General features: G+C 39.6%; 13 protein-coding genes and 1 pseudogene across 15 annotated transcripts in view; 12 read left to right on the top strand and 2 right to left on the bottom strand.

The window, feature by feature from the left end:
* Positions 1–33,450: 33,450 nt before the first annotated feature.
* Positions 33,451–64,629, bottom strand: mmp15b (matrix metallopeptidase 15b). Its single transcript, XM_085432767.1, has 10 exons — positions 63,673–64,629; positions 53,261–53,409; positions 52,822–52,944; positions 52,193–52,500; positions 45,495–45,656; positions 45,171–45,367; positions 42,343–42,481; positions 39,120–39,270; positions 37,390–37,508; positions 33,451–36,271 (listed from the first exon to the last, which is right to left on the bottom strand). Exons 1-10 carry the CDS (start codon positions 63,787–63,789, stop codon positions 35,763–35,765), a joined length of 1,974 nt encoding a protein of 657 aa, XP_085288893.1. The 5' UTR covers positions 63,790–64,629; the 3' UTR covers positions 33,451–35,762.
* An 8,448-nt stretch (positions 64,630–73,077) lies between these two features.
* On the top strand, positions 73,078–88,133 carry LOC146718185 (uncharacterized). Its single transcript, XM_085464674.1, has 5 exons — positions 73,078–73,297; positions 86,875–86,944; positions 87,161–87,302; positions 87,818–87,937; positions 88,025–88,133. The coding sequence occupies exons 1-5, from the start codon at positions 73,078–73,080 to the stop codon at positions 88,031–88,033; spliced, it is 561 nt and encodes a 186-aa protein (XP_085320800.1). The 3' UTR covers positions 88,034–88,133.
* Positions 88,134–107,204: 19,071 nt separating this feature from the next.
* Positions 107,205–118,576, top strand: LOC146718186 (uncharacterized). The gene is made up of 3 exons (XM_085432979.1): positions 107,205–107,594; positions 107,724–107,819; positions 115,360–118,576. The coding sequence occupies exon 3, from the start codon at positions 115,446–115,448 to the stop codon at positions 117,549–117,551; it is 2,106 nt and encodes a 701-aa protein (XP_085289105.1). The 5' UTR covers positions 107,205–107,594; positions 107,724–107,819; positions 115,360–115,445; the 3' UTR covers positions 117,552–118,576.
* On the top strand, positions 107,827–111,192 carry LOC146718187 (uncharacterized). The gene has a single exon (XM_085432876.1). It carries the CDS (start codon positions 108,782–108,784, stop codon positions 110,987–110,989), a length of 2,208 nt encoding a protein of 735 aa, XP_085289002.1. The 5' UTR covers positions 107,827–108,781; the 3' UTR covers positions 110,990–111,192.
* A 9,508-nt stretch (positions 118,577–128,084) lies between the features above and the next one.
* Positions 128,085–130,549, top strand: LOC146718188 (uncharacterized). Its single transcript, XM_085433086.1, has 3 exons — positions 128,085–129,175; positions 129,434–129,602; positions 129,714–130,549. Exons 1-3 carry the CDS (start codon positions 128,560–128,562, stop codon positions 129,835–129,837), a joined length of 909 nt encoding a protein of 302 aa, XP_085289212.1. The 5' UTR covers positions 128,085–128,559; the 3' UTR covers positions 129,838–130,549.
* Positions 130,550–142,346: 11,797 nt separating this feature from the next.
* On the top strand, positions 142,347–154,500 carry LOC146718189 (adhesion G protein-coupled receptor G2-like). The gene is made up of 10 exons (XM_085433621.1): positions 142,347–142,478; positions 143,905–144,012; positions 144,157–144,202; positions 144,376–144,470; positions 145,959–146,101; positions 146,371–146,639; positions 146,717–146,813; positions 147,343–147,472; positions 148,357–148,513; positions 153,906–154,500. The coding sequence occupies exons 1-10, from the start codon at positions 142,347–142,349 to the stop codon at positions 153,998–154,000; spliced, it is 1,272 nt and encodes a 423-aa protein (XP_085289747.1). The 3' UTR covers positions 154,001–154,500.
* Positions 154,501–162,496: 7,996 nt separating this feature from the next.
* LOC146718190 (adhesion G protein-coupled receptor G1-like) lies at positions 162,497–179,211 on the top strand. Its single transcript, XM_085433199.1, has 14 exons — positions 162,497–162,554; positions 163,797–163,915; positions 166,016–166,091; positions 166,250–166,391; positions 167,097–167,216; positions 167,906–168,031; positions 168,154–168,199; positions 170,684–170,778; positions 173,284–173,402; positions 173,627–173,895; positions 173,984–174,071; positions 174,361–174,490; positions 174,648–174,804; positions 177,840–179,211. Exons 1-14 carry the CDS (start codon positions 162,547–162,549, stop codon positions 177,932–177,934), a joined length of 1,590 nt encoding a protein of 529 aa, XP_085289325.1. The 5' UTR covers positions 162,497–162,546; the 3' UTR covers positions 177,935–179,211.
* Positions 179,212–179,738: 527 nt separating this feature from the next.
* On the top strand, positions 179,739–180,680 carry LOC146718191 (zinc finger BED domain-containing protein 5-like). The gene has a single exon (XM_085464698.1). The coding sequence runs from the start codon at positions 179,739–179,741 to the stop codon at positions 180,678–180,680; it is 942 nt and encodes a 313-aa protein (XP_085320824.1).
* Positions 180,681–184,562: 3,882 nt separating this feature from the next.
* Positions 184,563–184,677, bottom strand: LOC146718192 (5S ribosomal RNA; annotated as a pseudogene).
* Positions 184,678–188,046: 3,369 nt separating this feature from the next.
* Positions 188,047–202,279, top strand: LOC146718193 (adhesion G protein-coupled receptor G2-like). Its single transcript, XM_085433311.1, has 14 exons — positions 188,047–188,081; positions 188,509–188,627; positions 193,076–193,151; positions 193,302–193,443; positions 193,712–193,831; positions 194,583–194,708; positions 194,831–194,876; positions 195,209–195,303; positions 197,467–197,585; positions 197,927–198,195; positions 198,272–198,368; positions 198,646–198,772; positions 198,944–199,100; positions 201,679–202,279. Exons 1-14 carry the CDS (start codon positions 188,074–188,076, stop codon positions 201,771–201,773), a joined length of 1,596 nt encoding a protein of 531 aa, XP_085289437.1. The 5' UTR covers positions 188,047–188,073; the 3' UTR covers positions 201,774–202,279.
* A 14,909-nt stretch (positions 202,280–217,188) lies between these two features.
* On the top strand, positions 217,189–229,918 carry LOC146718194 (adhesion G protein-coupled receptor G5-like). The gene is made up of 14 exons (XM_085433571.1): positions 217,189–217,246; positions 217,814–217,947; positions 221,882–221,939; positions 222,163–222,307; positions 222,478–222,594; positions 224,639–224,764; positions 224,917–224,962; positions 225,132–225,226; positions 226,074–226,189; positions 226,498–226,766; positions 226,847–226,943; positions 227,200–227,329; positions 228,514–228,670; positions 228,795–229,918. Exons 1-14 carry the CDS (start codon positions 217,239–217,241, stop codon positions 228,887–228,889), a joined length of 1,593 nt encoding a protein of 530 aa, XP_085289697.1. The 5' UTR covers positions 217,189–217,238; the 3' UTR covers positions 228,890–229,918.
* Positions 229,919–235,050: 5,132 nt separating this feature from the next.
* On the top strand, positions 235,051–253,399 carry LOC146718195 (adhesion G protein-coupled receptor G5-like). The gene is made up of 15 exons (XM_085464709.1): positions 235,051–235,366; positions 240,098–240,137; positions 241,278–241,399; positions 244,570–244,633; positions 244,854–244,995; positions 245,392–245,508; positions 246,255–246,377; positions 246,559–246,604; positions 246,786–246,880; positions 248,705–248,826; positions 248,937–249,205; positions 249,276–249,372; positions 250,458–250,587; positions 250,983–251,130; positions 252,220–253,399. Exons 1-15 carry the CDS (start codon positions 235,051–235,053, stop codon positions 252,312–252,314), a joined length of 1,926 nt encoding a protein of 641 aa, XP_085320835.1. The 3' UTR covers positions 252,315–253,399.
* An 8,334-nt stretch (positions 253,400–261,733) lies between these two features.
* On the top strand, positions 261,734–276,129 carry LOC146718196 (adhesion G protein-coupled receptor G1-like). 3 transcript variants are annotated; one of them, XM_085433423.1, is made up of 14 exons: positions 261,734–261,792; positions 261,984–262,069; positions 263,378–263,453; positions 263,642–263,783; positions 264,044–264,160; positions 268,522–268,647; positions 268,936–268,981; positions 269,097–269,191; positions 271,812–271,945; positions 272,260–272,528; positions 274,261–274,357; positions 274,652–274,781; positions 274,949–275,105; positions 275,579–276,129. In XM_085433423.1, exons 2-14 carry the CDS (start codon positions 261,985–261,987, stop codon positions 275,686–275,688), a joined length of 1,584 nt encoding a protein of 527 aa, XP_085289549.1. In that variant the 5' UTR covers positions 261,734–261,792; position 261,984; the 3' UTR covers positions 275,689–276,129. The 3 variants fall into 3 exon arrangements, with proteins under 3 accessions (XP_085289549.1, XP_085289610.1, XP_085289652.1); XM_085433484.1 differs by lacking the exon at positions 268,522–268,647; XM_085433526.1 differs by lacking the exons at positions 268,522–268,647; positions 268,936–268,981; positions 269,097–269,191.
* An 8,465-nt stretch (positions 276,130–284,594) lies between these two features.
* LOC146718197 (adhesion G protein-coupled receptor G2-like) overlaps positions 284,595–288,358 on the top strand; it is a 9,542-nt gene continuing 5,778 nt past the window's right edge. The window contains exons 1-5 of the mRNA XM_085433744.1: positions 284,595–284,698; positions 284,796–284,917; positions 287,384–287,447; positions 287,694–287,835; positions 288,234–288,347. Coding sequence (XP_085289870.1) covers positions 284,691–284,698; positions 284,796–284,917; positions 287,384–287,447; positions 287,694–287,835; positions 288,234–288,347 — 450 coding nt within the window. The 5' untranslated portion in view covers positions 284,595–284,690. The remainder of the gene's footprint in view (positions 284,699–284,795; positions 284,918–287,383; positions 287,448–287,693; positions 287,836–288,233; positions 288,348–288,358) is intronic.

Below are 288,358 nucleotides of genomic sequence, written 5' to 3' on the forward strand. Positions count from 1 at the left end.
TTTCCCATGTTGCTGAAACCCTCTCAAACCCTGACCCTACAGCAGGTTCATGTCCATGATATTGCATAACAGAAGCTCACTTTCATCAAAAAGCCATACTAGAGTCGTTGTAGCTTCAAGGACTTGTTAGTTCAAGCTTTGCAATTGTCACAATTTGCAGTAAATGGAAACTGCCACAGTCAGATTTAATTGGGTAAGAGAAACCAATCAATATAAAATGTCATGCACAGTCAACAGGGGACTGCAAAATGCAGCTCAGTGGTTTCGATTAGTGAGGGTCAAGCATGCAGAATAGCCCTTAAACACTGTTTGGGTCAAATTGACCTGTTTTGACATTTGACAGTAGTAAAAATGTCTTATATGTCATTCTTTTCACCCGATGACCTTTGTAAAAAAATAGCTGGAATTATACAACAATGACACATTTTAAAATTGTATACTGTTGTACGCTTGCTACAAATGTATAGATACTGAGGCTCTTCTGGGTCATATCTATTGAGACAGGTTTTAGATCCACCAGTGGGAGTCAGATCAAAGAAAAAGTTTTTTTTAGAAAACCTTGAAACCGTACATACCATATGTCTGTGTATATGTCGGATGGGAGTGGTGATAGAGTCCGAGAGGGACCTTGACACTGACATGAGAACTATCTGCTTTACAACCACATTTGACTAGATTCCCACAGAGACAAGCACTTTCTGGACTAAAGGATTCCTAAACAGAAAACAGCACAGGAGTGATCACATATGATGCATATAAGGAATAGAGTCATACGGTTAGAGGGAGCCCTGAAAGAGGGTGACTTCACATAGACATGAGCTCTGTAACAGGACAGCACAGTGCTGGGTGGTTACCACTATTGGCTCATAGCGAGAAAGTTCCTTGTTCAAATCCTATCTGGGGTCTTTCCATGTGGAGTTTGCATGTACTCCATAGTTGTGAGTGCTTTCTTTTGTGTTCTTTTCTGGCTTCCTCCAACAACATGCACGTTGGGTTAACTGGTAATGTAAACTAGCCATGGATGTGAGCTATATGTATAGAATAAAGTGCTTAGTTCTTACATTGTGTGTACTGCATTTAAGCCATATTATTTGATCATTTAGCTGAATTATCAAGTGAAAGTTCTAAAAAGCATCACAAATTGAAAGGTTGAGTTCAGTAATTTGAATTAGTGATGGTCAAGGTTGGCACGCAGCGATCAGCTAAAGTTTTGCTTCGCTGCAGCCGCACCCCTGTACTCTGAACTTTACCAGTATCCAACTGGATGAGTAACGATAAAATAATTCTATGGAAAGAATTGGAAAGAACAAATCAGAGGCCAAAATCTTTTTGCATCGCATGGTGGAAAATGTGATTTATATTGATTTTGTCCATTTGAGCATTCTTTTTTATTGGTTCTTATTCACTTTTGGATACAATCTTAAGTGACCATTAGCAGAACTGCAGTACTTGACTTTTCAGCTTCAGTTGGTACTTAGTTTTAGCTGCTAATTTAGCACACATAGTTTGAGCTATATATTTACATATTTCCAGGGTCCGGAAAATCAAGGTGGCAATGGCAATGAAGCTTAACTGGAAGCTCAAAAGTGCACAGTTAAAAAGCCGGTGGTCGACATCACAGAGGCTTTTTGAATATTTTAGAGATGCAAAATGTGCAAAATGAAGGCAATCTCCTTCCCCCTTACAATTACCTGAAATGTTTGTTCAGTTTCTGTTGTTTCCCAAAGCAGTTTGTGAAATCGATGCGTAGGAAAATCATTACCAGTCTAGATGGAAGTATTAAAAATGGTCAGTTAATGTGTAGTAACATAATATGTACCTGCTGTGAATAATATTTCCTATATTACATCAATTACTAAATTTTACTGCTTCTGTTGTTGAAGGCACCAAGGCTCTTAAATATTTTTGCTTCCATTATGCTGATGCCCAAAGCGAGAACATGTTATTCTCCAACTGTTACAAAACAATCTGTTGTACGCTGATTGAGAGAGCACAAAGACTTTATAATCGTCACCACTGCACCAATCAATCGACCTTCAGTGTTCAGGCCTTCAAACTGCAACGTATGCTTGCGCGTGTTGATTCTCCCAGGGTCTTATGTCTCTACAGGTCCTGGGAATCAAACACAGCAGAGGACAGTAAACACAGCTGGGGTCATGTGGGAGGAAGGATATATGTTTTACATGGCCATGGTCAGTTCAGGAGAGAGTGATATCACAGCAGGCTCTGTAAAGAAAAGGGAACTTTTAGTTTTAACACAGGAACACCAAGCAGGCGGGAGAATCAGGTGATATCTTACACACCTGTCTTTTCTCACATGTAGCACACTGCACAAAATCGTTCCTTCTCACTAGCATCTCTTCTGGGTAAATCTTAGCCTTTTAATACAAACTACCACTGAGACAGGTTTCTGGATCAAAGGTTTGTCAAATACATTATAAATGAAAAGAAACAGGCACCAGGTGAAGGGGATCATGCACGGCTTGTCGTCTACTGCCATCTGTGCAGTCTGTGGTGTGACGTTCACAACTGTTTCATATCCTCTTTCATATGTTTACTTCCTTTGAAAGATGCTTTATTTGTCAATAACAGCCAGTGAACCATGTAAGCAAAAACTTGATTGGGAAATTACCCAGAAATGTGAAACTGAGTGTTTTTAAAGGGACGGAAGAACTTTTTCACTGATTCCTGAATGTTCTCTAAACTTCAAAAAATGCTAAACACTTAGTTCTATCTTTTATAGTTGACAGATCCTAATCTGAACATACATATATCTGCTAGTTAGCTGTGCAAGTTAACATACTAATAAGACGCTATAACCTCAATTTATTTTATTTCTTAAATAACTCTATAACTGATTAGAAGGTCAAGAAAAAAAATTGGTCACATGACGCACGTTCTCATGAACTTGGCTTGATGGGAGTATATGTTTACTGGACACTGGGGTTACGTCTCAGTGGTTTCCAGTATCTGACATCATAAAGGTGTGAAAATGCTGGAGGCAGTATAGTGACCAGCAATGTTGCCCAATATCCTGTCTAACCACTGCCCATCCTCAAGTCACTCCATTCACACACAAACCCTTTGCTTAGGTTTGTCTCAGGCATCAGCTCTAGGTGAGCTCGTCTCTTTCTGTCTGTGTGTCTGACACTCTTAAATGACTTTTTTAATGAATGTAAAATGCAAAAAAAGGTTTTATTTGAAAGTGTTCTATCAATTTTGTGACGTTTTGTCACTCACGCTCACTCAAACACACCCACACGAGCACCACTTCCCACAACAAGAGCACGTAGTCACAAACGTAGTTGTAAGAGGAAGGAGGTGATGTCACCAAAGTCTCTTCCTCCTCCACCTCTGCTCCACATTTCCACCACTTCTTCTGATATGTCTGTAGTTACGTAAAGGAAAAGTGTAAAATGCTCCTGAAAGAAAGGAAGGAAGGAATTAAGCCTATGTTGAATGACCTATGTTGAGTGAGGAAAGAAGAAAGAAAATCATCTGATAACATGAAAACCAGATACACCAACCATAAAAGCGTTGATAGTGTGAACTTTGAGGTCACAAATTATTATGAAGTAGCATTTCCCATTCAGTTTCCTTGCTGAGGGAGCAAGCTTGTCATTAACAAGCAGCCACTTTGTATGTGTGTGCATATATATGTGTGTTGCTCCATCATTTAGTCCACTCCACAATTCTATGATGAATTAGTATGACCCTTGACCTCCATTATAATAGCTGATAGTGAGTTATGCCCATGGGTCTCTGTGCCAGCTAAATCATTTAGCAGGAGGGACTGCATTACAGAAAAGACTTTTACTACATCATGCTAAAAAATAAAATGAAATAAAACTGCTTTTTAATGGTTTGACACGGCATAAGTTCTGGGATTTGAACAGAAGCTAAATACTAAAACCACAAGTGTGACAGAAAAATATATCACTATAGAAACATTTGATTCACTGCAGTCACACTTCTCACATTTGAAATGACTGATTTCTTTTTAAATTTGTTTTTAATGTTCAGAAGATTTGAACATGAGCTGAGACCTCAGTTAAACGCATCTGAGATATTAAAACAAATAAATTATTCACAAACAGGTGACAAATACACAGACAGAAGGGCAGAAAATTAGGCTGATGTCAGGTAAAACTGTCACCTCATAAATGTGTGGCTTGTGTTGACTCATAATGTTAAATGAGAAAAGCTGACAGCAGTTATTTAAATCAATACCGAATATCAAAGTGCCTCATTGCATTATGTATTCCAGCGTGTTGCCTCATTTGATTGTTTTTCCGCTACATAAAAAAAAACCCCTGATGCACAACATAAAGAAATTCCTGCATAAAAATTCACCAAATGCTTGTGTTTTTTGTTAAAATAGATCCACGTGCAACTTTAACCCTGCATCTTAAAGTTTTGCAGTGTTTTTCAACGAGTAGAGACCTGTCACACTTTTACCATAATGCATTGCATCATGTCACTGATCTGTATTATGCCAATGTCTTTAAAAAGGTGCTAGTATTTCACACCAAGGGAAAGACAACAGGCTCATTCAATGTGAAAAATGTCAAATGGCCCTATTTTTAGTGTGGCAAAAGATTCAACTCAGTTTATTTATATAATGCCATATCACAACAACATTTGCCTCAAGGCACTTTAAGGTAAAGACCTTACAATAATACAGAGAATACAGATCCTTTAGGAGCAAGCACTTGGAAGGAAAATCTCCCTTTTAACAGGAAGAAACCTCTGGCAGAACCAGGTTCAGGCAGAGGCAGCAACCTCTCGTAACCAGTTGGGGGTGAGGGGGGGAAGACAGGATAAAAAAGAGAGCTGGACTCATTGTGATACATTTGAGATACTCACAGTATTTAATACCATAAGTTATTAAAAGTAATACTATAGGTTTCCTATTCCGTGTAACCATGTTGAATTAAAATCATCTATCTCTGATCCTGCTAATAATCTGTTACCTTCCCCACCTCCCCTGGACTTCTTGGGAAACACGAGACTGTACTAGCCCAAAGATTTTCATGTTCATAACTCAAATAGTCCAGATCTGGATGTCATTGCTGTAAGGGCTGCAAACAAAAAGATATCCATCACTGTTGTACTGGATTTTCAAGAAGGCGAGGAAAATAAAGTCCAAAACAGAAGACAGAGATAAAGATTATCACCAGAGCATATCGCCAAATAGGTAGTCATTACATTAATTGAACACTTTCCTCATTTTGCTGGAGGACTTCCACTTTGAAAACTGCTGGTCTGGAACCATGGTGGTTGGATAATTAGCCACTGCTTCCCCTTCCGCCCTCTCCACGGTCTCTCCTCTTTCCCTTCTCTTTCTAACCATCGCCTCGAGGCGCTTCTTCCCTTTGTGACCCTCTAATCCATCAGGGTTTTGTTCTTTGCCTTTGTGGCTGTCAGAGTGGGAAGTGTGGTCAGAGTATTGAGACCATCCTTCTTTATTAAATATCAATTTAAAAAAATCTATTTAAATATGCCAATAACAATGCCCATTAAAAACAAAGTAATCAGTAGTAAGCAACAGCCAACTGAAGCTCAGCGATTATTATAGCCAGTGATATTCCAAAGGTGATGAGAATTAAAGTGAAGCCAATCGATACTTAAATGGATGACCTGGTTTATACAGCTCTGATATACATACGGTAGCACTTTCTTAGGTATTTTTGTTGTGATGAGACTAAGACATCACTCTTTCAAAGATGCCAGCCAACACAGAGACAGAAAGATTTTTAATGGACTCTGCCACAACTAAATATAAATAAATAGAAATAAGGTATGTAAAAAAGACACTATATCATGTACACGCTATCCTAATGAATACATTTTTATGAAAATGTCACATTGCTCACTGATTGGTAAAATATCTGCTCGTCTTTTATTTACCGCTACAGGAATAACTGCATCTAATAATTGAATATATCATCACTTTCCAGCTAATCTTCCTTATCTGTACTTTTGGGTCTCAAGGCCAGCCTTTCTTCCTGCAGTTCACTTACTGAATGATAAATGCAGACTAAATCGAGTCATTGGTCCTCCCAGAGGAAATAGCTGTTGAATTAAACCATAAGGTCACTTGCAATGATGAAGGCTTTCACTCTTCACTTGACTCCTGGGATTTGATCAGTCCTCTTAAAAGTGCCTCAATATGGCTTAAAATAAAGCTCAACTTTTCATTGCGACATGCACAAACACATGGTACAGTATCAAACACACCCATGAGAAGAGCAGGCAGCAGTAGGAGTGTATGAAAGACGATACGACTGTTTACTTGATGACCTTTGAAAGAACTGTGGTCAGTCTACCACCCATAGTTGCTACACGTAGGATGAATAGCTAGACGTAATTACCGAACTCATATGGAAATCCTCTGAAACACAAGAGAATTGCCACAGTTGAGCAGGGTAGGCAGACTCAATCTGATGCAACCCTGTAATTTACATAAATTGGGATGACAGACATGGAAGAATAAAAATGAGCTGTGAAATGCCTTGTGTTTATTGTCTGATTTGTGCATGAATGTGTGTGTATGCGCGTTTGTGTATAAGAGATACAGTAGGAGGTAGTAATTACCGGCCTACACTAGAGATAGAGATCAAGATGGAGGGATGATTATGGGATCAAAGAAAGAGAGTGGGTAGTATGAACTAAGAGTGATGGACATTCACCCAAATACTGTCTAAAACTCACAAGCAGCTTTGCAACACTGGTACATTTATGTCAGCAATATTATTCAAAATTACTACAGCAACTATAATCTACAGCTGTCCAGCATTTTTTCTTCATTTTTCTTCTTTTTATGATAATTTTGTTAGTGTTTTTTGGAAAATAAATCACAGCACCTAACATGTGCAACTATGGCATCCTACATCCACCAATAGAGGGTCAATGTAATAATTACAGACATTTAATATAAATGAATATCTCGATAGCAAACTGTGCACAGAACCATATAAAAGCCATAAATGCTGTAGTGATTTAGCAAGAAGCTACCTCTATTGAGAGTTAGGACCAGGAACACCTTCCTCCGCAATGCCCATTTTGTACCGAGAGGCTTTGTTGGTATTTGTGTTAGTACTCACAGAGTTGTAAATCTGGTAACAGGGCACATAAACTGGTAACAGAACAACTATTTCCTAATTCTCTTTAGAGACTACTTTGTAGAGCAGTAGTCTTCTGCTGGTGGTCTCCTTGGTAACACTGGCTCATTTCCTGGTTAGCTTGCTTGGGTGATTTGAGTACACCAATGTTTCCTTTGGGATTCCTATAATGAACCCTGTCTGGCCCTCTGTCTAGATTAAAGTGATACTAAATGAGGAAATGGGAGTTAATAAATAAATAAACATGACATATTGAAATTAAACATTTATTAGTATTTATGTGCAACCTTGTACACAACCTAAAAAATGAAACCAATATAAAGGTATCAAAACAAGTTCCTCAAGTTGTCATCCATCCATCAATCCACCTATTTTTTGCTGCTTATCTGGACTCTGGACCTGGGCAGCAGTCCTTCAGCACATCTGGGATGAAGCTGGGTCCAAATGTGAGTCAGTCCCCATGGACTGAGGCAAAACCAGCAGTCATCTGCCAGTTTTCACTTCTACTGCTTAGAGTCACTCTCCATTGTGTTTCTGCTGTTTGTGGCTTTTGAAGTATGTTTTATTGAATTTATCTGAAAATGAATTGCTGCCTTGTTAATTGTACAAACTGTACAAGAACTGTGTAAACAAGTTTTCGATGAGTGTAGTATTTTATTTGTATGCTACCTCGCACCAATAATCAATACCTGTGTCTGTGTGTTGCTAGCTTTCTAACTTTAGTTGATAACTTAGCACACCACTCAGCACAGCTTAGCACTTTTTCCTCACAGCAAGATGATGCTCAAACCAAAAATATGTCTGTTATACCCCATTCCTACAAGACTGCTCAAAGAAGTTCTACCATTAATTAATACACCAATAAATATGATCAGTCAATTAATGGGCTGGGTGCCACCAGCCTTTAAGATGGGAGTAATTAAATCATTACTTAAAAAGCCATCACTTGATCTAGCTGTCTTAAATAATTGTAGACCATCCCCCAACCTTCATTTTATCTCACGAACTCTAGAAAGAGTAGTTGTAAAACAGCTAACTGATCATCTGGAGAGGAATGGTTTATTTAAAGAGTTCAGTCAGGTTTCAGAGCTCATCACAGTACAGAAGCACCTTTAGTGAAGGTTACAAACGATCTTCCTATGGTCTTTCGCAGTGAACTCATCACTGCCCTTATCCTGCTAGATGTCAGCATTCAGTAGTACTGTTGACCATAATGTTTTATTAAAGAGATTAGAGCATCTGACCCTATATGTCTGACCCTGAATCCTCCTTTAGTTATGTTGCAATAGGTGTAGGCTGCATCCCATGATGCATTGAGTATTTCTTCTTTAGTAACCTTTCTCACTCACTATGTGTTAATAGACCTCCCTGCACTGAATCATGCTTGTTATTAATCTCTGTCTCTCTTCCACAGCATGTCTTCTATCCTGTCTTCCTTCTCTCACCCCAACCGGTCGCAGCAGATGGCCCGGCCCCTCCCTGAGCCTGGTTCTGCTGGAGGTTTTTTCCTGTTAAAAGGGAGTTTTTCCTTCCCACTGTCACCAAAGTGCTTGCTCATAGGGGGTCATATGATTGGTGGGGTTTTCTCTGTATGTATTATTGTAGTGTCTGTCTTATAATAATAAAGGTTGTTTGAGGCGACTTTTGTTGTGATTTGGTGCTGTATAAATAAAATTGAATTGAATGTATTAAAGGTGTGTCTGCTGTGGTTTGAATCATGTCTTTCTAAATTTAAAAACGTGGAGTTTTCTTCACACACTAAGGTGAATTATGGAGTCCCACAGGTTTCTGTCCTAGGACCAATTCTGTTTACGTTATATATGCTTCCCCTAGACACTATCATTCAAATACATACATTTATATGCAAATAATATCCAGATTTATCTATCTATCAATGAAGCCAGATAACACACACCATAAATACTTGGATGACTTCTAATTAAACTCAGATAAAACTGGGGTTATTGTACTTGACCTTAAAAATCTTAAAAACTACTTACTCTGGATGCCGTTTCTTTGGGCTCCAGTAACACTTGGAATCTTGTTCAAATTAAGACATTTTTTATTGTGAGGTGACAGAGCTGCCCCAAAATAAATTATGAAACCTAATCATACCATGAATAATACAGATCACCACATACACATATCAATAAGTAATCTTAATCATTTACACAGATATTATTTCCTCCACATACATTATGCAAATGTACTGTTTATAAGATTGGGGAAACCTGCAGTCAGCTGAGACTGAAGAAGTCACAAGCCAACAATACTTTCACACAGTAGGACTTGACAGATGAGGCGATATCTGCAAACTATCAGCATGAAAAGAGAGCATTCCAGTGAGAAGCAGGTCAAGACCAAGCTGCCAGTCTCTCATAGATCATGTCCAGTTCTTCTCTCTGTCTGTTTTACTGGAAAGAGTGCAGCAAGGGACAAAATCATTCACAAAGGCACATATCTATCCATTTTACATGAAGGACGATATTCTGGCTCACATCCACAATGATCTGTGCCAGCGGATTGGCTCGCTCTTTTTCTTATATGACTTGGCAGACTCTCTCTCTTTCTCAAACACACACACACACACACACACACACACACACACACACACACACACACACACACACACACACACACTGGCAAACACAACCAGCAGTACTGCTCAAGTGGTGCTAAATCATATATTCAGAGTAAACAATCCTTTAGATGGAAACAGGCAATTAGTTGTGCAAGCATACTGCATGGCTTAAAGCACTAATATGAACACTGAAGGTAAGAAAGCTGCAGAGACTCAGATAAATTCGGCAGTTTGGAAAAACGACCGCTTTCGTATGCAGGGGTTTAAAGAAGTCGACTGCAAATTGATCTTTCAGATTGATCTGTCTACTTCCTAATAAACACCAACTATTTGATTCACCAGCTTAACTGCAATTGATAAAAAAAATATATGATGTGACTCGTTTCATTTCCTCCACAGAAACTATGATAGAAAATTCTCTCGTTTTCTGGAAATCTGAAAAAAACAAAACCCTTTTTTTTAAATAATAAAACAAAATAACCTTTAAGAGAACACACATACTCTCTCTCTCTCTCTCTCACACACACACACACACACACACACACACACACACACACACACACACACACACACACACACACACACACACACACACAAACACACTCATTTTCATATCTTAGTGCTTACCCTAACCCTACCCATCAAAAGTTAATGTCTACCCCACCCCATTAGCCTAAACCTAACCATAACCTAATTGTAAGCCTGACACTAAAAGCACATTTTGAGCCTCAAAAATACCTTCAAATTCGTGGGGACAGACATTTTGTCCCCATAAGTGACTGTTCGTCCCCACAAGTATAGTGCTATTCCAGTTGTCTGTCCTCACAAAGATGCCTAAACATGTACACACAAACAACACTGCTGAATTATAAAACGCCTCTTTCTGCTCAGGTGGGGAGCTGGTTAGCTTTGCATTGACATCACTTGAGCTCACTAGATCAGTTTATTAACAAACAATGACGAAGGTCTGAATTCCCCACCCTAACAAAATAATCATCACAACCAGAAATATGTTAATTTACCACAAGCTGCTTACGCAAACTATAAAAGGACTAATCAGCCAAAAATAATTAGGACCCCTGTAGGTTTGCAGTGAGTGTGCTTGGCCTTTAAACCCAGATGTCACCACAATGAGCTATTATTAACACAACACTGACATTTTAAGTAAGACTTGTGACAGATTTGAGAAATTTGGAGTAATTTTCAGAAATTTTCCCAGGTCACCTGGTACATGCAAATCCAAGTTGACAGAAACCTCTAATTTAGGTTTCTGTTAACTGTCATTATCAAATCACAGTTTAATGATCAGGAATGAAACAACATGGATAGAGCTGGTATAATATAAACATAAAATAAAGATCAAAGACAGAAAAGCACCTTATTCGTTGAAGGCAAAAAGAAAAGATGATAGAAGATAATGCATCCATAGAACAACAGTGCCCAAAACATCTTTCTAATTCAACTGAATTAAGATGGTTAAAACATCATTTTTATCAAAATGCAAAACACAAATATACATAATTATACTTTACAGCAAAGAAAACAATACAGATAAATTATAATTTAGTGCAGGTGTACAGAAATAAGGGGTTCAAAAAATTGTTACAATCACGACATCTGAACTGACAAAGAGGACATGGAGATGAAAATAAAGGATAAAGGAGCAAAAAATTGGAAAGAAAGTTTTACATGTGTGATCATGAGATGATATTTCCAGAGGCTCAGCAATGGAGTTACAAGGGTATTTTTGTTTCACAGAATGAAGTCAGCTGGCTGTCCGTAACCACAGAAGGTGTTCCAATGAGACGGTACTTTCTGGTTTTGTAGTTTCCCTTCCTAATATGGTCTTCAAAGCATCTAGTTACAGCAGCAAAGTGGAAGTTAGAAAACTTATTATTAAATATCCAGTTGTGTAAAAGAACCGTAGCCTGTGGCATCAGCTCATCTGTAAATGTACCTAACTGAAAACAGAGCAATCTAACTTGAAGCTAATGGGTTTTAAAACACACCAGGCATTTTTTTAAACTAAAAAGCCACTCATGCCTAAATCAAGAACCAGGGCTCAAATTCAGAAGAGCATCCAATTTCGACTTAATCAGTTCACTGTTTGCTCAAATTAAATTTTTGTGTCTGAATAATGGAGGGAAATGATTTCTGCACATATAATGTAATTATTAAAAAAGAAAAGAAATGTATCTCCTTGGTGACATGCATCTGCACTCCAAAAAACTGACATTAGATCTTGAAGATTAGATACCCTTGAGGCTTTTTTTTTTTTTTTTTTGGCTGCTCCTTTTAGGAGTTGGCATAGCAGATCATCTCCCACCCTGTTTCCCTAGATATGGAGGCATTTAGCAATTTTAAAGCTAAATTAGTTGATAATGACCTAAAAAGAGAGTTCAGATATCAGAGAAAAACAGTGTAAGTGTTATGTGATCAGCTAATACTAGCTTTCTTTGTTAGCAAAGTGCATCCAGACTGTGTACATCTGGGTTTCTTGGACTGCAAACCATCCTATTCATCCGATAATTGCATTAAAAATGTCAAGACGTGCACATGGTCACACCCAGCAGAGAGCTAAAGCATCTACAGCTGCCTGTTGGGCACTCATCTGCCTTTAGGCATGTATTTAAGACTTTTGATTTAATTTAAACAAGGGAATTATATAAAAATGCCCACATTTAGGTGTGGAGAAGAAAAATTATGTATAGAAATTAAAATGTGTTTTTTGGGCCAGATTTTAAATATGCTTATTTCAGATGTAAAGTTGGCCATTTTAAACCCTATGGAACCCAGCCTCAAGTGGCTATTTGAGTAACTGCAGTTTTTGAATGCATCATTATTTCAGCATCAAAGGTTTTCATTTGGTGCCAGTAATATATGGATGCTGTTCTACAGCGATATGTGCTTCATAAAAAAACCCCCTCTTTTTTTCCATTGTCAAGCATACATGGGTAATTTTTGCATACCAACGCCTACATTTCTTCAGCAGTATGCCAGAATGCTTCATGTTGCTGATGGCTGCTATGACAGTTACAGCCTCTATATGGCTGTATTGATGTTCAGTGAGTACAGAGAGGTAGTGCTGCCTAGAGCCTCAATGCACAATTCCCCAAATACTTGTGTTAAAAGAGCAAACGAAAATGCACGCAAGTATTTTTAGGGATATTGTCTTTGTCAGCCTGTTTGAAGCAGCCTCATTACATGTCTGAATTGTGACAAATGGGCAACTAAAGCTGAACAAGTATTTCAAACTTTGTTTAAAAAAACCAAAAACAACGTAATCTGCAGCAGCATGACATGAAGAGTGGCCTCTATGACTGCTCATTGAAACTGCAAAAAGCCAGAAAACTAACTTTCCATGTCTTGCATTTGTCAGTGTGAGTTACCTTACACAGAGACACAGGAAAACACAGACAGAATTATTCATGTGGAGGACTATTCATACTGCCAAGAACTGCTTTCAAAAACTTCAAGTCTCTTGTTTCACAGAGAAGTCAGAAACATGTCGCACCAGTACTTTTTGGTTCATGCGGCACTATATCTGTCACCGTCTGATAGCTGCGACTTGTAGCCAGTGGGAAAACATCACAAGACCTCAAAGCTCTGCAAGGATGCAGACACCCGCACAAGCAGCAAGTCCCACAAACATAAACCATTGTGTACACTTCACAATATCTCATGTCCCGAGGGATGTAAGCCTCACTGTAATTGCCCTTATGAGACAGGAGACCTATAACTTAGCTTTGTTTATATGTATCCCCATCAGCCCCTAACTTCTTGTCTGCTTGTGGTTGAGGTCTCATTTCATTATATTTAAAGGCTCATTCTTAACATTCTTAACTAACCCTCTCATTTTGCATTAAAAGTTGTTTTGAAGCAGTGTAAGGATTAAATAACATGTTATCGTCCATTCCAGCATCCTTCCTCTTACTTTATTGCAAATTGCTGTACCTGTCACACTTGGTGGAAGAGCTTCAGAGCTCAATACAAAACTGTTTTTGGGTGATAACTGCTTCACAGCACTTGATTGTACATGGTGGGAGAAAAAGTAGTTGGGGGATTGGTACAAAAGTTGACACACAGAAAAGGTCACAAAGCAGACAGTGCAATATGTGTCTTGCAACCTACTGTGGCCCCAGGGGACCCCAGACAGACAGTTTCCCATAGAATGTATCCAGCTGCTTTGGCATGTGCATGTGTGACATGACAAAGTTCATAAAGTCTGAGAGACATTTAGAGAGCATATATTTCCATTCAGAGAGATCTACACGTGGAGCATCATCCAGAAAGAGGTTTAATTTACACGTACGCACCTGCATGACAAGAATAAATGTTGACTAGACAGACAGCCGACTGCCACAATAAATAGCCCCGTAAATCTACTGAGCTACCTACTGTCTGTGTGAATGTGAGCGTCTGCATCACCCCGGGGATGTAAGTTTGTGGTCGGATGAGTGGTGGTTGCTAGTTCGCTATCTGTCTGCATTCCTGAGCCAGACGCAATAACAAGACAACACAGTACCAATACAAACACACACCATGCCACAGAGAATAACTGGGTGGAAGTGAATATAAAGATGTACTTATTGTGGCATCTCATTCAGCATTCACCCACCGTCCATCCTTTCTTTTCTTTTTTTTCACTTGTCTCACTTCTGCTTCTGGTCCACAACTCTGGCTTACAGCCTAGAATCATAATACAGTGTAATTATGTTAAAAAGTTTTACTTTTACCCAGAGCAGCCAGTGATGCCAAGCCCTCTGATTACCTGTATTTCACTGCATTTGATCACTCTGTTTACTTCCTCTGAGAATAGACCACTGCTCCAAATATACTACAGTGAAGGTATGACTTCTCAACCCACAGATAGTCTGGCTAAGAATAACTGTGAGAGTTTTAATTTGTGGTCATATCTAAATGTGGATTACAGTGCGTCACACTGCCTACCACTAAAAGACTTCGTCTCACACATTGTACTTACATATGTACAAATATGGATAAATGTATGAACACCAAAGAGCCAAAGAAATAGAACAGAAATAGAAGGGTTAGAGTACAGTGGGACTTTATACAGTAGCTTTAGGCTTTGACGCAAGAAAACAAAATGTTTTGCCCAGATTTGAAGAGTGGAAAGATGTTATTTAACTGAAACTTTTTATTAAAATATATTTTTTATCATATAATACACAACATATGTTTGTTTGTTTTTTTTATTAAAACATAAAGATTCCAGTAAGATCAAATCAAACTCTTGGTCCACAATAAACAATGTTTCCATGCAATTTACATAAACCACAGAAGACAAAGACTGACATCAGTGGACAAAGAAGTATAGATATACATAGATTAGGCAGACATCTTATACGTCAAACAGTCAGTGAGAATGTAAATGGGGTTCTAAGTGCTAAACCATGAAAACTAAATTGTGCCAGGTTGGTTTATTTGAAGAAGAGACATTTAATCTATCTTGGCTTGTACATGGATTTCTTCTTATTATTGTTATTATTGCAAATCCCCAAATAAACAAGCAAACAAAAACATGAAGTGGAGAAATGTCACCATATTAAAGATTTAAAAACATCTTTGTATATGCTTAATTATAAACTAGATACTTAACAAAAATGAAAATTTCATGTTTTCTCCTGGAGATGGTGGCGTTTCTTGGTTCATCCTATTTTTCGGGGGGTTTTTTAGTTTTGAATTTGAACTATTGGCTAAAATTTTAATATTAAGACATTTAATATTATGTTAAAGTGTTATTAATTTACTATATTTTCATTGTAGCATGCAAAGCGTTAATGCAGTTCAACTCCCCATTGGGGAGGACAATGATGGTGATGCTACAGCTCAGAAACTCCACTAAAGGTGCTTGTTGCTGGCTATGTGGTTGAGAGGATGCTAGTAACTAGTGTTGAGCTAAGTGTTTGATGCCACCATTTCTATCGGTTGATGTTTCTAACGTAGAATCGCTGTGGTCATCAAGTCTCTTTTTGGCCGGTTTTCATCTTTGTTTTGAATTGTCGGCTTTGTGTTCATAAGTAAACACTAATAGAAAGATTGTATATGTGTCCTCATGACTTATTTACCTGCTGGAGTAATTAAGCAAGGACTTAATCGTTTAAGTGCTTCTTACTTTTAAGATTACTTATTGAGTAACGACTCCAACATTGCTAGCAACATTGAGTCCCCATGCACTTAGGTTAAGTCATTATACTTAGTAGGCTTACCGCACTCTGAACAATGAACATAAACAAGCTAACTGCAAATTGGTGCTTATTTTTTAGCAATGCAACAATACTCTAATGAGTACATTTTACCAGCAGATACTGCACCCTGGTCCTTTGTCTGTCATATCCCTGATAGAACACAAAGAAGCTTACACCTCATATGATACACTTTATCCACCCCATATATTTAATCAATCAGTAACAACAAATTGCAGTGAAATAATAATAATGAAAGCAAATAAGATTCCACTTGCCAGAAAAGTATAAAGGCTATTGAGATATACATGACAACTGTAGGATAATCCATTTCTCTGCTCTCTTTCTTTGCTCTGTGAAAAAACAACGTCAAAACTCCTCAGAAAAGGATTTGTTGTTGGTCAATATTCATGTATCCATAAAATGAGAAACAAATGTAAACCGGGCTGTGTTCTTCCTGTTTGTGGCCACACTTATGCATTCTGCTGGTGGCCAGACTCAGGGATGATTCCTGCTCGCTGCATGTTTTAAATGAAAATGGTGCTTTAATGTCAGAAACTCAGCAGCTCTATATAACGCCCACCTTTGACTGGTTATCAACACTGTTAGCCTGGTAGAAGTCGTAGGCAGATTGCAGACAGACAAGCGGCCACCTACTCAGCCCACTCAGCCAGTCAGAAGTACATCCAGACTCAAGCCATTGCCCTGAGGCTTGAATGCATGCAGAGGCAAGAGTCAGTCAGACTGCACTCCCTTTGCACAAGAATGCTTTATACTGATGCAGACATGACCGAAAAGGCACAGAAGTTATTAGACCAATAGAAGCAGGGGGTGAGAAAAGACTGATAACCAGCTGCCCAGAGAAAATGAGCGAAGCTACAGGCATCAAACACAGCTAGGGAGGCACTGGCTCTACATATTTTCTGTTCAGCTAAAATTCAGCATGATTGAAATTCACAAACTAAACTACATTACCGCTTTCCTTTTTCATTTCTAGTCAAAAAGAACATTACTTAAAGGGAGCAGTTTGGTTAATTTGCAAGTTTAAATTTAAAATTGGAAGTCAGGTAAATTGAAGGTGCACAACAACTGAAATTCAACCGGTCTTTCTGAGTCAGTGTCTCACTCTGTCTCTGTTATGTGTTTCAGTGTGCAGGCATATCTTAACTTTGAGGATGCTATCACAGGAATCCTTCTGACCAGAGGCGGGAACTGATGGAGAAGCTGAAAAGAAGACAGAATAGTCACACACAATGAATGTGCAAGAGTCACACAGGGAGATGAAGTGAGCAGAAAAGTGATTCTGCCTTGAAAAAGATGAAAATGGGAGCGAATGGGAGCCGAGATGTAGAGGCCCAAACTGAAAAGTGTTTTATTCTATCTCTGTTAGGATGATATAAAGCACTATCTCATAAAAGCATTTAAAAAAGAAAAATCCATGCCCAAATTCTCTGATTAAGTTTACTTACAAAATTTATAGATAAGTTTTCAACTTTCTAAATTAATATCTTAATTAATTACCATAAACAAATCATTATCATGTTTTGATAAACAGTATTGCTCATGCTAATGTGACTCAAAATAGAACTGAATCCCCTCCAAACGATTGCTTCTTGAGGATTTTTGCTGAAGGTACGGTACGTCCTATCGTGCCTTCAAGCAATCGTGCCTCATACTGTGCAGCATCAGATACAATGGAAGTCACAGCATGAAATGACAAGCGTGGCACTTGATGACACTCTGCACCTCAAGGGTCTCTTTTGTTTCCAGTCTACCCATGTCTCTGGATTAATGGGGCATTGCTGTCAAAATGCTAAATGTAGCACCTGCAGCTATAGATAGTGAAAGCTTTATTGCATGGCGCTAACTCGTACAAGGCTAGTTTGAAGAAATATTCTTATTTCTGCATAGATGAGAAGATCAATACTCCTGCCATTGCTGTGTGTTGAGTTGCTGCAAGGAGGTAATTAACATAAAGCTTGTTCGTCTTTGTTGCCCTGCTTTAAGTTATGCTAAACTGAGCTGAGCTAGCGGCTTCCAGATCCACCTCTGTGAGTGGTAGGCTAATGGTCTAATCAGCTAAATCCTAAGAAAGAAAACAACCATTAAATGCATCTAAATAAATTAATAATAATAATAATAATATATACATCACTAGTTAATATCTAACATGACAGCATAGCAATATATTCTGTGCCACAGTGCTGCACCAAAATCCTCTATTCATTCTGTAATTAAAGTACTATTTTAACAATTATCGGTATTGAAAATTTGATTTGTCAGTGGCTATGTCACCATATAAGTAGTCCTCAATTATGTGCAATCCGTTAAATCTGTTTAGAGGCAATAAAGTGACCTAGTTTGATCATGAAATCTAGGTCAAACTTATGAATTACAGCCCCAGAAGAGAGTGAAGGTACACAGCATTGTTCAGATCTTTAGTGCATAGAGATTTCTACAGATCTTATATGCAGAAGCACTGAAGAAAAAAAAGATTTTGAGCCAAATAATTTGTCTTTGGCTGTCACGTATCCTGTATCATAATACAGCTGTAACATTATCACTGATTATTATGATTTCTAGTTGTGTAGGCTCATGTCTCTATAGACATGCATGGGTTCTGAGCCCTCGCTCCCCTTGAGCAATTGGGCTGATGCATTGTTTTTTTTCTAGAGTAGTGACCAATGGAGCAACTTGTGCATAATCCGAGTATAAAGTTGGAGCCACTGGCAGTTAGCTTAGCTTTGTTTAGCATAAAGACTTGATGCCTTTATGCTAAACAGCAAGCTGGTTGAAAAAGATGCAGGCGCTATGCTAATCGCTGCCTCGCAGCAGCTCAACATGCAGAAATGACAATGAAACTGATTATTTCATCTAAACAGAAACATTAACATTTCACAAAACTATTCTTTTATGAGTTAGTGGCTCTGCAATAAAGCTTTCGTGATCAAAATAGCTGCAGGTGCTACATTTAGCATTTTGACAGAAATATGCCATTAATACTATATATTAATGGCATATTAGAAAGACAGGAGACATGTTGATTCATACATATATAGAGATGTAGATGTATTTGAGTGGTGGGTAATGATCTAACCATCTAATCCTAAACCAGAAAGTTAAAAAATAGAGAAAATAATTTTTGAAAAACTGGTAAATTTCTAAAACAAGCAGAGTTCCTTTCTCCTTGGTGCATTAGACTTTCTCAAACTCCTTTACAAACTCCTTTAATTCCTTTCTCCATTTTGGCATCTGTTTGTTTCCCTCACCATTCCTGCTCCAGCTGCCTGGAAAACATGACAGCATCTCAAATACCTTTCCAGGACCAGGGGTTCCCACTCCTGTTGTGTGGCCTACTAACATGGACTCGTCAAACTCCAGATGTCCCTGCCCTGATGGGCGGCAGTGTTTTTCCAGATAAAGGTGTATGCGTGTGTTTGCCTGGGTGCCACCCTAACAGTTGTTAGACTGCCCAGAAAACATTAAACTAATCTTGTGTCCAGATGCTCACCGTATCTGTGTGTGCCCACATCAATGTGTTTTCTGCAATATCAGCTGAATAAGCTGCCATAAATACACACCCTTACAACAAACACTAGCATGCATTTACAGTCTGTATTGGAAGCTGCTGTTTTAATGTGACAACAGAAGAACAAAGAGTAATAACAGAAATCCAGAGGTCCGAACACATTTCTGAAGGCTATGGATGGAGATAGTTTTCGGAGGTCTTCGGTTAATTGTGTATTCCAGGATGACTCAATAACCCAGTCCCCATCTGACCCCTTTGCACTTTTTGTTTAAGCATTTGTGTGGAGGGCCTACCACATTAACTGCTGTTCAAAGTCAACTAAACTGAAGTGAGTGATTAAGCACCTGTTTTTTGTTGATATGCTGGAAACTCCACACTGACAGATAATAGTCCCATATGATTAATTCAGAAGGACTCCATCAGTAACACTCTGAAAACTAAACAAGTGTAGCAGGTGTTCTGCTACTCTTTAGTCTAGTCAGTCGAGAAGCCTGAATTTAGACAGCAGATTGGCTTATTTCTGCACTACATTCAGACTCAACAAGCTAAACAAACACTTGTGTGACTCACACTCACATACATACAGCCTGGTGTGACTATAACTGCTGCACGGCATGCATGTTGGGTTTTGAGGAACAGAGATTGATTAGTGAACTGCCATCAACTCTGGCAATCAACCCATCGAGCCATATTAACCATAACATCCCGCAAAAATAACAAGACAGAAGAAGAGAACGAAAAAGATAGATATTGGGTCAGAAAACGATCCGGTGTATTTTCCAGTGAGCAATGATCTTAATACATGTATTTTATAGCAACATTGCAGAAAGATGCTATTCATGTTCCTGTTTCTGTCAGAGAAGTGAATACGTTCCAAAACCTGCCACTGTGTTTCAGCTTTACAGCTTAGTTAAGAGATCTTTAAGCAGCCACAAGTATGAATCTGCGTGTCCCAGTTCATTAACTGGGAAACTTGAAACTCATATATTTTATGTGCTATGCTCACACCTCATGTCTTATGCATTGAATGTGTAAGGATCTAGAACTACACCCCAACACTGAAGAGATTCCAAAATGCAAAGTTCTTTATTGAAAAGTTTTTTTAGTTGTTTCTTTTATTTTATTACTTTGCAATTTGATTACTTGGAAATTGCTGCTCTGATCATTTGAACCAATTAAACCACTTTTGACTCTGAGTATGCATACATTAAACAAAACTATTCCCAAACTAGTAATTTATTCAGGGTAAAAAAAAAGTAACGTAAGCTGTATTGAGGAATAAGAAAGATTAGTATGTATGAATATCTACAATGCTGCATTGCTGAATCGAATGAATGAATGAAGGGAACCATGAATGAAATACGTAGTTATTTTTTATTCACTCACAAGTTGCACAAAGCGTCACTCGGGGCTGCCCTTGGCCCGCAGGCCGCACTTTGAGAACACCGGTTCAGACATACTCACTCATGGCCGATTTGGGACTTAAAGCCAGCCTGCAGCAAATCTCAGTCAGTGTTGATAATGTAGGAGCAGTGTGCACAGACACACACCTACACACACACAGACTGTGTTGTACACGGTACCCAGTCTATTTAAGCTGCAGAATTTCCCATCTCTCCTCTCACACTTCAGTGGTGCAGCTGCTCCGCATCGCTGCCTGCTGTTTCAAACCCTCCACCACCCCAGCATCCACTTTTAGGCTCTGGAGGATGTGTACTCATCACTCCCCAATTTCTATGTGCATCATATTTGTGGGGAGAGATGAGCTTTGAGCACAGAAGCCAAACTAACTGCTGCTTTGATGAATCGTTTCAGACCCTAGATGTAACTGAAATGTGTTGCTGCTCATCATCAGCACTCCTCTCTTGTATTGTGAAGACTGCTCTTTGATACAAGCACGCTGCACTATCGCTCACACAGGTATACGGCTGTCTCCCCTGTGATGTTTTCCTCATTAACTTTATTGCATTCCTTAATTATATGAGCTTTCCTGCCAGTTGTTATGATAGCATCCACATTATCCGCATACACTTCCTAATGCTATGCATAAGAGAGATCAGCTGCGCACATCCTCACACAGATGCAGTTTTTATTATACAGATGGGGAAACTTCAGATCACAGTAAAACACAGGAGCAGGTTTGCTTCAACTCTCACCACCTCATCTGGCTCCTCTTTGCAATCTCAGCTTCACAGAGCACATCTCTGCACAGAATTTCACATCAGCCACTGCAGAGTTGATGCGGGATGTAATAAAAAGTTTCGACAGTTATATAAAGACAGTAATATAAAGTCAGGAGAATGGAATGACCAGGTAAGTCTTCCCAAGGCTGTTGCTGTAATTCCCAGTGGATTTTTATGCATGAGTTGAATGTAGAAAGTTAGATATCTCCCCTTTTAAAGCTGTAAGTGAAACCTACAGGGTGACAGATTGTGGTTTATCTAGGACATGATGATGTAAGTCCATAATAACTAGAATGACCTGTGGGAAAGGCACAAGATTTTACTCTTTCATCTAAACAAAGTTTAATTGTCCTATTAAGTCATTATGAAGAAATTAGTCGTCTAAAGTGAGCATCATTTCTTCGCTTCTTCTTCTTCTTCACTGCTTTGATTCTGTGCAGGTTAAAAAAAAGTTAAAAACACAAGAGACTGTGGGAAGCTCATCTGTCTTCTGGACTCATCTGGTGTGGAGATGAGGTCAAAAATGTCTCTCAGGAAAGGAAAATGGACAAACGGTGGAAATCTTGTGGAAAACTGCAGCAGTGTCAGCACCACAAGACACAAACCTACATGTTCAGTATCTCTAACGCTCATTGTTTTTCACTTTTTCTTGATTTTCATGTACTTTTTGCATATTCTAACTTGCATTTTATGTCACTTCACATCAACAACACAGGCTGTAATCTTTTTTTGGTTGTCATAATTTAGTTTAATAATCTCTTTGTGCGAAGATGACAGCTGAGAAAATGGTTCTGTAATGGACAGTGAAGAAAAATGTAGCCTTACACTAAAAAATCCCAAATGGCATACATAGAGGAGTAAAAATCAGTAATGTATAATTATCTATCATTACACCACATGCTCTGCTTTGCTAAATGTGCTTTTAAAATACCCATTCACCTGCGTGTGAGCATGTTAATTCACACATTCTTTGCCTGTTTATAAGCGCATCCAGGTGTTGTATGTGGTCTCATGAAGGAGTCCAGATGTTCTCCCTCAGCAGCAAACTAAGCGACAAATCCCCACACCATGTCAAGCACAAAGCTTTAATAGAAAATCCTTCACAGGTACATGCTGAGTAAATGTCTCAGTTTAGGCTCAAAGTCTAGTTTTGGCTTAATTACAGTAATTATATAACCCAGACTACTCCTTTGGGGAATCATACAAAATCACGAGCTTTAGATAATTCAGGACAGATCCTCTTATGGCAAGTAAGCTTTTCTTTTTTAAATTTAATGCAATAAACACTGGTTTGATAGCATAATTAGGTTATAGAAGGTACAACTGAAATAGGTTTCCAAGTAGCTTCCTGAATAAGTTTACATTTAAGATTAAACTCTTCCGCCAGTGTTCTGCTTGAGCCACCGTTTGATTGCAATCCAAGTTTCATTTCATTTTGTGACTGCACAGATTCATCTGCGTGACACTAAATAGCAATACGCCAACTGTGTAAGCATCCTTCAGGTGGAGTCCACAGTTTCTGCATGTGTAGTAAAATTAGGAGTAAAATACTCAGTTTTCCTTTTAATGGCCTGGTACAGTATTTTTTTAAATTATATACACACTTTAAAAAAAATAAATAGAAAAAACAGCTACAAACATTTCTGGCAGAGAAAAAAATGATTAAATAAAAGGATATGGTAACAAGACTGGGATAGGATGAGAGGCAGCAGAGCACACTGTGGACATAGGTTGGCAGCCTTTGTTGGGCAAAACATGAATATTGGATAGAAAATGTGTTTTATTAAAAATGAAAATGATTCAAAGAAAAACAAAAATGTGTTTCATCATTTTAGCAGTGCAGTCAGCAGCACTGTAGCCTCAGAACAAGAAGGTCAAAGCATGCATGGGGTTCTTTCTGAGTGCTACGGCTTCCTTCCACAGCACACTGACCTGCATGTTAGGTTAACTGGTAATTTCAAAGTTTTAATGATTGCCTCTCTCTGCCAGCGTTGGCACTGTGATAGAATGGTGACCTGCCCGTGACAGCTGGAATCTCCAGGTGTCTCCAGGGAGTTGTGTTTATCTGAAAGAAGTTCGTAGAAGTCTGGTGGATAGGTTTCAATGCTGTGCATGTGTCAACAACCCAAAAAACCAACACAGAAGAAACAGATAACACATTTTTGTTTTACACTTTCACTCAAATGCATTCCTACACTGTAGCTATGAGCTGCACCTCACGCTCCACCAGAGCTTTACAAGCATCAGGAGCACACTGACCAAAATGTTGGCAGAATCTCTGTACCCTTTTCCTGCGGTGAAGCCAGCACCAAAACACACTACACAGAGATGTATCACAGCTCCAGATGTTACCTCAACATTACTTCACCGTTAAACATCAAAGGAGAAGAAGGGAAGGAGATGTGACAGAGGGCAGGAGTGGAAGCTGTTCTTGTGCTGAAGCATTTTTTGCTACATCACACATCCATGCACAGAGATCCTTTGTGGATGTTCTGAAAAAGCTCTCGGCATAACAAAATGAATACAACTCTTTTCGGCTTCATTTAGCTTGAAATTGCATATGCTGTGTTTTTCTATCTCGTGTTTCTCTTAATGTATTTTATTGGGGGAGTTTTCCTAATATGGTTGCATACTGTACATGCCTGATGCTTTTGTTGTAGCCTGCTTAAATGGCTTTACTTAATTTATGGACGCTCATCCAGTCTGCTCTTATCTTCCCCTGCTGTATCTCATTATCTACCGCAGCAGATTTACCCCAGCCTCATTAAAGTTTCATCTTATTTAATCAGCTAATCTAAATAAGTTATGTCACACCTAAAGAAATAAGCCAAAGTACATTGTTCTTTGGATTTTTAGTGCATTACACACCCATATTACATTTCTTCACAATACTTTACAACAAGGGCTGTATGTGAGTATAGTAGGATTTTTCTTTCCTGGGATAAATGTGAAGAAATGTGCAGATAAATGTGAAGAAAAGAAATAAAAGTATATAGTAATTAACTAAATTCAAAACTGAAATGACTCTGAAACCTTAAGATCATCATAGACACAAATATATTCAATAAAAATACAAATAACTCCAAAATTATCAGAAAACCCTTAGGACCATGACACTAAAGCATCATCAGTGACATGTCAGTGAGTGGATATCAGAAGACAGGATGGCACGTCAGAAGCCCAACCCACCTGCTACTAAAGAATTCTGTTTAAGAGGTGCAGCCAATAGGAGGACAGCTGGCTCAAAGAGAGTGTGGCCCTAAAAGGAAGTGGAGCTAAACCTGCTCATTACAGACACTCAGAGGCTGCACTAAGATCTATGACAAATTAACAAAGATTATTTTAAACTGGAAAATAAATGAAAAGAATGCAAAAATATAACTGGGCATAGTAGACATGATAGGTCCCCCTTTAAAAACTCTGGCAAGCCTTCAAGAAGTCCAGCTCAGCAACTCGATTTAGAGGAGGTGAGAGGCTAAAGCTCTCTGTATCCGCTTCCACCTGCCAGTAAAAACACCTAAAACCTAGATTTAAGTTCAATTCAGTTTTATTTTTACAGTGCCAACTCTTAACAACAGTTGCTTCAATAAACTTCAGTAAACTTCTGACAGATGAGATTCCAACAAGGAGACATCACTTTGAAAACTGAACATGATTTAATGAGGTAGAGAAATTAATGTGTTTGGCGATTAGACTCCGATGACCCATCATGGCAGAACCGAATCCCCCTCCAGAGTCTAGACGCTGGTGGTGGTGAAGATGAAGACTGAGGCTTAAGTAGAGCTCGGGCTGAGGTGTCTGAGGGGAAGATGAGGAGGAGGTGGATTTCATAAAAGAGAGTTGGAAAGGGTGAATGGCAGAGAGCATAGATTTAAACCATGCGAAGCAGAGGCTGATCGGCTCAAACAAGGCAGGTGAGAAGGTGATTGGACTACATGTTAGTATTGAGACTGACAACTTGGGAAAGTGTTAGTGATGTAAAGAAAAGAAAAGTAGCCCAACACCCAGGAAAGCAGGCAGAGTGATTACAGATCTTCCTCACGGAACTTACGCATAAGCTTAAAAAACACTTACCTGTCATGCTGCTGAAAATGTGCTTTTTTTCCCTGTGAAAAGTTTGCTTTAGCATCGATGTTCCTTTTCTTTAAGGAAAATAATATATAATTGAAATTATAAACTACATTTGAATCTGTTAAAGCCCAGTGACACACAGATGAGCCAATGTGATCAGGATGCCCAACAGGTGTATGCCAGTAAAAGTCCTCTTAAACAGGTGGCACCACCGTCAGACTCCTGCAGCAGAGCCAGTAACTGTAGCTGTTACTGATTAAGTTCCTGTCCTTTAAGCATGTGTGTCTCATGGGCCTGAAGGAAAGTTACATTTCCACCTGGCGGAAAGAGATGACTGTAAGTAATTACGACACTCCGCAGGGTGTACCAGGTGATAACTGTGGCAGACAGATTTAACAAGCAATCCTTGGACTTTATGTACGCAGCAGGAAAGCATTAAAAGCATGTAAACACAGCAGAAAGCAAGCCACACTCAAATATGATGTACACACGGGACATGCACAAATAAAGCTGCTTGTTTACAAAGTGATGTCTTACTAAATTATTCACATTTTTTAAAATATGTTTCAGCTTGCTTTGCCCACAACCTTGTTTTTTAAAGGCAGTGATCAACATGCATCAAAAATGCTCCAAAACCAAAAGGGACCTTACAACCAGCTAGAGAGCCAGATATTTCACTCAGCATTGAAATGAGTTGATTTTACACATGAATCAGGCCCGAGTCTTTTCCACAGTTGCTCTTTGACACATGGAGCACACAAGAAAGAGTGTTCTGCTGGATCCAGCGTGCAGTAGATGGAGCAACCTATAACCTCACTTTGACAGTGACTCGCTCTGCTTTCATGTAGGCGCAATCGGACATCACACAGACTTTGTGGAAGCGAGCTGACGATGAAAAGAGTGTGGCTGTCACATCTAACTACATTGTATTCTCACACACGGTTACAGCTTTGCATCGGTCAGGCGGCCAGAATGACTGCAAATGAAGCCACTGTGGTCTGGGTGTGCAAAGGAACTTTTTGTTTGATTTTCTGCTGGCGTGTCTGAGTGTTTGATAACTTCAGTAGATATACCATTTAAAAGTAGAGACTAGTGTTCATCTCCACTGAATTTGTTGGCATTTTCACAAATTAAAGGACCCATTTGTGACCTTTCTTTTTTAAACATTTCACACAGAAAAAAATTACTCTGCCCAACTCAGGAGACCAGGGAAAATAACATCTGTCACAGAATAGGTCCATTAGGATTTCAAGGTTTGCTACACAACTAGTCAGTTGGCTGGCATGCTAAAGCAGAAAAAACAGACAGAGGAAGAAAATCAATAATAATAATAATAATAATAATAACAAGAAAACAAGGTCATAGAAGCCTATTACGAGGAAACTGTGCTATGCTATGGAGTGCTGAGTACGTGGACAATGGCACTAAGGAGAAAACACAGCCTATATCAACAAAGGAGGGAAAAACAGGTGCAGAATAATAGGACAGGGAAGCAAACAATACACACTAATGTTGATATATATTTTGGTGATTTATTGGTTATATCCTTTAGGATTTAATGTCATCTTTACACATTTGTAACATTACATCCAACAGTTGGATAGATTTTTCACTCTGGATTACTGTATGAGACACAGTGTTCACCTGAAACCTCTTGACTAACACCTCCTTGACTAACCGATCAGGACGTCAATCTGTGTCATTTTTCAAGTATGAAAATGCACATGTACGTTACCCAGTACTGAAAGCTGAATAGCCTATTTACACTGCTTACTGAGCGACCCAGGGTCCCTGAGGAGTGATGGACATATGTATTTTTGGTGCTGATGTTCCTCGACTTCCTGGTTTGTGGGTTTGTTCGTATGTGTGGATGTGTGTGTGTGCTGAGCACTGGTCTACAGGAGTCTTCATGCCTGGTGGGTGTGTCCTGCCAGGTGGCTGGCCACGCCTAAGGACCTCACACACCTGCAGCTGATCTGGTTCGTCGGGGGAGCTACATAGGGGTGTAGCTGAGAGCTCCTTGACGCGGGATCATTGAGTTACACTCCAAGTTAGTGTGTGTCTAGTGTAGTGTCGTGCAGGCCCGCGGGAGTTGTGTTTGACGGCTGTTGTTTCCCTGCAGGAGGAGCGTGGAGCAGAAGAGGACAGCACGCACGGGGTGTGCTGGTTATTTACTTCACTGTAAATAAACGCACTGTCTTCATTAAAGAGTCCAGCATTTGGGTCCTCCTTCCTCACACCCCCACGGTTGGCCAGCATCAACCGTGACACGTCTTCAATATTTTAGGATAAAATAACTAAAGAAACTTCAAATCCAAGAAGAAATTTAGTAAAATTTCAAATTTACTCTTCGATTTTTAGAATTTATAGCTTTCTTGTTTATTCATGCATACTGTAAGCTCTATTGTGTATGCTGGAAGCACAATGGTGCAGAAATTAACACAGCAAATATGTCGATTGGTCAGGTTAAATTCTTATGTACAGATGTGAGATAAATAAAACTTTAATTGAGAAGAGTGTCCCATTTCAGTAACACTTCATTCGTGTTTGAATGAATAAATACTTACCTGTTTTAGTAGGTTCTCTTTTTTTTGTACATTAAGGTACAAAATTATGACAAAAAGGTTCCTACACTTGTAGTTTGTTAGAAGTACAAGAGTTAAAATAGTATGTCATGTTAAGGGTACGAACATAGCTGGACTGGCCATCGGGCATACCGGGCATTTGCCTGGTGGGCCGATGGGGATTTTTCGTTTTTATAGGCCTTTGTCTTTTTTTTTCTTCTTCTTCTTTTTTCAAACGGCATAAACAACGAAAAGTCATGGATTGGCCAGATGCTAGTCCATGTGTAAAATGTAAAAATAACTCAGTTGTTTGGTGGTGGATATGGCGGAGCTGGTTGAGGGAAAGGGGAGGCAGGAGGAGCAGAGACCCGAGGTGGCTGCCAGTCCGAGTATCAGGTGAACTGAACTTCAAGTAAGAAGTTATGACCTGCAGTCTGTCTGGGTCAGATGTAAACCAAGTTTAGGTGTAGTTTAATTTTGTTGTGCTGACTTTTTACTGGGTGCTATGATGTTACTGATAGTGAACTTGATTCATTAGGTTAGTAGAGTTGCCAACCATCCGGTAAAAAAGGAATGTCCATACTCAGAGAAAATATTATGCAGTTCGTATTGAGCTGAAAAGGAACACAGTTTGTCCCGAACTTCAGCTAGAATGAAAAAGACACAAAGCTGGAGTTATTCTGTGTGTTTACGCTGTCAGCTGCCTCTTCTTCTCTCATTCTCTCCCCTCCCTCTCCTGTTGCTACTTCAATCATGAAACTGATCAATGATCAGCTGATCGGCTTTTCTCTCTTGTTTGTTTATTGCCCACTTTGCGCCAGAAAGAGGAAACCAGTGGATGTCGCGCTAAACAACAGCAGCACATTTAAGCTCGATCAGCTGTTGTTAGAATTTATTTAATATTAATTTCTAGTATCAGCTGATGTTTGCTGGAGCCACAGCTGTAAAAGCTGCTGGTCATGATGTCGGTTTGGATATGTGGTGAGAGGGAAACATGAAGATGAAACCAGGAGATGTCCTTACTGAATCATCAGAGCTGAACAGGTGATGGAGAAACAGGTTTACCTTTTAGGTGACATGAATGAGTTGAAGGGAAGTTATGAACTGTTTCTGAGAGACAAATAACACCAGGATCCTGTTTCTACGTAGCTGACAGCTGGTAACTGTGCAGGGGCGGGTCTAGCAAAGTCTTGCCAGGGGTCCATGTAGGGAAAAGGGGGGCACAAATAAATACTTTTCTTTCTTTTTCTCATTTAAAATTTCTAGCTTTTAATAAATAATTATCTGAATCTTACAACCAAAGTTTTTATCTGATGTAAAATGTACAGAAATCATATATATACCAACAAGACTGTGCATCACTGTCACAACAGCGTTTGTTTTCATTAAAAGTCTTTATGGCTTTAATACCTGGTGGGCCGGTCTCTAGTCAAAATGCCCGGGCTGATCTTTTGTCCCGGTCCAGCCCTGTCTGAAGTACAAACCTCCCCTTTAAAAAACTCCCAATGGGCCATCAAATAGTCAATAAGTTATTGTACAGCTCGTTGCTTTGGGACACCTGTTAATCAAAGCAGTTACAAAGAAGTTAATCATCATTGAATGTACTGTTGATAGCAAAAGGTTGATAGCACATTTGATATAAAGTAGGAAACTATCCATACAGGTCAAAAATGTTCTTTGTAACAGGCCGTAAACTTGCTATTTGATACTGTTTAGTTGGGTGTTTTAGTCTGTTGGGACTGACTCAAGTCAAATGCCAGAAACTGCAGATTTTGACAGTTGGTTTTATTTTTCAGCTCTGGAAGTTGCCATTAGGTACAATGGCAATCCTTTAGGGAGTACCGCTTCTGTGGCAAACTTTTGTAACCCTAAAGGTACAATAAGGTGCTTTATTTTCTGAGTGTAGCAAGAATTTGGGGCAATTACACCTGCATGAATGAGAGTAGGTGTCACTTTATTTAGTCTTGCAGACAACTTGCTTGCACAGAAATATCTCATTAAAGTTTGCTGTCAGGCTGCAGTTCTGCTGTTTGTGTTGTGGTGCTTTGAACAATGAAATTTCCTCTCTGTGTGATGACAACATTGCCTGTGCTGCTTCATAAGGCCTCTAAAAACTGCTTGCTAACTTCCTTCTTGCTCACATGGTTTCCTGGCAATCTGCCATGCCCCCCTCCCCTCTCTCATCCTCCCTTCCCTGGGTCCATAAGGCCGTTGTGCTGCCTGTCCCGTGTGAGACAGGAAGCAAGGCCCTATGGACAGTGACCTCACCGCAGGAAGAAAGTAGAGGGTGTGTGTACTGTATGCAGTTGTGCAGGATTGTAGGTTGTGCTGCCGCAGTCACTACACAAACTGAACAAAGACACAAATTTGTATATTTTCAGAGGAAAATTTTAATGTGTACATGTCCAGCATGGCTTGTTAACACACTCTACTAGAGGTGAACACACAACACAAATGTATAAAATCTTACATTTTCTAAAGAAAATAAAAACACAACCAAACCCCCCAAAATTAAAATAATTGGAATGTTATTAACAGAAACAAATCAAGTTTGGAGAGAAAAATATGCACAAATCAAATCAAAATAAGACAAATGATCAAAGACAAACAGAGTTTTTTTTTTTCCATCTAGTCCCACGCAGGGTTGAAGGTTTTTTTTTCTGTTTGTTTTTTTTTTCTTTCTTTTTTTCAGAAAATCACTGAAACATTACTCCGGCAGTAATGAAAAGAGATGCTGTGAGATGCCATGGTTCATTATCGATGGTCAGCACAGAAGTGACTGAATCCTTCAAAATATACTCTTCTCTATAGTAGCTGCAGTTAGTGGATGGAAACAGTTTTCCTAAGTTACTCAACAGTTTCAGTGTCTGTTTGAAGCACGACGAGAGCTGATCCGCTGCAGACGGATGCTGAAAGTCATTTGTCAGGTGCTGTTTTTGTTTCATTCCCGAGCTGAGCGGTCGGGTTTGCCGAGTGGTGATTTCAGATGAGTGGTTTCAGAGTGGATGGGCTCAGAGAGCAAGCTGAGATGCACTCTGGGAAAAGAGAGAAGCATCTGGACAACCCACAATCCCCTTGGCTGGGGTCACTGTAAGCCACAAAGTTAACCCAAGACAAACTGAAACAGGAAAACAGTCTGTCAAGTCCAACAGATTTTGTTTTAATCTTTTTTAGTTCGTTATTTATTAATCTGTTTTTTCTCCTAGAGTTTGGGTTTTGCACAGGGCTGATGCAACGACTTTTTGAAGCTTGCAGTGATTAGGCAGTGCAGAGATACACTGTGACAGTGGGAAGCTGCAAGCTAAAAAGCACACTGTGTGGAGAGAGAAGACACGGCTACAATACAACCTGGCTTCAGACCGATTGTGGAGATTTTAACAGATGTTCATTAAAAAGAACAAAACATCAGGGTTGAATGAGAAATGCTTAACGTGCAGTCTTTACAGAAACACATCCTGAGAGAGATGAAAGCTCAGACTGAGATCAGCATATCCTAACCTTACCTAAAATTTGCATTAAGGGTATGCACTTCAAAATGAACTTCAGCTTTTGCAAGCTTTGAATCTGAATGTGACATCAACAAAAATCAAAGCAAATCATGTTAAAAGTTGCTGAACAAGTAGGTGGATCTACTAGCAAGCTTTGTTGTGTGTGACAATAATGTGTTAGTGTGTATGTATTAGAGAGACAGAAAATAGGGGGAGGACAAAGAGAGTGAGAGAGAAGGCCATTGTTTTTATTATGATCCCCTCGGGCTTTGAGGGCTGGGCCGAGCGTGGAGAGACGTGGCGTGTGGGAGATTTACAGTCAGAACACAGGCCTAGCTTATAGAGAGGAGAGCTGATTAACTCAACACCTCTACATGCACACAAACAGGCATCAATCAATCTTACAGATCTCTTTCCTAACCTTTCAATACTTCTCTTCTGCTTGGTGTCCTGAGACAAATAAACTGTATTAAACCCGCCAGTGTCCCCTCACAGAAAATCGCTCAAACTGCTGAATCACCAAAACTGTGTTTCTGCGTGAGGCAAACTCAGGTGCACTGGACCTCTCTTTCAGACTTTTGAAGTGGTTACTTTAGCTTTGAAGTGGTTAACTCCCTGTGGGCTCTCTGTTTGGAGGTTATAGAGGAGAATAGGAGGCTTAATAAAGAAGAACTCCATAAACAACTGGGTGTCTAGCGCAATGAGTAGGCACTTTCTGAGCCTGTCCAGACGCTGGGCTGTCTGAACGCTCATTGATGTGCCTGAAGGACCAAATGGAAGAGCAGGACAGTAGAGGAGAGGGGGAGGGAGTGCTTTTAAAGCTGATTAGCTGCGTCCGCCAACCCCTCCTTCCCCACAAAAGCTTCATGATGAGGAGATGAGGGATGGACACGGGACACCGTTTCCTGGCAACTGCTATCGACCTGCCTCAGATCAATCTCCAGACTTCTGGTGACGGCTGAGTTTGCTCTTCCTTTTCCTCCTTTCAGTATGGGTATCCTGTTAACTTCAGGTCTGACTACTTAGGTGTCTCACTTTGCCCTATCTTCTCTTAGTGGGAGGCCTAGCAGAACAGCAGTATCAGGTTAGGCCAATGCACTTACACCTTTATCCATGGACAGAGTGCTGGTGTCCAGTTTAGAAGTTTAATGTATTTCAGCCAAAAAATGACAAGAACTGCAAAAAGCTGGCACCAAACATTGTTTTGGATATGACAATGCTCTACAGAAAAATTCTCCCATGACTGTCTGCCATATTATCCGCAACACAGAAATGACCCCAACTACTATTCAAAATCTTTTAGAATATTTGATTCTTCACCTGTGGAAATGTGGGCTTTATTAAAAGGCACCGAGGCAGAAATGGCTTTGCACCTGCACTGACATGAGCACTGGATCCATGGAAAATAAGTATGAATGCTGCCAATAAGGAGGCTCTAAAGCATGCATGTGCTTATACAAAACTACAAGTGAAACACTTTGACAAGCTTTCTTAAACGAGGCCTGTCACCTACTCTAAGCGAAAGTTTCCTCTTTGGCCAGCACTGCTGCTGAACTTGCAAGGGAATCTGGGTCACATGGGTTGTTGCCAACTCTCTCTCCCTCTTCTCTTTGTCTCCTCCTTCTTCCCACCCTTCCTTATTCCTGAGATCTAAACTTTGCAAGCTCAGGGAGCCGAGGTCAGGCGTGTTCCCTCAGTCCTCCTTCCCCCTTTCCTTTTCTCAGCTGCAAGAAATTCAGACTCTCGATACCCTCCCCATTTGTGTAACCTGAGCTGGGTGAGCTGAGCCAACCCCCCACCCCCCAGGTCAGAGTGGCAGCTTAGTTCTAAATGCTACTTCAGATAAACCTTCCTCCAATTTATGTCTGAAATCAAACTTCTAAATACTTTCACTCACACACTCATTTTATGCCTTATCTTCAGGCATAAACTCATCACGATGAGATAAATTGCTGCCATTAAGAAAAATGTTGACTTGAAAAGGTCACCACACCTGGTTTTAGCCTTTCATGACTCTTTATCAGCGTAGTCACCGTTTTACACCAATTTTCCAGTGTGTGTCTGAATGCACTGACAAAGACTGAGAACTCCGTGTAATAAAGAGGCAATTTTCTGTGCATGCCTTCTTGAGAGATGAAACGAAAGCCGACTGTTTTGACTCAGTAAGGTCAAAGTTTAGTTTAGAGGTTAACGGCATTTGCGCACACCTGCTGTTATTTGATGAGGAGGATTAGTCTGTGTTCACATAAGCCCTCATGGCCTGAGCCCACCCTGGTGCTTACAGTAAGACTGCATATCATCCCAGAAGTCTCTTTAAAAAATACTAGCAGTAAAAGATGCATTATGTACTGCATGGTAGACGAGCTGCACTCCGTGAATGCTCTGTAACAGCCTTAGCTTTGTTTCCCCCTTTTATGTCTCTCGCACACCCAGATGCTCTCCCTCCTGTGTTATTTCACAGTGAGCTGACTTTGTTCATTAACTATTAGTCCGTCTCCTTCACGGCACAAAGGACAGGTCTTATTTTTGACATAAAAGAGGATCTCTGAGAATTAGCCCCACAGTTGAGAACTAAAGGAAGAGGTCCCCTTTATAGTCTATTTATCCTTTCAGCCAGAGAGCTCTTTAACAAGACAAGCTTCCAAATAAGGGAAAGAAAGAAGGCAGACCTACTGTCCATCAGTGTGAACACAAGATATGGAAGGCATTAGTCATCTGACCTTAAAGGGTTAATTTATTTGCAGTGCCAGTGTTTCTATCTAGAATTATCTATAGAATTATGTGACTGTGTTGCTAGTTAATTCTGTCTACTGGCATAAAAAACATGAGTGAGGTTGAAAAGCTTAAAAGCTTTTATAGCTGCCGGACTGGAAAACTAAATCTTTTCCGGAGACAAAAGTGGATATAGACATAGACAGAGCAACACTGGGTGTCTGCAGAGTGCATCGATTTGTTTGTCAATGAAGTTAAACAGCCAATTGTCAGTCTTAGGCTACTGTATCATATACCTAGCAAAATGTCTTTTTTCACTAATTTGCATTGTCTAAATAAATAATATGTTCACCAGAAGGTTACAAGAAATTAAAAGTATGTAATAGCCGCACAGCTCTGGCTTTATTATCTTGTTTGTTTAAACCCTGTTTGACTGATATACATGTAACCTTCTCAGATCTCACAGTGAATACAGAGTTATTATTAACATAAATAGGAGAGACTGCAACAATAAGATTTAATGGTTTAAAAACAAACCTGCCCTCCTCTGACTAACAATCTGAACTCTGAATTAACCTTCAGACTTACAATCACACCCTAATCACCATCAACAAGAGTCAAAGAGAATAATATCTGAGCTCGTTGCAGGTCCCAAAACACCTCTTCACAGATTCTCCTGCAGAGAAAAGGAAAGACAAGAAACACGGAGCTGATGAGAGGAAGGAAAGAACCCTTCTGGACCCCACTTGAAGCACTGTGGCCTGTCTACAAATCTTTTTAATGCTTTAAATTTCTTCCTTTTGTGGCAACTGAGATAGCATAAGCTGATGTCAGGTTATTAGCGAGGAAAAAGCCCCTACGGAGATTAGGGGAAGGAGGAGGGCGGAGCAGAGATGTGAGAGAGAATAGACCGGCCTTCCTGCTTTAGAAGTAATAATAACAACAACAACAAAAAAGTCACATAAAATGAACCAAAACAAAAAGAACAAAACTATGTGCAAACTTCTCTCATATAAATAGACTACAGTCACTGCATTGTAGAGCACCATGGGAGACAGGAGGAGGTTAGAGAGGTGTGTGTCTGTGTGTGTGTTTGAAAATGTAAGACATAAGTTACGCTCGCGTCTAGTTTGTGTGTATGTATCATTACAGTATTTGCATGGATCTACTACCACAGAGCTGCAGGAGCCACTGAGCACAGAGACTGGAGACAGATGGATCACTGGGAAGAGGGCTAGATTAGAGGAGGAGGGGGCATCTAAGGTTTAAATCAAGTTCAGCGTTCAAAGACCTAACATCAGGGGTCAGACCCAGTCCTGAAGTGAGCGTTTGCAGTGCACCAGCAGGCGTGGTGCCCCTTTGCTCTGCAGCGTGTTGATGATGGCATAGATCAGTCCCAGGATGCACAGCACCAGGACCAGTGGGATGGTTACCATCAGGATGCTCATGGTCCGCTCTTGGCTGTCGTCCACCTTCAGTACCACATCCACCTCATTGGTCTTCTCCTCACGTCCCTCGCGAGAGTCTTGATCTTTGTCACCGTCTGAGCCTTTGTCTTTGTCCGTTCCCCCGCGATCTGTTCCGTCCCGGTCTTTGCCCTTGTCGCCGTCACGTCCTGCGTCGGGGTTAAATGGCGGGCGGCTTACGTCTGGGTATTTGCGGCCCGAGTCTGTGTCCGTGTCTCTGTCGGGATCCAGGTCCACGCTGCAGCCCATGAAATCTCTCAGGATGGATTTTGGATAGCCCGGTTCGCTTTTCATACGGTGGTTGTCAAACTTCCAGTACTTGGAACCCTTATAGAAGTAGGTGTATGCTGAAATATAAATGGAGAAAAGATGAGCCCACAAAGAATGTTAAAGCATGACTAAAAGAATAATTAGAGTTTTTGAGAGATCTTTAAAGAGTTACCAGATAACTGACAGCTGTACGTGATTAAACAAGATATTTGTACATCTTAGAGAGAATAACAGTCTGTATTTGTTCCCCATTAGAGAGAAGTAGGTGGTTTCTCCATAATTTGAAGGTTTATACTGAGCTACGCTAACATGATCATTTAAAAAAAAAATCTAAATTATATTGAGCCTCTTGGCAAAAAAATAAGATTAATATATTTATCAAAAAGTCAAACTGTTGCTTTAATAACTTCAATATTTTACTCTAAATTCTCTCTGTGTTCAGTTGAGGCAATTAAAATTACTCAAGTGGCTACTGTCAGTCCAATAATTGCTTATTTCTAACATATCTGCAAAGAAAAAGAACTCCCCACCCAGAATGTTCAATAAATCCAATCATAGCAAAGCTCAAAATCACCTTTTTTGGATTATTATAGTATTAAAATCAATAAAACTAACAAGCTGAGGGACTTCAATGAGGCAATCAGATGAAGAATCCCTGTTTGCACTCTCTTAATCAACAAAGAGGTGGAAGTACAAACTGTATGCTATAAAAGTATGCAGTTTTGGTCTAGTTTTCATCTATTATTTATGAATTGATGTTGCTTTTGAACACCATTCAACTGAAGAACAGCCACTAAAGACAGCACGTTTTATGAAATCAGTGATTTCATAAATTATCTCAACAAGAGTGTGCACAACAACTCTTAATAGAAGTCAGCTACCAAGTTAAACAAATAGTGAGCAAAAAATAATTCAAATTGACAAGAATAGAATTCAAAATAATTCAATTACATGAAACTCATAAACTATAAATTTGCATCCCTAGGAGTCAAGACACTGAATCACTCCTCTCCAATAATGCACAGTAAAGCCAGAAGCATTTCACATGTCAGTTCAAAATCACACCCACACCCTCCCCCATCTCCTGATGACTGACCACACCCTGATTCTTTGTTTCAGGCATGTCTCAGTCTGCCACAAACCCTCTTCTCCCCTTTCCAAACACAAACACATACACAGAAACCACACCGCTCACCTCCATCATCGCTGAGGAAGGCCCCCTTGGGATTAGAGGGCACTGACGTTCCCCAGACACTGATTGACTTCGGGTAGCCTCTGTCAGCTGAGCGAGACTGCTCGTTGAAGCGCCAGTACCTGAAGACAGAAAGCGGGAGAAGGTTGATACTGTTTATCAACTGTCTAAACAAGAACAGAGCAGACGTCTTCCTCAGTACACTACATGCTGGGTCTGCACAGAGTGCATATCACAGTACCGCTTCCACAGAATACTTGTAGTTCTGTGAGTTAATATGCTGTGAGCGTTCTGTACACATAAACCTTCAGGGCGTGTATTTTCATGCACCAAAGTCAAACCACTCACTTCATGGTAGTGAAAATAAAGTATGTTTGACATGAGCTTTTCTGCACAGTGGTACGGTTACGGGCTGTAGTTCAGTTAAAAATAGTTCCTACATCAATCAGCTCACAACAAGGTTTATGGATGGCTTCTGAGTAACTGAAACATGATTTCCAAAAGGAGTAGATTTTTATTCTATATAGAATAAAAACAGATGAGTGAAAAAAAGGCTGTTCTTACAGTTTTATTTCTGCTGGTATTTGGTCATAAAATCTAGGGAGTCAATGTCTGAAATCCATCTCACATCAGCCAGGATGAGAGTGAATTCACTACAATCATGATACTGATATCATGATAGTGACAGAGGAAAAGTCTGTGGACTGCCAAAATGAGTAAGATTCATCATTTATGGAGCATGACGGTCTGTACTAGATGTCGTAGCAATTTAGCATCTAACTGGTGAGATATTCCAGTCTGGAACAAAGCTGGACCAATCAACAAATTGCTGTTGACCTTTGTAGCTGGGACGAGTGCAAGTTGATCACTAGGTTTTTCAAGACATTGCTGCCCTCAATAAAAACAGAATGCAATAATTTGCTCATAAACACTAATTTTATTAACAACAGAACACAAAGTATCAAATTCTTAAATTGACACATTTCACTGTTTCATGAAAAAGCAAATTTTGAATTTGAGGACATTAATATATCTCGGAAAAAATGCAGCGAGAGCAACAAAGGGCTGGAAATGCAAGTAGGACTAAGAAAAAACAGGTGAAGCAACTAATTAGGCTAACGGACAACAGATTGGTAACATGACTGTGTACCAGGAGAGCCTAAAGGCATCAAAAGGCACCATTACCACTGAAAGTTTTCTACAGTTTTTACAGAAACAAATGTTCCCACCAGATGCCCTTTTTTTGTTTTTTAAGGGAAGAAATTATATATTTCAAGAAGACAATGTTAAACTGCATACTGCATCTCTTACAAAGGGAGGTTTTGTAGTAGAAGTGTCTGGGTGTTGAACTGGGCTGCCTGCAGTCACCAGCTAAAAATGTTTGGCACATCATGAAACCAACAGTACAACACAGAAGGCCCAGGACTGTTGAGCAGCTCATATCCCACGTCACACAAGAGTGGGACGATATTCCTCTCTGAAAATTTCAGCAAGCGGTCTCTCATGAGTCTGTAAACGTCAGTTCCCACACATTTGTGGACTGTTGTTAAACAAAGGAGATGCTACACAGTGATAAACATGACCCTATTGTGTTTAACACTCCTTAGATTAAACATTTGATTTGTCAAGTGACCCTGCAAGAACTTGCCAAAAGCAACCAAACTACTGATATCCTTTTAATGCAATATACTCACAGTTCAGTGTCACTCAGACAGAGTATAGGGCTATATTACCTGTCTCCTTGAAAGAAGTAAGTGTAGCCGGATGGCTCCCACCAGATGGCTGTATCTATTCGGTCGTAGGGAATATCTATACCATAATCGACTAGCTCAAGTGGGTAGCCTGGTTCCAGGTTAGCCTCTCTGAAAAGCCAGAATCTGTTTCCTGAGGAGAGGAGAGAAATTTTATGTGATGCTTTCTGATGTATACATTGGAGCATTCCCCTATCCACTCTTACCCTTATATGGAAAATGTTACCACACACAATCACATTGTATATGACATATATATGGTTACCCACACATCATAAACCTTCGAGAATGCTCGTGCACACATGTTTAATTTGCTAGCAATTACGGATAAGAACAGTCCCACAAACCAAGCCAGCATTTACACACACTTGTAAATAATAAGAATGCAATAATGGATTATTGGCAAGCAATCAAAAAAAAACTCAGCAGAAGTGAGTACGACATCCCTGATTACAGAGTTTGGGTTTGGCCTGTAATTATGCACAAGGAGTGGCTTGTCTCATGTCAGGCTAAAGCACATTTTGTTGCTGAAGGCAACGTTTTATTGTTTCTCACAGTATCTGACAGGGGGACTGTGTTTCACCATTACATCTCCTTTTGGCTTCATTCTGCCTTTCCCTCACCCGCCCATCCATCCACCCACTTCTGGCCCCTTGCTCCTCATTTAAAAAGAAAGCTCTACACTCAGCATCTGGATAGTACAAGAGGTTGACGCAATGCTTCCCAGGGTTCCTGCGGTGCACAGCCCTCATGTAAAATCCCATGACTTACTCCACAGCTTTTCAAGGCAATGCCAGAGCACTTCAGTGACATAAAAATCCGATGCCTTTTTTTCCCCTGGAAATCTTTTTCTACAGGGATGAATGTTGTTTCTATTACAGCTGGCCTTGTTTTGGACCAGAGCAGCAGGGAAACCTCTGGGTAACACAACAGCTGTGCAACTGGCTTACAGTAAAGATTTACTTTACAGTACACTACAGTAAATCAGTACAATGCAAACATCAATTCATCCATGTATTACTGTATTTCAGAGAATGCACAGATGCAGGATATTTGTACAACAGCAGAATATCGTAAGACTTTGTGTTTTGGCTTAAGCGATGAGCTCGAATGTAGAAATTGGGCAGTGATGAAAAAATATACCCAGGAGCCTTACAGGTTGATTGAAGGGCTGGTGGAGCGGTAGAAACAGCAATTTTTCTGCATGAGCAGATCTCTAGACTGTGTGTCAGGGTTTCTTTACTGTCTCCATTGTGCTTTAGTTTGATTTGTCAGGTTGGCTTTTCTGTGCTTCTAGTTTCTAGTTTGGATATAAAATAATAAACAAAAAACAGTTCAGTTTATTGCTAATGTAAAAACATGTACAGTGTTAATATTTGGTGTCTGAATTAAAACAGTTGCCATAACTATTACTCAAAACCACATTTCAGATCCCAAAATCACCAAAGGAAGAAAATCCTTTTGGGCCATTATTTGTAGCTACAACGGTCGAGACTACTATAATCCAGAGTTTATAACAAAACATGTCTTAGCTGGAGCCACAAAATTCATCAGCATTGACACACAATTTAAGTGAAACCTGTTTTAGTATTTCAATTCAAAGTAGTAGCACATAATATTGCTCATTAATCACAAAGATATGTCACTGAGTCAAAGTATCATGAAAACTTAGGATTGAGTTGAGGTGGGTTGAGAAGTGGCTTGCAGATGCACCATAAAGAGTGCAGGCAATATGAGGTTTGGATTTTGGAGGTGTTGAATGGTATCAGCTGATGTGGGCTTGTCTTAAGATCAGCTGGTTGTGCCTGAAGCTGTGCTTGTTTCTTGGCCCATGATTGAAAACTCTATTTCACAAGTCTGCAAGAACTTGTGCACAACAGTGATGAGTGATTGCTTTAGTCACCACCAGAGAAAGTAAATGCATTGACTGATGCGATGGGTTTAAATACAGGTGTTCATAATAGGCATCCTATTGTTGTGCTTGTCCCCCTTAATCTTATACTCTGCCAGTTTCCTTTCTTCCCTCCCTCTTTCCTCTTCCTTTGTCTCACTCTTCCTTTGCTTAATGGCTTCTCGCCAAATGTCATGCAGAGTCTTGCCGATGACATCATTCTCCTCATTATCAACAGCTGCCTGAAAGCCCGAAGCACCCAGAATCAAGCAGCCGAGTTCTTCTTTTTTCATTCAACTTTATTCGCTGTTGTAAAAGACAAGCTGCTCTCAGAGTCTGTGCCAAAATAATGAGCTGTTCTAAAAAAGATTAATACTCAGCATGGTGAACACATTATGTACTGTTGCTTTCTTAAGGAAGTGGGACTAAGGATATCTTCAACATTATCTGTAGAAGATAGAAAAAGCTGCAGTCAGTTTTACTGCTCATATGATGGATTGAAACTGTACTCGGGTTGTAAAAAAGAAACCAGATGTGAGGGTTTTTTTGTTTTCTATGCACGAGAGTGCACATGTTTATGTGAGATATATTTATGGTCCATATGTCCAGAAAAAGTAAATACCTGATCTATAAAGGTGAAACAAATAGAATATTTCAACTTTGACATTAGCAAGACAGACTGATTTATGATAACACCTGGACCTACACACTAGATACAGATGTGTTTATCTCACATCGCTTATCTTCTTTATCTAACTTTTATCTTTTTATTTTTTAAACTGCATAACCTGGAATTACTTTCTCAAGCCTGGATGCCTTGTTATAAATGCCCAATGCATGAATTCTTTTATTATGAATTTTGACCTTAACCTTTGACCTCTACAATCTGATCAGTTCAGCCTTGAGTCTAAGTGAATGGTTGTGCCAAATTAAATAAATAAATAAATTCCTCCAGTCATTCATTAGCACATTCGTGATTGGGATGGATGTGCGGTCAAAGGGACCCTGACCTTTGACCTCTTTTTACCAAAATCTAATCAGTCATCTCCGCTGTTTCCACTGATTGTTGGAGGCTGAAAACTGCAAGCTTACATCCACTAATATGCATTTTTCTTTACAGTTACTAAGCAATAAACTGAATTAATCCCATTTGACTTTTCATATTTGGTATCAAGGTGACATAAATCCTTTACAAAAAGAGAATACATGTAAGAATAGTAACAGCATGAGTGTGCAAGACAAGTCATCATAGTCATCATTTACAGAATAGGAAGCATTCATCCATCGGTATGTGCACCAGTATTATCTGCTTACCTTTAAAGAAGACGAACCTGCCATCATGTCTCTCATATGCAGCATCAATGTCGCCAGGGAGACCCCTCCAAAAGTGACCGATTGGCATGGGGTAGTTATCCAGAACCCTGTTCCTACGCACACGCCAGAACCAGCGGCCCTGAGGGGACACAGTACGAAAGTTTGGCTTAGTTTCTTATCTTTTCAGTTAGTTTTAAGAACTCGCTCCTAGCTGAGACTCAAGGAAATACAATGACTGCGAAGTAAATCGATGACAGGAGTGCAGGAGGGGAAAAGCTTCATATCACATCCTTAGCTTTAAAAACAATTCTATTCAGAGAACATGCAAAAAGACACAATAAGAAATATTTTCTCAAGTCATCCATGCAGTCACCCCAGCTGAGGTCACATACACTGTTGCTTTTTTGTCCTCTATGCCAAGCAAACTGAGCTCTGCAGGATAATTAGTCCAGAATGTACAATAAACTAACAATAGCAGAACACTAGCAGGCTAATAATAGTCAGTCTCTGCTCTGCTGGTTTTATCATGTTCCCTCACTGCAGTCTCTCTGTTGATCAGTCTGCCATGAGATGCACTTTAATAAAGAACTGTGGTGTTTGTTCGTCACGTCAGTGACACAAAACAAAGAAAAAGAAAATGCATATTTTTACCCTTCATGACACTTTGGTTAGTGAACACTCATATCTACTGCAAACAAGCAGCAGACAGAGTTTAACCAGCAGCCCCTCGACTCATTCATAACTGGTGAGTCAGTAGCCCTGTTTGTCCTGGATGCTATAACAGTAAAATGCTGGGTGCTGCTTCTTTCTGGCAAGCACTGCTAGTTTTGTCCTTCATGCAGGACACACTCGCAGACAGCACGGCGCGGCACAGAACAGAACACACTGGAGATGTGTTGGTGAGTGAGACAGAACAGGGCTGAATCCAACTGGATGCTCAACCGTTTGTCTGGTCGGACAGCTCCTTTCCTACAGAATTAACCATATTAGAGCAGATCTCAGTGTGGGAGTTTCATTACTGAGAACTGCTCAGTGTGCTGGCTCTCTTTATGTCGAGACCTTCTGCTGTGAAGTGGACAAAAGAAAGAAACTTTTCCTGAAGAATGACAGCACCTTTTTTCCTTTAATGAACAGGACTCCATAGAGAAAAGAGTGGAACTGGTGTGCTCCGAATTACTCCTACTCATTCAGGGAGCAATTTTGTCTGTGCAGAATAATAGCAGAGAAAACCAATGTCATATAATTTATTTGAATTTGGACGAAAGCTGACCGACAGACAAATGTTTCCACGCATAAAGCCACACTGTCCTCGGCTAAAAATGAAGAAATAAAGACGACTGTATTATAATATTACAACCTTGCAATTAACTTTCAGGCCAAGCTGGGGAGGAGTGATAGAGAGAAATTTGAATAAATGATAATTACAGCTCAAAATCAACAAACCTTGATATAACCACATGCATTAATCTAACCATGAATATATATTTATTGCTTTTTGTCTGCATTTGCTCTGATCAGGTAATTTCTATTTTTGAAGCTCATTAAGAACTGGTTAATTTTGGACAATGAATAATAATGTCTCATGACGTTAATGAAACCCATGAAGACAGACATTAACGTCTGCGATGAAACCCAAGAGTACAAATATAACTGCTTGACCATGTGTAGCATATGTCCAGCCAGTCAGATTTCAGAGTGTGTAATGACTGGTCAGTGTCGCACACACTTAAGAGTCCAAGACAGGAGCTATTCATAGACTGATCTGAGTACTTGGGGAGGGAGGGGGGGTGCAGTGGTCTGCTGTGTGGACTACAAAGCAAATGAAAGATCCCACAAGCAAGAAATATTCACATCTGTGTGTTTTTTCAGCTCTGCAAACACCCCAGATCAAGTTTGCTATCTACAGCTGCTGTGAGCCCTAATGCTTCAGTTCAATGTCAGACGTCAAAACAGCAGAGCAACATTTCTGGAGGTGAAACTGAGGCTTCTTTAAAGTAAAGCCTGCATGTCCCCTGCCCCACTCAGTATAATATCTGCAGCTCTCTTCACTAGTCAATGCTATCAACACTGGACACCTTTTCTGGCCTCTCCCATGGAAACACGTAATTACTTATCTTTGCAGAGCTGCACTATGTATAAACCAACGCCAGAAAAAAGAAGATCTGAAATGGATGGGAGGAAATGGAGCCCTACTTGCTGCTGAAAGTTCAATAAATTCAATTGAACACACAGCACCTGCACAGTGAAAAAGTACTGGAAAAGCTGATTAAATAATATCAAAATACCCATATAATAAATAATGAGAGAGGAGCTGCAGCCAATAACACGATCAGTTTAAATACTAGCATCTACAAGACAAATCTCATAAAGGTTAAGACTCAGTTAATATCTAACTGCTGCCGCAGCTAATGTTTTGTGTGGGCCCAGAGGCTCTTTAAACACCTGACCAACCCTCAAACCCTTTTAACTGTTCTCAGTCTCATAAAAGAACACCAGCTCCGTGGGTTTACAATCCACAAGCACCTGATTGAAAACAGACCCCTTGTTGGCTGCGTACACGCCATTTGTCGTAACTCGTTTCTCAGGAAAATAATAACTAATATATTGAAACGGTGGAGTTGTCATGAAAGCTCCTTTCCTGGAAGATGACTTAATTTCCAAGGAAGGTCATACTTGGAAATAAACTCATGGTGGCAGAACTTTTCCATGTATTGCTTAATGAAGCACCCTGAAGCAGCTGCTATGATTTGGCGTTATATGCATAAAATTGAATTTAATGTTCACCACTTTACAAAGACTCTCAATTTCTTAATCCGCAAACCATTTACCTTGAAGACAAACATCTCTCCTCGGAGCATAGCAACAGTGTCAAAGTTTCCCTCACAGATATTGGGTCCATAATGATCTGGCCTTTCGGTGGTCCTGGGCCTATCAGGTTGCCGAGGAGGTGTTTGAGGTGGTCTGGGCTCTGGGCGACGTGGTGCAACTGTAGGCAAGGCCTGGGTGGGACTGCTGTCAGGAGGACCTTCAGGAAGTCACAGACACAATACTTTAAACTGAGTGGATAACTGGTCACAATTTAATATCAAGAATAAGATTTCATGTCTGCATCATTTAAAAGATACGTGTGAGGATGAAAAATAAACTCCTACCATAGATCTGTTGTATCCCCCGCCGGTCATCCTCTGGCAACTGGAAGTTCTCAGTTTCCATCCACTGGTAGAAGGGAGCCATGATGGCTAGAGGATTGTTGGAATGCTCTAAGCCCAGGGCGTGTCCCAGCTCGTGGACTGCTACCAGGAAGAGGTCATTACCTGTATGAATGAGAGATAAGTTAGAATAAAAGAGAGGCAAACAAATAAAGGGCTCACAAAAGCTAACCGAGTTCAAGTTGCACTGCAGTACAAAATGCAAGATGGAAACCCCCAACAAAGTAAACCACACCCAGTGCTTGCTTAGTGGGTTCAATCCGGTCTCAAAGTTTCCACAATCCCTATCCCTAAACATAGAGAGATTTTTATAGGCAGAGGATTTAACAAATTGGTAATATCAGACACAATAGCCTTTAAGATAGAGATTTTCCTGTTGTGACGGTTTTATTTCTTGTCATGAAGAACAAAGATGTCTGGATCTTTAGTTTCTTGGATTATGTGGATGTATCAAGATTCTCAAATTCACAGAACGCTCAGTTTGCTTGGGGTGTAGGTGTTGTAGAGTTCAGTCATTGTTAGAGTCATGAAAATGTTGTTATCAAAGTGTAAACACAACACTCTTTACAGAGTTCTGTGTCGTAAACTCAGCTTGTCTCCACAGTCACTACACTTCAGTGCACCAGCTGTGCACACATCTTCACATCCTCCAGGCAGAATGTGTAGTTTCCACAGCATTCGCAAGCACATCTGCAACTAGGGCTGGGCGATATGGTCTAAAAGCCATATCGCGGTATAATTTGAAGCATGTGGGGTAACGATATATATCGCCATATATTCTTTTCTTCTGTATAACGTATTTTCCATATTATAAGGGGCACTTAAAATCCTTTAATGTGCCTTATCTATGAATTCTGGTTGTGCTTACTAACCTTGAACCGATTTCATGTGGTATACAGTGCACAGAAATCTGGCAAAAATGTTTTAGTACGACTTTGGTAAGCTACGAAGCCGCACCACTTGTTGGATTGTCGGAGCATTACGGCTGCCGTAATCAGGAGCCCTGCGGAGTAATTTGGGTCCAAAACTCTGTCTGCTTCAGGTCCCAAAGTCAAACGAACACTGCAGCATCACTGAGAGTTAAAAACTAATGCTAAATTCTTTCATCTTTAATAAAATGATCAGCATTGCTGCTTTACCAGGTGTAACAATTAAGTTTAACATCCAGGCATTCATGAAAACAGAATTTATTAAATCCAGTTAGCAGGAAGCAGGTTTCCACCTAAACATGATATGCCATGTTCTGACTGAGAGATTTCTAAAAAACATTAAAACATAAAGCTGCTATCACTTCCAACATAAATGAAGACAGAAAACTAAACAGCAGTGACTTTTGTAGGGTTACTGAAGTTGGACTAGCTGGTATATAATTGTGTCCTACTTGATCGCTAGTGACACAGCTATCTTAGCATAATATTAGCATAATATAAACAGTGAAGCTGGAGGATGAACGCTAACGTTTTTCCACTCGATAAAAGTGCTCCTTCTCTTTGTTATTACTGTCGCCCGGCATAATTTGCAGAAGATATTGCTTATAGCCGCTGCCATGCTTTCAACCAAAACAGGCGCAACTTGATGACACCATCAACATGTGCTATCGCAGTAGAGCGGTATAGTCAAAATCTCTACCGTTCGCCAGATTTGTATCGTTTCTACCATATACCGTTCATACCGCCCATCCTTATCTGCAACCAAGTGTAATTTTCAACTTGCAGCAAGTTCTATTAACATTGACCCTCAAACATGCAGTCGATCTTTCGAGTAATCCATCCAACTGCAATCCAAGATGGTGGAATTGGAGTTTGTTCGACCACAGGAGACCATAAGAGAATCAAGGAAGCTGAGAGACATCAAGGGCCACAACATTGTGACCTGACCAGCGAGCCCACAGCAAAACACGAGAAAGGAAGTACTGTGGTAGGTGATTAACAACTTTCAAACTAAGAGCAAGGGGACTGTCTGGTGGTAAACTGATCATTGTCTTTGACAGATGAAAAATCCCAAATAAATCCCAAAATATTAAACAATACATAAAAACTGTTGGTTTACAGACATACAGGGATGATCAAAGTTCATGAAAAAACTGGGGATGTATAACTTTGTACAGAATGATGGAAAATTCAACATGCATTCTTGAGCATCTTACACATACATGACAGAACAACGTATAACAAGTCTACGTATCTGTAACATATCAGATAAAACGAATAGGAACGTCTGTTCATTCTTTTCTATTTATCACACAAAAATCTCCTTAGATCTAAAACATTAATCACACACAGGCATGCTAATGACTGCTGATATGAATCTGTATGCATTTCTGTCCTGTTTAACCCACCAAGACATCCTGTTATCCACTGCCACTGCAATAATATCACTCTGTGCAGCTGTGACGTAGTGACCACTGCAGACCAACATCCTCTCAGAACAAAAGACTACTTTGAGATTTTTTTTTAAAGAAAAATAGAGAGAAACCAGGTTTACATTTTTCATGTCATATTCTATAAGTTCATCTCTAAAGCGAAGCCAGCACACAGCTGGGTACTTCCCTTCCAGTCAATACCTCTTTGTTGCTTTTCACCCTAGGCTCCGGCCTGAGCGACCTTTGAACTTCCTACCCATTTTGTTCACCCTATAATTGGCCATACAGATTGGCCAGATTGGTGCCAGTGACATCATGCTGTTGGGTGTACTGGTGATGTCACTGCTGTACGTGGAACAGAAGGGGGGGGGGGGGGTGCTGTAGATTCCTTATTTTGTGCATCTCCTCATTTCCTCTTTGAAACACACACAGGATGCACACAGTTCATCTTGTAAGTCCAGAGTCACATGAATGTCCTCACGGCATGCTAAGCGCCAGCTAACACTCGAGGGGAGAAAATAGAAGAGGGTAAGACAGAGTGGTAGAGATAGCTCAGGATGAATGAAGAGAGATAAAGAGCCCTTTGTGAGGTAACTGTGACTACCAGTTTGAAAGAGAAAAGCAAGATTGCACTTCAAATGCTTTAGCCTGGTTAGGTTCAGCCGGTTCCTCTACTGCTAATTCACACACATACATTTGACCTATTTCAACTCCCTAAAGCTTTGTTCCCTTGTTTATCATGCCTCACACCTCATTCATCTGCCACAGGGAGACTATCAGTGTAAAAAAGGGCAGACTAAAGCACCACCTAGACAACCAAAATCCACTACCCAAGTTTGCTCTGCCTTTTGCCAGAAACTTACTCATCATCATCAGTCTCATCTGACCACAAAAGCTTCTGACCTTTTCCCGTTACCAGCTTACCACATTTTTTCTGAGCGAAAGGTGTTTGAGTTTTGTGGATAACGTGTAAAAGCTGTTTTTGTTTTCCCTGCCAGAAAGCCTGATTAATCACACTGTGCGTCACAAGGTTCACACCAAAACTCTTTAGCCTAGTAAAAGAGCTCTTTCTGAAGCTGAGGTCAAGGAAAGGGAAAGAAAACACCATGATGAGTGGATCAAATGCATTTGTGCTTTATCGTCAGCTGCTGTCTATAATTTTTCTATTGATTGCTAAGCTGTGTTTGTCCAGAGCGTTCTCACTCCCGAGGTGTAACATGTCGACGTTTTGTCACGTCCCGCGGCGTTCCTGAGGAACGCAAAAGGAGATCTTCGGCGTTCTTATGGTACGCGGCGGGTTATGGCTGGAATCCAGTGCAATGACGCTCCCGCGGTAATAGACGTTCCAGCCCTGTATTCCAGCCCTAAACCTAACCTTATCCCTAGCCCTGACCATAACCTTATTCTTGACCTTAACCAGGACTTTAATGATGTTAAATAGCGTGTTTCTAAGTGATTTGAAGAAAAAGAGCAAACATGTGTAGATTCAGTCCAGACGGTTCTCATATTTCCTCTTTTTTCCGAGGTCGTCATCTAGGAACGTGGTGGGTAGCCGAAAACGTAATATGGTGACAATTTGTCACCTAGCGTAAAATGTTACGCTTTGGGAGTGAGAACGGGTTGGTTTGTCTGATACAACTCAAAAAGAGGTCAGAGGTGAGAGCTCATTTTGTTCTGAGGACCCTTCAGCAAAGCATATGCTGACTAAGGCTTTAACGTCACTCTTCAAGTCTCGCTTTTTCTTTCAGCACATCTGCTGCTCTAAGAATAATCTTCTTTCTGCACGTTAGACAAATAACCCCTGTTATGTTGACTAAAAGTCTTCATCAACATCATTTCTTTGTTTCATTGTGTTCATTTGAACTCGTCCTAAAATGGGACCAGACAAACTGATTTATTATTTCAGCCTTTTTTCAGTCCACTGACTTTAGTTACTACTAACAGCTAATCCACATATTTTTTGACCGTTTTTTTAAAAAAAAAAGTTGAAACTATTATGCCTCAATTATTTTCTTATGCAAAAAAATTCAATTGGTTTATCCATACAGCTATCCATTCAATTGTTAGAAACCTGTATTTGTAATTGTATTTCTATTTTAACCGGTTATTATTTATCCATTATAGTTACAATTAAAATTATACAATTTTGACTGCTAACCATCCAACATGAACTTCAATTGAAAGTGGAAGAAAATGGGTGGACTACATATATGATATTTAAAGGTTTAAAAAACTGAGAAAGAAAATTGTTGCTGTTAAAAATAAATACTTGTGACTTTCAATTGTCACTCCATCAGGCACATACTAGACCAGGGGTGGGGAACTCCAGGCCTCAAGGGCTGGTGTCTTGCGAGTTTTAGAGCTCACCCTGGGTCAACACACCTGAATCAAATGATCAGTTCATTGCCAGGCCTCTGGAGATCTTTTAGACATGTTGAGGAGGTAATTTACCCTTTAAATCAGCTATGCTGGATCAAGGACACATCTAAAACCTGCAGGACACTGGCCCTTGAGGCCTGGAGTTCCACCACCCCTGTACTAGACCAATCTGCATGACCTCTGTCCTCCGAAAGAAAATAACAAAGAAAAACTTGCATGTCACATAAAAGGCTACATTTTTGACAAGACTGACTACTTAGACGCGGCAACTAAAGTGAAGACCACAATGAAATTTAGCGGCACTTTGCTTTCAAGCGGTGTAAGTAGCATGGTGCAGCAAAAAGACCAGTCTCCACATCTCCCAAGTGGAACACACTCCCACTTAGAGTGGCATTCCATCCATCCCTGTGATCCTGCAACACATCCCACACACAACTGATCACACAGATACAGGCTTGTACATGCACACACACACAATACTTAGCTGTGTGTGTCAGCTGGATATGCAGATAACAGACAGGCCAAAAAAGGCTTTTGTTGAAAAGTAAAGTCCCCATTTAATCAGCAACAGCATTTTTGTCATTCTTCACTTCTGCATATAACTAGCTTAGTGCTTGTCACTGTTGTTAAGGTTTTTAACTGGTCAACATGGGCTCATCCTACCAAAGGATGCCTGAGGGCGTAAATATGAGCATAAAATATTTGACTTACTTCGATATGATCCGTCTAATAATTTGTCTTTAAAGCCAATAACTGCTAGAAGCAGCATCTACACCCAGTCCAAGCTAGAAACGAATCTTCTTCTCTCATTAACCCAGAATTGTTACATTATGGTGACTTATAGAATAGTTTTTCCTCCGGACATAACGCCTGTTTAAGTCGGTCCTTAGTGAATCCTCTAATGGGATCACTTCTTGATACAGTATTATTTTCAAAATCACATAAAAATGGGCAGCACCATCCTGATCTGTTCTGCATCTGTTGTAATCATTCAGTATACAAATGACTAAGACAGAATGGGTAAATATACTTTGTAGCTTTTTAGGGTGAGTAATAATTTATCTTAAAGTTTGGCAGGTCACCTCAGGGTCTTTTCAGGTATGAGGAAGTTAGAATTCAACCTTTTTTGTATGGGATTTTAAATAAAAAGACAATATACCCCTTCCAAGTAAGCATACTAGTACTGGCTCAAATTTAACAGTGAGGCAAATTATGAGTTTTTGACTCAGTGTAAGAACATTGTCCAGATGGGTTTACCAATGTGGCTACATGACTAAAAACATTTATGATCCAAGTTAAATTATGAACAGTTTTGATTTTTTTAAGACCTTCTAATAGTAAATGCGTTTTTAAGACATTTTGAGAATTTATTTTAGAATTTTAAGGATTTTTGTTTTTAGGGGAGAGTCATGGCTATGGCTCTAGTCAGGACAAAGATGTTAACATTATCACTTGGGGTATATTTCAAATTTATAGGGAGTTCATTAGGATAAAGACTGAGAGATGTCCCAGGGAGTCCACTTTTAAAGGTAAGTGGAGCAGCCGAGCCTGACAAATGAGAGATGATGTAAGTGGCTGAGCCTTGCCAACTCCAGTTAGCTGTGGGGGAAATCCACGGGGACAGCTGTTATATAGATCCATTACAACCGGCACAACATGACACGACCAGTGATGAAAACTGCTCATCAGCTGGGCCTCCACAAAAACGCCTCAATCATCCACTTCTACAAAGAATTTAACCAAATAACACACTGTTGATATCCAAACCCTTAAGACAAAAGCCACAAAACAATCTGTCTCTTGGCAATAAAACGTTCTCCTATATTATCAGCCAAGATGATTTTTAAAGTCTAAAAAATAATAAAATCCATAATGTAACAGATTGACAGAAATCTTTTACCTTGTACATTATGGTTCCCTATGGTCCATGGTTCATCAGAGTCAAAATGCGTGTCTCCACCCATTCCAGGTCCAGGGAAGTAGGCATGAGCCAGAAAGCCCCCCTCCCCATCAAAAGGAGAGCTGTCTCCATGAAAACCTGAAGCGAAGAAGATCATGATGTCGGGCTCCTTACGGCGTCCATATTTGATGTCCTGGTAGGGGATTTCGTCAAAGCTCAGTGGGGTGACCCTCTCCCAGACTTTAAAGGCCCGCCTGATGGCCTCAAACGAGTTATACTCTCCAATTTTTGGAGTGTAGTTCTGAATACTATGGGGAAAAAGAGAGAAATAGAAAAAGGAGAGTGGCCAATAGTTTGAAGTAAAATGTATTAAGCATTAATGTTTTTCATTTATATGCTGTTAGAAATTGTCAGTGTCTGGAAAGTTTGAAGAAGATGAGAGCAAAGATCTTCAGACGAGGCAAGTTTGAGTTCTAGCACACTGCGGCAAATGTATACTTAATACAAAAAACAAAAAAAAAAGCAACATATAAAAGCCGACTTTACTCAAGCCTCAAACAGACAGAGATTACATTCACTTCCTCTCTGTACTGTACATTTGTGGCAGATCGGCTCATCTTTGTTGTTACCTGTAAGTGAGGTGCTTTTTGTTCCATTTATGTCCAGTGAGGGCATAACGTTTCCGCCGAACGTTGGTTTTGATCTGGCCTCCAAACTTGTCAGGCACACCGCAGCGGGGTCTCTTCATAGCACTGTAGGAGATGAAAGAAGTGGTGTGTGTGTGTGTTTATGTTGGGAGGATGAAGCAACCAAGAGAAGAGATGAAGGGGAGCATTACATTAAACCTTCTTGTCCTGCTATATTTTCGTGAGCAGTTTGTCTGAAGCAGCTGTCTATTCTTTCACACTACAGAGGATTTTTTTTTACCAGCATTCTGAGACAAATCAATGAATAAAGGATTAAAATGGATTGTTTAGTTAAAATTTAGGACTCGTGTGTACTGCCAGTTTATTTGGGCCTCATTAATGGATATACTGTACTAAAACACTACAGTTAAGTCATGCTGACCTTAGAGTTTGAGCGTCGATCTGTCCAGTGACCTCCAAATCGTAGAATCGCTGCATGTCGCTGATAGCGTCGGACAGGATCTGAGCTGATCGCATGGTTGACATCTGTCTGCTAGCCTGGGGCAGGTAACCGTACATCCTCAGCCATGCCTATAATCAACATTACAAAAACTGTATCATCTGGAGCATGTTTATTTGAATTTAAGCTCATTAGAAAGAACTAAATATTATCAAAAATAGCATACTTTTCATTTTAACAGCTTAGTCTACACAGACGAGCCTGTGGAACAAGAGACTTTTAAGAAGAACACAGCAACAGCTGTTTTATAAGCATATTAGCAGTTAAAGCACTGAAGAGCTAAAAACCATAACGTCTGACTTCTACTTGGCTTCTGTAACATGTTGACATGTTGCCTTGATCTTTGTGGGAAAGCTGCTCATATTTATTATTTCTGCAAGTGTACAATCCTGGTTTCCCACCAAGCCTGAGCTGACCCACCATATTTTTGGTTAAGTGTGTTAATTAATATATTTTCTTAGCTTACTTTTCCTGTTTCTGTGCATAAAAATGTCTCAAAGGCATTTGCTATACCTCGTACTGTTCTACCTGTTCACATGATAACTGTCCACTTATGTCACCTATTCAAAGTAGGTTAAACACATTCATCACTGTATGTAAACAGGGTTAAATGTGACTGAGTGTGCTTGTGTAGGCCATGCTGGAAGTTGGTAGTACACTCCCCTGTGTGTCTGTTTCCCTCTTCTCTCCGCCTGATCTAATAACTTTTACTGTGTAAACCCTGCCTCTTAAAAAAGTAAATTGCTCTTTCAAAACGTATTCTGCTGTGAGTTGTGCTGTATTTAATGCTTGGTATACAAACTGAAGAAAACTTAGTGGGGCCTTCAGCATGTGATGTATTAGTGGAGCATGAGCCCAGTAGTGTGGAGGGTGGGGGTTAATGACAGACTTGAGGGAGAAAACATGATACTTGTCTCAATCATAGATGACGCAAAGACTATTCCACCTGTTATGTAGAAACCCAATATCACACGCGTTTGTGCACACACACTCACACATGCAAACATGCACACACATGCACACACAGAAAAACCCCTCCATATTGGGGTAGTCTGTGATACTGACACTCATACACATAGTCACATTCCCAGGGGTAGTTCAGGGACTTGTTACTGTGTGTGTGTGTCTGCACGTTTGGTAACGCATGTGCTATAGCTACATCTCTGTTCTCAGCTCTCAAGATCACACCCATCTTTCACAATGCAAAATGCTACCTGATAAAGGCCTTTATTTACTTGACCACTCCTTCAGAGGCATAAACTGACTCGTCCTTTTCAATGTTTTTTTCTTTTTGTCTCACATTCATCTTATAACCATGATAGGCTTGTTACCCCTCCCCCTGCAGCTTGAGCTGGATAAGGGGAAGAAAACCGAATGATGGATTAGTGGATGATGGTAATAAACAAGCCATAAGGGCAAATGCTACTACTTCACAGTGGACAAAACAAGAAATACTTTGCCTGTTTGTGTTCTTCTATGATTAGATGAGATGAACTACCATAAAGGGAACATAACGCCTGACTGATTATTCACTCCAGGTTCTCATGGCATTTCATGAGCTCAATTAAGGTAGTGAATGACTCCTGTCACCCTTTAACTTATGGTGTTTGTTGGATCAGCACCTTCTATCTATTTACCTGAAGCCAACAGGTTTGTTTCGTTAAAAAAACTACATATTATTAGGTGCTTCACCAACGTTATACAGCTGCAGATCATTTAGAAAACTCATCTTCCAAAAAAAGATTATCTTTTAGTAAAACACAGTTAGTTTCCCCAAAACCTCACAAGCTCCAGTATTTCTGTGCTTGGTCTGGGTCTTTCAAATGAAAAGGTTCCCAGTGAAAACACAAGTAACACAAAGGTAAAGTACAGTGAGGCAAACAGATCATTATACAGCACCTGAGAGCTTTGTATTTACACTGCGGTCTATTCAATCACCAGCTGAAGTTCAAGCATGAAAAACCAAAGCATTTCAGCTCTAAGCCAGTGAAGCACTTTGGCCCAGGAGCTTCTTCATTCACCACCTTACAGGTTTTAACCAAAGGTTATGTGATCTAATACTTGCCATTTACACACTAATAACATTGTTGTTTGTTTGCATTGGTAAGAAAACCTCAGAACAAAAGCTTTTCTGGCAGTAGAGTCATTTGTTAGCACTGTGATTAAGTGTGCATATGTGTGCGTTCGTGTTTTGGAGCAGGAAGAAGTGTAGAGAGGTCAACTGGATGTGACCCTGACCCACCTCTGACTTAAGATAAGGAGGTTGCAAACACACACGTACAAACTAACTTACATTTCCTGAAAGACTTATCTAAGGACTCTCTCTCTCTTACAAAGTCAAAGCAAAGAAAACAGGTGTTGTTGTTGAAAAGGCGCTCTTTTCCTTTCAATTAACTTTAGCATGTATGTTTTTACTATTTAACAAAGACAGACACCCCTCTTATACTTTCTACAGCTGCAGTTACTCAAAGATCGGAAAAAATGTTGCCATTAGAGAATGCACACCAGACTGCACGTTTCACTTCTCAATTTTTAAATGTTAAATGTCAAAAACACATCACCCAAATGACAGAGAATCTGTAAAAAGAATTACTTTTCACTTCATCTCAGCAAATGCTCTTCACATTTCCTACTGCCCATCAAAGCAAACCAAGCAGTTTGCAACACTGTAATAGAGCAACCAATGGACAATTGACCAGAGCAGGCACAGAGGAAGGAGCAGTGGAGAGAAATATCAATTTCTATAAAAGCATGCACACACACACACACACACACACACACACACACACACACACACACACACAGAGTGGGTGAGCCGAGAAAGACCCTGAGTTTATTTCCCTCTATGCAGAAGACTGAATCACAGGTAACATCACATACAGTGCTGTGAAAAAGTATTTGCTGCTTTCCTGATTTCTTCGTTTTTTGCTTGTGACATTTAACTACGATAAATATGCAAAAAATTAAGAAACCAGGAAGGGGCAGATATTTTTTTCACAGCACTGTATATCACAGAACAGTTTACCATATCTATGCTGCCTAAGCCCAGCCAGATTTAACTGAGGCTGCCCACTGAGTGCACAATGCACTGATAGAAACTCTGCAATGCAAAGAAAAGTCTGCCTTCTAAAGAATCTTTTGTCATGTCAGCCACTTGCTTTTCTCCTCTGTGATCAGCATCTCCACATGGTTGCTGTAATAATACCTGATAAAAACAGTAATTGCCTTCATGCTAGAGCTGGGCGATAGAACGATAACGATATGTATCGCGATATAACTTTCTCGATAGAAAAATTAAACTATCGCGATAGACCTCGCCGCTCTTGTCCTCTTAAAAAAAAGAAAAAAGAACAGCCAATCCAAATTAAGTAGCGCAGAGCCGAACCAATCACAGCCGCAGCGTCACGTCACGTGACTTGTTACGTACAGCGTAAGTGCCAAGCCGCACATGTGTATTTGTTTGGGAAGCAGCCAGCCACCGTACTGCCCGGGTAATTAAGGAAAAGAGTGAGCCGACTAGAGAAATCAACCGAGCGTGACCGAAGGTTACCGAAGAGAAAACAGATGATGGTTCCAATGCCGGAGAGATTGTCGAACGGAAGAGCCAGAGAAGTTCCGTAGTGTGAAGGTATTTTGGCTATTTCAAGTCTGACAAAAAACAGAGTAGCGTGCACTGTAAATTGTGCCGAAAGCTAGTCTGGAAATACAATAAACTGGTGCATGCGCTACGTCCACACGTACCCGGGTATTTTTGTAAACGCAGATTTTTCTATGCGTTTGCACCTTTCGTCCACACGTAAACGGCGTTTTTGGTCACTGAAAACGAAGATTTTTAAAAACTCAGTTTTTGCATTTACGTGTGGACTAGAAAAACTGAGAAAACGCAGCGTAAAAGGTGTGCGCATTTTTTGACGTCACACTGTGCGCCACGTTATTGTTTCGGTGAAATGAATTTCTACAATACTGTTAATTCTACTCTCTGCAGTGTTTAAATGCTTACATACACACACAGTTACTGTCCCTCCACACATACGACTCGGTTCTGCTTCTATGCCCCAGCTTTGTTTACTTTTCCCCACCGAGGCTTCTAGACTTCTGATTGGCCAACATTTCTGCACGGTTAGGAATCTAGCGCCACCTGCTGCTTTGGCATGTTCATAGCATTCCTTCATTTCTGCCTTTATGTGTGGACGGGATTATTTTTTAAAACGAAAACGGAAAATCTCCGTTTTCAAAAATACCCGTGTACGTGTGGACGTAGCCTCAGTCTCTGACTGGAAGCGCTAATTCGTCATTCGGCTTTTGTCAGACTAAAGTAACTGTTAAAACTGTTTGAAAAGCTAAGCTATACAACAAGGAGAGATTGAGAATTTCCTTTTAGTTCTCAGTTTATTTGATATTGACAAAAGTTAGTCAGTTTTGTCTGTTCTTCTGTAAAACAAACTAAGATTTATTTTTAGAATTAATATTTTGTTTCTAAGTGGAATTGACAATTTAGTCTGATTCGTTTGTTCTATTTTGAAACTTAAACGCTTTAGCGGCTGCCTTTTGTGTAGTTTGCAATATTTGCCTTTATTTATCTGAAAAAGTCTCATGTTCCTTAAGTACATCTACCCTGTTGAACTTATTATGGGAAATAAATATTTAAATAAAAACAAGCTGCTGATTATTTCACATTTTACTTGTGAGCAACGGCACATTTAAATCTTACAAATATAGTTATTTGGCTTATATCGTGATGGATATCGTTATCGCCTGAAATGAAAAAAACATATCGTGATATGAAAAAATCTTATATCGCCCAGCTCTACTTCATGCCTTTATGTTCAGTGTTTTTGTGGAAGGCATCTGCTGTTGTCTCTACATGTGTTTTCTCTGTCCCATTGCTTTTAAATCTATGTATATTTACAACAGGCTGTTGTCAGGTACAAGGGCAGAGTTTCAGTGCTATTAGGAAGACGTATGGGGGCTTATGAACCCTCACCTCCATCGTCTAAAGTAGTAAAGTACTTCTGCCTGGCTGCTCACTTTCCCTCGTCAGCTGAGCTGAATACAAAACAACGTAAGGAATAGGAGAGGCCTCGTGTGTGTATGTGTGTGCGTACACGTTGGGCCTCGTCTATTAAATGGTCTTTCAAAGAGTCCTTGAGCTTACCTGCCAAAACCAGACCCAGCGATATACAGGGAGTTGTAAAACCTGGCAGTGTGTGTGTGTGTGGAAGTGAGAGAGCATTTGTGTGTGCCCACCACAATGTCAGCCAAGATACTAACAGCTTTTATTCCGAGGCTTGGTCTGCTGCCATCTTTTACCTTCTGACGTCCTACCAAGAGGATGGATAAGTAAATGAGAAGTGTTAGAGAAAGTGAGACCGACAGAGGAGGAGGAAACAGAAGAGATTTGTATTTGTTTAATTTGGAGGGATCAGAAATGCAAGAAGTGCAGCAGTGCAGTCTATCAGTGGGGCTTCATTTAACACATAATGGAAATAAGTTATGTGATTTAAAAAGAAAAATGATGTAAATCTAACCATAACATTAGTCTTATCACAGCTGCTTGTAATGACCTTAAACAAACTACCGTTGGCTCAATGCTCAATAACTAGCTAGTTAATATGAACTAATTCATTCTCACCTATGCTTTAATAATTAAGAATTTCTTGTCTTGTTATCAGCGTTCTTCCATCCAGATCAAAAATACAAACTGAAATTCTCAATCAAAAATCAAGGTATGAACCACACTCTGATTTTACATCCAGACATGTAATTGTAATTTTTAAATTATTTCATGCTGCTAGAAGTGTTATGGGCTAGATTCAGCCCAAGACATATCTCACACAATAGCAAAGCTGAGGTCGGACAGAAGCTGTTGTGGCGTCGGTGTGGATTCAGCAGTCAACTCTTAAGACTTGCATTTCATTTAGACTTCTCTGTTTCTCTCTTTTTGTGAGCTGATCTAAACACTTGTGGTTTGAATCATAAAAAACTGACAAGCTTGCGCTGCAGTTCAAAGGAGTGTCCAGTGCTGAGCAACATTACCCGCTGTTCACATGACAAATAATAACAGCAATAAAAAGTTTAGATTAATCCACAGTGGAGTCAATCATGCAATGATCTGATGTTTAGCATTTTTACCTCAGAGTAATGAAGCGTACAAACTATCTACAAGTTTGCACTGGTTTCTCTCACCATTGAAACACACGATAGGTAAACCTTGATTATTTTAGCCTACAGTAGTCCACAGTTGCGTCACTATTTTTGACACTTCTTGTGGAAAATAGCACAGAATTAACGGCTGTCGCTGTCGTTTATCATATTCAAATACTTGTAAACACAAAAACACATATACACAAGAGCACAATGTCTCTAATGCACGATAAGAAATATCATTCCCCTTCCATCACATCCCCAACCGTCATTGTAGTATATATGTGTGAATATGATAGTCAATCACAAGGAAGTGGAGGGACAGTGTGCAGAACCTGAAGAGATGGAAGTTTGCAGATTGGATGGCTGCAAAGAGAATAGCAGTCTACTTGTGTGCTGCAATAAGTCACCTATTACCCCCTCCTCTTACCACTCTCACTGTTTCAGCTACAAATTGTTGCTGAACACATTTTGCATTCTCTCTATAAACCAAGCTTTTCTTATCATGTCCATGTCTGCACTCCCTCATCCGCTCTCTCTCCCTCTTATTCAAAACTTTTCGCTCACAGTTCCCTCTCCTCAGACAAGAGGGTCCATTGTATTTCCTGACATGCCCTGGAGTCCCAGGCCCAGCATGCATTTGCACAGTGTGTGTGTGTGTGTCCCAGTTAGAGAACAGCTGTCACATTCAGCCATCACATGCCGCACAGCTGAGACAGAGCGCTACCTTCCCCGTCAACTCCCTCCATCTTTGTCCCTCCTTCCCTCTTTTATAAACAAATCTATCCAATTCCCCTCTGTGTTTCCCTTCTGCTAATCAAAATATCTCAGATTCTTGTCACACACACTAATAATCCCTCTCTTTTTCCCTCTTTTCTTTTAACCTCCCACTTCATACTTTTTGTCCAGACAGAGTAGGAGTTGGGGCCACATTCTAAAAACACAGCCTGAAGAGAGGATCAGACTTCCAGATAGAGTACTTCAGTATGTGTATAGATTTCAAAACAGGTATTTAATTTAATTTTAACACAATACAACACAGATTGGCTTCTTTAAAACAAACCAAAATATATATTATTTAATTTTCTATGTTGATTACGTTGCACAATATACACTCATTTCTTCTTTCTTCTGTTATTACTACTGAAATTCAAGCATATTTTGCACTCACACATTGAAAATACCAAAACATAAATCTATAGTTAGTGATGGCGAATGCTCTTAGACTTCATTTATTCACTAAAGCAAGTTCTTGCCTCCCATTAAATTGTGTGAAAAATTAGCTGAGTCATCAACAAACAACAGCTCTTCTTCTAAGGTTGTCAAATAACATACTGTAATCTGACAGTCTCCACTCTGCAAGATTTACTGAACAATTTCTGATTTTTAGACTAAGCGATCAGTTTTTGTGTTGCTGCGAAACACTAAGATTATCTTAGCTGGTCAAGTGGAAAGATGGATGCTACAGGTGCCTATTATAATTTACTTTAAGGCAGCATTTGTATATTTGCAAAATGAATCATAGCGCTTATGGCATAGCACAATTGTTTTCTGCATACTGACTTTAATTGGGCGGGCAGGAATAGGACCCAAGGTGCAGACTCCGGAGACAGATGTGAACTCAAAACAGCTTTAATGTTAAACTCAAATATAACATAACTGGAAAAAATCAAAATAAACTTACACCAGTGGACTGACAGAACACACAGCTAGGTAACCAGTAGATCGCAACACAGATACAGAGAAACACAGGGCTTAAATACACAGAGGGCGCAATCAGGGAATGGGTAACAGGAGGGAAACACAGCTGGGGCAAATCAGGCCTAACGAGACAAGGGGAAGCGAAACCAGATGCATTAACCTCAGACAAGGACCTTCAAAATAAAACAGGAAACATGACACAGACTGAACTAAAGACACAGACTCGCACGCACTGCAACAGAGGGAACAGAGACGTGGGACCAGGGCAGACACAGACACTGACTGGACACGGGGATATAGCAACTAAGGATACACAGAGACGCGAACTAGACAAGGGGATACAGGTGACAGGGGAGACAGAGCAACTAGAGAAGACAGAGACATAAACCATAAGACAGAACTCAAAGAAACCAAAGACTAGAAAGTATAAATAATATAATAAACTCAAAAACCCTGGGTCAACGACCCAGGCATCCTAACATTTGGAGGGTAACAGTACTCATCTCTGTCCTGATTTTCATACATATTAATTTTTTCTGAGCCATGTTTTTTTTTCTTTTTTAAAATATCCTAAGTTGGAAGCGGTCAAGCATTTCTCCAGATACTCAAACCGTATGTGCCTCAACAAATTAGAAAAGCACAGTTCCCAGGATGCACCGACCACCAACCTCTGCATGTATGGAGCACTCCTAAGGTTAAACTGACAACATGGGTTCAATTGTTACAAACACACATGCACATTTAGCAACAAGCGGCTAGGAATTTCTCATCAGTCCACACAATGTGGAAACTCTTTGTCTGCCTTTGTGCATAAGCACACACCTGCACACACACAGACACACACACACATTCACCACAACTATGTTAACAGCTAATCAGGAAATGTTGTAAACTGACCGACAACCAGACAGCAACACCCCCACACCAAGGTCAGTGAGTTTGGTAATGCAAGCTCACCTCTAATGATTGGGAGGTCTCAGTGTCTGTCAGTCTGTCTCTTTCTCTTTCTCAATCTACACACAACAGAAACTCCAGCACTGGTCAACTTTTTGTCAACTCTTATCTGTTTTTGTCTCTCAAAACAAACAAGTGTGATGGATGAACTGCTGGACTGGTGAAGTAAGGGTACAAGAAGCAGTGGTTCAAGTTCCAACTTGATACTCTGGCATTTACTGACACACCTAAGTACACATGGAATAAATGTGTACCAATGGTTTCACTGGTTACAAGGAAGCGAAACCTACAAAAAAAGAAATAGCCAGTGGATATTTGAGAAATGAGCTCGCTTCCAAAACAGTTTATGAAACTTTGGCTCTTCAGGTAATGATTAGTCACAAAGCATCTTTGCATGTGTGTACATAAGATTAACCATTTACTTAAGTTAACTGGCAGCACTCCTACATTCAGGCATAGTGCTCATTAAAGGAGGACAACAAAAACAGAAAAACTACGATATATACATTTACTAAAAGATGCATAATTTCTGAGCCATCAGCTGCCCAGCACTGTGTGCACTCCAGGTGAACCATGGAGGAGGTCCAATACTAGGACTTTTTTTTTTTCACAAAATGTCTAAAAACATTATTTGTGAGAAGGTTTTAATTACAACATAGAACTACTATTGCCAAGTGTTGTTGTTGTTGCCACCCACTCTTCGCACACAGATATATGCAGATATATGTGATGTGTGTTTAATGGAGGGAAAAGTTTTAAATGTGTACAGAAACATTTATCTGCTATCAAAAGTCTACAGTGTGTGTAATTAACCTGTAATCAACAGGTGACACACGCGCATGTAAGCAGGTGACTTTCCCAAACCTGATAATAGACATAGTGGCTTGTTGCACTCTTGACTCTCACATCTGCACCCAAGCAAACAGAAAAAAGAGCACAAAAGGAAACCATGCTAAATCTGTGTTAACTCAGCGGGGAAACACTAAGATTAAATGAAAGAAATAAACGATATATTTTTGTTTGAAAGCGAAACAAAATCGTGTTCCAATATATCACTCCAGTATCAAATTATCGCCGACTGTGCTAGAGTTTTCAAACTGTGAAAAATGCAGAAATACGAGTATTAAAAAGAGGAGAAAAGCAAAATTAAGTGTCTGATGCACATTTGCTGGGGATGGACCGTCAAATGTTCAAGGTGTTCCCTCGAAATACTCATACAAAACCAACATCATCGTGTAACAGGCGGTAAATGGATCGTGTGCTCTGCCTTATTTTTGATAGGCATGGACATATTGCGCTTCCAAGAATAACTATCAAGTCAGTACGCCGTTTAACAGATGAGTAACATTTAGCACAACTATGGTTAATTTAATTAACGTGATATTATAGAAATATACACCCAAGTCAAACAGAATTCTTTATGGCAAAACAGTGGAGAATCCCTGCTTTGTGTTGACTGCTTAAAATAAAGCATTTCGATCATTTGCGATGCCTAAAGGCGCCCGAAGCCTCTCACATCTTCTGTGCCGTCTTACCTCTGTGTTAAACGCGCTCTCTTCCGCTGCACGCGCTCCTACAGCGCACAGCCAAAGCGCGAGGAGGGTGCGTCTCCAGAGCAACCAGAAGCAGCTGTCCCGCGAGCTAGTGGCCATGGTGCGGGCTCGAGGGGACCTCCTTCGTTGTAGTTCGATCCCAAGGGTTAAATAAGATCTCTCAGTCGTGTTTTACTCGCTGGTTTGTGCCGTAAAAAGAACCCAAACTTTAGTAAACTAGTCCCTACAGTCTGCAGCAATCTTCAAGAGCGCATCTGCTAACTGCCAAACAGCTCCATCCCTGATACAGTTACAATTTCTACATAAAAGTAAGCAAAATGTTCCCGTGAGTGCACACAGCTTCACTCGTTTTCTTTTTTACTCCGCTGGCAGCGAGTGTCACCTTCCTTCGCGGACTGAGCTCTTAACAGAAGCGGGAGTTGCCCACGAGAGCGCACGCATTTAATTTAAATCAAAATCGCTCCTTAATTAGTAACCTCCAACGTGCACTTCAAAAAAAGAACCAGCAATGACCATTATCAGGAAACTGCGTTTACCACGGGAAAGCTTGACATTAATTTTACTGCGATCATGTCCAGATCCGGTGAGCTAATAACCGCGTCTCGTGATAATAATGCCCAAAATAGTGCAGCTGAATTTAACCAGAGCAGCAAAGTTGCAAAGTCCAAAGTTCAGCACACTTGACCGATTCCTTCAGCAGCAGTTGCAAGAAGTAAACAGTCGAATATGAATGTTTCAGATCGGGACCTGTCCTTTAAAAACACATATTAGACGGTTTCTTTGCCCTTTAAATATCCAGTTTTCCCTGTTCTCGGAGGAAATGTTCTCGGGAGCCCGGTACTTTGTTAGTTGCGTTCAGTCCTGTCCTGAAACAGGTCCCGTGTTGTCACCCTCCGGGACCGGGACGGACAATGGTCCTCGGATCCTGCTGTTACTGCACCTGGATCACGCTAACGGCGTTTTCCTGCAGTGCCTTTCAAAATAAACACATAGTCGGGCTTGATTGTGGGGAGGAGTCAAAGAGGATGCAAAACGTATATTCTCCAGATTTTCTCATTTATTTTCATTATAATATTTCATCTCACCACCAAAAAGAATATTAAGAAGGAAAGTGATGAAATAATGTTTTGGCTTATCCAAAAGGAGCACAAATAGCACACATTAATTAACATGAGAACTTGGGTCCATAAAAATACGGAATTCAGTTTTAAGCAGTGAAAGAGTGAGAAAGTGCTGCTGGGTAAGGAAAGACTTTTTTTTAAGGTGCACTTATTTGATAAACTTGATAAGCATTTGATATAGGCATCAACGAAAGTGTAGCATAACTCCACTATCTTCTATTAATGATAGCTATACATGATTTTTTTTTATATTTTGAAGGCAATGCACTTCCGGTATTAGCTTATCTGATTCAAAATTGACGCTTTTATTAGTCGGACCGATGTGGTTTTCCACCAAAACGAGATAATCGACTACATTGGACACACACACACACACACACACACACACACACACACACACACACACACACACACACACACACACACTACTAGTTATAAGATATGCGATGTATAAGGTGAGTATACTTCTATAAACTCAGTCATCAATTTGACATCATTGATATTGTAAGATCCCTTGAGTAACATTCCTTGAATATTGTTCCACAGAATTTCTGCTATTGTTATAAGTTAACAAAAAAGAACAAACTTTGTTTTGTTTAGAAACTAAGAAGGTGGCTGATAGGCAGTCAGCATGGATTAGGGTGAGATGAAAGCACTTGTCATCAGTCAGAGAGGTTGCTTAGACAGAGATGTCCCTATCAGTGGATCTAATCTAAGACAAGAGGAAACACCTCCCTGCTGAATGTCTCCAGTTTAACAATAAAACCCTTTAACTGCTTCCAAATCCAAACATAAGGGTTAATGGGGTCTTGATGTTTTAAGAATATGTCATGTATGCAGTGCTTGATATTGCAGGATAGTGCAGCAAAACAGTTCAGTGAACTTTTAGCTGATGATGATGATGATGATGAGATGATGAGATAGCCTTTATTTGTCAGTTAAAGGTCTTTTGCCCATAACCGAGAGCTAGAAGTCTGTCATTGGGAAGAGGTGATGTTTTCAATCAGTTTGCACAGTGTTTGTAAAGAATTATTTCTTCAGAACTTGAATGTCAGCACATACAAATCAGCATATAGTACATTCAAAGTCGACTGTTCCAAACACTTTTTATTGTAAACTGTGTTGCATGTGTGTGTTGAGTATTTACAGTTGTGGTCATAAGTACATACACTCATCATGGGCATTAGTGGTAATTAGGGGCTTTGCATGATTTCTTTGACCTTATACATCAGTTTATACACACATAAATTAAAAAGAAAAAGTAATGTAATCGACACACTGGGATAAACTATATAACTGTGACAACATTATTGTTGTTGTTGTTTGTGAATTTAAATTGGAGCAGTTCCACTCAGGAGAGTTTCATCATTCATAATCTAAAATAAAGCACAAGTACTTCAAATTTTTTAAATAAACACAGTGTTTGAAAAAACTTACTCTGTTAGACTTAAGCGCTTTATTGAAGTTTGGAGAAAGGTTAACTAGTGCTAAAGAATTTTCATCCAGCTTTGTGAAAAATTAAAAAAAACATAAGCGACAGCAAATCAGTAAACATGTTTTGACAAATAGGAATTTCACATCTTGGGAATATCCACATTAATATGGTTTGTAGTTCTCTTTTCTGATTTTACAAATAGAAATTTTGTGTTATCACAACTTTTTTTTTGGTTTTTTTGGTTTTGATCTTCCTCCAGGTGAGCAGCCATTAGATACTGCTTACATTACAGACTGAAGGTGAGCTATGTTCACATCAACTAACCAAACACACAAAATCCATATTTTACGGGCAGCATTTGTATCTCAACAAGAAAAGGGAAATCATGCAAAACACAATAGCTCATATAAGCACTGCAATACATACTAATAGTGTATTGGATATGTATTATTTTGTGCTATGCTATTGTATAGATTACAGAAATTTATCAGAAACACTGGAATGCGTAATTCCGTTATTCTATTTACTGTAGTCCAGTAATAAAAACAGGTTATATATCATCATATGCGTACCATACATGCACTTGTAAGACCTCAATGTACACAGTGTATATGTAAAATGTAAATGTCTAGAAACAGTCTGGTTTATTCAGTATGATCATGTTTATTCCACTTTAGTGTTTTTCATCGTTTCTATAATGTGAGGGCCACCTGCCAGAATGGACACCTGCATGATGAGCCAGTACAGCTGCCAACAGACTAACATGAAGTGCCACAAATACACAAACATATAGATGGCCTCTAAATCTACATTAGACTTGAGTTGGTGGCTTTAATTCTACTTCATATAATAACAATACCAGGTTCATGCATCTCTCACAACCTCGTCTGTGGCCTGGCATCAGACTCAGGAACTTTGTTGTCACAGTGGAAAAAGTGGGATGTGTTCACTCATTTGTATGTTTATGAAAAAAGTTCATAATATTTAGTATAAAAAATATATATATATAAAAAAAAGAAAAACAACCAGCTGAAGTTGTTTTTAAGGTTGTTTTGATGCACTACTGCCATCTGTTGGTCATAGCGGTGACATACTGCAATTGGCCTGTGACGATAAATTGCCTTAAATTTCAGAATAAATTAGCATCTAAAAAGATAACTTAGTGCTGAATGTGTAAACAGATAGATAGATAGATAGATCTCTAACAGCACGTTTTTATTTAAAAAATAATTTACATGAAATGGCAACAAGTTCCTATTACAGCTGTAATATTATTGTTGTTTTCTTTTTACTCTGCATTTAAAAAATAATTGTTAATATGTTCAGATGTAAATGTTGTAGGTGTTAGTCTTCTTTTTTCCGCCATAGGTACTTTTTAAAACAACATACTTTTGTGCATTGTTTGTGAAAAGTATGTTGTTAAACATTTTATTACACATACATATTATATTGTATATGTTATATTTTAACATAACATGATGTTATGTTAATTTATTGTTGTAAGTAACCACTTGTTGATTCACAACAGGCTGTTTGTTCAAGTCTTTTCACTGTGACCGATAGAAATCAGTGTTAATCGGTATCCTGATTGGTATTAGGAAGTATTCCTGAGATAGAATGACAAAAAATATTTTACCCGTGGTCAAAGAAGTGTTTTTTGATTACAGGGCGGTGGTCCAGGGTTGCTTGGACTTCTTCTTGGGCCTCCCTACTTCTGCTGGGATAGACGTGCAGTTGCTGGTGGTATGTATTTCCAGTACTTTCCAGTACTCTTGAGGGCTGCTAATGTACCTGTGGGCCGATATGCCAATATTTCTTTTTCGTTGTCAATATTATTACACAGGCCCTGTGAGCGGTGACAGCAGACCATTTGTTAATTTCCATTGCTGACACTGTCCAATCAAATCTCTTAATGTAACGGGCCCCTCCCATACCTTCCCTATTTGTTTGTGCACCTTGTAGAACAACGTTTAGTATTGAAGTGGTTGATACAGATGGACAAAGAAAAGCTAAAATGTTGAAAGAGAAATAGAAAAAGAAAAAAGAAATAGTCAAAGAAAAATGTGCCAAGTAAGCCCTGCGGACACAAGAGGGTGCTGTTTCTAGTGCTACCAAGAAGTACTCTAGGAGGGAAAGCAGCCCCAGACACAGTGCAGCGGGGCAAGGTATAATTAATATGGACATAACTAAGAAAGAAGGGAAATAAAATTAATAGCAAGTGTGCAGTTTTCAAGTGTCACGTGCTGCACTGCAGTGAAACTGAGATGTCCTAACCCAACAGGTGTACCAGCATGATTAGAAAGAAATACTGTTTTAGTATCAATATACATATTATGTGTATGGAATTATTTTTTTTGTTGCACAAATAGTGTGCACACTTAACTGGACCATATGCTGTTTTAACCAACTAGAAATGTCAGGGCCAATTTTTATTTATTTCTTTTTTTGTCCAGTGATGGGTGCAGAAGATTGTCAGGGGGGGATTTGTGATAGATCGATTGCACCAAGTGAAACTGAAGCTGTTACGATTTTCATTGGGAGTGACCAGAATAGACAAGATTAAAAACAGATCTATCAGTGGGACAGATCAGTGTGAGCTGTTTGGAGACAAAGTTAGAGAGGCAAGGATGGGATACTTTGGCCATGTGGAGGGATAGTGGATATGTTACACAAAGGATGTTGAACATGGAGCTGCTAGGGAGAGAGTAAAGAAGAAGACCTCAGGGGAGGCATGCATCATAGAGTTTAGAGTGGTCTTAAAGCCCACAGACCTTCCACAAATTTGTCTCTTAAATTAAAAGGTTTTATGTTCTATTATAGCTCAATAAAACTTAAACCTCATCAGGCATCATCTACCATTTTAATTTTTTCGAATCATTTCTGTCCACTATACAGGATGAAGTGCTGGCTTCTCTGGTGGCTGGTGTTTTTTGTGTCACACCAACCCTCTGCATGTCCTCCCCCAAAAACAGACTGAACACAATGGAAGATCAAAGTTCAGGAGGTCAGGGTTCCTGCGAGGATCAGTGTCAGAAAGGTAGGCTGCTTTCATTTTGTCCGAAGGCTGTTGTTTCCATGCTTCAGGGTGAAATGTCGCACCTACACCTTTGTTCTTCTGTAACACAAGTAAATCAGAATGTACCAAAGTTTTCAGGTGGAAATGTGACAGATTCTGTAGGACTCAATCAACTTGAATTTAGTGAAAATGTGCATATATTTTAATTCTTTTATTTTACAGATGATTCCTGTTGCTGTATGAACCATGTAGACAACATTCTTAAAAAGGGAAGCCTTGATGACGCTATCAAGTAAACTCATTCGTTCCAAATCATAGCATCGTTTTTTTGATTGTTTTTACCCTTTTGGAGTTTAATACTTTTGAAAACTCTTTGATCAAATATGTATGTAAGAGTGAACGACAGAGAGTTGAGATTTTAAGGTATTTAAGACTGTTTGTGGTATGAAAATAATGAAAGTCTTTACAACAACCTAATATTTTCTTGTCCTTTTTCACAAGAGCAATTATGCAGCTGGAAGAGTTTCCACTAGAAGATCAAATAAAAGGAACTGTTTCATCAATGAGTTCTGACAATGTTGTTACCCTCGTGTATAAACCCAGTGGTTCCTTTGAAGGCCTCGACATTTATGCCAGCTATAATGAGGTATTTTTAAAAAATATGATTTCAGAGTAATTCAGAATTACTGTGACACTGATATTTTAACTTGCTAATCATTTTTAAGAAGCAGAACTGGAAATATCAGTTTTGTATACCATTTTGGTCCAGACTGAAATGTCTTGGCAACTACTGGATTGTCATGAATGTGGCTGTGTGCAGACAGGAAAAGGATCCAAATGCAGACTGAAAGGCAGGACGTGAATTCAAAAATCACAGCTTTATTGCTGGATGCAAAACAATACAAAACTAAACTGGAAAAATCTAATAATAATTTACACAGGGGAACACATAGAGAGGTACACAGCAATAAGGGAGTTCCTCATGGAACTGAGGAAGACACTGGAAGACACTGACATAAATACACAGAGGGATAACCAGGAAGTGAGAACACATGGGGAACACACCTGACACAAATAACCATAACGAGATGCGGGAAGCAAGACCGAACAGAATGAACATGGAAACACGAGACCTTCACAATAAGACAGGAAACAGAGGAACATGATGCAGAAGTGGAGGAGAGGCAGACGAGAGGGAGCGAGGGAACACGGGGGAGAGAGAGCCAAAATGACGGGCCGGGGAAACATAAACCCAGATGCACAGAGGGAGACAGAGGGCAACCACACAAGGAGGAATCTAAATCACAAAAGCTAAACAGAATATAAACTTTAAGAATAACAAGTGGACTTAAACATAATACAAAATGACAAAAAACACAAGAAAACTGAAAACACTGGGTCAAAAGACCATGACACTGGATGACTTGCTTTAAAATGACATCCATAGATTTGGTTAAAAAATGATGACATTTTTATTCTATCACTGTTAAGAAAACAAGATGGATTGTTAATGTACATGTATTTTGATTACCTTTGCTCTGATTTTCCCTAATCAACGCAAAATGTTGTATATTACTTACTCAACATTCCTTGTTTCCTTGTTTTAACCACAACATTTATGCATTAAAGTTGATGCTGTTTGACATTTAGGAATCTAAGAATCTTGATAACTTGTCATCTAATTCCACAAATTTGACATCGTTTTGATTAAAATGTCTAAACAGCAGTAATGGATTCCCATGTAATTCCCCAATAAATCTGCAGCTGTGGTTTGGAAAGGACCCATCCTGCCCTCTGTGTACAGTCCCAGCAACACTCAAGCACATCTTGGTTGGTTATAGGACTAGCCTTACTCAGGGCAGATACACATGGAGACACAACCAGGTCTGTCAGTTTTCATCAGCATTTGTCCGGGAAGGGGACAAGCTGAGGACTAGCTCTTCAACCCTGGAACTGGGCCCGCTGAAGGTTGCCAGGGATTGGCAGATGCAAGTGGACTTGGATCAGAGGCTAATTTTTCCCACAGAGATCATAACGACTACTCTGCGACTAGACCTTGTCCTTTGGGCTAACTCCCAAAAACTTGCATACATCACTGAGCTGACGGTACCATGGGATGATGCAATTGAGGAAGCATTTGAGCGTAAGAAGCTGCAGTATGCCAACTTAGCAGCTGAGGCAGAGGACAGAGGCTGGAAGATCAAGATGCGCTCGGTGGAAGTGGGGTCCAGGGGCTTTGTTGCCAGTACAACAGTGAAACTGCTTAGAGAGATTGGGATCAGAGGACAGGCACTATGGCAGGCTATAAGAGAATTAGCTAACAATGCTGAGAGGACCAGTCACTGGCTATGGATAAAAAGGGCTGACATCAACTGGGCAGCTAAGGCCGTTAACTAACCCAGAGATACACACACAGGATTGATCAACCTGTGGTGGGCTTGCCTCAGCAGAGGGCATTAAAAGGGTAGAAAACCTAACATTAGAAAGTTTGCTGGTTGACCGATACAGCTGTCTCGTGCCTCCTGGAGGCTGTGCAGTTAACCTCATGCCCACATAGCAGACAGGTCTGGCCCGGCTCTGGTGTATCACCAGCACTGGTGGCTGACTTCTGGCATGGTAAGTGGTATGTCATCCAGATTTGGGCCAGGTCTGGCATAGATGGCACTGTTTATGTGATGGCATGCTACATCTGGCCAGATTGTGGTTTGGTTTATGTGGCCCTGACTCATAGAAAACAGGTCTGGGCCAGATCCGGCATCAAGCCACTTCTGGCTGACTGGTGTCATGGCAGGGTGTATGTCAACCAGATGTAGGCCAGGTCTGGCAATGATGGCACTGTTTATGTTCCTATTTTCCTATTTTAGTTAGACGTATAGAGGGGGAAGAGGAAGGATGATATGACAGTACCCCGAGGCACCCCTGTGCTGCTCAGGATGTTATCCGAGCTCTTCAGCTGGACATGCTATGTTCTGCCATCTGCTCTCACTCAATGTTCATTGGTTCATTAACTTGTGCCCATATTAAATGTTCCATTTTAATCTACATCTGGTCTTTACATCGCTCGTGTTGCTCACTTGAAAATTTTTTAGTCTGTTTTCATTTAAAGTTTCTGCTGCCAAAGATCAGCTGATGATCTGTAAAAAATATTAAACATGGAAAAACTGGAATATTTGACCAGTGCAGTGTTTCCTCAATCACCTGTCTGTCTCCTGCTTATTATGGTCTATTAAACTGGACTTTGCCATGCACTTCCTTTTTTGTTTTTAATTTAAACCACCGTTAATGGAAATGCTGCAAAATAAAATGAAAGTGTATTTTCTCCACAGGTGCCTGTTTCTGGCTCTGACACAAATGGCACTGAGTCCTTCTTCTCTACAGACCAGAAGATTTTAACATACATTTCTCTGATTGGCTGCAGTCGCTCTCTTTTTGCCCTCATCATCACTGTTTTGCTCTTCATCACAAATTGGTAATTATTATTATTTTTTGCTTGATGACATTCTTTAAACTTTAACCCTCCTTTCCTCCACATTTTTAGTAGCATCCTCCTGTCCTGGTCCCATGATTTCTCCAGCATCTGCTTCTGATGTTTTATCAGTTAATTATCCTTTTTTCCTTATCCCATCGTCTCTTTTCATCTTGCAAGAAATTTCAGATTTTCTTCTATATTTATATTATACATTCTTTCTTCTCTGACTGGATTTTGACCAAACAGGATATGACCAAATAATCTATGTGAAAGTTGTGACTTACCATGAATCACATCTCCTGTATTTGCCAGAAAAGTCAGAGAACGTGTCTCTATGAAGGTCCACATGGCTCTTGCTCTTCACTACTCCCTGCTGGCCATTTTCAGCTGGATGGCTTTGGAGGGATTCCACCTCTACCTTTACTTTGTCCAAATCTTTTACATCAATGTCAGCAGATACCTGCTCAAACTCAGCGTGGTGGAATGGGGTGGAGTCGAGTACTCCAAACAGGAAGTTCTCTTTATCAGATTATCGTCTTTATCAGGCAGACCAATGAAAATGCAATGTAAGGAATGAATTTGCCAGCATGTAAAAACTCGTGAAATATTTTACATTCAGTTTTTGGCAGTATCTCCAGCTTCCATGAAACTGCAATCTAAGAAACAAATTTGGATGTAAAATCTTAACTAATTTTTATTTATTAACTTTTTTGTATGTGCATCAGAATTTCTGTTTACTTGCATTGTTAGAAGAAAAAAGAATACAATTTGTTTTGGTTGATACACTGACTCACCTACATATTTGTAACAGAATGCCTTAATTGCTTTTCAATGTGTAACATTTTTATCATCATCTATTTCCTTTCTTTGTAGGTGCTATATTACCCAAGGCATAGTGAAAATGGTGACTACAGTGGGACCGTTCGTCATTGTGTTTCTCTTTAACATGATTAAGTTTGCGGTGACAATCAGATGTGTTTTCACTGTTGGCCAAAGCAGAGAGGTAATTTTTTTCATCTTTTTAAAACGATCTTGAAGATAAGTCCGATATTATCAAGATGGTGTAGGAGTGAAGGCAGCCTTTAACCCATAATTTCCTTAGGGATTAATAACGTTCAATCAATCAATCAATCAATCAATCAATCAATCAAGATTATTCACCTTTTTTAAATTTCTATCCTCTTTTTACTTGATAAAAATACTCTACAATGGGTTGTCTAATTTGGCTTTTTTAAATAAAATTTTATGTACTTGTAATATTTTACCATCACGACTTAAAATTTCGTTTCCATTACACACACACTGTATGAGTAAACAGCCGTCTGTTAAGAGAACGAAATTTCAAACAAACTGAAAGTTTTCTTTTCAAGGACTCTGCAGGTCATCTATAGCCTGCTGTATTATGTTTCTTTCTATATTTGTTAAATCATTTTTGGACAGACTGAATGCAATAGAGCCATGCACAGCATGTGTCCCCTTCTGGGAGTAGGCATTCTGCTTAACCTTCCCTGGGGCCTGGTCTCCTTCTCATTTGGACAGCTGTCCACTGCTGGCCTGTACCTCTTCTGCATCCTGAACTCACTGCAAGGTCTGTACAGTCTGCCACTATGTGTGTTTCTGTTGAAGGGACTTATGAGGATTAGCCTTTCAACAAAGTTAAGGTAAACTTCTGATCATATGCAACATGGGCAAACCATAATTTGCCCAAAAAGTCACTAGTTAACGTGCGCATGTTACACCCCTGAAAACAGGGGGAAAAGAATTACAAGAGTGATTTTGACATGCTTCTCTCATGCAGTTGTTTATTGCAATCAAAATGAACATAAATATTTCACATTCTGTACTGCTTAATGTCACATGGTGGAAGGAAAAGCTAAATAATAAACCAAAATAATAAAGTGCTTTCTATACATATACCTGAACAGGTTTCCTGACAAAATGGTTGTAGCTCCTGCCGTTAGCTTAATGGCCATTATACTGTATAAAACTGAGGCACAAAACTGCCGTGTCTATGTGCACAAAACAACTGTAATATAATGCTTCTAAAGCTTACAAAACAGTGAAGGGTTACCTATTACCTTCTACATGCATTTCTAAATCCTTTGCTAATTCATAAAAACTGCATAAAACCTAAAAAATTTGCTTTGTTTGTTGTTCAGATGTAATAATATTCCTGTTAACACAACTAGTTTAGAGCAGACTGATGCTAAAGTTAAAACAGTCATTATGTTGCCCCCATAAAGAATGTTTGTTTAAAAGAAATACCTCCCACGGACCACGCAGAATCACCTCTGTATTTTAAACATGGGGGGGCTATCCCAGCTACCATAGAGCGAGAGGTCAGGTACACCCTGGACAGGTCACCATCCTGACACAGGGCTTGAAGTAACAAACAAACAGTCAGTAAATCTATGGTTGGTCTATACATCTACATCTGATTTGACACAGTGGCTTGAATTCAAGTTTATATGATAACAGGCTCATACGAGGCTCATATATCTCACATATCTGTCTGTGTCTTGTTATTATTCATCATTTACAATGTAAAAAATAAAATAAAACAAAATATTTTTTCATACTTATCTTAAGAAAATCACAATACACACAAAACTGGAAATTTCATAGTTTATGTTCAGTTTGGTTTTTTGGCTGTTTTAGGAGGGGTGTGGGTCGCAGCAGTGAAATACAACACTTGGCCTCTTATGACAAATTGGTTCAAATTAAATCAAATTAAAATTATCATCTAAAAAGAAAACTTAGTGTTGAATGTTTCTAAAGAATGTAAATACAGTGTCCAGTACTAAGTGCAATTTGAAGTGCAAGTTTCACTAATTTAATGTAAGCCTGTATTTGCTCGACACTGCTGCATCTGTGGAAGAAGAGATGAATATATTTTTAGTTTTCTGTCAGCTGATGCTTCCTCTTTTTTATTCTAAAAGTAATTTACATGAAATGTCAGCAAGATCCAAACAATCTTTTCAGAGTTACTCATTTGTTTTTTCTCTGCTGGCACATCAGCTCTGCTCCTGATTCTGCTCAGATAAAACGGACTCTGCACCATGCAAAGGTAGGCTATGCTTTGGCTGTCTTTATGTTACAGATCTAATTCAGGTTTTCGTCCTTTTCTTGCAGAAAAAATTGGTAATATGAAGACATATAAATGTAAATACTGTAGCTCAGGAGGTAGAGGAGGCCATCTGCTAAGTTTGGTTGGTGGTTCAATCCCTGGCTGCTACGTCTGCATACTAAGTGTCCTTGGGCAAGATACTAATGCCATGTTGCTTTCTGAGGAATCCATCAGAGTTTGATTGTTCAATAGACAACACGCAGGCATATAAAAAGGGCTTGCATGAATGAGGCATGTTGTGTGTTTTCAGTGCTTTGTGAGAGTAGAAAAGTGTTATATAAGAACCAGTCCATTTATTGTGTTAATGTTTAACATCAGGTATTCCATTAATTAATATTCTAATCTTTAGTAGTAGTAGTGTAAGAGATGTAGCACAAGTGGACACAGTCTATAAAATTTGGCTTTTTTTAGGCCTTACTTTGAAGGTTAGCTTCCTGAGATGTCTTGTTGTAGTTGTATTTCCTGCTGTATCTATTCTTTGGAACTAATATTTCTTCATGTGTTTCCACTAAGACTAGAACTCTCGACCCTATTACTATTTAGAAATGTTTTTTGAATGATTATTAACAGCAATGAGGTCGATATTATAGAGAGGCAGGTCTGCTGATTCCCATAATGCTCTTTCTAGGAACATTATGCAAATAATATGTAAATAACATATAACATCCTGTTGTGTGTCACCCATGGTTGACTCACAGCAGGTTGTTTGTGCATGTGCTTGGATGTGACCATGGAAGAATGTCCCCAGTTAATGTGGGAATTATTATAAATTTACTCCAATAATAAAACAAATAATTTAGTATAAACAGTGGGCATATAGGATTCTTTGTCTGTTGTCACTGTATGAGGTCAGATTCTAAAAGCTGAAAAGCTGAAATAAAGTCTAGACTTTAATTTTTTTTAATGGAGAGATGCAAAGATCACATAAAATTTGTTAGGTTACCAGTTTTGGTTCAGTCATGATGAATCATGGACGATGAAGCATATGGAGATAATATCAGCAGTGCTCTGATCAGCTGCTTCAGCATTCAACAACATATTAAGGCTTCATATTATTTCTTTCAAATGATGTAAAATGTGCAGACTTGTGTAAGCAATTTTGTGACCCAAAACTCATTCAGAATAATTCAAACTTCTTTTTAACCCAGCTATTTGACACAAACTCTCAGTTAGAAAATATATAGACTAGAGATGGCACGATACCACTTTTTTATGTCCGATACCGATATCATAAATTTGGATATCTGCCGATACCAATATGAATCCGATATAGTGTGTTTTGTAATCAATAAAAATGTTTTTTATAAATATCTTGCTGCATTTTATATAAGTTCATACTCCAGTTTTAAAAAACAAAACACTAAAGCTACTTTGTTATACCTGTATGCAAAAAATACCCTACACCCAAAATATTTTATAGTTCAGCAACACTGATCAATCTAATAAACTTAAACCTGCACCATCCTCCCTATTCTGGTATTTTAAAGAGTACTTAGCAGAAATATTAAGCAACCTAACTAATAGGGTTGCCAACTCCCAGCAGAAATATTAGGGAACCACCCCCCACCCTCACGATGCTTAACGTAATCAACTTTAATTTAATGCACGTGTAAAACTAATGCCCAGAAATCAATTATTTTTCTACAATAATTAAATAGACTCTCTATTCAACAGAATTGCAGACTGTACAGATGGTGCCTTCCCAAAGGAAAAAGTAGTATAGCTTACTGGGTTATATGTTAGACTTCATAGTTACCAGATACAATAATGGATTTCTATACATTTAGTCAGATGACCACTTTAGTTGTAAGATTCAGATAACTATTAAAAGTTAGTCATTTTAAATGAAATAACAAAGTAAAGTATTTTTTGTGCCCCCCCTTTCTCTGCTAATGCCCTGCGTGGCCCCCTGGCAACACTTTGCTAGACCCGCCCCTGCACAGTTACCAGCTGTCAGCTACTTAAAAAAGGATCCTGGTGTTATTTGTCTCTCAGAAACAGTTCACAACTTCCCTTCAACTCATTCATGTCACCTGAAAGTTAAACCTGTTTCTCCATCACCTGTTCAGCTCTGATGATTCAGTAAGGACATCTCCTGGTTTCATCTTCATGTTTCCCTCTCACCACATATCCAAACCGATATCATGACCAGCAGCTTTACAGCTGTGGCTCCAACAAACATCAACTGCTACTAGAAAGTAATATTAAATCAATTCTAACAACAGCTGATCAAGCTTAAACGTGCTGCTGTTGTTTATCCGCTGGTCTCCTCTTTCTAGTATTGATGTGTCGGTCGCGAACGAAACTGCTCTTAGAGCCGACTCTTTCAAATCAAATCAAATCAAAATTTATTTATATAGCACATATTAAAACAACAGTGTTGACCATAGTGCTTCACAGTCAATAAAAACATGAGACAGTTAAAACAAACAATAAAAGGACAACAAACAATAGGTAACAACGCAACAAGCTAAAACAGCCAACTAGACAGAATCAAAAGCCAAAGTAAAAAAATAAGTTTTAAGACGTAATTTAAAAGACTGGATAGACTCAGCAGTGTGAATATGAACAGGGAGGTTATTCCAGAGTCTGGGTGCCACGGATGCAAAGGCCCGGTCGCCTCTCGACTTCATTCGAGTCCTAGGTTGTGCTAGGAGCCTGTGGTTGGACGATCTAAGTGCTCTGTTGGGATTGTATGAATGGAGTAAATCAGAAAGATAACTGGGCGCTAAATTATTCAAAATATTAAAAGTGAACAAAAGAATTTTAAAATCTATATGATATTTAACAGGGAGCCAATGTAATTTGGCTAAAACTCTCTTTGAAGTGAACAATGCGAGCCGTGGGGGGGGAGGGGCGGTAGTTACACTCGCAGTAGCATAGGAACAGAGCAGGAGGGAGAGAGAGAGAGAGAGAGAGAGAGAGAGAGAAAGAGAGCCAGGGACAACAACGTCACATTAGAAAGGTATAGTAATCATCCACAACTATTTTCAGTTGCGGTGTTGTGTGGCGGCTGTGTGCAGACAGGAATAGGACCCAAGGTGCAGACTCCAGAGACAAACGTAAACTGAAATAGCTTTAATGCTGAACTCAAACGTAACATAACATAACTGGAAGAAATCAAAATAAACTTAAACCAGAGGACTGACAGAACACACACAGCTAAATAAACGGTAGATCACGACACAGACACAGAGAAACACAGGGCTTAAATACACAGAGGGAGCAATCAGGGAATGGGTAACAGGAGGGAAACACAGCTGGGGCAAATCAGGCCTAACGAGACAAGGGGAAGCGAAACATGGACAGACATCAGACATGGACTTTCAAAGTAAAACAGGAAACCCATAACACAGACTGAACAAAAGACACAGACTCACATGCAGGCACTACAACAGAGGGAACAGAGACGTGGGACCAGGGCAGACACAGACACTGACTGGACACGGGGATATAGCAACTAAGGATACACAGAGACGTGAACTAGACAAGGGGATACAGCTGACAGGGGAGACAGAGCAACTAGAGAAGACAGAGACATAAACCATAAGACAGAACCAAGAAACCAAAGACTGGAAATAATAAATAATATAATAAACTCAAAAACCCTGGGTCAACGACCCAGGCATCCTAACATGTGGTTGTTAAAGGATTTAGAAAGTTTATTCATGCAGGCCCATATGACAGAGAATGTGCATTTTTCATATTTCTATTTAATTGTGTTGTGGTTTGCAGTGTTTAGTGTTGTTTCACTTTAAATTTGTTTAAAAGGAAAAAGCAAAAAATGTAAATAGTTAAAAGTTGAATGTAAATAGTTGGTTTTTGTATTATATGATTTATTTTATGTGGAGTGAATAAATAAAAATATATTTACGGTGGCCCCTAGAGAGAAAGCACGTACAAACTCCAAAACATGTACGAACTCCAAAACACGTACAAACGGTTTGCTTATATTTGTGGCACTTATATTTGTGCCACAAAACCAACCAATCACAGGCTTGGATGCAAAAAATTTTGATTGGCTGTTTTGGTCTCCAGTCAGCTCGAAATGACGAAATTCAATATCCCAGAATGCATTTCGTCCAAAACTCAAACGAGGCAGTGTTGGAGGAACGCAGAGTGGCGGAGTTTGAAATATTACTCTTTTTGGATCACAAAATAAACTTTTAAGATATTTTCAGGCGAGAATGGTGCTGTGTAAACTTCAAATATCTGCTCGATTAATCAAGACATCACATATTTGCAAAAGTGCTCTAACGTTCTTGGAGATGCCTGTTACCCACCAGCTGACCGGGTGGTGAAAGCGCGGCTCCCGGCACATCGTTTTCAAACCCCCATGGTCTTTCACTACTCGGGTTAAACATATAATATATAAGCCACTCAGATCAGCGGTCCCCAACCTTTTTGCGCCACAGAACGGTTTAATGTCAGACAATATTTTCACAGAACGGCCTTAACGTTCCGCGGATTAATACAACAAAATAGAATGATACGGCCGAAACAAAAACTAATTCAGTAATTTTTTAATATTTTATGGTTTAGTTTCAGTATCCTGGTACTATAGCTTTCATATACTGCAACAGTGCGCCACATGTGAAATCAGACTTCTGCACTGTGTGTTAGTGGAGGCCCTCAGTTTACACACTGTGTCTTGTAGACTATAGTGATACTCAGCCTGAGTGTCATGGGTTTAAGCCTGTGACACACTCTGAATAAATGTTTGTGTTTTTTTTTAAGCTACAAAACAGACTTTTGTGGTTTATTTCAACTACAATAGAGACATGTGTAGTCCTGACTACCAGTGTGAGAGGGAGACAGGTGTAACAGTGAAGATGAGGTAGTGAAGGTAATACCTTCAACCTTTCAAAGCAATGGACAATTCACTACAGAGGTGAAAAAGAGACTGTACCTGTGATGGAGTAGGAAGAGCTGAGGGTCATGGTGATATGTTCCAGAAAGATAAATTCAAATTCAAATTCAAATTTTATTTGTCACACACACACAACCATACACAGTATGACATGGGGGTGAAATGCTTGTAGCTGTACAATGCCCGACCATTAAATGACAGAAGAAAAGTTCTACAATATTTACAATTTACTACAAAAATTTACAAATTAACTTAGGAATTTACAGTAAAGAATGTGCAAATAGCAGAAGAGATTATAAAGATAAGGATTATAAATTATAGGAATTATAGGATTATAGGAAATGTGTGGTGGTGCGTGTGGTGACGTGTGTGAGAGTCCAGTCTTATAGTGACGTGTTTGGGAGAGTCCAGTCCTACACCTGGTTCAGGCCCCGAATAGCCTGGGGGAAGAAGCTCCTCTTCATTCTCTCTGTTTTGGCCTTAAGGGAGCGGAAGCGCTTCCCAGACCTCAACAGTGAGAAGAGTCCATTGTTGGGATGGGAGAGGTCCATCATAATCTTCCTAGCTTTGGACTTGCACCGCTTGGTGTAGATGGACAGCAGGTCAGGGAGCTCTGATTGAATGATGCGTTCTGCCGAGCGCACCACACTTTGCAGATCTCGTCTGTCCTGCTTGGTGCTGTTCCCAAACCAGGTGCAGATGTTTGCCGTCAGGACGCTCTCGATGGTGCAGGAGTAGAAGTTCTTGAGCACCTTCAGTGGCAGATGGAAGTCTCTAAGTCTTCTGAGGAAGAAGAGACGCTGACGGGCTTTCTTAACCAAGGTGTTGATGTGACAGGACCATGACAGGTCCTGAGTGATGTGGACACCCAGGTATCGGAAACTGTCCACTCTCTCCACTGGCGTGCCACTGATGATGAGGGGTTTGTAATTCCTCGCCTGCTTTGTAGTGAAGTCCACGATCAGCTCCTTAGTCTTGCTGATGTTTAGGAGGAGGTTATTCTCCTGGCACCAGGTCTCCAGGTTCCTAATCTCCTCCAGGTAGGCCGTCTCGATGTTGTCGGAGATCAGGCCCACAACAGCAGTGTCGTCAGCAAACTTGACAATGGAGGTGGTGTCGGATGTGGCTACACAGTCATAAGTGTACAGTGAGTACAGCAGGGGGCTTAAAACACAGCCCTGAGGCACTCCAGTGCTGAGTGAGATGGAGGGGGAGACTTGTTTTCCCACCCTCACTGATTGGGGTCTGTCTGTGAGGAAGTTGAGGATCCACTGACACAGTGATGAGCTTAGAGGGAATTATTGTGTTGAATGCTGAACTGTAGTCCACGAACAGCATCCTAACATAATTCCCTCTGCCAGTGTCCAGGTGACTCAGGGATGTGTGGAGCAGGTGAGATATGGCATCGTCTGTGGAACGATTAGTCCGGTAAGCAAACTGAAGTGAGTCGATGGTGGGAGGAAGTGAAGAAGTGATGTGATCTCTCATCAGTCTTTCAAAACACTTCATCACAATTGAAGTCAGTGCTACTGGACGGTAGTCATTGTGGCAAGCGGGCTGTTGTTTCTTTGGAACAGGGACAATAATGGACCGTTTGAAGCACGTGGGAACCACAGCTTGGGCCAGGGAGAGGTTGAAGATCTCCGTGAACACCGGTGCTAGTTGATCAGCGCAGGCTCTAAGGACCCGGCCAGGGATTGCATCTGGTCCTGCTGCCTTCCTGGTGTTCACCCTCCTGAAGGTGTTCCTCACGGCATGCTCTGTGATGACGAATGCATTTTCTTCACTGGTGCACTCCGAGCGCGCGCAGCCGTTTGTTGTTTTAATTGCTGCGGCGTCGAAGCGAGCATAAAACGTGTTCAGCTCATCAGCCAGTGAAGCATCGGCATTCATCATTGAAGAAGCTGGTCGTTTATAGTCCGTTATAGTCCGCAGTCCTTTCCACAGGCTCCTAGAGTCGCACTGTCGTAGCTGTGACTCTAGTTTTTCCCCGTAGCTCCGCTTTGCCTTTCGGACCTCGCTGCGCACGTTGTAGGACGCAGCCTTGTATAGGTCCATATTACCGGAGACAAGCCCTTCATTTTAGGCAGCGGTGCGTGATCTCAGAGCGTCGCGGATGTTTTTATCCACCCACGGCTTCTGGTTGGGAAACGTTCGGATGATAGTTCTTTCTGCTGTGTCGTCCGCTAGTTTCCCGATAAATCCCACAACCGCTTCCGTAAACATGTTGATGTCATCAGAGCTGCGCCGAAACATGTCCCAGTCTGCGTCATCCAGTGCATCCTGCAGCGCGGCCACCGATTGGTCCGTCCAGCGAGCGACCTCCCTCCTGATTGGTGGTTGCTGCTTTAGCCTTTGTTTGTAAGCAGGTATGAGGAAGATGGCGGAATGGTCCGATTTTCCAAATGCCGGCAGGGGTTGAGCCTTGTAACAGTTCTTGAACGGGGTGTAGCAGTGGTCTAATGTCCTCGTGCCCCGGGTGGGGCAGTTGATGTGCTGGTGAAGGTTGTGAAATGTCCGTTTGAGATTCACTCTGTTAAAATCTCCCATAACAATGAGTGCGGCATCTCGGTGAAGTGTTTGTTGATGTGTGAGAGCCTCATGTAGCTCACATAAGGCAGTGTCCGAGTCCGCGTGAGGCGGAATGTAAACAGTGCAGGCAATGACCGCAGTGAATTCGCGAGGGAGATAGAAAGGGCGACACTTAACGATCAAAAGCTCCAGATTGGGCGAGCAAGAGCGTGTGAGTGGGGAGATGTTTGTGCTGTCGCACCATCTGTTGTTCACCATCAAACACACTCCACCACCTCTTTTCTTCCCCGACTCCATTGTCCTGTCCATGCGGTAAACCGAAAAGAACCCCGTCGGCTGCACGGCGTGGTCTGGTATCGCTGGGTTCAGCCAAGTCTCGGTGAAGCAGAGGAGGTTGCAGTCCCGAATGTCTCTCTGGAACTTGATTCTGGCTCTGGGGTCATCAAGCTTGTTCTCGATGGATTGAACATTGGCAAGCAGGATACTGGGCATTGGTGCGCGGTGTGCGCGGTGTGCGCGAGCCCGTAGCCTGTTCCTGATGCCGGCTCTTTTACCTCGAGGCCGTCGCTTAGGGTCGCGTCCTTTGTTCTCTCTCAGATGGTAGTATAAGGGAAGATTTACAAGACGGTAGTATGGTATGCAGATTGTTAGTATGACAAAGGAGGATGCTACAGATTGGGTGAGCTAAAGGAAGATGATCCACTGTGGTGACCCTCAAAGGGAGCAGCTGACAGAAAAAGAGTTATTTATCGATTATTTTTGTTGGTGTTGCCACATCAGTATTGATGAGGATAAAGAGTTTTTTCCTCAAAGAAAGTCTACCGGTATTAGTATCTGCATCCTTCATAGATTTAAAAGCTCTAAGAACCCACAGACTTCAGACAAATTTCACTCTTGAATCCAAAAGTCTTATGTTCCACTATATCTTAATAAAAGTTATAAAAATTCAAAGTTGCTTTGATGAAGGGTGAACTTCTTCCATGACATAGCTTATGATTGGTTGTAAAGCACAGATACTTTCAAATGAATTCTCTCTACTTCACAGGATGAAGTGGTGGCTTCTCTGGTCGCTGGTGTTTTTTCTGTCACAACAAACTTCTACGCATTCTCCTCCAAAAACACCCTGCAACACAGCGCAATATGAAAATTCATTAGGTCAGGGTTCCTGCAAGGATCGGTGTCACAATATAGGTAGGATGTTTTAATCAATATCAATATCATTTGTATTTCTGCAGCACATTTAAAAGCAACAAAATTGACCAAAGTGCTTCACAATTAGTGAAGAACAATAGAAAAACATATACAGAAAAAGACAATATATTTAACATAAGAAAAAACAAACAAATATAAAAAATATAAAACAAGTTTGATGGTACTCAAACTTAAATTGAATTAAAAGCCAACATAAAAAAGTGAGTTTTAAGACGGGATCTGAAAGGCTGTATAGACTCTGAATATGAATATTGACTGGAAACTTAATCCAGAGTCTAAATGCTGCACCTACGAAGGCCCGATCTCCTCTATGATTCAGTCGAGACATCAGCTGTACTAAGAGCATCTGGATAGATGATCTCAGTGCTCTTTTGGGGTTATATATGTTGAGGAGTTTGCTTAAATAACTGGGTGCCATGCCATTTAAATGAGGTCAAGGCTCACTAGAGTAGGCGAGAACCCCAGACTCCCGGCACATTGTTTTCAGACTACTCGCTACTCAGGTTAAACATGATATATAAGTCACTTAGATAACTTAAAAATGTTATTGTTTAGCTTTTTTCAGTATTTTATTTGTTCCTGAATAAACTGGTTTGGCTGAGATTAAAGTTATAGTTTTCACACAGTTGAATAAACGTCAAACAGAAAACTGATTAAACAGAAGTGTGAGATGGTAGAGAATTTACTCCAGTGTCCTGTTATAGTTTACATAGCAAGGAGTAGATGGCTGAGTTTATTAAATTCTGCTGAGACAGCGGTGACGTAAATCTGAAGGCTACACTGTCCAATTTCACAGATTCGCACTTACGGCCTTGTTGGTCTTTGGAGGACCTGGCCCACGTGAAGACCACGAAGGCCAGGTCCTCTAAAGGATGCAGCCCCTGATTTGAGACACCGCTTTAGTCACGCAACATCAAAGGTGTTTGCCTTTTTTGACGTTATGCTGTGCGCCAGGTTATTGTTTACATGAGATTAATTTCTACAATGGCGGATATAGACAAATTGCTGTTGCTGTTAATCTAGTTTTTACATGCTTACATATACAAACACAGTAACTGTCCCTCCATTTAAAAAGACAGAGGCGTCAGAGTAAACTTCTCCATTCAACACAGACGCTCTCACAACCTAAATCTCAACGCAGATGTCGGATTTGAATAAATTACATTTTTTAAATTAAATTTATGTCTGCTGTATGCATTTTTTTTATTCCTAAGTTGTGAGTCTACGCAGCAGCCAAAATACTGTCTTTGATTATTAACACTTGAAATCATCAAGGTACTTGAAAAGTAACACAAAATTAGCTGCCTTTCTAGAAAAACACCAAAACTTTCAGAAGTAGCCTACTTGAGGTTTGTCTGTGAAGGTTCTCAGTCATCCAGGTCATTGTAGTCTGAGGAGCTTGGAAAGAAAAGCATCTGGAGCTTCTTCAATTCTAAGGTCAAATGGTGGAGAGTCCCATAGGGCTTTAATCTGGAACTCTCCACCATTTGACCTTAGAATTGAAGAAGCTTCTCGGATGTCATTTGAAACGTCTTCAAGCAACTTAAAGAAGTCCAGATGCTTTTCTTTCCAAGCTCCTTAGACTACTTGAGGTTTACTCTCTCGTTGTGCGTGTCGACAGTTAAAAGAAGATCATTAAAAATTCTTAAAAGTGCAATTTCAGTACTGTGATGAGAACCAGATTGGAACCCTTCCCAAATGCCATGATCATCTAAAAAGGTCTGAAGTTGCTAAAAAACTACCTTTTCCAAAATTCTGGACATAAAAGAGAGTTTAGAAACTGGCCTGTAGTTAAAAAAGAACATTTGGATTATGATTTTTCTTCTTAATAATGGGTTGCACAACAGCATGTTGAAAGCAGCTGGTACACAACCTAATGACAAGGAATTTAATAAGAGTAAAACATTAGGCCCAATAATGTGAAGAGCTTCCTCGAAAAGGCGAGAAGGAAGAATATCCTGAGGGGTATTAGAAGGTCTTAAATGATCAATTACTTCCGTTAAGACAGAAAAAGTCACAGGCTCAAACTGATGAAAATGAGCTGAGTGCTTAGAGAGAAGATCTAGGTCAAACACTGCCTGTGAATGTGGAGACCGTAAAGCGGATATTCTTTTAATAAAGTGCAGAGGAAGTCTCCATGGGAACAGTGGCACAGGGGTTAATCACAGAATTAAACATTTTAAAAAGAACTCGGGGCTTGTGACTGACCTGTGACTAAGATGCTTGTTTCTATGCTTTAGGTTTGAAGTGTCTCTCCCACGCATCTTTGTTCTTGGGTAATACAGTAAATAAAAATGTACCAGAGTTTACAGGTGAAAATGTGAGAACTCCTGTAGGACTTTTAGATATTAAATTAATATATTGAATGTAGTAAAAATGTGAAAATTGATGTTATTTTACAGATGATTCCTGCTGCTGTATGAACCATGTAGACAACATTTTGGAAACTGGAAGCATGGATGACACTATCAAGTAAACACTCTCATTCCAAATCACAGCACACTTTTTTATTTCAATTGTTTGGAGTTTTATGTACGTAGGAGTACAACACAGAGTTAAGATTTTAAGGTATATAGTATGTATATACCTTAAGTATATACCTTAAGTATACCTTATGTATGTAGTATAAGAATTAATGAGAGACAGCAAAATGAGTCACGCTAATATTTTCTTGTCCTTTTCCACAAGCGCAATTGAGGAACTAGAAGATTTCATAGCGAAAGGAAAAATAAACGGGAGCCATTTATCAATGACTTCTGACCATATTGTTGCTCTCCAGTATGAACCCAATGACATGTTCAACGGCTTCGATATTCATGCGCGTGATAAGGTATTTAAAAAAAAATCTGATTTCATATTAATTTAAAAATGATTGTGACAGTAACTAACTTGCTTTAAAAGGATGTGCATACATACATTCACTTTCTGGTTATGATTTTTTTTTTATATGAAAATATTTATTATCACTGTAAAGAAAAAAAGATGGAATGTTTGACATTGGGAAATCAATAGGATACAAACAGTGTACATGTATATTGCTTACATTTTTCATAAGCAACAAAACAGGTTGTATATTATTATTTTTGCTATGTAGCACCTCAACATTTACTTTATAGATTAAAATTTGGTGCTGCTTCAAAGAGTATGAATCTTAATGATGTGTTATGTAGTTCCATATTAGATGCTTAAATATATTTAATTATTTTCCTAATATTCATTGTCAGAACATTATTTTAGTTTTTTTGCAACAAAGAAATCATACCCATCAGTCTTAGTTGAGAGTTTCATTGTGTTATTACAGGCATTCACATGAATGAATGTTTCTCTTCTTGTTTGATAATATAGGAAATATCATATGATCATCTTCCAAGCAGAACAGTGAGCGTTCAGCTGCCGAAAGAACTGAATCCTGGACTGAACAACACGATTGTGTTCCTCAAGCTCAAGTGGCCTGAAAAGAAACAGGTCAGGGAGATGATTTTGTGTTATAAAATTTACATTTTGTGTATGTGCATAGATTTCACAATGCTAACTCAACTTCTTTGTTTGCAGACCATATGAACTAGACATATGCACCAGAAATGCTGACTTTGAGTGCACATTATCCTCAACATTACATTTTTATTTTTTATTTTACAATTTTCATGGGTCATGCTATACAACTAGCTTAAATGCTGAACCACTAATAAAATAATTAAAGTAAAATTGCACTGCAGTAACTTATTGTCCACAAGTTTTCCATTACCACACAACATGAATCACAATAACTTACAGTTGAAATGTATCAGCTGAGGAGGCACAGTGACTTTAATGTGTGGGCTTAGACCCCCAAGTGTCATGGTCTTGGGTCATGTGACCCAGTGTTTCTGAGTTTCATGTTATTTTGTTATTTCATCTGTATTCGAGTTTCTTTTCAGTTATCTAGTTACTCAGTCATACGTAGTTTGCAGTTTAGTTCATGGTTTATCAGGTTCCCCATGTGTCATGTTTACGTCTCCATGTTTCCTGTTCTATTTTGAAAGACTCCAGTGTTCTTTGTTCATTGTATTTAGTTTCACTTCCGCTGTCCTGTCATTGGGTTCATGTGTTTCAGCTGTGCTCCCATGTGTGGCCACTTCCCTTGATCATCCCTTGTGTGTATTTAGTCTTTGTTTTTCTTTCAGTCAGGGTTGAGTCATCTATTGGGGCGATCGTGGCTCAAGAGTTGGGAGTTCGTCTTGTAATCGGAAGGTTGCCGGTTCGAGCCCTGGCTTGGACAGTCTCGGTCGTTGTGTCCTTGGGCAAGACACTTCACCCGTTGCCTACTGGTGGTGGTCAGAGGGCCCGGTGGCGCCAGTGTCCGGCAGCCTCGCCTCTGTCAGTACGCCCCAGGGTGGCTGTGGCTACAATGTAGCTTGCCATCACCAGTGTGTGAATGTGTGTGTGAATGGGTGGATGACTGGATATGTAAAGCGCTTTGGGGTCCTTAGGGACTAGTAAGGCGCTATATAAATACAGGCCATTTACCATTTTACCATTTATTTAACTTCCCCATGTTATGTCAGGTTTCAGGACTCCGTGCTGGTCATGTTGCTTTCGTGTATATGTTTCATAGTTGTTTCATGTTCCAGCACAGAGTCCTGTTTATAGCTGACTCAGTCATATTCATTATTGTCACCTTGTCTTAGCCTTCCCTGTGTCAGTTTTTAGTTTTTCCATTTCAGCTTTTAGTTTTGTTTTGCCTGCTTTCTGTTGTTTGCCACGTTAATCAGCCAAAATCAAGGCTCACTTTTCATTTCAAGTTCAGTACTGTCTCCTCGTCTGTGTCTGCACCTGGATCCTCACACTCCCACGCCAGGCCCGCCTCCCGCAGACCGTGATAGTACGACTCGACCATGTCAGTTCCAGTAGACATTCCAAAGGAGGTCGGCGAGGAGCTGGGGAGGCTCCGCCACATCATGGATTCCATCTGCGGGTCCAGGGATGCTATGGCAGTGAGCATTGGATTGGTGGCTGCGGACGCCACCTCTCTAAAAGAGCCGCGCCTCAGCCAGATGACGCAACTTGTGGAAACTTTTGATTCTCTGGCCCCGCTAAAAGAGGGGCTCCGTGCCCACGTGCTAGCTTAAGCTGTCAGGGTCGCTGCCTTGACTCAGCGCTCAGCATCACTGCCTCACGGCCCCAAGGGGATTTGGGTCGACTTGCTGAGGCTACACTCCAACCCGGAGTCCTCTGAATCCACGTCTCCGCCAGGGGCCAGCCACTGGCCCTCACTGTCTCGGTCTGACCACCTGTCGCCTGCCTCGTTTCTGGCAAGGATGTGTTCAGATGCTGAGGACTCAGCCATCACTTCACCATCAGCTGCCGTGTCATCAGCTCCCCTTGAGCCCACTGCTAGGAGAAGGCGGCGTCTGCGCTGCAAACGCTGCCCGCCACGGTTAGAGTCACCATCTTCCCCGCAGCAACTGGCAGAGGTGAGTCAGAGTGGTGCTTGTTTTGCTCCCTCTGGGCAGGGAGGATTAAAGACAATCAATTTAGAAGGAACAGACTCATGCACTATGGACTGCAAAGCATTTTTGCCAGGTGCCTCCGAGCGAAGAATTGAAACTGCCGAAGCTGTGAAATCCAGCTCTTTTTTTTTTTTCTTTTTTTTTCTAAATGACATCAGAAACAGCAGTATGCGACATTACGTGATGGCAGAGCTTCAGTTCATCCTTTGTCATTTTTTTTTTTTTTTTTAATAAATAGGACAGGGGGAATGAATGAGAGAGAGAGGGGGAGAGAAAGAAAGAAAACCAAAGGGGAGAAGAGACGGTGAGAAGGGGGGGGAAGAGAGACAAAAAAAAAAAAAAAAAAAAACTCCTGGGTCACCTGTATGGAGAAAAACAAACAAACAAACAAACAAACAAAAACAAACAGAGGAGACAGCAAACAACAAAGAGCAACATAATAATAGAGAAAACAAAGCACCATCACAATAAACTAGCTAGTCATAGATATCAGTATTTACTAAGTAATAAACGATATTGTGCAGCACGCAAGATAGACAGCGCACAGTGTGCTTTGAGGCAGCAGCCAAGAAAGCTTTAGTCCGCGTCTGTGAATACCCATGTGTGCATACCTGTGTGGATCAGCATGCTTGCATTCCAAAGGTTTCTCCATGTAATGATCTGCTAGGGAGTGTGGGGGGGCCACAGCCCCGTCCTCCAGGGTGTGAAGCGGGTATGGAGGAGATCAAAACTCCAGACATCCAGAGGCCCCCAGAACACAAGAGACCATGGAAGACCAACAGAGGGGCAGCCGCGCCACTGTCCCAGTAAGAGCTGAGGAGAGTCCCAGATGAGGGCTCGCCCAGCAGCCGCGGAGCAGAAGTCAGGGGGAGTTGCAGTGACGCGCCCGTGAGCTCCGCCGGCCCCCAGCTGCGCCTGAGTGACCGAGCCCTAGGCCGAGAGGCCGGGGGCACCCCACCTCCAAAGGGGCCCGAGCGAGCCCCAGGCCCCAGGCCCCGACAAGCGGCCGCCAAGGAGTGAGCCGGTGTGTACCCGGACGCCCACCCCCAGACACAAAGAACCACCAACACACCGACACCTGAGGGAGTCCGCCACCGGCAGGGGAAGTGGTGGTGGGTGGAGATAGGCCTCCAAACCTTGGAGGGCCTGAGGTGTCCCCAGAGAGGTGGCGTCTGATACCCAACCTAACATATAGACACAGACATACAGGCACACACAGACACAAACATCCATTCCCACCCTCATGCTCTCATATGCACTCACTCCACACTCAACCAACGTAGAGACAGACATAAAGAGACGCTGTACACACGATCACACTCCCCAAGCGTACTCTACAAACCGGGTCTAGGTACCCTTGCCCCTGGAGGGGGGAATTGCACCCAGACCCAGGTGGTGTTACCCTTTTCCCTGCGGTGGGGAGAGGCAGACCACCCCGACTCCGCAGCAGCAGGGAGGCCCCACACCCCAGACCGCAGTCGGACGGCCAACTCCTCCTACTAGCCCTCCCGCTCCAGCAGGCCGCAGAGAATGGGGGTGGGAGAAGACTCCAAACCTCCCTCCACCCGCTCATTGTAGTGTTGATGCATATGTGTTCTAAGGTGCAATTAAAACCCAGGAGGGCATGGAGCTACCTGCCAAGGAGCAGCAGGTAAGCGCATAGTCCCTCCTGCTAACCCTCAATGACTAAGTGTATTTAAAATTGAGAGGTGGGCAACGACGTCAGGGGTGAGGTATACACCCTGATGGTGATTTGGACTCCGTGATTGTGCAAATTGTGAAATCCAGCTCTAAGGAGTTTAAGACTGCTTTCATCTCTGTGCTCCCCGGACGGGAGATTGAGCGCTCAGCTCCCAAACTAACCGGGGACCCACAGGTTTTCTTCTGCTTTCCCTTTGAAGGAAGAGACTGTTATTCCTTCTGTGGCCTGTAACTATCTTGATTTAGCTTGTGTTCCTAAAAATGATCAATACAATCCTGGTGAGTGCAAGAGAGGCAGTTTAGATTTACGTTTTTCTACACCTGTGTTAAATGTATTAAAGACCGAGGATAATGACTCTGAACACACCTGTGTGGTTGAAGTCAAAACTCTACATTCAGTGATCAATAATTTGGACTCAGGAGGAAACACCCCTCAGTCACATAACTGCCAGATTAATGTTTCCATGTCGGGAACTCACTTTGAGTGTAAAGGAAGCGAATATGTGTTCGGACCATGTGAATCTAATGACTGTTTTCCTCAGGGATACTTATTCTAAAGTTGTGGTACAAAAGACTGTTTTTCGTTAGCTCTTCCTGAACCTAGGATTTCTTCCTCACAGATTATTTTTCCGGAGGCTGAGTGTTTTAGCTCAATCATTTTTAAGAACTGTGTCACCACTCGTAAGTAAAATTTATTTATAGCACAATTCACAGATAAAAATCGCAAAGTGTTTCACAATAAAACCAAAAATACAAATAAAATAATATAAAACAGTGAAAAAATTAATGTCTGGCTGCCTGTCTGGCCTCGACAGACACTCAACCCCTGGAGGCTTGGGGGCCAGTACAGTTTGTTCACCCTTTAGCGCAGTCCTTAGCACAGTTGCCAGCTCAGCCAGCAGTTTAGATCCTGTCACTAGTTCAGCCACATATTTTCTCACCAGCTCAGGCATCAATTCAGTCTCCAGTTCTGTTATCCTCACAGTTCCCTGTTCAACCACCACCTTTATCGCCTGAGAGCTCTACTGAATTCTCTCAGCCCACCTCAGCTGCTTCCCCTGGGAGCTCTGCTGGGCTGTCTCAGTGTTCTGTCTCTACTGAGACCTCGTGCGTGCTTTCCCCACAGTCTGCAGCAACTTTCACCGAGGGCTCAGGCAAGCCCATCCAGCCCACAATAGACTGTGTGTTGCTGGAGCCTGAAAGGCAACCCGAGCTGGCTGTCCGTTTCACAGAGATCCAGCTGACTTCGCCTCAGCCAGAGGTTTCCACACCGTCTGGCCTTGCATCTGCTCCAGCCAGAGAACCCAGCCAGCATCAGGTCAAGTCAGCTGGGGGGCCTGAGGGGCCTGTCCAGCCTCATGTTTCGCCAGCTGGAGGTTCCAAGGGGCCTGTCCAGCCATCTGCCAATGCTGGAGGGTCTGTGGGGCTCGTTCAGCCCTCAGTGCCACCATCAACACCACCTGATCCGTCGCCATCTGGCCCACGTCCAGCACCGCACGGTTGGCGGCTGCGTACAAGCAACGCATGGTCGGTGGCAACTTTTCAGGCCATCTGTGGTGTCATAGACAGCCTCCTGAGCCTCCGTCGCCGCTGCTTTCTGCGCAGCCAGCCTCAGGAGCAGTTTTGCTTTGGACTCTTGTGTTGTCAGCCGTCGGGTCGACCTTTGGAATGGAAGCTTCATGGACTCTTGTCTTGCTGACCTCTGGGTCAACCCTCCAGAACCATCTTGTTTTGAACTTTGTACCTTGGACCTTCAAAGTTATGCTTTCTTGACCTCTTTCTTTTTTTCTTTTTTTTTTTGTCTCTAAAATTTTGTAAATCATGCAGATAGAGGACCCTCATGACATAATAAGTTTGTTTTCAACAACATACCTTATGACTCAATGAGCTAATGTTTAAGTAAACTGTGGTGAAAACATGGAATATGTCAATGTTTTCACCACAGGAACATTAATTTAATGTTTAATTTAGTGATATAATAGTGCAGTCATTTATTTATTTAAAAAATGCTGATAATGTGAGTAACAGTGCATTAGTTTGTAAACTTTTCTAATGCTGAGCTTTTAAATTTAAAGACCCCTTTGGGAGCTGCTCCAATTTTAGTGATAAGAAGAAACATACAACAGGGCCAGTGGCTGTAGCTCAGGAGGTAGAGCAGGTCACCTCCTAACCCATATGGAAAAGAAATAGTAAAAACATATATGATTTACTCATGAAAGTGGCCACTTTCTCATTACTTTCATATATTTTTTAGTAAGTATACAAAACATACAAGTTTCATTATATAATTTTTCAAGGGATCTTATATGTGTTTTCACTCTTGTATGCTTTTCATACAAGTTTCATACAAGACAGATTTAAAAACTTTATAAGATTTATATATATCTTTTCCATGTGGGAAGGTTGGCGGTTTGATCCCTGTCTGCTCCAGTCTGTGAGCCAAATATCGTTGGGCACATAGTAACCACAAGTTGCTCTCTGATGTATCCATCAGAGTATTAATGAGTGTAAATGAAACTGATTATTAATGAAAGTGTGAATATAAAGCACGTTGAGTATTCAGAGTAAAAAATTGCTAAATAAGAACGAATCCATTTACCATTATTTTTTACATTTTGTTTTTAAATATGGAGATATTAAGAGTTCAGCTTTCACACAGGCTGTAATATTTTACAAAACAGGATGTGGCACATTCAACCAACTGTGCAGAAATAGATGCTCTTTAGCTCTTTGCAATAATGCATAAAATGTGATTACAGTAAATACAATTTAATATGCAGGTTTATGTAAGAAGGTTTATGCCTAAGGGAAAAATCAACAACACCTTTAAATATGATGCAAATAATAGTAGATGTATTTCAGAATAGACAAAGCTTAGATTAATCTTTCTTGTGAAAACCAACTGATGAATTTGTGTTTTATTGTAGAGGATTTTAGGATCCCAATATGAAGTGTATGATCGATTACTGGTTGGCCTGAGTGTGGAGGGCAAGAACATATCAGGACTACAGCAGCGTGTCAATATCACCATCAACCTTACCAAGAAAATAAATGTAACTGCTTCTGAATTTTATCATTTACTCTATTTTGGCCTGTTAACATTATATTATTAAATACATTTTATATTCAACAAATTCACATAAATTAGGTACGTGTAATAAAAACATGTTAACATGTAATATTTCTGTGACATAGGAAACCCAAAACGCCTTGTGCCACTTCTTTAACTTGTCAAGAAAAAGTGAGTAACCAAGCTTCACATTATCATTAGTGTCTAACATGAACATTTATTTTATAAACCAGAGTCATTGTTGTTTGTGGTTTTTCTCAAAATCACAAAGATGCGCTGATATGACCTGGATGTAATAGCATCTTATGCATAACTGATCTCTTTGTTTGACTTATCAGATTTCAGTCAGGATGGCTGCATTACCCTATGGACACGTGGTGAAAATCATCTCACCTGTTCCTGTGACCATCTCACATACTTTGCTGTGCTCCTGGTAGGAGTCAACATATTCATTATAAAAAGTCTAATTCAAGAATTATGTGTCTTTAGACTAAATGATACTTCATCAACAAAATATTGACAAACACCTCAGTAATAAAATGTGAAATTTCTCTTCATTTATCTTAACAACCATTTTCTGATCTTCTTCAGTTGGCAGGTGTGTTACTAATAATCCAGCACGTTCATGCTGAGTTTGACATAGTTTAACTATATGTTTCTCATGCTTCGGTAAAAAGTTGTTCTGTGTTACTTTTTCCCCAGTAGTGACACTGTGTGTGTGGAGAGGCAAACATAAAAACACAGATGTGTTTCTCTGTCTTTGTGAAGACGTCAGTGATGGGAATAACGGCATTACAAGTAACGGCGTTACTAACAGCCTAATATATACGCTTGGTTTTTTTCATCAATAGTTTTGTTACATTTACTGTCTAAGGACAGAGCTAGCAAGCACTCTCTGCTTATTACCAAAAAAAAAAAAAAAAAACCTGCCCTTTCGTGTTGGTGTAAAATGCACCATGTGTCGACCAATCAAAAATGATATAGGTAGAAAACAGGAGTGATATACCTGCTGCTGTCAGACCTGCAGGTATCAGGCTGTGATGTTCTCCTTTGTAGTGGACAGAAATATTTGGAGTGGCACAAATAATTTGTGTGGCATCTTATTCAATGCAGAACACCTGATTGTTATGTTAATAGTTTGAAATGGTTATAAAAAAAATCAAGGTAAAAGGTAAATGGCTGCAAATAACTTTGTTGTTTGCAAAACTTGTGCATAGGATTTTAAAATTGACCATTTATATTTGCATTTAAATTTATGAAATACGATTCATTAAACATGTTTGTGGTTGTTACAGTAAAAAATTTAACTTTTTCTATTCGGATTTTGTTTTTTGTCTGATTGTAGATCAGTTGTGTTAATACAGTATGTCGAAATGAAAACATAACTTTAAATTCAGACACGTGAGGTTGTGCTGAAAAGGATGATACCAAACAAGGCAAAGTAAATAGTTTTTCAAGGCAAACTGTAACTCAGTTACTAACTCAGTTACTTTTTTGAAGAAGTAACTATAATTAATTACTTTTTCAAAGTAACTTGCCCAACACTGGAAGACATTCACTGAATTTAATCTGTTCCTAAGTCCTTTAATTCAAAGTTTAACCATCATAAGAAATCATGTCCTAAATTAAACTAACTTTGATTATTTTAATGATTTATAGAGCATTTACTGAAAAACTTGGAAATTCAACATTTCAACCCTGGAGTGTTTTTAACGATATTACAGTACTTTTCTTCCTTTACTTCTGTTACCCATCCTAATCTCTTTTTTCCTTTTCATTTGTATGTTGTAGATCAAGGTCACAGAACTATATGGTTTGGGACCCATAGGAAAAAACATAAATTGAAAGTTAGATTAACTTTAGGAACATGAATAGTGTATTTGCTAAAAGCTTGTTTGGAATCAGTTTGTTGGTGCAAATATATTATTCAATGCCCTTAAACCTGTGCTACTTTTGCCATTTTTCATAGGATGAACTGAAGAAATGGGAAAAAAAAACCTGTTGTTTTCCAACAAACTGCTAGTAACAATGATACAAACTAGTTTAAAATAAAATTATAAGAAGAATCCTTAGAAGCTAAATACAAAGAAATGAGGGGTGACTTTCATGATACTAACATTACTGCATGCTTAAAATGATACTCTGTCAAAATAGAAAGATGCCCTTGATCTGTATCATTCCTGATACTACCACTAGATGCCAAAACAAAAATCTCCACATAGTCATCTTTTCCTGCTACAAATGCTCACTTTACAACTCATGACTGTAATCTTTATTCCTCTGTTAGTGCCATCTGTACTCATCCAATGTTCATTGTTTAATTGATTTGTCCCCATCTTATCTGTGTAATTTTTCTCTAATATACATCAGCTCTTTATACTTTGTGTGTCTTTTTGTTTTGAATTTTAACTCACAATGGAGATGCTGCAAAACAATGTGAAAGTGCATTTTCTCCACAGGTCACTGCTTCCCCATCACCTAAAGACCAGGAGATTTTAACATACATCACTCTGATTGGCTGCAGTCTGTCTCTTTTTACCCTCGTCATCACTGTTTTTCTCTTCATCACAAATAGGTAATTATCTGTTTTCTGATTGATGACATCCTTCAAAACTTAATCCTCCCTATTTCTAATAGCATCCTCCTCTCCTGCTCCCATCAACTCTTCAGCATTTTCTCACTTATTGTCAATTATCCTTTTGTCTTTTTTTTGCATTATTTTAATCTTTTTCCTCTAATCCCATCGTTTCTCATCTGTATTGTCTTTATTCTCTTTCCTTCTTTCTTCCTTACTGGATTTTCCATTTTTTTCCCAAACAAAATATGACCAAATAATCTGCTTGAAAGTTGTCACGTACCATGAATCACAACTCCTGTATTTGCCAGAAAAGTCAGAGAAGATGTTTCTATGAGGGTTCACATCAACCTCGTGATTGCACTTATCCTCCTCAACCTACACTTCCTGCCCAATCAAGCAGCGGCAGCAGTGTCCTCCTCTGGGCTCTGTTTATACATGGCTCTTGCCCTTCACTACTCTCTGCTGGCCACTTTCATCTGGATGGCCTTGGAGGGATTCCACCTCTACCTTCTCTTAGTCAAAGTCTTCAACATCTACATCAAGAGATACCTGCTCAAACTCAGTGTGGTGGGATGGGGTGAGTGGAATAATTTAGGCATGAAGCTGTTTATCATCATCATCATCAGAATAATTCAATTCAATTTTATTCATATGGCGCTAAATCACAACAACAGTCACCTCAAGATGCTTTATATTGTATAACTGTTCAGTTCTTGTGTTTCAGGTGTTCCTACAGTCATTGTGTCAGTGGTGGTGATCATTGACAGAGGCTTTTATGGCCAAGTCCCTCTGGACAGCTCCAACAAAACTGCAATGTAATTCATATTTATTCATAAAATAAATATGCATCATACTTTCTGTATCTTGGCATGTTCACACTGTAGTCCTTTGTCATAAATGTAACATAAACATTAGGCAGCAAACCCAGTTTCACCAAAATTAAAATACTGAGAAGTTTCTGGTATATTTAACCACATGTATCTAAATCATCTGCAATAACACCTCTATGAAGTACAAAATGTACTTTTTAATTTCACAGAGTAAGAGACTAAAACACGGATCACCTACACTCCCTTTTTTTTTTTTAGATGCTATATAACCAATAACTATGTAAAGATGGGAACTACAGTGGGACTGTTCAGCTTGGTGTTCCTCTTTAACATGTTTATGTTTGGAGCAACAATCAGACGTGTCTTGATTCTACGCAAAAGGACAGAGGTACAGGCAGTTTTATGTTGCTATTGAAATAGATGTTTTCTATGTCAATATGTTCTGTGAAATCTCAAAACGCAACAAGAAATTAGTCTATTTAACAACAAAAATGAAGACCATCCCTCGTCACCACCATTAATTTTTATTTAATATGCATAGCTTCCTTTTAAAGGTTAGACTGTAGGATGGGCTGTCTGTTAGCGTTTAAGTCAAAGTAAATTCTATGAAAATATTGATCTGATCATTTAAGTAGGAAAGGAAGTTATTAAATGTTCTTAATCAGTTTCAACTGCTTTGATACAGACGTCGACAAAATTGTTGGTACCCTTCGGACAATGAAAGAAAAACTCACAATGGTCACAGAAATAACTTTAATTTGCCAAAAGTAATTATCAATAAAAAAAAAAAATCTATAAATCTTAACCAATGAAAGCCAAACATTGCTTTTCAACCATGCTTCAACTGAGTTATTTAACATATAAATGCATGAAACAGGCCTGGATAAAAATGATGGTACTCCTAGGAAAGAATAAAAATGATGTGACCAAAGGGACATGTTAATCCAAGGTGTGTCCACTAATCACCATCGCAGGTGTCTACAATCTTGTAATCAGTCAGTGTGCCTATGACTCCAGGTTGTCACTGTGTTGTTTGGTGACATGGTGTGTACCACACTCAACATGGACCAGAGGAAGTAAAAGAAAGAGTTGTCTCAGGAGATTAGAAAGTAAATCATAGACAAGCATGTTAAAGGTAAAGACTATAAGACCATCTCCAAGCAGCTAGATGTTCCTGTGACTACAGTTGCCCATGTCATTCAGAAATTCAAGATCCATGCGACTGTAGCCAACCTCCCTTGACGTGGCTGCAGGAGGAAATTTTATGACAAGTCCAAGAGACGGATAACCTGAATGGTAAAAGAGCCCAGAAAGACTTCTAAAGAGAACCAAGCTGAACTTCATGCTCAAAGAACATCAGTGTCAGATCGCACTGTCGTTTGAGCCAAAGTGGGCTACATGGGTGACAACCAAGGAGAACACAATTGTTGAAAACAAATCATAAAAAAGTCAGGCTGGAATATGCCAAACTACATGTTGACAAGCCACAAAGGTTGGCTTCTGGAGAGAAATGTGCTGGCCAGTGTCAGAAAGCTTGGTCTCAGTCGCAGGTCATGGGTCTTACAACGGGACAACACACACAGCTAGAAACACCCAAGGATGGCTAAGAGGGAAACTTTGGACTATTTTAAAGTGGCCTTCTATGAGCCCTGACCTCATTCCTATTGATCATCTTTGGAAGGAGCTGAAACATGCAATCTGGAAAAGGTGCCCTTCAAACTGGAAACAACTGGAGCAGTTTGCTCATGAGGAGTGGGACAAAATACCTGTTGAGAGGTGCAGAAGTCTCATTGACAGTTACAGGAATCATTTGATTGCAGTGATTGCCTCAAAAGGTTGTGGAACAAAATATAAAGTTGTGGGTACCATCATTTTTGTCCAGGCCTGTTTCATCCATTTATTTTTGAAATAACTCAGTTGAAGCATGGTTGTAAAGCAATAACTGACATTCATTGGTTAAGATTTATAGATTTTTTAAAAATTGATTATTACTTTTGGCAGATTAGTTATTTCTGTGACCATTGTGAGTTTTTCTTTCATTGACCGAAGGGTACCAACAATTTTGTCGACGTCTGTATTAATGAAATTAACAACAGGAACCCTGACTGCCATTAGGTGTACACACACACTACAGGAATGAGAGATCTCTATCTGTCGCTGAGGGACTGTCTGCTGCTTGTCAAATACATTTTATTATTAAAATGTTGACCCAATGTTGACCCTGTGCTAACTTGCATATGACAAATAAAACTGAAATCCTTGGCCCCATTGTCAACCCTAAACTGGAGCATTGGGCCCTTGGATCCTCCTGGCACATGACAATTTTGGCCTCATGTGATGAGAGTGTGCAAACAGTTACTGTCGGATGAAGGAACTGATAATATTCACTGCCCCCACACACATCTGACCTAAATTCAACAGAACACCTCTGGGACATTGTGTTTTTGGTCCATCCGATGCTGCCAATTTGCAGCTCAACTGTCCAAGTGTTCAATGATTCCCTGGTGATCTGGGAGGATTTCCCCAAAGACATCCATCATCTCATTAGGAGCATGTGCATGTTGCCAGACATACGTATAAGCACATGGGAGCCTACAAACTACTAAGAACCACTTTGAGGGGCTGAAATGAAGTTTCAGCAAAACTAATAAGCCTGTTGCATCATTTTTCCATTTATTGTTTGGGCTTACTGTGAATTTAGACCTGTGTAGGTTGATAATATTATTTTTATTCAAATAGCATGGCATCCTTTCGCGTCTAACACATTAACCAGTCCATTTCAGCATTGATTTTTTTCCCAATGAGATGTTCTTTTGCCATTGTTGCTGTTATGTTGTTCCTCTAATTATTTTGAGCAATGCATTATATTTGTAGTCATTTATTTACAAAGGAAAAGCAACACATACCTTGATAAGTAAAAATGTTTCTTCAAACACATTTATCTATCTGTGTGTAATTGTATATTTGGCCAATCAGTTTGGGCAGAGTAACCGTGACAGAGCAAAGAAAGACATTTGTACCCTGCTGGGAGTCATGACTCTGCTCGGCATTACCTGGGGCCTGGTCTTCTTCTCTTTTGGCTACCTGACCACTGTTGGCCTCTACCTCTTCTGTATCCTGAACTCATTTCAAGGTCCGTATAACTATTTTATGTGTTAGGCTCAGTTCTGGGCTCATATTAGTGCTATTCTACCTGCCAGGATTATGTGATAGGTTTCTCCCTCTTAAAAGGGAGTTTTCCCTTCCCACTGTTGCTAAAGTGCTTGGTCATAGGGGGATCATATGATTGGAGTTTTCTCTGTTTTCTTTCTATTACAGTATGCTAGGGTCTTTGCCTTATAATATAAAGCACTTCGAGGCAACTGTCTTTGTGATTAAAGATTGTTTAATATTAACATATGTGTAAAATATTAAATGACAAGTTAAAATTGTGTCAATAATGAGCAGCAATGTTATTAAAGTGTGTTATTATAATGTGTCATTTATGGTAATCCTGCATTTTGAACCCTACTAGTTTTACTATATAGTTCTGTTCCTGGTTATAGTCCTGGGTGCTTTCCTTCTTTAGTTTTTTTTAGCCTCTTGTTAGTTTCTATCACCCTCTGTGTACCCTTCCTTGTGTGTCGAGCACCTTGTATTTATTTCATTCTTGTTTTTGTGGTGTTTGTTTGTTGTCATGAGTTCTTCTTCCTTTCTTGTCTGTTATGATTCTTTTCTCAGCCATGTTTTGTTCTCCCCAGCTATCTCCATTCTAATCACATCTCCATCCTGCAGATCCTGACTGAGCATTGATTTACTGCTTTTATTTTCAAATGTGCATACTCATTGTATCTCCTGTACAAAGTCTAAACATTTGCTTATCTCTCTCTCTTTCTTGTTCCATGCAGGTTTCTTCATCTTCCTGTGGTTTATGATGTCACTGAGAAAGGCTAAAACCTCAGTTACTAATACAAGCAGTGAAACAACGTAGCACCAGCACCTAGCTCACACACAACTACCAGTAACCCAAGAAGTGCCTATGTGTTTCCTTTTAAAATGTGTAAAGTAATATAAATCTAGAAACATTCTTTCTTCTTAAGTTCATGTATAAAACAATGTATCAGATAAGACAGTGACTGAGACTAAAAAATGTACATGAATGTATTAAGTGGGAAGATTTTAACAGCTCCACTTTATTTTGAAGTTTTCTTGTTATTAGAATAGACAGAGTCTTTGCGGCAAGGGGTTTAACGTTCCACCGGATCATGTAACATATGATGATAACGCATTTGAGCCTTTTTCATTTTTGGAGCACTTCTGAGAGTAAAAATTGAAATAGCGAAGCAGGAAAGAAAGGCCAGAATAACACAGATGATAGATGAAGTGTCTCTTCTGCACCCACTTTCAGAGATCAGAGGTATAACAATAGAAAATTGCTCTTTTTATTTTTCTGTCTTAAGTCACACATTCACATTTCTATATACCAGCTCAAATCTAGGTTTTAAATGAAACTCACCTGCCATTAGTTTAGTGTTTTAGGAGGCTGTTATGTTAATTGCATGAACAGCATTCTAATGTTCTATTGTAATTGGACTGTTTCGAGGTTTATTTTATATTAAAAACATTGTGAATCACTGAAGGCTGTGGTGTCAATAATAATTGTAATAGCTGCCTTTCAATGTTTAATCATAAAGACGTTATTGCAAACAATTTTTTTCTTGCCAACCCAGTTTATGACTGAAAAAATAGCTGTCACTCCAGGAAAAAAAGAACCTTTGGGTTGATATTTTTGTAGAATAGTTACTGGCAATCTAAAGCCCAGATCTCAGTTTTGTTCAGTATCATTATTAAATTGTATATCATAGTTCAAATAGCAAAACTGTACATGTTTTCGTTTGGTTTTTAATTCTATTTAATTTCATGTCTATTACACAGAGTAAAAGATTAAATTACTGGCATCCTGTGTATCTGACAAGTAGAGAAGGGCCAGTTGGCCCTTCACTTTCAGTGGCTGTGCTGCTGCAGGCTGTGTTCCCCTGGCCTATTGCCCGCGGTTCGCCAGTTTACTCACCAGTTGGATCTCGCTGTGTCTGATATGTCAGCCGGCTAGTGAGTTCTCGAGCCTGCAGCAATGGCTCCCTGTCTGGGGTATTACCAGCATGTCGGGTTTCTGCGGCCACTGGGTTGGGCTTTCTGGCTGTTTCCAGTGTCACTGTCGCTACTTCCCTGTCTATGGACAGCACCAGATGTCACCAGAGAGGACTGTGTTGAAAAGCTTCGAGTAATGAACCGTTTTTCAATACAAGCTTCAGTGCTTCAGAAAGCTTCATTTGGCCATCACTACTAAAGGGCAATACTAATGAGCAGCTTTCTTCAGGAGATCTGCAGTGCTTAGCTGCCTAACGCTCTCAGCCACCTTGGATGGGAAAAGACTGCCAAATGCCTCCATGTGATAGTGAAGCGCAGCTGTTTCTTATAAGGCTGCTAATTATCAGCTGGGAAGGCGTTGATGTTAGTGCTGCATTTGCGGACATCACGTAAAATCCTACCCCAAAATCTACTTCACTACACACAGCATGTCTTCTATCCTGTCTTCCTTCTCTCACCCCAACCGGTCCCAGCAGATGGCCCCGCCCCTCCCTGAGCCTGGTTCTGCCGGAGGTTTCTTCCTTTTAAAAGGGAGTTTTTCCTTCCCACTGTCGCCAAAGTGCTTTCTCATTGGGGGTCATATAATTGTTGGCTTTTCCTCTGTATGTATTATTGTAGGATCTACTGTACAATATAAAGCACCTTGAGGCGACTGTTGTTGTGATTTGGCGCTATATAAATAAAATTGAATTGAAATTGAATTTGTTGATTAAATATGAAATACCTACTGTATATAGATTCACAAAGTGGTGTGAGAAGAAAATACTGCAAAAGAGTAACTTACAATAAAATGTACATAAAATAAAAGTTGTATAAAGTTATGATAGCATTTTGTATTTTTATGTTCCCTTTCTCTTGTCCCATGAAAAATAAGTTCCAGTACCCCTACAGCCCCAAGCTGAATAAGAAAATGGATAGATAAAATTGATTTAGAAATGACCAGAAAATGTTAATAAGTAAAATTGAAGATTTTGTACATTTTAGATAACATAAAGGACATCATTTTAGTCCTACGTGTTGGTCATTAAAAATTTCAGTGAGCTGCAACACTGCTGTTAAGAGGACATTTTGAAGCTGGGATGGATCACACTGTAAAAAAGATCCGTATATTTAACAGTGAAAGACAGTAAAAATACGACAGGAAAAACCTGTTAACTATAAAACAGTTTAAAACTGTTGATTTGATGTGAAATTGCCGTAAATAAAGAAATGTAGAAAAACCGTAATATGTACATTTTTTCTCTGAAAAAAATACATAAACCTACTGTAAATCACTCTTTCATAGTTTTTTTAACAGAAGATTCCAATAAACTTTAGAACAGGCAAACACAATTTTTTTTTACATTTATTTATTGAAAAAAATACAGGTTTTAATTGCTGAATGTAAGCATGGTTGTGCTAGTAATGGATACATGCTGTAATATGACTTTGTGATTTTTGCATTAATTTCACATAATAATAATAATGGATTAGATAGCGGTTTTCAAGAAGCCCAAAGCACTTTACATTAAATCCATTCTTGATTCATTGCACATTTAATACAGCATATTCATATGTCCCAAGATCTTTGTACTAGAAATGTATTAGGGCAATTTTTGGATGTAGTTTTTGTAAAGAATATGGGATGTAGCTGTTAAATCTACATTCTGTTGAACTCAATAAACCATGAGTTTAAAATGTAAAAGCTAACAACAACTTGAGAGACCTACAGCTAATGATAGACATACTATATTATTGAGTGAATTCATATAATCCCAAAAGTGTTAAAACAATAATCTGTTGTCTGTTCTATTTATTCATAGTTAATTATCATATGAAGAAAAAAGATTTTAAAAGCACCTCCTCCCAAAACTAGGCGTTTTCCCCTGATGTTTAGAGCACCGTTTCACATCAAGGTGCCTGATTTCAAACCGGCCAATCAGCGCACTGCATCAGGCTCCACCGCAGATAACGTCTGTACAGCTCCACACAAGTTTTGCTTTGGACTACGGCAGCACGCTATCTTCATTTTCGTGGACTTGTTTCTCATTTTTTAAATTTAACGTCTGCCACAGCTCATCTTCAGTTACTACGGTAAGAAAATAATCCAACTTGGTAGTGATGGCCAAATGAAGCTTTCCGAAGCACTGAAGCTTGTATTGAAAAACGGTTCATTACTCGAAGCTTTTCAACACAGTCCTCTCCGGTGACATCTGGTGGTGAAAATTTTGAAGAGCAGCTTGAATCTGCAAAATAAAACGGACTGCTCAATTATCACTGCTCACTCAAGAGTGGAGTTCTCTCTGATATTGGGCCACCGTTCCGTTGCTTTGAACATGTAATTGGTTTTGTTTTCTCGATTGGGGGGCTGAAAAAAATGTAATGCGTATCTGCGTAATACATTTTGATCAATAAACTTTCCCTATTTAAACATGCACTATGGTGTGGCCTTTCTTTGCTCATAACTCCTTGATGTTGGTAAATACAATAAGTGAGCAATATATATAATATACATATGAGAATGCACAGCACATTATGGAGTATGCCCCTGCTGTGAAGTCCTGCCTCCATCTGCTTGTCGTTTAATCACTGGACAGCTGGACAGGTTCATACAAAATATTAGATGAGGCCAATTGTCCTATACATATTTTTGACCTAGGGGTGGGATTGATTGTGAACTGGAAAGGGAAAATGCTTAGGGAGCTGAGTACGGCTGCATCGTCACTGATTTGTAGAATCATTTTTGATTCGATACAGGATCCGATTCAATTTGATTGGAATCTGGAAAGTTTTGCCTCAGTCAGAAATATTACAATTCTGATCATTTAACAGTATATATCCATAATTTCGTATCTATTAAAAGAAAGCTGACACATGTGAGACTTAATTAGAGATGTAAACAGAGAGTTATGAAACCTGCAGCTGCAGAAGCCAGCGGGAAAAAAAAGAGGCAAACACAGCGCGGACCCGACGACGCACCAAAATCTGACTCTGACGCGTCGGGTCCGCGCTCTGTGTTCACGTTTGTATGCAGAATCCGTAAACCTGCTCCCAGTTACTGTTTTAGCTGCATGGTGTTTGACGACATGTTGTGAGGTTTAACCTGAGATGCTGGCGTTTCAGGCATAATAACATTAATTTACAAATCGACACGGGATTTTAATGAATCAATATCACTTTATTCAATTTAGCATGGATTGTAATCAGAAAGGCGATAATCAAAACCCACCCCTAATCAAGAACTTGCAAAGTAAAAACATGCTCTATGTCAGGTAGCCCTTTTGTTATTTACATTTAAAAAGAGGATTAGTGTTACTGTGCGCTGGCTGAGTCTGTTTCTTTTCTTAGAAATAGTTTCTCCTGCCCTGGAGAAAATCCACTTGCATGGAACAGAAGAGGCTGTGGAGTGCAGGAACTACACTGCAAGCTGGTAGATATGCAGGTATTCCTGGGTCCTGCAGACTATCACCTAAAAACAATAAACAAAATGATTTTCTAAACTGTAGCAATGTAATGTACGTATAGTGTCAAATACATTGTTGTAGTCTTCATTAGCTTTAATTCACATGGAAGTGTTCCTAAAGTCATATGCTGTAATGATATTTACATTATGAAAACATGATTTTGGACATTTCAAGTTTTTCACTTCGGCAGATAAAATGAATTGAGCAAAATCAACTCAAAATATTCCCACACGCCAGAATGTCCTCTCTTCCTCGCTGGCTCCATATCTGTCAGTGGAATGATCACCTCTTCGCTCTCTGTCACCATCAACACACTCCACGAATCCCGTGGATGATTCACTTCCTTATATCCGTTTGAATCAGGTACCGAAGCAGTTACGTGCGTAATGAAGCTTCGGACGTCACTGGTCACGTGACTTTTGCCAAACGAAGCAAGCCTCGACACAGTGCTTCTGAACCAGTGTGTTGTTTTTTTCGACACACGCTCCTGAAGAAAATATAATCTGATCAAACATTATTCAGCTTTAAATATTGTTCAGCTTTAAAGTTACTGTGCAACTGTGTAATAAAAATGTGTGCTCACGACTTTGGCCTTGAGAGCGATAAGAAGCGATCGCCTCATCCTGCAGGTGGAAGATATCTGCAAGCGAAGAGGCTAGAACACCCAAGGCCGATTTCCTTTTATGGAGTTGTTTTTCTGCTAATGCAGCACTTTCCTCACAACCCCCTCCTGTAAGTTTTAGAGAATATATACCCATCCTCACAGCAAATATTAGGAATCTCCTGATGTGAGCTGTGTTGAGAGATTGTCTCTGTCTCAATAAAAGTTCACTGATTCCCCATCTGCTGCAGGTGTCCGGTTGTCTTCATTCTCCGCCAGCCTGGTTAAGTCAATTCCTCCTTAACATCTAAAAGAACCTATTTAATGAAGGAAGACGGGTTCACTTTGTGTTTAATATTATTCTATTGCTGTTGTTGTTTTTTTATATCCTTCAATTGGCGTCACGGAACAGGATCCGCTCCAGGCCAAACTGGAACGGATGGGAGGACATCGGCAGTGGTCTGAGTGAACGGAGTTTGGACAAAAGCTGTGTGCACACAAAAACAAGGTAAGCAGACCTTTTATTTCTGCTATATTGAACATTATAAAAATACTTAGTGTCCAAACTCCTAGTAATTCATAACCAAAATTGTCTGGCTTACTTAAGGCTTGTTGAGAATCAGACAAGTGAATAAGAGATAAGTGAATAAGAAATAAGTGAATAAGTGAATAAAGATAGGAGTGAACTGAGGTCTGACCACGGTTGCAGCCGACGGGTTGCTCTCCGGTGTCGGATAAATACCTCAGTGCAGGTCTGGGACCTTGAAAGGGTTTATTAGTAACGCCTTTCTAAACAAATTAAAAGGTTAAAGGCCTTGAGAATATTTTTTAGTAATATTCTCTAAACTACAGAAGGGTTAGGAAGGCCCAGAGGACTTTATTAGAAAAGATCCTCTAAAACTTAAAAAGGAGAAGTACTGGTTGGAGTCCAAAGGAGGGGTCCCTTTGATCAATAGGAGAAAACGGATCTCTTCTTAAAACCCCGATGATTTCAGTGTTTTAAATGTTTTGATGTTCTGTTTGATATTGGACACACATAAATACACGCTGAATGCTTGCTGTGGAACACTGGGCAGGACAGTTTGGTTCTCCGTTGTTCACAGATTACACAATTAAAGGAACTAGGTTCCTCTTTTGGTTAAAATAATACACCACACATAGAAATTTTTTTTTTACACATTTATTACATACATAAGGAGGGTAATGAGTGACTGCAGGTAATGTATGAAGTGTGAATGAGACGTGTGAACAAGGTGACAACCAACTAGCACCCCTATCAGGAAGCTCTAGGCAAGGTTACCCGCCAGACTCCGGTTTGGTAGAAGCTTGGTAACACCTGAAGGGATATTTCAGTGCTGACTCACCTTTAAAGCAGCGCCCCAGCTGTTAGTGCCTAACAGAGGCAGAAACCCAGCTGGCCCAAATTCTCCTTTAAAATCAATAAAAGAACACTCCTCCATTGACAGTAAAATGGATGGAGAATTAGATCGAGAAACTAATGATGATGGTTGGGGTCCCGGTGTTATTCTTAGCACATTGGGAGAACAATTAACATGTGTTGAGACAGTCATCAACTCCACACACCAGCCTAAAGAAGCAAAAAAGCAGAAAGAGTCATTGAGGAAAACAGCTGAAAGGTTAATGAAAGAAAAGGGAAAGGATGAGGGGAGTAGTGGTAATTGGGGAATAATTTGGCAGAATAAGGCTATGCAGGCAAAAGAGAAAGAGGAAGAAGCCAACTCAGCAGCAGCAGGTGCAGGTGTGATGAGCGGAGTGAGACACAGAAAGGAAGCAGATAAGCACGCAGGCCGCAAAGCTAAATTTAATCACTGGGTGTGTTTATGGGAAACTGCAAAACCACACATGAAGAAAAATAGGTCTCAGCCACCTCCCTATTCTGCCTCAACTCCTCCCTCAGCAGGCATATATCCGGTACTTAATATCTCTGGTGGAATAATGACTATTGGAGAAGAACCGCCCGTAGCTCCAACTCCCATAGATACCAAGCATTTTTGCCCAGGAAGCTCCTCTCTGTCGGCGACATCCTCAGCTAGTAGTAGAGCCCCCTCTTCCATGTCCCATTGTTCTGGAACCGGATCTGAGGGCCTAACTGACCCATTTGCGAGCGCACCATTTGCGGTTCGAATGAACAGACAGGAACCCACTGAACAACAATTAACTGATCTAGAAGCAGCATTACGCAGCTGCTTAAATGAACATAGGTCAGTGGTCCAGGTGAATAATCGTGTTGCGTCAGCCCCTCTTTCCCGGTCCAACCCCTTTGCCAGCACTCCTGTCGCTGTTAAAGGAGATCTGACCGCTACTGCAAAAACTGAGCCTGGCACTTCACCAAATGTCACAGTTACCATGTCTTTGGTGGGCCGTCAGGATCCGGAAACACAGATGAGTTTAGCCCACGTTTTTGCTGACACTGCTACCCCACCAGGCGGGGGAAAAACTGAGGATACTGATGATGAACTCAGTGACCTTAACAATACACCCCCCTCTACCCCTCCCAGTTTAGGATATCAGACTAGATCTAAGGGCCCTGTGCCTCAGCCTCCAGGCATGTTTCCCCTGGTCCAGACTAAAGCGCAACGTACACCAGTGTATCAACCTTATTCATTCGGAGATGTCCAGGCCCTAGTGGACAAACTCCCTGACATAATGGAGGGAGGGAATGCCTGGTTGGCTGGTTTGGATAAATACACAGCTGGACAGGACCTCGCACTGGGAGATTTTAGAGCTATTATAACTAGGTGCACATCCCGATCTCAGGCAGCGGACCTGGAACAAAATGCGGGTACTACCATGCATGAGAACGAGGTGCCACTAATGCAGGCCTTGAGGTTTATTGGACCGGCCCTGCGCAAACAATTCCCACCCAAAAATCAAGGCACCTTACAGAAATTTAAATGGGAGGGAAAGCAAAATCCCACCCATTATCTAAATCAGGCTGTTGAAGACTGGGTGAACCATACAGGTCATCACCCCAGTAGGACTTGTTCACAGAGCATGTGGTTTAGAAGGGCGGTGCTGAGGGGCATTCCGGAGTCAGTAAGCCAGAAAATGGAGGATAATCCTGATTTGCAGGACTGTGACTTTGCAATCTGGAAGAAACATTTGATTTTTAATCTTAACAAAGTGCAGATTAAGTCTGATGATAAAGCGGAGAGCGTCGAAGATTTACAGTTGCAACTGTTGAAGGTTCAGCTGCAGAAAGCTAAAAACGACCTGGGTGGAAAAGGTGACAAGCCTAAAAAGCAGCTTGTGGCCGCTGCGGCTCCCCCTCCTGGTCCAGTTGCCCCTGATTTGTATCCGAACCCATGGCCAGCTGATCCACAGCCCCCCCAGTATGGTGCTTATCACTCCCCGGCCCCTTATGGGCAGAGAGGTTCCCCATTTGGAGGAAACAGAGGTGGTTTCAGGGGAAGGGGTCAGATGGGAGGTGGTAGGGGAGGCCAGATGTATGTTTGTTTCCGGTGTGGACAACCTGGACACTGGGCTAAAGCGTGCCCTTTGAACCCGGCTGCTGGAAGAGGCAGGGGAGCCCGTGGTGGGCCCTATCAGCATCCTGGCCACAGAGGTGGACCTCGTGGTGCTTTAGTTGAAGTGCCCCCGGCCCCACAGATGCCTGTGATGGGGTGGGAGTACTACGAGGGTGGTCCCCAGCTATAGGACACCCCACAGACTGCCCAGGACGGTGAAGGGACAACGGCGGACCCTATGCTGTCCATAACTGTAGATAAAAGAAGAAGCAGCTTTTTAGTGGACACTGGAGCTACGTACTCCACCATTAAGGATGTTGCTCGTGAAAGACTTACTGACAGAGTGACTACAGTGGTGGGCATATCTGGGGAACCTAAAACTCTGCCTTACACCGTGCCCCTACCCACAAAGGTTGGAGATCAGACCTTGTTACACAGCTAGGTTTGTTCAAAACAGGCGCCTGTGAATTTACTGGGAAGAGACTTGTTGATTAAATTAGGAGCCACAATACTCTGCTCTTCACAAGGCCTAACTGTGACTCTCCCTACTGGGGTTGTACTTCCCTGCTGTAATGGGCCAGAGGGAGGTGGTCAGTTTCTGCTGCAACCCTCCTCCTGTTTGGCGGACTCTGCTGACATCTACTGGGCATTATTGGAAGTTGAAACACCTGCTGAACCAGGAGTTTGTACTGCTTTTCAGCAATGGCGGCCGTGGCTCTCACTCCTACATCCTTATGTCCCTCCCCCTGACCCACCTCATGTTACACTGTTTTATGACAGGCATGACACCACCTGGTACCAGCACATGTTCCAAGAGCAGTGTGAGGGGCGGGCTTGGTCTCTGAACATGTCGTGCATTTTTGCGGCACCGGAGGGTGTGGCAGCAGCGGTTACTTTTACAACAGATCAATTACAGTGGTACATGATGTCTGATGAGGCAGCTCCCCATGTGTCACTGGCCTTACATCCTGGACACCAGGCTAAGGAGCTGGGTGGAATGGTTAAACGTTCCCTTGCGGCCACTGACTGGACACCTACAAAACTCCCACAGGTTTTGTTTTCTCCATCTACCAACACATACCAAATTTTAAATGATTGCTTTAATTCCTCAACACTGCAACATAGAGTGGTCAGCGGGTCACATGGCAGAGAACACACAGACCACTGTGATGCTGCGCCTTTACTCGACTCTCTTCCAGATTGTTTGTGGTCCCATGGACCCACAGATGTAGGTTTAGTTGATGTGGAGCCAGTCTCTTTTCAACTGTCATCTGCTACCCCTTTGTGGCAGCCTCAGTACCCACACAGACCGGAGGCTGAGGCTGGGATTGCAGAAACAATTTCTGGTTTGGTCACTGCCGGTGTCCTGGAGCCCTCCTGCTCTAAGTGGAACACGCCCATCCTACCCGTTGAGAAAAAAGGCACGGGGAAGTTCAGAATGGCACATGATTTGAGAAGGATTAATGCCTTACTTGGCACTCCTACTTTGCCTGTGCCTAATCCTTATGTTGCCTTGACCAACCTCCCACCATCTCATGCCTGGTTCACCTGCATTGACTTGGCTAATGCCTTTTTCTGCCTCCCACTTCGTGAGTCACTGCGTGACATTTTCTCATTTACATTTAGAGGCCGACAATGGCGTTACACTCGCTTACCACAGGGATTTGCCCTCTCCCCAGGACTGTTTAATCAGTGTTTGAAAGAACTTTTACAAACCTGCCCACTACCATCTGACTGTATGTTAATACAATATGTGGATGACCTTTTGCTGTCTGCTCCCACGGCTGACATCTGTTTGGAGGCCACCAGAGTGGTACTTCACCACCTGGCCAACACAGGTTTTAAAGTGAGCAAAAACAAACTACAGATTGCAAGAAAACAGGTTTCTTTTCTAGGCCGCATGGTCTCACAGTCCGGTATTTCCTTGTCCCCAGAACACAGGAACTCCATTTTGCACCATCCAAAACCTCTAACTGTAAAAGACATGTTGTCATTTTTGGGCCTGACTGGTTACAGCAGGACCTATGTCCCAGACTATGTTGGCCTTACTTCCCCTTTGCGCGCTTTGGTAAATGAACAAGGCATGAGAAACCTCTCTGCTCCCCTCTCATGGACTACAGAAACAGAACAGGCGTTTATAAAGTTAAAACAACAGCTTTCTGTCGCCTCTGACCTTGCTGTGCCAGATTATGCTTTGCCTTTTCATCTTGATGTTTCTGGAACTGGAACCCATATCAATGGTATCCTGTTCCAGAAAAAAGGGGGAGAGAGAAAAGTGTTGACATATGTAAGCGTAATGCTTGACAACACTGAAAAACGCCACCCACCGTGCACACAACACGTTTCTGGACTTGCAAAAATCATTCAGAAAACAGCACACATAGTGATGAACCACCCACTAAAAATTTTGACATCACACAGTGTGGTGGCCTACGTCTCCTCACAGGCCTTCACACTCACTTCACTCAGGCAGAGACGCCTCAGTACCATTTTGGAAGCACCACACATCACCTACTCACATGAAGGCATAAACATGGCTGATCACATGGGATCGGGGGAACCACATATGTGTGAAGAGGTTGTGCAGGTACAGGAGAAAATCAGGCCAGATTTGCAGGCAGAACCTCTAATGGATGCAGAAAAAGATTGGTTCACAGATGGATGTTGTTTCAGAACTGAAAGTGGAATGTTGAAGGCTGCATGGGCAATAGTGGAACAGACAGACATGAGATGGAAAACAGTGAAGGCAGAGCAGTTGACAGGACAACAGTCTGCACAGAGAGCTGAACTGAGAGCGGTGATTGAAGCCTTAAGGATGGGAAAGGGACAGAAAGTGAATATATACAGTGATTCAGCTTATGCTGTGGGAGCAGTGCATGTGGAGCTCAAGCAGTGGCTAAGAGCTGGTTTTTTGACAGCCAGCGGAAAGCCTATTAAACATGAGATGGAAATGAGGGAATTAGCGGAAGCACTGTTGTTACCTGTTAAGGTGGCAGTGGTAAAATGCAAAGGACACAGTGCCGGATTGGATTTAGTGGCATTAGGTAACAAACAGGCCGACTTAGTAGCGAAGCAGACAGCTGGTTACTTACCCTCCCTGATTATGGTAATGGACCCAGAAGCCACACCCCCTCCAGAAAGACCACCCATACAACTAGGCCTAGCCACAATCAGAGAGTTACAGGACAAAGCCAGCCCCCAGGAAAAATCATTATGGGTAACAAGAGGGGCCACAAACACAGATGTGTGGCGGGGCCCAGATGGAAGGCCCATTCTACCGCCAGGGGTCAGACAGACAGCAATGGAAGAGGCACATGGAGTGGGGCATGTGGGACCTGCACAAATGATGAGGAACTTAGCTGCATGGTGGCACCCTTATCTAAAAGACATGACAAAATACATGGTTAAAACCTGTAAGGAGTGCAACCAATTTGGAATCAAGCCCGCCTTCAAGCCAATAGCAGGGTACTTCCCCATCCCACTTTGCCCAGGGAAAGAAATAATCATTGATTACACAGACATGGTGGACAGAGTAGGTAGTTACAGGTACCTGCTGGTGGCTGTGGATGCATTTTCAGGTTGGCCAGAAGCCTGGCCGACAGCAAGTGAAAACAGTAGAACTGTGGTGAAGTGTCTGATTAATCATTATATACCACAGCATGGGTTTCCCGAGGTCATAAGGTCGGACAATGGTTCACATTTCAGGAACCACGATCTGCAGAGGGTTGAAGCCGCATTAGGTTTGAAACATAAGTTTGGCTCAGTTTACCACCCCCAGTCCCAGGGGAAAGTGGAAAGGATGAATCAAACTCTAAAAACTAAATTGGCTAAAATCTGTGCACAGACTAAATTAGATTGGGTTAAGGCATTGCCTCTTGCATTAATGTCCATAAGATGCTCAGTAAATCAAACCTCTGGTTACACTCCATTTGAGTTGGAGCATGGCAGGCCTTTTCCTGGCCCCTCCTCTCGCCTGTTAATGTCGGATGAAGCTGATTCAGACCTCGATCCGAGGACATATTATAACATGCTCCGCAGTTTTGTTGCCCAGTATTCCTCACAGGTCGCTGAAAGAAACCAGCAAGAGCTGAAAGAGGCGGCTACACCTGGAATGGACTACGTCCTCCTGAAAGTCACAAAGAGAAAGTGGGCTGAGCCTCGCTGGACAGGCCCTTACCGCATAACAGAGCGGACCTCCCACGCTGTCAGGCTCGAAGGTAAAGGTGACACCTGGTTTCATTACACACAGTGCGCTGCTGCCACCGAACCAGGAAGAACCTTGAGAGAGGTGCAGAAGGACCTGTCAGAAGGAGCTGCAACAGCATCACCAACCACTTGAGGGAGCCAAAACTCAACCTACAAGCCGGCTGGTTACAAAAGGGGGTGTTCTTCATACTGAACTAAACATTTTTATTTTTCTATTTTTAACATCTTTTATGACTTTGCTTTTATATTGGCTTGAGTTTTTAAGATTTACATTTTACATTGCAATAGTTTTAACCGCTGAAAGCTCATTTAAAGTTGTGTCACTGATACTTTTTGTTGCTCTTTAACTCCTAGAACACGCCCTTGGCGAGGTGGGGGGAACTGGACCACCTTTCTGTGCCCCATCATCCTGTATTAGAAGACATACAAGCTAAGTAAACATGTCTTGGCCCTTTCCCCCTGAAATGACAGGCAGGCAAAGATGTTGCGTCTTTGTTTGCTTCCTGGCCCTGGGTCTCATTCCCATTGGCATAATCCTGATCTGTGAAGGGCCCCCGACACTTCTGACACCTTCAAGTTCAAAAGCTTCGCCCCTTTCTGACAGTCCCAATCTGACAAATGTAGCCCCTAGGGTCTTGCCCACCACTTCCTCTCCAGTTTTGCCCACGCCCGATCCAGTTAGAAAGAAACGAGACACGGTTACCTCCTGTACCCCAAGCACGACTAGAATGATTACTCTCTGTGTCCCCAACAATAAAAGTTGGGTAGTTGAAATAGATTTCGCTAGCTTCCCAGTCACTCCCGTCACCAAAGACCAAGGGGGGGATCTTTTTAACCTTGCAGTACATCTCTCCTCCTCAGTGTGGTATATAACCCTGGGAGGTTGGCATCAGTGGAAGTGGTCCAGTTTAGTGTCAGAAACGGACCTCGATTGGTCCAAGCACTCTAGGGGTCAGGCTTTGCACTGGAGAAACCAAAATATGCTCAGAATAGCAAAAAAACCGGATCTTTCAGGCTTAATTTTTACCCTAAAGGATCTGGCCTTGACCTCCTGTCAACAATTTATACTTGCCCCTTGGACTGATCGCACCGCCCTGTATTGGCAAATGGAAATATGCCCTAGCGTTGGTGCAGCTCCAAGCTCTGTAGTTAAAGATGATAACCCCACCTTTAATGGCCCTCCGGTGACATATACAAACGGGGGGAGAAACGGCCGAATACGCATTGTAGACACAAATAAAATGTCTAAAGATGACCTCTTCCAAATTCTAACCGGTATTTCTGGAGCAACAAACAACTGGTTACTACTAGCTGAACAAGCTGCTGACAAGACGGCTTCCGACTGCATAGTATGTATGGGAGCCCGCCCCACTTTAAGAGTTGTACCGGCGCCAGTCAATAGTGCATGCCTCCTGCATCTTATGAACAATACAAAACGAGGTCATTGCTCATATCTGGAAAACCACTTTCCTAAAACTCAACGCTCGGTCTCTAATAAACCACCTTTCTTTTCTTCAGATGTAGCTGTGAACAATTTCACTTGTATTAACCTGACTGGCAATGCAGTAAAACTAGGTAGCTTGAACTCTTCTTGGTGCACTGAGATGACGGTTATGAAACCAAACTTCCGACCTACGGCTAGGGCTGATTTGTGGTGGTGGTGTGGCAAAAACAAGTTATATGATGGTTTCCCTCGGGATGCGTCAGGTCTTTGCGCTCTCATAACTCTTATTTTACCTGTTTTAGTCACTCCAGTAGATCTCTCTATAGAAGTACACGAAGTTGGCCTCCCATCCTCCTCTGAACGCCGCTCTAAACGTTCTCTAATCCCAGGTTCAGCTCATAATCCAACCTATATTGATGCTGTAGGTATACCCCGTGGGGTCCCCGATGAATATAAACTGCGAGACCAGGTTAAAGCAGGATGGGCCTCGATACTTTGGATGGTTGAAATAAATGCGAATGTAGACAGAATTAACTACATTCACTTTAATGTGCAACTGTTGGCTAATTACACTCGAGATGGTTTTGAAGCTGTGCATGCACAGTTATCTGCCACTTCCCTAATGGCTTTCCAAAACAGGGTCGCAACGGATTTTCTCCTCGCAGAGAGAGGCGGAGTCTGCAGCCTTTTTGGTCAGGAGTGCTGTACCTATATCCCCAATAACACAGCTCCTGATGGTTCCCTCACTAAAGCTATTACTGGTCTCACAGCTCTTACTGTTAAAATGAAGGAACACTCGGGCGTTGATACTGCCATGTGGGACTCTTGGCTTAACATGTTTGGCAAATATAAGGCCCTTGTAGCTTCCATCCTAGTTTCCATCTCAGTTTTTGTTGCTGTCCTAGTCACCTGCGGTTGCTGTTGTATTCCATGCATTCGATCCCTCTTCCAGAGACTGATTGTTACAGCTTTCACTCCTGAGGATAAGGATCTCGCCCGGCAGATGCCTTTATTGGCTAGTCAACTTCCCACCTCCTCGCCAACGGATGATGAAAACTCTGATCGTGAGGGTGACGACCATTATCGTCTTTCTCTTGTTTAAATTCTTCTAGAATGGTTGTTTCTCTGTGGTGTTTTGTATTAGGTTTGTTATTAATTGTTTCCCTCACCCACTTCCTCTTGAAGGATATATCTGGTTGAACTGTGTCTGGTCGGGTTGTGAGGGTTAAGCGATGTTCTCAGGGTCTCCGGACTTAAGCCTGAGCGAATGTGTACTCCCACCACTGGATATAGATTGTTTTTTTCCACACCCCTTCCTCACGTTTTACCATATTCACTTTTGAATGTCCTTAGCAGTTACCGTTCTGAGTTTATTTTACGGTTGATTTATTCTTTCACATTTTCACGTTTATATCTCTCATTATTATAGTATACTCTGTACTCTCCACATTTTTATCATTACTTATGCTTTTTGGTTGCTGGGTTACAGGAACTGTTAATTTTGTGTCACTACCCTGGTTGCACTGACTCGTGTATCCTTTTGTGCAGGACAGCTGTTACTGCTTTCGTCGGGAACCGAGACTGCTTGCAGCCGACCCCTGGGCAGGGTGGTGCCTGGACTCTTTTCTCCTCATCTGCAATGACAGATAAAGACAAATGATAAGACCCGAGGAGTTTTTCGAGCCAGGCTTCGACACGTCTCTGTGTTCCTTTGAATGTTACTTATTTTTGTGTGTTGACCCATTTAAGATGGGTCAAAAGGGGGATTTGAAGAAAATATAATCTGATCAAACATTATTCAGCTTTAAATATTGTTCAGCTTTAAAGTTACTGTGCAACTGTGTAATAAAAATGTGTGCTCACGACTTTGGCCTTGAGAGCGATAAGAAGCGATCGCCTCATCCTGCAGGTGGAAGATATCTGCAAGCGAAGAGGCTAGAACACCCAAGGCCGATTTCCTTTTATGGAGTTGTTTTTCTGCTAATGCAGCACTTTCCTCACAACCCCCTCCTGTAAGTTTTAGAGAATATATACCCATCCTCACAGCAAATATTAGGAATCTCCTGATGTGAGCTGTGTTGAGAGATTGTCTCTGTCTCAATAAAAGTTCACTGATTCCCCATCTGCTGCAGGTGTCCGGTTGTCTTCATTCTCCGCCAGCCTGGTTAAGTCAATTCCTCCTTAACATCTAAAAGAACCTATTTAATGAAGGAAGACGGGTTCACTTTGTGTTTAATATTATTCTATTGCTGTTGTTGTTTTTTTATATCCTTCACTCCGGAGCGTCAGCTTCAAGCGGGCCATCACTACAACTTGGTTTATTTATCGACAGCATTGTGTTGCAGGCAGTGAAGGCGCAAATGATAAATTTACGTTAGCTTTAGCTAATTTCTAGCATTAGTGTTAGCTACATCAGGCTGAAAAGAGCCTTGCAAAACCAGCAGTGCGCGTTTTGAGACGTGTTTTGGAGACGGGTGTATTAATGGAAACCGTCTAATTAGTATAGCTATATTTGAATGCTTTGTCTAAATGCGGCCTGGATTTTCCCGCCTTGTTTAACATCCGGCTGAAGCTTTAAGTTAGCTAGCCTCGCAGCTGTGTCATATTGACTATGTATTTTTGCAGCATATGTGGAGAATCGGTTCAGTCCGTGAAAGCTTATGTTTTGCATTGCAGACTGCATTGTAATGAACCCCGGTGTATTTTTAAATGTGTTGAAGTAAGTTGTAAGCAGGTGTTTTCTGGATATGCTGCTTTAAAGTCTCACTTCTACCGCCACCACACTGGTACTGCAACTGTTTCTCAGAATGCTACCTTAATGGGTTTGAATTGCACTGTCTCACTTTGTGAACGCCAATGTGAGGGAACTAAAGCTTTGATTGCTCACTTAAAGGAACACATAGAAGAGGGACGGCATGTAACTTGTCCAGTGAGAGGATGCCAAAGTGTGTTCTCTGTAAAATCTACATTTACCTCCCATATGTCTAGAAAACACAAACGTTTGGAAAATGTGATTTGTGGTTTAAACAAAGATACTCAGTCAGAGAGTCCATCTACAAGTGCCACCATACAGGAAGGTGCCAGTGTATCAGATATAGAAGACCCTGGAATGGATGGGTCTAATTTCAGTGACCTGTATCTCAGAAATGTATGTATGTTTTACATTAAACTACAGGGACAACATCTTCTGCCAGCATCTACCATTCAAACCATTGTTGAAGAAATACAAAATATACATGAATTGGGACAGATGTATACACTGAATAGACTAAGGTCACTTCTAAAAGGTATGTCAGTTTCAGATGAAGACATTATAAAAATCTGTGACACAGTAAAACAATCTGACTTGTTCTCAGCTTGTCACACAGGGCCCATGAGAACTGCTTATTCAAGAGTTCAGTGCTTTAAAGATGTGTTCAAGTATGTTGAACCCAGAAAAGTGTTTTTGGGCAGGGACGAGAACAGGATGGAGAGATTTGCCTATTATGTTCCTCTGCTGAATACTTTGAAGGGTATGCTGGAATCAAGTTTTTGGCAAGGTCTCATATCAGTGGATCCTAATAATGTTTCAAGACCAGGGCCCTATTTCAGGAAGCCGGTTTAGAAAACTCAGAGTGAAAAACGATACTCAGGGTTGAGTAACCCCGAACTGTCCAACTCGGAATATCCGGTTTCAGAATAGCTGATAACAAGTAGTTCAATCAACGCGGAGTTGCTTTAACCCTAAGTTAAGCGCGCGCACGAGGATACATAAAGCCCTGATTAGTGGAGCACAGATTAAGCGAGTCACCATGGAGACGGAGGGAAAGAAGGCGCGGTCAATGTATGTTACAGCGCTTGAGGCCGAAATTCTGATGGCAGCATATGCCGATAACATGCAAATTTTGCGGGAAAAAAGTAACACAGCCTCAGTTGCAAAAGAAAGGGAGCATGCATGGCAAAACATAGCCGACAGAGTCAATGCGTGAGTGTTAATCTAAACATTGACCTAGGGATTTCCACCCATTTAACACGTTATTTATTATATTTCATTTTTTTATTTTATACATTTTATTTTGTGACGTGATGTGAGCGCAGGTGCAACCCAACAGGCCCCAAACGTTCCTGGCAGCAAGTAAAAATGAAATATAAAAATATAGTCCAAACAGGTAAGGTGTAATTGTATTATGAGCCATAGTGCTTGGTCTGTTTGTCCTATGTAAATCAATTGCAGTTAGAGGCTACATTAATTTTCTTTCTGTAAGCACTTATTGAAATTATCTGAGCACATTACAAGTAAATATTTGCTTACTCTGTATGCTCAAATGTGACCCGTTATGGCCACTAGAAAAAAAGCGGAGGCCCGAAAAACAGGTGGGGGTCCTCCACCACCACCACTCACAGAGCCTGGCCACTTGGCTTCCACATTTGTGATAATGTTGGCAGCATCACATATGATCTTCACAGTGCAGAGAACACAAATTAGCATCCATTACTGTAATGAAATAATTTGTTAGTTTGAAATGCTACAGGGAACTATGTACCTGTACATTAATGCTGTGGAAAGACTTCCTGTTCACATAGTCTCCTTCATTTACTGAAGGAGCAATGATTGGAATGTGAGTGCCATCTATACAGCCAATCACGCCTGGGAACCGTGAAAATAAATGTAAAATTTAAGTAGTAGTTCAAGTATCACCACATCATGAATTGAGTTTTGTTCATCCTGATACCTGCAATTTTGTGGAATCCCTCTTTGATAAATCTTGTGGGTCTATGACCGGGGAACACCACAGACGAGTACAGGAGACGTTTCAGTGCAACTGTAACATTCCTGACTGCCCGACAGACGGTAGCCTTGGAAACGTGCTCAGCGTCATCAATATTATACAGAAAGCTCCCGTTTGCAAAAAACCGAAGTGCAATACAAATAATATGTACAGAACTGAGAGAATGTCCACGATGTGTCACATGAGCAATATTAGGCCTGAGGATGTTATTCAAATAAATTATAGATTGTGCTGAAAAACGGTAACGTTCACACAGAAAATCATCAGGAAATGATAAAATGTCCAAACGCGCTCTAATCACTCTCTCCCGGCGGAGAGCTCTGCGGAGAATTTGGGCTTCAACATCTACTGGCTCTTCAAGGAAGGGGCACGCCATGTCTGACACTTCCTACAGTCAGGTTTCTGACAAAGAGGTGGAGAACGTCAGGGTTAGTTGAAGTAAACCTGCTAGGGAGCAGGTTAGCTTCACGGAGTGTGTCGTCATAGTGACTCACTCAGGATTAATCTAAACTCGGTTTGTGAAACCGAAAACCCAGAGTTTTCGTTAACTCAGGGTATACTTAGTCAGACTTTGCACTAAACCGGCTTCCTGAAATAGGGCCCAGATGTTCTCAGCGACTGTTGTGATGGTAACGTGTTTGTGTCAAACAAATTTTTTCAGGAAAATCCACATTGCCTCAAGCTGGTTCTATACCAGGATGCATTTGAAGTAGTGAACCCACTTGGTTCTGCCAAAAAGAAGCACAAGGTTTTGGCTGTGTACTTCTCTCTACTCAACATCCACCGTCTTACTGTGTAGGGAGAAGGATTTCAAAGAATTTGGCCATGAAAATGTTTTTTCAGAACTCCTGACTGATTTGAAGGTACTGAAACTCTGATTGTGGGTGACTCTGCCGTAAAGGATGTACAAAGGATGTGCGGTAAGAACACTAAAGTCCTCTGCTTTTCTAAGGATATGGTCAACAACCTGAAGGAGAGAATTCTTCAAATTGCAGATGAATATCCAACTGTGACAAACATTGTTCTGCATACAGGGTCAAACGATGTGTCCAAACAACAGTCGGAGGTTCTGAAGCGGGACTTTACTGGATTATTAAATACTGTAAACTCTCTGAATGCAGCTGTATTCATCAGTGGACCTGTACCGCCGGTCAGAGGAGGAGACGAGAGATTCAGCAGGTTGTTTACACTGAATAAATGGCTTATATCAGCATGTGCCGACCACTCAGTGCATTTTATCGACAACTTTAATATTTTTTGGGAACGCAGGCATCTGTTTAAAGCAAATGGATTTAATTTTAACAAGTCAGGGGTGAAACTGTTCACCTCCAACTTGTTTTATTCCATACGTCATCCATCTGTGCTTGGTGCCAAGGCTGAGATAAACGAGGAGTTATCTCATAAAGAGGAACAAACAGTACTCCAAGAACAGACAAAGCCCAGCAGAAACCTTGAGGAGGAGCTCCATTTGCCCCCACCCGGGAAGAGCCTCAGAAAGGAGAGACATCCATGGCATCTGAGGAAGAGCCTCAGAAAGGAGAGACATCTAAGGCAAGAAGAGGGGTCCCTATTTGCCTCCAACTCTCTCAACAACACCAACGACCAGGACAAGGGACCAGTCCCCAAAACCCCTGACAGGCCATCACCCTCCTCCCCCTCCCTTTCTCCCTCCTCCCCACACCTGAAATTCACTGAGGAGATGATGGAGCGGGTCAATGCTGGGCTCAGATCTACCCCCCGTCCCAATCCCTTTTTGTCCCCCATAAACCCCCCACCAGAGCGGCCAAAGGTTCGCCATCGAGCCCCACCCTCAACAGAGCAATCGAAGTCACATTGCCCAGCCTCGCCCCCCTTAGTTCCTCCTTACCACCTTCATGCTCTGTCTCCGCAGTCTGATGTGTGATGTGTGAAGGGTCCGGGCTGTGAGGATTATGGCAGTGATGACTTTTCCCAGGAGAAGCTGGGACCCTGTTTACTAGAAGGTTTTAAAATTTCTGTACTTTTAGGTGACAGAAGAAGACATGTGGCCTGGTCAAAACACAGAGAGCTGCGCTCTAAAAGATCTTTAAATATAGTAAACATACCTTGTGTGCCACAGACTGCTCCCAAACACGAGGGGACAAGTAATACCTCTAAAACACTTAAGTTGGCTTTATTAAACGTTAGATCTTTAGCTGGGAAAACATTTTTAATTAATGATTTAATCACTGAGCACAGCCTTGATTTTATGTTTTTAACTGAAACTTGGTTGGACCAAAGTAACAGTGGAGCTGTTCTCATCGAGACGACCCCTCCTAACTACAGTTTTATCAGTGAGGTCAGGGCGAGCAGGAGAGGAGGAGGGGTTGCTGTCTTATTTAATGAATCATTTCAATGTAAGCAGCTATCTCCTGGAAGTTTTCAGTCTTTTGAATATGTGGCTTTACAGCTGAAGGCCCCATCCAAAGTTGTGTTTCTTAATGTTTACAGGCCTCCCAAATACTGCACAGACTTTTTTAATGACCTCAGTGAACTGTTGTCTGTGATCTGTGTTGATTTTGACTGTGTAATTATTGCTGGGGATTTTAACATCCATGTGGACAACCCTCAGGACAAAGGGACTAAAGACCTAAGTAACACTCTGGGCAACTTTGGGCTGACTCAGCATGTAACAGAGGCCACACATAATAGAGGACACACTCTTGACCTACTGATCTCCAAAGGCCTGAGCATTTCAAAGGTTACTGTGTCTGATGTGGGCCTGTCTGATCATTACTGTGTTTTCTTTGAAAGTAAAATCTCAGCCCACACAAATATATCAACAACAGTGATCACAAAACGGTGTATAACTGAACACAGTAGTGCAATTTTTAACCAGGTCTTCCCATTAACACCTGACCTGTCCAGAGGGTCAGTCAATGAGCTCGTCAATAGCTTCAATGCTAACATGTTAAATGTAATGGACACTATTGCTCCCATTAAGGTGAAGGTTATCTCTGGAAGGAAAAAGTCTCCATGGAGAAACTCCACACTGGTGAAAAATGAAAAAAGAGAGTGCAGGAAAGCTGAGCGCAGATGGAGAAAAACAAACCTCCAGGTTCATTATGACATTTATAAAGAGAAACTTCACAATTATAATTTACAACTGAGGAGTGCAAGGAGGTCCTACTTCTCTGACATAATCACTAAAAACAGCCATAATGCTCGGGTCTTATTTTCTACAGTTGACAGGCTAACAAACCCTCCTGTGTCAGTGGCAGCTGAACTTCATTCGACCATGGCCTGCAATGACTTTGCCAAATTCTTCACAGAAAAAATCCAAAAAATTAGACAAGCAATTGGTACATCAACAGCAGATCCAGGATATATACTGTGTCCACCAAAAAACTGCTTAAATACCATGAAACAGTTTAAACCTATTAACAGCAAAGACCTGGAGGACATCTTAGGTCAACTGAACTCCTCCTCCTGCTGTTTAGATGTCCTGCCAACAAGTTTTTTCAAAAAGGTCTCAAAGACTTTAGAGTCAGACCTGTTACAGATCGTCAACTTTTCTTTATTATCAGGTGTGTTTCCAGAATCACTAAAAACTGCTGTAATAAAACCTATACTGAAAAAGGACAATCTTGACAAGACACAAATGAACAACTACAGGCCGATCTCAAATCTCCCATTTTTAAGTAAGATCATTGAAAAAGCAGTTTCTCAACAGCTCAATTACTTCTTAAAACAGAATAATTGCTACGATGCCTTCCAGTCATGTTTTAGACAGAACCACAGCACTGAAACCGCTCTGACCAAAGTGTTTAATGACATATGTCTGAATACAGACAGTGGAAAAATGTCAGTCTTAGTTTTACTGGATCTCAGTGCAGCATTTGATACAGTTGACCACAACATATTACTCAAACGACTGGAGAACTGGACAGGTCTTTCAGGAACTGTACTAAACTGGTTCAAAACATACTTAGAAAACAGGAAATACTTTGTATCAATAGGTAACTTCACATCTGAGCAGACAAGTATCACATGTGGAGTTCCCCAAGGTTCCATCTTGGGACCCCTTCTGTTTAACATTTACATGCTCCCACTGGCACAGATTATAAACAACAACAAAATAAACTATCACAGCTATGCAGATGACACACAAATATATATCACAATGTCACCAGGAGACCAAGGCCCTGTGCAGGCTCTTGGTAAATGCATTGAGGAAATCAATGACTGGTTGTGTCACAATTTTCTCCAGCTAAACAAAAACAAAACTGAGGTAATAGTCTTTGGCGCCAAAGAAAAACGATTACAGGTCACCAGAGAACTTCAATCTATACATCTAAAAACCACAAACCAGGCGAGAAATTTGGGTGTAGTGATGGATGCAGACCTAAACTTAGAAAAACACATTAAGACAATAACAAAGTCAGCTTACTATCACCTCAAGAATATTTCAAGGATAAAAGATCTGATGTCTCAACAGGACCTGGAAAAACTAGTCCATGCATTCATCTTTAGTAGGCTTGATTACTGTAACAGCATCTTTACAGGTCTACCGAAAAAATCAGTCAGACAACTACAGCTCATTCAGAACTCTGCTGCTCGAGTCCTCACTAAGACCAAAAAAGTGGACCACATCAGTCCAGCTCTGAGGTCTTTACACTGGCTGCCTGTCCGTCAGAGGATAGACTTTAAAGTTCTGATGCTGGTCTATAAAGCTCTGAATGGTTTAGGACCAAAATACATCAATAACCTCCTGACCCAGTATGAACCTTCCAGATCCCTCAGGTCATCTGGATCCGGTCTTTTATCAGTTCCCAGAGTCAGAACCAGACACGGAGAAGCTGCATTCAGCTTTTATGCTCCTTATATCTGGAACAAACTCCCAGAAAGCCTCAGATCAGCTGAAACACTCAGTTTATTTAAATCCAGGTTGAAGACTCACCTGTTCTCAGCTGCATTTGAATAAAGCACCAAATCCACACTTTTAAGCTTAAATTTCAAAACTTACATTTAACTACTGATTTTATCTACTGTTCTGATTTTATCTGTTTTGATTTTATATACTGTTTTGTTTGTTTGTTTGTTAATTAGTTAGTTAGTTTATTTGCTTGTTTTAATCAATTTTAAATCATGCTTTTTATTTGTTTTTGTTTCTAATGTCTCTGTAAAGCACTTTGAATCACCTTGTTGTTGAATTGTGCTATACAAATAAACTTGCCTTGCCTTGCCTTGCCTAGAGGAGAATGGGATAACAATGGCAGACAAAACTGTTGTGAAAGGAGCGCTCTACTGCATTGCTGGAGACAACCTGGGCTCTCATTGTATTGGGGGTTTTACAGAAAATTTCAGTTCATCAGTGTACTTATGCAGATATTGTCTGTTAACTCGAACTGAATTTCAGGGTGCTGATCCAGCAGTGTGTGGACCTCAGCGGACCCCAGAAACGTATAGATCTGCCACTGAACAACTGGAAAGAGAAGACGTGTCAGAAGTTCAGGGGATAAAGTTCAGGTCTGTATTTAATTCTTTACGTAGACATTGAGGGCTAGCAGGAGGGACTATGCGCTTACCTGCTGCTCTCTGGCAGGTAGCTCCATGCCCTTCTGGGTTTTAATTGCACCTTAGAACACACATGCATCAACACTACAATGAGCGGGTGGAGGGAGGTTTGGAGTCTTCTCTCACCCCCGTTCTCTGCGGCCTGCTGGAGCGGGGGGGCTAGGAGGAGTTGGCCGTCCGACTGCGGTCTGGGGTGTGGGGCCTCCCTGCTGCTGCGGAGTCGGGGCGGTCTGCCTCTCCCCACTGCAGGGAAAAGTGTAACACCACCTGGGTCCGGGTGCAGTTCCCCCCTCCAGGGGCAAGGGTACCTAGACCCGGTTGGTAGAGTACGCGTGGGGAGTGTGATCGTGTATACAGCGTAGGGCTGGGCGATATGACCCAAAATTCATATCTCGATATTTTTTAGCTGGATGGCGATATAAGATATATATCTCGATTTTTTTTTTTTTAAGCCATAAGTTAAGAACAAAAAGAGAGTTCTTAGTCACACTGTGTCCCAGATGTCACACGGGCACTTTTATTTACATACAGCGTAGATATTACTCAAAAATAAATTATCAGCATATATTAAATAATCATGGTCCATAAATAAAAGAAAACAATGTTGTTTTTGTGCATAACAAAAAGCTCACAATTGTGCAGTCAAAATGTAAACTAATAGACGCTGAGCATAATAACAAAGAGACAGATTTCACAGCTGCACCACGTCTCTGAACAGGTGCCATTTGTGGTCCTTATACACACACAGTACGTATCACTCCGCGAGGCTCCTCCTCTGTAGCCGTAATTCTCCGACAATCCATCAAGCGGTGCAGCTCCGTAGCTTAGCAAAGTCATATTAAAACATTTTTTGACAGATTGCTGAGCGCTGTGTACCACATAAAATCGGTTTGCGGTCAGTAAGCACAACCAGAATTCATACATAAGGCGCACTGTCGATTTTTGAGAAAAGGAAAGGATTTTAGCCCGTGCAGCCCCTCTGGGCTGCATGTCGTTAGCGCGGTTAGCTCGCTAACACGTTGACGCCATCCAGCCCCACGCACGGTAACTCGCTAACGGAGATTTTCCGCTTTCATCTTGTCATTGCCTGCAGGTGAAGCTATGGGGGAGTTGTGTTCAGTGCAGGAGAGGCGAGGCCGAGTAACGTTGCGTAGAGACAAAAGTGGACGAAAGAGAGGCAAACCTGCGGCTCCACAAGTATAATTATAACGTAACATAGACTATATCGATATAAACGATATTGTCACATCTTATATCTCGTATGAAAATATATCGATATTTTTTAAAAACTCGATATATCGCCCAGCCCTAATACAGCGTCTCTTTATGTCTGTCTCCACGTCGGTTGAGTGTGGTGTAAGTGCATATGAGAGCATGAGGGTGGGAATGGATGTTTGTGTCTGTGTGTACCTGTATGTCTGTGTCTATATGTCAGGTTGGGTATCAGACGCCACCTCTCTGGGGACATCTCAGGCCTCCAAACCTTGGAGGGCCTATCTCCACCCACCACCACTTCCCCTGCCGGTGGCGGACTCCCTCAGGTGTCGGTGCGTTGGTGGTTCTTTGTGTCTGGGGGTGGGCGTCCGGGTACACACCGGCTCACTCCTTGGCGGCCGCTTATTGGGGCTCGCTCGGGGCATTTCGGAGGTGGGGTGCCCCCGGCCTCTCGGCCTGGGGCTCGGTCACTCAGGCACAGCTGGCTGCCGGCGGAGCTCACGGGCAGGTCACTGCAGCAACTTCAGGCAAGAGTTGAAAATGTCAAGCGACCTGACACACCAAAGGTAAAAAAACGCAAAGCAATATCAGATGACGACAACGACACAGATGAAATACCAGCTGAACAAAAAGCAAGGGTTCAAGACACATATGGCTGTATTAGCTGGGAGCCAAAGCATTTGCCACTCTCTGAGACTGTGGAGTCAGCTTGAAAAAAAAGAAGAAATGAAGAAGCTGTTTAAAAAGAATAACTACAGTACAGATGTTGTGAAAGAACTAGTCAAGTGCACCTATTACACGCAGCGTAAAGACATCAACAAAGGGGCAAGCATCCAGAAACTATGCCAGGAATGGCCCTTTCTCTTCAATGAAGTTGGTATGACCGCACATTTCCAAGAACTGACTGGTGTGAATCTGATGGAGACCTTCCTTGCCAATGTAGACAAAAAGGGTGCACGTCTGTTAAAGTTCCTCAAATATGTTGATGCACAAAAGCACAAGCAAGTCCTGAATGCTGTTCTCAAACTTCAGACTGAAAGAGGGCAGTCCAGTGGTTGCTTGCAAGAAGTCATTGAGATGATGCTTCTTTTACTGGCTCATTTTGACGAGAAGGGAGAGCTTCTGTTTCACTGCGTTGAGATGACAAGCCTTGCAGAAGATGTTCAGATGGAGAAAGTGCCACCAACACCCGTCATCATTGTTTGCGGTAAGCCGAAAGTGCAAAATTCAACTTTTTTTTTCTGTTGTAACTGCCACGTTCTTGTAGTCTTGACTTGTTTAGTTTCATGTTCTGTTGCTTCCACACTAATACACTGGATAACACAACCATATACTGTAAGTTCAACTAGTAACATAACTCATCCTATGATCCATGTAACAAGTATCTCTGTATTTGTATATATGACTGACATTAAAGCTCTTGTTATTTAAGTTTTTGATTTGTTGTTGTTGTTTTAATTCTCAGGTTCCTCCTGCTTCGCTGCTGAGACATTCATGTTGAGCATTGACAAGAAGATTGTCAACGACCGCATCACAACCTTCACCTCTGCTATCTGCCTAATGTTTGGCAGTTACTACTGCTTTAACATACACTACCCTGTGGAACTACGATCAACACTGGAGTTCCTTCAACGGTAAAATTTCTTTTATTATGGATTTATTTTTGTGCTTATCAAACTTGGCCATTTGATATCCCACCTCAGGTTGTTAATTTCCTCAATCTCTCTTGCCCTTTTTTCATGAAGGTGTTTCTTTTCCATAAATCCTGAGAGAGGCACCAAGGTTGAATCCAAGAAGAAAAAAGTGTTCTCAGTCAATCCCAGAGTCCTCACTCTCATCTCAGACATTGCTGACCATGAGTGGATCTAGTCCTACCCCTCTTGTTTGAGACGAAGTGATAAAGGTATACCATGTTACATACTCTACAGATGTTATGTTTTTGAAACGATTGTTACATTTCTGATTGTGAGTGGGAAGTTTTTAACAATGTGAAGTTTTACTAGACACAATTTGTAAAAGTACATGTTCTACTTTTGATTCACTGTTTTATATCTGAAAAATGTATCTGGTGAAAATGTGGTAAACCCGCGATTTTGTTTCTTGGATTTTAATTTCCCCAGTTTTAAAGATATTTGTATTACAATAGTGTAAAAGTATGCTGCATGTACATTGCTGGCATTTTGTAGTTATCCAAAAATTTGCAGTTGACGTTCTCAAAACAAGTGTAAAGTTTTCGTTTGTTACCTGATGCAGTTTTAAGATGTACATTTTCAGCTTTACTACTCAGTTCTGTGTGCAAAATATGTGGGTGTAAACTTGTTCCTGTAATTTCTTCAATTCAGACTTTCTTTCAATTATAGAAAAAATTTTTAATTCTCTATATTTGTATTTGGATAATTTGAAAAGTCAAGATTTTACGTGTACTGACATTTATGTAGTGAGAACAGCACCAACACACTTAATGGCGTCTGAATTGTCTGCAAAAGGTAATGTGAAGTATAATGTGTGCTCAACTTACAGCACTGGTTTTGCACAGTTTGAACAGAACTTGTAAGAATTCTGTGATTCCTCACTGTTGCTGTCATGGAGATAACCAGTAACTATTTGTGATTTGTTGAGTAAAAATATAAATGTTTGATGATGGACATTTTTGTGTTACATTTAGTAATTTGAATAAAATCATGGTTTGTGTATTAAACTTAAAGAGTAGAAGACTTAAAAGCACTCTAGTCTAAAAACGGTTACAGAGTAAAATTGTATATTTTCTATATTTAGATAGTTAATTTTACAGGGAAAGAATGTTGTGTTTTCTGGCACAAACTTTATTTTATATGTTATTTTCATGTTAATTCTAGGGAAAAACATTTGTTCTTCAAGTTAAAACATTTTCTTCTACGGTAAAATATTGACCCTAGCACTATTTTTAACCATAAAATAAACAATAACAATACCTTCTTACCGTTAAAGAAGAAAATGTTCCACCCGTAATTTTACAGTAGATTTCTGGCAACCACAGCTGCCAGCGTTTTACCGTAAAATCTACAGTTTGTTTTTTTACAGTGCACCTCTGCCTCCACTTTTTGTTAATTGATTTGAATCTTGTTCAGGTGTGTTGTCAGGCAGGCTGGTTTTACTGCTTTTATGTGAGGACTGATTGATTCTGATATAGTGCTTTCCTACTCTCCCAGAGTACTCAAATTCCTCTATACAACTTGCCAAATTCACCCAGTCACACCCATTCTCAAAAGCACTTTCTCTAAACATAGAGACCACATTGACACACACATTCATACTCTGATGGATGCATTGGAGAGCAACTTGGGGTTAATATCTTGCCCAAGGATACTTGGCATGCAGACTGGAGGAGCCAGGGATCGAACCACCAACCTTCCAATTAGTAGGTAGTGTTACGTAGTGATGGGCAGATGAAGCTTCATGAAGCACTGAAGCTTTTCATCCAATTGGTTCACCCCAGCGCCAAGCTTCTTGAAGCTTCATTTGCTCTAGCAGGACACCTACTGGACGTAAAAATATTAGTTGGCAAGAATTTGAAGTGTGACCTTTTGCACACAGCCTGTAAATGTCAACAACAAAAGGAGTGTGTAAAACATGTATATTGTAGCGATGGCAGTCTACTTTGTATATTTATACTGGCAGTATGGAAAATGATTATTTGGAAATGCTTAAAATGGAAATGATCATTTACTGTGAGGTGAGGTGTGGTTGGGGTGTGGACAGTGGTTGTGCTTTTGTAACGTTGAGGTATGGACAGCTACACACTGCCTGTTCACATTTTATTCTGTAAAAACTAAATTTTCACTGCTTTTATGGCCTTTTTAGTGGGGAGAACATAGCTAGGATTTAATGATTTAACAAATCTTTTAAATCCTTTGTCCTCCACAATGCTAAATGGCTGGGAGTCCTCAATCACCATGCTAACCAGGTCTTCATCTATTTGAGATTGTTCTCCTGAGGAAAGACAATAAAGACAAAGCACAAATATAAATGTCATACACGTAACTTATTACAGTTGTATAATATTGTTATATCATTTAGTAACATTACTGCATGCTATATTATCATGGCATTTGATGGCTCACCTGGTCTTGCTCAACAATCGGTGTTCCCCTTATTCTCATGCAAAGCTCTGTAGTGCCTAAGCATGGATGAGGTGTTGTTGTTATATCCCAGCTCCCTGGCACATAGCAAACACTTCACCTCGTACAAAAGTAAAGACAGCTTAACATGAATTGTATTGCACCATCAGTATTATGAAAATACATCTTCTGTAGAAATTTACATACCTTTTTGGGAGATATAAGATCAAAATGTTCCCACACAGGGGAGGACATCCTCCTCTTCTTAGCTGGCTCCATTCTCTCCTGACTTTCTCTCCTCACTCTCATAAACCTCCAAACTCTCACTAACCGCAACTCTCCATCAAAAACCCACATTTTGAATGAAGTCTGAGGGGTTTATATCGCTGTCATATCTCGCGGCAAAGTTCGAACCACTTCATGAACATCATGATCACATCTTTACGCACCCTGTCACTTTTTTACACCATGACATATATTTGGAAACATATTTGTTCTTTTACATTTATATGTATATTTATAACTACAGTATATCTCTATATTTAACTATTTATTCTAATATTTATGAATGAATGAATATTTCTGTACCATGCACTACTGATAGGGTACACTGTTGCTGCTCCTGCTGCTGATAGTGCTGGAGTGCAGGGCTGTGTTGATCTGAAACTGTGGACATTGAAAAGTCCATGGAAGAGATGGCAGCTTATTAACCCCTTAAAGCCGGTCGGAGCGGGCACGCTCCGTTTTGCGTAACTATTTTTAAATCCCTCTAGAACCGGAACCACGTAAGCTAGCACAATATTTTTTTTGCATATGAAACCGGAGGAGTTGTACTTACATCTTATGCCATCAGCTTGTCCTAGGTCACGGTTTCCTTCCACATATAGCTTTGCGAATATTGCATAAAAAGCGCTTGCAGCAACAAAAACATAATATTCAAGAAACACGCTTTGCTGATCCGATCAGCTGTTCGTAACACTTCCCACATTGAAACACATCAGCGCCAACGATCGCATGTCCGCCATTACCTGCCCGAAACCGGAAGTGACGTCATTTTCGCAGAAATGTAGTTTTTTACTTGTAGGCCTTAAAAGTCCATACTGGTGTTTTTATAAGTGATGTTTGACTTTATGCTTTTCTGAATAGTTGCTGGGATGCTTAGAACTCAAATTGCACTGCTTAAAATAGTTTATTTTCATGCACATGCTGTTTTCTTTGCAAATTTGCATCATGCATCAAACAAAAACGATTTTCAATTCTTTTGTAGTTTATTGCACTTTTTTGCAATTTATGTCGTTACTATGGACTTAATGCATACATATTATTAAAATATGGGCTATAACAGTTGTATTGCTGTGTAGCAACTTGAAATGCTCCCAAAAATGGCACTACAGCATGTAAAGATATAAAGTAAGCTCTGGCGGCCTTGGTTCTATAGTAGGTCTTAAAGGGTTAAAGTGTTATGAGATAACAATAAAATGCAAAGATTGATGTCAGCACTTGGAAACAGATTAGGCAACAGATTAAAAAAACTGTGAGACATAAACTAGGCTCTACCTGTGACTCACTCTTTGCATCTCTTTCTCCTTCTATCTATCATTCTCCACTTGCTATCCATCTAAGAACAAGGCACAATTTGCTATTGCGTCAATCTATTATTTAATTATCCACACTTAACAACTCTTACACCTAATCCAAAATTAAATAATGATGGAAAAATGACACAGAACTAAAACATTGTGATTAATAGTTAAATGAGATAGGCAGGCACAGGCAGGACTCCTTAAAAAAACACACATAAAAAAAATGCCTCAAGAAAAGGGCACTTGGCGCATCCCAGAGAAAAGTGCTCAAGCCCCTTCTATCTGTTGGTCATAGCAGTGACATACCACAATTTAGCCTCTAATGACAAATTTCTTTAAAATTCAGGATAAACTAGTTTATAAAAGGATAACTTAGTGCTTAATGTGTGAACAGAACAGTGTCTAGAACTCAGTGTAATATTTTTCAGTAGTTTAATGTTAGCCTGTATTTGCTGTACACCCAGTGGAAGATGTTAGAGTTTGTATTGTTGATTGTTATTTATGCTTAGAAATGTTTGACCCTTTGATCAGCAACACACACACACACACACACACACACACACACACACACACACACACACACACACAGGCAAGGTACTCTTTGTTTGTATGTAGACGTCGTATGTTAATGAACCTATGCATATTCATGTAACCTCAATAAAAGGACAGTGTATGGGAGGACGGACGAGAGCAACTGGGGTCAAGCGAAGGGACGGCGCTCTGTCCGGTCTCTCCCGTGCACGAGTAACATGAAGAACTTTACCTATTTGTGTCTTGCTTAGCAGTGTAATTATATTGTCTTCAACGTTCCAGCGGATGGGTTCAAGCTACAAACCTATCAGAAGAAGATATATATGTATTTTTAGGTTTATGTCAGCTTATGCTTCCTCTTTTTTATTCAAAAAATAATTTACATGTCAACAACTTCCTATAAACCTCTTCAGGGTTACTCATTTGCCTTTTTGTCACATCAGGTGGGCTCCGAATTCTCATTTCGCATAAAATCATTTTAACAGGGACTGAGCAACATGCAAAGGTAGGCTGTTTGGCTGTATTTATGTTAGAGATTTACTTTGTCTCTCTGAATAAATGCTAATATTACAGCTATAATATTGTAGATTTTTGAAACTCTGAATAAAAAATTATTATTCTAATGTGTAAAGATTTAAATTTTGTGAATGCCTATCTCTGTGGTTTTTGGAGGGGTTTAAGCCATGTGTACTTTTTTAAACAAACTGTTCCTTGTGCGTAAATGTTGTGTTATTTATTTTATTACACATATATTGCTGTAAGATAATTAGAATAATATATTTTGAACATGTAAATATAACTCAAATAAGAAGAGAAAACTGTCTACGAAATGTTTATCCTCAAAAAAGAGTAGGATGAAGTATACACTTTTTCTGTTCCTGCCCCCTTATTTCAAATTCCATTATTTACAAGTCAGTATTCAGAATTTGACATAATATAGTCGATACATCAAAATGAGGACAAGTCTTCAATAGAATACAATGAGACAGCTCAATCCCTGAGAGGAAAATTTCTTATATTCTTGCAATTTATTGTTTTTAAATATTCGTGCAAATTTTTGTATTGATGATCATTAACTTCATCTGTACAGGTGTTCCACACACTAAGTCTGTGATATTTTACATTTGTCCTTACCACTGGCTTGCTGAACATAAAGATTCCTCTTGGGTTATTAGTATTTGGCCTTATTTGGAACAAGTTCTGAATATTGTGAGGCAAAGATTTTTTTTCTGCTTTGTACATTGATTGTGCCGTTCTGAGTTTAGCCAAATTCTTAAATTTAAGAATATTACATTTAATAAAAAGTGGATTTGATAGTTTTTTTTTAAGTGGTTTTATTTAAGTGTTACTTCACATCAGGCATCCCATTGCTAATATTATCATTATTAGTGGTGTAGCAGTTGTAGTATAAGGTGTAGAATTAGTATTAATATAATTGGCCTAACGGCCTTTGCCCTAGATGGGTTCAGTCTTGGACACCCCGCCTTTTCTAATCTTTGAAGCTAATATGGCCTCGTGTGTTTCCAATAAAATTAATTTGAACTCTGTTACAATATAGAAATTTGTTTTTGATTACCAATTAATAACAGTAACTTTGATAACTCGTGTCTGCTGTTAAACATGGTCATATAGCAATATGTATATAAAGCAGCAAATAATGTAAATATAAATACAAATATAAATACAATTTAATATGTAAATATTATAACACATCTCACACCTTTGAATGTGACCCATTTCCTCGCTTTTTGTGGAAACGGGAAGTATAGATCAGTGGCGTCAAACTCATTTGATGGGTCAGACCAGTAACACTCCCTTTTCTGTCAGTGTAAGGAAGTTACATACTTAATAATTTGAAATCTGTCAGCATGACTCTACCAGAAAAAGCTCTCGCAGCTCATTGCCCAGACTGTCCCGTTTTTTTGTTGTTGTTTTCTTCCTTTTTTTCACATTCAGGCCTGAGAGATTCAGTTACAATAGAATAGAATAGCATAGAAAACCTTTATTATCCTACTAATGAGAAATTTGGGTGTTACACAGCTCTTATAGCAAGAGGAATATGAAATATAGAAGGAAGACACAAAGTGGTCCTATATACATAAACAACCATTCATGCCAGCAACAGCTGCTGGTAAGAATGACCTGCAGTAGCACTCCTTCCTACGCTGTAGGCAGTGTAGGGACTAACGCGTTATTAACGAACGCGTTACAGTAACTACATTATTATTGTGGTAACGAGCACGGTAACTAGTTATTATGCCAAAATCAGCAACGCGTTTACGCTACAATATTAAAATAAAAGTCTATTCAGCATGAAGAGTGGGTATATACGATTATTTGTCTGTTGTCACTGGGTGGTGCTGAGGTCATATTCTGGGGTCAGCTTGTGTAAAGGAAGAAATACATGAGAAGTTTAATTCTCAAAGCTGAAATAAAATCTAATCCTTCCCCTCCTGACCGGTGCTTCAGGTTCTGAAGTTCTGCTTTTACATTTTTTCAGTCAACAGTTCTGCTGATGCCTGACATGCAATATACAAAAAGACAAAGCTGTCTAGACTAACAGGTTATCCAGGATAATATTTCACCTTTGATATTCAAATCAAAATTATAAAGAAGGAGACTCCTTAAATCCAAATCATTGTAATAAAAAGTGGCAGGAAACATCTTTGGGGTGGCTGTAGCTCAGGAGGTAGAGCAGGTCAGCTGCTGGTTGGTTGGCGGTTCTATCCCTGGCTACCCCTGTTTGCATGCCAAATATCCTTGGGCAAGATACTAACCCCAACTTGCTCTCTGATGCATCCATTGGAGTATGAATGCGGATGAATGATAGTTAGAAAGCACTCACCATAAAACAGTGCTTGTGTGAATGGGTGTGTATGGGGTGAATGTGGCGTGTTGTATAGAGCACTTTGAGTACTCCGGGAGAGTAAAAAAGCGCTATACAAGAACCAGTCCAAACTAGTTCACGCATTTTTTACTTCCAGGCTGGACTACTGTTTTTCATTATTATCAGGATGTCCTAAAAACTTTCTGAAAAGCCTTCAGCTAATCCAAAATGCTGCAGTAAGAGTCCTGACAGGGACTAGAAAGAGAGAGCAGATTTCTCCTGTTTTGGCTTCCCTTCATTGGCTTCCTGTTAAATCCAGAATTGAATTCAAAATCCTGCTCCTCACATACAAGGTCTTAAATAATCAGGCCCCATCTTATCTTAATGACCTTGTAGTACCATATCACCCTATTAGAGCACTTCGCTCTCACACTGCAGGCTTACTTGTTGTTCCTTCCTGTTGAGCCTTCAGTTTTCAGGCCCCTCTTCTGTGGAACCAGCTTCCAGTTTGGATTCGGGAGACAGACACTATCTCTACTTTCAAGATTAGGCTTCAAACTTTCCTTTTTGCTAAAGCATATAGTTAGGGCTGGATCAGGTGACCCTGAATCCTCCCTTAGTCATGCTGCAATAGACGTAGGCTGCCAGGGGATTCCCATGATGCATTGAGTTTTTCCTTTCCAGTCACCTTTCTCACTCACTATGTATTAACAGACCTCTCTGCATTGAATCATATCTGTTATTAACCTCTGTCTCTCTTTATCCTGTCTTCCTTCTCCGGTCCCAGCAGATGGCCCCGCCCCTCCCTGAGCCTGGTTCTGCCGGAGGTTTCTTCCTGTTAAAAGGGAGTTTTTCCTTCCCACTGTTGCCAAAGTGCTTGCTCATAGGGGGTCATATGATTGTTGGGTTTTTCTCTGTATCTATTATTATAGGACATACTGAACAATATAAAGCGCCTTGAGGCGACTTTTGTTGTGATTTGGCGCTGTATATATATATTTTTTATTCCTATTTATTCTATTTATCCCCTTCGTATATTTTATTTATATTTGTCTCTGTATTTATATATATGTGTGTGTGTGTGTGTGTGTGTATATATATATATATATATATATATATATATATATATATATATATATATATAACATTCTGTAACTGTAACTTCTGTCGGTGCAGTGCTTTTGGAAACCGAATTTCCCAGAGGAACCCACCCGAGGGATTAATAAAGTTCTATCTTATCTTATCTCTTATCTCTATAAATAGAATTGAATTGAATTTACCATATTTGGGAAAACTTTATCAAGGGTTAATCTAACAAAGGTTAGTTTGTCAATTTTCTACTACTTTACCCATATTTTGATTTGACTAGTGTATATTTTGGTAATAATTTTTCATTTGAATTATTATGGACAGGCGAAATGTAACCCACTCTTGAGTAAGTACACCTCACTCTAGGTTCAGTAGTCAAGTATGAGTGCATGTGATGATAACACACATGTTTTGAGTTAACTCTAAACAATCTTAATGCAACAACAGATAACAATTACAAGACAGAAATTACAACTGAGGCCTTCACTAAAAAGAAGAGGAACAAGAGAAAACTGTTCTTAATCTCTTGAAATGATGTTTAAAGGGTATTTGGTTAGTTGCAACTCCACCTTTCACTGGTCCTGCCCACCCACTTAAGATCAATGTAAATTAAGTTTGACACCACTGCTCTCTAGCGTTTATACTCGGGAGTTAAAGTGGGCTGGAAGGAGTTCAGGTGTCCGCAAGTTTTGGTTGTGGTACTTAAGAATCTAGCTGGAGATACAGAAGAAGATTCTGTTACACAGTGTGTTGCTAGATAAAGGTAAAGCTGCTGTATTTCATGGAGAGAGAAAAGAGTGCGAGTTTAATTCATTCAGAGATCCAGAAAGTTGTAGAAAGACAGGACAGGAGAGGGAAAAGACAGGTCAGATTTAAAGATAAGCACTGCTCAGTGACGCTTGATAAACTGCAGGTTGCTGTCAATTGTAAAGACAGTATAAACAGTATAGTGTCAGTGTATAGGGGATGGACATCAACCATGATAGCTTGTGAAACTGCTGACATCCTGCACAAAGAAAAGCTGCTGGCAGATTCTTTGTCCAGGAAAATGCTGTGTAATTATATGACAGATTTTTGGAAAGAGGTGAAAGCTCTCAATAACTGTAAACCATCTCTACCATCAACTGTTGAAGGTGTTTCTGGGGGGGGGCAGATAACATTGCAGCATTATGGAGACAGCATTACAGTGCGTTGTTTAACTGTATAAAAAGTGAACCATACGAGGACAATTTTGACATGAGTAATGACACAATAAGTGTAAGGACACATGAAGTATATGAAGCCATTCATAGGTTATCTGATAACAAAGCTTCTGATTTGGATCACATCACTGCAGAACATTTAAAACATGCTAGTTTAAGGCTAGCTCCTCTTCTAGCACTCTGTTTCACTGGGTTTATGATTCATGGCATATTACCAGACTTAATGCTGTGTATTTTACTGGTACCAGTTATGAAGGACAAAGCTGCAAAAGTGAGCTGTTTGGATAATTATAGGCCGATACTTGCCAGTATTTTATCTAAGGTGTTAGAAAGAATCTTGTTTGACAGAATTAGTGTGTTCATCTCTTCTCTGTTTAATCTGTTTGGCTTCAAACCAAAGCACGACACTGACATGTGCATATATGCACTCAAGGAAATAGTCAGTTTGTATAGGGCTAAAAATTCATCTGTCCTCATGTGTTTCATTGATGCCTCTAAGGCTTTTGATCGAGTGAACCACAGAAAACCTTTTGATAAACTGAAGAGATGGGGAGTTCCTCAATACATCGTGAGGATTCTCTCTTACTCGTACGCTCATCAGAACATGCAGGTTAAATGGGGAAGCAGTATTTCTGCCCCCTTTGGTGTCAGCAATGGTGTTAGACAGGGTGGGATTTTATCCCCAATTTATTTATTCTATATGTTGATGATTTGTCCATACAGCTGAGAGCCTGTAACACTGGGTGTATATTAGGTAAAACATTGATAAATCATCTTATGTATGCAGATGACCTGGTTGTTTTTAGTCCAAGCAGTGCTGGGTTACAGGATCTTCTCAATGTCTGTACTGAATATGGTGTGCAATATGACATAAAGTACAATGCTGTTAAAAGTGCTGTTTTGATATGTAGAACTATGTAGTACAGGAGGACATGCAGACGGTTGGTGTGAGAAAGGAGAATGCAGTGTGCCAAACCCTAAAGCAAGCAGTCAAATAATAATAATAATAATAATAATAATAATAATAATAATAATTGTTGGTGATGTTTCTCCATCAGTGCTGTTAAGTATTTTTCCGAAGAAAATTATCTGTGTCCTCGTAGACTTTAGACAGTTGTTAGAACCCACAGATTTCACAAAAATGTGTCTCTTAAATTCAAAAGTCTTATGTTTTAGTGCTTCTTAATAACACCTTAATCTCATCAGGCAGTATTTGCTTTGACGGAGGGTGAACTTCTTCCATAACCTAAGCCTATTATTGTTTGTAAAGCACAGATACTGTTTTAAATTAATTCTCTGCACTTCGCAGCATGAAGTGGTGGCTTCTCTTTTGGCTGGTGTTTTTCCTGTCACACCAACCTCCTGCATGTCGTAGTTCACCACCAGTCTGTAAAAGGAAAGGTTCATCAGGTCAGTTTTCCTGCAGGGGCCAGTGCAACGGTAAGATGCTTTACTATTAATATTTAAGGCTCATGTTTCCATGTGAAACATTCTGTAGAACCTTTAATTAACTCAATGTTGTAAAAATGTGTATATGATTAATTAATTAATTAATTTATTATTACAGGGCCTGGCAGATGCTGTAAGGAAGTTTTAGCCAACATTTTTAAAACCGGAAGCTGTGATGACGCTGTCAAGTAAACACTTTCCTTCTAAATAACTTTTTTTGAGTTTTCTATTTTGAAAAACTGTTAGATTAAATATGTATATAGGAGCAAAATCAAAAGGGTTGAGATGGTAATGTGTTTCAGATGGTTTATGGCAGGGGTGTCAAACTCAATCAGACAAGGGGCCAAAACCCAAAGCACACTTTAGTTCACAGGCAAACAGGATTTACTGAAGAGATTAAAACTGAAAGTTTTTTCTAACATAAATATGAACAAAAACAGGACAGGATACAATATTCTTTCTTAGAAAATGACTGAAATAACTAAAAAATACATCCTGTCAAATGTATAAAAATTTAAAATATGAAGGTGCTCCAAAAATGAAAATAAAAACAGGTCACTATTGTCCCGTTATACTGCCACTGTATCAGCTCCATTTGAACCTGTAAAAATGCAGTTCCGTCGTCAGCAGCAAATGGGTTGTGATGCAGCTTGAAATTTATTTTCTTTTTCTGGTTTACTTTCCAAAGCACAGTGTGCACTCATAAGTGCAGCTTTACTTGAAACTCCTTCACTGCATCAGCACATCAGTGATCATGCAAGTCTGCAATTGGCAGATTTCCTCATTCTGCTCACAAACTCTTTTCTCTGACTTAGTTTCTGCATCTTTGTAAAATACACCATGTTGCCAAACTTTAAATCTATTTTCCGGGATTTGACCTGCTGGCCTTGACTTTGACACCTTTGGTCTGTGGTGTGTAATTAATGTAAGATTTTTAATCAGAATGTGGCATTCTGATTTTTTTTCTTATCCTTTTCAACAAGTGCCATTAAGGAGCTGCAAGAGATTCTAGAGGAAGAAGAAATAAGCGGGGCCAGTTCATCAATTATTTCTGACACTGTTGTTGCCCTACAGTATAAACCCAATCGTACCTTTAGAGGCCTCGACATTTATGCCAGCGATAATCAGGTGTTTAAAAAATTATTTCATAGTGTAATGTGACAATGATATTTTAAGCTGTTCACAGTTTTTAGCAGCAAAACTGGCAATATCTGTTTTGTTTAAAGTTTTGGTCTTGAAAACTGCTGGGAATGGTTGAGATTGTTTATATCCTATTGATGTCCAAATGTGCATGTATTTTTAGTTACTTTTGTCCTTATTTTCCCTAAGCCACAAAACAGCTTGTTTGATATTGCTTTAGCTATGAAATATCTGAACATGTTCTTTATACTGTAGATTAAACTTTCCTGCTGCTTTGCATTTCGGAGTCTGTGAACCTTAATGACTTTCCTCAAGTTCCAGCAATTTGAGATCATTTGGACTAAAATGGCTGAAGAGCAGTTTTGGATTTCCATTAAATTTATAATGCATGTTTAGATATATGCTAAGTTGAGAATAATGTTACTGTTATTCACATCATCTTCCTGTTTTTGGCACGTTGATGCATATGCAGGTACAACCAGGCCAGTCTCCTCCCAGCAGCAGAGTGAGAGTTCAGCTGCCGAGTGAACTGCAAGCTGGACCAAACAACAAGATTGTGTTCTGCATGATTAAGTGGCCAGAAACATACCAGGTCAGAAATTAAACTCTGTTATACAAAATCTTGAATTTTATACAGACATAGATTTTACACTGTAAATTAAACTACAATCGTTTGTTGATTTAGCTTGTTTTAGCCAAGTAACATTACTAAAAAAAATCTTTTTACATAAGCAAACATTTGGTCCATATTTATTTTATCTTCCAGTCATTTAACATTATTTATTATTAAGAAACTTTTGTCTCACTATCTTGATAACAGACCTTCATCTGAGCACTCAAACCTGCCACCATTCAGCTCAAGTCACATTATTTAAAAACAAACAAACAAAAATATAAGCATATATACATAATTGACCCTTGACTTTAGAGAAGTAAAGCAGGAGACAAATAATAGATTTTTTACTTAGTGCAGACCTCTAGGAAACTAGAATAGCTAAAGTAACATCCACATAAAGGCCCCAAGGTCTCATAATTTTTTGTAGTAAAACACTGCATTGTAATAAAATCAATTCTACACACATTACATGTCAATTGTTTAAATTTAGCTGCTTATACACCAAAAGTGCTTCAGCCTCAGCTTCATTTGGAAATATATGATAATTATCGGATAGAGTTGCTGGCAGAACAGTAAAGTGATTGCTTTTATGTTCATGTCAGGAAGACAGATGTGTAGATTTTATAAAGATTTATTTGGAACCTGCCGTGCCTCTGCACATCAAACTAGTGACAAAAATATAGCAATTTATTTTGAGTTAACTCGCACAGATATCTTCATGTGGAGAAACAGTTTTAAAACTGCAATGATTATTTACCCTGCTGTGTATTCAAAATACCTTTATGCCATATAATAGCATTTCTCCCAAGCTACAAATATTAATTCATATATGCAGTACATGAAAGCTCCAACACATGTAACAATGTACAAATAACTTTGTGTCCAGTACGTTATTGCCTCCATGATTTAATAAATGGATTGGATGTGTCTCATGAAGGAGCAATAAGTTTGGACTTAACATTGTTCTTTATGGTTTAATGTCTTCATATTTTAAACATAAAAGAATGTTTTGCCACAGGAACAATAAGTGAAATATTGTTAGTCATTTATTTATTTACATTAAATTAGTTTAATTTTATACATTAAAAGACAGCTATGGGAACTGCTCTAATCAGTAAGAGTTAATCAATTTGTTCAACTTTCAAACAGGAAGAGGATGAGTTATATATTTAAACACAAATGTGCTGAAGGTCTTTAGCAATAATGCACAAAATATAAATGTGGTATATATTAAAGACACTTCTATGTATATTTTTATGTAGAAAAGTTGGTACACCAGGGAAAAATCACTACAACCTTTTAATAAAATGTAAATTACATTAAAATTATTTCATAATAGACAACAAATCTTAAATAAATATTTTCTCAAAAAACAAACTGAGGAATGTGTGTTTTATTGTAGACTGACGTTTATGACAGAAGACTGGTTGGCCTGAGTGTGCAGCGCAAGAGGATATCAGGACTACAGCAGCGTGTCAACATCACCATAAACCTAACCAAGGAAATAAATGTACTTAATGTTGTCATTTACTGCAGATGTGCCTTTTACAATATTATATTATTAAATATATTTTATCTTTTGTTTAGCAAAAGTTAATAAAAAAAAAAGTTAGGCATATATAGTATTTAAACATGCAATATTTCTGTGTCACAGGACACCCAAAAACCCTCGTGTCAGTTCATTAACTTCTCACCAAACAGTGAGTAACCAAGCATCACATCTGCCAAGAATAATGTAAAACATTAATATTTTTTTTAAATAACCTTCAGTCATTGTTGTTTGTGTTTTGTCTTAAGATCACAAAGCTGATCTGATCTGACTTGGATATAAAAACATCTTATGTATCACTGATCTCTATTTTTGATGTATCAGCTTTTAGTGAGGATGGATGCATTACTCTATGGACTCGTGGTCAGAATAATGTCACCTGTTCCTGTGACCATCTCACATACTTTGCTGTGCTTCTGGTAGGACGGACAATTTTTCATTCTAAAAAAGTGGAATTTCAGGACTTACATGTCTTTAGACTTGAGGGAAACTCGATCAACAAAATATAGACAAACACCTCAGTAATAAAATGGGAAATCTCTTTTAGCAGGTGTGTTGCTAACAATCCAACAATTTCACGCTGAGTTGGACACAGTTTAGCTATCTGGTTCTGATGCTTTGGTAAAAAGTTGTTGTGTGTAATGGCCAACTTCAGCCTTAACTCACATAGTCAAACTTTCTATTGTAATTCCTTTAAGCAGTTGTCAAATTTTTGAAGAATAACTTCTTGAAGGACATTCAAAGCTCTTTTTGGATGTTGTCTGCCTCTTGCTCCACTCTCTGTCAGGATGATTGGATAATAACGCTTCAATAATGTTGTGGTTTTTTCTTCTCTTCTACTCTTTAACTGTAGTAATAGTATCTTTGGAATCATTTTAATGCTGAAACTGTCAACACATAGTATTGCATGGACAAACAAAATCTGACAGTACCTTTACTGTGTTCATAATTACATCAACTTTGATAAGATTTTCAACACCACTGTGTAAACATAACAGAGCCCCCGCTGTGTTCTACAGACAGCTGCAGACACTCACTGTTGTATCTCTCTCCTGACCTACTCCATATAAAAAAATGTGAACCAAAAAATGTCATTCCTCCATCAGGCATGTTACCAGTGATTTTCAGTACAGTTCTTATGTAATTTAATGTGCATCAGCCTTTTCTGAAGAATTAGAAGCTAAATATAAAGACATGAGGTGTGACTCAAGACTTTCATAGTACTGACTTTACAGTATGTTTAATATATGTTAAAACAAAAAAGATTCATTTATACTGTACAACGTACAACACTCATCTCTTGCCAAAATGTTTCCTCAACTATAGTGTGTTATTAAGAGTGTAGCTGCACTGGGTGTGCCCTGCCTACGTCGTGTGATTCCTGATACTATCACTAGATGGCCCAATGTGAACAAAAGTAATCTTTTTCTGTTACAAATGCTCCCTTTACACCATGACTACAATCTTCATTCTTTTGTTAGTGTCATCTGTTCTCACGCACAGTTCATTGGCTCATTGATTTGTCATTGATTATCTTATCTGTGACTTACTTTTCCTCATCTACATCTTTGTTTTACAACACCTAATTTACTGAAAACTTTCTGAAATAAAAACCGTGTTCAGGGTGTTGTGATTTTAATTTGATATAGCCAAAGACTTGAATGATGAAGAAAAGAAATACTAAAACTGGACAAACAAGACTGTATTTCCCCAATCACGTGTCTGTCTCCGGCTTATTTTATTGTATCGAACTGTACTCTTGCATACACCTCCTCTATTCCTGTTGCTTATTTTTTATTGACTTTACTGCTTCACTGTTTGCGTGTCTTATGTTTAATTTCTACTCACTGACTACTTCTCACAATCAAAATGCTGCAAAATAAAGTGAGTGTGTATTTTCTGCACAGCTGCCTGTTTCTGGCTCTGATACAAATGGCACTGGGTCCCTCTCACCTAAAGACCAGGAGATTTTAACATACATCACTCTGATTGGCTGCAGTCTCTCTCTTTTTGCCCTGGTCATCACTGTTTTGCTCTTCATCACAAATAGGTAATTAATTTAATGACATTCTTCATCCTTTCTGTCTCTGCTTTTGTCATTAGACTCCTCCTATCCCATTGACTATTCAGCATGTACTATCGCCTTCCAGTCCTGACTTTTTTAACACCACAGTCAATTAATAACCTTTTTGTCTTTTTTCTTTGTTTTAATCTTTGTTCCTTATCACATCATACATGTAGATTTGGTCTAATTGTATTCCAAACAGAATAATACTAAAAAAGATGTGACTTACCATGAATCACATCTGCATTTGCCAGAAAGGTCAGAGAAGATGTTTCTATGAAGGTCCACATCAACCTCGTGATTGCCCTGATCCTCCTCAACCTGCACTTCCTGCTAAGTTCCAGGGTGGCAGCAGTGTCCTCCACTGGGGTCTGTTTATACATGGCTCTTGCCCTTCACTACTCCCTGCTGACTACTTTCAGCTGGATGGCTTTGGAGGGATTTCATCTCTACCTTCTCGTAGTCAAAGTCTTCAACATCTACATCAAGAGATACCTGCTCAAACTCAGTGTGGTGGGATGGGGTGAGTGGAATAATTTAGGCATGAAGCTGTTTATCATCATCATCATCATCATCTAAATAACAGTTCTTGTTTTTCAGGTGTTCCTGCAGTCATTGTGTCAGTGGTGGTGATCATAGACAGAGGCTTTTACAGTCCTGTCTCTCTGGACGCATCTAAATCCAACAACACTGATATGTAAGGAAAATATCTCCAAGCATCTAAAATTGAATAAAGAAAATTTAAAATAACAATTCATATTTATTTATTAACTGTTGGTGTACGCATGTACAGTGTAGAGGGAAAAGTGTCATACAAAGGATAGGAATCAAACTCAATTTTACCAAACACTTATTTGCCTATATGGAGAAGTCTCTGGTATATTTCACCACATGCATCTAAATTATCCGTTATACCCACCCCCAAAAAAGTTAATTCTGTTCATCTGGATGTAATGTTTTCAGTAGGAGAAACGTTTCATCACTCATTCAAATGTGGGAAAGGCTGGGGAAACCTGCAGTCAGCTGAGACTGAAGAAGTCACTTGGATGAGTGACGAAAAGTTTCTTGCAATGAAAACACTACGTCCATATGAACAGAATCAAGCTTTTGGGGCGATTTCCCATCCTGGATGATTGGGCATGCATCAATACGCCTGCAATAAGATTTCTATTACAGAAAGTACTTCTTAACTGAAACATGGGTCATCTGAACTCCCTTTCTTTTAGATGCTATATAACCAATGACAAGGTCAAGATGGGGACTACACTGGGACCATTCATCTTGGTGTTCTTCTTTAACATGATCATGTTTGCGGTGACAATCAGACGAGTTTGGACTCTACGCAAAACCACAGAGGTACTGGGCAGTTTTGTGTTGCTATTGTCAACATGTCCTATGAAAGCTTACAAATAACAATAATGAATTAGTCTTATAAACAACTGGTAGTTTTATATAACAAGAAAAATAAAGGCTAACTCTAGTCATCACTATTGTTAATTTTTATTTTACATTAGTCGTTCCTTTTAAAGGATGAACTGTGGGATGGGTTGTCTGTTAGCTTTTAAGACCAAGTAAATTCTCAGAAAAAAATAAAGGAACACTTTTTATTCAGAGTGTAGCATTAAGCCAACTTGATGAAGTAAACTTCTGGGATACTGATCTGGTCAGTTAAGTAGCAGAGGGAGTGTTAATCAGCCTCAGCTGATTTGACGTTAATGAAATAAACAGCGAGAGGTATGGATGCCATTAGATATCAGGATATCCTTGATCCATTGTCAGACCCTAAATTGGATCAGTGGTTTCTTGGTTCCTCCTGGTGCATGACAATTCAAAGACTCATTTGGCAGCTCCTGAAGGAAGAAAGACCTGATACCATTAACTGCCCCCACACCTATCTGACCTAAATTCAATAGAACACCTCTGGGACATTATGTTTTGGTCCATCTGATGGTGCCAGGTTACAGCTTAACTGTCCAGAAGCTCAGTGATGCACTGGTCCAGATCTGTGAGGAGATCCTTAAAGACACCATCCAACATCTCATTTTTTTGCAATGAGATCTGTTGTGTTTTTAAAGTGTTCCTTTAAATCTTTTCAGCACTGTATTGTATTTTGTAGTCATTTATCTAAAAACAAACAAACAAAAAAAAAACATACTTTAGTATTGACTATTTAAACACATTTGTCTTACTGTGTGAGATTGTATATAATCTCCTGTGTCATTCTATATTTGGCAAATCAGTTTGGGCAGAGTAACCGTGACAGAGCCAAGAAAGACATTTGTACCCTGCTGGGAGTCATGACTCTGCTCGGCATTACCTGGGGCCTGGTCTTCTTCTCTTTTGGATACCTGACCACTCCTGGCATCTACCTCTTCTGCATCCTGAACTCACTGCAAGGTCTGTATAACCATTTTTATGTTAAGGCAAGGCAAGTTTATTTATATAGCACAATTCAACAACAAGGTGATTCAAAGTGCTTTACAGAGACATTAAATATTCTTGAGGTGGTAGTAAGCTGACTTTGTTATTGTCTTAATGTGTTTTTCTAAGTTTAGGTCTGCATCCATCACTACACCTAAATTTCTCGCCTGGTTTGTGGTTTTTAGATGTATAGATTGAAGTTCTCTGGTGACCTGTAATTGTTTTTCTTTGGCACCAAAGATTATTACTTCAGTTTTATTTTTGTTTAGCTGGAGAAAATTGTGGCACAACCAGACATTAATTTCCTCAATGCATTTACCAAGAGCCTGTACAGGGCCTCGGTCTCCTGGTGACATTGTGATATATATTTGTGTGTCATCTGCATAGCTATGATAGTTTATTTTGTTGTTCTTTATAATCTGTGCCAGTGGGAGCATGTAGATGTTAAACAGAAGGGGTCCCAAGATGGAACCTTGGGGAACTCCACATGTGATACTTGTCTGCTCAGATATGAAGTTACCTATTGATACAAAGTATTTCCTGTTTTGCAAGTATATTTTGAACCAGTTTAGTACAGTCCTGAAAGACCTGCCCAGTTCTCCAGTCGTTTGAGTAATATGTTGTGGTCAACAGTATCAAATGCTGCACTGAGATCCAGCAAAACAAAGACTGACATTTTCCCACTGTCTGTATTCAGACATATGTCATTAAACACTTTGGTCAGAGCGGTTTCAGTGCTGTGGTTCTCTCTAAAACATGACTGGAAGGCATCATATCAGTTATTCTGTGTCAAGAAGTAATTGAGCTTTTGAGAAACTCCTTTTTCAATGATCTTACTTAAAAATGGGAGATTTGAGATCGGCCTGTAGTTGTTCATTCATGTCTTGTCAAGATTGTCCGTTTTCAGTTTACCTGACACCTGACATTAAAGAAAGGTGGACAAGCTGTAACAGGTCTGACTCCAAAGCCTTTGAGACCTTTTTGAAAGAAACGTGTTGGCAGGACATCTAAACAGCAAGAGGAGTTCAGTTGACCTAAGATGTCCTCCAGGTCTTTGCTGTTAATAGGGTGAAACTGTTTCATGGTGTTTAAACAGTTTTTTAAATTTTAAAAATAGACTAAAGAATTCATAGGCTTCTAAATGTCTACTGTATAATATTGTTTGCACTGCATTTCTGAGAGAAGCATATTACGTTTAAGGGAAAGCACTTTCTATTATACATGGAAAATAAATCCATTTAGCTCTCTCATGGTGAAAAACCCATGCTTCTGTTTATAGTTGCTAGTGTTGTATTCATCATGGTTATCTTGTGTCCCCTGTGTTTACTGTGTTAATTTCTGCCACCCTCTGTGTACTCATCCTTTTATTTCAGGAACCCTGTATTTAGTTTAGTCATGTTTCTGTATTTTCCATGGTTAGTTATCTCACTTCCTGTTTTATTTTAGAGTTTGTGTTCCTTGTTTGTAGTCATGAGTTTTACTTCCCTTGTGTTGTCTGATCATCCTGTTCAGCCATGTCTTGTTCTCCCCACCTCTCTTCGCTCCTCAAATCAACCTTCGGTATATATATTGTCACTGTCTACATGGATCCTTTTCAAAAAGCACCTGTTTCTGTTACTTGCTTCCCAGTGTTTTTGTTCTTCCTTTCTTTGCTCCTGCATCTCTCCTTGGCTTTATGTTCTAGTTAGTGTGTTTTTAAATCTGTAGACTTCAGTTTCCCTTTGTACTCATGTTAGTCAGCCTGTGGTGTTTTTGCATTGTACATGTACAATGACAATGAAGGTATATTCTATTCTATTCTATTCTATTCTATTCTATTCTATTCTATTCTACAACAACAACAACAACAACAATCTTTATTTATAGAGCACATTTAAAAGCCTTGGGCATACCAAAGTGCTTTACATAGAACAATAAAAAGGTTCAAACATTAATAACGAAAAAATAAAAATAACGAGTTATGTTCACAGATAAAAGCCACCAATAAGAATGACTACAGCACATGGGTAATAGCAAGATAAAAGCTGTAGCACCATAATAAAAGACACCAATAGAAAGATAGGAGGGAATAAATACATGAGGTCAATAGGTCACAGCAACCAAGCAAACAAACCAAACCAAACAAACAAACAAACCAGCAATTAAAAGGTGGAGAAGGCAAGTCTAAAAAAATATGTTTTAAGCTGTGATTTAAAAGAATGAATAGAATCAGATGCCCGGATGCCAATCGGGAGATTGTTCCACAGCACAGGTGCGACAAAAGCAAACGATCGATCACCTCTAGTCTTAAGTCGAGATCTGGGCTGAGCCAGCAGTAACTGTGACGATGACCTTAAAGCCCTAGCAGGAGCATAAGGGTTTAAAAGATCTTTAAGATAGCTGGGTGCAGTGTTGTTAGTAATTTTAAAAGTAAACAACAAAATTTTAAATTGAATACGATATTTGACAGGCAACCAGTGCAAATCGGCAAGGACAGGGGTAATGTGGGCAAACTTGCTGGTTTTAGTTAGAATGCGAGCTGCAGCATTCTGAACTGTCTGTAGTCTATGTAAAAGGGAAGAGTGGAGACCACAATAGAGTGAATTACAATAGTCTAGCCTCGACGTTACAAAGGCGTGGATGAGCTTTTCTAGATCTTTATACGGGATATAGCGCCTAGCCTTAGAGATAAGGCGAAGCTGGTAAAAGCTAGATCTGACAACAGCAGACACTTGTTTGTCAAGTGAAAAAGAGCTGTCAAAAAAGACACCCAGATTCCTGACAGTATCAGAGAGAGAGCTACTAAGAAAACCAAAGGCATCCCGGAGTTTGGCACGAAGGGCATTACTACCAAAAATCATAATCTCAGTTTTCTTATCATTAAGGATAAGAGTATTCGCCAACAACCACTTCCTGACCTCAGTCATGCAATCTCGGAGGTTATTCAGAGACAGAGCCAGATCGCCGTTTAGCTCAAAATAGAGCTGGATATCATCTGCATAATAGTGATAAGCAATATGGTATTTCTCAAAGATGGCACTTAAAGGAAGCATGTATAATGAGAAGAGGGTAGGGCCCAGCACAGATCCCTGGGGGACACCACAGCAAACAGGTACAGCCGAAGAAGAGGATGTAGCCAGATGTACCGTAGAGAGCCGATTGGAGAGATAGGATTTAAACCAGTCCAGGGCAGCGCCCTTAATGCCTACAGTGTGCTCTAGTCTCGCTAATAGGATATTATGATCAACCATGTCATTTATATTATTCTCATCAAGGTAGGTCTGCAGTTGGAGCAGAACCACCTTCTCAAGTATTTTAGCCAGAAAGGGAAGCTTAGAAATTGGTCTAAAATTGGCAAAATCACTAAGCTCAAGGTTACTTTTTTTTAGAACAGGTTGGATTATGGCATGCTTGAGAGCTGAAGGTACATAGCCAGAGAGCAAGGAGAAGTTCAATATGGACAATAAACAAGGTCCAATTACACTGAAACAATCCTTGACAATACGGGATGGGAGAGCATCATGTACACAGTTAGTATTGTTCAACTTATCAATTAGACGCTTCAGAGTGGAGAGGGAAACGGGTTCAAATTGATAAAAAGTGGCCGAAAAATCAGGGGTAGACATACAATCAGTCACCAGAGGAAGAGTAGATCTAAGGGATAAAACTTTATCTAAAAAATAGTTTGAGAATTTTCCACAAAGACCCGGGGAAGACAGCAGTGGCATAGAGGGACGGGGGTTCACCACAGAGTTAAAGATTTTAAATAGAATACGTGGATTATCACCATTAGTTGAAATAATTTTAGAGAGAAACGCCGCTTTAGCCGTTCTGGCAGCAGTTTGGAACTTCGAGCGGCTAATACGCAAAATATCATAAGAAGACTGAAGTCTATCACTCCTCCATTTCCTCTCATCACGCCGACATATACGTCGTAGAGCGCGAACAGAATCATTTAACCAGCATTGTGAGTAAGTACGAGGGCGTTTCATTTTGATAGGTGCAACAATGTTAAGAATCGAGGAACAGGTGTTTAAAAGAGTATTTGTAGAGTTCTCAAGTGTGAGTGGGGTAGAACAATCCAGCATACTAAGCGGGGAGTTAACAAAAGACGTAGTAAAATTGACCACAGTATCGGCATTAATAGTACGCGTAGGATAAAAAGGAGAGTTTAGGTATTGTCCAGTATCACCCAGGTCTACATCGAAGATGACCGGGGAATGATCAGAGAGACCAGTATTCCTAATTTCCTTAATGCAAATGGTATTTAGGCGGACGATAAACCACGACACACAAAGTGGTCCGAGAGCCAGTCAGTTCCAATAGCTGAACTTCAAAACTGGAATAGGTTGGAGAGGATAGCAGCCGTGCATCATGTTTATTTTTGAAAACCAAGGCTAAGCCACCACCTCTACCAGTTAGCCTAGGTGAGCTAAAGAAGGCACAGTCAGGAGGTAGAAGCTCAGAGAAGGAGATAAACTCACCCGGAGAAGTCCAGGTCTCCGTTAGGAATAGGACATCCAGTCCCGAGGTGAGAAAAAAGTCATTTAGGAGGAAGGCCTTATTTGAAAGAGACCTAACATTAAATAAGGCCAACCGAGTCCGGGGGGCCAGGACCTTAGAAGTAGCCCGTCGCAAGGAACACAGGTTGTTATGTTGAACACCGCGGCCAGACGGTGTTATCCAAGGTCGGGCAGAGTGGTAAGCCACTGGGCGAGCAGAGTAGGTTTGAGAGCCGACTGAGCAAATCCAACGGTGGGTTAGCAATCTAGCTGCAAAGCGGCTGCTGAGATAGTGGAAGAAACGGGATAGCTCACGGCTTGTAGAAGGGTAGTCCATAGCCATGGCTCTGAGATAAGCCTTAACGCGGACACGGACGCCACTCCTCCTACCCCGTTTCCTGAGGCGTTTCCTACGGAGCATGGAGAGAGGAGGATAGGTCACATAGGTAGGGAAGACAGGCATCAGGGGGATAGCGGCACCGGCGGTCCCAGGGCAGTCAGGTCGTTGAGAACAGGAAAACCGAAGATTCAGGAACATAAAACCAAAGATAAAACAACGAGAAGTACAACGCCAAGGCGGAGACGTGGTCGAAGACGGTCAGCCATGCACACCGGCGCCATCTTGCTTTTGACGTAATGACGTTTAATAGAATTCTATTCTATTCTATTAAACTATTCTATTAAATGAATGACTTACTTTAAGTTTCAATCAATCTGTCTCCAAGCGTCTGCGTTTTGGTCCTTCACAACTTACAATCTGCACATCCTGCAGATTCTGACACACAGATGAATTACTACTTTCATTTTCAAATGTGCGTACTCATTGCATCTCCTGTACACAGTCTAAACATTTACTTCTCTCCCTCTCTCATGCTTGTTCCATGCAGGTTTCTTCATCTTCCTGTGGTTTATGATGTCACTGAGAAAGGCTAAAACTGCAGTTACTAAGACAAGCAATGAAACACGAAGCACCAGCACCTAGCTTACACACAACTACCAATACCCCGAGAAGTTCCTTTGTGTGTGCTGTTGGAATGTTTAATGCTATATTAACTTGGAAACATTGTTGTATACATGAGTTCAAGAAGAAATTGTATCAGATAAGAGATCAGCTGACACTAAAAAAATGTATGTGAATGTATTAAGTGTGAAGATTTTAACAGCTCAAATTTAGTTTGAAGTTTTCTTTTTATTGCAATAGACAGAGTTTTTGTGGCAAGCAGTTTATCTTATTGTTAGAGGATAGATCACCTGTCTCTTTTTACACTCGCTTTCAGAGATCAGAGGCAAAACAACATAAAATTGATATTTTGTCGCATTTTCACCAGTCTGCACATTAGATCTTAGTTTTAAATGAAACTCACCTGGCATTAGTTTAGTATTTTAAGAGGCTGTTATGTTGATTTATTGCACACACAGTATTTTGCTTTATTGTAATTGAACTGGTCTGAAAATTATTTTATATTAAAGCACATTGTGAATCACTAAAGGCTGTGGTGTTAGTAATAACAGTAATAGCTGTCTTATTACCTTCACCCTATGGACATTTACGAGTTACGGGAATTCTAAAGTGAAAATCTCAGTTTTGTTCAGTATCATTATCATATGGTAACTCATAGTTTAAAAATAAAAAGTGTACTAATTTAATGTTTACAACAAAGAATGTCAGAAAAAAACAGCGGTACCCTGCATATAGGTAGAGAACCCTTTAAAAAGTGTATTTTGGGTAAACAGTGGTCATATCACCACGTGGAACCGGTGGCTGCTCAGAGACACTTACAACATGAAAGGTTTCTTATTTACCCACACTTTGATAGCGTACGGTTACTGTACGTTAGTGAAAGACTATCTCTCCACACCATCACATATTCCATATGTACGGGGTACGACTCCCCTTGGTCGTGGCACAAGGATATTTACTTAAGACACTCCGGCACGCCCGGCTACACCCCACAGCTCATGTATAAAACAGCTGTGCAGACTTGACACCGGTGATAGTTTGATCAGAGGGCGTGTTCGAGCAGCCTGACAGTGGAGAGATAGTTTCTCACTAAAAGAACCAAAGCTACACAGTAATCGTATGTTCTCTAGCATATCAAGACTATCTCTCCACACCGTTACATATGTACGGGGTAACTCTGTAAGACACCCCGCGATGAGACAGTACAACCGAACCGCCGAGAGTGAAGGGTGCAATAAACTATTGACAAAGTACCCATAAGCAGACCACCCCGGTCAGGGATTCGCCAGACGCGAAGGCCAAGCAGGGGGATTGGAGGCAGCAGTCTGCAGATGCTAGACTGGCCCGAACTGGTTGTGCAGGATGCAGGACCTCAAGTGATCAGCCGCTCAAGGTCAGCCCGGGAACCACGAGGCTGACCACCAGGGAGCGCAGCACACCGGGCTGCCAAGTACGATCCTGCAACATGCAGGCAATGCCAGACAAAGAGTCGGCGCTACAGGCTGAAGAACTCTTACTCACCACAGCGAGTGTAAGCCGCAAAGCGGGCAGCAGGCCAGGGGGGCACAGCCTATAGTAGCAGGTCAAGCTAGGGATGAGACCTGTCCATCCACAGAGCCGAAGCCGCCCAGTGCTGTTGACAGACAAGGAGGGGACCTGCTGAAGTGGAGGGCTGAGCAAGGCAATGACCCAAAGGTCCACCCCCAGCACTGTCACTACGTGCTGTCCGCAGACAGATGAGCCTCAAGAGTGAACTCGAACAAGATACTCAAGCTCAGTCACAAAGTCCCAGCTCCCTGAGTGGGCCTGTGCTGGACGGTAAGGCCGTGACACAAAGGCAATGCACCAAACAGGGAGCCAGCGTTGCAGGCTGGAGAGCTCTCACTCACTAGCTGAAGTGTCAGACACAGCGCGGTCTGACAAGCGTGTAAACCCGCAGAATCGGTTAGCATGCCAGAAAACAGGGGCGGTCGGCTAGGACAAGCCCTTGTGCACGCTCTCCAAAGGATCTCAAGCTGGAGCCTGGGGTGCCCAGGGTCCAAACCTTGAATCCCAGGAGCGCAGTGAGGAGGAAGGTAACTCACCGAGCCACTGAGTGGGGACCCTACTGGCTTCGCAACCCTGCAAGAAGCGATCAAATGCTTTCAGGAAACCAAGCACGGTCTCCCCCAGTTCCAAGCGTCAGCTTCTCTAGCCAGCACAGCATGCTCTGGGTATGTGGTACTTTGTTAATAGTCTTTTATTTATTGTCTTAATTTTCCTGTTTTTATTGTAAAGCACTTTGGTGTACCGCTGATCTTTTAAACATGCTATACAAATACAGTTGTAATGTATTGTAAAGTTGTATGCCCCTTTGGACACGTCTAACCCCAACAACACTGCAATGTAAGGAAAGCATTTGCAATCATGTAAAATGTAAAATAATAATTCACATGTATTTATTAACTGTTGGTATATGAATGAGAGGTTCTCTACATTTGCATTTTTCAACTGAAAAAGTATCATAAAAGGGACAAGTAGGAAACCCCATTTCACCAAGCATCTAATTTGCTAAAATTGAGACACTGAGCAGTTTCTGGTATATTTTACTACATGTACCTTAATCATCTGCAATAACATTTCTGTTACAGAATGCACTTTTTAATTTCACAGTGTGAGAGACTGAAACATGTATTATGTGCACTCCCTTTCTTTTAGATGCTATATAACCAATAACAATGGGGACTACAGTGGGACTGTTCAGCTTGGTGTTCCTCTTTAATATGATCATGTTTGGGGTGACAATCAGACGTGTTTGGATTCTACACAAAAGTACAGAGGTACTGAGCAGTTTTGTGTTGCTATTGTCAACATGTCCTATGAAAGCTAAAAAAAACCCCCAAAAAAACCCAATAAGAAATTATTCTTATTAACAGCTGGTAGTTATATATAACAGGAAATATTAAGACTGTCTCTAGTCACCCTTACTGTTTATTATTATTTAATATTTATAGCTTCTTTTTAAAGAAACGACTGTATGATGGGTTGTCTGTTAGCTTTTCTGACTAAATAAAGGATTAAAGGAACCCTCCTTATCACAATGTAGCATCAAGCCAACTTGATTTAAATGAACCTCTGGGATATCGAGCTGGTCAGTTAACTACTAGAGAGAGTGGTTAACCACTTTCAGCTGCTTTCATGTTAATGAAATTAACAACAAATTGACTGCTATTAGTTATCAGGATGAAATCCTAGTCTCCATTGTCAGACCCTAAACTGGATCAGTGTGTCCTGAGTTCCTTGTGGTGCATGACAATGTCTGGCATCATGTAGGGAGAAAATGCAAGCAGTACCTGAAGGATGCAGAATTTGATACCACTGACTGGCCCATACTTGTCTGACCTAAAAATTAAAGGAACAACAATCTGATGCTCCCAGGAGCTCAGTAATGCCCTGGTCAAGATCTGGGAGGAGATCCCCCCCCGGAAAGTATCCATCATCTGATTAGTATTAGGCCCCAACATTGTCAGGCATACATGCAAGCAGATGGGGGCCTAAAAACTACTAAGAACCATTTAAAGTTAGTGCAATTAAATTTTTGCAAAATGGACTACCCTCTGACATAATTTTTTTGCTTTCATCTTTGGGTTCTCTGTGAATTCAGACTTCGATAGTTTAATCATTTTAATTTCTTTCAAACTATGTCTCATGATTTCATTAATAACACATTAACCATTCCATATCAGTATTGCTTTTTTTTGCCATTGACATCTGTTGTGTTATCAAAGTGTTCCTTTAATTCTTTTGAGCAGTGTATTATATTGTATTGTCATTTACTAAAAGCATATACTTAAATTCATAGACAAACACATTTCTCTAACTGTGCTAGTTTGTATCTAATCATATTTGTTATTTTACATTTGACAAATCAGTTTGGGCAGAGTAACCGTGATAGAGCCAAGAAAGACATTTGTACCCTGCTGGGAGTCATGACTCTGCTCGGTATTACCTGGGGCCTGGTCTTCTTCTCTTTTGGATACCTGAGCACTGCTGGTCTCTACCTCTTCTGCATCCTGAACTCACTGCAAGGTCTGTTGGCCTCTCTGGGTTTTTATTACTGGATTTTTAGTAACACTGTTTATCTGCATCTGAAACTCAGTTTTTAAAGCCTTACGATGTAACTACAGTCCAATGGCTCATGGTTTGCCAGACACAAAATATTTGAACTGGTCAAAAAGGAATCACTCCGAGGCTAACAAACATATGAATGGGTACATGAAGGTGAAAATCATACATTTTTCATAGCAAGTAATCCAAACCATCCAGCAGTGTATTAATGACTAACCTCGTGTTTGAGACGAATCATCTCAGGTGTTCTCCTGACTAATGTTTGGTCTTTTTTCAGCATCTTGTTCCTGCCATTCGATTGTATTTGTCTTTGCCCTCTCTTAGCGTTCTCTTAGTTAGCATTCATCCTCCTGCTTCACTGTGTTTATATTATCCTAACCATAGCTCTGTAGCTAGCCACCACGTAGCACACCATGATATACCAGCTAGCTCAACTTCATTAACCCTACAAATGTTGCTGCTGTTTAGTTTCTTTCCTTCATTTATGTCCAAAGTGACATCAGAGCTGTACGTTTTAATTTTTCAGAAATCTCTCAGTCAGAACAGTCTATATCATCTTTAAATGGAAACTAGAGAGCTAACTTTCTGCTAACTTCCAACTCCATTAAACTTTATAAATCCTGTTTTTTATACACATCTCAGAGTTAAATGACATTGTTAAAACAGCCACACTTATCATTTCATTAAAGATAAATAGACAGTTTTTAACTCTCAGTGATGCTGCAGTGTTTTTTGAGTTTGGAAACTCAAAAGGAGTTTGGACCCGGAAACAGATAATAAAGATTAGATAAGATAACCTTTATTAGTCCCACACGTGGGAAATTTGTTTTGTGACACCAGGAAGTGGACAGTGCAAAAGTTATATAGCAAAAATTAGATTACAATAAAAATAAAATACTGTACACAACTGTACAGAATAGAATAAAATAAAATACTATATGCAGTAGAATAATAGAATAAAATATACAATATGATAAAAATAGAATACAAATGCTGTATACATCCATCCATCCATCCATTCACTTCCGCTTATCCTTTTCAGGGTCGCGGGGGGCGCTGGAGCCTATCCCAGCTGTCATAGGGCGAGAGGCAGGGTACACCCCGGACAGGTCGCCAGTCTGTCGCAGGGCCAACACATAGGGACAGACAACCATTCACACTCACATTCACTCGCACATTCACACCTAGTGACAATTTGGATTATCCAATTAACCTATCCCCACAAGCTGCATGTCTTTGGACGGTGGGAGGAAGCCGGAGTACCCGGAGAGAACCCACGCAAACACGGGGAGAACATGCAAACTCCACACAGAAAGACCCCGGCCTGATGGTGGCATTGAACTCAGGACCTTCTTGCTGTGCGGCAACAGTGCTAACCACCGTGCCACCGTGCTGTATACAACTGAGTAAAAATATAACTTTTTCAGAAAAAGAGTATTGCACTTAGTGTTATTGCACATGTGTGGATGTGTGTGTTTGATCAGTTGGAGTCTTTGTTGTGGAGTCTGACAGCAGTGAGGAGGAAAGACCTGTGAAATCTCTCTGTCCCACACCGTGGGTGCCGCAGCCACTGAAGGAGCTGCTCAGTGATGTCAGAGTCTCCTGCATGGGGTGGGAGATGTTGTCCATCAGGGATGACAGCTTCCACCATTCTCCTGTCACTCACCACCTCCACTGGGTCCAGAGGGCATCCTAGAACAGAGCTGGCCCTTCTGATCAGCCTCGAACTTAGGAGGGGGATAATATTGTTTCCAATGCATTTCTGTTTAAGGGAAAGAACTTTCTATTATACATGGTGCTTGAGTTTTTTATGAGAGAGAAAACAAATATGCTCAAATGATAAGTTTTCACAATTTATTATTAACCGGTTAGACCGGTTCAAATTAGTTTGACATGGCACCATGGAGTATGTCAAATGTTCCCCACTGTGTACCCTTCCTTCTATTTCAGGCATCTTGTATTTAGTTCATTCATATGTCTCTGTTTTCTCTAGTTAGTTATCTCACTTTCTGTGTTATTTTAGAGTTTGTGTTCCTTGTTTGTTGTCTTGATTCTTCTTCCCTCGTCAAAGTAGATGCTTCTGTTCCTCTCTTCTCAGTGTTTTTTTTGTTTGTTTGCTCCTCCCTAGTCTTGCGTCTCTCTTCAGCTTCATGCTTAGCTAGTGTGTGTTTTTAAATTCTAGATTTTTAGACTTCACTTTCCTTTTGTACTCACTCAAAAAATGACTCACTTTAGGTTTAACGCACTCTGTCTCCACATGCTTGTATTTTGGTCCTTCACAACCTACAATCTGCACATTCTGCAGATTCTGACACACAGATGAATTACTACTTTCATTTTCAAGTGTGCGTACTCATTGCATCTCCTGTATACAGTCTAAACTGTTTTTTCTCTTGCTCTTTCTTGTGCCATGCAGGTTTCTTCATCTTCCTGTGGTTTATGATGTCACTGAAAAAGGCTAAAACTGCAGTTACTAAGACAAGCAATGAAACACGAAGCACCAGCACCTAGCTTACACACAACTATGTGCTTCTGACATATTTTTTGTCCTTGTCTCAGTTCAATATCTCAATATAGGGTGGAGAGCCACCCTATCCCTAACATCACAACAACCCGCTACAAGTCCTCGTTCTCAAGCATCCATGAATCTTGTCTTCCTCTTTTCCTCTTACCTGGCAGCTTCATATTCAGCCTCTTTTTTCCAACATATCCACTACCTCTCCTCTGCACATGTCAAAACCATCTCAACCTTGCCTTTCTAACTTTGTCTCCAAACTGGTTAACCTGAGTTGTCCCTCTGATCTACTTCTTTGTTATACTCATGGTGAAGTCAGTCCACCCTGGTCACTCCCAAAATGGTAATGGTAAATGGCCTGTATTTGTATAGCGCTTTTCTAGTCCCTAAGGACCCCAAAGCGCTTTACACAACCTGTCATCCACCCATTCACACACACATTCACACACTGGTGATGGCAAGCTACATTGTAGCCACAGCCACCCTGGGGCGCATTGACAGAGGCGAGGCTGCCGAACACTGCCGAACACTGGCGCCACCGGGCCCTCTGACCACCACCAGTAGGCAACGGGTGAAGTGTCTTGCCCAAGGACACAACGACCGAGACTGTCCGAGCCGGGGCTCGAACCGGCAACCTTCCGATTACGAGGCGAACTCCCAACTCTTGAGCCACGATCGCCCCCAAAAAAATCTCCCTGTCTACTTCTGGCTACTGTCTTTTTTTCAGAGCTGCTGCATCCAAACCATACATCACAGCAGGTGTCACGACCATCTTGTAACCTTCCCTTTCACCCTTTTCACTCTTGCTGCTGTCCTTATTTCACAAATCACCTGTGACACTCTCCACCCACTTCAGCCTGCCTTCGCACTCCTCTTCAATTTTCTTGTGTGTTGTTTGTTGCTTTGGATGATTGACCAAGTTATTCAAACTCATCTAGTTTTGCTATGTCTGCTCCTTACAGCTTTACTGTAACTGTGTGGGCACATCCACTTGAGATACATGTGGGATAAGTCTGGGTTTGTGCGGCCCACACAGCTTCAGAGTTCATCTGGACCGACCCACTTTGGGCCTGCACAACCTTTTTTGATGGAACATATTATTAAATAGGAAAAGGTCACCTAACTGTGACCAGCTTGTTACTGCATCTGCTTTTAATGAGTCTTAAATGCAAAATATTTCAATGAAATTACCAGGAAACTATTTATTTTTCCTTGTCCCTAGTCATCCTATTTTTACTCTAAATAGATGAAATGACACAAACACACAGTCATTAAAGGCATGCAGAGTAGACACACTTCAGATGTGTCCATTAGCCTTTAGCACGAAGCTTTAATTTAGGGTAATGACAATGTCAAGTTTCATCACTATGACTTTGTTGTTCATGCTTTGCAATGCAAATCAAGGTTTTTATTCAAAATGCAAAACTTTAACATGAAGAGATTAGATACAGCTAGTTTCTCACAGACTTTAACTTTGAATTTCATTCTTGTAACAACGGGAGGAAAATTCCAATATACATAAATTGTTCAGCTTAATCTCTTTTTGAAATCAGAATTTGGATCAGTTTTATTACCAATTTTATACACAAATAAGGTATTTGTCACAATTTCATGGTACTTCATGGTACTTTCTGTTCAATTTGACCTGCTTTAAGGGAAGAAGTAGCTTGAAAAGAATGTGTTTTAGTGCTGAAAATGTGAACAGTGTTCAGTATTATATTTTAATAACGTCATCCTGTATTTGCTGCATGCTCAGTAGTGACAAGGAAGGGAAGACGTGTATTTTTAGCTTTCTAGCACGTTGATACTTCCGCTTTCTTACTTAGAATGTCATTTACATTTGTTTCATCAACTTCCTTTACACCTCTTCCTATTCAGCTCTTTTCCCCCCCTGCTGTCACTTCTGCTGTGTTCTCGGTCCTGATGAACTGATTTCCACAGCAACATGCAAAGGTAGGCTACGCTTTGGTTCACTTTAAAGTACATTACACTTTTTGTGTTGATGCTAATAACAAGGATTAAAAAAATATACATTTTATTTCAATGTATTTATTAGGATTATTGGTAATATTACTAATAGTAGAAGTAGGAGGAGAAGAAGTTGTATAAGTTTTATTTCTTAATCTGTGTTTTTTTTTTAAAATAAGTTGGTGCAGTCTCTAAAACTGGACATCTTTATATAGAAAACATCTTGTGGAGTAGCACTTTGACTGACGAGTCTTCAGGGTGATGGTGTGAGAGCTTTGGTGGCTGTCTCAATATCTCTACATTGACTAAAGGTCTTACTTTGTCAAATAGACCACAATGATAATTTAGCTTTAAATATCTTTGTAGTATTTGAATTTCAAATTGTTTAACAGTATAACATTAAATCGATTAGTGTGCTACAGTACAATGTAAGACGCTATGACATGGAACCAATACCATCTCACATGTGTCCAGTTAGAGGAATTTGAACATCTGAACCTGTTACTCATTTACAATCAGTTTGCTGAATGGTTATAAACAGTGTTGATACTGATAACATGTAATAAGTTCTGGTCTGTTACATTACCACTGCATTCATTACTCATGCTGCATTCCAATCTGCAGTAATAGGTGGTTTGCCCCTGTCTTTTGAATATAAGATGTGGGAACATTCCTTGAATTATTACACCTACTTTTAGTGGAAATGCAAAAGTATTACTAATATTTAAGAATGAAAACAATAAAGAATTAAGAATAAACATGTAGTTAAGGGTATGGGATGGCCATACATCAAAGGAACATTGACTTTCAGTTTGAAACAGGAGCGAGGGCAGTTTCCAAAGGTTTGATGACCCCTCCATCCACCGAGACCTCCTCTTGTGGCTCAGTTATATGGTTATATGGCTCAGTACCAACTTAAATCCTTTTATCCAATCATACATTCTGTAAGACAGTAAAACATAACACTTTTTCATTCCCCGTACTGTACAATCAAATTACCGTTTTTAATCAATTAGAAACCTTAACTGCAGTGGGAATGATTTTCTGTCTACCTTCATCATAATGGCAACAAAATAAAAAAAGACAAATAACATAATGCTTGAATAGCTTTGTAAAATAATGCTAATCTAAATGAATCAACTAATTTAAATCTGAAAGGAACTTTGACAACATTTGACGGAAAAGCATAGATTTTATTTTTCATTCTAAATGTGAGTCTCTTCACAGGAAGAAGAGCTGGATATTCTGGTGGCTGATGTCTTTTGTGTCTTATGAAATGCTTTATGAGAATTGGGTGTCAGGACAGGGTTCCTGTGAGACTATGTGCAATATAACATCTAACATAGGTAAGTTGTTAACTGCTGTAATAAAATAATTACTTAAATCTGGGGACAGCAGACAATTCAGCTTCTAACCCAAGAAACAAGGGGTGTGAGTTATTTACTTTTCCTTTTGCCTTTTATGAGTTTATATAAACTCGGCTTGTTTTCTGTCAGTCTTTTAGCTACATGTGTTTATTTCTCTCCTACTCCTACTCCTCCTCTTCTATTCTACCACAGCCCTAAAATGTCAGACATAAAATGCTATGTCCCTTTAAATCACTTTACTACACTTTAGAAGAAAGGATTCAATCCTCATTTAAATGTTCTTTAAATTTCTTTAAGTTTAAATTTCTTTAAGTGTTTTAGTTTAATAAATAAACTAAAACACTTTCAAATCACATGAGCCAATATTTTATTCAGAACAGAACAGAAATAACACAATAGATGTTTAAAATGAGACATTTTTCAGTTTTAAGCACAAAATTAGCTCATTTAAAATTTGATGATTGCTACAGGACATGTTTACAATAGTGTAGCATCTGCTCTTCTTTTCAAAACATTTTGAAGACGTCTGGGCATCAAGGTTTTGAGTTTCTAGGGTTTTGGTGTGGGAATTTGTTTGATGTCGTTTTCATTTAATGATGCACCTCTATAGGTGAAAGATTTGGAAAGCAAGCATAGCAATTCAGCACCCAGACTCTTCTCCGATGAAGCAATGCTGTTGTAATAGTGGCAGTATGTGGTTTTGCAATTTCCTGCTGAAATACAAAAGGCCTTCCCTGAAACAGATGTACTCTGGAAGGGATCATATGTTGCTCTAAAACCTTTATGTATTTTAGTTTATAAATCTTTTTATCAGGATTTTGTTTATATACAGAAAAAAGAACATATTGCAGATGACAGTTCCAGTGTCACTGGTGATGCCCTCCACTCCCGCCACCCAACAAGTGGCTCCAAAGCTAACCCGAATAGAAGGTGGTCCAAAACCTTTCAACATTCACTGTTTCTTCCAAAACACGCAAGTTGCCCATACTGAATGCATTTATTCCAACACATATCATCAAAGATGCTGACTTTTGAATTGAAAGCTGATAACACGCTGGAATGTCTCCCACTCTTTAGCCTGGAGGATGAGACGTCTGTGATTACCAACTATGTCAAATCTGGACTCGTCTGGCCATAGAAAATGTTTCCATTTTGAAACAGTACATTTCACAGATATGACGCCGCCTCTCGATCATGTTCAAACATGGCTTCCTTTTTGCATGACAGAGCTTTAGTTAGTATCTGCAGATATCATATCAGATTGTGCTCATCGACAGTGGTTTCCTGGGCCCCTTAGTAATGTCAGTGACACAATCATGCCGATGAATGATGCAGTGTTGTCTGAGGGCCCGAAGACCATGGGCATTTAATAAAAATTTTCAGCCTTGTCCTTTATGCACAGAGACTGTAGCACCTTCAGTGTAAATGGTTAAAGACGCATCTCCAGTTTCTCTGAATCTTTTGATGATGTCATGCATTGCAGATGATGATGTTGAGGAACATTTGAAGTATTCCACAATCTTTTAAGGTACTCTTTCACCTACTGAAGAGCCGCTGCCCATCTTTTCTTCTGAGAGACTCTGGCTCTCTGTAAGACATCCGTTTTATAGCTTATCGTGTTACTTGCTAGATGTTCTCCCAGCTGAAACGTTTTGATCTTTCTTGCTATTTCAGCCATTGTTTGTGACCTGTATCAAGCATCAAGTTTGAAATGTAAAATTTCTCAGTTCAGACATCTATTATTTATGTTTTGTTGTAAATAAAATATTAGCTTGTGTGATTTGAAAGTCTTTTGGTTCTCATCTTTGTCAAAATTTAACGAACATCCCTACTTTTCTGGAATTCATGTTTTATATACTATAACTGGTTTTGAACAGCCATTTTTCTTACATGGTGATATTGCATTTAAAAATGAACCTTTCAACTCTGCTTCTCACATCTCCATTCCCCTATAAATGTCTTCATAACGAAATATGAAATTGTATAATGTTTTAAGATTAAACTTTCATACATTCTGGGGACATGTGGGTGGTTTAATTGTACAAGGGTAAAATGTGTGTTCTTACATTTTCTCTACAGGTCGTAATCATACAGAGTGTTGTATGGATTATACAGACAAGGTTTTGAGAACTGGAAACCGCACTGATGCTATGACGTAAACATTTTAATTATTACACAAAATTTTCAGTATTTAAAACAAGATTTCAAATTTGTGTGTTTTTTTGTGTTTATTAATTATTTTGAAAAAAATTACATTAATTAAAGGATGTAAATCATTAATATTGTTAATATTTTCCTATCCTCCTCCCCAAGAGCCATTAGGACTCTAGAAAGTGTTCTAGAGAGAACAGAGGTGAATGTGAGCATGCAAGTGTGTGTCAAAACTTTTGTGGCGCTTCTGCACAAACCCAATGATACCTTTGGAGGCCTTAAAATTTATGCTGATGACACACAGGTAAAAAAAAAAGAACATCACATGATCCTATTGAACAATGGTTTGTAGTCAGACTCAAAGTGTAGCCAGAAATACCTACCAACTACTGAGCTGATATTTGGATCCAATTTTGAGGTTGGGTCAGATATTGGTTAGGACCTGCTTTTTTAAGGTCTGATACATTGTAATAAGTCTAATGTTCTGTTCAAGGTAATTATGGGGAACTTAATTACATCGAACAGGTAATTAACTCTTTGTAAAAAAGGAAATAATGGAAATAAACGTCAAACTAGGAAAGCTTTTATTAAATTTATGACAACGTCTTGGCATTACCTTGAGTGTTTTACTCCATTTCTATTTGTCAGCTCAAATCTGTGTGCAAGGAAGTGAAGAAAAATTCAGCCCACTTTTCTTTACACATTGTTTATTTCACTGAAGTCTGTGGGCATTAGTTTATGTGCAGATTAAGGTCTGGATAGTTATCAACATTATATTTTTATATTATAATTATTATATTTCTTATAAAATATTATATTTTACATTTTATTATACTTTTTGTGAAAAAGTTGGGAAAGTGAACTTTTAAATTCAGTTCACTTTCCAAACAGCAACACCATGACATCAATGTATTTTATTTACAATGTCAGTAGCAAGGGTTGCATTATGTTACTGCTATTCACATGCAGTTTTTTTCTTTCTGTTCTTGGCATGTTGATGCTGATACAGGTAACACCAGATGTGCCTCTTCTCAACAGTAAAGTCCTTGTCCAGCTGCCAAGAGAACTGGATGCTGGACCGAATAACAAGATTGTGTTCTGCATGTTTAAATGGCCTAAAATGAACGAGGTCATAAACTACATTTTCTTATATAACAATATGTAGGAAAAGGATTTGGTGAGCTATAGAACAATAGGATTTTTTGCCAATTTTGTATTTACACATTAAATTTAAACTACCGCGAGGTTTTGCTTGTTTTAGTCTAATGAAATAACATTTGGATTTCAGGTTATATTTTTTTCTTATTTTTACCACTTGTTAGGAAATATGTATTTCTAGCTAATTTAGTAATTCTTTAGTGTTTTTGGTGATTTTAGTCTTTAGGTTTTGTTACTGTGCCTCCTTTGTCTCCCTTGTGTGTGTCTAGTCATCCTTGTTTCTATTTTTGTGTATTTCCTGGTTTATTTTGACAGTCCTGTGTCCCGGGTTAGAGTATTCTGTTTTGCTTCCTCCCCGTCTTGTTTGTCAGATTAGGTTCAACTGTTTCTCCCTTCTGTTATGTATTCCCTTTTTAGCCTCTGTATTTATTGTGTGTTGACCTTTTATTGATTAATAAAATGTAAATTAGTACACATATTTTTGAAGGAAGCTGGGTACACAAGGAAAGAAAAATCTCATTTTTAACTAAATGTAAATTATTTGAATATCAAACAGTGCATCTAGATCATTGAGTAGTGTGTTTTCCCCCCCCGAAACTAATATTAAAACTGTCTTTGCAAAATTGTTAAACCAGCTGACAAATTTGCATTTTATTGTAGAGCATTTTTGAAAGCCCACATGAAGTATATGATCAAAGACTGGTTGGTCTGAGTGTGCAGAACAAGGAGATATCAGGACTGCAGGAGCGCATCAACATCACGATGGAGTTTACCAAGAAAATCGACGTAACTATGCTTTTTTTGATCATTTATTTCATTTCTACCTCTTGTTACTTTATTGCATAATTAATTGATACATATAATATGCTGTACATTTTGTACAAACATGAAATATGTTTGTGTCATAGGAAACTCAAAAACCCTCGTGTCATTTCCTTAATTATTCAACATGCAGTAAGTAACAAGCATCACATCTGTCATGAACAGTAATGTACACTGCTCAAAAAATAAGTAAAGGAACACTTTTTAATCAGAGTACAGCATCAAGTCAGTTAAACCTATGGGCTATAGGTGTGGTCAGCTAAGTAGCAGAGGGGGTAGATAATTTGGCGTTAATAAAATTAATACCAGGTGTACTAGATGGATAATAATGAGACAAACTCCCAAAAAAGAATGGTTTTACAGTTGGTGGACACCGATATCTTTCCATCTTCATCTATTCTGTTTTTTCACTAGTTTTGCATTTGACTGGGATCATTCTCATTACTGTTAACATGAGGACATACATGAACCCTACAAAGGTTGCAGAGGCAGTCAAACTCCTTCAAGATGGCGCATCAAGACATGTCATTGCCAGAAAATCTGCTATGTCTCCCATCACACTTTGCAAGAGCATAGAAGAGATTCTAGGAGGCAGGAGGTTACTTTAAGAGAGCTGGACAAGACTGTTAAAGGTCCTTAATCCATAAGTACCACATGTGCCCTTTGTGTAAGGAAGAACAGGAAGAGCACAGATAGAGGCCTACAAAACGACTTCCAGCAGACCCGACATCCTCAAGTAGGCTCATTGATGCCTTTGTCCAAATCTGGGAGGAGATCGCCAGGGACACCATCCAGTCTCATTAGGAGCATGCCCCAGCTTTGTCAGGCAAGCACAGAAGCATGTGGGGGACATATGAACTACCAGTGATGGGAATAACGGCGTTACAAGTAACGGCGTTACTAACGGCGTTACTTTTTTCAGTAACGAGTAATCAAACTAATTACTATTCCTATCGTTACAATGCTGTTACAGTTACTAACAAGAAAATGCGGTCCGTTACTATTTTTCAACAAACAGACGGTTGAAGCTGTGTTCAGCTTACCACATCTTGTATCAGTTGCATGGAAGTAGCTGACTACATAAGTAATCTGGACGCTACAGCTTTAAGCAGCTGCGCGCGCTCCCGCGGACGGTGATCACGATCACTGTCTAGCACAACACCTGGAGCTAAGGGGGCAAAACAATCGCATGAGTGCTGCTGTTTGACTGAGGAAGAGTAAAGTAGCTGTGGTAAGCCAATCACATGACCACTTAAAGACAAAGCAACAAGGTGATTCATACCAGTTTATAAATTGCGTTGATAGGCCACATAAAACCAGAGTCATGATAAACAATAGATACGCGGTGTTTTTCCTCAATAGTTTCGCAGCGAGACCTCTGAGCAACCCCCCCCCCCCAAAAAAAAAAAAAAAAAAAAACAGGATAAGTTTTAGGAGTGACAGTGAGAGAGAGAGTAAGACAGCAGAAAAAGAGGGAGAGAGAGTTTTGAGATGTGAGAGAATTGTGACGTTTAGCATGTTTGGAGTGTGTAGTTAATATGTTGTCTTGTGTAGTTAGTGTGTAGTGATGTGGATAGTTTTGTGTTGTGTGTCAGAACAATGAGGCGACTGCTGTCTCCAAATAGAAAAAGGAGTGATACACCTGCTGCTGTCAGGCCTGCAGGTATCAGGCTGTGATGTTCTCCTTTATAGTGGACATAAATTGTGTTTTTGGAGTGGAACAAATAACTTGTGTGGCATCTTATTGAATGCAGAACAGCTGGTTGTTCTGTAATTGAAATGGTTATTTAAAAAAAATCAAGGTAAAAGGTAAATTGATGAATTTGTTGTTTGCAAAACTTTTGCATAGGATTTTAAAATTGATCATTTATATTTGCATTTAAAGTTCTGAAATATGATTCATTAAACATGTTTGTGGTTGTTAAAATGTAACTTTTTCTACTCTGATTTTACATTTTTTGTCTGATTTTAGATCAATTGTGTTAATACAGTATGTCAAAATGAAAAGATAACTGTAAATTCAGACACGTGAGAATCAGAATCAGAATCAGAATCAGAATCAGAATACTTTATTGATCCCTGGGGGAAATTATTTAGGTTGTGTGAGGTTGTGCTTAAAAGGATGATACCAAACAAGGCAAAGTAAATAGTTTTTAAAGGTGAAATGTGGAGGGAAAATCAAAAGTAGTTTGAGTAGTTAAAAATGTTAACTAACTAACAGTTACTAACTTTTTTGGAGAAGTAACTAGTAACTATAATTAATTACTTTTTCAAAGTAACTTCCCCAACACTGCGAACTACTGAGTACCATTTTGAATTGGTATTCAACCCACTGTAGGTTTATATTTCCCTTTCTATCAAAAAATGTGGGATCTGTTCATTCTTAACACATTACCCAGTTGATATCATTATAGATAACCAGCGTGATTCTTTTCCCCCTCAAAATCTGATGTGTTTTTAAAGTGTTCCTTTAATCTTTTTCTGAGCAGCAAGACACCTATTTTTTTCATAAGTTGGACTCATTGGGGTTTGTGTTTTCACTCAGGGCCCCGACACTGAGTTGATGTTCAGAAATTTAATCTTTTGCATAATGGATCTGTTTGTTTTGTTTACCAGATTTTAGTGAGGATGGCTGCCTCACACACTGGACACGTGGTCAGACTAACATCACCTGTTCCTGTAACCACCTCACATACTTTGGCGTCCTCATAGTAAGATTGGACTCATTCATTATATAAAGAGGGATTCAGTGAACTGCAAAACAAAGTATAAATACAACATCTTGTAAAGAATTTGAGAGCTCTCTTGTCCTTCTGTCTGTCCATCTCTTCTCACCTATGTCACCAAACATTTATCTGAACTGCTTCAAACTTTGCAGCTGAATTTCTTGGGTCTCGAGTTAATGTGTTACTGAGTTGATGTTCATCAGATGAGTGGTTCTCATATAAGTCTGTTAAAAAAAAAGAAGAAGCCATTCTCCGTCAATTGGTTTTCCCCATGTATTTCTGGCACAGCATGCTTGGGAGGGGCACATTAACATATAGACATGTTTGTTTGGCTAGCTTCACAAGGACATGCCAGACCATCAATCAATCTACCTTAATTTTACCTCAAACCTTCAAACAGGCTTGTCAAGTGATGTGGGGCAAAAGACAGCAAGCTTAAAAAAAACCCCAGCAAAATTTAGTCATAGTGGTGACTGAAAGACGCACAGCTTCTCAGAAAGATAAGTGTTTTAGATTTCTTCTTTAGATCTTCGGTTTCCTCAGTTTCCTTTATCAGAAATGGTGATGAAGTATTAATAAACCCATAAACTTGCACAGCTACACACACATACAAACACCCACCCACACACACACCCACACACACAACAATTCAGGAAATCCGCATGTGATATAAATTTATAAATTAAAGTGACTAAAACATGGGTAACTGTGCGCTCATTGTATTAGTACAACTAATGAAAGAAAAAGCCAAAAGCATCTTTTATATGTTAGCAAATCTCTTTATCCGGTGTGTGAAAGTAAACAATGTAGTTTGCTCTCTGCATGCAAAGAAAAGAAACATTTTGCCATGTTACTGCACATGTATGTAATAAATGTGCAGTTTATATAACCTACACATTCATTGAATGTAAAAATTATGCATGAAAATACAGTAACAAATATGATTTGTTATAAATGTAGATACGTTAGTTGTGCATTTCCTTCTTTTCTTCTTTTCAGTTTGGTTTCATTTTTGATGGTGCCACCAGATGACACCAAACTGAAATGATTTCTTGTACAGAATGTGTTCTCCCTTCACCTGCTCTGCTCAACTTGTTTTCAATCAAATTACTATCCTGCCCTGGTCAGAGCATGGCAATGTTACATGCAACTGCTAAGGGCACAGTCTGGCTTGCGGCATAGCCCATCATTGCACCTTTATTCCTCTGACCGCACTTGAAAACACTGCAGCCAAAACTATCCACACTCACACAGAGAAAGTGTTTGCACTGTAATCACACACACAGGAAGTGTGCAGTGCTGTCTGTTATTGCATGCCGTTCCTGTATTGCTGCTATGTTGTATTGCTTTTCATGTTAATTGTTTGTGTGTGTTGCTCGTGCTTGCTTACCTATCGTTTGCCTCCGTTTGCCTCTGTTGTTATGATTGTATGTAGCATATTTATTTAATGCTTTATTTTATTTTTCAGATGTACTCAGCTGTTCTTTTAACTTTCTTTTTAGCCCTGCCCCCATTGTCTTCAAGGGACTTGTACCATTAGGAATAACAAGCATACTTATTAACTTAATGGGTTAAAGTTAAAGTTACAGTGTAAAAATAATAAGTAAGAAAGTATTTGCTTCTGGAATGTGACTAATTGTTATAATTAGGGTTGCACCGATACCCATACCGGTATCGGGTATCGGCCTCGATACCCCATTTTCTAAAGTACTCGTACTCGTTAAAAGTCCCCCGATATTGGGGACCGATACCACGGTCTGAGACCTGTCTATGTTTGAGCGGCATGTAAGGGGTTAATCACAGGCGCCGAGTAAATACCGAGTAAATACCTCTCAGCCCCATGTAGGAGTGTGGAAAGTGAAAGTCTTTGTAGCTCAGTGTCACACATTATAGATGAAAACAGAAACAGTCTGACTGAGATAATGCAGAAAAGCTACTTTTCTTAAAAAAAAAACTGCCACTCACTTATTCTCTCCATTAAGTGAGTTATCTTAGACATGATGTTAATACCTACCTCAGTTGCACTGACTGCCACAGTTCTATGTTGGTGGATGTTGTTAGTTTATTCAAATATTGTGCACTAAATAGCAAAGATGTTTATTAATGCCCCTTGTGTTGTCCAAAGCGGCAGAGTTTACAATAAACTGAAAACAATACTTGAGTTGCACTGTCACTGTTTAATTTTTTTTTCATAATTATTTATTCTGTAATATGCTGCATACAACATGCTTTTCATTTTAAATAAATGCTCTTAATTCCAAACCAGTCCCTTGTTTGTTTGTTTTTGTTTGTTTTGGTTTTTTTTGTTAAATTATAGGACTAAAGCTGTTACCTGTAAATTTAAATCATGTTTTTATTAAGTACTCTGTATCGGTATCGGCGAGTACTGAAATGCAAGTACTCGTACTCGTTTCCAAAAAGTGGTATCGGTGCATCCCTAGTTATAATACAAATAGTGAAAGATGATATAAACATGTGTTTTCTCCACAGATACCTGATCCTTCCATCACAAAGAAAGACCAAGAGATTTTAACACACATTACTGTGATCGGCTGTAGTATTTCCCTTTTTGCTTTGGTCATAGCCATTTTGCTCTTTATTACAAACAGGTAATAAATTCATTTTTCATATTCTTCCCATCTTCATCAGTTCTTCCACTCGTTTTTAGTACCTCCTGTAATCTCATTTGCTTCAGTTCCTGTCCTCTTTTTCTGAATCATCTCTTACAGCAAATGCTCTCTTTATTCTGTACTTATCACTTCATCTTTTCTTTCTTCTCTTTTTACGGCCTACTATTTCTCCAGTTGTGATACAGTATGTTTCTGTTTGACAGAAAACTCAGACAAGATGTCTCTATGAAGGTCCACATCAACCTTGTAATTGCTCTGATGCTCCTCAACCTGCACTTCCTGCCCAGTCAGGCAGCGGCAGCAGGGTCTTCCTCTGGACTTTGCTTATACATGGCTCTTTTACTTCATTATTCCCTGCTGGCCACTTTCAGCTGGATGGCCTTGGAAGGTTTCCACTTATATCTTCTCCTGGTCAAAGTCTTCAACATCTATGTCAAGAAATACCTGCTCAAACTCAGCGTGGTGGGATGGGGTGAGTGGAATAATTTTAATCAGGAACCTGTCATTATCAATCTGGAAATGGTATGGTGAATAATCTTTTTTTTTTTTTTTGGCTCCAGGCGTCCCTGCAGTGATTGTGTCAGTGGTGGTGATCATAGACAGAAAGTTTTATGGTCAGGTTGCTCTGGAAACATCTAACTCTACAATGTAAGATTTGCTAGCATGTAAATTCAGGAATAGTAGTTTACATTTACTTATTTACTTATTAATTGTTTTACACATGGGTTTTTGTATACATGCATGTTTATTTTTTTAAGGGAGAATCAGAAAGCTTCCTTTCACCGAGCATCTAACTTGCTAAAATTGAAACATTATTTCCTTTGTAGCCCTGGGGATGCTTTTACTACATAGATCTGCATTAATGTGTCTTTTACAGAGCACATTGTTAATTTTTCAGTTTGTGAGGTTAAAACATGATCTGCTCTTTTTTTAATAGATGCTATATAACCAATTCCTACGTGAAAATATGGACTACAGTGGTACTGTTCAGCTTGGTGTTCCTTTTTAATGTAATCATGTTTGGGGTGACAATCAGACGTGTTTTGATTCTCCACCACACCAGAGAGGTAATTCTGTAGTCTTAAAAGAAATATTTAATCCATCAGTGTATCCATTTGAAACCCAAAACCAGCAATGAATGAAGTATTTTTTTTATGACAATTCAAGGTCTCAAACTTAAGATTGTGTGTAACCTGGTATGTCATTTTATATTTGGCAAATCAGTTTGGGCAGAATAACCTTGAGAAAGCAAAGAAAGACATTTGCTCCCTGGCTGGAGTCATGACTCTCCTCGGCATTACCTGGGGCCTGGTCTTTTTCTCATTTGGCCTCCTGACCACTCCTGTCCTCTACCTCTTCTGCATCTTGAACTCACTGCAAGGTCTGTAAACACACACAATCATAGTGGCAGAGTTGACAATGTGGATTGCGCCCACAGAAAAACTGACATATTGCCATTTTCACAGTTTATTAATTCAACAAACAGGGTTCTCAGTCATATGTGCTAAATCTCGCTTTGTGGAAGTGCATGTTGGAGGATAGAGTTCTGGCCCAGACTGTGGAGATATGGGACTGCCACTGGTTGCAGAATCTCATCTCAATATCTCTGTTCCTTGACATGGATGAAACTGATGACAAGGCTTGCTTTTCTAGTAAGGGAGCTGCTGCCTCACAACATCACACTGATTCCACCAAACGCTGTCACCCATGGTGCAGCAATCAGCACATCATTCTCTGTGTTTGCTCCACACTTTCACTCCATGCCTTAGGCAGATTCAGGACACATTGCTGAACATAACATTCCTCTACATGATTACCGCCCAGTAGCACTCACCCCCCATCATCACTAAGTGCTTAGAGCGACTGGTCCTAGCACACTTCAAATCCTGTCTCCCCCCCACCCTGGACCCCCACCAATTCGCATACCGCCGGAACAGGAGCACAGAGGATGCAGTCTCCATCACAATGCACTCTGTCCTCTCACACCTGGACAACAACAACACCTACGCCAGAATGCTGTTTATAGACTTCAGTTCAGCATTCAATACAATCCACCCCTCACAACTCATCAGGAAACTGACAGACCTGGGCATCAGTTCCCTCATCTGCAAATGGTTACTGGACTTCCTGACCAACCGCCCCCAACATGTCCGGCTGGATAACCGCTGCTCATCTACCATCACAATGAACACCGGTGTACCACAAGGCTGTGTGATGAGCCCTTTCCTCTACTCCCTCTTCACCCACGACTGCAGACCTGCTGATGGTTCCAACACCATCATTAAGTTTGCAGATGACACCACGGTGATTGGCCTCATCAGTGACAACGATGAGGCCGCCTACAGGGAGGAGGTGGATCGTCTGGCTGAGTGGTGCGACAGAAACAACCTGCTGCTTAACACCGAGAAGACCAAGGAGCTCATCGTGGACTACAGGAGGAATGCTGACCCACATCCACCCATCCACATTAAGGGGACGGCTGTGGAGCGTGTGAGCAGCTTCAAGTTCCTGGGAGTCCACATCTCCGAGGATCTCACCTGGACGACCAACTGCTCCAAGCTGGTCAAGAAGGCTCACCAGCGCCTCTTCTTCTTGAGGACTCTGAGGAAGAACCACCTGTCCTCAGACATCCTGGTGAACTTCTATCGCTGCACCATCGAGAGCATCCTGACCAACTGTATAACAGTCTGGTACGGGAACTGCTCTGCCTCAGACCGGAAGGCGTTGCAGAGGGTCGTGAAAACTGCCCAGCGCATCGCCGGAGCACCACTTCCTGCCATAAAAGACATCTACAGGAAGCGGTGTCTGAAAAGGGCTGGGAAAATCATCAAAGACCCCAGTCACCCATCACATGGACTCTTCACCCTCCTGCCCTCTGGGAGGCGCCACAGGAGCCTCCGGACTAAGACCACCAGGTACCGGAACAGCTTCTTCCCCACAGCTGTCAGACTCCTGAACTCTGCCTCCTGACATCTGACCCACGTTAAACTCATGGACTGAACATACACACACCCACAATGGAGAACTGTACCCTCAAACACGCAATAATAACATGGAGTGAACCACCACTCACAACCACTAGCACTTTATATAGCCTCTGTAGAAACTATCTACACCCTCACTTATCTTAACTGCACTACTGTATAGCTCTGTGTAAATAATCATTCTGTACATTCGATAATCTTTAATCCTACAACTGTTTACAACTTGCATAGTTCCCATTTCTGTATAGCTGTATATCCCAGATTCTGTAAAGTTATTTATTTCATATTCTGTATAGTTTTTCATATTTATATCCTGTTCATATCCTGTACATAGCTTGTACTCACTACAGCCTGTACATACTTATAGTTATAGAATATTCACAACATACTTCATACCGTGTACATTATAACATACCATAATAGACCCATTTCTGTAATATACTCACATATCTATATTATTGCTAATATATATTGTAATATATCTATATCACTAAAGCACTTCTGGATGGATGCAAACTGCATTTCGTTGCCCTGTACCTGTGCATGTGCAATGACAATAAAGTTGAATTCTATTCTATTCTATTCTATTCCAGTGCAGATGTTGCTGACACCAGCTTAAACAGGCTGGACTGTGAAGTTCAGTCATGTTAAGCCCTGTGAGTCTGGGATAGGCAGCTTTCAGCCTATTCAGGATTGTCTGAGGACAGAGTTGTCAGCCATATTGTCCTGCAAACTTTGCCTTGAAAGTCTGTCTGCAGTTCCCAAGTGCTGACAGAATGAGGACACAGTCTTTTTGTGGTGTCGTCTTCTTTGGACGCCCACTTTGTTGGTATTGACAAGTTTTTTTATGGGTGGACACACATACTCAACTCTGCTGCTTAATACACAAATGCATTTTCCTTATAGATACCATTTAAGGGGAAGTAATTGTATAAGACTTGTGAAGTTTAGGGCGCACATAGCTCAGTAGGCAGAGTGGCCGCCCCCATGATCGGAAGGGCGGGGGTTCGAATCCACTGAGGTATGCTTGCTCAGAGGTATGCATTTGACCCATACCTCTGGGCAAGGTATGGGTCAAATGGAGAGAGAGTGCTTTCCCCATGGGAATCAATAAAATCCACATTATTGTTAAATGTCTGCCGTGTAATAATAGACTGTAAATGTGATGTTACTTTCCATTATAGGGGAGACATGAACTCTCTCTTCTGCCTAATGAGGACCAATGAACTATTTAAGATTTTTGTTAAAAATCTGTTTATGTTGACTAAAAGATAGGTAAGATTTTGTGTTGGATATGGATACACAGTGACTTGACAGAGATTTGACACAGATGCATTATTAGAGCCAATTTCATGAACTCATCCTTTTCCCATCTAAACCTGAACATCTCTCTCTCTCTCTCTCTCTCTCTCTCTCTCCTTTGTGACTGCAGGTTTCTTCATCTTCCTTTGGTTTGTGATGTCACTGAGAAAGGCTAAAACCTCGGCTACTAAGATGAGCAGTGAAACACGCAGCACTAATAGCTAGTAGCAACACCTCCATAAGAGTCTGTGTGTGTTGGTATAATTCATATTGTGATACAGTGACAACATGATTATTTCTTTTTTAAATCATGATGTTTATTTATAGAACAGCACAGCAGAAAAGGCAGCTGAGCAAGTGTGAACATTAATGTTATGTTTGAAGTTTTATTGATGAAATACATGGAGTAAAACATTTGTGGTAAGGAATTAATCTCTCGTAAGAGCAACTTAGAGGATGGTTTCCCTATGCATTGTAAGCTTTTCCATATTTGAGCAGTTTTCTGCCTAAAGTCAGTCATTTACATACATGCATTTATAGAATGTTTTATAATTATCTCAGTTATAATTTCTTATTATTTTAATGTATATTAAACAGCAAATTTGTATCTGAACATATATTCTTGCATACCTTGAGTGCCAGTATTAAAAGCATAATCATGTTACTGCATGCTTGTTTAGCCCTTGACAGGAAAACAATTATGGTTTACCGAGTTTATGACTAAAACTGTAGATATCAATCCACGTTAAACCAATCAGATCTGAAAAGTTCCAACTTGACTCCTTAAGAATCAACTGATATTTATTAATTTGTAGAATACAATTCTAACGTAATGCAATATGGTCAGAAAGATTTTTACGTTCATCAACTGATAAAATTTAGAGTTAAAGCCATCTAATGCCAAAATCTTGTTTTATTGTCAGTGGCTGGGTCTGTGACCCAGCATTCTCAGTTTATGTTTTTAATTTCTTTTGTTATATTTTGAGATAATGTTGAGTTCTAGGGTTATTATTAGTTTGCCTTGAGTTTTAGTCTAGGTTATGTTTCACCTAGTTCTTCTTTGTTAGTCAGTCATGTATTTCTTGTCTGCGTGTTTCATATCGTCAAACCTGTGTTATCATGTCTACGTCTCTCCATGTTTGGTTTTTTATTTTGACAGTCTTGTGTTTCCATGTTCAATGTATATGCTTATTTTTACTTTTGTCCTGTGGTGTCATTATGTTCATTCCAGTCAGCTGCTTCCCCATATGTGTATTTCCACCTCCTCTGATCACCTCCTGTGTGTATTTAGTCTGTTTTTTAATTCAGTCTTTGTCATGTCGTCTGTGTTCCTTCCTCCCATGTGACGTCAGGTTAAAGATTTCATGATTCTGTTCATGTCACTTTTTTAATAGTTAGTTTTCTCAGTCTAGGTTTCAGTTTAGCTTTTCCCTCGCTTTGCCTTTTTTTGTATTTCATGTTTAATCAGCCATAATAAACGGCGCTCCTTTTGTCTAAACTCAGGTCCGTCTCCTTCCATGTCTGCACTTGAGTCCCCCTTCTCACTTCCTCTTCTCACTTTGTCCAAAAGACAAAACTCCTAAACACAAACTTAACAATGTAGTGTATGCTGTACAGCAGGGGTGCTCAATACGTCGATCGCGATCGACCAGTCGATCGCAAAGGTAGTATTGGTAGATCGCATGGCATTAAAAAAAAATAGATGCCAGCCTATCATCCATCCCGTCCCTTGATTGATACAGGGAAGCCAGTCAGATGACATCGGATTTTTTCTGACGCTTAGGTCGCTGCGCATGCGCAAACAGCGGCGCGAAGTGTAGTAAAACTGACAAGCTAGCCAGCGAGTTAACTCCAATTTTTAGCTCTCGGTTTTTTCTCTTAAACCTAAGAAAAAGTTAAAAATGAGTGAGGGAGCTGGACCAAGTAAGAAGACAAAAACGTATCACTTTCATACGGAATGGGAGGAGGACTTTTTTTCACAATGTCATTTTCGAAGTGCGTTTGCCTCATCTGCCAGGCTGCCATCGCAATGCCAAAGAAGGGAAATGTGGAGCGCCATTTTCGAACTGTTCACAGAAAATACGACACTACATTCCCGCCGAAAAGCGAGCTAAGAAAGAAAAAGGTGAAGGAACTAAAATCCCAGTTGTCCGGACAGCAGTCATTTTTCACACAACAAACTTCAAAAGCAAAAGCCGCCACCGAAGCATCGTTCCGGGTGAGTCACATCATCGTTAAAAACAAGAAGTCTTTTCAAGATGGAGAGATGGTAAAAGAGGCATTCGTTGAAGCAGCTGACTCATTGTTCCGAGACTTTAAAAATAAGGCAGAAATAACATCTTCGATCAAAGCTCTCCAGCTGTCAAGAAGTACAGTTACACGGCGCTGTGAAGCCATGGCGGAGGATTTAACCCAGCAACTTTGGAAGGACATCGGAGATTGCCAGTGTTTCTCACTGCAGTTGGACGAATCTACGGACGTGAGTGACACAGCCCAGGTGTGCATTTTCATTCGTATGGTGTTTACTGATATCACTGCAAAAGAAGAGCTATTAACAGTCCTGCCCATGAAAGAACAGACGCGAGGAGAGGACATATTTCAGTCGTTCAAAAACTTTATCGAGAAAACCCAGCTCCCAGTGTACAAATTGGTGTCTATTACCACAGATGGAGCACCCGCAATGGTTGGCCGCGTGAATGGATTTATTGCCAAGTGCAGGCAGGACGATGCTTTCCCGGACTTCCTAAATTACCATTGCATAATCCACCAACAAGCGTTATGCGCTAAAATGCTCAACATGAAGGAGATCATGAATGTTGCAACGAAGATCGCCTGTTCTATTCGCGCCAGATCTCTTCAAAGACGGTTATTTCGTGCACATCTGGAGAAGGCTGACTGCGACCACTCTGAGTTGTTGCTACACACTGACGTGAGGTGGCTTAGTCGAGGGAAATTCCTGCAAAGATTTTGAGAGCTCTGTCCGGAGATTAAGGAGTTTTTCCGTGTAGCTGGACAAGCAGAATACATGCAACTTAATGACGGTCAGTGGCTGTTAGACTTGGCATTTTTAACCGATCTGACAAACATGTTGAATGACCTTAATCTACAGCTGCAAGGAAAAGACAAAACAGTGATCAACATGATCAGCTCAGTTAATGCTTTCAAACGAAAGATGCAACATCTCTCTTTAAAGCTGCAGCGCCATGATTTGATTAACTTTCAAAACCTGGCGTCAGAGCTGGAGATGCAAGGGATGGCCTGTTTGCAACTTGACAGTGCACGCTACACAGAGCAGATTGACAATTGTCTGTCAGAGTTTGACAAACGCTTTCAAGACTTTTCTTTGCTCGAGCCAGTCGCTACCTTCATGTGCTATCCTTTTCGGGAACATGCTGATGTCGATTCACTCGCATCAAAAATTGCAAAACTATTTCACCTGAACTCTTCTGGAGTGGAAGATGAGATTTTGACACTACAAGCCGACATTGAGCTGAAGTCCAGAGATCATGGACAGTTCTGGAACTTACTCACAGAAGTAAAGTACCCCAACATGAGGAAATGTGCTGCCTCTTTGACTGCATTATTCAGCTCCACTTATTTATGTGAGTCTTCATTTTCCCACATGAACATCATTAAGTCCAAATACCGTTCCACCATGACTGATGAACATTTGGAAGTGTGTTTGAGGCTGGCCGTCAGCAGCTACTGTCCGGACTATGCATCCCTGGCTGATTCAATTCAGTGCAAGTCATCAGAGTAAACTCAGGTAATGACAAAAAATTTACATTGTTAATTGTGTTGTGAAATATTGGATATTGCGGTTATGCATGTATATACATTGTAGATATAAAGAATCCTCAATATATTTATAAATAAGTATATGTTTTGGATTTTTGTAGTGGGTAGATCATTTTGACTTGGTCATTTTATAAGTAGCTCACATGCGGAAAAAGTGTGAGCACCCCTGCTGTACAGTGTAGCGAGGAATGCCCAGGCCTCTACATTAGAGAGACCAAAAAGCATAAATGTTTAACTATATACAAGTGTACACTCATACAATACACACATAAAACAATTTAAACCAAAACAACTGCAAGCACCCTATGGTTAAGACCCGATAAATGATAGTATAAGCTAAATGCTCAGCTTATATTATATCTGTGTGACAAATACCTTAACAGCGGCCTCCCATGGACGAACATGACAGAGCCTGCCTGAAACTAGGAGGAAAAACTGAAACGGGAGTGGCATTCAGGGAGGGAAACGTGGGTGTACGGGGCGCGGGAGCCAACCCTGATGCGCGGCCTGTGAAATGCTACCCAAGGGTACTCTGGGACACCCGGGGTCCGGAGCTGCCCCGACGGGGAGCACGAGGGTTAATACCTTACTCTTGCCTTAATCTATAAAAATGAGAACAAGGCTTCAATGTTCATGTTGTGCATTTTCCATTGTTATACCCCTCCGACTTGTCTTCCCCATGTGATGTTTGTGTAATGTATGTATGGTTGGAAGGGTAAGATGGCGCTGGCACGGCTGGCTGCCTTAACCCAATTTCCCTCGGGATGAATAAAGTATTATCAATTAATCAATCAATAGAACACAATGAGATAGTTCAATCACTGAGAGGAACATTTACTATATTCATGCAATTAATTGTTTTTAAAAAATTGTGTTAATTTTTGTATTGATGTATTTTTCTTAACTTCATCTGTAAAGGTGTTCCACTTAGGGCTGGGGATCAATTTTGATTCCTATAATCGATTTGATTCCGATTCACAAGGTCCCGATTAAATTCAATTCACTTTTGAATCAGACAGTCAGAAATATTATAATTCTAATCATTTATCAGTACATGTTCATATTTTTATATCTATGTATAAAAACAAAGCTGACACTTTGATTCAAAGTAACTGAGGATAAAACACAGAAAAACATGAAGGAGACCTCGCCTGGCTTTTTATAGATGCCAGTCAGGCTTGAAAAACACAATTTTCAAGCCTGACTGGCATCGTGTTCAGTAGCATGGATTGAATCCATCGCCATCTAAGTATATTTGGTAAGGACAACAATTTAAGGATGATAATATCAATCAATCAATCAGTCTTTATTTATAAAGCACTTTTCATACAAAAAATGTAGCACAAAGTGCTTTACATAGTTAAAAGCAGCCCACCCCACCCTCCAACTCACTCCCCACACTCTCATTAACATAAATGATAAATGATGTGAATACACACATATCCCCCCTCCCCCCCACACACACACAATAAATCAAATATATAGTACAAACAAGAAAAACTTAAATTACATTGTTGTTCAGTGTAATTCTGTGACTTCAACCTTTAGCTAATGTATAATGTTTGACATTTTATATAAATGTGACTATAAAATATAGTCAATAATATTAAAAAGGTGCTGTTACTGAGTGAAACTTCCAAAGATTTCAGGTCTGGATTTAGCCCCAGTGCTATGCTGGACATAAGCAACTGTGTTAGTGTGACGCCCTGCATATTTAAAGGATTGGAATAAACTTCTGTTCTTACTGAATCTGTAACATTGCCTTGATCTGCCTACATCATTTTTTAAATAGTTTATGTTGTTAAATGAGTTTTGTGTCACTGTGCACAGAGAAAAACTCACCTGATGTAGTGGTAATGCGTTATTCACCACTAGATGGAGACAACCTGGCACAGGTATTTTCCCTACACACTAAATTTCACACTGAAAAGCATTGGTGGGAATTTTTGTTTACATAGTAAGCAAAAGAAAAAAATGTCTTGAGGTCTTTCCAGTGTTTTCAAAATGGTGTTTTTCAGATGCACGTCAAAATTTCATACAGACAAACGCACACACAAAACAACAAAATATGTCAAATTACATGCACGTCTCATTCATTTTTTGAGAATTTCACCACTTTTCGATTTCATGGAAAATAACTTGTGTTATTCATGACATGATATCATTTAAAATAACTTTGTCAGGCCAGTGAATAGCTGCCACATAAGTATAAATCTAAATCATGCAAGTGTAATATAGAAAAAAACACAAACAGTTTTGCTGTTTGTTCATAATAAATGGGTAGGGGTTAGTGAGTCTTGCGCAAAGAGCTCTTCCACTGATGTAGTAATGTCAAATTCTTCAAGCGTTACATCAATATCACTGTACATGCACAGAGCACCTGTAGATGTTTTTGTGCAAACACTCACAATTGTTTATGACGTGACTATTGCAGCATTAAGTATGCATTATAACTGTGCTGTCATGTGCAGCTATTAAAAAAAGTAGAAACTAATCAATATCCTTCACTCTAAATTGTTTTTTAAAACCCAATAAATGGGTTACAGTATCTACCCCGTTTTCGAGGAAGCCTCTCACTTACGGCCACATCAGCCTGTTCTCATCTGATCTCTGAAGCTAAGCAGCCCCCTGCAGGTCCTGCATAGTCGCGTCACCTTCACCTCGCTCCATGTTAGAAACTCCATGATATCGTGTTCCCTGCTCAGGGTAGCACACTGATGCGCATTTATTCAGTATTCCTCGGGACCGCAGTCGGCAGCCAATAAGAGTTAAAACTCGTTGCACAAGAGTGTCAGGTTGACACTGTGCCCGGTGCACACTACAAGGTTAACAAGTTCCTCTCTACTGAGCCCAGACGGACTAGCCACAGACATTTTCTACATTTACAGAATAAATAAGTTTGTGTATTTCCTAAATATTTCGTTCTTGTTGTTTTTTTGTTTTGTTTTGCACAAAAGCGAAATGCAATCAGGAGCGTTGTCATGAAGCTTTTCCTGAATCTGCCTCCACTGAGTGAGCAGCGGCGCCCTCTGCAGTTTGAGTGTGGAAGTGCAAAAGCTTGCAGCACCTGGTATTCCCAGGCGGTCTCCCATCCAAGTACTGACCAGGCCCGACCCAGCTTAGCTTCTGAGATCAGATGATCAGATGTTCAGGGTGGTATGGCCATAAGCGAGGGAAGCCCGCTATAAAAGACCATTTATAGGGCGTGTTCAGGGTCAAAATGTCAGGTTTGCGGATACCGGACACACCAGCGCATACTGGGGATGGCATAGGCACCAATCGGTTTTCTATCGCCCATTTGCTGGGAGTAAGGGCGCCCTCCGTTTGCGAGGTGCGCAAGAAGAAAATAAATATACAATTTAGGACTCGGGGTAAAGGGATCAATAAAAATTTATATTTTATAGTTTGATGATTTAAAGTCTCACACACAACACGTCGAAAGGGGAGGGAGACCTGCTGCTTCCAAATAGATCACATTTCATTTATAATGTTGTAAATCCAAGCCCATTATGTATTCATGATTTGAGTCCTGGGTTGTGCAAAATCCCAGAAATAAACCCTAGACAAAGTGAATCTGTGAACTAAGGTGTAGGTCTATTAGGTTATGTTGTGGTGATTTTCGAGTTGGGGAATGGGTGTTCATACTGGAGTGCAAAATTAAAACCAAGATGGACAAGAAAAGTTCAAATCCATCAGGTGCTCAGTTTAGAAAAAAGAGAAAAGAAGAGGAGAAGCGAGCAAAAGATGCAGGTAAGCAGATGTGTCATTGGATAATGGCAGGTCATCCTGAAACAATCAGAGTCAGAACACTTTATTAATCCCAAAGGAAATAATGTGGGTTACAGTTGCTCCAAGAAGAAATGGTAAAAATAGTAACAGTAATAGACTAAACTACAAACAATACAGTATGTTACAGATTTTAATATTAATTAGTCATTGTCAATTATTGATGTGTCCTCTTCTCACTGTATGACAAATTATGATGGCTGTTTGGTAGCCGTTTTCATACTATGCATACTCTCTCTTCATATGTGTGTGTGTGTCTTTTCTCTACTTGCCTACTTGCCTACTGGTGTTGGCCAGAGGGGCCGATGGCGCGATATGGCAGCCTCGCTTCTGTCAGTCTGCCCCAGGGCAGCTGTGGCTACAACCGTAGCTTGCCTCCACCAGTGTGTGAATGTGAGAGTGAATGAATAGTGGCATTGTAAAGCGCTTTGGGTGCCTTGAAAAGCGCTATATAAATCCAATCCATTATTATAGGACCGCCACTGGATAAATGTATGGATCAGAGTCTCTGGGTGGCATCCAGGCAAGATGGGCTTAATTTTTTAGAGCCACGTCAACTGAAAGAAAGAGGACTTGACTACAGTATTCCTTAAAGCTTTACTGTGACTCTTTGGGCACATGCATTTGAGACTAATGTGGGATAAGTCTGGGTTTTCCCTGCCCATACAGCTTTAGAGTTCATCCCACCCACTTTGGGCCTGTGCAGCCATTTTTGATAAAACATATTTATTAAATAGGAAATGGTCACCTAACTGCGACCACCTTGTTGCTGCATTTGCTTTTAATCAGTCTCCAACAGCAAAATAATTTGATACAATTACCAGAAAACCATTTATTTTTCCTAGTCACAAGGACATGTCATCCTATTTTAACTCAAAATAGATGAAACAACACAAACACACACAGTCATTAAATGCAGATAAACCTCAGATAGTATCAGGTTCCATCGCCTTACAGCACCAACTTTTTTGTTCATAATTTGCAATGCAAATCAAGGGTTTTTTTTTATGCAAATGAAAAACTTTAACACCAAGCTGTAAGATTAGATATAGCTGTTTTCCCATTGGCTTTAACTTTTGACTTTTAACAACTGGAGGAAAATCACACTGTGCATAAACTGGAAATTTGTGTTCATTTTAATTTTGTTTCTCAAAATCAGAATCAGTTTTATTTTCAATTTTATACACACAAAACTTAATATAGTACTGTGTTCTGCTGTCCATAGTCATAATGCAATTTTCCTGATATTGATCAATGACTTGCTTTGAGGGGAAAAAAAGTAGCTTTAGTAGTTTTATTGCTGAACATGTGAACAGGGTAAAGCATGGCGATTCAACTACGAAGTTAGTTGGGCCAGATTTTCAAACCGAGGAATTTATCTGGGCCAGATATTTTTTTTTGAAGCCAGTAAGCAGCAGATCATGATCAATTTCAAACCCACACAACTGTATTGAAAAACAAGTAATTTTTTTATTCCTATTCCCCTGTAAATCTGGTGACCTCTCACAAATGCACACCAAAAGGTCCATTTAAAAAAAAGGGAGCTATAACTAAACTATTTTTTGCACATTTGAAATAATAATAATATTAACAAAAAAACATTTTGATAATTCCCTTTCAAATTAAAATAAATATTTCGCTGACCACTCACTTTTCCTGCCATGGATGGAGCCCCATCCGTCACAAGTATACAGACACGCTTCATATCCAGACCATTTTCCTCAAAAAGAGCTGAAATCTTCTCAAATATTATTTCGCCAGCTGTGTGTCCCTCTAATGGTAGCAAGCCGAGCAATTTCCCATCCAAAAAACGGACATATACGCAAAACTGTGCATTATCAGTTCTGTCTGTGATCTCCTGCTATAGACATTACATCAGTTTTCTTCAAGTCATCTAACAGCATTTCAAACTCGTCTGACGCCAGAACTTCAACTCTACGAATATTTGAACTGTCTGACAGGGGTACGTTTTTAATAGCAGATGTCACACTTACTTTCATTTTTTCATCACTTTTCACCGCATCCACCACAGCCAGCATGCAGTATTTCACTGTTTCAGAATCTGTGAAAGGCCTTTTCTTCTTCGCCAAGAAGCAAACATGAAGGAAAGCTGCTGCAGCTCTCTCTTGGGCTGTACAGGACCCTCACCATGGTAGCACAACTCCGGTTGTAAGATTATTAAACTCGGTAAAATGAATAAGTATTTGTCAGTCCAGGCAGGGTTAAACCGACAGTTTTCATTGTCAATTTTGCGCTTTTGGACTGAGAAAGACATGCTGTTGTCGCATCATATATTACGATGATTGTTTAATATGTTTACATCACGGTGCATTGTGGGTTAAATATTGCTAGGCTACTAGGAGTGTTGCATTCACAGTCTACACTACGCTGTAGGAATTTTTAATTTTTTTTTAAAATTAATTATATTTTTGCGTTTTCTCTGTGTTTCTGCCAGGACCACAGGCAGGGCCACTCGCAGGTTGCTTCTGGGCCGCATTTGGCCCGCGGGCCGCCATTTGAATAGGCTTGGGGTAAAGTATAATATTTCAATGACGTCATCCTGTATTTGATGCATACGGAGTAGTAACAAGGAAGATTAGAAATGTATTTTTTGTCAGTGATACTTCCTCTTTTTTACTTGCTCAGAATAGCATTTACATTTGTTTCATCAACTTCCTTTGCAGCTCGTCAAATTCACCCCCCCCCCACCCCCCCCCCCCCACCCCCGCTGTCACTTCTGCTTTGCTCTGTGTCCTCTATTAACTTAGTTCCACAGCAACATGGAAAGGTAGGGTATGCTTTGGTTCACTTTAAAATACATTTTAATTTCTGTGTTGATGCTAATAACAAGGGTTGTTAGTGTTATTAGTGTCATTCGACTTCATACTTTTTTTGTGATTTGTGATTTTGTTTCAGTGTATTTCTTAGGATTACTGGTAGTAGAAATAGGAGGAGTAGAAGTTGAATTCGTTTTATTTTTATACCTGTGTTTTTTATAACTTGGTACAGTCTCTAAAACTCAAAATCTTTATGTAGAAAACATATTTTGCATTGTTCTGATGATGAGTCTTCAGGGTGATGATGATCTACCTTCAGCATAATAGCAACAAAATAAATTTTGTGCTAATCTAAAAAATTAAGACATTTTAATCAGAAAAGAGCTTTGACTGAAAAGCATTGCCTTTTTTCCATTCTAAATGAGAGTCTCTTCACAGGAAGAAGAGCTGGATATTCTGGTGGTTGATGCCTTTTATGTCTTATTACATGCTTTATCAGAATTGTCTGTCGGAACAGTATTTCTGTAGGACTGCATGCAATATATCAGCTACAATAAGTAAGTTGTTATATTAACTACTGTAACAAAAGAATGACTTTATTACTGGAACAGCCAGACAATTTAGATTCTAACCTAAGAAACAAGGCTTATTCACTTTTTCTTTTTGCCTTTTATGAGTTTGAATAAAGTAAACTCAGCTTGTTTTCTGTCAATTTTAGCTACATGTGTTTCTTTCTTTTATACTATATAAAAAGTCTGTACACACTATATTCTACCACAGCCCTAAAATGTCACGTCCCTTTAAATTACATTAAATTACGTTACTACACTTTAGAAGAACACATCCTATCCTCAGTGTACTGCCTGCAACTACTGTAGACACTACGTCATCCTTTAAATTTGAAAAACATTATTACTGAAAGACTCATGTGAAGTCACATGAGCAAATATTTTATTTACCACAGAACATAAATAACATAAAAGATGCTTAAACTGAGAAATTTTACAATTTTAAGCACAAAATTAGCTCATTTTAAAATTGATGTTTGCTACAGGTGCATGTTTACCATGGTCTTCTTTTCAAAGCAGTTTGAAGACCTCTGGGAATGGAGGTTCTGAGTTTTTGTAGTTTTGGTGTTTGAATTTGGTCTCCTTTTTGCCTGCTGAAGAGTTTGTAGTCATCTTTGACATTGTTTTCATTTAATGAGGCAGCAAATGTTCTGTATAGGTGAAAGATCTGGACTGCAGGAGAGGCAATTCAGTACCCGGAGTCTTCTCTGACAAAGCCGTGTTGTTGTAGCATTATGCAGTTTTGCAATGTCCTGCTTTTTATTAGGATTTTTTTCATATACAGAAAACGGAACATTGCAGATGACAGTTCAGATTAGAAGTCCATTGACAATGGTAATACAATTTCTGGTGATGCCCTTCACTCCCACCACCCAATGAAAACAGACAACCAGTGGCTCCACTGCTAACCTGAACAGGAGAGGGTCTAAATCTTTATATATACCTTTATATGTTTTCCAAAACATGCAAGTTGCCCAGACTTAACACATTTGTTCAACACCATAATAAGACCAGCAGTCTTAACTAAGTATAGGTCAAACTCCAACCTTCCTTTCATATCAGAAATTCTTGAAAGAGTAGTTGTCAAACAGCTAACAGATCATCTGCAGAGGAATAGGTTATTTGAAGAGTTTCAGTCAGTTTTCAGAGCTCATCGCAACACAGAAACAGCTTTAGTGAAGGTTACAAGTGATCATGTTGTGGCCTCTGACAGTGGACTCATCTCTGTGGTTATCCTGCCAGACCTCAGTGTGGTGTTCGATACTTTTTTTTCCCCTGCCTGTCCTGTTTGGTTCTTTTGCCATCAGAATTATTGTCTAAAGGTAAAGAAAGCTTTTTATTTTCACTTGCTTAACACGGGACAGACTTGACTGGGGGAAAGAAAGAGGGAAAGAAAAACAGCAGGGAGGAGGAACAGTGATAAAGGGCAAAAAACAAAAACCAACAAAACAAACAGACAAAAAAATACATCTATCAATCACCCAGATCTCCTGTTGAGAGAAAAAAGAGAACACAAGCAAAAAAAGAGAGCAATATAATAAACAACATTTATGTGAATATAACAGTAAATACTAAATATTTAATATTATTGTACAGCACGTGACATTGAAATCGCACAGTGTGCTTTGAGGTAGGAGCCAAAAAGGGTGTAGTTTGTGTGTGTGAGCACCCGTGTGTACACCTGTGAGCATGAGCGCGCTTGTTTTTAAAAGGTTCCTTCATGTAATGATCTGCTAGAGGGTGAAGGGAGCCACAGCCCCGTCCTCCAGGCCATGAAGCAGGTATGGAGGAGATCCTGTGGTGTTCGATACTGCAGACCATAATATCCTATTAGACCATTTACAGCATGCTCTAGGTATTACAGGTACTGCTTTGCAGTGCTTTTTGTATCATATCTATTTAATAGACTCCAATTTGTTCATGTAAATGGAGAGTCCTCTTCACACACTGAGGTTAATTATGGAGTTCCACAGGGTTCAGTGCTAGGACCAATTCTGTTTACATTGTACATGCTTCCCTTAGGCAGTATCATCAGAAGACATAGCATACATTTACACTGCTATGCAGATGACACTCAACTTTGTCTATGATCCATGAAGCCAAAGAACACACACCAATTAGTTAAACTTTTTGTGTCTTAAACACAAAAAGACCTGGATGGCCGCTAACTTTCTGCTTCTAAATTCGGATAACACTGAGGTTATTGTAGTCTGCCTTGAAAATATAGTATCTAACCAATATGTAGGACTGCTTTCTTCCTTTTGTGCATTATCTCTAAAATTAGAAATAGCCTGTCTCAGAGTGACACTGAAAAACTAGTTCACGTACTTTTCACTTCTAGGCTGGACTACTGTCAATATTATCAGGATGTCCTAAAAACTCCCTGAAAATATGAAAATTGTCATGACCTTTGATCAAAGGCCATGACAATTTGCATATTATTGATGAAGGAACTGCCCACACAGCCCATTGTTCATTCAGGTGGCTCGTTTCAATCACTGTGCAAATATACACAGGTTGGAGAAACTTGCAGTCAGCTAAGACTGAAGAAGTCACTTGAATGAGTGATGAAACGCTTCTCCCACTGAAAACATCCAGATAAACAGAACCATCCTTTTGGGGTAGTTCATGAATTTATTACTTCTAGCCTGGACTACTGTAATTCGTCATTATCAGGATGTCCTAAAAACCCCTGAAAAGCCATTAGTTAATCCAAAATGCTGCAGCAAGAGTACTGAGAAGGACTAGAAAGAGAGACCAGATTTCTCATACATTGGCTTCCCTTCATTGGCTTCCTGTTAAATCCAGGTATTTAATTTTGATTTCAATCCATAATTGAATTCAAAATGCTGTTCCTCACATACAAGGTCTTGAATAATCTCTCCCCATCTTAGAGCATTTCGCTCTCGCACTCCAGGCATACTTGCTGTTCCTAGAGTATTTAAAAGTAGAATGGGAGGCAAAGCCTTCAGTTTTCGGTTCCCGCTTTTATGGAACCAGTTTCCAGTTTGGATTCAAGAGACAGACACTTTCTCTTCTTTTAAGATTAGGCTTAAAACTTTCCTTTTTGCTAAAGCATATAGTTAGGGCTGGATCAGGTGACCCTGAATCTTCCCATAGTTATGCTGTAATAGGTGTAGCTGCTGGGAGATTCCCATGATGCACCGAGTAGTTCTTCTTCAGTCACCTTTCTCACTCACTATGTGTTAATAGACCTCTCTGTGTTAAATCATACGTGTTATTAATCTCTGGCTCTTCCACAGTATGTCTTTTATCCTGTCTTCCTTCTCTCACCCCAACCGGTCACAGCAGATGGCCCTGCCCCTCTCTGAACCTGTTTCTCCTGGAGGTTTCTTCCTGTTAAAAGGGAGACTTTCCTTCCGACTGTTAATTGCTAGGGGTGATATGACAGTTGGGTTTTACTCTATTTGTATTATTGTAGGGCCTACCTACAATATAAAGTGCCTTGAGGCAACTCTCTTTGTACTTTGGCGCTGTATAAATAAAATTGGATTGAACTGAACACTTTCCCACTTTGAGACAATCAATTTCAAATGAGTTTTGGCCATGACATCGCTTCTGAAACATGTTTAAATGTGGCTTCTTTGTTGCATGATAGAGGTTTAGTTGGCATCTGCAGATGGCAGATTGGACTGTGTTAATCGACAGTGGTTCCTGCAAACATTCCTTGGCCCACTAAGTAATGTCAGTGACACAATCATGCCAGTGAGTGATTAATAAACATTTTCAGCCTCGTCCTTTATGCACAAAGACATCTTCAGTTTCTCTGAATCTTTTGATTATGTTATGCACTGAAGATGATGAGATTTGCAAACCCTTTGCAATTTGATGTTGAGGAACATTTGAAGTATTGTACGATATTTTTACACACTCTTCCATAGATTAGAGAGCCTCAGCCCATTTTTACTTCTGAGAGACTGCCTCTCTAAGACATCTCTTTTATAGCTAATTATATTAAAGACCTGATATCAGTCAACTTAATTACTTGCTAAATGTTCTCTCAGATGAAACTTTTTCATCTTTCTTGCTTTTTCAGCCATTTGCTGCATCATGACATTTTTTGCTGAACTGTAGCAAACATCAGGTTTGATTTCATTTGAAAGTCTTTTGGTTTTCTTTTCTTTTCATTTTTTTTTTTTTTTACCAAATTTAACAAACATTCCAACTCTTCTGGAATTCAGGTTTTATATATTACAACTTGTTTTAAACAGTCATTATTCTAACATGGTAAAATAGCATTTAAAAATGAACCTCTAATGCCTTCCTCTCACATCTCCATTTCCCAATAAATGTCTTCATAAAGAAATGTGAAATTGGTGTTTTGGGATTAAACCTTCATATATTCTGTGGACATGTGGGGTGCTTTAATTAAACTGTACAAGGGTTCAATGTGTGTTCTTACATTTTGTCTACAGGTCGTAATCAGACCGAGTGTTGTATGAATTATACAGATAATGTTATGAAAATGGGAAACCTCAATGACACTTTGAGGTAAACATTTATAATACATTGTGTGTGTGTGTGTGTGTGTGTGTGTGGGGGGGGGGGGGGGGGGGGGTTAACACTTGACTGTTTTCTACATTAATAAAAGGATGTAAATTGTTAATATTGTGTTAATATTTTTGCATTCTACTCCCCAAGAGCCATTTGGACTCTAGAGAAGGTTCTAGAGGGAACAGAGGTGAATGGGAGCATGCAATTGTATGTAAAGACTTTTGTCGCTCTTCTGCACAAACCCAGTGGTCCCTTCGGAGGCCTTGAAATTTATGCCAATGACACAAAGGTAAAAAAATAAAAAATATTCACACAATCTTATTGAACAGTAGTTTGTAGTCAGACTCCACATGTAGTCAGAAATACCTTCCAAGTAGTGATGTACAGAGCTGATATTTAGATCCAATGTTGAGCGTGAGTCAGGTATTGATAACGACCGGCTTATTTAAGATCTGATCCACTGTATTCAATCTAATGTTGTTCTGTTCGAGGTAATTTTAGTGAACGTAATCTAAACTAAATCTTTTTCTATTCTTGGCATGTTGATGCTGATACAGGTAACACCAGATGTGCCTCTTCTCAACAGTAAAGTCATTGTCCAGCTGCCAAGAGAACTGGGTGCTGGACCGAATAACACGTTTGTGTTCTGCATGTTTAAATGGCCTCAAACAAATCAGGTCATAAACTACACTTCTTATTTAAAAACATGTAGAAAAAGGATGTGGTGAGCTATAGAATAATACGATCTTTGTATTTACACATTAAATTTAAACTACTGCTCATGGAGCTTGTGGGTTTTGCTTGTTTTAGTCTAATAAAATAACATTTGGGTTTTTTTCTTTTTCTTTGTCAGGTTATATATTTCTTTTGTTTACCACTTGTTAGGAAATGTACTCCTGTTTATTTTCACATCATTATAAAGGTGTTTTAATCAAATTTACATGTCCTTAACAAAGGAGGGATGTATACACATGGCATACAGAAAAAACAATCAGATTTTAAAATCCCAGCTTAACAAGCCTATCAAGCTTACTTTCACCAGCTACACCTAACAGCCAATAAAATTAAACCCTGAATTTGAAGCTTCTGAATTTGCTGGATGCTTGAATTATTTGTCCAGCGGGGAATTTGTACTCTTTAGCATAGTGACATTATTTTATTAACACATGAAATGTAAAATTAGTACACATATTTTTGAAGGAAGTTGGGTACATCAGGAAAGAATCATCACCTTTTTTTCTTTTTTTCTTTTTTTCTTTTTTTAAGTCACCTTTTTTTCTAACAAAATGTAAATGAGTTGCATATCAAACAGTGTAAGTAGATCACTTAGTAGTGTTTTTCCATTTAACACAGAAGATTCAGAAAATAATATTAAAACTGTCTTTGCAAAACTGTTAAACCAGCTGACAAATTTGCATTTTATTGTAGAGCGTTTTTGAAAGCCCACATGAAGTATATGATCAAAGACTGGTTGGTCTGAGTGTGCAGGGCAAGAAGATATCAGGACTGCAGGAGCGCATCAACATCACGATGGAGTTTACCAAGGAAATCGACGTAACTATGCTTTTTTGAACATTTATTTCATTTCTTACCTCCTGTAATTTAATTGCACAATTAGTTGACACATATAATATTCTGTACGTTTTGTACAAACATGAAATATGTTTGTGTCATAGGAAACTCAAAAACCCTCGTGTCAGTTCTTTAATTATTCAACATACAGTAAGTATCACATCTGTCATGAACAGTAATGTACACTGCTCAAACATTAAATAACGGAACACCTTTTAATCAGAGTACAGCAACAAGTCAGTTAATCTTATGGGACACATTACCCATTCCACTTGATTATAGATATCCATCACAATTTATTCCCCCCTGAAAATCTAATGTTTCCAAAGTGTTCCTTTAATCTTTTTTGAGCAGTATAGCGCAACAATATTTTCACAAGTTAGACTCATTGTGGTTTGTGTTTTCACTCATGGCCACCTAACTGAGCTGATGTTCAGAAATGTGATCTTTTGCGTAATGGATCTGTTTGGTTTGCTTACCAGCTTTTAGTGAGGATGGCTGCGTCACACACTGGACACATCATCAGAATAACATCACCTGTTCCTGCAACCACCTCACATACTTTGGTATCCTCATAGTAAGACTGGGCTCATTTAAAGAGGCCATTGTTTGTCCATTGTTCTTCACTTCTATCAACAAACACTTATCTGAACTGCCTCAAACTTTGCAGCTTCACAAGGACATGCCAGACCATTACTCACTTTACCTTAATTCTGCCTTCAAACAGGCTTTTCAAGTGGTGTTAGGAAAGAGACCGCAAGCTAAAAATAAACTGCAAAGTTTAGTCATACCAATGGGTTTAAAAGTCACACAGCTTCTCAGAAAGATAACTTTTTACAATATCTTATTTAGATCTTCAGTATCCTTTAACCTTTAAAGGTTGAGACCACAAACCACAAAATTGCACAGCTGCATTTGGTAGCCGTGCACGCTACCACACACACACACACACACACACACACACACACACACACACACACGTGCGGACACAGAGTAACTGACTGCTTGCATGTGAGGTCTTTAGAAGTAATAGTTATAGTAACTAATACACAGGTTACTTTGCATTCATTGAATTAGTACAACTAAAGTAGGAAAAAAGAAAAAGCATCTTTTATATGTTAACAAATCTCTTTTCTAAAAAAAACCGTCTAAATAGAGACATTCACTTAATTTCAACATTTTCCCTTTCTTTATAGTTCAAGAAGATCATTTCTTTATAACTCTTTTTGAACTGTTTTATCTTTGGTCATTGCTTTAATTCCATATTCAAACTGTTCTACAGTTTCACTCCATGAACAGAAACAAAAAGCTTTTTCTTGCAGTACATACCTTTCCTATATTGAAGTTACAAAAACCCCTTAAATTATAACTTCTTTCCAAAAAAACATACTCTGAATATTATTGCAAAAATAGTGAGTTTGTATGATCCCCATAAGCTGCATTGTGGATGATTCGAACTACTCTTTTTTGAAGAGTACAAAGTGAATGTAATGTTTTTTAAGTTTTTCATCCATTATTTTCCCCAGTAATCAATTTTCACCGACTCTTTCAATATCAACACCAGTACTATTTCCAAATAACATAATTTTAGTTTTATTCAAATTTAATGATAATTTGTTTTTATCCAGCCAGAACTTTACTTTACTTATTTCATTAGTCATATGATCCAATAAATTCTGCTTCCATAGTGTTTCTTTTTTTTAATTTTGTTTTTTAAGTGTTTGATGCGCTCCAATGGCACATGCATGTGGGTTTGGTATACAGCCTTTTGAATCTTTCTCCTTTCATAAAATCACATTTGATTCCTCAGTAATCTGCAGTTTAATGTATTTTTAATTTTTCTGGAGGGAGTAGTGAATATCTATGTATCTATCAGAATCATTTATCATTTAGAATCATTTATTTGGCCAAGTTTGTGCGCGCAAACAAGGACGGTTCACTTTGCTCTCTGCATGCAAAGGAAAAACAACATTTTTGCCATGTTACGGCTCTTCTATATAATAAATACACCGTTTAACCTACACATTCACTGAGTGTCAAAATTATGCATACAAATAAAATAACAAATATAATTTGTTATAATTGTAGATACATTTGTTGTGCATTTTCTTCTTTTCCTTCTTTTCAGTTTGGTGTCATTCTTGATGGTGCCACTAGAAGACACCAAAATAAAAAGATTTCTTGTACAGAATTCTACCTTCACCTGCTCTGCTCAACTTGTTTTCATTCAAATTACTATCCTGCCATCCTTGAAAACAGTGCCAAACTGTAACAGTGCTGTCGGTTATTGTATGCCTTTCCTGTATTGCAGCTATGTTGTATTGGTTGCTCGTGCTTGATTACCTACACTTTGCCTACCTTAATTCTGTGTATTTCATTGCATGTTATTGTCTGTTGTTATGTTATGCTTGTTATGATTGTATAAAGCATATTTAGTTAATGCTTTATTTTATTTTTCAGATTTATTCAGCTGTTCTTTTAACTTTCTTTTTAGCCCTGCCCCCATTTTCTTCAAGGGACTTGTACCATCAGAAATAAGAAAGCATACTTAATAACCTAGCAGGTTAAATAAAGTTACATTTGCAGTGTAAAAAAATAATAAGTAAGACAAGTATTTGCTTCCAACATGTTGTACCTGTTGGTCTGTTGACCTGTCATCGAGCAGAAGGTGAAAAGGCTTCTGACTAATTGTTCTAATACAAATAGTACAAGATGATATAAACATGTGTTTTCTCCACAGATACCTGATCCTTCCATCACAAAGAAAGACCAAGAGATTTTAACACACATTACTGTGATTGGCTGTAGTATTTCCCTTTTTACTTTGGTCATAGCCATTTTGCTCTTTATTACAAACAGGTAATAAATTCATTTTTTCATATTCTTCCCATCTTCATCAGTCCTTCCTCTTTCACACTTTTAGTACCTCCTGTAATCTGATTTGCCTCTGCTGTTGTCCCCTTTTCTCAAACATCCTCATACCTTTGACATATGAGTAGCCTGTTTTTATCTTTCAGTTGCCTTAAAACATACTGAAATCTTCCTCCATTCACTGGCATTCACTGATCTTCTTACATCAAATGCTATTCTTACTCTATAAATAACTCTTCATCATTTCTTTCTTCTCTTGTTATGGTCTACCATTCCTCCAGTTGTGATACAGTATGTTACTTAACACAGATCAATTCTCTGTGTGACAGAAAACTCAGACAAGATGTCTCTATGAAGGTCCACATCAACCTTGTAATTGCCCTGATGCTCCTCAACCTGCACTTCCTGCCCAGTCAGGCAGTGGCAGCAGGGTCTTCCTCTGGACTTTGCTTATACATGGCTCTTTTACTTCATTATTCTCTGCTAGCCACTTTCAGCTGGATGGCCTTGGAAGGTTTCCACTTATATCTTCTCTTAGTCAAAGTCTTCAACATCTATGTCAAGAAATACCTGCTCAAACTCGGCGTGGTGGGATGGGGTGAGTGGAATCAATTAGGGAGGGAGCTGTCATTATCAATGTGGATGTAGATATTAATTAATTAATTTTGATCAAGGTGTCCCTGCCATGATTGTGTCAGTGGTGGTGATCATAGACAGAACGTTTTATGGCCTTACCCCTCTGGACGCATCTAACTCCTCCAGTACTGCAATGTAAGATTTGCCAGCATGTAAAATCAAGAATAATGATTCACATTTTCACATTTACTTATTAACTGTTTTGCCAATCAGAGTTTCTGTAAACATGCATGTTGGAGAAGCAGAAAGCTCCTTTTCACCAAGCATCTAATTTGCTAAAATTGAAACATTAATTCCTTTTTAGCTCTGGTGATGCTTTTACTGCACTACCTGCATTAATGTTTCTTTTACAGAACGCATCATTGATTTTTCAATTTTGGAGGTTAAAACATGATCTGTTCTTTCTTTTTAGATGTTATATAACCAATGACAAGGTAAAGTGGACTACAGTGGGATTGTTCAGCTTGGTGTTCCTCTTTAATGTAATCATGTTTGGGGTGACAGTCAGACAAGTTTTTATTCTCCACCACACCAGAGAGGTAATTATCTAGTCTTAAAAATAATATATGAGTAGTAATCCATCAGTGTATTCATTGGAAACTATAAACTAGCAATGAAGTGTTTGTTGTTTTTTTAAATGACAATTTAAGGTCTCAAGTCAAATTTAAAACTGTCTGTAACCTGCTTCTATTCTATATTTGGCAAATCAGTTTGGGCAGAATAACCTTGACAAATTCAAGAAAGACATTTGCTCCCTGGCTGGAGTCATGACTCTGCTCGGTATTACCTGGGGCCTGGTCCTTTTTTCATTCGGTCCCCTGACCACTCCTGCCCTCTACCTCTTCTGCATCTTGAACTCCCTGCAAGGTCTGTAAACTCTCACACACACACACACACACACACACACACACACACACACACACACACACACACACACACACTTGACACGGATGAAACTGATGACAAGGCTTGCTTTTCTAGTAAGGGAGCTGCTGCCTCACAGCATCACACTGATTCCACCAAACGTTGTCACCCATGGTGCAGCAATCAGCACATCATGCTCTGTGTTTGCTCCACACCATGCCTTAGGCAGAATCAGGAGACATTGCTGAACATAATGTTCAGGATCCATTGCAGATGTTGCTGACTCCAGCTTAAACAGGCCTGACTGTGAAGTTCAGTCATGTTAAGCCCTGTGAGACTGGAGATTGACTGTTTGCAGCCTATTCAGGATTGCCTGGGTAGAGTTTTGTCAGCCATATTGTCCTGCAAACCTTGACTTCAAATCTGTGGAAGGCAGTGTTGGGTAAGTTACTTTAAATTAGTAACTTAGTTACATTACTAGTTACTTCTATCAAAAGTAACTCAGTTACTTCAAGTTACTCGTTACTTTCAGAGTAACTAGTTACTAGGGAAAGTAACTTTGGTTTTACTCAGAATTCTCTTGTTAATGTGTTGCTTCCGTAACTGGATACCCAGCAAGATTGCCAGTCTTCTAGCTTGCTTACTTGCCACAAGTGCACTGTGCCACCTACCAACAGAAAGGAAAACAATAATGTGCACATTTCCACGAGAGAAATCCCACGCCTGATTCTATCCTAGCCTGCTTTTTACATCCAACACAAAAACCGCAGTCGTGGTGCTTTCGATTGTACTCAGAACTCGGAAATGCTGCCTTCTGAATAGGAAGATGTAGGTAACACCAGACTGCAGATGAGCTGCATACAGGGCTGGACTGGGACAAAAAAATCATCCCGGGCATTTTGACTAGAGACCGGCCCACCATTATAGGAAAAATCATAAAGCCTTTGAATGAAAACAAACACTGTTGTGACAGTGATGTACACTGTTCTGATGGTATATATGTATCAATTTATCAATCGTTTGTTGTAAGATTCAGATAATTATTTTTTAAAAGCGAGACATTTTAAATGGGAATAAGAAAGAAAAGTATTTCTTTGTGCCCCCCTTTCCCTTTTAATGCCCTACATGGATCCCTGGCAACACTTTGCTAGACCTGCCCCTGCACAGTTACCAGCTGTCAGCTACTTAGAAAAGGATCTTGGTGTTATTTGTCTCTCAGAAACAGTTCATAACTTCCCTTCAACTCATTCATGTCACCTAAAAGGTAAACCTGTTTCTCCATCACAGCTCTGATGATTCAGTAAGGACATCTCCTGGTTTCATCTTCATGTTTCCCTCTCACCACATAACCAAACCGACATCATGACCAGCAGGTTTACAGCTGAGGCTCCAGCAAACATCAACTGATACTAGAAATTAATATTAAATAAATTCTAACAACAGCTGATCAAGCTTAAACGTGCTGCTGTTGTTTAGCGCGAAATCCGCTGGTTTCCTCTTTCTGGCGCAAAGTGGGCGATAAACAAACGAGAGAAAAGCCGATCAGCTGATCACTGATCAGTTTCATGACTGAAGTAGGGGAGGGTGAGAGGATGAGAGAAGAAGAGGCAGCTGTGCAGCGTAAACACAGAATAACTCCAGCTTTGTGTCTTTTTCATTGTAGCTGAAGTCCGGGACAAACTGTGTTTCTTTTCACCTCAATACGAAACGCATGACATTTTCTTTGAATACGAGACGATTCTGTTTTTTACTGGACGGTTGGCAACTCTAATAATTAACCTTATGAACAAAATAAAGTTCAACATCAGTAACATAGCACCACCCAGCTGTATAGAAACTCTGTCATGCTAGCTAGCACGCAGTACGAAAAAGTCAGCATAACGAAAATAAACTCCACATAAACTTGGTTCATATCTGACCCAGAGAGACTGCAGGTTATAACTTCTTACCTGAAGTTCAGTTCACCTGATACTCTCGGACCAGCGGCCGAGAGTATCAGGTGTCTCTCCTCTTGCCTCCCTTTTCTTTCATCCACCTGCTGGCCTCCACCACTTGCTAATGTTATTGAATCTGTGGAAGCTCCGCGATAGCCACCACACGAAGTAACGAATAACGAGCCTATCTAAATCCCAGTAACGAGTAACGCGTTCCCGGTTTTGGCATAATAACTAGTTACTCGCTCGTTACCACAATAATAACGTAGTTACTGTAACGCGTTACTTAATAACGAGTTAGTCCCAACACTGGTGGAAGGCTGCCTGCGGGTCCCAAGTGCTGACAGGGAGAGGAAACAGTCCTTTTGTGGTGTCCTCTTCTTTGGATGCCCACTTTGTTTGGTGTTTTTTTATGGGTGGACACACATACTCAACTCTGCTGCTTAATACAAAAATCCATTTTCATTATAGTTACCATTTAAGAGGAAACAGTAGTATAAGATTTTTTTATTACATTTTACATAACATTAAAAAGGAAATCTCACTAGAGTTAAATTTGACACAGATGCATGATTTCATGAACTCATCCATTTCCCATCTGAACCTGTACATCTCTCTCTCTCTCTCTCTCTCCTTTGTGACTGCAGGTTTCTTCATCTTCCTTTGGTTTGTGATGTCACTGAGAAAGGCTAAAACCTCGACTACTAAGATGAGCAGTGAAACACGCAGCACTAACGGCTAGTTTAAACACTAGTAGCAACAACTTAATAAGAGTCTGTGTGTGTCGGTATAATTCATATTGTAATACAGTGACAACATGATTATGTCCTCTTTAAATCATGATGTTTATTTATACAACACCACATACAACAGTTTATTTATACAAGGCAGGTGAGCGAGAGTGAATATTAATGTTATGTTTGAAACTTTATTGATGAAATACCTAAAATCTTTGTGGTGAGGAATTAATCTCTCCTAAGAGCAACTTAGAGGATGTGTTCCCTTTGCATTGTAAGCTTTTCTATATAGCTTATAACTATATGGTTTATAATTTATGTCTCCCATATTTCCAACAACCATATCCATAGTCACATTCTGTGTATGCTACCATTGTATATAGTGTATTATCTTACTCATTTTATATTTTTTTATATTTTATTTGTATTTTTTATATTTTCCTTCAGCTATCTGTACCTGATAAAGCAAAAATTTTGCCACCGTGGGATCAATAAAGTCTTATCTTATATATATATGTACATTATAAGTTTGTATCTGAACATATATTCTTGTATAACTGTGTTCCCAATATTAAAAGCATAATGCTTGTTTTGCTGTTAGGAAAACTATTCCGTTTTACTGAGTTTATTACTAAACCAGAAGTAACATTAAATCTATCAGATCTAAAAACAGTTCCAACTTGATTCCTTAAAATCAGCTGATTTTTATTTATTTGTAGAATACGTTTGTAATGTAATGTAGCCAGACAGAAGTTTCCTTTCATAAACTAGTAAAATTTAGAGTTGTAGCCATCTAAAGCCAAAATCTTGTTTCATTCCCTCACATCCTTTTTGTCTAAACAACTTTGAGCATCAACATGGGATGTATCACAGTTTTAGTATAAAAACTGCACCATTTTAATGCCTGTAATACCATTAGTTAATATAAACAAACAAATATGTACGCTATTTGAACTTTAAGATAATTTATTGGAGAACCCTTCAAAAGGTACATTTTGGGTGCAGTCCCAAGAGTCACATCACCAATATCGTGACCGAAATTAATTATGACATTTTTTTTATTTTTTTACCTACTTTTGATATCATGCCAATATTTTCATTCTCTCTGTATCTAAACAGTTTTCTAATATACTTTTATATGTGAGTCCGTAGTGGCTGTCCAGCCTTCTGATACTGCCATTTCTTGATGAATTTTAAACAAATGGCAGAATTTTTCTTTTTGAAAAAAAAAGAGAGAGAAAGAAAAGAGAGAAAGAAAAACACCTCGCTCCCTAACCTTTCTGTATTATTAGCTAACAATTCACAGTGTATTGATTCGACTAATTATCCACATCTGAGACATTCTGTTCAGACTCACTTGGCCCAGAAAAATTGTCCCCCTGACTTAATAACCAATTATGATGTGTAAGCATGTTTTCAAATTCCTCTGCCCCCAACATGTCAGTCTCAATAATTCAATTCAATCATAGTGCTGAATTGATGCTTTTGACCCTTTTTACATAAAGTGCCACTCTTTAATGAGCACAATTGAAAAGTGTACGTAAAAAAATAAAATAAAAAATAAAGACTTTTATTTAATCATTTTGTTCCTAACAATGTATACATCCTGGACAGGGAGGAGTGCTGGTTGGGAGGAAGGTGCCTTCATTTTGCTTCTTACAGTCCTGTGAACTATCTGTGAATGGCAGACAGAGGAGGAAAAAGGCTTATAGTGGGTTGTATGTGAGGCTGGACACTGGTCACAGACAGAGTGATTAAGCTGGAGAAGATGTACAGCAGATTAAGGTCGTTAAGGATAGAGATGGAAATATTTTAATGAACGAAAGAAGTGGAAATGTGGAAGAGAGCCCGGAGAGGTGGAATTATTCCTTGGAGACAGGAGGTATGCTCAGAGGTGGGAAGAGGAATATCAGTAGAAGAAAGATTAATTATTATACTGCACCGTTGTTATTATTAGGGATATATTAGAACTTAAGTAGCAAATCTGTGTTCAAAAATTCAATAGTCAAGATCACTGAATATAAATATTTTGGGATTTGATTAGATAATCATTCATCCTTCTCCTCTCCACTAACCTTTGCACCTTTATCAAAGGTCACCACTGTAAATAAAAATATATTCTCAATGTCTGGTTAAATGAATAAGATATACTTATGTAATAAATAAGTATATAAAGGGTATAGAAAATTTGTATTTGTAGTTTTTAAAGATTACAGTTAGTAATGAAAAACAAACCATAAATTAGAACCTGTGGGTTTTAAACTAATGTAACACCATTGTGAAGATTTATTCACCCTTTATATAGGACACAATTTCGATTCGAAATATATAAACATATCAGATAAGTATGGCATGACAATATAAGTGCTACAAGTCATTGTGAATGTGTATTTTCTCTACAGGTGAGTGCTTCCCTCTCAGAAAACGACCTGAAGATATTAACAGACATTACTCTGATTGGCTGCAGTCTTTCGCTTTTTGCTCTGGCTGTCACCCTTTTGCTCTTCATTACAAATAGTTAAATTACTCGTCTTTCAATGATTTATTTCCAAGATAAATACTGTCCACTTACCATGTTGTCCTTGCTCCCAACAACTCTTCAGACTTTTTTACTGCTCTTTTCTAATGCCTTTGTCTTTCTCTCCTTCAATTCATTACTAAAAGGCAATGCAGGAGTGCTCTTCTGCTATTTTCCTCCTCTTTTTGCAGAAAATATAATGCCTTCATCTTTAATACTGTCATCTAGGCTTTCTTTCCTTACTTGATGATTGGCCTAATGTTCTTCAAACAATGACATCACCTGACAGGAAACTCAGACAAGATGTTTCTGTGAAAGTCCACATCAACCTTTTAATTGCTCTGGTGCTCCTCAACCTGCACTTCCTGCCTAATCAGGCAGGAAGAATGTTCAAGAATGTAGGTAAATATGTGTGATTTGACATTTTAATAAAAAACAAAAATCCATTTGTTTTACAGCTTTTTTGTGAAACAGTAAGAAAATTAATGGATAGTAATTATAATTATAAGTTTTACTATTTTTTCTGAATTTTTGTAAAAATGGTAAATTAGAACATTCAACAATAATTTAATTTTAACATTAAAAATATTATTTTGATTAAAGAAATAGTGGTGGCTGTAGCTCAGGAGGTAAAACAGGTCAGTCTTCAAATCAGAAGGTTGGTGGTTGGTGGCTGCTCAAGTCTGGATGTCAAAAATCCTTGGGCAAGATACTGAACCCCAAGTTGCTCTGCAATGCATCCATCAGAGTGTGAATGTGTGTGGATGTTGGGTAGAAAGCATTTAGCATACAAAAAAAGTGCCTGCATGAATGAGTGTGAATGAACGAGGAATGTTGTATAAAGCACTTTGAGTACTCGGATAGAGTAGAAACAACAATAATTATATCATAGCATTAAAATATAGCTTCAATCAAAAAGCTTGCATCCACCTGGCTTAATAGTGGATTAAACACTATAGAAATAAAAAAAAAGATTTTGGTAATTACCAGTTCTGTTAATTTAGACCAGCTGTAGCATAAACCCTGCACTGGGTGTGGTCTGAATATGTTAAACACTGTTAAACAAACCAAATAAGAAATGTGATTTCCCTCATTTGGCAAGAATGTTGTCTCTGAATTTAAAATCACTTTTCAAAGTCTCCTTCTACCAGTTTCAGATGTTCTGTAATCTCCTGTGTCACTGTATATTTGATAAATCAGTTTGGACAGGTCGACCTTGACAGAGCCAGAAAAGACCTGTGTACCCTGCTGGGAGTCATCACTTTGCTCTGCCTTACCTGGGGGGCCTGGTCTTCTTCTCTTTTGGCTATCTGACTACTCCTGGCCTCTACCTCTTCTGCATCCTGAACTCCCTCTGCAATGTCTGCAAAACCTGCTTCTTTGTTCAATTGGTGTTCTGATAGTAACTGAAATGACTGATGATGAGTCCACCTAATGGGACATGAGGGTACTGCAGATGCATAATGAATGCTTATTCACAATTAATCAAAAAACATTTTGTCTTCACATTTTTTGCTCATTTTAAAAAGGGAAAATGTTAAAATTTTCGTTTGCCATAAAAAAAGAACAACAACTACAAAACCAAAAATCTATTTCACTCCAATGTGTTGATCAGAGATACAACCCATATATAAAAGATATATATAAATCTTATAAAGTTTGTATCTGTCTTGTGTGAAACTTGTATGAAAAGCATACAATAGAGAAAACAGATATAAGATCCCTTGAAAAATTATGTAATGAAACTTGTATGTTTTGGATACTTACTCAAACAATATATGAAAGTGGCCACTTTCATGAGTAAATCATGTAGGTTTTTACTATTTCTTTTCCATATGGGAAGGTTTTGGTGTAAATCAAAAATAAAAATAAAATAACTGTTTTTGCCAGAGTATTTAAAAGTTGTAACTACTGAGGTATACTAATGTCTGCACTTCACCTATTGTGTATAGTGACATTAATGAATGAAGTTCATGAGTGTTGCTTGTAAATAAACAACCTACCTTCCTAGGTGGGAAATTAATCCTCTCCTTGTCACAGTGGAATTTATCCAAATTGTATGTTGTGTGTAGAAGGCAGTTAGGGTACTATTGTCCTTTGTTCTTACCCACATAGCAAGGAGGTCTGGCCCAGATCTGGTATCAAGCCGACACTGCTGGTTGACTTCTGGCATGATAAGACTTTTACCTTCTTGCTTTTTCTTTGCCCCCCAAAAAAGGAATGTACAAAACGAAGGAGAACAATGCCGGTCCGTACAAAGACAGACTTGATGAAAAGTCAAAGAAAAGATGCGAGGAAAAAATCAAAGGAGTGAAAGGGTTAGACCCTTACGAGCACACAGAGTGGACAAAAGACATTAGCGTGCTGCCCAACTTTCACCACGCTCATATTTATAATTATATGGTTCTTGGAGTGAGTGCATGCATTCATGAAGTTTTTAGTAACTTCAGGTCACAGCAACAAGCCCAGATACAGTTTACTGACGGATGGGTACAGGACCTCGAAATGTATCTAGTAGAACAAAAGACCATCGTACGAACAAAGGTAAGTTTACCAGTCTCACAAATCGTCTTCATAAATACACATTCGTTAACCGTTTATTAATAGGACCTTTGAGCTCAACGGTAATTAATTAGTAGTGGAAATAATTTCTGGTATGCGTTACAGAAATGTAGCAGTGACAACAATATTGTATGCTGTAATCATACTGGGCAATTAGTGATACAAAAAAACTATTTTATCCTGTGAATAAAAGTATATGTTTTTGTCAATGTACCATGGTAATAACAGAATCGAAACGCAATATTCTGTCAGGACAATTCACTATTTATGCACAATAAACAAAGGAGCATAGCGCGACAATTTCTGTTCAGCGCCAGACAGAGCCCTTCAGTAATAGTAATAAATCACATTCATGTAGTTGTAAAAAGCATGAAAATATATTAAGTAATCCAAAGTATTCAGAATACGTTACTCTCATTGAGTAATGTAACAGAACACGTTACAAAATACATTTTGGGGCATGTATTCTGTAATCTGTAGTGGAATACATTTTAAAAGTAACCTTCCCACTTCCCACTGTTTGTACTTACTCCTACTACTGTATATCAACTCTTATCTCCACTCCTCACTCATGTGTCCACTCTTATCTTCCTTTCTTGCTTGAATTTTTTCGCTGCATATTCCTGATTGATTTGTGGATTTATGCATTTAGTAATTTTTTTTATTTTATTTCAATGCTTTAACTCTTTCTTCATTTTCTCATTTTTACTTCTTATCAAAAATGTAAAACTTCTTCCCAAGAACGATATGACCCTCGACAACAACCCAGAACTTGTCACTTGCCAAAGACAGCTTCTGCCCATTCTGAGTGGACACACAGAGAAGATATACCCGTGAAGATTGACATCAATTTTGTAATCACCCTGACCTTGCTTAACCTGCATCTCCTGTTCAGGCACACAGTGGCAGCACTGTCCTCCAATTGGGCTTTTTGTTTTGCAAGGCTCTTGGCTGTCACTGCTCCCTGCTGGCCAATTTAAGTTGGATGGCCTTGTAGGGGTTCCACCTCTGCCTTCTCTTTATTAAAGTGTTCAACAAGTTTGTCAAACGATTCCGGCTCAAACTTAGAGTGGTGGTATGAGGTGAGTGGAACAATTTCGGCAGGACGGTGTTTGTAAACATCTGAATGACTGCTCAGTTCTTGTGTTTCAGCTGTCTCTGCAGTCATTGCATCAGTTTCAGTGACTGATAGAGAGGTTTTTATGGCTCTGTACAGTTCTATAAAAACAAAGCAATGCAAGGAATACATTTGCAAGCATGTAAAATCTTATACCTGTTTGCTGTTTTGCATTTACATCAGAGTTACATCAACACCTACGCCAGAATGCTGTTTATAGACTTCAGTTCAGCATTCAATACAATCCACCCCTCACAACTCATCAGGAAACTGACAGACCTGGGTATCAGTTCCCTCATCTGCAAATGGTTACTGGACTTCCTGACCAACCGCCCCCAACATGTCCGGCTGGATAACCGCTGCTCATCTACCATCACAATGAACACTGGTGTACCACAAGGCTGTGTGATGAGCCCTTTCCTCTACTCCCTCTTCACCCACGACTGCAGACCTGCTGATGGTTCCAACACCATCATTAAGTTTGCAGATGACACCACGGTGATTGGCCTCATCAGTGGCAACGATGAGGCCGCCTACAGGGAGGAGGTGGATCGTCTGGCTGAGTGGTGCGACAGAAACAACCTGCTGCTTAACACCGAGAAGACCAAGGAGCTCATCGTGGACTACAGGAGGAATGCTGACCCACATCCACCCATCCACATTAAGGGGACGGCTGTGGAGCGTGTGAGCAGCTTCAAGTTCCTGGGAGTCCACATCTCCGAGGATCTCACCTGGACGACCAACTGCTCCAAGCTGGTCAAGAAGGCTCACCAGCGCCTCTTCTTCTTGAGGACTCTGAGGAAGAACCACCTGTCCTCAGACATCCTGGTGAACTTCTATCGCTGCACCATCGAGAGCATCCTGACCAACTGTATAACAGTCTGGTACGGGAACTGCTCTGCCTCGGACCGGAAGGCGTTGCAGAGGGTCGTGAAAACTACCCAGCGCATCGCCAGAGCACCACTTCCTGCCATAAAAGACATCTACAGGAAGCGGTGTCTGAAAAGGGCTGGGAAAATCATCAAAGACCCCAGTCACCCATCACATGGACTCTTCACCCTCCTGCCCTCTGGGAGGCGCCACAGGAGCCTCCGGACTAAGACCACCAGGTACCGGAACAGCTTCTTCCCCACAGCTGTCAGACTCCTGAACTCTGCCTCCTGACATCTGACCCACGTTAAACTCATGGACTGAACATACACACACCCACAATGGACAACTGTACCCTCAAACACAATAATAACATGGACTGAACCACCACTCACAACCACTAGCACTTTATATAGCCTCTGTAGAAACTATCTACACCCTCACTTATCTTAACTGCACTACTGTATAGCTCTGTGTAAATAATCATTCTGTACATTCGATAATCTTTAATCCTACAACTGTTTACAACTTGCATAGTTCCCATTTCTGTATAGCTGTATATCCCAGATTCTGTAAAGTTATTTATTTCATATTCTGTATAGTTTTTCATATTTATATCCTGTTCATATCCTGTACATAGCTTGTACTCACTACAGCCTGTACATACTTATAGTTATAGAATATTCACAACATACTTCATACCGTGTACATTATAACATACCATAATAGACCCATTTCTGTAATATACTCACATATCTATATTATTGCTAATATATATTGTAATATATCTATATCACTAAAGCACTTCTGGATGGATGCAAACTGCATTTCGTTGCCCTGTACCTGTGCATGTGCAATGACAATAAAGTTGAATTCTATTCTATTCTATTCTATTCTGGATCTTTGCATGTTTAAATAAGGATGGTGCATGCACGCATGCATGAGTCACATGCATAATTAACATTTTCTATTAAGAATTCATTTTTCATTGTTTCAGTGTGAGGGAATATATCATCAGTCATCATTCCCTCTATTTCTTTGTAGATGCTAGATGCCTGTCATGAGGCTCAGATGGTGACTAAGGTAGTGTTCAGGTGGGTTGTTCTAGGTTGTTCTCTGTTTTGTAATCATCCTTGAGATGACACTTACATGGTACATGCTAATGTTGTCATCTTTATGTATTGAAAAGTATAGTTATATGTAACGTTTTCTCCATCAGTATACCCCTTTTTGCTCATTTTTATTATTGACCACATCTTCCAGGATACACACACTTGATGATAGGTTGTCGAATCTGTCAAAACAAAAAGTACCAAGAGCATCAAGCAGCAAGTTAAAAAGAACCGCTAAAAAATGTGACACTATTGATGTATTGTGATGTGCAGACAACAATATTTTCCTTGAATGGCAGTTTTAGCAGTCACTCTTGAAACACAATTTAATGTCTGTTAGTTTCATGTTGTAATCTGCTGTGGCATTTTCTGTTTGACAAATCAGTTTTTGTATGGAGCCAAGAAAGACATTTTTACCCCACTGGGGGTAGGGATGGGTATCGAAACCCGGTTCTTGTTGAGAACCGGTTCCCACTGTTTCAATTCCTTGGAATTGTTTGCTATTTTTGCAAACGATTCCCTTATCGATTCCAGTCGCCCCGAATGATGTCACCACATTGCGGAGCGTCGCTTACCTGGCAGGAAACATGGCTCAAATGCTCAAAAGTTTGGCTATACTTTACGAGAACGGATGACAACAGGGCAACTTGCAATACTTGCAAAGTAGATATTTCATTTATCTATCTATTTCATATTTCCACGAATATGCAAAAGTATTTGCTCACAAAACACACGATGACCTTAAATGAATGTCGTGTTTTTAATTCCGCTCCGGATTCGTGAATCTCAACCCAGCAGCAGCGCCAACGTTTGCACGTGCTCTCCCGTTAATGCGGCAGGTAAATAATCAACTAACAGTGCATATTATGTTAGCGCGATCTGCCTTATTACAAAATCTGCCATTACTGTGCATTTAGGTGACCATGATGAGAGAGACAGACAGAGTCTGGCTCAGATGCTGGCAGTTGTCGCTGCAGTCTACCAGTAGCGTCTCCTTTCAGGCCAGGATAGATGAATGTCACCGAGCAGTGACTCAGTTTGTGGTCAAAGATTTGGACCTATTTGCCACAGCAGATGCCCCCGATTTTCAGTAAGTGAATGTGTTTAATTGTAGGCAGGGACATTACTGGATATTCTTGTGTAGTTGCTACTGAATAATTTATGTTATACTTTGTTATTGCTACAGAAGAATATTTATTTTATTATTTTACATTTACAATTTTTTTCCCGGGGACCCTGTGACACCCCATTGAAGAGCCGTAGGCTGGATCTCTTAAGATCTCACTGCTGGGTTTGTAAGGCCATGTTACTCCTAAATTTCTATCTTGTTCAAAGAGAAGACATAAAACAAAGTTCTAAGCTATTCGACCTTAGTGTTCTCCTTTTTTAAAAATAAGAATTGATAAGAGAATCGATAAAGAATTGAATCGTTAAACAAAATCGAAAATGGAATTGGAATCGTGAAAATCTTATCAATACCCATCCCTAACTGGGGGTCATCACTCTGCTTGGCATTACCTGGGGTCTGATCGTCTTCGCTTTTGGCTACCTGACAGCTCCTGACCGATAAATCTTCAGCATCCTGAACTCTTTGCAAGGTCTGAAAAATGTTTGTCTTAGTGTTCAGCTCAGTTGTATGTAAATAATATTGCAAACTAAGCAAGTGCTGTGTGTGTGTGTGTGTGTGTGTGTGTGTGTGTGTGTGTGTGTGTGTGTATGTATAAAAAAAAAAAACACCCAGCACGCCCCTGCGGGCGGTTTATCCTTCAAGCTCGGGTCCTCTACCAGCAGAGCGTTCTCACTCCCGAGGCGTAACATGGCGACGTTTTGTCACGTCCCGCGGCGTTCCTGAGGAACGCGAAAGGAGACCTTCGGCGTTCTTATGGTACGCGGCGGGTTATGGCTGGAATCCAGTGCAATGACGCTCCCGCGGTAATAGACGTTCCAGCCCTGTATTCCAGCCCTAAACCTAACCTTATCCCTAGCCCTGACCATAACCTTATTCCTGACCTTAACCAGGACTTTAATGATGTTAAATAGCGTGTTTCTAAGCAATTTGAAGAAAAAGAGCGAACATGTGTAGGTTCAGTCCAGACGGTTCTCATATTTCCTCTTTTTCCGAGGTCGTCATTTAGGAACGTGATGGGTAGCCGAAAACGTAATATGGTGACGATTTGTCACCTAGCGTAAAATGTTACGCTTTGGGAGTGAGAACGGGTTGCTACCAGAGGCCTGGGAGCTTGAGGGTCCTGCGCAGTATCTTAGCTGTTCCCAGGACAGAGATTTCCGATGTTGTTCCCGGGATCTGCTGGAGCCACTCGCCTAGCTTGGGAGTCACCGCACCTAGTGCTCCGATTACCACGGGGACCACCGTTACCTTCACCCTCCACATCCTCTCGAGCTCTTCTCTGAGCCCTTGGTATTGGCCTCTATATATATATATATATATATATATATATATATATATATATATATATATATATATATATATATATATATATATCTGAATCCATCCTGTGGATGTGAATATATTGCAGATATATGATATATTGCAAACATAATTCAGAATAGATGAATGAGAGAAAAACATGTCATGAAAAAACTACATCATATATAACATAAGAATGGGAAAAAATTTAGACATTCATAATTTGTGAATGTTTACTGTTTATAGTTCATTACAAGCAATGCTTGTCAAGTAAAAAGTATAAGAAATTTATCAGGAACTTTTAGAATTGCAAAACATGTTTATGCAGTGGAATTTTGCTAAAAGCAGGCTCCTCTGTCTACAGAGTATGGAAATCATTCTATGAGGAAAGAACATGACAGAGGCTAATGCGCAATATTATAATGGATGGTTCCACATGCAGATTTTGCTTTGTTTAGGGATAAACAGAAAACTGCCACTGTTGTTGTATCAGTTTGTAGCAACTACCTCTAATAATAATGGTTTTCGCTTAAAAATAAAATAGCAAGATGGAGACAGAAAACCTTTGTGGCAGCAACTTTACTCTTCCCACACTCAGCACCTCCACTTAACACTTTGTTCTGACCTCTCATGTGACTAAATTGAGAATGTAGAATATGGAAAAGAATACGGAAATCTGAAAAACATGCAAACACCAAATGCAAATGCAAATGTGCAAATCGTTAGCTCTGTAAACACTGCAAAGACACGGCAGTTTCAGTGTTATTCTGTAGCTAATGCGGGAGACCTCAGTTCCCAAGTCGCCACCTCGGCTAACCAGACGCCGCTGGACCGGCCTGTGCGTCCACAGACAGGAGGGTTGCCACAACATGAACAAAATTAATTTCCACAGGTCCACTAGGTGTCAACCTTTGATCCTAAAATGTGTCTTCGCTCTAGTGCCCTTCAATTCACACATTAACCGTCACTGTCACCATGTTCCTATTTCACACAATGAAACACACAGAGAGCGCGTCTCACACGCAGAAACACACACAGAAACCTCTGAGCTCAACTTACAGTTTCTTGCCACAAAAGCCAGTCATAGAAAAAGTTAAATGTGGAAGGTAACGTGGGCTGCAACTCTAGTCTCAACGTAGAATGTTTTTAGTATCTTGCTAGAGCCAGTTCGTATGACACTGGAATTCAGCCTCAACTTATGATGTTAGTATCTCGTGCCGAAAACCAGACACCGACAATTTAATGTGAAAATACGTGTAACTCAGCGAACAGATTAATTTAGAATTTCCAATATGAACATTTGGTATTTTTGATACAACAGGCTGTGCTTACCTTTTTATATTTGGACCGGTCCTCTGCTCGCCTCGCCTCACGATCTCACCACAGGCCAAATCGTCCTTCCTCAGCACACCAAAGATCCGGGTCGCGCAGCACCAAATTGTTAAAACCTCCCAATTGTTTTGATCTTTGGGCTGAAGGAAGGACAATACTGTATATAAATGGTGTATAAATGCTCAATCAACAATCTTTTATTCCATACTCAACACTTTATGAGCATAAACCATCCGGAGGAGAGATGAGCACGGGAGGGTGTCTGCCTGATCCCGAAGTGTCTCAGCGTTCCTCAGATTCTTATAGCTTCCGCCTCCCCTCCACCTAGTCATAAAACCTAAACATCTACATTCTTTCTCTCTCTCAGTGAGCCTGAGTTATGACCTTGGCTCCCTGTTTTTCTGCTTCCAACAAAGGTGGGGGTGAAGCTCCTGTGGAATGTGTTCTGTGCTCTCTGCACACAATATTCTCTTCTTAACTCAGCAGTATGAAATGTCATGAAACAGTGTAACTCATTCACAGTAAATCAACAGTATAGGATAATACAAACCTATCTAATAAATCTAATGATTTTCACATTCTTTTTAATTCAGAAATATAATGCAAACTATACTACATACTGATTATACTCTCTATAATAAGAAGTATAATGCGTCTTACAGCAATATAATGATTCACTGTTTGATACTTGAGACGGGCGATTGTGGCTCAAGAGTTGGGAGGTTGCCTTGTAATCGGAAGGTTGCCGGTTTGAGCCCCGGCTTGGACAGTCTCAGAGGGCCCGTGGCGCCAGTGTCCGGCAGCCTCGCCTCTGTCAGTGCGCCCCAGGGTGGCTGTGGCTACAATGTAGCTTGCTGTGTGTGTGAATGGGTGGATGACTGGTTGTGTAAAGCGCTTTGGGGTCCTTAGGGACTAGTAAAGCGCTATACAAATACAGGCCAATTAACCATACTTGGTGTTTTCGCTGCATTATTGTAGATACTTAACCTTACAATATAAAGCATGTCTAAACATAACATATACAAATAAGGTTGGAGAAACCTGAGTGGTGAAACGTTTCTTTCTCCCACTGAAAACACTGTGTCTAGAAGAACAGAATCAACCTTTTGGGATATACATATTATATGACATATATAAATAAAACTGAATTTAAATAATGACCATTTTCATTCATCCATCCTTCCTGTTGTTATACAGTGAGAGGCAGGGACGGGTCTGCTACAGGGATAACATATAGGTAGAAAAATATTCATGCCCATACTCACATATATGTTCAAATTAAAATTGCCACTTAACCTTCATGCATGAAGCCACAGGACGCACAGAGACAGCTGGAGACCCATGGTCCTAAGTGCATATGAGAGCATGAGGGTGGGGATGGATGTTTGTGTCTGTAAAATAAATTCATAATTATAATAAAGGTCAATCAAATGGACCAATATGGCAAGGCCATGATGATCCACTTGGTAAAATAAATTCGCTTGGCATCTTTCTTGGCCTTAAGACAACAATTCTGATGGCTAAAGATCCAAACGGGACACAAAAAAAAAAAGAACTGCTTTGAAATTCATATGAGCTGTTCGCACTAAAGTAAAAATCACCATCACTTCATACGGATACCCTTTCGGCGCCAGCTGCGGTCGCAAGGCTGGAGCCGAACAAAAACACCCTGATACCGACTGTGTTTAGTCTGTTCCTTCCCATTCCATGCAAGGCCACCTGGGTTGGCTGGAAGACTGTTTACTTAGCCTGGCAGGGCGAAGGACACTGTCTCAGCTGAACTCTGGACACGCACACACATACATATACACTGATATGCACACACTCCTCCCCCCTCCCTTTCCAAACGCCTTCGACGCTTATTCCCTTCCGATGCTGACGGAGACCAGCGCACGCAGGCCCGGATGTACTGTCTAATTAGGCTGTCTCTCACCCTTTACCCACCCCTGTTGCTTGTCATGTGTTTCTTTGGTGTATTAAGAGTTTTTTTTTTTCATGTGCTATGTGCAGATGTGTTTTTTTCTGCCTGGGGTTAGCTTCTGTTTCTGGGGATGAGAGTTGGGCATTCCCCCTTACCTTCTCAAGGTAAGCTATGTTAGCCTCCCATAAACCTTAAGGTGCACTTGAAAAGCTCGCACAAGCTTTTCAAGTGCACTTTAAGGTTTATGGGATTTTTTTCCCTTTAGAAATGTCCTGCATAATTTGTCTCTTTCCACTACAAGACACTTGCTTTATCTAAAACATAATCATATTCAAAGTAATCCAAAATTGGACTCTGGCGATTTCTCCCAACTTTTACTGACATGATTCTACGTGGGACGGAGCAGCAACACAGACGACTCGACTAACGTACTTGCCACCTGCTGGCATAATGAGACACAGCATAAAAAAAACCTGGAAACTACACTTCATTTTCACCCTAGACACACACACATCAATGAAAACTAAAATGGTAAATGGCCTGTATTTGTATAGCGCTTTACTTAGTCCCTAAAGACCCCAAAGCGCTTTACACTACATTCAGTCATTCACACACTGGTGATGGCAAGCTACATTGTACCCACAGCTGCCCTGGGGCGCACTGACAGAGGCGAGGCTACCAGACACTGGCGCCACGGGCCCTCCAACCACCACCAGTAGGCAACGGGTGAAGTGTCTTGCCCAAGGACACAACGACTGAGACTGTTGGAGCCGGGGCTCGAACCGGCAACCTTCCAATTACAAAACAAACTGCCAACTCTTGAGCCATGATTGCCCCAAACTAAACACATTTTCGCTCTAAATTCCGTTAAATTTAGTTAGTTTTGTTAACACTCATTACAGTTTTAGTTAGTTTTCCTTTTTTTGCAAAGTCTTGTTTTTATTTTTATTTCCGTTAACGAAAAAAAAATTCACTTCTAGTTTTCGTTATTTCGTTAGTTTTCATTAACGATAATAACCTTGTGCATTTCTACAAGATGTTTGATATCATCTCTGTCAGGTTGATTCTGGCATTTTATAGATGTAGAAAGCCAAGCCAGTGTGCAAACTGAGGGCCCTTTTCCCTCAATCAAACTTGGATTAAGATACTGATGTTTTGCAGAGAACTTGTTTCAGCTTCTTTTTCTTCCAGATTGAATATATCTTTATGTAACTTGTTCTCTTATTGGCTTATTTCAACAACTGTACAAAAACATATGACCAGTGAATTGCTTTCAAAATTGAGATAAACTAACTTCTAAAAAACATAACCTGTTGCTGAATGTGTGGGAACAGAATTTACAGCATATGCAGTTTCCAGTTTGCTTCAGTTATTTGACATCAGCCTGTATTTAGTTTAGGATCAGTGCCAACAGAGGGAATATTTTACTCTCCTGTCTGTTAACACTTCCTCTTTCTCTCTCAGACAGTAATTTACATCTTATTTCATTTCCCATTACCCTGCTCACTTTCAGCATGTTTAACTCATTTGCTTTTTTCCTACCATCATATCACCTGTGTTCTCTATTCATTTCAGAAGTATAAATAATATTATTTAAGAGACCCAGCAACATGCAAAGGTAGGATATGGTTTGGTACTCTTTGCATAAAAAGATGTTTAGCTTCATTATCAATATTGGGACTGCAAAATATATATTAGCTATTTAACTAAGCACACAAAATTGTTTTGTGCGAACACATAAAGCTGTAGATGAGTGTTTGCTCTTTGCTGTGTCTCTTTTAAAGACTTAGATTCACCATTGCTAAAATATATCTGTCTATCACTAATGTTCCGCATGAAATGGAATGAGATAGATTAATAACACCATGTGGTTTTGTCAGATTGTTTTATGCACTGCTATGTAATAAGACCTCATCTGCAGCCACTGGCTTTTGGTTGAAAAAAGGAAACCCATAGTTGTCATTTGTTATCATAATTACAATAATAAACGTCCACTTAAGTATATGGGGTCACCTTATATGAAAGCTATAAACACTGTCTGCTTGAAATGAGAGACAACACAATCTCTTGTCTTGTCTTCATCCTAGACCTCCTTTTGGCTTGTAAATTGCTTTCATGACAAACATCCTTTTTTTGTTAAGCAGAGACTTTTTTTAAAAATAGATTAATTTTCTCAATTTCACAGGATTAAGTGGGGGATACTTTGGTGGCTGGTGTCTTGTGTGTCTCATGACATGGTCTCTGTAAACTGTGCATCAGAAACGTTTATCTGTGGAAACCCTAGTTCTTTTTGTGATCCACATAAAAACATTATCATGAGTAAGTATTTCCATGTATTTATTGAAATTCCTATTGCTAACAGTATAGGAACATCCCCTTACTTTAATACTGTTGTTTTTTGGCATAAAGCAGGTCTAAATGCTAGCCTATAAATTCTCTGAAACTGTCAAACTGCTGCAATACATGTAAACTCACCATTAAAACATCTTAAAATATGAAAGACCTCCTCACAGATGAAAAGGAAGTACAGGCAAAAACATACCATACACTTCTTGTGACTAGCATAAATAATCAAAACACAATGAATCATGGTCTGTAAATTCTAACAAGCATACTAATGGAGCTAAACAGGAAACAATACAAAATCAAGAAATAATGAGAAAAAAACTGAAGTGGAAGAAAATAACTAACAATCTAAACAAAAACCAGATAATCACAAAATGCAAAAATCAAAGCAATTAACAGTTTCACCTCCAAGCAAAATATGCGAGATGCTCAGCTATTGTCTGAAAGACTGAAAACAAGAGGCCTTATACACTGTAAACATAGGAACTGATGATACAGTTACTTATATGTCCCACCAGGCCTCCTCTCGGTGGGACATGCCTCCACCTCAGCAGGAGGCATCCTTGTCAGATGCCCGCAGCACCTCAACTGGCTCCTTTCGATGTGGTGGAGCAGCGGCTGTACTCGGATGACTTCTCGCCCTAAGGGAGAGGCCAGCCACCCTTCAGTGGAAGCCCATTTCCACCGCTTGTATTCGCAGTCTCGTTCTTTTGGTCACTACCATGACCATAGGTGAGGGTAGGGTTGTAGATCGACTGGTAAATTGAGAGCTTCGCTTTTACACTCAGCTCCCTGATTGCAGACTGCATCACTGCAGCCGCAGCACCAATCTGTCTGTCAATCTCCTGCTCTCTTCTCCAATCACTCGTGAACAAGACCCCGAGATACTTAAACTCTTCCACTTGGGGCAGGAACTCGTCCCAAACCCAGAGTGGGCTCTGCACCCTTTTCCGCCCACTCCGGGTCAGGGACGAGCTCCTGCCCCAAGTGGGGCATAATTATAGAGCTAATGTGAATTCAGCTAAGGTATGCTGAATCTTTAAGCTGGATGATTGTTTGCTTTTCTCCGACCTTTTGTGCTCACATTCTAATACATTTTTATAATTCTACATTGTCGATTTCTACATTCTAATATAACCCAAGTACAGCCGGATTCCTAGTAATGTCTTTTTTTTTTTTAAATTTGACAGGCAATAGAAAGAGTATATGATAACAATTCAAATACCACACAATAACGACATTAACCCTTTAACTAACTGTTGAGATCACCATTCTTCATCATCATCATCATAATCGTTTATTTGTATAGCACTTTAAGAACACACCAGGCAGACCAAAGTGCTGAACAACACAGATCAAAACAACTACCAAATTAAAAATACCATAGAATCATTAAAAAATAGACGCTTGTCTAATATGGAGGGGAAGGTTATTCCAGAGCATTGGAGCCGCGATTGAAAACGCTCGGTCTCCTCTGCATTTCAGCCATGACTTAGGGCCCGACAGCAACAGCCACTCAGCTGAATGGAGCGAGCGAGGAAGAACGTGCTTCAGCAAATCAGATAAGTAGACAGGAGCCAAACCATTTAAAGATTTAAAAACCAATAAAAGGACTTTAAAACGAACCCTAAATTCAATGGGAGGCCAATGCAAGGAGGCCAGAACCGGAGTGATGTGATCGAATTTCCTACTACCGGATAAAAATTGTGCCGCCGCATTTTGCACTAACTGCAGGCGTGACAAGGTGTCCGACCCAACCCCTATTAAAAGGGAATTACAATAGTCTAGACGTGAGGTGATAAAAGCATGAATAAGAGTTTCCAAATTTGTCACGGTTTGCCGGGGCAAGCCGTGTGGAGTAGTAGAAAGGACCCAAAAGGCGGCAGCTCTGGTGCAGGTGAATATTTATTTACAAGGGTGGGTACAAACAGCAATGGTGGGAAAACATGAAACCGGAAACCTAAACTGGGTAAACTAACAACACAAACCAGAAATGAAGATGCAGGGAGGTCCGGGGAAATACATACGGAGAGACGTAGGGAGACCGAGGGGAAACAACACAGACAAACCAGCAACTACCATGACAGAAGACACAACTTAAATACACTCAGAGAACACAGGGAGATTACACACAGGTGGGGAACACAGCTGGGAGTGATTACGTGACGAGACTAGGGAGGCAAACTGAAAACACTAACATAAGACGCAGACCTTCACAATAAAACAGGAAACACATACACACAATGACACAACACACCAACTTAACACAGACTGGGGGACACAGAACATAGGAACATGAACCACGAAACAGAAGAGTACAAACACCCAAGGCAACCAAAACCACAGAATACTAATAAACTAAACATAAACACGGAGTCGCAGACTCCAGACCATGACAAAATTGGGTTTGGAAAGGAAAAGCTTAACCTTTGATAGGCGTCTGAGGTGATAAAAAGCTGATTTTACCACCCCATTTACATGACCTTCAAAAGTAAGCGCAGACTCAAGTTTACCACCAAGATTAGTGATTGAACTTTTCAGATGGGAGGTCAAATCACCAAAATCAACATCTGGAGAATCAGTAGAACGATGCAGGCCATATAAAATTGCTTCCGTTTTGCGATCATTAAAATTCAGAAAATTATTTGCCATCCATAATTTAATATCGCTAAGACAGTCAAGCAGTGATTGACATGGGGAGGTATCCAAATGACTAAAAGGCAAATAAAGCTGACAGTCATCGGCATACAAATGAAATGACACTCCGTGTTTACGAAAAATCGCACCAAGAGGGAGTAAATACTGCGAGAAAAATAATGGCTCAAAGATAGATCCCTGGGGCACACCCCAAAGCAGAGGGGCAACAGAGGAAGTGGGCAGCCCCAGCTTAACACAAAAACTCCTTTTGGAAAGATGTGATTTTATCCATGACAATGCCAAATCAGAAATTCCCACACAGTGGTGTAAGCGGGAAATCAGCAGGTCGAGGTCCACTGTGTCAAATGTAGCTGTTATGTCCAATAACACAAGCACAGCATATTTACCACGATCAGTAGCAAAAAGAATGTCAGTCATAACTTTAACAAGAGCTGTCTCCGCACTGTGAAAGGGCTTAAAACCAGATTGGAAGATTTCAGACAGTTGCGAGTCATTCAAGTAATCCAACAGCTGGGTATGTACAATCCTCTCCAAGATCTTGCTTAAAAAGGGAAGCTTGGAGATAGGTCTAAAATTTGACATAACAGAACTACCAAGGCCAGGTTTCTTAAGTAAGGGGTGTATGACTGCATGTTTAAACCCACTAGGAACTTGACTGGTTAACAGACTAGTATTGATAATTTTCAGGATATAAGTCTGCACTTTAAGGTTTATGGGATTCATAAACCTTAAAGTGCACATCCATACAACTGACTTTTGTCAGTTGTATGGATGTGATGTAATGAAATGAGTGTCTGCCGCTCACATGGACTGTTTCTGTCTGTTACTCTCTGAACTCTTTGTAAATGCAAGGTAAACAGCAGTATGCTGTTGAATATAAAGCTACAGATGCATATACAGTCTAGAACAGAAGTGAAAACAGCACAGACTGTACATTAGCTACAACACTAAAAAGCCTGTTTCAAAAACAAAGAAAAAAAACCCTGAATCAAGTGCCCTTGAACTCTGTTGGAGGCTATAGCTCAGGAGGTAGAGCAGATCATGTGCTAGTTGGAAGGTTGGTAGTTTGATTCCTGCCTCCATGTTGCTGGGCCAGAAGCTAATCCTGATTTGCTTTCCGATGAATTGATTGGCATATGAAAGTGTGTGACTGTTATATAGAAAGCACTTAAGCATAGAAAAGGAACTCTAAAAAGTACTCTCATATATATGAGGGTATATGATATGTATCCTTTTTTTTCCTTAACAGCTGAATTCTGTTTGATGAATACATGCAACTTTTCAAGGGGCCCTGAGGACACCATCACGTAAACATTTACATTTTTATGATTTATTTTTTGTCTGTGTTCCTTTCTGTTTCTGAGTTTAAAAAAAAACTCTTAGATCTAACATTTATATGAGAGTAAAGTATAAAGAATTAGTAGAGTTGAGATTTAAATTATATTCAAGAACAACACGTTCTATGACATGAAATCACTGAATAGTTATAAATCAAAATGATTCATATTATCTTGTCCGTTTTTCTCTAAGGTCCTTAATAAACATGGAAAAGGTTCTTCAGAACACAGAGTTAAATGGAAACACATTGATCGCAAATCCTTTCTGCAATTTAGTGGTCCTCGTGTACCAGCCAGAGGCCAGTAAACACATTGAAATGTATGCCAGTGACACGAAGGTACGAAAAAAGAAAGAAAATATTCTTAGTGGCAAACATGAAGTCACTCGCTGGCATTTTTTCATTTTTCTGTCTTGATTGAAATTCACTACATTACCAAAAGTATTTGCATCACTCAAGTGATGCAAAATATTTACATACAGTGTTTTGCTCTGTTTCTGATGATATAGGCGGACGTGGCTCCTCTCCCCAACAGCACAGTGAGTGTTCAACTACCAGCAAAACTGGGTGCTGGACCAAACAACAAGATTGTGTTTTTCATGTTTACATTTCCTGAAACTAACAGGGTAAGACATTACACTTGGTTATATAAATGTATAGAAAAGGATGTGAATAGCTGTTGTTTAAGATGTGTTAAAATTGGGTGGCTGTAGCTCAGGTCAACTACTGATTGGAAGGTTGGTGGTTCGATGAACGTGTGTCAATGGTAGTTAGTAAGTACTTAGAAGCATAGAAGACCTTTGTTGCGTGAATCGGGTGAATGTGGCATGTTGTATAGAGGGCTTTGAATACTCCGGGAGATTAGAAAAGCACTATATAAGAATCATTCCATTCCATTTTAAGAGCATCTATACCAGGGGTTGGCAACCCTTAACCCTTTTACGCAAGATGAAGATGACTTTGTAGTGGAAAGCACAGTTCTTCATTTCCTACCATAGAAGAAAGTGGTCAGTCAGAAACTCCACATCCTTCGCAGAGGTCATTTTCACACCTTCAGGGACCTTAATTAGAGGGGTCGACCAGCTCTCTCCCTGTGACTTGGGCCCAAAACATGACTCCATCACCTCCTTGCTGACGTTGCAGCCTTGTTGGGACATGGTGGCCGTCCACCAACCATCCACCTGGACCATCCAGGGTTGCATGCATCAGTGAACAAGACTATTTATAGATTAGTCTTTATATACTTCTGGGTCCACTGCAGCTGTTTCTGCTTGTGAACATTGGTTAGGGGTGGCCAAATAGAAGGTTTATGCACAACTGCAAGTTTCTGGAGGATCCTACACCTTGACGTACGTGGGGTTCCAGAGACACGAGTGGCTTCAAATATCTGTTTGCTGCTTTGTAATGGCCTTTCCGCAGGTGCTGTCTTAATCTGATGTATTTGTCTGGTAGAAACCTTCCTCGTTGTGCCTATATCTGCACAAACCTGTGTGTGCTCTGACTCAGCTACAAATCTCCTAACATTATGGTGATCACGCTTTAGTTTCCATGAATTATTTAAGGTTTTCATTACATGTCCAAGGCATTTAACTATTTCACGCTTATCAGCAGCAGACAGATCCTTTTTCTTTCCCATATTGCTTGAAAATGGTGATCTGTTTAATAATGTGGAATATCCTTCTTTTGTAGTTTTTCCTTTAATTGGGCTCACCTAGCAAACAAAGTCACTTTCATCAACGCAGGACTGTAAGCTGTCATCTGTAAGGCATGAGCGGTGTTTGGTTTTAACATAGCTCATAGTGGAAAATAGCAGTTCACATACATATGTGTATCCGAAGATCGTCATGAATCTGAATGCATATTTCTTCATGTTTATGTGTTGAGGATGGCATTCCATGTTTCAAACACAAGTTAATAATTTTATTTTAATATTTCAAGATCACACTAATCTTCCAATTTAGAACTACAATTTTAAAAAAAGAACTAATGCAAATAAATTTAACTTTAATTAAATTATTATAATTTATTTTGTAAAGTCATGCGGAGCCACAGTATAAGGACGAAAAAGGCTGTGGAGCCGTGGGTTGCCGACCACTGATCTATACTAATTCTGTCTATTGTTTACACTGTATTATTTAACTACCATGGTTGGTTAGTTTTGTTTGTTGTATCCCAAAGAGATTAAAGAAATATTGCCTCTAAATAGCACTTTGGCTTGAAATCAGTTTGTCGCTGCCATTAATTCCATTATTCACATTAATACCAGGCCTCAGTTTTTTATGTCTGTGCAGTTCTGCCAATAACCACAAATACACATAAGCTTTGAATAAAAGACACTAGAAACACATACATATATTTTTTATTGTTTTAGAAAAACAAAAATTGGTCACTATACTCTTTGGTCCTTCACGCCAATATGCTAGAGGAATATGCCAGATGTGCAAAGTGAATGCTCTTCTGCAGTTACTGTTTACAACAATACACCAAATGTAAATCAATATAAATTTAAATTAACTTGTAGGAATTTAAGTACACCGGTAAGAAATAACCATCACTGGGGGTCTTTTTCCTTTGGATACTGTAAAAGCCCTTCAGAATAGTGAAAAAATCTTACATGATGCATGTTTTAAACAAACCTTCCCATTAATATCAATGTGTCTTGTATTTTAGAAAATGTCTGAAGTGGCACGTGACCTATATAATCTAAAACTAGTTGGCCTGTTGGTACAAAATAAATCTATATCAGGACTAAGTGAACGTGTCAACATAACCATGGAGGTTACCAAAAATATAAATGTAAGTGCAACTTCATTTCATCATTTATTCCATTCATACTTTACATATTATAGTATTAAATAACATGGAATGCATTGTGTATGTGACTAAATATATAGCATATATATATGCATGTTATGCATAACATAACATGCAGTATAATTGTGTTACAGGAAAACCAGAATCTCTCCTGTCAATTCTTAAATTTGTCAACAGGAAGTGAGTAACCAGTAATCACATTTGTGATGAATAGTAACATGTGACACAAATATGTTATTTTATGAATAGGAATGATTGAGGTTCATGGTTTCAATAGGGACCTAAAAGTTGAACTGTAATTCATTGGTGGCATCTTAACTATAATGGATCTCTTTGTTTTGCTTACCAGGTTATAGTGAGGATGGCTGTGAAACACTTTGGACACGTAACCAGAGTAATGTCACCTGTTCCTGTAACCATCTCACGTACTTTGGTGTACTCCTGGTAAGACTGGACTTGTGCATTATATAAAGAGGAATTCAGGATATACAAAAACAAATATTAATACAAGAGCCATTCATTTATAGCAAAACAAACAATCATTTAAAAAAAAACCATCTACTATCTACTAGAGATGGACCGATCTGATATTACGTATCGGTCCGATACTGACCTAAATTTCTGGATCGGACATCGGAGAGAAATAAAAAATGTAATCCGATCCATTAAATATCACGAAAGCACTCCTCAAAACGTACGACATGGCGTAACTCTGCTCATAACCATAGCACGTCGGAGCAGTATGCGTCACGTGATAGAGCAGCTGTGGCGTGCGAGACCTGTCGGTGGTCTGGTTGAGCATTTGGAGCCTCGCTACCAAACCGGCATTTCATCTCCTAGAAAGTTATCCCAGAGAGAAGTAAAGCAAGTGTGTAAGTTCATCTCTGAATGTTTGTAAAGCATTCCCACCTTAAGCTTAACAACCGATATATGGAGCGACTGCCTCTCTCTCTCCCTCCCTCTCCTGTTGCTGCTTCAATCATGAAACTGATCAATGATCGGCTGATCGGCTTTTCTGTCGCGAGTCCGTCTCTCTTGTTTGTTTTTGGCCCACTTTGCACGAGAAAGAGGAAACCAGCGGCTGAACAACAGCAGCATGTTTACGCTTGATAAGCTGTTGTTAGAATTTATTTAATATTACTTTCTACACCAGGATACTTTTCTACGTAGCTGACGGCTGGTAACTGTGCAGGGGCGGATCTAGCAAAGTTTAGCCAGGGGGGCAGGTAAGAAAGGGGGTAAATCAACAAAAACATTGATAACTTTATGTAAATATGTATTTTCTCCACAGGTTTCTCCACATGTGTCAGAAAAGGACACAATAATATTGACGTATATTTCCCAAATTGGTTGTAGTGTCTCTCTTTTTGCCCTTTCCGTTGCAGTTTTGCTGTTCATCACAAATAGGTAACTTTTTTGATGATATTCTTTCAACATTCGTCAGTCATCTCCCGTCTCACATATTTAGTATCAGGCTCTTCTCACCAAACCTCTGCTCATTTCTTTCTGTCTTGTTTGTTGTTTGTTTTTGTGAATTTACATATTTATTCATTACTTTAATAAAAGGAAATACATTCTTTTCGCAACAAATGCAATTCTTTCTGGTTTATTATGTTAGTAATTCTGTCAACCATCCCATCCTTCTTCTTGATATGGCTTTCTTCAATGACATGACCACTAAATTTGCCACTTACTCTGTCTCCATTGTCTAACAGAACACTCAGACTAGATGTTTCTATGAAGGTCCACATCAATCTTGCAATTTCTCTCATCATCCTCAACCTGCACTTCCTGCTAAGTTCCACAGTGGCAGCAGTGCCCCCCACTGGGGTCTGTTTATACATGGCTCTTGTCCTTCACTATTCTCTGCTGACCACTTTTAGCTGGATGGCTGTGGAAGGATTCCACCTCTACCTTCTCTTAGTCAAAGTCTTCAACATCTATATCAAGAGATACCTGCTCAAACTCAGTGTGGTGGCGTGGGGTGAGTGGAGCCATTTAAGCAGGAAGCTGTTATTATCAGTCACATAACATTTAAGTGACTGCTCGGTTCTTGTGTTTCAGGAGTTCCTGCGATCATTGTGTCAGTGGTGGTGATCATAGACAGAGGTTTTTATGGTCCTGCTGTTGTGGACAACTATAACTCCAACAGCACTGCAATGTAAGGAACAAATGTGATTGCATGTAACACCTCAACATAATTAAACTGTTTTGTATGTGCATTGGAGTTTCTGATAATACAATACAATAAAAGCTTAAAAAGGGAAAGGCATACAATCCTATTTAACCTAACATGTAATCTCACAATTTGACTCTGAATCTCAGTAGTTCCACCTACATGCACTCTTACTATGTGACTCTAAATCACCTGGGCAGGTGAGAGATTAAAATATGAACTGTAATCACTTTCTTTGTAGATGTTATATAACTAATGACACGGTGAAGGTGTTGACTACAGTTGTGCTGTTCGGCTTGGTGTTCCTCTTTAACGTGATCCTATTTGTGACAACTCTCTGGCATATTTTGATTCTCCGCCGTGTCAAAGAGGTATGGGTTAATCTTTAAATCTTTATAATGCATCTTGAAAAGTTTATGAATCTCCACATTTTTCTCATCGGCAATCCCTTTGAAAAGGCCACAAGGAACACGTGTTAAACATTCAGTAGCATCTTTATTTTAAAGGTAAATAAAGTGAAAGTGGGTTACCAGTCATTTAGTTTTTCTGATAAACATTTATCCATCTTCTAGTACATTTCTAAATTGTGTAATGGGTTAGGTATAAACTATTCCTGAGTGTAAATGCTCATCCTTGTGTATTCCTATCGATTTTCTGTCCTTAGAAATATTGCCTGATTACTGTAACCTGTGTTTAATGTGTCAGCTAATCACACATGTTGTTTTCCTAGTGTTTAGTGTTGATTTTCCCATGTGTGACTTTTTTGGAACAGTTTGGAATATGTTTTTTCCCTGCTTCTCACTGAGAATATTTGCCTCAAAGGATACCTTCCAGTGTAATGGCCACTGCCTATCTTGTGCCTAAATTAGTTTTTTACTCCTTAGCCATAAAAGGCTGATGGGGTACTGACATCACCCTGTTGGGCACATAGCCAGAGAGGTGGATGGCATGGACACCCAAGTTTGTGAATGCCAAAATTCAATAATGGGGTGACATTGGGTTTTGAAATTGGCACTGTAGGTGTAGCTACTAAAAATCTTGGACAAGTTCAAACCCTGGTGACACTGACCTCAATGTCAGAGCTCAGCCTTTCTAAAAATCACTTAGGATTTACAACTTTATACCATAGGTGTATCTACCAGGAGGCTGATGGGTAGCACTGGAATCGTATAGTATTTGTATAATTTTACTGTTTTTTACTTACTACCGCTGTGTGCGAGATACCTCTTCCTTGTGTCAAAGTGCTTGCTTGTATGTTATCAACTTCCATTTAGCATGCTGTATGAGCGAATGAAAGAGTCTAAAGATAATACACAAACTGAAAGAGATGTGATCTCATTCACTAGACAGGAGGCAGTTTTAGTGGTTACTGTTCAAACACATTTAAAAGTCATGTTAGCTTCAAGAGCACAATTTTACATAAGCTGAATAAGAGACATGCTTTCCCTGATGAGATAAGAATAGTGACAACGAGTTATAAAACAGATTTCAAGTTCTCATGCTGCTTGTCAGATGTTCTATAATGGGATGTTTCATTTTATGCTTGGCAAATCAGTTTGGACAGCGCAACCGTGACCGTGCCAAGAAAGATATTTGTACCCTGCTGGGAGTCATCACTCTGCTCGGCATTACCTGGGGCCTGGTCTTCTTCTCTTTTGGCCATCTGACCACTCCTGGCCTCTACCTCTTCTGCATCCTGAACTCATTGCAAGGTCTGCATAACCTGCTGAAAGATGAAATACTTGCTTTCAATTTTGCCATGAATGTTTGTAAAGTGTATGAACGAACTGTAACCAGGCACAGTCTTTACTACTTTCTCTCCTTTGTGTGATGCAGGTTTCTTTATATTCCTGTGGTTTGCGATGTCACTGAGAAAGACTAAAAATCCCCGTGCTATGCCAAACAGTGAAATGGCTACAACAAGCAAGTAGTTTGAACAACTACCAACTCATCAAGAAGCTCCCATGTTTGTGTAGTTTATAGGTAATACTGTAAGATGTTCCTACTAACATGTGCTTTCATTATTAATAATATGTCATGAAAAGAAGTGTAGCAAATCCAAATGCAGACTCCAGAAGCAGACGTAATGAAACGAAAAACAAGCCTTATGTGGCTGATTTAAAGCCAAAAGAATGAATCAAAACACTCAGGTCAACAATGAACATCATGCTGTTGTAAGAAAGTTGTAAAGTTTTTGCCTTGCAGGACGAATATAAGCTTACATAAGTGATATTAATCAAGGTTCTATATAATGTGATTTACATTAGTAATACTGTTAATAGGCTACATGTATAAATATACATCAGTGTAGGGTTTCTTTTCTCAGCTGTCACAAATTGGAAGATTCAGGAATTTATTTTACACTAACTGATTCCATATGTTCCTTAGTAATGAAGTGATGATTTTTACTGGTTGTTCTCATTCATATGACTTGCACGAATTACCACAACAAGAGCATTCTGGAGTAAACCAATATATCCCATATGGAAAAGAAATAGTAAAAACTTATATGATTTACTCATGAAAGTGGCCACTTTCTCATTACTTTCATATATTGTTTTAGTAAGTATCCAAAACATACAAGTTTCATTATATAATTTTTCAAGGGATCTTATATCTGTTTTCACTCTTGTATGCTTTTCATACAAGTTTCACACAAGACAGATACAAACTTTATAAGATTTATATATATCTTTTCCAAGGAGTCTAGAATAAGTGTCGCCAGATGTATCAATTTTCTTCTCCTAATTATTATTATAAACCTTTCCTTGATATGATGACGTTTTCCACTGAGGTCAAGAAAAATACACCTTCTGCATTGCCTACTGATGTGATTTGGTTTTGGAAAGTACCTCACCTGGTGCTGGTTTAGTCCTTTGTAGTGTCCTTTGTACATCTGAACGAGCATTGTTAATTCACTAAATGCTGTGACATTAATATCAACAATAAAAGAAAATTAAAATTGTTTATGTAACATGTTTGTCAAGGGTGTAAGTGTGTGGCAGGCAGAGGTGTGGATCCAAAACACATGACTCTGCAACACAGAACAATGGCTTTAAAGCTGGTGAAAAGGGCAACAAAAACAAAAGGCAAAAATACCAAAGTAAACTGTACCAGACGTAAAATAAACTCACTCACTATAAGCTGAACTGAAGGGAAACAATGAGGATCTTCAAGGTTCAAAACACTCAGTAAACTACAAAATCTGAAGTTTTGTTTCATTTCATTCCAGTTTCAACAGGTGGCGTACCTGCTGCTTCTAGGCACTCCGAGGTGTCAGGAAATCTATTTTTGTTAACCAGAGTAAATTGTAATTAATGAATTAATGTTTTATTGACATTACCACTTCTATATATTTAACCTTTATTTATACAGGTTGTCCCAATAACATTCACGATTTACAAGAGGGCTCTGTTTCAGACATACAGATTGTAATTACACCCATGTGTAAAAGAAAACAGTACCCTATATCTCATTATTTTTGCTGCAGATTGTGAAGCCCAATACAACACTGGAATCAAAAGTGTAATCAAGTAAATATGATATAGAAATTTGAATAGTATTTAAATACATTATTCAAATGATTAGAAGCATATAGATGAAAGAAAGAGAGATACTGCTGGGTGAGCTCCATTCACTCACATCATCAGAGAGTGTTATTTATGTATTACTCACATTATTTATTGTATATTGCCTTGGTGCCACTGGGTTTTAGCATGTCTCAATGTCTCACACATTGATGCCATTGAACAGCCGGATTATTTTATCTCAGGAAGTTGGGGGGAAGCAGACAATTCAACAGGAACAGTCTTTTGTCTCTTCAACCACTGTAAGAGGTAGCAAGGAAGTGTGAACTTTTCTTTGGGAGAAGACCAAAGGTGTAAAAACTGCCTTTTGTTTATCTCAGGATGGCTAAAACATACCCTCTTAGATGAACCTTGGCTAGATGTAGAACAAGCACTTTGCAATAATCTAGAGATCTCAGACCTACCATTTATCAGCTCAAACATCTGACGACATGAATGCTTTAAAAGCATCAACATCAGCTCTTCTCTGACAGCATGGTGGGAGTTTCTAAAATTTCTAAAAAGCGTCTTCATTAATCCCATGCAAACGTACACCTATCTGGAACAACCCTGACATATTACAAAACAATAATATGATAAACTTTTCAGATTGGAGTGGTAAAGGAATCAAATATTTAGAACATATACTAAAAGGAACAGAATTTATTTCATTTGACGGACTAGTTGCACAATATGGGATCAACAAGAAAAGATTTTTAGAATATCAACAAATTAAATCCATAGTAAAAAAGAAATTTAAACCGGGTCAAGTTGAACTACAAACACCACCAAGTGTGGTTCAATTTCTTACTCTTAAAACCCCCAAATTACTATCCAAAATATACAGAATGCTTTCTAAAACAGATGAATCAATATCACTTCCTATTGCAAAATGGGAAGCGGATTTATCAGTTAACTTAGACCTAAACTTCTGGTCTCAGATTTGCTTAAAAACCTTTCATCTAATTAGAAATCCCAGTCTTCAATTAATTCAATACAAAATATTACATAGAGTGCACTATACAGGTCATTGGATGTTCAAGATGGGCTTTACGTCTACCAACAACTGCTCACACTGCCAAACCAATTCACCGGACAATTATATCCACGCTCTTTGGTTCTGTCCACCAGTTCAGAAGTTTTGGCGCGAGATATGTGAAGACTTATCGAAGTGTCTGAAATGTAACATTCCAACCTCCCCCTTAGTGTGTTTGTTGGGCAGCTTAGATAATGTCACTACAGAAAAGAATATAGCCCATATGGTTTTCACTGCCCTATGCATAGCCAAGAAAACAGTCCTCATGAACTGGAAAAATAAAAATAATCTTAATTCTAACCAATATAGAAATTATCTATTAGATTACATTAGTCTTGATACAGCCTCTGCCACCACATCAGATCAATTGCTCTGGGCTCCTTTGATCAGCTCCATCACCTAGAGGGGGTGGAGGGTCATAGTTTGGTCCCGCCTTCACTGTTGTGATTGGTGTGGGGGTAGGGACAGGCTTAGGGCGTCGGGGGGGTCCCCGGAGGCATCTTCCGTGGGGGGCTCAACCCGGGGTAGCGGTCATGTCCGGTTAGGGGCTCTGTTGGCTCTCAGGTGACTGTTTCCTCGCGGCTGCGTGCAGCAGGGCTAGGGGAGGGTCTGTGCTGACGGACGTGGGTTACTGACCTGGTAGCCTGGCTGCCCCTGGGTGGGTCCGGGATGGGCGTGAGGTTCTGGGGGTGCTCCGTCTCTGGGCTGGGGCCCGGGCCTCAGGGGCTTGGGTCCTGGTTGGTGTGTTGCCGGGGTTGTGGGCGGGTGGGTGCATGGGGGCCCAGCCCTGGAGCAGGGTGCCGCCGGTGCATCGAGCCACCTGGGGGGCTCTTCAACTGGTGGGGGAGATTGTCACATCTTGCAGGAGCTTTCCTCTCCTCAGGGGCTCTCTCTGCAGGAGGGGGAGATACAGGAGAGGTGGAGGAAGATCTCAGCCTGGGTGTTTATTGTCTTATGTAGTCTGGAAGATGAGTGGATGGTGGGGTGGGTGCAGTTTTCTCTGCGGTGGGGTTGGGTGGACTGTCCCGGGCTCTGTGGGGCCGGGAGGCACTGCTGCACTGGGCCCGGTCTGGATGGGCCTGGGCCCCCTTTCCCTGGCGGGTCACGGAGTATGGGGGTGCCTACTGGGGTAAGCGGGGGAGCTGGCCCCAGGGAGGGGTCACTTGCCCCTCCCTTCCTTCCCTCCCCATCTCCAGCTGCCTCCCTCTTCCCGCTCCACCACAACCACCCACACATGCAGGACCTTGGAGTAGGGGTATGTCACCAGGGTGCAGAGGAGGCTACCCCCCCCCCCCCCCCCTCTGTCCCCTTCTGGCTGCCTCTGCCTCAATTTTATCCCACAACTTAGACATTCACATTACTCACACTCTCATTACACATACATATAGGATCTTGGGGGTGGGCACAATCACGGAGTCCAAATTACCATCAGGGTGTACACCCCACCCCTGGTGTCGTTGCCCACCTCTCAAGGTTAAATACACGTAGACATTGAGGGCTAGCAGGAGGGACCATGCGCTTACCTGCTGCTCTCTGGCAGGTAGCTCCATGCCCTCCTGGGTTTTAAATGCACCTTAGAACACACATGCATCAACACTACAATGAGCGGGTGGAGGGAGGTTTGGAGTCTTCTCTCACCCCCATTCTCTGCGACCTGCTGGAGCGGGGGGGCTAGGAGGAGGAGTTGGCCGTCCGACTGCGGTCTGGAGTGTGGGGCCTCCCTGCTGCTGCGGAGTCGGGGCGGTCTGCCTCCCCCCACCGCAGGGAAAAGGGTAACACCACCTGGGTCTGGGTGCAGTTCCCCCCTCCAGGGGCAAGGGTACCTAGACCCGGTTTGTAGAGTACGCTTGGGGAGTGTGATCGTGTGTACAGCGTCTCTTTATGTCTGTCTCCACGTTGGTTGAGTGTGGAGTGAGTGCATATGAGAGCATGAGGGTGGGAATGGATGTTTGTGTCTGTGTGTGCCTGTATTTCTGTGTCTATATGTCAGGTTGGGTGTCAGGCGCCACCTCTCTGGGGACATCTCAGGCCCTCCAAGGTTTGGAGGCCTATCTCCCCCTACCACCACTTCCCCTGCCAGTGGCAGACTCCCTCAGACATCGGTGCGTTGGTGGTTCTTTGTGTCCGGGGGTGGGCGTCCAGGTACACACCGGCTCACTCCTTGGCGGCCGCTTATCGGGGCCTGGAGCCTGGGGCTCGCTCGGGCCACTTCGGAGGTGAGGTGCCCCCGGCCTCTCGGCCTGGGGCTCGGTCACTCAGGCACGGCTGGCTGCCGGCGGAGCTCACGGGCGCGTCACTGCAACTCCCCCTGGCTTCTGCTCCGCGGCTGCTGAGTGAGCCCTCATCTGGGACTCTCCTCAGCTCTTTCCGGGACAGTGGCGCAGCTGCCCCTCTGTTGGTCTTCCTTGGTCTCTTGTGTTCTGGGGGCCTCTGGATGTCTGGAGTTTTGATCTCCTCCACACCTGCTTCACGCCCTGGAGGACGGGGCTGTGGCCCCCCCACACCCTCTAGCAGATTATTACATGAAGGAACCTTTTAAAAAAACAAAAAACAAGCGCGTCCATGCTCACAGGTGTACACACGGGTGATCACACCCACAAACTACACCCTTTTTGGCTCCTACCTCAAAGCACACTGTGTTCTGTTGATCTTATGTGCTGCACAATAATGTTTAATATTTAGTATTTACTGTCATATTCCCATATATCATTGTGATGTTGTTTATTCTATTACTCTTGTTCTCTTCTGCTTGTTTTCTTTTTTCTTTCTCAGCAGGTGATCCAGGTGATTGATATATGCATTTTTTTTTCTGCTCATTCTGTTGGTTTATGTCTTTTGCCCTTCTCCCCGTCCCTCTTCTCAGCTGTTCCTCTTTCCCTCTTTCTTTCTCCCCTTCTTTCCCCCAGTCAAGTCTGTCCCGTATTCAGTAAGTGAAAATAAAATAAACAATAAAAGGTGAATCAAATGGACCATTACGGCAAGGCTGGGATGGTCAGTTTGGTAAAGTAAATCCGTTGGGCATCTTTCTTTGCCTTTAGACAACAATTCTGATGGCAAAAGAGCCAAACGGGACAGGCAAAAAAACCCCAAAAAAACTGCCTTTTGTTTCTGTAGAAGGTATTTAAACCCAGGGCTGTGCCAGGTTCAGCAGAGACTTTGCCAGTTGTTTGCCCCGCGATGCCTTCTCTCACCGATCTTGGGTTTTTGTTCTTTTTTGATAAAAGGATGTTAGTTACGCTCACCATTTGTCTGCAAGCATTATTGAATGGAAAACTTCCACAACAGGATGGCATCACGAACAGGATGGTCCATGTGGTTGGTGAACAACGGTTCCTGGGACGGGCTCATCACCCCTGAGGGAAAAGGTACCTTTGTCCTCCCGCCTGTTGAAGTGAGGAAACGGAGGAGCCTCTAGACTGTGTGTTTTAGCCAACACTGAGACATTCGACTCTGAGGGGACTCCTGCAGATGGGTGAGCTGTAGCTAACTTATGTACAGTCCTGGAGACTTTTTGTCTGGCCGTGGTGGAGTACCTGCAGACTCCGGAGTTCGAGTCTCTGTAGGAAAAATCCTCGGGTTCGAGTCCCCAGGCCTGTGTTTGGTTCTGGGCCATCACACGAATGGTGGTTCGAGTCCACTGTTGATAATCATTTCCGCATACCGCAATGGGTTAAGTGACGGTATTTTAGCACTTTTCTGCCGGGAATGGAAGAAAGCCATTGCAGAGGATGCTCTGAATGTAAAGGGAAGCTTGATCCAGCGGGCGTTCCAGGGACAAAGCGCAATATCTGACTATGTCAAGAAATGTGGGTAAAAGTATGTTGTGTTAGATGGCAGAGAAGGGTTTTGTGGGAAAGGGTTCAGCATGAACCAGTTGAAAGTTAGAAAAGCAGTTGGAGAAAAAGAAAAAGAGATGTTTGAGAAGTGAGTTAATAGGTTGATGTGTGGGTGAAAATTTTTAAAAACAATGGTGTAAAAACAATGAAAAATAGGAAATAAAGCAATGAAAACTAAAGAAAAAGAAAGAAAAGGAGAGGAGACAGTGTGGAAGTGTGTGAGAGGGGAATTGTCTCCAACTAGTGGGAGAAGGTGGTACTGCAGTCACCAGCTACCCTTGGTGCACACAAAAGAAACAAAATAGGAGTGTTATAATATTATGAAGAGCAATGTTCCCTCTAATTTTTCATGTGTCTGAGCGAATGCACAAACTCCCTGAGCGGTCCCTTGGACCACTGTGAGCAACAGCAGATGTGTGCACTGTGGTCACTGTGGTCACGCCAGCATCGAATCCGTCCAAGTTACATGGTTTATTAAAATAATCAAATTACAACATTTACATTTATGTGAGACTACCTGTGTGGTTATAACAATAAACACAGCATCCTTTTCTCTTTATGTTTAACTTTATGAATTGATTTATTGTGAGCAACAAGAATGTTTGCAGTAAAACAGGAACTAACACACAGAGAGAGACTCAGACACGTGGGCTTGATTCTGAGACCAGAGAGAAACAACATGAAAGCATGACAGACCAGAGAAACAAAGGAACGGAACACAGAGAAGACACTCAGACAACTTGGTATTAGTATCTTTCCCAAGGATATTTGGTATGCAGACTGGAGGAGACAGGGATCAAACCATCAATCTTCAGATTAGTAGGTGACCTATTTTACTTCCTGAACCACAGCCACCCCCGAATAACTGTATCCGGTATATATTGTAAGTGGAATCATGTGTGAAGAGATTTCACCTCCACAAACAGCAAATGCATGGTTTGTGACACAGGAGAATTGCACTGTTAGGTGATTTAGTTAATTAATCTGACCTTAGCACTGCTGTTATGTTGCAGGTCAAATTGATCCACTTTAAAAGTTAAATAAAAGTGCAGGTTTAAGGGTTCAGATGTGTCAAAAGCTAATGTGAGACATATTTCACCACAAACAAACAAACACACACTCCCTATTGACCTCTTGCAAAAATAGGGTTGTTTTGACTTTTGATGGGACCCTTTTCCCCTTGTGTGGGCAAACTCCACCTACACTTAGTGGAAACTCACCAGGAAAGGAGCAAACCATATAGAGTTTTACAAAATGAGCAGCAGATGTAAACAGCTGACAGCCATGGAGGCTTTGATCACAGAAGAGGAGGATGTGTCTAAAGATAAAGACCATGTTGAGGTTGCTGCTATTCAGGTAGTCTTGTTCATTTTGTTAAATTGGAAGGAGCTGGATAAAATGCATTTACATGTGTTCTAGGGGTGTGTGTGTGGGGACTGGTAACAAATGGGTCCAAAACAGAAGGATAGGAAAACAGAGGTGTTTAGTAAATAAAATAGTTTTTATTATAGATAATCTTAACTAGAAGAGCCGGCAAGGCCGTTCTTCCAATTACACTAGAAAAAGAAAGAAGGTCGCAACAACAAAGAACACAACCAAACAAAAAACTCGACATCACGAGGAGGAACTTCCAGGGGCCCACAGGCCCATCATGTCACTACCAGCAGCTAGCTTTACTGCGGCTGAGGCCCACAAGCTCACACTACTCACATGAAGCAGCTACACTCCCCACTACTCCCCACTGCTCCCACTACTCCACACCATAGGCTCTCTTCTGACACAATCTGGAGACACCAGAGAATACCACCCTGCCTCATCCAGTTCATCCCCAACTTCTATGACCTCAGAGAGGTGATTGGTGACTGGGCCCAGGTGGTAAACAAGCCCAATGAACAGCAGCTGTGTCCTGGGAAGAGAGAAGAGTGAGAGAGAGACAGAGGGGTGGCGCAAGAGAGGAGGCGGCAGAGAGAACACCACACTCACACAAGAGTAGTTTCAGGAGGCCCGTAACACATGAATATACATGAATATATCCTCGCTCGGGTCTGTAGGTCAAAGGATACATCAACTTTCAGTCTGTGGGATAATGGTGTGCAGATAAATACTGGAATATCGATTCCTCCGATACCAGATATTTATTCTCTAGAATTGATTCTCATTTTAAAATATTCACATTTTAATAATTTAGGGTACATTTATACTTTAACATTAACGGAAAAACAGTGAAAAGTAGTTATATTATCGGGTTCATCGGAATGATTGACAGAAGCTACTTGACAAACCTGTCACGGTGATATGTAAAATACAGCTGTATAAATGCGTCACAGCTCACGTGTGCTTCCAGGTGCAGCGGGAGAAAACGTGGAGCTGGAAGCACGCGTGTAGCTGAATTTGGAAAGTGTTGACGTTCTGTTGACATTTAAACAACAGGGACTTCCTCGTATGATAAATATTACAGAATCCCATTTGTTCAAATTTACATTCACAAATATGGTTATGAAATTAGTAATTAGTAAATAAATACATGCTACAGTACATAGCTGTATTAGTTTACCTTGGGGGTCATATGTGTGTCCCTGCCATCACATGGATTCAGTTGGACTAGATTTAGTCAGGTAAAGATGTAGCGTAGAGCATTTAAAGAGCATTACGTAGGTTGGGTATCATTAAAATATATGCAGTAGCTGTAAGCTACAACTCATAATATTTCATACATAAGATAGATCAATATAACCTGTATTGATAAAATGTTTCTCAGTTGTTTTATGATTTTCAATCAGTCACACTCATTTTTCATTTGAAAATTTAGGTACTTACTTTTCATGTTTTTTTATTTCTTGTATAATAATTCTTTCTAATTAATAAGAACAAGAAGTCTGATGTCTTTTATTCATTACAAAAGGTATACATTATAGTATACTGTATCATCGATGCCATCATCATTTACTCATTTGCATTTTTCCTGCTGTCACATCAGGTGTGTTCTGGATTGTTTTCAGGTGAAATCATTTCTACAATGAGATCCAAAAAGGGTAGGCTATCATGTTGTTGTCCTTATATTAGAGAGCTCTTTTAGCTTTGTGTATTGTCCTTTAGTGTATTGAATTAGAGTATTTCGTCGTATGTGTTTTTATGTGTCCAGTACTAGTTTATGTGTAACTGCGGTTTACTTATTGATGCCTTTTTTAGTGAGGAAGTGGACAGTGCATCCTCGGTTTTTTAACATAAAACTCATTGTTGCATCCCAAATATGATCTCCTTAGACTAATTTTTAGTTTTAGTATCCTTATTTTCCTCTGACTTGTCTCTTCTGTGTCTAGGTTCTAGATCTAACATAATGTAATGGAAGTTTGTTAGGCACAACCACCACAAGACACAATACTGAAAGACAATGGCACTACACATATTCCTTAAAAAGTAAACTTTTAGCACTTACTTCAGATATCCTGCTATCAATCGGCAACTGAATGAAGTCAAGCTTGCTGTGATAATTCACTGAAAATTACGTCTACAGCCGAAATTCTCATTTAACGTAACTTATATCAATGTGACATTTAATTATTAGATGTCCATTCAACATCCTTCCTGTTCTAAAGGATTACAACCACAATACAAATGCCATACAAATACACCTGGCTGCAGGAATACAGATTGAAATCTGTCTGGAGATTCTCTCTAAATTACAAAGAAGTTACTTGCAAACTTCCAGCAATCTCTCTGAGAGGGACTGCAATCAGTCCAGGTCAGACTGTCACTCTTTGCAGAATGGTGGCTATCAGGCGGTCTGTGCAATTGCAGTGTGATCAAAAGTGGTCATGAGTGTTCAAGAGCCTCAAGTTCTGGGCATCCACCAGTTATAATCTGCTGGAGAATGTGAAAACATTAAAAAGAGCCACCAGGCTGCCACTGATTCATTTTCATTTGTTGTTGTTAATTCAAGGAGGTTGCAATCCTATTTGTATTTGTGTGATTGTTTGATTCTCCATATTCAAAGTGCGTTTAGTGTTGGACAAGTTTGTTCAGCTAACGTTATCACTGGATGGTGGTGCAGGGGATGAGCCCTCTTGATGTTTAGTATTCTGAGTAGGGCTGCAGATTAATTATTATGGTAATCTATCAATTATTTCATCGATTCATCGAGAAATTAGATAAGAAATGCTTTTGGCTTATCAATGAGCAATAATAAATATTCAAATGAGAACAAACACAGGTCTTAAGTTGAACTACATTCAACATCTGTCCAAAAACAACAACTAAATCATTTGATTTTATGTCCGTGCCATATTGAAATTTAATTTTTAAAATAAACTGTTTCTATGTCAAGCATCATATGTATAATTGTCTACTTTACAATATAAAAGGGCCATTGGTGCTGTACAAATAAAATGAATTGAACTGAAAGAAAGCATTTCTTAAATGCAAAAAGTATCTAAATAATCAGAAGTACAATCAAAGGTCAAAGTCACATAAAATACGGTATATATGGAATCTAAGAAATTTACCTTTACTATGTGTTCTTGGAAACCTTTCTGACATTAATAGGAGGCAAGTTTTTGTGTAGCTGAAAACAGACATTATAATGTCTCAGGTCATTTACACGTCATTTTTTATAAATTTACAGAAAACATTGTCAAAGACAGCAGTTTACTCATTTTCTTTTTTTCCAATTGTTACATAATTCGTGTTCCATTAACTTTTCAGGGGAAATGAATTCTACAAGGGCATCTAGCATCATGCAAGGGTATGCTTCATTTTTGTTCTCTTTATGTTAGAGATGCTTTCTTTATTAAGTATTTAATCTGTTTAATGCTAGTTTAAGAACACAAAATAAATATGAATATCAGGACTAAAAGTTGCCTATTTATGATTTTTGCAAAGGTACATGGCAGTAAGATTGTGGGGGTTTCTACATGCATGTTTTTTCTAAACATATTTTTCTATGAATATAATAATCATTATCATTATGATTATTGTAGTTGTTGCTATTGTTATTTTCATATATTCCATTCCATTGGATGAGTATTCCACATCCAAAACATTTTTCATTTAAATAAGGATACATTCAGATAAATATTTTGCTAATTCTCTTACTGACATGTGCAGTAAGGGGAAACTGTGCAATCTTATTGAAACACAAATGCAAAAGTACCCTGCCTCACTATTCCTAATGTTTTCTTTTTTTAATTAACACGCCAATTCTTTGCCTGTTTGATGTTAGAAGGCAATTGTATCAAATTTTCAATATAAACAATAACATCTTATATATAGAATCAGAATCAGAATCAGAAAGGGTTTTATTGCCAAATGTTGAGCAGGTTTACAACATTAGGAAATTGCTGCGGTGCGGTGGATCATAGCTTGGTCATTTTCAACCACACTAGGGAAGCTCGTCCCATTTTGACCCTGGGGCCTTCAGGTCATGCTCGGCACAAATGTTCCTGTATACTATGCTTGCCACTTTATGGCATTCTAGCATCTTGCACCTTGCACCCGAGCCTGTCCCAACTATTTGAGAAGGGTTCCTGCCATCAAACTCAAAATTACCTTATTTTTTTTCTTAAAATGTTGAGCTTAAAATTGTTAGATGTTTTGTGTGCGTTCTATTGTGAATAAAATATGGGTTCATATTTATAATCAAATGTATATTTATAATACAAATCACTGCATTTTGTTTACATTTACATTTAACACAGTGGCCCAGCTATAATTGAAATTGGGGTAATAGTTATATAAACCGATGCTCTTCACATTGGACTGATGATGATGAAGTTTATCACAAGGCCTATTCACCTTGATAAAAAACATGTAACTATAAATGAATAAGTGGTGTTTTGTTGTTGTTGTTGTTGTTGTTCTAAACTGATTCTCTCCATTTCCCCAGGATAACATGTTGCATGCTTTGGTGGCTGTTGTCTTTTGTATCTCATGGAAGCTTCTCCTGGAGCTGTGTATCAGGAGCTTCCTGTGGCAATTATTGCAGTTCAGTTTGTAATGAAACATTCTGTAAGTGGTTTAATGCATTTCTCTTAACTTTATCTTAAGTAAACTGAGAAGAGACAGGGACAAGTTTTAGATGAATTTCATAAATATTCTTTATTTATTAGGGTGGCAGCGTGGTGCAATGCTTAGCATTGTCGCTTCACAGCAGAAACCCCAGGTTTTGAATTCACTGTGGGACCTTTCTGTGTGGCATTTGCTTGTTCTTCCATGCTTTGGTGGGTTCTTTCCAGTTACTCTGGTTTTCATCCACAGTCCAAATATATGCATTGGCCTAGGTTAATTGGTGAGTCTAAATTAGGCATAGGTAAAAATGTGAGTGTGAAGGGTTGTCTTTCTCTCTGTGTTAGCCCTGGTTGTGGTAACCAAATCTTCCTTAACCACAAACACTTCCTTCCTTCCCTCAACTTTAGTTGCCTCTGGAACACATTTAGAGAACAATGGTTCAAGTGTTAAATCCTCTTTCTGTAGCCAAGCAACCTCACTAGCACTAGGGAGAGCCTCGGACTTCAAAGGATATAAAATGTGTTCAGCTACTCTTGTTCTCTTCACCTTTTCATGTCTTCTCTGTCACGTGCTCTTTTTTGGTTTAGAATGAGTGCTAGACTCGTCCAATGGCGCATCCTCATTTGCAAAAGGCAATTCATCCAAACCCAAAGCATTAACCTGTTGCTCCTTTGCTTTTGACCTTGTGACCGCTAACAAACTTTCAACTGCTTCAGCCTGACATGAATGCTTGGTTATTAGCTCTGTAAATATTGGAAGATCACGGCCCAACACCACTTGATAAGGCAGAGTTTGCAGCACTCCCACTGAAAGAGTGTAACACTGGCCTTCAACTTCAATTGCAACCTCAGCAATTGGGTACGATACCTTATCACCATGAATACAGCACACATTCACTGTGGAGGCCTATCTCCCCCCACCACTTTCGCTGCCAGTGGCAGACGCCCTCAGACAAGGGTGGATGGATGGGCATCCAGGTACCCATCGGCTCACTCCTGGTGGCTGCTTGTCGGGGCCTGGAGCCTGGGGCTCTCTCGGCCTGAGGTTCGGTCACTCTGGCACAGCTGGCTGCCAGCGGAGCTCACGGGCACGTCACTGCCCATGAGCTCTGCTGTTTATTATATTGCTCTCTTTTTCTTTGCTTGTTTTCTCTTTTTTCTTTCTCAACAGGTGATCCAGGTCATTGATATATATATTTTTTTGTCTGTTTGTTTTGTTGGTTTTTGCCCTTTATCACCGTCCCTCTTCCCCGCTCTTTTTCTTTCCCTCTTTCTTTCTCCCTTTTCTTTTCCCCAGTCAAGTCTGTCCCGTGTTCAGCAAAAGAAATTAAAATAAACAATAAAAGCAAAGGTGAATCAAATAGACCAATACGGCAAGGCTGGGGTGGTCCATTTGGTAAAGTAAATTCATTGGGCATCTTTCTTTGCCTTAGACAACAATTCTGATGGCAAAAGAACCAAATGGGACAGGCAAAAAAAAACAAAAAAAAAAAACAAAAAAAAAAAAAACAAGTACCCCAATTGATGGCTCATGTTGCTGACATTCAAATTCATTTTTGTGATTCTCACTGACTTCAGTTTGTCTAGCAGAACAAATGTAATTTTTACTAACAGACATCTTTGTACACTGAGCTTTAAGATGACCTATTTGACCACACAAATGACATGTTTTATTGGTTTTATTTTTTGTCTCAGATCTGGCAGGATCTGAGTTATACCAGTTCTGTCATGTGTGCTTAGCGTTTAAGTCAGTTCCACCACCTAACTCGTTCGATGGCATGTTGGAAAAAAAAACCTAGCTTGAATGAAGTCTTTTGATGGTCGACAAGCTGCTAAGAAAGCTTCAGCCAGTTCTGCTGCGTGCTTGGAAGTCTTTAGGATATGTTCCTTAAACCACATCTGCATATCAGGATTCAGAACCTTGAAAAACTGTTCCATAACAATGGAATATCCAATTTGATCGTTCGTCTTTGGGGTTCCCTCTTCTCCAAAAGTACTAGAACAAAACCTCATTCGATAGGTGTCAAAACTTATTTCATACTTCTGCAAGACAGCACACTTTACTTTTGCATAGTCCATAGTGTCATCAATATCCATAGCTACATAGGCGGAACAAGCTTTCCCAGTTAGCAGTGGTGCTAGGTGAAGAGCCCACTGATCTCGTGGCAATTAGTAATTCTTTCAAATGTGATCAAATAATGTTCAATGTCCTTACCTTCACTGTCAGGTTGAATTTTTGGCACCTTCCAGTCTGAATGTCTCATCAGTGTTGAAAGCTGTGCTTCACTGGGTTGATGTACTGGCTCCAAGTCAAACTTATTTGATTCTTGTGTGCTGGAAGATGGTTCTGGAGTAGGTCCTCTTGAAGACGCAGATGTAGATGCTTGAACTTCAAGCAACTGACGCTATTGGTTGCCCTGCTGCACCTGCTGTTGAACCTGGGCAAACTGATGCCGGATTTGCCTGCATCTATCCTCCTGGTGCTTGTGCTCTTGCTCCAGTTTAGCATCGAGTTCAGCCTGCTGTTGCATCAGAGTTCGCAAACGTTTGGACAATTCAGCCACATTCTCTTGTCCATCAATATAGCCACTTACTGCCCCTTGTTGGTCGCTGCCATCTTGTAAATCACCTGCTTCACATTCTGGAACAAGCCCTCTCTTTGCTTGGGTAGACATCTTCTCCACTCATTAATTGGCCTGGAAACCCACTGCTGCTGCCACCAAATGTGGTAGAACTTGACTTAAGCGGCCAAAGAAGTGCATGAGACAGATGCTGTCCAGTGTAGCGAGTGATTTATTCACCATTTTGTGACCAAACCATATTTACAAAAATAAATTAAAAAAAAAACTCAACTCCATAATTAACTCAGTTCAAATAAACATAACTAAACTTAAATCAACGGAAATTAAGGTCAAACTCCATACAGCTACACTGACCTGGTCCTTCCTTCCTGAACACCTGCGTTCACCCGCTTAAATAGTCCACTCACCCCTGGACTATTCCATTAGGTAGGTGAGAAGAACCAGAACCAGAACCAGTCCATTTACTTCTTTTGCACAAAGTAGTCTATGGCTAAAAGTTCATGATACAATGAATAATGTCTATTTTGAGCTGAAACGTAATACCCCCATGAAAAATTTATTTAAATTGTTTCCTTTAATTACTTTACAGCCAGCTGCTGTATGAGGTATACAACAAACATCCTGGATGGTTCAACCCAAACAAACCCTGCTGAGTAAGCATTTTATTTACCCTAAATACATGATTTTTTTTTTCAGTTTGTCAGAATTTGGTGTTTGAACATTTGTGTGGTGGGTGAGTGCAATTTGTAAAACACTTTACATTAAAAATGAAGAATTTGGTAATATTAAGAATATTTTTGTGTTATTGAATCGATGACAGGGTGTAAACTAATATAATACTTGTGATGAACTATTCTTGTCCTTTTCCACCAGAGCCTTGATGAGCCTAGAAAAAATTCTAGAAGAAACTCCAGTAAAAGGAGTCATAAATATATCTTCAGGCAATTTTGTGGCTCTCCTCTTCAAACCCACTGGTTCCTTTACAGGCCTTGAAATTTATGCCAGTGACAATGAGGTAAAAACCCAAAAGACAGAAAGGATTGACACTGCTGTTTTCACTTTTTGGGAGCAATACTAACCACGTCCAATCATTTCTTTGGCTTGGGCTGAAATATCTGAACAACTGTTAGACGATATTTAAACAATGTGTACACACACTTTGATCTCAGATGATGACTTTTACTGATTACTGCTTTGATTGACATTGCCTTGAGCACAATTTGCAGGTCATATTATTTTCTTATCAATTATTACATCACTGAACAAATTTCCATTTCTAAATTTCCTTGCTATTAATACTTCAAAAAGCCTTTTAAATACCATCAACTGTGCAGTAGCTGTGACAGTTCTATCATACTATTTCATGTATTCAAATGCAATATTTCTCCCTCTGTTTCTGGGAATGATATAGGCAGGATTGAGTCAGGTCCCCAAGAGCAAAGTGCATGTTCAGCTACCAAGCACTCTGGATATTGGACAACAGGACAAGATTGTGTTCTCCTTGTTTAAGTTGCCTGAAACAAATGGGGTAGGGCAGCATATGGGCTTCTGTAAAATACTTTGTTTCTTCTGTTGTGTATAAAATTCTCCACAATTTTCTCACAGTCAATATGAAATATGTTTTGAGTTCTAAATCAAGCTTGTTCCAATGAATCCCATGGATACTTGATTCGACTGGGTATTGGGGAGCTATCTTGTTATTTGATTTGTGAGCAGGTACCATTTTTAAACCTGATTTATCTTTTACTGTTGTAGTGTTTATAGTTTATTTCTGCACGTAACTCCAACTGCAAATTCACATAGATTTTTTTTGTGATTGATTGTATATCATTGGCCAAGTTTTAGCCAAGTTCACACTCATTCAGAATTCCTTTCAGTATTTTTGTACATAATTTGCTTTATTATTATTACAAAGGAAAAAAAGTAAATGGGTTAAGGGTTGTGTTACACATCATGCAGGCTGAATTATGTTTTGAAAAAAGAGGAAGAGTTACTCAAACACAGTGATGCACAAGAAGTTGATCTTTTGGTATTATGTAAATCAAAATGTAAAGCAATACAAATTTAGAAACATTTGAATTTAGGGGGTAGAGTAGTAGTACATGGGAAAAGACAAACCTCTTGTTTTTACTAAGATGTAAATGACAGATTCAAAACAGTGCGACATTATCTCTGAGTTGCTTTCCCCTTTTGCAGTTAGAATTTTATAAAAATCTTACGTAAAATCATTATGAACAAACTTTTAAATGAACTGGTGTATGTGTTGCATTCTAGACTGATGCGGGAGTGTTATATGATGTATATGAGCGAAGACTGGTTATCCTGAGTGTGCAGGGCAAGCGAATATCAGGTCTTAAGGATCCTGTCAACATCACCATAAACTTTAAGGATATAAATGTAATTATAATTTCATTTCATCACTTGTTCCACTCTTGCATATTGATATATAATCCTGAATACTATGGAAGTCTGTGTAAATTATTATTATTACTAAAAGTTAGTAAAAAAATATAGATGCATAACACTAAACAGATATAAAATAGTTATTTTGTTATATGTCTGTTTATTTTTGCCATAGAAAACCCAGGAACCCTCCTGTCAGTTCTTTAATTTTTCAACAAACAGTGAGTAACCAAGCATGATGTCTCTCATAAAAAGTAATATGTACCATAACTATGTCTTTTTTAAATTTGTAGTCATCTGGGTTTCTAGTTTCACTCAACATTACAGATTTCTGAGTGAACTGATATAATTAAGAGGTGACAGCATCTCATGGATAATAGTTGTTTTTGTTTCACTTACCAGATTTCAGTACGGATGGCTGTCGCACTCGGTGGACTGATGGTCAAAGTAATGTCACCTGTTCCTGTGACCATTTCACATACTTCGGCGTGCTCATGGTAGATTTATTCTTTTTTAATATACAAAGTATAATGAACAAAAAAAGGCATAAAATTATGCCAGTAATTTAAGAAATCTTTTAAATAAATAAATAAGAAGGAGAGTTTTAAAAAGAATTACATCACAGTTTTGTCATGCCTCAGTTAGGCTTGTTAAATCCAAAAGTTTAGGAAAACACTAAACAAGTATTGCTTGCTATGAAGGTTTGCCAGGGTTAGGGCTGCCACAATTAGTCGACTAGTTACGATTACGTCGACTATCAAAATCGTCGCCGACTAATTTAATAGTCGACGCGTCGTTTGAAGCTTTGTAAGATCACAAAAGACGCAGGAATAAGTAGTAGGATTTAAGCGTGTAATAACGGACCGAAACAGAAGATGGCAGCACTGCATGTACAAGGATGCCAGCTGCCATTAACCCCGAAGAAGAAGCTATGTCCCAGAATTCATAGCGCAGCCCAGCTCAGTTTCCAACAATGGCAGCAGCTAGTTAGTTTGAATATTACTGGTATTATTCTTTCTGGGTCACACAATAAACGTTTAACATATATTCAGGCGAGAATGTAGCTGTGTAAACTTTAAATATCTGCTCAGTTTATCAAGACACCACATATTTTCAAAAACACTCCGACGTTTTCGGAGACGTCTGTTACCCACTAGCTCGATAGCTAGCCGGGGGCAAGGCTCACTAGCGCCGGTGAGAACACTGGCCTCCCAGCAAACAGTTTTCAAACCCACCGCTGTCTTTCGCTACTCAGGTTAAACATATATGAGTCACTTAGATAACTTAAAAATGTTATTGTTTGGCTTTTTTTAGTATTTTATTTGTTCCTGAGTAAATCGGTTTGGCTGAGATTAAAGTTACAGTTTTTACACAGCTGAATAAACGTCAAGCAGACAGCTGATTATCAGAAGTGTGAGATGCTGAGAATTTACTCCGGTGTCCTGTTATATTTTAGATAGCAAGGAGCAGACGGCTGAGTTTATTAAACTCCACCGAAACAATCTGCAAATTTCATTAAAATGTAATAAACTAACATCTTGTCTTTTTTAGTTAGCACATACCTTAAACACTTAAAGCTGTAAGCTAATGATAGTTATATAAGAGCAGATGCTGCTGGTGCAATAAGCTGTAGGTTTTACGTCCAATGGATGCATGATCTGATTAGTCGACTAATCGCAAAAATAATCGGTGACTAGTCGACTATCAAAATAATCGTTTGTGGCAGCCCTAGCCAGGGTAAGAACATTTATATGCAAATATTAGTAAATGAGGTCCAGTGTCCTTCAGACAGGCAAGAACAAAATGGAGGCAACGTACAAGAATACCAAACATGGAAAAGGTCCACGCAGCTCATACTCAAGCGTGGAATGATGTGGTACCTTGCAGTCATTGAGCTGACTGCATTCACGGTGTACCTATGCATTACAGTGTCAAATGTGAGGCACTCTGTCTGACAGCTAAAGCTTGGGTCAGGCAACAAGCTAATGACCCCTACACACCAGCTACTGGAATAAAAGTTGTGAGTTTATTATAACGGATACAGTAACATTTAATTAGCTTTCTGTTAAAAACAGCAGAGGTGATTTAATATGCCAGTTAACTTGCCAATTGTAACAAAAGCAGTTAGGTCTGAAATATTGTTATTAAAGTTAAAAAGGCTAAACTTAAACATTTTGTAAAATGAATACATTTAAAAAAAACTATCTTAAATAAATAACCGCCCCATTTTTAGGATTCACTAAACTTAAAACATCTAAAAACCTCAATTTTGTGCCACTAATAATGTGAACAAATAATGTGAAAGTGTATTTGCTCCACAGACGTCTCCTTCTGTGCACGTCTCAAAAAAAGAAATTGAGATATTAGCATACATTTCTGTGATTGGCTGTAGCGTGTCTCTCTTTACTCTGATCATCACTGTTTTACTCTTCATCACAAACAGGTAATTTGTGGTTTTTTGTTTTTGTTTTTTTCCCCATCAACATATTTTTCAATCAAATATGACAAAGAAAGTTGTCATTTACAATAGATCCCTTCTTCTCTATCCAACAGGATGCTCAGAAAAGATGTTTCTATGAACATCCACATCAATCTCGTCATCGCCCTGATCCTCCTCAACCTGCACTTCCTGCCCAGTCAGGCAGTGGCAGCACACCCCTCCACTTGGCTCTGTTTCTACATGGCTCTTGCCCTTCACTACTCCCTGTTGGCCACTTTCACCTGGATGGCCTTGGAGGGGTTCCACCTCTACCTTCTCTTAGTCAAAATCTTTAACATTTCTGTCAGCAGATACATTCTCAAACTCAGTGTGGTGGGATGGGGTAAGTGGAATCCTTCAAACAGGAAGCAGTCAGCAATCTTGTGCGTGACTAATCATTTTTTGTGTTTCAGGTGTTCCTGCAGTCATTGTGTCAGTGGTGGTTATCACAGACAGAGGCTTTTATGGCCATGTCCCTCTAGACAGATCAAACTATGATGACATGAAAATGTGAGGAAAATATTTATTACACAGAGTCATTCATCTCTCTCTCTCTCTATATATATATATATATATATATTAGGGGTGCAACGATACACAAAATTCACGGTTCGGTTTGATGTTTTTTCGATAAAAAAAATGTTCATGCTTTTTTAATTTGTCATTTATTAAAATTATAAATATATATTTTAAGTCAAAAGTACAGTTTTTAAATTTAATGTTGCTGGAACAACAAAGGGATAAAATAATAAATCTATCTGATCGAGAAATCACTCATCTTTGGAAAAGAGAGTTTGTTACAGAGAAATGGCTCTTTCCAAAATAAAAGCTATACTATACGCTTCTTCTGAGCTATATTCTCAGCAGCATATTAAACATATCAGGTCCCCATAAGGAGAATCATGTGCTAACGACTGTCTAAATGACTCGGGTAAAATTTGTAGCATGCGTGCTTGTTGTTTTTGTCTGCTTCCACTTGTCTTTGCACTAGGATGATGTCGGCATAAATGTGCAGTCATATTCATTGTGTTCCCACTAGTGCTTTCAGGTTAATCTCGTTGAAATGACATTAACGCCACAACACAGCAAATCTCCGTTAACGAGCTACCGCGGATCGCCCCGTGCGTGGGGCTAGACGGCATCAACACGTTAACGAGCAAACTGCACTAACGCAGTAGTTCCCACCCATGTAATTGAGCATTGCGTGGCACATCCGACATATTGTTTTACTTTTGTCCATGACGCGCTTACCTTCAGGGTCATACGTCACATGAAGACCAAAATAGTTCCAAACGCCAGATCTGAATGAGGGTGGGGGAGATTAAATTTGCCATGTTGCAACGAGCTTAGCTTCTGTCTTGCTAGCTTGCCCTGCGCTCAGTGGATCTGCGCTCGACAGTGCAGCCTAGGCGGAGTAGTCGAACGCAGATCCACTGAGCTCTCAACACAGACAGCATCGTCAGAAGAAACGTTTATAAAAAAAATTTAAAATTTTGTATTGTTCAATACATATGCATACCGAACCGAAAGCACTATATATATATAAACATATAACTGTGTGAGATGAAATCACTGTCTGTTTTCTTTCTTTGTAGATGCTATATATCTAATGAAACAGTGAAGGCGGTCACTACTACTGGACTGTTCACCATGGTGTTCCTCTTTAACATGATCATGTTTATGGTGACAGTCAAACGTGTTTTGAATGTTGGGTATAACAAAGAGGTATGAGTTATTCTTGTAATCCTTTTTTAAATAAACTTCAACCTTTGATATTTATAGTAATTTCCAAATCCTTCCACAAAATTGTATCCTTTGATAAGCCCGCCAACAATGAACTGGTCTTAACAACAAGGACTGCTGGTTTTTCGAGATAATTTTCATTTCTTTGCATGAGAAATGGTTCAATGTGGATTTTTAAATAAACTGTTTACATTCCAGTAATATTTCAGTACCTAAAACCTAATTTCCATTACAGTGTCTATAAAAAATAAATAACAACAAAAAAAAAAATACTGAAGAATTCCTGTCATTACCTTTAAAACACATGTGAAGGCCTCTGTTAGTTTCAGATTTTGTCTCTAATCTGCTGTGTCTTGTGTCATTTTGTTTTTGGACAGCTTCGCCACAAAAACGCCAAGCAAGCAATTTTTCCCCTGCTGGGTGTCTGCGCTCTGCTCGGCATTACCTGGGGCCTGGTCTTCTTCTCGTTCAGTAACCTGACCAACATTTCCCTCTACCTTTTCTGTCTCCTGAACTCATTGCAAGGTCTGTATATTGTGTTTCATTCATTTAGTTCTTCTGTGTGTGTGTTTGTGTGTGTTCAATCAAAAATTACTACTAAATCTAACCAAAATAACAGAAAATAATTGTGGATTTTAACAAGTGAAATGAATGTAAACTTAATTTCATCGCAGTTTTTAAAAGGCCAAACGTATTTATGCATGACTTCATTTAAATCAGCCGATTCTACAGGATCAGATCTGAACTTTTTTCAGATTTGGTGGTTTTAATATGAAATAACCACTAGTGACTCCCAAAATATGGGTTAGGATTCCGTTGTGGTCACATCAGTTGGGTATGATGGGTCTTTTGCAAGAATACTGTATGACATTATAAAAAAGACTTTTATATTAGTCCTGTGATGGACTGGCAAGCAGTTCGGGGCATACCCTACCTGTCAAAGCTCAGATAAAATCCAGTCCCCCAGTGAATCTAAATTAGATATGTGGCTGTGAAAATAGATGGTTGAAATAAAAGTTGAAATGACCAGAAAATGCATATTTAACCCTTTCATGCATACTAGTGACTACAGTGGACAGCTATTCGAAGGCTGTTTTCTTGTATTTGTGTCATTGTTGATGGTTTACGTGCACATTAACCACTACACTGGACACTGATGTGTCACGTCACTCCATACCCTGCCATGTTAAAAAAAGAAAAAGGAAAAAATTACATGTTTAAAAAAATGAAGTTAAAAATGCACATAGAAGTACAAAAATCATTTTCATGCCTAAAGATAAATGAAAAAACTTGGTCTTTCACGTGGAATTCCAATAAGATTGATTCATGTTTGTGGCTGTAATGTGACAAAATGTGGAAAAGTTCAAGGGGGGCGAATACTTTTCCAAGCCACTGTACTATCAAATAGATGGTTCTATTTTTAGCAGATTTCAATACAACTGTTTCTGTTGGGGTGTGTTTTGTTTGTTTGTTTTTGTTTTTTACCATCTATGGATAAACAGCAATCTGACACTGTTGAAATATCAGGTTTATTGCATGATTTGTATGTCTGGCTCACTGTCCAAACCTCCTCTATTTAACTCTCTCTTGCTCTCTCTTCTGTTTGCCTTGCAGGTTTTTTCATCTTCCTGTGGTTTGTATGTTCATTAAGAAGGCTTAAAAAATCAGCTGAAGCAACTTCCTCCGGTAAGATGATCAACAGCAAATAACAAGAGTTCGAGAAGTGTGTTCATGGAATTTACTTTACTTTACTTTACTTTATTGATTTATATAGCAATCTTCACAGGATAAAAACCACAAAGTGCTTCACAATAATATAAAACACATAAACATAAAACAGTACAATCAAACATACAGTACAAATCTAATTAAAAGCTAATCTAAATAAGTGAGTCTTAAGATGATGTTTAAAAGAATAAATAAAATTCTGGAGGGAGAGAATTCCACAACCTGGGGGCCACCACTCTAAAAGATCTATCAACTCTGGTTTTAAAACGTGTTTGGGGAACTACCAACAGCCTTTGATTAGATGATCTCAGGCTGCGAGAAGGAGTGGGAGGTTCTAAGAGATCAGAAATATAGGCAGGAGCGTCATGATTCAAAGCTTTAAAGTCAGTTTTTAAAAGGACAGTTTATGGACTTCCAAACTGTTCAGCTCTACTGCTCTTCTGAGCAGTAGAGCTGAATATTATCAGCATAAAAGTCAGGGAACTGCCTAATTTCACATTATAATTTTGGCTTTAGATTGTCTGCATGTATAACCATGTACCATGTGTAATGAAATGGGATGAGGGATTTATCTTTCCAAGATATTATGTTTAGATAAGATGTTTATTCAAGTTTCTTTTCTTCTATGAAGGGCAATTCTGTGAAAATTGTGAAATGGTGAAACTGAGAGAATAATTTCTGCAGAAAATCCTGATCTGACCTGATCTTTCTGTCCTGATTGGTCCTGGTTCATTGTCTGTCAAGTCATCTATTCTACTTTTATACAATGCATAAGGATCTGATCTTAGTTTTAGTTGTGTAGAGCTCTGACATTTGTAATTCTGATATTCTGGTATTGTTATCTAGATAATTACTGCATATCATATTTTATGTGAGATTTTTAAATATATCTTCAGGTGTGTCTTCTTACATATATAAAATGCATTTGTGAATACTTTCAGTACTATTTTGCTTATCTAAGCATGTATCTGTATCTGAGTTTACCAGAGGCTATCATGTCAATATAAACAATAAAAACTGGAAATTGTGCAGCTTCATTCTATTTTTGTATTAAGGTTTTTTTTCTTGTTTTTGGAGGGCCATTTTTTCCAGTGTGGCATCTTTGTGTGACTAAATTTGAGTTGACATACCTGATTTACAACATTTCACTGAAATGTTTATTTATGATTGCAGTCATTATATTGCTTGCTGATGTTTTAAACTATTTTACATGTAAAGATACTATTTCCAGCTGCAACTATAAAGACAAACCTTTAAAAGACTGCCATGTGAATACTGATTTTGCAAGTGGTAAATGAAAAAGCCTGACTTTTAAAAAAGCTTTTCAAGTAGGGATGGTAATTGAGATCATTTTAGCAATTCCATTATTGCTATCAATTTGATACCAAGTCTCATTGGGTTCTCATTGACTCTGATTTGAGAGTCACCACCATCTCTAAGCAACATATCAAAGACACATTTGTGCAAATTAATTACATGCTGAGTGGTCAAATGTTTGTAAAAGTTGGAGGTATTTATCATCTGTTGTGATCAGTGTTGGGGTCATTGCTCAAAAGAAATAAGTAATGTATTACACATGTAACACAGAAAACCTTTCTAAAAAGTAATGCAGTACGTTATCAAGAAAATTTGCCACTTATGGGATAAGGTTTATATTATATTATCTTATCTTACGGAATTATTTGGTTTGTAACTCTGATCTGAAACACACTGTCTCATAATTATCAGTTAATAATATAAACCTACAGGCTACAGTCCCACACACCAACACAAATCCCATCTTAATGAAGTCAGATATGATCTTTCTCTTATTATTTAGGTATAAACACAAATTTGACAGCACACAGTGATTCTGTGTTGAAATATGAACAGGTAGAAATGGAGGTTGCACCCTGACTGCTCATCATTGTTTTTGTTAGCTGTTAGAAGTTCAGAGTCTGACTGCTGAGCTGGGATCGGCATCTACTCAGCTTTAACATAACTCTGTGTTTTTGGCTAGCTTAGAGTTAGCACTCTGGCTATGCACGTGCTCGCAAAGAAAGAAGTTCAGTTATCAGTATAATGCAGTTGTTTCTGTCCTGGATGTAGTCTTCACTTCACCATTACACTCTCGTTTTTGTACAATAAAAGTAAAAGTATTGTCAATATTCACGCTGCAAACTGAGCCAGCATTTTCCTCCTCCAGCACACAAACTCAGCTGAAATCAGATGATTGTTGTGCAAGTGCAAGTGGAATCGATAGGAAAGCAGGCTATTGACTCCAAGGAACTGAGCTTCTGGGAACCAGTTCTCTACAAGAAACAGTTCTCAATCCCCATTCCTAACTCCAAGTCAAACTGTACTTCTCTATACATCTGTGCGTCTGTGTCACTTGGCTGGTGTAACTGATGACTGGTAACTAGTTTGATTTTAACATCCAGAGACCTCATGGAGGTTAAGTTACCACTGTGGCTGAATCACAACAATTCTGCAAAAATCAGTGGGCCATAATTCCTCAACAGCACTGTAAAAGACTCATTACCAGTTATTGCAAATACTTGTTTACAGTTTTTACTGCTAAAGGTGGCCCAACCAGTTAGTGGGTTTAAGAGGAAATCACTTTTTTTTTGCACAGGGCAATGTAGGTCTGGATTAATTTCCCCTTAATAATAAAAACTATCGTTTAGAATAGGGCTGAACGATATATCGCATTTGCGATAATATCGCGACATGATCAAGTGCAATTTTCTAACCGCAAAGGCTGCGATTATACTGCGATTATATTATACAATTCATGGGCTGCATCCTCCTGAGGCCGCATTTGTAGACCGATTACGTCACAGCGACGCGCCGAAGGCTGTCCAAATTACTACCATATCCCAGAATTCATAGCGCGGGTTAAACGTAATATATAAGTCACTTAGACAACCTAAAAATGTTATTGTTGGGCTTTTTTCAGTGTTTTGTTTGTTCGTGAGTAAATCGGTTTGGCTGAGATTAAAGTTATTAGATTAGATAAAATAAAACTTTATTAATCCCCCGGGTTCCTCCTTGGTTTTCACACAGCTGACTAAACGTCAAACAGAAAACTTATTAAACAGAAGTATGAGACAGTCGAGAATTTACACCAGTGTCTGGTTATATTTTAGATAGCAAGAAGCAGACGGCCGAGTTTATTAAACTCCACCGAGACAGCGGTGACGCTAATCAGAACTAGCCTTCTGATTAGCTAATCAGAAGGCTAGTTCTGATTAGCTAATCAGAAGGCTAGACCGTCCAATTTCACGCCTTTAAACTTTAAAGGCGTGTTTGTGTGTGTGTTTATACAATTGCTATTATGTTTGCACTTTATGTGTAATGTTACTGACTGCAGAGATCAGTAAGATGTGTGTATTTTTTATTTATTAGTTTTATTTATTTAATATTATTTTTTAATTGAATGACTGTCTAGTAGTTCACAGATGTCGAAAAACTGAGTGTGGTAAAGCCACTGATTTTTTTTATGTATATTTCTGCAATCTGCACATTGTACTGACTTTCATTTTAATGTTTACACCAGGGTTCCTTGTCAGCACTTTATGCTCAGATGTTTGTAAGCTAAAAATAAACTATTGTGTATGTTCAAATATACTGTTGTGATTGAAGAAGTTAAATAAAAATGTCAGTCATCAATTCATGCATCACCTCATGTCATCATAACAGAGGTCTGTCTTCCAGGAAAGAACAGTTTAAAATTAATGTAATATAGTATTGGCCATACTATATGATGTATTGCTTGTCTTTGTTTAATAATACAGAAGACAAATACCTTAAAAAATAATCGCATATCGCATCGCAATCGCAATATTGGGGCAAAAAATCGCAATTAGATTATTTTCCATAATCGTTCAGCCCTAGTTTAGAAACTGCATTATGTATTTACTTGTAGTATCTTTGAATAATATTAAAATTTTGTTTAATGATCTGAAACATCATTGTTACAAACATACAAAAAAAAGTAAATCAGGTGGGCAAACACTTTGCCATACAACTGTATATGCTTTGTCCAAAAGGAAAGTTTAAACGTAATCGTAAATTTAGGCGGGAGTCTGTACCACAGAAGCTGGGTAAAGTGATGACTTTTTAAGTAATGATTTAATTACTATTTGTTTGAAGGCCAATAGTGCCTTCAAACAGTGAATATAGTCTAGGACTTTTTGGGGGAGTCTTGTAGGAATCAGGTATAATGGGCATGTTGATGGTTTGAAGGAAGTGATTGCTCAAAGGAACTATAAATACTACTACTAGTACTGAAAGTAGATGTATGTAGTGATAAATATGCGAGGTGAATCTTGAAGACGATTCTTGAAGATGATTCTCGGATATTCACCTTGCATCCAAGAGCTTCCTTTAAAAGCTGGATGTGGAGAGTCCCCTCTTTTGACACCTTAGCTCATGTGAGACACATGATTAATAGCGGGTCAATGATCCCCTTAAGGATACCACCCACTAGGGTTTAAATACTTTGGACTCCCCACCATACAGCCCATATTCAATTATAATGTTGTTTTAAAGCAATACTGAGTTGTGAACTTTGTTGTACTGTTACTGCACACATCACTGAACTATGAAACATTCCATTTTGATGCTACTATATTATTGTATCATATACGTGTGTGTGTGTGTGTGTGTGTGTGTGTGTGTGTGTGTGTGTGTGTGTGTGTGTGTGTGTGTGTCATGTTTAAATAATGCAGTAGTTAGCTCAGGTCCTCTACCAGAGGCCTGGGAGCTTGAGGGTCCCATGCATTAACTTTGCTACTCCTATGACTGCACTGTTCTGCATATAGATCTCAGATGCCGTTTGTGGGATGTGCTGGTAATGATCACCAAGATTGCGGTCACTGCCCTAACTCCTCCAATTACCACGGGGACCACTAATAAAATGTAAATAAAATAAAATGTTTTTTCTCATGCTAAGCTTTCATGTAGAAATAATTCCATACTGAAGCAGCACTGTAAATTGTTCTTATATCCTCTTATCTTCTTTGTGTCCACCCTAAAACCATGGTTACAATAAGGCATCTAGCGATGGCATTATTTTTGTGCTACTATTCTGAGCGCAGGTAAAAAAAAAAAAAATTCAGGTGCAAGTGTTGTATTTTGAGGAGAAATTTATTTTGAGTGAACAAAATTCATTGCTGCGTGCAAAAAAATGTATTTCAGTGTTTGCTGTTATCCATACACACACACAATAGCAGCACCTCTCACTTTTGCATTTGCGCTAGCTCGCAATGTATTGCTCGCGCTCTCAACATTTCTGCCCGTACATGTTCAGCTCTTTCTGTACACCATTATATTTGTGCCATAAAACCAGCCAATCACAGACTTGGATGCAAAAAAGTCTGATTGTCTGTTTTGGTCTCCAATCAGCTCGAAATGACGAAAAGCAATATCCCAGAGTGCATTTCGTCCAAAACTCAGTACAAAACACAGAGTGGCAGAGTTTGAAATATTACTCTTTCTGGGTCACAAAGTAAATTTTTAAGATATTTTCATGTAAGATAAGATAAGATAAGATAGAACTTTATTAATCCCTCGGGTGGGTTCCTCTGGGAAATTCGACTTCCAAAAAGCACAGCAACGACCGAAGTTACAGTTACAGAATTGTTATATATATATATATATATATACACACACACACACACACACACACACACACACACACACACACATATATAAATACAGAGACAAATATAAATAAAATATACAAAGGGGATAAATAGAATAAATAGGAATAAAAATAAAAATACAAGTGAATTGCACATTTCAAGTATTGAGTCTATTGCACTGTTGACTATTTACAAAAAGTATTGCACAAGGTATTGTACAGTGAGGTGAAGAGGCACTACAGCTTAGTTGTTCCCCCCTCCTTTGTCCTCCTGTTTCCCCTCCCTCTCCCCTCCAGAGAGGAGTTAAACAGTCTGATGGCGTGTGGGACAAAGGAGTTTTTAAGTCTGTTAGTTCTTGTCTTGGGGAGAAGCAACCTGTCACTGAACAGACTCTTCTGATTGTTTATGGCCGTGTGCAGAGGATGCCCAGCATTGTTCATAATGTCCATCAGTTTCTTTAATGTCCTTTTCTCTGCCACTGTCAAAAGAGTGTCCAGCTTCATGCCGACCACAGAGCTAGCCTTCCTGATCAGTTTCTCCAGCCTGGAAGGCTAGCTCTGTGGTCGGCATGAAGCTGGACACTCTGGTGCTGTGTAAACTTCAAATATCTGCTTGATTTTTCAAGACATCACATATTTGCAAAAGTGCTCTAACGTTTTCGGAGATACCTGTTACCCACCAGCTGACCGCATAGCTGGACTGGCCATTGGGCATACCAGGCATTTGACCAGTGGGCCGATGGTGATTTTTCATTTTTATGTTTGTTTGTTTGTTTGTTTGTTTTTGTAACAGTTTATACAATGAAAGGTGGTGGATTAGCCAATTGGTCATGATCAACTCTGAGCTGGACCAATTACAATACATCTGCATTGAGGTGAAAAGGGAGCAATTTGTCCCGTACTTCAGCTAGAATGAAAAAAGGACACAAAACTGGAGTTATTCTGTGTCTTTGCTGCACAGCTGCCTCTTCTCTCATTCTCTCCCCTCCCTCTCCTGTTGCTACTTCAATCATGAAACTGATCAATGATCAGCTGATCGGCTTTTCTGCTGAAAGTCCCGTCTCTCTTTGCGCCAGAAAGAGGAAACCAGCGGATGTTTAAGCTTGATCAGCTGTTGTTAGAATATATTTAAAATGACTTTCTAGTATCAGCTGATGTTTGCTGGAGCCACAGCTGTAAAAGCTGCTGGCCACGATATCGGTTTGGATATCTGGTGAGAGGGAAACATGAAGGTGATACATCATATATATAGTACCAACAAGACAGTGTACATAACTGTCACAACAGCGTTTGTTTCAGTTCAAAGGCTTTAAGGTTTTTCCTGTAATACCTGGTGGTGTAGTTGGCTGATTTTTTGTCCCAGTCCAGCCCTGGCTGATTGGGTGGTGAAGGCGCGGACTCCCGGCACTTTGTTTTAAAAACCCTTTTCGTTTCTTTCACTTCTTGGGTTAAACACAATATATAAGTCACTTAGATAACTTCTAAATGGTAATGTTTTGTTTATACCTGGACCGTTTAATTTAAATCTGAAGTCTTGGAGAACTGTAAGTCTGTTTTGAATTTCACCCGTCATATTATGAAAAGTTTTCCTCCTCAATTTAAATATTTTTTATGTTCGACTTAATTCAGAGTCAGCTGTTTAAATAAGAACAGAACATTTTACATCAGGGGATATTACAGCACACTTTGGGTGTGATTGTCCCCCATTATCCATCATTACATTTGTCGCAGAGAAACAAGCACAGGGCTCTCATTGATTTAGCGTATGGTGAATTATATATTTTCATTTACTTTACATTTGTTTTGTGTTGTGTGTCTTATTTTGAAATAAATATTTTTGCGTTACCATATCGACCAAAGAGCATTAAGGGGCAGAGAGGAGGATGTCACTCTCAAAGTTGTTGGCACATTTCAGAAGGACACTGCTAATAAAGTTACACATTTACACAGTGAATTTGTATTGATTATTATATTTACACAATACCACAGTTTTTGTTTTGGTCGTATCATTTTATTTTGTTGTATTTATCTGTGAAATGTTAATGCTGGTCCTTGAAAATATTGTCTGACATTCCGTGACGCAAAAAAGGTTGGGGACCGCTGATCTAAGTGACTTATATATTATATGTTTAACTCGAGTAGTGGAAGACCATGGGGGGTTTGAAAACAATGTGCTGGGAGCTGCGCCTTGACCACCCGGTAAGCTAGTGGGTAACAGGCATCTCCAAAAATGTTAGAGCGCTTTTACAAATATGTGATATGATAAATCAAGCAGATATTTGAAGTTTACACAGCACCATTCTCGCATGAAAATAACTTAAAAGTTTTGTGATCCAGAAAGAGTAATATTTCAAACCCCACCAATCTGTGTTCCTCCGCCACTGCCTCGTTTGAGTTTTGGATGAAATGCATTCTGGGATATTGCTTTTCGTCATTTCAAGCTGATTGGAGACCAAAACAGACAATCAGATGTTTTGGATCCAAGTCTGTGAAGATCTCATCCCATGGGGTCAAAATGATCATGAGAACGGTGAGCAAAGATCCCAGAACCACACGAGGGGACCTGGGGAATGACCTGCAGAGAGCTGGGACCAAAGTAACAAAGGTCACCATCAGTAACACACTACAACAGCAGGGAATCAAATCCCGCAGTGCCAGACGTGTTCCGCTGCTGAAGCCAGTGCATGTCCAGGCCCGTCTGAAGTTTGCCAGAGAGCACATGGATGATACAGCAGAGGATTGGGAGAATGTCATGTGGTCAGATGAAACCAAAGTAGAACTTTTTGGTATAAACTCAACTCGTCGTGTTTGGAGGAAGAAGAATACGGAGTTGCATCCCAAGAACACCATACCTACTGTGAAGCATGGGGGTGGAAACATCATGCTATGGGGCTGTTTTTCTGCCAAGGGGACAGGACGACTGATCCGTGTTAAGGACAGAATGAATGGGGCCATGTATCGTGAGATTTTGAGCCAAAACCTCCTTCCATCAGTGAGAACTTTGAAGATGAAACGAGGCTGGGTCTTCCAACATGACAATGATCCAAAACACACCGCCCGGGCAACAAAGGAGTGGCTCCGTAAGAAGCATTTGAAAGTCCTGGAGTGGCCTAGCCAGTCTCCAGACCTCAACCCCATAGAAAATCTGTGGCGGGAGTTGAAAGTCCGTGTTGCTCGGCGACAGCCCCAAAACATCACTGCTCTCGAGAAGATCTGCATGGAGGAATGGGCCAAAATACCAGCTACTGTGTGTGCAAACCTGGTAAAGACCTATAGTAAACGTTTGACCTCTGTTATTGCCAACAAAGGTTATGTTACAAAGTATTGAGTTGTATTTTTGTTATTGACCAAATACTTATTTTCCACCCTGATTTACGAATAAATTCTTTACAAATCCTACCATGTGGATTCATGGATTTTTTTTTCACATTCTGTCTCTCACAGTTGAAGTGTACCTCTGGTGCAAATTACTGACCTCTGTCATCATTTTAGGTGGGGGACTTCGAAAACCATAACTTTGTGCTGAATATATGGACAGAATATATGTGCATTTTCCTGTATTTAGTTTAACACTTTTAATGTCCACATATTTTTACTACAGACTTAGTGGCACAGAAGAATGTAAATTCAGATACTGTAGCCTTTTGTCAGTTGACACTGCCTCTTTCTTTTTGACAGTGTCATTTACATATTGTCATGCCAACCTCAAAATAAGCTGTAAACGCAAACATTACAGCTGAATATGCTTACTCATTTGTTTTTTTTGCTGTTGTGGCTTCCTGTATTCTTTTCAGATGAAATCATTTGTACAGCAACTCAGCAACAGACGAAAGGTAGGCTATGCTTTTTTAATGATACACACATATACACACATGCACGAATAATGTTAATGTAAATAACTTAACCCATTTCATTATTATGTCTCATGAATTGTTTTAGAGACGTATATAATTTGAATGTAAAGCAGAGAGGTTTTGTTTGCTTGTTTATTTTTTAATCTAAATAAATCTTCTTAACCCTACAGGATGAAGTGGTTGATCTTATTTTGTCTGGTGTTTTTTGTGTATCTTGACGTTTCCTCTCAGAACTTTACAAACATTTCTGTAAAAGGTAAGTGAGATAATATACATTTTTAACTTTGTTTATATCACAGCAAAACATGTAACAGCCGCACTGGTCCACCGTCGGATGTCATGTTTTGCTTCTGCTAAGCATGAAATGGATACACGTTTAACAGGGTGATATTCTATTTCAAGTCAACATGAAAATAGTTATGGCAAAAATAGACATTGCTAACATTGCTAACATGTCTCTTTTAGCCATCCAGTGTAAATATTTCTGGTATAGAAGGAGCAAGGAATGAGCCTCATGCCTTTCTTGTTCACTAGTGACTTGATGCCTTTAAATATAGTATCTCCCCCTGCTAGTACTTAAGCAGGACTGTCTATTTCTTGCTTATGATAAACAAAGTAGGCCATCCACACTATTGACCAGCGTGTTTATTACCCGTTTATATGGGGTTGGTTTTGAATATGAATAATGAAAGATTTCCCACAGGGTAGAAATTTTATGCTTGTTAAAAATGTTAACAGATCAAGGTGCTATAAATACTGTAAAGACATCAAAATAGTCTACAGAACTCATATGTTCCATAACGTTGCAAGACTCCCCACCCTCAACTATACTCAATGCATAGCAGACCCTCATCCTTGGAGCTGCTTTAGCAAAATCAGATATTTCTCACCTGTGATAATTTATCGAGAAATTTAACAGACTTTATTGTTCATGTCTAAGTAAGACTGCCCTTCTTAAAGTAAGTGGGTTGCTGCAACTCACTTGCATTAAAAGCTACAGATACTGAAAGAGCACATCTCCAGGGCTCAAATATACAGCCAGCGCAAAAGAGCTGCTTTGATCTTATGTGGGCTGGACCAGTGAAAACCAGTGAAATTTAACTCGATAAGTTATTTACTTTAGTGTAGCATTAATGGCTATAGGGGGCATCCTAATCAGTAGAAAAAGATGTAAAAATTATGAAAATACAATTAAATGTCTGAAATTTCTCTTCTACTTAACATTTTCCAAAGCTATCCAGTGGGCTTTATTGGAGTCTTTGCAAGATTGATTTTGCCAGCTCTAGCAGCTGGAGTTAGTGATGTGTCTGGTTCCGCTGACAGGTATGCCAGCACAGTGAGTGTTGGGTGCAGACACTCGATCTGCAAGCCCAAGTATTATTAGGAATGATACTAAAACCCAAGTTGTTCCACGGAGTATGAATGCATGTGAAATGTTAAAAAGTGTAAAACAAAATGCTTGTAAGTAGCCCTTTGAGCTGAACTTTGGAATATTCTGGGGACTTGTGTGGTTCTTAACTTGTTAAAAGGGGTCTTAATATTTTTATTTCATTCTACTCTACAGCGAGCCCTGATGCTGAGAAATGTATGAACTATAAAGTCAACCTTTCAGGAACTGGAGGCTATGCAAACACTATCAAGTAAATATTTTCAGTCTTTTCACAGAAAAGATTTCTTTTCTTATTAATTCATAAGTAATTTGAAAAAAGCTGCATAGAAATGTGATTAAATTCTGATTTAAAGCTAAGTTACTCTATGTTATGGAATTAATGAAAGAGTATAAATCAAAATGGCACATGATCTTTTTTTTTTTGTCTTTTTCCACAAGGGACTTGGAGAACATAGAAAAGACTCTTGAGAACATAAATATAAATGCGACTATATCGATATCATTTGGAAATATTGTGGCTCTCCTGTTTATACCGACTGCTCCCTTCAAAAGCGTTACACTTCATGCCAGTGACAGCCAAGTAAGAAAAAGTCAAAATCTCATTGGCTTTTTTACTTACTTCCAGATTTCCAATAATATCAACATCACCACTGTGGTCTATGCAGAAATATCTCAGCAACATCTAAATAAAATAGCTCTAAATTATGTACAGCTATGCCTTAGCATTCAGCTTTTCACCACAAACAAGTAATATTATTTCCTTGTATTTGTCACAAATATTTTTTAAAAATATCTAAAACAGACATAAAGCTTCTCTTTCTGTTTGTTACAATATAATAGGCAGGCTTGAAGAATGTCTCCAATACGACAGTCAGTGTTGAACTCCCGGAAGAACTGAACCTTGGACCAACGAACATGATTGTGTTCGCCAACCTTAAGCTCCCTGAAACAAACAAGGTCAGAAACTACACTACTAGGTTCTCGAATGAGAGGTGAAACACACACACACACACACACACACACACACATATACACTGAACAAAAATATAAACGCAACACTTTTGTTTTTGCTCCCATTCCCCATGGGATGGACGTAGAGACCTAAAATTCATTCCAGATACACAATATAACCATCCCTCCCAAACAGTGGTCACAAATCAGTCCAAATGTGTGGTAGTGGGCACATCTGCTATATTGAGATAATCCATCCCACCTCACAGGTGTGCCACATCAGGATGCTGATCTGACATCATGAGTAGTGCACAGGTGTACCTCAGACTGCCCACAACAAAAGGCCACCCAGGAATGTGCAGTTTTGTCTCACAGCAAAATGCCACAGATGCCACAAGCAATGAGGGAGCGTGCAATTGGCATGCTGACAGCAGGAATGTCAACCAGATCTGTCGCCCGTGCATTGAATGTTCATTTCTCAACCATAAGCCGTCTCCACAGGCGTTTCAGAGAATATGGCAGCACATCCAACCGGCCTCACAACCGCAGACCTCGTGTAACCACACCAGCCCAGGACCTCCACATCCAGCAGGTTCACCTCCAAGATCGTCTGAGACCAGCCACCCAGACAGCTGCTGGAACAATTGGTTTGCACAACCAAACAATTTCTGCACAAACTGTCAGAAACCGTCTGAGGGACGCTCAACTGCATGCCCGTCGTCCTCATCGGGGTCTTGACCTGACTCCAGCTCGTCGCCGTAACAGACTTGTGTGGGCAAATGCTCACATTCGATGGCGTCTGGCACGTTGGAGAGGTGTGCGCTTCACGGATGAATCATGGTTCACATTGTTCAGGGCAGATGGCAGCTGAGAATGTCCCAGTTCTTGCATGGCCAGCATACTCACCGGACATGTCACCCATTGAGCATGTTCGGGATGTGCTTGACCGGCATATACGACAGCGTGTACCAGTTCCCACGAATATCCAACAACCTCGCACAGCCATTGAAGTGGAGTGGACCAACATTCCACAGGCCACAATTGACAATCTGATAGACTCCATGCGACGATGTGTTGCACTGCATGAGGCAAATGGTGGTCACACCAGATACTGACCGGTTCTGGGTCCCCAGACCCCCAATAGCGCAAAAAACTGCACATTCCAGGGTGGCCTTTTGTTGTGGGCAGTCTGAGGTACACCTGTGCACTACTCATGATGTCAGATCAGCATCCTGATGTGGCACACCTGTGAGGTGGGATGGATTATCTCAATATAGCAGATGTGCCCACTACCACACATTTGGACTGATTTGTGACCACTGTTTGGGAGGGATGGTTATATTGTGTATCTGGAATTAATTTTAGGTCTCTACGTCCATCCCATGGGGAATGGGAGCAAAAACAAAAGTGTTGCGTTTATATTTTTGTTCAGTGTACATATATATATATATATATATATATATATATATATATATATATATATACACACGCATATATATATATATATATATATATATCGCGCCTTTTGAGTGAGGCGATGCTGAACGATAGGCTATAGGCTAAAAGCTAACTAGAACAACAATATGTCGCTCAAGTGGAACAGCGAAGTGCAATTACGAAAGCTAAGGGGATGTCACATGATTCGGAAGGCATTGTGGGCATTGTAGGCTCAGCCAATCAGAGCCAGTGGATTTCGTTACAAGGACATTTTGCCGTACCACGGGCAGAAATATTGCTGTTCAGTGCCTTCGTAAATTGAATTTTTTGTTAAATGGGGTATTCGTAAATCGGGGTTCCACTGCATTTTTTTTACATGAATAATTGGTTAATTATCTTGTTAATAATTTTACCTCCTCACGACTCTGGATAGTGTAGCTCCATGTGAAAACTAAGGCCTCAAATCAGAAGTACCTGACTCCGTGGTATAATTCTCAAACACGTACCCTAAAGCAGCTAACTCGTAAGCTGGAGAGAAAATGGCGTGTCACAAATTTAGAGGATCATCATGTAGCCTGGAGAAATAGTTTGCTGCTTTATAAGAAAGCCCTCCGCAAAGCCAGAACATCTTACTATTCGTCACTGATTGAAGAAAATAAGAACAACCCCAGGTTTCTCTTCAGCACTGAAGCCAGGCTGACAAAAAAGTCAGAGCTCTATTGAGCCAACAATCCCTTTAACGTTAACTAGTAATGACTTCATGAAAAATTACCAATAATCATCCCACAGCTGTAATATTATCTACAGCTACTTTCAGTACCATTGATATTAATTTGGAGTCTTTTTCTCCAATTGATCTTTCTGAGTTAACTTCAATAATTACTTCCTCCAAACCATCAACGTGTCTTTTAGACCCCATTCCTACAAAACTGCTCAAATAAGTCCTGCCATTAATTAATGCTTCAATCTTAAATATGATCAACCTATCTCTAATAATCGGCTATGTACCACTGGCCTTCAAGCTGGCTGTAGTTAAACCTTTACTCAAGCCAGGTAAAAGCCTGTAGGTATTACAGGTACTGCGCTGCAGTGGTTTTTATCATATCTATCTAATAGACTCCAGTTTGTACATGTAAATGGAGAGTCCTCTTCACACACTGAGGTTAATTATGTAGTTCCACAGGGTTCAGTGCTAGGACCAATTCTGTTTACATTATACATGCTTCCCTTAGGCAGTATCATTAGAAGACATAGCATAAATTTTCACTGCTACGCTGATGACACCCAACACTATCTGTCCATGAAGGAAGTTAACACACACCAATTAGTTCAACTGCAGGAATGTGTTAAAGACATAAAGAGCTGGATGGCCGCTAACTTTCTGCTTCTTAACTCAGATAAAACTGAGGTTATTGTACTCGGCCCTGAAAATCTTAGAAATATGGTATCTAACCAGATTCTTACTCTGGATGGCATTACATTGGCCTCCAGTAACACTGTGAGGAACCTTGGAGTCATTTTTCTACCACAACATGTCCTTCAACACACATATTAAACAAATATGTAAGACTGCTTTCTTCCATTTGTGCAACATCTCTAAAATTAGAAATATCCTGTCTCAGAGTGACGCTGAAAAACTAGTTCATGCATTTATTACTTCCAGGCTGGACGACTGTAATTCATTTTTATCAGGATGCTCAAAACCTTGCTAAAAAGCCTTCAGTTAATCCAAAATGCTGCAGCAAGAGTCCTGACAGGGACTAGAAAGATAGAGCATATTTCTCCTGTTTTGGCTTCCCTTCATTGACTTCCTGTTAAATCCAGAATTGAATTCAAAATCCTGCTCCTCACATACAAGGTCTTAAATAATCAGGCCCCATCATATCTTAATGACCTTGTAGTACCATAGCACTTGTTCCTAGAGTATTTAAAAGTAGAATGGAAGGCAGAGCCTTCAGTTTTCAGGCCCCTCTTCTGTGGAACCAGCTTCCAGTTTGGATTCAGGAGACAGACACTATCTCTACTTTCAAGACTAGGCTTCAAACTTTCCTTTTTGCTAAAGCATATAGTTAGGGCTGGACCAGGTGACCCTGAATCCTCCCTTAGTTGTGCTGCAATAGACATAGGCTGCCGGGGGATTCCCATGATGCATTGAGTTTTTCCTTTCCAGTCACCTTTCTCACTCACAATGTGTTAATAGACCTCTCTGCATTGAATCATACCTGTTATTAATATCTGGCTCTCTTCTACAGCATGTCTTTCATCCTTTCTAAAGCATGTCTTTCATCCTGTCTTCCTTCTCTCACCCCAACAAGTCGTAGCAGATGGCCCCACCCCTCCCTGAGCCTGGTTCTGCTGGAGGTTTCTTCCTGTTAAAAGGGAGTTTTTCCTTTCCACTGTCGCCAAAGTGCTTGCTCATAGGGGGTCATATGATTGTTGGGTTTTTCTCTGTATCTATTATCGTACGGTCTACTGTACAATATAAAGCGCCTTGAGGTGAATGTTGTTGTGATTTGGCGCTATATAAATAAAATTGAATTTAATTGAGTTAAAAAGCTAAAAGTGCACGGATTGATTCTTAAAAAAATAAGATAAAATGTTCAGAACAGTAAAAGTTGGTCACCATGTTCATATATTATGCAGACCAAAATGTTTTAGAAAGAGGAAGGGGTACTCAACCACAGTGTTCTGTAAGTAGTTTGCCGTTTGCAAAATGTAAATCAAAAATGTAAATAATACAGATTTAGAGATAACCAGGCAGGTACATCAGGAAATAATGTTTTTACTAAGATGTAAATGACTTTCACTACGCATTAACTGTCTCACTGGGTTGCTTTTTTTCCTTTCAGACAGTCAGGACAGTGAGAAAATATTACATAAATTGTATTGGAGAAACAGTCAAACCAACTGACCAACGTTTTGCATTGTAGAGTGATCCTGGAGCCTTATTTGAAGTTTATGATAGACGAATGATAATCCTGAGTGTGAAGGGCAAGAACATATCGGGACTTCGGCAACCTGTCAACATCACCATGAAATTTAACCAGAATATAATTGTAATTACAATCTAATTGTTTATTCCACTATTTTTCTCAATAGTTTTATATCATTGTTATTTAACACAACACAAAATAACTGTGTATTTTGATGTATTAAAGATTACTGTAAAAATGTAGTATTTTAGAGAGAGTAATAATATTTAATCTAGTTAATATTTAGTTACATGTAAAAGTAGAAGTGTAGATTTTATCAGTAAACATAAGTAGAAATATATAGATGTATAATATTAACCAGATATAAACATACATTTTGTTTGTTTGTTTCTTTCTTTCTTTTTGTCTTAGCAAACCCAGAGACCCTCCTGTCATTTCTTAAATTTTTCAACAAACAGTGAGTAACCAAGCATGACATTTCTCTGGTTTCACTCACCATTATAGATTTCTGAATGAGCTGATGTAATTGAAATGTGGCAGCATCTCATTCATCTCTTTGACTTTGACTTCAGATTTTAGTACAGATGGATGCCGCACCATTTGGACACATGATCAGAGTAATGTCACATGTTCCTGTGACCATTTCACATACTTCGGTGTGCTCATGGTAGGATTGTTTGTTTGTTTGTGTTTCAGTATACAAAATGTCATGCCATATCTTGAGAACTAAGGAACCTTTCTTCAACAAAATACAGTCATAAAATTGCACAAAGAAGTTAATCCATCTCTTCATTTGCCATCTGCATCTTGGATTTCTATAAAATTTTCCATCCAATTTGCTCTAAAGGTGGCAGATCCATTTCTGGATGTAGTATGTGTAGTGTCATATTTGAGATCTATTGCTAAATTCAGCCCTGTGTTCTTTATAAACAGTGTTGGGACTAACGCGTTATTAAGTAACGCGTTACAGTAACTACGTTATTATTGTTGTAACAAGCACAGTAACTAGTTATTATGCCAAAATCAGGAACGTGTTAATCGTTACTGGGATTTAGATCGTTATTTGTTACTACGTGTGGTGGCATCGCGGAGCTTCCACAGATTCAGTAATATTAGCAAGGTGGCAGCCAGCTGGTGGATGAGGGAAAGGGGACGCAGGAGGAAGAGAGAGCCAAGGCGGCCGCCGGTCTGAGTGTCAGGTGAGCTGAACTTCAGGTAAGAAGTTATGACCTGCAGTCTATCTGGGTCAGATATAAACCAAGTTTAAGGGTAGTTTATTTTCATTATGCTGACTTTTTCATCCTCAGTACTAGGACGAGGAGTTTCTATACAGCTGGGCGGCATGCTATGATGTTACTGAGCTGAAAAGGAACACAGTTTGTCCTGGACTTCAGCTACAATGAAAAAGACACAAAGCTGAATTTATTCTGTGTCTTTGCTGCACAGCTGCCTCTTCTCTCATTCTCTCTCCCTCCCTCTCCTGTTCAATCATGAAACTGATCAATGATCAGCTGATCGGCTTTTCTCTCTTGTTTATTTATCATCCACTTTGCGCCAGAAAGAGGAAACCACCGGATGTCGCGTTAAACAACAGCAGCATGTTTAAGCTTGGTCAGCTCTTGTTAGAATTTATTTAATATTAATTTCTAGTATCAGCTGATGTTTGCTGGAGCCACAGCTGTAAAAGCTGCTGGTCATGATATCGGTTTGGATATGTGGTGAGAGGGAAACATGAAGATGAAAGCATATCCTCGTGTTGGTGTTGTTCCCAGATCATCATACTAAATGTTGTTCCAGGATCAACATTGCAAGTGACCAATCAGAATGTTGTGACGTCATACTTTTGCGACTTCGGGAAAAACCGGCGTAAAACAAAAAACTGTAGCTGCGAGACACCGCCTCTGTCCGCCGATCAACGGACCCTGACCCTAACCCTAACCTTAACCCTTTAATAAACAGTAAGCAGAATTGATATTGTCCTTGCAACATTGGAATTTCATAAATGCACGAATGGCTTGGCGCGCAAAAGAATAACGTCACAACAATGTGATTGGTCACTTGCAATGTTGAACCTGGAACAACATTTTCATGATGGTCTGGGAACAACACCAACACGAGGATATCAGATCATCCAAGATGAAACCAGGAGATGTCCTTATTGAATCATCAGAGCTGAACAGGTGAGGGAGAAACAGGCTTACCTTATAGGTGACAAGAATGAGTTGAAGGGAAGTTTTGAACTGTTTCTGAGAGACAAATAACACCAGGATCATTTTCTATGTAGCTGACAGCTGGTAACTGTGCAGGGGCGGGTCTAGCAGAGTTTTGCCAGGGGGGCCAGGTAGGGCATTAACGGGGGGGGGGGGGGGGGGGGCACAAAGAAATACCTTTCTTTCTTATTCTCATTTAAAATGTCTCGCTTTTAAAAAATAATTATCTGAATATTACAACAAATGATTGATAGATTGATACATATATACCATGAAAACAGTGTACATCACTGTCACAACAGTGTTTGCTTTCATTCAAAGGCTTTATGGTTTTTCCTATAATGGTGGGCCGGTCTCTAGTCAAAACGCCCGGCCGATCTTTTGTCCCATCAATTTTTTTTTTTTTTTTTTTTTGCTGGGAGTGTTAGAGCCCTATTAGTTAGGTTGTTTATTCTTTAAAATACCAGAATAGGGAGGATTGAGTAGGATTAAGTTTATTAGATTGATCAGTATTGCTGAACTATGAAATATGTTGGGTGCAGTGCATTTTTTGCTTACAGGTATAACAGAATAGCTTTAGTGTTTTTTTTAACTTGAGTATGAACTTATACAAAAAGCAGCAAGATATTAAAAAAATATTTTTTATTGATTAAAAAACACACTATATCGGATTCATATCGGTATCGGCAGATATCCAAATTTATGATATTGGTATCGGACATGAAAAAGTGGTATCGTGCCATCTCTAATAGAAATACACCATTATACACAAATCCTCTCTTGTTAAGCAAAAGACTGTAATTAACCTCCACAGCATACTTCTACCACTAGATGGCAGAAATGGCACAAAAAAACAAAGACAGAAAAAACAGAGTAATTGTAAAGTTCCATGCAAAGTATTTAGAGATAGTAAAGGTAAACATCTGGTGAATTAAAAACTGTTAAATGTCATCTTAAAAAAATGTACCATGAAGTTGAGGATTTGTATATCTTGTATATACAGGATGAGTAAAACTTAAAATATATCCGTCCTGCTAATAATGTGACAAGATAGCATGAATATGTATTTCTCTACAGGTTTCTGCTTCGTCTGGGGGGGATGCTGTTCTTTCAAAAAAAGACATGGAAATACTATCATACATTACAATAATTGGCTGTAGCTTTTCTCTTGTTGCCCTGGTCATCACCGTTTTACTTTTCATCACAAACAGGTAATTTATTCTTCTCTGGTTGTATTTTCCAAACTCTAATTATTTTTTCCCTTTTCAGGATCTGAAATGAGTAAATTCCACCTTGTATTTATTATTATTTACTATATATTTACTTCCATTTTCTGGCACATTTGTGCACCAATGTGTTTCTTTTTTTGCTCCTTCCCATTTTTTTTTCCTTTTTTGTCAATTTTTTCCCCACCATCTGTGTTTTGCAAAGGTCATCTTTTTTCATTCTTTTGTAAATAATATAAAGTTAAGATATGACCGATAGAAAGTTATTTACAACAAATCCCTTCTTCTCTGTCCAACAGGACACTCAGAGAAGATCTTTCTATGAACATCCACATCAATCTTGTCATCGCCCTGATCCTCCTCAACCTGCACTTCCTGCCCAGTCAGGCAGTGGCAGCACACCCCTCCACTTGGCTCTGTTTCTACATGGCTCTTGCCCTTCACTACTCCCTGTTGGCCACTTTCACCTGGATGGCCTTGGAGGGGTTCCACCTCTACCTTCTCCTAGTTAAAATCTTCAACATTTCTGTCAGCAGATACATTTTCAAACTCAGTGTGGTGGGATGGGGTAAGTGGAATCCTTCAAACAGGAAGCGGTGGTTATTAGCAGTGTTGGGCAAGTTACTTTGAAAAAGTAATTAATTATAGTTACTAGTTACTTCTTCAAAAATGTAACTGACTCAGTTACTGAGTTACAAGATCCTAAAAGTAATTAATTACATGAAAAGTAACTATTAAGTCACTTTAAAAAAAGGTTTAACCCTCTGGGGTCCAGGGTATAATTGGCCATTTTAAACCACTTTTGATTTTACCTCTACATTTAACCTTTAAAAACGATTTACTTTACTTTGTCTGGTATCATTCTTTTCAGCACAACCTCACGTCTGAATTTACAGTTGTGTTTTCATTTTGACATTCTGTATTAACACAGTTGATCTAAAATCAGACAAAAAAAACATAAAATCTGAGTAGAAAGTTATATTTTTTACTGCAGCAACCACAGACATGTTTAATGAATCATGTTTCAGAACTTTAAATGCAAATATAAATGATCAATTTTAAAATCCTATGCACAAGTTTTGCCAACAACAAAGTTATCTGCTGCAATTTACCTTTTACCCTCTTTTAAAAAAAAAAAAAACAAAAACATTTCAAACTGTTGACATAACAATCAGCTGTTCTGCATTAAATAAGATTCCACACAAATTATTTGTGCCACTCCAAAAAATAATTTCTCTCCACTATAAAGGAGAACATTACAGCCTGATACCTGCAGGTCTGACAGCAGCAGGTGTATCACTCCTTTTTTTACCTGGCGCCTCATTGTTCTGACACACAACACAAAACTATCTACAACACTACACACTAACTACACAAGACAACACATTAACTACACACTCCAAACATGCTGAAGGTCACAAATCTCTCACATCTCAAAACTCGCTCTCTCTCGTTTTCTGCTGTTTCTCTCTCGCTCTTTCTCGTGGTCACTCCTTAAACTTCCCCCTCTTCCTAAACAACCAAATGTCATGTTGCCATATCATTTTTGATTGGTCGACATGGTGCATTTTTTCACCAACTGTTTTCTGTTTTATTTTTTGGTCATAAGCAGAGAGTGCTTGCTAGCGCTGTCCTTAGACAGTAAACGTGACGAAACTATTGAGGAAAAAACGCCGCGTATATATTGATTATCATGACTCTGGTTTTACGTGGCCTATCAACACAACTGGTATATATCACCTTGTTGCTTTGTCATCTTGAAGTGGTCATATGATTAGCTTACCACAATTACTTTATTCCTCCTTAGTCAAACAGCAGCACTCATGCGAAAGTTTGCCCCCTTATAGAATAGAATAGAATTCAACTTTATTGTCATTGCACATGCACAGGTACAGGGCAACGAAATGCAGTTTGCATGCATCCAGAAGTGCTTTAGCCATGATATAGATATATTACAATATATGTAAGCTCCAGGTGTTGTGCCAAAAAGTGATTGTGATTGCCATCCGCCGGAGCGCGCACAGCTGCTGAAAGCTGTAGTGCCCAGATTACTTATGTGCATTAAGCTGAACACAGCTTCAGCTGTCTGTTTGTTGAAAAATAGTAACGCAACAGCACAGCATTTTCTTGTTAGTAACCGTAACTGCGTTGTAACGATAGAAATAGTAATCAGTAATTAGATTACTTGTAACTTAAAAACGTAACGCCGTTAGTAACGCCGTTACTTGTGATGCCATTATTCGCATCACTGGTTATTAGTCAGCAAACTTCAGAGTGACTAATCAATTCTTGTGTTTCAGGTGTTCCTGCAGTGATTGTGTCAGTGGTGGTGATCATAGACAGAAGCTTTTATGGCCATGTCCTTCTAGACAAGTCAAACCATGATGACACTAAAATGTAAGGAAAACCTTTTAAAGGGTATGAAATTAGGAATTATAATTAATGTTGACTTATTAACTGTTTTGGATGTGTATTAGAAATTCAATATATATTTCAATGTTTTAAATTGTCTTGTACAGCACTTTGCTCAACGCTCCTGTTGTAATTAAATGTGCTATATAAATAAATAAACTATAAATTAACAAGTGGAAAAAAATATTAAGCAATGCTGAGACACTCAGTCATCTATATACACTCAACAAAAATATAAACGGGTAAGATGAAATCACTGTCTATTTCCTTTCTTTGTAGATGCTATATATCTAATGAAATAGTGAAGGTGGTCACTACCACTGGACTGTTCACCATGGTGTTCCTCTTTAACATGACCATGTTTATGGTGACAGTCAAGCGTGTTTTGAATGTTGGGTATAACAAAGAGGTATGAGTTATTCTTGCAATCTTTTTTAAATGAACATTAACCATTGATATTTCCAATAATTAGACACTGAAGAACAGCTTTTGTTCATACACAATTCAAGGCCTCTGTTAGCTTCAGATTGTCAATAACCTGCTGTGTCATATGTCATTGTGTATTTGACAAATTAGTTTGGGCAGCTTCACCATAAACAGGTCAGGAAAGCAATTTGCGCCCTGCTGGGTGTCAGCGTTCTGCTCGGGATTACTTGGGGCCTGGTTTTCTTCTCATTTGGTTACCTGACCACTGTTGCCCTCTACCTCTTCTGTGTTCTGAACTCCCTGCAAGGTCAGTATAGTTTGCTCCTATTCATTTATCTCACTTCTTTAACGACTTCGGTCACTGTGAGTGCTGAAGCTGGCATTTTAAAAACATGCATATGCAGCGCCAGGGTAACAATGCATTAAACAACAGCCATTTGGCTGCTGTTTATGCTATATATGGTATTTTTTACAAAATCATATGTTGGGGTCTTATTTTAGGTTTATGAAACCTGTTTATGCTCATAAACAGTTAATAATGGGAACGTAAACTTTTTTATAGGCCAGTTTGGGAATGTTACAGTGTTGGGATTGAATGAGTGATGCATAATATTAATATACATCCTTATACTTGGAGCAGATTTTTGACATTACTGTTATATACTCTGTATGAAACAGTAATGTCTGAAAGAGTTGAATATCAGTTTCGTTTGCATGATTTGTACTTCTTGTACACAGCCTAAACCTATTTCACCGTTTCTCCCCCTGTATGCTGTGCAGGGTTCTTCATCTTCCTGTGGTTTGTGAAGTCACTGAGAAAGGGTAAAAGCTCTGCCCCTAAGATAAGCAGTGAAGCAACTTCCCCCAACAGAAAGCTTAACAAAAACTAACAGCTCAGGAACTGAGTTGTTGGAATTTTTGTCTGATATTATTATTTCTGCTTTAGGTTGTTTACAGCGACTGATTTTTAAATTATTTAAATGAATGTGATATTTGTGAAATTTTTAAAGGCACTATTTAAATGTTATGTTTGATGCTTTGTGATTGTAACAGACTCTACATCCAGTGTAAAATAGGGCACTTCTGGGAGTGAAAGTTATAAATGCTGATATGATGCATCTTCATTCATTTTGTGTGTGAACCAACTGCCATTGGTTTCAGTAGCCTGAGTAATTTTGATATTGTCATGCAGATTACACCATCACTGTTGTGTTTTGCTGTATACTTATATCCTATTTCATGTGATATTTGAAATATCTTTCCTATATCTTCTTATCACATATATAAAATAAAATATATGAATCCTTTCAATAAAATCATGTATATTTGAACCTCTATTTGCACACATTGTGAGTTGCATACATTCACATTTCACTAGAATCTGTGTTTATGAATGCAGACATATTGCTGCCTGATGTTTTGAACTATTGAACATGTAAAATTAACATTTCCAACTGCAGCTATAAAGACAGAACCTTCTTTAACAGGCTGAAATTTAAATATGAGTGTTATGTAAGTGGCTAAAGTAAATAGCTTTTATCAAAAGATAGTCCAAGTTTAAACTATACTCTTTCTGTACACATCGGTGTTTCTGCCTCAGGTCATTGGTGTAGTTGATGATAGGGAGTTGGTTTAACCACATTCAGGTCTCTAAAAGCATCACTTACTCTAAAATTGTCCGGACATTAAACTCAGCCTACGGTAACCAGATGCCAAGAAATAAAGCTCCTACAATAATACAGTAAACAGAGAAAAGCCCAACAATCATATGACACCCTATGAGCATAATAACTAATGATTAAATGCAGAGACGTGTATAAACACGTAGTGAATGAAAAGGGTGGCTGAAGAAAAACTCACTCACTGATGTGCTGTTTGAGTGAGTCAAGATATTTAACAGTAACAGCTTTGAAAGTTATAACACATGGTGACACAAGATATATGTCAAGCTTTTATAAACACTGGAATAAGTGTCTATATGACTACCGCCCAGTAGCCCTCACCCCCATCATCACAAAGTGCTGCTAGTCAGAGGTGGGACCAAGTCATTGTTTTGCAAGTCTCAAGTAAGTCTCAAGTCTTTATCCTCAAGTCTCAAGTCAAGTCTCAAGTAATGTCAGGCAAGTCAGAGTCGAGTCTCAAGTCACTGGTGTAAAAGTCTGAGTCAAGTCACAAGTCTGAAACTTTGAATTTCAAGTCCTTTCGAGTCTTTAAAAAAAACAAACGAAAAAATAATGTTGCAGTTATATGCTAAATGTAAATATTAGACCATGTAATTTTAAAATCTGTGTTTTTCTCAACACATACAAAATAGTGAACTTAGAAAATATACACAAATTGTGAAATTGCACCTCTTTAAAATGCAGCTCAATTAAACCTAGCTCCAAGAATAATTTTCACCGACAGTTCTGAGATACGCTGCATGTTATTCTTGGATGCGGTTGTAGGACCAGCTTTAAAATCGCATGACAAAAATATCATACACATTAAAAAAAACTGTATCACCAACGTAGCCTGGAAAACATTTGCTAGTTAGATGAAGTCAGCTATCTCATATTTATATGCATATTTATAAGCATACGGTTCTTGGAGTGAGTGCATACACTCATGAAGTTTAGTAACTTCCGGTCACTGCAACAAGCCCAGGTACAGTTTACCGACGGATGGGTACAGGACCTTGAAATGCACCGTGTAGAACGAAAGACCATCGTACGTATCATAAGTTTACCAGTCTCACAAATCGTCTTCATAAATACACATTCGTTAACCGTTTATTAATATAACCTTTGAGCTCAACGGTAATTAATTAGTAGTGGAAATAATTTCTGGTACCCATCACAGAAATGTAGCAGTGACAATAATATTGGATGCTGTAATCGTACTGGGCAATTAGTGATACAAAAAACCTGTTTTATCCTGTGAATAAAAGTATGTGTTTTTGTCAGTGTACCATAATAACAGAAGCGAAACGCAATATTGTGTCAGGATAATTTACTATTTATGCACAATAAATAAAGGAGCATAGCGCGACAATTTCTGTTCAGCGCCAGACTTGCTTGTAACCTATATCACTAATTATGTTAAGAAAAATGACGCATTAACTACAACAGCAGACTGACCTTTGTGTAAATGCTTGGAGCAGACTAACCTGTGAGCTGGAGTGTTCTAGGACGTTATATTTGATCTTTGAATGGCTGCAATCCAGTCGCCTCTTTGTTACTTCGGAAACATGGTTTGAACAATTTCTCTTCCACGACATAATCCGATAACAACCGATCTCTTTACCCGTCGGCTTCCCGTGGCTGTCATGCGACCGGCTATTGCAGTTAATAATACAACAGCTTCTTGACATTTTTGTGTTTCTTTTTATCGCTGTGTGACTGATTTTAATTGAAAGCCTGCGTGCGCTAGTACCGCTTGCCACGAGTTCCCAGAATCCTTTGCGGTTCTACCCGTGAATGACGTCACATTTTCAATCTCTATATAATATGCATGTTAAATTTTATATTTGGGGTGAAATATCAAGTCTTTTCAAGTAAACCGGTTCAAGTCCAATTCAAGTCCCAAGTCATTGGTGTAAAAGTCCAAGTCAAGTCACAAGTCTTAGAACATTTTTTCAAGTCAAGTCTAAAGTCATAAAATTAATGACTCGAGTCTGACTCGAGTCCAAGTCATGTGACTCGAGTCCACACCTCTGCTGCTAGTCCTAGCACACTTCAAATCCTGTCTCCCACCCCACCGTGGACCCCCACCAATTTGCATACTGTCAGAACAGGAACTCAGAGGATGCAGTCTCCATCGCACTGCACTCTGTCCTATCACACCTGGACAACAACAACACCTACGCCAGAATGCTGTTTATAGACTTCAGTTCAGCATTCAATACAATTCTCCCCTCACAACTCATCAGGAAACTGACAGACCTGGGCATCAGTTCCCTCATGTGCAAATGGTTACTGGACTTCCTGACCAACTGCCCCCAACATATCCAGCTGGATAACTGCTGCTCATCTACAATCACAATGAACACCACAAGGCTGTGTGATGAGCCCTTTCCTCTACTCCCTCTTCACTCACCACTGCAGACCTACCAGTGGTTTTAGCATCATCATTAAGTTTGCAGATGACACCACGGTGATTGGCCTCATCAAGGACAACGATGAGGGAGGAGGTGGATCGTCTGGCTGAGTGGTGCGACACAAACAACCTACTGCTTAACACTGAGAAGACCAAGGAGCTCATCGTGGACTACAGGAGGAATGCTGACCTACATCCACCCATCTACATTAAGGGGACGGAATGCATGTTAAATTCTAAATCTGCCTGTTCTCTTTCAGAAACCTGCCTGCAGAAAATTAACCTAAAGTATGTAATGCAAGGATGTCATCACTTTCAAGATGGAGAAAGCATAAAGTGACAATTATGAATCACTTAATATGATAAGGAGATTCTGCAGGTCATTAATCAATGTATAAAACTAAAATAAAATGTATTTTAGTGACACAGGACACAAACATGGAAGCAATATGTATAATTAGAATTTTTTATAACAATAAATTATTTCAATTTCTTTAACCATAAAGAATAACTAAATCCTTCAGGACAATGTCACATCAATGCACTGAACTCACTATGTTATCCCTCTAACAGAACCTCCACATGTTCTCACTGTAATTTCCCCCTCGTGAATGAATTTATGCTGCACTAATTTGAATGTTCGGGGGAAAATCAAACGCAGTACTCAAGCTGACTCACCTTTGTTTGAATGACGACTTGTAAGCGGTGACTCCACAGACAAGGTACGAAAATATGTCAGGCTACATCAATAGCGGTAGGTCTTCAGGGTTTCTACTCCACGGCCGTATTTCATACGGGTCCAAACCCCACCCTATCATGTGATTTCCTGTGGTCAGATGGCCCAGGATGTGAGTGGGTGTAAGGTGTCTAGGATGAGATCTCAGAACTGGATTATAGATGGCAGACATTTGGTGTCATAAAGCACCGCCTCTGTTCAAAGATGGTTGTTCACAGTGGACTTTCAGTCCTCTTTCAAAACATCTGTCTTCTCTGTCCAAAATGAACATTGGCATCCTCGAAAGAGTGACCTTTGACCTCTATATAAAGATGAACAGCTGTGTCTTGTCCCATTGAGGTGGCTCTTCTATGTTGTGCTATGTGTTTATAAAGCGGCTGTTTGGTTTTTCCAATGTAGAGGTCTGAGCATTCCTCGCTGCATTGCATAACACACACTATGTTACTAAGTTTTGTGTTTGGGAGTTTGTGTTTGAGATGAACCAGTTTTTGTCTAAATTTTTGGCTGGGTCTGAAGTACACTGGGAATTATGGTAAATGGTAAATGGCCTGTATTTATATAGCGCTTTACTAGTCCCTAAGGACCCCAAAGCGCTTTACATATCCAGTCATCCACCCACACATTCACACACTGGTGATGGCAAGCTACATTGTAGCCACAGCCACCCTGGGGCGCACTGACAGAGGCGAGGCTGCCGGACACTGGCGCCACCGGGCCCTCTGACCACCACCAGTAGGCAACGGGTGAAGTGTCTTGCCCAAGGACACAACGACCGAGACTGTCCAAGCCGGGGCTCGAACCGGCAACCTTCCGATTACAAGGCGAACTACAAAGAAAATGAAAATTGTTGAACAGAAACTATAAAAAGACAAACACAATATTGCTGATCAAGGAGAAGAGAGAGCTTGTAAGCAGTTCTTCTGCACCAGCCTTTATAGGTGATGACATTCCTAATTTAGGAATTGCTCCCTAACATTGCATGGTCAGGCCTAAGGTGGGGTAGGCCAGGACTACAGTACTCCAAGTACTCAAAGTTTGTATCAGGTTACACTTCCTCTTTTTTCACCAAGTGTTTTTTACATGTTGTTTTTGGCGGTTTTAATGAACAAGATTATATTCTCCAACATTAAAACAAACAAGGTCAGAGACTACATATGAAGTTTTTAAAAGTGCTGTAATTAGCTATAGTCAAAATTAGATGCCTACCAACTTTGCATTGTAGTTGCACTATAAAAATATGATAATGAATAATAAAATAATATTTTGAGTTGTATTTTTGAAAACTGCTTTTGGAAAAGCATTCAGTAATTTCTATTGATTGTAGTGCACTGTTTAGATTTACAACTAAATGTAAACATGTGTCTTCATGAATCTCCTTTTTTTATTTGAATGATTCTATAACAGAGTAATACAGTTGTATTGTAGTGATTTTTAAATACTGCAATGAAGCGAATAAATATAACTTTGTGTAGTACTTTGGCGTTGATCAGTGAAGAAATATTTCAGTCATGTAAATTTCATTTTAAATGCTCTTAATAGAACATTATTATAAAACATAAAATAAAAGAGTTGGTCAACATTTTCACATTTCATTCTGACTGAAATATGCTACCAAACAGAAAGAGAATCACAGTGATGCAGAGGTTGTTTTTGTTTTTTCAGTAACAGACAAAATGTAAATTAATACACATTTATACAGGAACGTACGTACACCAGGAAATAACAACCATGACCTTTTTAATAAAATCTAAATAAAAAATGTCAAACCTGCTGAAATGAGTGTGTTTTGCAGAGTGTTTTTACCTCAAAATAAACAAGCACTAAAAAGACAAGAGCCTTTTCCCTTTTTAGCTCAAAGCCTTACATACGTGAAGGATAAATGGCAAACCAGGAGAGCAAACACAAAGGCTCAGAGTATTCAAAGAACTAAATGAACAAAACAATGAAAAAGGCTCATGGTAAGGCAAGGCAAGGCAAGGCAAGTTTATTTGTATAGCACAATTCAACAACAAGGTGACAAGGTACTCAATTACTCTACGTTATCGTGTTTTACTTACACTTTTCAGTTATAGTTGCTGACAATAAATAATATTGATTTGAATAATTAATGATTTTAGTACAATATAGTGATGAGTATAGATACCTATTTCACAAATATTTTGATTCAGTTTTAAACAAAAATATTAAGTACATGCAAAGAAGGTATTCTGTGAACCACATACTGAATTTTTTGTCTGAGATAAATGTAAATAAATACCTTAATTTTACACAAACACATACGCTAACATTTCAGACGTTTATTTCAAATTATCAAACTCAAATAATTACTAAAAGGATATTCATAGATTTTATCAAGCTCACCCAACTTATATATAGTGATTATATAAGTTGGATGTACTGTATATATATTTATAGTATATATATATATATTTATAGTGATTAAGCCTCTGAATTACTTTTTAGAGTGTGGAGTGTCAGCTTTTATTGAGCACATAATTTGCAATTTGTATATAAAAAATCATCAAAACAGCTTTATTTTATCATTTTAGCTGGTAGAAATGTCCTCCAAGGAGGTACTTTTTACTTTCTTACCTTGAGTACATTTCAGAGCCTGTACATTTTTACCTTTTCCTGAGTAAAGAAGTTAAATTAGTACTTCAACTTTTACTAGAGTATTTTTTAACACTAGTATCTTTACTTGCACTTAAGTACAGAATTTCTGTACCTTTGCCACCACTGCAACATTGCAAGGAAGAAGGGTTAAAGCAAGATAGCAAGTTCTTATGCTGCTGCATCACTTTCATACAAATAAAACAAGACAAGAACAGGTTTCCAAAAACAGAACAAGAACGGGTTTCCGTAAACAGATGGTGCAGGGGTGGGTGGCATTTCCTTCTTTCCAGTGGAAAAAATATGTAAATTTACCAAATGTAGGGATTAGTACTAGAAGGAAGATAGGTACACCTGGAAGGCATAACCACAAAATTAACATGATTTTAATGTTGATAAAATGCAGTTAACTAAAAACAGTGAGTGTTCTTATTTCCTTTAAACACAATAAAGGTATTGTAATCCAACCACGCTTTTTTTGGGGCGATCGTGGTTCAAGAGTTGGGAGTTCGCCTTGTAATCGGAAGGTTGCCGGTTCGAGCCCTGGCTCCAACAGTCTCGGTCGTTGTGTCCTTGGGCAAGACAAGTTGCCTACTGATGGTGGTCAGAGGGCCCGGTGGCGCCAGTGTCTGGCAGCCTCGCCTCTGTCAGTGAGCCCCAGGGTGGCTGTGGCTACAATGTAGCTTGCCATCACCAGTGTGTGGATGGGTGGATAACAGGCTGTGTAAAGCACTTTGGGGTCCTTAGGGACTAGAAAAGCACTATACAAATACAGGCCATTTTCTGCTGCTGAGTCATTCTCAAACCAGCCAAGAGATATAATCTTTCCAGTGAGTCCTGGATCTGTCCCCGAAGGACATGCCCAAAACACTTGGCTAAGAGGTGTCCAGGAGGCATCCTAATCATATGCCCAAACCACTGCAATGTTAATAAATAAATATATTTTATTTACTCTGTATTATTTTATTCCTTTCCTATTCTGCCATGATGGTTGAGAGTCTGTACACCATAAAATCTATTAATCAAACCCTGTATCTCAGTAATTCAAGTTCTTTCAAATAATTTCTCCTCATTGAAGTGTAGTTAACTGTAGCTTCCTCCTCTGTTGTAAAAGGTCCTAATTGCTTCACACTTTTTAACTTGTGAATATACTTTCACTGCTAAAAGTGTGTCAGTTCAGACAAGGCCTTTATGTAATGGACACGACTCACATTCTATATGTATTTTTATACCATTTGTGGCTAAATGCTGAAAGGGAAGGTTTACACATAATCTACTTTATTCAATGTAGATTCAAAGCAAACGGTAACAGCAGAAATGCAGTTATTCACTATATGTAATATATTCTTGACCCTCTCACAAAAATCTCAATAATAGTTGATATAATTTTTTCGATGGCATTTCATAAAATCAAGTAAATTGTTTACCACCGCTAAAGTCCCACTGCAATGGCCTCCTTAACAAATACTGCAACTACACAGGCTACAGACTTGGATCCAAGATTTGTAAGTTCCTCTTCACTATTTTTTGTTTCATCTTTTTGTCTTGCCAATATGCTTTGACTCAATGGCATTTATTGTATCTCAACAAAACCTGAAATCACACTCAGAAATAATGGGTGTTACAACGTAACAACCATTATTGGGGTCCCTAAGGACCCCAAAGCGCTTTACACATCCAGTCATCCACCCATTCACACACACATTCACACAAATGTAGTAGCGTACTGGTATGGTAAACTGCATGGAGAATAAACTCCTTACATTCGGTATACCTGTAAGGACAAGTTGCTGAAACATGTAATAATAATGGATTGGATTTATATAGCGTTTTTCAAGGCACCCAAAGTGCTTTACAATGCCACTATTCATTCACTCTCACATTCACACACTGGTGGAGGCAGCTACAGTTGTAGTCACACCTGCCCTGGGGCAGACTGACAGAAGCGAGGCTGCCATATCGTGCCATCGGCCCCTCTGGCCAACACCAGTAGGGTAAAGGACACAACGACCAGGACAGAGAGCCCGGGGATCGAACCGGCAACCTTCCAGTTACAGATGTGCTTCCCGACCCCCTGAGCCACAGTCGCCACCTAAATATCTAAATATATGTAAATATCTCCAAACCAAGTCATTTATCCTGCATCCACTCTTGTGTTGGGAATTCCAGCAGGACGTACAGCCATATAAAATCTATACAGTTTCTGCATAACTAACTGAATAGATTCAAATTTCGTTTAATATTTTAATCATATTAGTCTGTATGTGATATGGAGTTAGTGGCAAAAGAGGAGTGGGAGTACATTTAGCTTTCTATCAGGTTATGCTTCCTCTTTCTGTGTCAGAATGTTATTTACATGCGGTTTTCTCATTCCATGATCCTATTCCAAGCCAGGAAGAATATTTATTTGCTTTTTTCCTGCAGTTACATCAACTCATCTCTTTTCAGATTGTTTTCTTTCTCAGCAACATGCAGAGGTAGGATTGTGATCTTAATCATTTTATTATGTAGTTCTTTTTTTTTGTTGTTAAAGATGAGAAATAATAGTGCTGGTTTTTGTTCTAAACTTCACAGGATGAAGTGGTCAGCAGTCTGGTGGTTGGTGCTTTTTGTTTCTCTGGACATGCTCTCTCAGAATTGTGTTTCAGAAATTGGCACCTGTGCAGCCTGTGCTAAAAAGTGTGGTGAAAACATGAGTAAGTGCGTACATGTTTTTCTTTAACATTTTCTTGACAGTTATATTAAGATGTTATAAAAATTGCCATACCTTTTTATCATAATACAGGTTGCTATAAATACCTTGAATCCAGTAACGATGTATGGCAAATAGAGACACACCATCAGGATTTCCATAAAGCTGTATTGCCACAGTTTGACAATGACAATATTCCTGTGGGTGTTCTGTGGTGTATGATACTGGGATGTAGTAGAGGCATCTGCGGTGCAGCTGTTTATAGTTCTTGCTCCAGTGCATGTGGATTCTCAATCAGATCGAGGTCTTAGGATTTTGGTTTCAGATCAACATTTTGAGGTCTTTTTTGGGTTCTTCAAGTTGTTATTCAGTAGTTTGGGGATTTGATGTGTTTTTCTGTCTTTAATCTAATAAACTTTAGAAAGCAGAGGTAACCAAACTGTTTAAGAGTAAAGTGAGATCTTTAACTTAATGTGTTGCTTAGTTATTCCTTGTATGTGAGGAGAGGGATTGTATTAAACAAGGAGCCAATAAACAGAAGGATATATGGGAGAAATATGGTCTTTCTTTCTAGTCCCTGTCAGTACTCTCACCGCAGCCTTATGGCTCAACTGAAGGTGTTACATACTGATGGAAGGTGATGTTCGTCCAGGTGCACATTGGGGTGTATCACTCTAAAACATAGCAGTTCTGTGTCACTGCCGGCTTCTATTACTGCCCTGCATTACTTTTGTAAGGCATTACTTGTAATGAACCTTTGGTAATCAGTTTTTGGTAAGCAGGATAACTAATAGACAATAAAATAAAAAGTTCATAACATAAGATATGTAGCCTGGTCTCTACCAAAACATTTATAATAACATTTACTGAATCCAGTGAATTTCTGTGAATATATTTCATATGGAACAACACGGTTAAAAAGTCAAACGTAGGAATAACGTCATTTAGTTAGCACACCCACGTTACTCATCACAACTAATGTGCATTATCTTTGTTATTTGGTCACATTTATACCTTATAAACAGCAATTACACTCCACACATGTTAGTTTAAAGAAGTATCAACCTTAGTGCTGCACTATGATGTCAAATTATTGTCACAACAACAAAAGCAAGGTGATGTGTGGGGGCACAACCACATTAAAACAGCTTCACCAATAATTCTGAAAACCGTTTTTAACGTTTCAAATACTCAGGCTGCCACAAAGGTATTTCAGGAAGGTTCGGGGAGATTTTAATGTTAATGTGCTTCAGCATTTGTTCGTGGCGTTCCAAGATTGCTTCCGGGGTGAGGACGGGCTGCGGGGGGTGTTGAGTCCGCTGAGTCCGTGCTGGCTGGATCGTTATTGTGTTATTGTTCAACAGGGAGGACTCAAGTGCGGGACTCCAAAATCAGCTGTACAGAATAATTTATTTACAGAATCCACCTTGTGTCTTTACAGGCAGTGCAAGGCAGTGCTATATACAATTAAGTCAGGGACGGGGCTCAAGGGAAATCCAAGGGGTTAGTCACGTGGTGTCCAGGGGTCCAGGTTTTAGATCTCACCCTGAGTAGGCACACCTGAATCACATGATTAGTTCATTACCAGGCCTCTGGAGAACTTCAAGACATGTTGAGAAGGTAATTTATCCATTTAAATCAGCTGTGATGGATCAAGGACTCATCTAAAACCTGCAGGGACACCGGCCCTCGTGGACTGGGATTGGGGACCCCTGAGTTACACAGTTCACTTTCAAACACTTGACTTAGCTTAGCTGTAGACTTCACTTTCATTAACGCGTGGCAGACAACAATCCAGTGAAGAACAGCAGTCACCTCCTGGCTTAAATGCATGCCACCCTGATTAGGCTCAGGTGTTTCCTCTCACCGAGAGCGTGGGCCGAGGGCGTGAACCTACAAAGAGTTCCGCCCCGGCGATAGAGAAGAGGTGAGAGAGAGAGAGTGGACGTTTGGAAAGAAAGATAGAAAAAACCTCTGATCAGCTGGACGCTGATTCCCCTGGCCGTGACAGGTATTAATGGGTAAGAAAATAAAGTAATAAAGTTACATATTATAATTTTAAATGTTTAATTGATCAGAGAAATCCAAAGACAAAAAACGTTAGACCCTACTACTAAACTCATACAGAGGCCCAAGGGATCGTGGGAATCATAGAATCATGATGTCATTTTTCTGAAGAACTGATTGTTCACTAAGTGGTGATTTGAACCTTTTGAAAATCTAGAACATGTAGCGATGACACATGTAGAAAATTGTGTATGATCCTAAATTTTTTTCGTAAATTAAAAGCTTTCAATATCTTCTCTCTGATATTTTTTGCAAATCACTTTTTTATATAATCTGTGGCATAAAATGATGGTAGAATAAACAATTTATTTTGTGAACTGAATCTTTAATACCATTGAATATGTGGTACCTTTAATTGACCTTTTAAGCTTAGTATGATATGTTTTCTTTATTCCTTTAACAGCTAGCTGCTGTTTTCAGAATGTGTGGAACCCTGTGCAAAATGGCACCAAAGAAGACCCCATTAAGTAAATGTTTACATTTTTTGGTCATATTTATGCTTGTCTGAATATTTCTGTTTCTGTTTGTTTATGACTGATTTCTTAGTCTTTGATCAAGCATGTATATCAGAGCCAAACGTAAAGAATTCGCTGAGAATTAAGATTAAAATCACGTTCAAGATACGTATTCTGTGATGCGTAAATACTCAAAAGATGCAAATACAAAGGATTCATGTTAATATTTTCTTCTTTATCTCCCCCTCTCCCTACAAGAACATTGGAAATCCTAGAAAATATTCTTGAGCAAACAAAAGTGGAAGGGGCCATATCAATGCATTTCCCTGATTTAGTTGTTCTCCTGTTCAAACCCAATCGTACCTCTGACAACCTTGAAATTTTCGCCAGTGACAGTGAGGTATGAAAGAAAAAAGAATACATAATACACATAATAAAATATAATGATTTTGACATAATACATAATATGTTGATCCATGATTTTGTATTAAGCCCAATTAACATTGTTCTTGTGCAGCTCTAATGCCTTTGTTGTGCAGAATAATTTTTAGCAAAAATCTTCACATCATCGTATCACAGATACATTGCCATGAAATTTTGTTAGAATGAATTTAATAATTTTTAATAAATAATAATTATAAAATAATAATAATTTAATAAATGTTCGGATAATCCACCTTTTCCTCTAGCATGACTGTCAGGTCACTGTTTGTCATGTAAACACAACCTAAAAATCGATCTCATCACTCTCAGCTGAAGTATTCACATGCAATGCTTCTCTATCTTTCAATAATATAGGCAGGATTGACGCCAGTCGCCAACAGGAGAGTACACGTTCGACTACCAAGAGAAGTTGGAGGAGGGGGGAACAAGATTATCTTTTCCATCCTTAAGTTTGCTGAAACAGCCAGCGTGAGAGACTA

This window comes from Copadichromis virginalis, linkage group LG1 (genome assembly GCF_057382275.1).
Source record: "Copadichromis virginalis isolate Kocher_CV1m ecotype Utaka linkage group LG1, C_Virginalis_male_GT1.1, whole genome shotgun sequence".
NCBI classification, from domain to species: Eukaryota; Metazoa; Chordata; class Actinopteri; order Cichliformes; family Cichlidae; genus Copadichromis; species Copadichromis virginalis.

What these genes read in the sequence shown, in the direction of transcription:
- LOC146718189 (XM_085433621.1), top strand. Translation starts at nt 142,347, where the DNA reads ATGCATATGCAGGTACAACCAGGCCAGTCTCCTCCCAGCAGCAGAGTG. An exon ending in CTCTACGCAAAACCACAGAG is followed by an intron (nt 147,473 to 148,356) that starts GTACTGGGCAGT and finishes TTGGCAAATCAG; the next exon opens with TTTGGGCAGAGTAACCGTGA. An exon ending in CATCCTGAACTCACTGCAAG is followed by an intron (nt 148,514 to 153,905) that starts GTCTGTATAACC and finishes TGTTCCATGCAG; the next exon opens with GTTTCTTCATCTTCCTGTGG.
- LOC146718186 (XM_085432979.1), top strand. Translation starts at nt 115,446, where the DNA reads ATGTCTTGGCCCTTTCCCCCTGAAATGACAGGCAGGCAAAGATGTTGC.
- LOC146718187 (XM_085432876.1), top strand. Translation starts at nt 108,782, where the DNA reads ATGGATGGAGAATTAGATCGAGAAACTAATGATGATGGTTGGGGTCCC.
- LOC146718185 (XM_085464674.1), top strand. Translation starts at nt 73,078, where the DNA reads ATGGCTCTTGCTCTTCACTACTCCCTGCTGGCCATTTTCAGCTGGATG. An exon ending in CAGACCAATGAAAATGCAAT is followed by an intron (nt 73,298 to 86,874) that starts GTAAGGAATGAA and finishes GTTATTTTACAG; the next exon opens with ATGATTCCTGCTGCTGTATG. An exon ending in ATATTCATGCGCGTGATAAG is followed by an intron (nt 87,303 to 87,817) that starts GTATTTAAAAAA and finishes TTGATAATATAG; the next exon opens with GAAATATCATATGATCATCT.
- LOC146718188 (XM_085433086.1), top strand. Translation starts at nt 128,560, where the DNA reads ATGACGACAACGACACAGATGAAATACCAGCTGAACAAAAAGCAAGGG. An exon ending in ACCCGTCATCATTGTTTGCG is followed by an intron (nt 129,176 to 129,433) that starts GTAAGCCGAAAG and finishes TTTAATTCTCAG; the next exon opens with GTTCCTCCTGCTTCGCTGCT. An exon ending in ACACTGGAGTTCCTTCAACG is followed by an intron (nt 129,603 to 129,713) that starts GTAAAATTTCTT and finishes TTTTTCATGAAG; the next exon opens with GTGTTTCTTTTCCATAAATC.
- LOC146718190 (XM_085433199.1), top strand. An exon ending in CCTTAATTATTCAACATGCA is followed by an intron (nt 168,200 to 170,683) that starts GTAAGTAACAAG and finishes TTTGTTTACCAG; the next exon opens with ATTTTAGTGAGGATGGCTGC. An exon ending in CATACTTTGGCGTCCTCATA is followed by an intron (nt 170,779 to 173,283) that starts GTAAGATTGGAC and finishes TTTTCTCCACAG; the next exon opens with ATACCTGATCCTTCCATCAC.
- LOC146718195 (XM_085464709.1), top strand. Translation starts at nt 235,051, where the DNA reads ATGTACAGTCCTGGAGACTTTTTGTCTGGCCGTGGTGGAGTACCTGCA. An exon ending in AGTTTGTAATGAAACATTCT is followed by an intron (nt 241,400 to 244,569) that starts GTAAGTGGTTTA and finishes ATTACTTTACAG; the next exon opens with CCAGCTGCTGTATGAGGTAT. An exon ending in AGTTGCCTGAAACAAATGGG is followed by an intron (nt 245,509 to 246,254) that starts GTAGGGCAGCAT and finishes GTTGCATTCTAG; the next exon opens with ACTGATGCGGGAGTGTTATA.
- LOC146718196 (XM_085433423.1), top strand. Translation starts at nt 261,985, where the DNA reads ATGAAGTGGTTGATCTTATTTTGTCTGGTGTTTTTTGTGTATCTTGAC. An exon ending in CATACTTCGGTGTGCTCATG is followed by an intron (nt 269,192 to 271,811) that starts GTAGGATTGTTT and finishes ATTTCTCTACAG; the next exon opens with GTTTCTGCTTCGTCTGGGGG. An exon ending in TGTTCTGAACTCCCTGCAAG is followed by an intron (nt 275,106 to 275,578) that starts GTCAGTATAGTT and finishes TATGCTGTGCAG; the next exon opens with GGTTCTTCATCTTCCTGTGG.
- LOC146718193 (XM_085433311.1), top strand. An exon ending in CTTTAATTATTCAACATACA is followed by an intron (nt 194,877 to 195,208) that starts GTAAGTATCACA and finishes TTTGCTTACCAG; the next exon opens with CTTTTAGTGAGGATGGCTGC. An exon ending in TTCTCCACCACACCAGAGAG is followed by an intron (nt 198,773 to 198,943) that starts GTAATTATCTAG and finishes TTGGCAAATCAG; the next exon opens with TTTGGGCAGAATAACCTTGA.
- LOC146718191 (XM_085464698.1), top strand. Translation starts at nt 179,739, where the DNA reads ATGCCAAAGAAGGGAAATGTGGAGCGCCATTTTCGAACTGTTCACAGA.
- LOC146718194 (XM_085433571.1), top strand. An exon ending in GGCCCTGAGGACACCATCAC is followed by an intron (nt 221,940 to 222,162) that starts GTAAACATTTAC and finishes TTTTTCTCTAAG; the next exon opens with GTCCTTAATAAACATGGAAA. An exon ending in TTCTCCGCCGTGTCAAAGAG is followed by an intron (nt 227,330 to 228,513) that starts GTATGGGTTAAT and finishes TTGGCAAATCAG; the next exon opens with TTTGGACAGCGCAACCGTGA.
- mmp15b (XM_085432767.1), bottom strand. Translation starts at nt 63,789, where the DNA reads ATGGCCACTAGCTCGCGGGACAGCTGCTTCTGGTTGCTCTGGAGACGC. An exon ending in GGGGATACAACAGATCTATG is followed by an intron (nt 45,368 to 45,494) that starts GTAGGAGTTTAT and finishes GACTTCCTGAAG; the next exon opens with GTCCTCCTGACAGCAGTCCC. An exon ending in CAGGTTCGTCTTCTTTAAAG is followed by an intron (nt 39,271 to 42,342) that starts GTAAGCAGATAA and finishes TCCTCTCCTCAG; the next exon opens with GAAACAGATTCTGGCTTTTC.